Genomic DNA, 274833 nt, shown 5'->3' on the forward strand with positions numbered 1-274833 from the left:
TTTTATACTTTTTTCACAGATTTGCTAAAACTGATAGCGACAGTGTAAAATGAGGTCAAGGATTTGAGAAAAAATGAAGCTCCTTTCTGTGGTCCTGCTGCTATCTGCAGAAATAAACTGCATATAGCAGTTTATTTCTGCAGTTTATGGAGTCAGGTTGTTCCTGACTCCAGGTCAGGAACAACCAAGCAGAGCCTGGAGGAGGGTCTTAACGCCATCAGTCTTGTTTGCGTATGCGCTGCTCACACTCCCACCCTTGCTTACTCTCTTATATGCTACAGCTTCATTCCCACAGCGGAGCCGGCAATGAATGCCAACGCTAATGCTCGTTAGCCGTCACCAATGATCGCAGATAAACTGTTCTTGTGTATCGGTAAGCTGTTTTTCCACCATCATTCAAGAGTGATTGACAGCGCTAAGACCCTCCTCCTGGCTCTGATTGGTTGTATTTCTGCAGATGGCACTAAAACCAGAAGGCAGGAGAGATTGATTTTTCACAGATCATCTGCTGAACTGTCACAACATCAAGACAGTTTTCAGAAAAACGTGGAAAAAAACAAATTTTTTAAAAATAAAAGTTATGTTCTGCAACTTTAAATGGGAATTATCCTAATCTTCAGGTGTAGTCGGGCTTGTAGCTCATGAAAGGTACTTCAATTTCCATCCACCATAAAAAACTGTTTGAAATTTGAAAACAAAGGAGAAAAACGGAGGCCAGGATGTATCCGAACGTTGCTGTGGAGTGAAACATCAAGTCCAGAAGACAAATAAATATTCAGCTTTTCCTAGAAACCAAAAGGACGTTCAGCGTTGTGACAGAAAAGCAGGCAATTAAAATAAATATGAAATCCCAGTTTGTAGATTTGAATAACATCCTAATTTTAGTTGAGAAAAATGACATCTGCTTGCAAATTACAGACAACATCTGTGTTATTTGGCAGTCCTTACATATGTGATAATGAGAAAGAATAGCTACAAGAATTACAAAAAACAACGTTTGACGGAGTGAGGCTCAGAAAAAAACACCCTGAATCTATTTGCAGTACTGGATGTGATGTTTATTCCCATTACCTGTTTGAACAACCCAGATGTTTTACATAGATATGAAACCTGATATATCACCACTGGCCAACAAGAAACCGTCTGTATCTGCAGGAAAACAAGCGCAGCAAACGCTGCTGATCCCATCGACATCACCATCCATTTATTTACTTCTCACTTTCAGCCGCAAAGTTAGTATTATTAGTAGTATTTTTTTATCTTTTCAGAAAATGCTTTCAAGATGACAAATCTCCTTTGAAATCAACGGAACGGTTATGATTTTATTCGGTCAAATATTCGGTATCTGTAGGTTTTATGGTTCTAAACGTTTTGCAGGTCAAACTTCTTGAATTGCTTCAGCCTTCACCAGGCCGGCTCTCACTCCCACCGCGAACCAATGCAGCCGTTGATGTGTGCAAGTCTACGCTGGTAATATGAATACAAATAAGCACATAGCATGACAAACTGAAGAAAAAACACACACACACACACACACACACACACACACACACACACACACACACACACACACACACACACACACACACACACACACACACACACACTGATGCAATTGAAATGTAAAAAACAGAAAAAAAGTGACTTCTGTTAGTTTATAGACTTCTACAGCTTATAAAGTATAGAAAACGTCGACCTCACGCCTACAGGCATGTAAAGGTCAGCTGAATTATGCATGTTGGAACATTTTAGATACTCTATTCTTATTACGCCCTGTAAAAATGTTTTCAGAACATTTACATTCTTTTTCTTTAAAGCCTTATGGCTCAGAATGTGACATCTGAATATATATATTTTTATCCAAGGACGCTGGTGTCTATGTTGTAATCTAAGACGCAGCTTTGGAGCGGTTTAGGTTTTGAACGTCTTGCGTCAGCGTGAGTTGGTGTCGTCTAGTTTCTTTCGGTTGTGGGATGCCTCAGGGATGTATTCTCGGACTCTTTCTTTGTGTCTTTATTTGCTGCTTTTGGGCTTAAGTTTAACTTGGTTTCATTATGTTAATGACTGTCCAGTCTGCATCCCTTTGAAAAAACAAAAACACAAACACACGAAGCTCAAAGAATTTCAATGAATACGACACATTTCTTGGGCTTCAGTAATTAAGAGTTTTCCCATCCTCCTAGTCTTGGCAGATCTTGAGCTCAAACACCAGTCAAGGGGTGAAAATTAGATGGTGAACTGAGATTTGAACAAGCCTTTTCAGGTTGCTCAAATCTAGACCACTTTGTGTATGTTGGAGTTTGAACGGATTATTCAAGCCTTTACTGCCACATCGTGACCCGCTGTAATACAGGATGAGAAAGGATTCCTGCTGTCACCTTCGGTTTGTTCAAAACACTGAGAAGGACACATCCCTCCTGATCCGGAGCTGAAATTCTTTGGCTGTTAAATGTCTCAGTGACCTCGCTCCACCTTCGCTCTCCTTTACGGACTCTGAGGTCAGCTGAGCAGCTGCTCTTATTCGCTCCCTGGACAACCTCTGCAGCGCACTGCGACTAACTTTTTAAAGAAAACGTGTGTGCGCGTCACACTGGAGTACGGCAAATGTGACATCTGAACACGGGCTTGATAATAAATGTGCAAACGTCGCCACTTGAATATCTGAGCGCATTTCTGCTTGTTATGTCTGGTGCTGTGAGCTGCAGTGGCGACAGATGTGCTGCTCTCCTGGAGGACTGGAGGTTTCGACCAGGCCTGGATGATTGCCTGAATTAGCAATGAATGTAGCTTTAAGTGGCCTGATCAAGCAATATGCCAAAAGTCGCATTAAAAATTAGAAAGAAAAACAAAACTGATTTTTTTTGGCATAAAAGTGTATAGCTGAGTCTAGTGAATTACAGAGGGAATGTTAAATATCCAGCATAAAAGTAACTGCACAGCAGGAGTATAACCGGACATTTGGAGAGAAGGAGAAGCATTGTCCAATCAAATTGGTTTGAGGGAGGAGTTGGAGGTCCAACCCCACCCATTATATGGACTCTGGGTGATAGCGGTCAGAGTATCAGCCACTCATAGTGGTCACTGTGAGTGGTCAAATACTTCGACTTTATTTTGAATGCGTGTGAAAATGCCATAAAATGCCTCCATGCGCATGGAAAGTACACAACACTGTCCCTTTAAACCTAAATCTACCAGGGGTATGAATAATTCCAGACTTAACAGCAAATGGTAAAATGCCTATAAATATCTACACAATCTATATATATATATATATATATATATAGATAGATATAGATACACACACACATTTGTATATATATGTAAATAAGACAACTGCAATTTATCACATATAAACGTGTGAGAAAGCAGAATGTGAAAATACGGCTCGTTTCACATGTGATCCTGCAGAAAGTAGACCCAACTGACCTTTAGATGACAAATCTCTTAGAACACGATGCCAACCACGGCAACATAAACAGAATTATCAGGGCAACTTAACTAATAGGGGTTAGTATATATAGAGCTGGTTCATGCTACGCGCTTCTTCCTTGCATTGTGTGGACATATGTCTTAATTCCATTATCTCATTAGATGCCGCCGGGGGTTTCACAGCTTTTCGTGACTCACACAGACGAAGCCATCTCCCTTATGACGGACGCCTCAGATGAGAAGCTACATGGCGAACCGAGTGGCGCTCTGCGTCTGGAGGTATATGGATGTAATTAGGCTTTGAAAGGGAGGAGACGTCGGTGAGCCGTAGAAGAACGAGGTGTTGGCATGAATTAATAATCACGCCGCGCTCCATACTGTCCTCACCGGAATATGAATAGAATGTCTTGCGTTCGACTCATGAGAAGAAAAAACAATGGCCGCCCGTCAATGGTCTGACGGATTGCTGTCCGTGGAAACGTTAACTCGCGGCCGTCCTTCAGGGACTCGGCTCTTTAAGCAGTTCTCGTTCTGGTCGAAACTTAATGTCATCCATGGTGACCAGATGCTCGGTCATCAGCCTCGCCGTCATCCGAATTAACACCTCTGAGGCTTTTTAGACATAAACATTTGAACTTTTAATCCAAAGTTGTTTATATTTTCGGAACCCTGAGGCTTTTTGTCTGAAAGCGACTTGTTTCTAGCTGCATATGTTGAGCCAAAAGTCCACTAATGACTGCCAGTTAATTACTGCATCGTCTTATGATTTGTGTCTCACTGTTTCCACTGATAAAGTGAAGATTTGCATCAGCTTTAATGATTAAAACACAGTGTACCAGTCATAACAACTAATTATACACGGTAAAGACTCAATATCTTGTTGGCATGGTGATTACTTTCAAACAGCCCAGTAAATGTTCACATAGAAATGTCTATATAAAATTATCTTCTCCAAAAAAAAAGCTTACTAACAGACAAATAACTAGTCTTTACCATTTCATTCCAAAAATAATTGTAGCTTTCTAACTTGCTCATTGCTAATCGATTGGTGCCTGTGGCGTCCAGCTGGATCGACAGTCTTTCCTCTCCATCAGTAACTCATATGAGGTCACATCACTATTCCCAATCAAAACTCTCTAATTTCAAGGAGACTTTCGAGTTTTACCCAGTCGTACAATAGACTTTATCGTGTTGTTTGCTCTCACCAACTTTGTGAGTTTTGACTCCAAAACCAACCCTCCACTGTGACAGATGCAGAAATAAAACCAACTTGAAAGGAATTTGGCTTGATCCTTTGAAAGTGGCCCCCGTCTCTTTAAGAGCCTCCCAAAGTTTCGGACACTCTCCCTTTCAGCACGTCATCGCAAACAACTCTTCTCTGACTGCTTACAACCGTTCTCAGGAGCCCCGTGAGCCACGATGAGCTCAGCAGAGATACTTTCACCAGGCGTTTGCTAATTGCCGCTGCCGCTAGTCTTTAGGAGCAGCGTCGGACCCCGCGGGGGAGGGGAGCTCAGTTTGGCCGGAGCTCAGCTGGGGGTCGAAGCTCCAAGGTGGAGCTTTAGGTGAATAGGCGGCAGCCCTTGATGGTAGATTCAAGGATTTCTCAACCATGCACGACTGAGTCAAAGCAACACAGCAGCTTTATGTTCAATTAAGTTCTGACATTGCAACATGACATAAAGCTCAAAAAGTTGATTTTGTGTAATTCCTCTCCAATGAGGACTCCTAAGAGTTTTCTAATCTGCTGTCCAGATCCTACAGACCATCAGAGGCTCTGCTCAGATTTCTCATGTGGCTAATTGTGCCGACTGCAGCTAATCCCCCCTGGCTGTGAAATACTAGCACTGGCTCTTTACATTTCTCCACACTGTCTGTAATATGTGTGAATTTCTGGGTTTTTATAACAACACCTAGTCTGGCTCCATCGTAGGTGGACAGCTCGTTGTCAAGCTCGGCATGCTACTTGAGCACACACACACACCTGAACGGATTACAGGCAGCCACACGGACAGCGCCATCGTTAGAGTTTGGAAAACAGGAACAGGCTCATTGAGGGGCGGCGGAGTCGAAACGGACAGGAAAAGGTCGAGGCGAACGGAGATGGATTTATGGATTTAAGGAGGGGCGGCGATTCAAAGAGGGGAGAGCTCAAGGAAAGTGAAAGTGACTGGAGGAATCAGATAATTGTAGATTAACATAAAAGTAATTTCTACAGAACATGGGAATTAGAAACAGAGCTGAAGTAGCTTAACATCTCCATAAAGAGTAATGCTTAACAGGTAAAAGTGGACATTTGTAGGCACTTCACAATTCTATTACGATTCAGTAGGCTACGATGTGCATGAACCCACTGAAGTGACATAATAATAATAATAATAATAATAATAATAATAATAATAATAATAATAATAATAATGATAATAATAATAATAATAGTGGCTGACTAGTGGAGCATTTGTCCAATGTGACTCTTATTCACTGCTGCTTGTCAACGTCTCCAACACATCCAGAAAGACAAAGTTACATAATTCTGATGATCCAATCACTTTGCTTGGTTTTGTGTTGCTTGCACTATGAGCTCAACAGCACCAAATCACCAAATCAACTATAGAGGGCTTTTGTAGCTAGAGGGGAATGGCAACGTCACCTGATCAATGGTCCTTTGGCCGACCATCGGCAGAACAGACGAGACAGAAACAACCAGGTGCTCCTGTTGCACATCAAGCCACTTGTTCCTCAATTAAGCATTCGCCATAAACTGTCCGGTTATCTCACTTTGGGAGATTTTTAGTGTTTGTTGCTGGATTTAGAATCTTGACGCACTGAAAAATGGTCGACTTCAAATCGGAAATGTGCCCAAGCAAAGGGAACTAAGTCCTGCTGCGTTGACTCCGGCGGCTCGCGGAGCTCGCTGACTGTCCTAAAGGAGAGGCGTACGCACTTAAAATCTTTGTGTTCTTCCGTTTGCTGTGGTCACCTTCAACACTTCGGGACGTGAAAAACATTCAATGGATTTGACGTTGAAGGGCATCATTTCAACGTCAAGTAAAGACTGAAATCCTATAGGAAGTAGACGGCTGGACTGCATAGGTTCCAGACAATATTTTTGTATGTTCTTGAGTGAGAAATAACATACAAACCTCCATTTTTTGAAAAACGATGTTCGCTCATGAAGCTTAAATGTCCGGATGACAGCGGCGGTTTGAAGTCCGCTTCAGGCAGGAATAAAGGTGGGGGGTTCGGTGGGCACGAAGGGGAGTGTGGATGAAAAGACTTTTATTCAGACATGAAAACTGAAAATAAAACCGTCTTTGCCAAACAAAATCAAAGCACAACAGATGAGGAAAAACAACGAGGGACTGACAGAGAACAAAAGAAACCGAGGAGTGTTTATGGAGACTGACATGGAGCTGGTGATGAAATCCGCAACCAGGCGAGATCAGAAAGCAAGACTGACTGAAACAAACCAGGGAACAGAACGACGCACAAAAGAAGAGAGGATGCGAATCAAAAGCAATGAAACTAGATCAATGTGAGCTTAACAGAACCAGACTCAGGAGGACAACACCTTAAATCATTAAACCAGAGAAAAAATAGAACCACAGAGCTAAAAAGTCATAAATCTATATCCGTAAATTCATTAAATCCAACATATTCTTCATCTCTATGCCGTTATCGGATGAACTAGAAGGTTCATTTTGGTCCACCGCATCACTCTCCCTTAAGATTTTACTTCTTTTTTTTTTTTCCCTGCTGGCCTTAAATAGCAGCAGTGCTCTGAGTGTGATTATCATTAATTCAGTTTAATTTCCTCTGCCATAATGAAACATTCATATCTGCACATGAATTATTGGGCTCGGGCATATCGCAGGCCGCATCGCCAGAAAAGGAAGCCGAAAATGGAGTTGAAGTTTTAAGTGGTGCTCAATATTTGAATGGTGAGTTCCAGGAAGGCGGGCAGGAGTTGTATTGACTTCTGTCGATTGTGTTTCACTTTGTCTCTCGGAGAACACCGAGCATGTTGGAGCATCGGCCGGTCTCCGAGGTCGAACGATGGCGCGTGAGGAATAAAACGGGCAGAAAAGACCGAAAATGATGAGAACACAGGAAAAAACAAAGAGCATTTTGGAGTGCATGACACGGCTCAAGTCATCCGTCTTCTCTGTGGTGTTTTCAAATGAATCCATTAGTTTTCTAAGGCTACTTGGGAGCTTTAAATGGCTTTTTTTCCACACAAGTACTCAGAGTTCAAATTTGCCAGCGACAAAAAGGAGACAACAGGAAGTAGTAGGAGGATGATGGCGGCGTTATTCACGCGTGATTTCAATAACGGAAACGCTGCGGCTTTTGAGCGATTGTTTCTAAAATGCATTTTGCGATGCAACTGTTGCAGCTTATTTTTAATTTTGCAATCAGAATCTCCTGATTTAATAATATTTAGCCAGCCTGGCTACCATTTTGTTTTCTCTCAAAATTAAAAAGTTCCACTTTCTTCCTAAAGTTCAAGTCATAAAATAATGCTAAAATTCCCATTTTAACTTTACTCTCGTTCATTCAGTGATTACTTCCCACCTTTGTTTCCATATTAACGGATTACCTGACCGTAGAACCGGAATAAGGAAAACCCATAAGCCTCTCTGCCCAGGGACTCCTCTGAAGCTTTGGTTATGTCTTTCAGCACCAAACGTATCGAGATGCGGCAAAACCTCATTTTAACTCTCATGCCTTTATTCAAGAGGAAAGATCTCCACTGTAGTTCTGATTTTAATAGTGGATCTCGCTGCAGATCAAACCTGCCTCTACATCAGCAGAAGGTACAGGAGTCATCAATAAGACATGCATTCCTGCTACAACTTTCACTACAACTATTGACCTTACAAATAGCGATCGATAAAGTTATGTTAACTTTCTATAAAACCTGAGATTACTAAAAACTGCTGGCGCAGATCATAGTGTGTCTCTGGTGACTTCATTTGTAAAAGCTTGTATCTAATCTTCTGTTTCTTGTTTTTTTTTTCTTTTTTTTTTTTTTACATCTGTATAATATTCTGTAGTTTGCCTCATTGCTTAGTTTTGAACAGAAAACCATTAAGCGCTCCCAATATTCTGCCCCCTGGTGGCAACCTCGGGTAAAATCTTCAGCTACTTTCATGTCCTGTGAAAACTAGAGCATTAGCGGGACTCAAAATGGGTTTCTTTGTTCAGAAGTATACAAAATACTTAAAAGAGATTTATAATGGTGGAATTGGACTATTAACATACAGCTAATGTATTAATATAAGCACGACAGCCTCGTGTAAGATATACGTATATGTGGAGCATTTCGAAGCCATAAGAAGTGGGAAAAGAGCGGGAGGAGAAAAGAGGCCAAGGTGGATAATTATATCACTGAATTAACTGCTGCAACTGGAGAGAAAATTCTCTTTCAAAGCAGTAAAATTGTTAAAAGTGCGGGAGCGTGCACGCCCGCGTGTGTGTGTGTGTTTGTGTGCGTGTAAGGAAGCTGTCAACTTCTCCAGGCAAGAGAGTTCCAGCAGTGTGTCAACCTAATGGGCAGAAACTGGGGCATAGTGAATTATTCAGTAGCTTTTTTCAGGGGAAAGGAGATGCTTCCAGTATCTTCCCTTTGGAAAAAAAGAAAAGGGGGGGGAAAAAAAGAGCACACCCTGCTTCACAGAACCCTCAAACACAAATTTGAGCTGAACAACTATGTGATCAAATCAGTTCCTGCGAAACCAGGAGCAGCAGGATGAACATTGCTGGATGGAAAGACAGACAGAGCACAGTTCTCTCCAACCCATGGGGACCGACTTCAGGTTAGTTAACGGAGAATCATTTCTGTTTCATCCACTGGATAACTAACGTAACTGCACATCTGTCTAAAAGTCATAATTCCCTCAACTGTAAATCAGTCTGAGAGAGAAGAGCGTTGACACAAGAAATGCACCGATCCGATATTAATATCTGTATCGGTATACCGATATCTTAAAAAAAATTCCTGATCGGGTATCGATGACGATGTGTCTGATAGATAAGGGTAGATCTATTCAGTTTGATCCTGTGCTTTGTTCTCCAAGTAACATCATGTTTGTTTATTTTACATTGTATTTAGAATTCCTAAATTTACTTTCAGAACCATTTGAAAGGATAATGTAAAATATATATATATATATATATATATATATATATATATATATAATTTATGCGATTACAGTGTTTCCATCATTTAAGAAACGCTATTAAAATCCTACATGAATAAGTTTGATCGTGTGATAAGTCGTTAAAACGACGGCCTGTATTCTTCTTCTGTGGTTTGTGCAAGTGGCAACATCCGGTTGTTGACCTTGCAACTCGTGTGAAGTGAAAATTGCGACTTTGTTAAACAGACCAATTTTGTTACGGCCAAAAAAAAACAACAAAAAAACGACTTCATCCTGTCACCAAAACTACTTTTTTTTTCAAAAATTGGTTTGTTTCCATTTGGCCAGTTTGATTTTCAAAATGTTAAGTTGTGCAATTATACGTCAAAAGGAAAGGCAGATAGTGCCAGGAGCTCAAAATCGATGCTCCGTTCAATGTAGCACAGTTTAATGAAAGAGGAATGGACAAAAAGAAGACGTATAATAAATGCAGCGGCATTTGCATACTTTTTTGTCTCAAAGGAAGCTAACGACATGCTTCACACAAGTGCAACAGAGAAAGCAACAGGCAAAAGGAAGCTAACAGAACCTGAACAAATCATACGTCTCTAAAAGTTTCTTTCCTTTCAGTTCCTGCTTTCTAAGCTGCCAACAATCCAGACCTTATGTAACATGACATTTACAGCAAGGTCCATTCCCTGTCCACTTGTCTGTCTCGCTCACACGTCTTTTTTGTTTTTTTCTTCCTTCTCTTTACCTCAGACTCTCTCCTCCCCTCTGCTTCTCCTTTTTTTTTTTTTTTTGTTCAGACCGACTCGCTGACATTTAATTAGCCGCTGAGTGGAGGATGCCTCGCCGCATCAGCCCTGTAGTGTGGGTGACCTTTTCCGAGCGGGTCACTCATATACCTTTGGCGCGGCGCCTTAGCATCGCCAATCGCACGGGCCGTTACTTGCCCGGCGTCAAAGAGCGAGCGACTCAGCGCTTTGAAACGAGCCGCCGAGCAAACGCACCGTTTGGCGGGAAGTTGGAGACGTCTTGTGCAAAGTCGAGCCGACTCGACAGGAAGTGTTCGGCGGTCCGACATCGCGGTTCATTAACAGCAGAGGTCTGATATGTTGTTGTGACGACTTTCTTTCAGTAGGTTGCATCACTTTCATCAGCCACCTGAAGAGGAGACCAACAACGCCTATCCTTTCATCTCCAAACGCGAATGAAACTGCACACACCTGCATGTAAAGTCAAAGCCAATCAGACGCTTCCTGTTGCTTCGAACCCCTCACTGACCGTCAGCGGCCCCCCGTGTTTTCCTCCTCGACTCCAGAGCAACTGTGAACCGTAACCCAGTAAGGCCAGCAGCCAGACACCTCCTATCAGGAGCAGTTTGGGTGCCTTTTAATCCCCGCTCTAAAGAAATATTTTCTGTCAAAGCAGAGAAACGTGACCCCAATACTGAAAGTAGGAGAAAAAAAAAACGAAGAGCGAACGCTGCGGAGGAGGGATCCAGCACGAGGGTCTGGCAGAGCAGACAACCCTACTGGCCCCCCGATGTCTGTTTTGGGCTGCAGCCCAGGCAGTCTGGGGGTTTTTCTCTCCGGGTTTAGAGTTCGGAGGTATCGCATGCATATAGAGAAACATAATGGAGGATGGAAATGACCCGGATCACTGATGTAACCCTGGGTCAGCACAAGCAGAAATGTGTGACAGTTGTCTACTTACGAAAATGATGGAAACAAAATGACAATAAGCAACAAATTGACAATCGAATAGGTTTCAAGAACTTCGACTTTAGGTCAAAATTTGTGATTTAATCATGTTTGTGTTGCCATTTCAATCGAATTCTACTCAGTGACTATGAGTTGATGGTATTTAAGATGCAGCTAATAAATACTTACAATTTTATAAAATTAATAATATATCAAAAACTCCACAAAGGGTAATACTTATTTTGTAAATATTAATTTAGCTCAGTTAGACTTTTGTGTGAGTATGAGCGTGTGAGATTCTCAGGTGTAGAGATGCAAAAACCCCAATGAGGAATTTTGACGTCTTCCGTAAAGACCCTTGAATTGCCATTGCAATGCTTGATGTCAAGAATAACAGTGACAGTCAAGAATTAATAGTGATAGTTTGACTTGATTGAACTTAGTGTACTGGAAGAATAAACAGAAGAATACATTTAAAACAAAACGACACCAGTAATAAAATACAGCTCAAAGGATTGGGTAGAAGAAGTTTAAACTTATTTGAAATGAATACATTTCAAATCCAGCAAGAACAAATGACCTCCACCTTGTCTGGATGCCAAGAAATACAGAGCTGCCGAAATGTGATTGGCTGAATTGCTATTTGTTCAAGTCTATCTCATTAACTTCTCCATGAACCTCCATCAACCCTTTTAAAATACTTCTTGGCTTAATAGTTGGGTTGGAAGCCAAAAGCTGGTGAACTTCCTGACTCAGGCGTTAATTCAACAAATTCATGTTAATTCCTCAAAGTGTCCCACAACAGAAAACATCAGAGAGTTGATCAAAGATGTCCAATTGATCGGAGCGGCTTTGAGCTCAACAACAAAGCCCACCGGTTTGATTGATTGTCTCGCATCAGCCACACAAACCAACAACTGTCTCATCGGAAAAACACTGCCAGACATATGTTCCTCTGCGGCCTCGCGGCCCCGAAATGGGGAACGGAGTGCTGAGAGCCGTCATTATTGTCCCTCCATCATTATGCCACTGGCGCGACGTCTGACCATATGCCATCTCACTTCTTAACTCTTCCAGGAGCCAGTGGAGCTCAGCCCAGAGCACTCCATCATCTCCTCTGATTTAATTGAATCCATTTTCCTAAAAACTCATCTGTGCCGCGGTAATCGTATCCAACTCTGCTCCGTCGATGGTCTACACAGGCTCGTCTTTTAGCTATGCTACCAGGCAGAGGGTGGGATGAGTCCAAGCCATCATTGCTTTATTACCGATGTGACCAGACTCGACAGTGCAGCGTGTTACTGTGAAAAATATTTCTGGTGTGGACACAAGCTTAAAACTTAGCATGCTCACCCCTCAGGTTGTTAGCCACTGTTAGAATGTCAGGATGACGCGTTGTTCAAGATGGCTGCCGTTTTTTTGAGCGTTTTAAACCAGTTACTGCAGACTTTCACGACATGGGTGAACTTCATGTCGCATCATCTGCTTTCATCTTTGGTTGTTCTGGTCAGGAAACATCTAATTTATAACATGTAGCAAAATCAAAATCGGAGGATTTTGCTGTTCATGAGTCTCACATCGATTTATTGTTTATCGTGACGGCCGAGTTCTGGTATTCGCACATGAAAACAGTTTGCTGAAATATTCATCTCCCTGCTACATTTTGAGTCTTACCCTCTACCAGAAAACTGCAGTGAAACCTCTATTCGAACATGAGATGTTGCTGCAGCCGAGCTGCCAGCTAATGATGGTAAACGGCTGCAGCAGTAAGGGCCATCGCTGGCTCGTATTAGACTGTCTGGAGCTCCTGTGGAGTCCGAAGCAGAAAAATGTGACCAGGGCAGCCGTGGACAACAGCTCAGCCATTTCTTTTCTTTTTTTTTTCCTTTTCACAACAGATGACAGCATTAGGTCAGAACAGATTGTCTTTCCATCACTTCTCCACTCGTCTTGGTTCAGTCGGCATCAGACCAGGCTGTTACACAGACGTGCCGGGGCCCCTCGGTGCCTCATTTAGCAGCTCCATTGAGGAGTGAGCTGGCTAAATGAACAATCTGTCACCATGGTAAATATACCATCATATAAGGAAAAAGGAACCGTTTACATTTAATTATTGAAACGCCACGGGAGTGGGAAGTGTTTTCCGTTTTTGCAGGGAGGCGGGGAAGAAGCTGATGTGACCAAAGTGCTGCTCCGGGGGCTCTGAGGTGAACGTTCAAATATCATTTATGCACTTTGCCTGAGCAGTCGCTCATTCATCAACCTGTGTTTTTCGCAGATTCTGACCAGACAGAATCTGTATCGGATCGGTATCGGCCTCTGATATATCGATATAGGTATTATTATCAGCAGTGAAAAAAGTGAATTGGTGCATAAGCAGTCCTTTCTGAAGTGTGCGCCACCTCTCGCCTCTTCTGCTAATCCACTGAATCAGAGAGGAAATATGAAAGCCAATATTGCTTCATCTGTCAGATTCTTAAATATCCCCCTGTGCATTTACCTGTTTATGTTTGCAGCCTCGTAAACGCCCACGTTTAAAAGACGAACAGGGACGGCGCCATAATGTGATTGTGCTTTCCCTCGGCGTCCCACGCAGCTGTTTTTCACCTCAAGCAATAACTGCAGTGGCAGCAAACTGAGGGGAAATGTTATCCCTTTTCCATCTAAAAGGACAGTCAGGTGTCCTGATTAACGAGACCGGGCGATTCCTTCGAGCTGAAGAGTTTCGCTAACATCTCACAGGTCTGCTCTCCTCCAGTGTCCTTGAGCCATTCGGAGAGATTTTGCGGGCTCCGGGGACGCTCCTGTAAAGCAGACCCTGACCTCTAATCTCCAAGAGGTGGGAGGGAAAGTGAAATTTCCCCAGGGATCAACAAAGAATTACATCCTCATTATCATTTCATCCAAAAAGAAAAAAATTTAATTAAAAAAAATATATATATATATTATATATATATATATATATATATATATATATATATATATATATATATATATATAATATATTATATTATTATTATTATTTTATTTATATATATATAATATATGGGGGATGAAGTCTGACATCGGCGGAAGTTTTAAACATTTCCCTTTAGCCAAATACAAAAACGGCACACACACCCTTAGGCACAACACAGACCTATTAAGAATTTAAAACCTTCAGAAATAATAATAGAGTAAGACAAAATTATAATCTGGTTCACAATATTTTTCTCTTAAACAAACAAACAAAAACCAAAAGCACAACTCTCCTTGCGGACATGTTTTAATCTGCTTTGCTTCACAATAAATAAGCACACAGTGCAAACGTTCCCTTACTTTTTCCTTTACTGCCAAAAAACTTAATATCTTAAAGTATATTGGTATATTATTCTTTGCTGGGTTTTTTTTTGTTTTGTTTTGATTTTCTTAGTACACAGCATTTCTCCGTGCTGTACAAAAAACAGCACGGAGTGCTGTTCTTCTAAAACGAAGCTCAAGCTTCTCGCTACCCAAACCGCGGCGCGTCGCTCACCCTTTAGTCACACAACAAGACTTCAAGTCCATTGCAACAACACACACTTTCCTCTCCCCGGCAGAACACCGAATGTGTGTTAGCTGCAGGGCAGCTTAATGTCAATTAGCATCAAGTGTGAACTGTCCACTGCAAACACAATCACAGAAAATGGCGACCGCAGAGGAAATCATTTTTCTTTTTTTTTTTTTTTTTGCTGTTGTTCACTTTATCGATTGTCCAAAAGAGTTTCAGCTGCTTTGCGCTTTTTTATTTATTTATGTCTGGCGCCGTTTTTCTTTGCCACATCAATTTAATCTTATTTAGCCGCAGATTCGCTTTTGTAGCTGTAACTGTAAAAGAAAATTAATCATCCAATTTGGGGTTGTGCTTTGGATCTTATGCTTTGTGTTTTGGAATGTGCCAGCTCTCTCTGTTCCATGAAGCTCACTAGTGTTTTTTATTTTAATTATTATTATTATTTTGTGCTTCTTAATGCATAAGTATGTGGTTACATCTAAATAACTGTTTTTATGGCTTAGCGGCGTGACGGAATCTTATCAAATCGTATCTCACTTCCACTGTGTGCAACATTTTGTCTGGTACACTTAAGTTTTTAATGAGTTGTGGACATGATGGTCAATGCTTTAAGACTGATGTCCCATACATATATTGTATGCTTTTATTTTGAGATAAGAACGTTTTCGGTTTCTCTCGGTCTGTTAACAGCGTTTACATAAAAAAAAAATAATAATAATTCTGTTTGGAACAAAAGTCTTCCACAAACTCCTGAAGACAGATTCTGATTAATCTAGCTCCTCCACCAAGTCTTAAAAAGTCTTGGTTCATCTGGGACACGTGTGACAATTCCTTGAGTTTCTCTTCTTACGTGCATTATTATTATTACTTAGTACGAGTTCAGGTCGATGATCTTCAAATGGCAAAGAATGCCATTTGATTCTTAATTCTCTTTCACAATTTTACATACTTAAAATCAAGTTCATTGACTTTAAGTTCTGGAAGAAAAACACGACTTCAAACAGAAAAAAATAAGAAATTTCTGCACAGCTGTCTCAGAAGGATTCTCCACATTTGCCATCAGTGACATCAACCTTTGGGAAAAGATTTCCCGACTCTCAGCGGAGGCAGAAATTAGGAAGGAAAGACGGCGCCGGGTAGGATGTACTCCCCACGAAGCGCCAGACAGGCTCTCGGGCTAGCAATACGCCGTCCAAGAATCACCAGGCGAAAAGACTTGAGACAGACATAAAAATTTTTTTTTTAAATAATTAAAAAATTGACCTCACAGAAAATGGTATCGCCGAAATCAGAACATTAGCCCAGAACAGAAATGTTTGGAGATCTGCCTCTGCCGGCCCATCCTGGATCAGGGTGAAAGACAATAATGGCGTCCAATTATTATAGAAGGTTTCTTTTACCAGGGGCATCTGATGAACAGGTTGAACAGTGATGTCCATTGTCTTAATGCTGATGGTGTCTTTGTATTTAGGTGTCCTCAGAAACTTTGGTTGGAAAGAGAGCTGGAGAAAGTTCTTGGTGGGTTCAGAGTTCAACGTTAAGCAGGATTGCCTCTCACCGAGCACTTCTGTGACGGATTCTAGTTGCACCTCTTGTTTTTATGTTGACACATTGTCCCCGGTTTTGTTTTTGGGCAAGTTGAACTGTTGGAACTGGACATCTTGGGGAATTCTTCATTGCAACCTTACAAGAACAAACATCTGGCTTATATCTAGAAATGCAGTCAATAAAATCTAGTTGTAACTCTGCCTAAGACCCCTTACAACCTCAGGCTCTTAAGATGGCATCTCCCTCAGAGCTTTCGATGGGTAATCTATTTCTAATGGCTCTACTTACGCCTCTTTCTATCTTTACAGCCATGCCAGCTGATTCAATTTTGAATCGCTACTTTACCATCACTTATATTTATGCGTTTCAATAAAAAGGTCCAAGTCGGACCAATAAAAATTTGGCTTCAATAAATTTATCGGAGCCAAATTTATTGCCTCATCATTTGTGTAATTTATTGAAAAGAGCTTGGTACATTTAAAGGTCTCCTGTTCACGTTTACTCTAACATCTCCCCCTGAAACACAAGACCTGGTCCGGTGTCCTCTGGCATCTGTCGAAGATCCTGCTGATGGGTGATCGGATGCTGCTCACATACGGCTGGCAAAGAACTCTTCCTTTGCAAAGCTGGCCTCATCAATCCAGAGGATCTAATGCAGGTAAGAAAAATAATGAGGGCAGACTTCAGAGGTTTGAGGTCAAGCGGCGCGGGGGATGTTTGCTTTGACCAGCATGTGTGCCGAGGAAGATGAAAGAGACACAATGGCAGTCCAACTCTCATTTCTCGCCGGCAGTTACGGGCGTCAACTCGTCGTTTGTCACATCAGTGACATTTTTTTTGTCCACTTCTCTGCATAAAGCGGAGTATCTAAGCCTCGGTGAATACTTTGTAGTTCACCCTTAGTCATTATTACGGGTGCGGATGTTTTGTGGTTGTGGCTCCACCAGCTTTGCATCTCAATGGGAACATCTATGCCTGTTCCTTTGGAGAATAGTTGAACCTCAGGCTGACTTGATGCAGAGCATTTGCGAACATCAGCGTCCAAGTGTTCCCACAGAATGTAATTGGTTTCAATGAGACTTTGACTGGGCCATTGTGTGTCACATGAATTTCATTTGATCCGAACCATTACTTTGGAGTTGTGGCTTCACGTTCAGGGTTGCTGTTCTTCTTGTAACATTCACACTCCACCCCATTTATAAGTTTTTTAGGCCTCTAAAAGGTTTTTCCAAATAAATCCCCACAGCATGATGCAGCCACTACCTTGTTTAATAGTGGCTGTGACACATTCGGGGTATCTCATCTCACAAGCTCACCTTCTATCTTGACTGCTGACACTGTAGTACTCATTTGTGTAATTAACACTGTTGAGTGTTTGTTTATTTCAGGTCAGATCATAAAACTACGCATCTCCATTGTGAATTTAACGACAACTCGGGGATTGGCAACACGTTGTCCCACCAAAGTTCAGCTCACAGTGACACCAAAGCACCCGCAGTGATCCGAAGGGGAAGCAACAACGCATGAATGTTTTCTGTCTCTGACTGATTAGGCATTAATATTCAACTCTAAACACTTTCAAAATTTAACTGGACTCAGGTGTTTTGTCAGATGCAATCAGTTGGGCTGCGGTTGTTACTAAATGTATTGTGTATTTCCATGTACCATGCACTTTTCAATGATCTTATACCTGCTCTTGTCATATATATACATGTGTTGTTTGTTGTGTTTTCTCTGTTTTTCTTTTTCTCTCTTTCTGCAGCTTTAGAGGCAAACTTCAAGGTTGTTGTGGTGTGTCCTCTCTATGCTTCTTCCTCTCCTCTGCTCCACTCGTTCTTTCCCTCTCAGCATTTCCCACCACCTTTCTCCCCCTTCTTTCTCGTCTCTGTGTTCGTCACATTTGAAAGTAACCTGAAGCAATTTCCAACAAAGTTTCACAAGAAAATATCCAGTAGAGCATGAAGTCGCAATGCTCCTCTTGTGAAAGACTTTGGACCTTGGCACTCCGACAACAATTCAGAGTGGCGCGCTGCCGGACGGGACCCGCTAAGAGAAAACGCGTAAATATGACTCGACTAGAAATGCTAAGCAACAAAGACGCTGCGCTTCCAATCCGGCCCAGATGAGTTGCACAGCGAAAGCTTCTGCCGTGGGTTCATGAGAAAAGCTGCTGAGCTCCCACAGCGTTTGGCCTCGGGGGCGATCGGGTCTGAGTCAGAGAACTCGACCTCGCAACGCAACTGGCTGCTGTTTTGGCCTTTTTAAAACACCTCACTGCAAGCACTTGAATAACCTTTGGCCCCTTTTTAAAAGACTTCCTTCCCCCTTATCAAAGCAAAACCACAAACTCTTACCAAACAGTTTGCTCTAGTTTCTAGTGTAAATGTCTTAGTACACTTGAAATGAGGCAAAAAAAACTAAAATCTATCTGACAAGTAACTTTTCTGCAAGAAGTAGAAGCATGTTTTAAGTCAATACTTCCTTGATATTGGTTTGAAAAGATACTTAAAAAATGTCTTCTTGTGAGTGAAAATCTGGCAGTGGAACTACTACTATCAAAAGAACGAGTCCTTTTTCATCGGTATTGAAGAAATATTGACTTAAAACAAGCTCAGCATGTATTGCTGAAAGGTTTACCTGTAAGTTCGTACATTTGAAATAAGACAAAACCCAAGACATTTGCACAAGAAACTAGACTAGAAGTTGTGTGTGTGGCGCCGCGTTCCCTTTATTTTCCTCCTTTTTTTATTTTTTCCCCTCTCTGATCTGATCTGATGTGAAATCACAAATTGGCCCCTAGCCACTGCCCCCTGAGTACATAACAGAACTCATTAAAGAAAGGAGGGTTATTAAAAAGTGATGGAGCGAGGGAGGACTCTGACAACAACGGAAAAAATAAATAAATAAAACGGATTCGAGTTTATAAAAGGAGGCTGAGGAAGCTCCAGAGAGGAACTCGCATCCGGGGGGAGAAAATAAAAAAAAAAGAAAAAAGAAAAAAAAGTTGTTGAGAGAGCTGGTGACAAGAGGAGCTCGCTACTCCCTCTCAGGGAAAACGACTTCTGCAGGTCTTACACGTGGGCCGACATTTACTTTTCCAACAGATTACAACATGGAGTAGAACATCTTTCCCCCGGCTATGTTTACGTGCCCTACATATGAAGCTGTAGCACAGACAATACACCAACAGCGCAGCGAGACAGTTGGGTACAGAGTGAACTCCACGTCCTTCTGAAATCCCAACAATCTGCAGAGAGCCCCCTTAAGGTCTTGGCTAAAAATACAGCATGCATTACTGCTCACTTTAGATAAAAGCATTTGTTAAATGACCGCACCATAATGACTCCACTCCTCGGGGGGAAGTCTCTTTGTGTGAAGCGGCAGCAGGAGATGGTTGGTACTCTGCTTCGACTCTGTTTATTTATAATTAATCTGCTGCGAGTCGAAACGCTCGGATAAAAATCACGTGTCTCTCAGAGGTTCGAGAGCAAATGTCAAGGCGAAAGGGGACGAGCGGCGGTCGAAGGCCGGACGGACGGAGGCGGCACGATCGTTCCTCACCGGGGACGGACTTTTGTCCACACAGGGTTGAATATAACCCTGATTTATTCCAGATTTATTCCAGTTATTTCATTTATGTTCTTAAATGGGAAAAAAGTGTATCCAAGCCAACTTTACAATAATGAACAATAATCGCAAACCACAAAGAAGACGACAACAGGAAGTAGTTGGAAGACGATGGCGCGGTTTGTTTGAACAAACTTTTGCATGCGTGACTTTTGGAAATGCATTAGTTGCAAAACTTTTACATTAGCAGATAACGTTTTGTACACGTTTGTAATATTTCTTTGTTCAACGTTCATCGGTGTGCATTGTTAGCATTGCCATATCTTTCTGTTGCCATTTCTGTTTTATTGGAAAAATTTGACAATAAAGTGTTAAAAAAACAAAAAGTTCCAAAATAATTGGAATAAATCTGTAAGGAGCCACAAACTCTGATTGTGGCTTAAAAAAGTGAAAAATGCATATTTTGGACTGGCCTAATCAAAGACCTGACAAATCTCATTGTTGTGATGTGGCCTGGCTTTAAACAGGCTGGTCATTAAGGTAAAGCTATTTAACAAAGAGTGGGCCGAACACTCATGGCCGATTGTCTGAAACACCTTATGACAAGGATGCAACTTATCAGATAATATCTGAAAACTACTTTTTTGTACTCGATGGAATGATTTTATATTTTTGTAACCATCTGAAAGATTCATGTGTGACACAATAAATCTGTGTGAAGCCACATTCTTTTTCCTTCACCGCACTGCGTCCACAGACAGAAGAGATGAGAAACATGGCTGTGGGGTCGTCCTTGTAGGGAAAGGTGTGGCTCTCTGTGTGGCTGTCTGTCACTTTATCGCTGGGTGTAGAAATGGAGCCGGTGACCTGAGGGAGCTGCAGACAAAAGAAGAGAAGAGGGGCCCTTTTTCCTCAACCCACCGCCCCATCCACCAGCCCTTCTCCACGGACAAGTGAAATGGAGAAAATCACGACGGAGGGAGGATGGATGAGTCAGTGATGCCTGTTGGCATTTCTGTTCTCGAGCGAGTCGTTGCGGAGAGCGACCGGCAATATCTGGGGAGACAATAACCTGTGGCCTGCAGCAGCCCACCTGTGCGCCACAGCAGAAACAAAACCACCACCTCGACTCAGCCGCTTCCTTTTGAACACCACATGCAAACTAAAAGGAGAAGATGCAGACTCTGAAAACATGAAGCCAAGCTCAGAAAAAGAAGGAAAACAACAGAAAAGTAGAGCTCTACAGAAACTATTCACCAGTCCAGCTGGAGTGCAATCAGTTCATTAAAATGTATGATACTTTAGGTGCTAAATTAGCCTGCTAAAAACCAGCCCCTTATTCTATGCTTCACTTCGTACACAGGGTCTGGACCTCCGGCTATTGAGAAACAATTGCTTCTTGGAGGCGTTTAAGTTTTAAACTTCACCCAATAACTAATGTTGGTCCGTTAGAAATTGAACGTCCAATTGCAAACGCCATGGAGCTTAGCGGAAATTTCCTGAGCTGTAAACAATCCACTTGATCCGTTGATCTTAACTCGGTATTTGGAGGCATGGCCAACACGGACTGAACGACTCTGCTCCAACCTCAGGAACCTTTTGTTCTACGATGCAAAGCAACTTGCAAGCATACTCTCTTTCCTCTCTTTGAAGAAAATAATATCATATATGACCTTTGATGGAAAGTACAAAATCTGGCTCTCAGAAATAGGATCAGTCTGAATGCTACCATAACAAAATAACAGCAGAATTTCACACAAGTTACCATGAGATTATAATGCATCGTCTCCTCCGGTGATGGAGGCCTGAAGGTGTGGCAGATGATTTCTCATTGACATTCCGCCTAAGACTTGTGTCAAGATGGCTGTCTCTGTTGCTTTACCCTTTGACATTTTACTGCTTAAAAAGAAGCAGCAATGTAAAATGCAAGCGTCTCTCAAAAGTTTATTGGGAAATGGGAAAAGATGGAAGGAGAACGCAAGAAAAAGGAAAATGCATTTAACAGACAATATGAGGTTCCCCACAGAAAACATGGATTTATAGCAACAGGTGATTTTCCATTCACCAATCCTGCCCTGAAAATATGTTGCGACCTGCTTTCTAATGACGCATCGAAGCTTTCATAACTGTTTGGTCACTCAAAGACCAATCGCCCTTCCCTGAGAAGAAAGGCTTTTGAGTATTTTGAAGAGGAAAAAAAAAGTGCAAACAAGAAGGACAGAAGCAATTACCGAGGGTGTTCTGGAGAAGACATGACAGAATACTCTGAGAATGCCACAGCAGCACTGAAAACATTTCTGACATGGCGTCGGTGTGAAAAGCGGGGGTTGTCTGCAGTGACAGCAACCACGACAAAGTGGCAGAGCAGACTGGACATGAGCAACACACTTCGGGTGTCAGTGTTTCCCATTAGCCCCGGATGAGACCGTCTCGTTACAGGACTCCCACCGGTATTTCTCATGAACTTTATGTTGACTTTAGTGGTGCATCTAACTTTAAAGTTCTGCTTAAACATCATAACATTCAACCAAGGGGGAAGAGAGTAGGTCACTTGTGTTACATTGTTGGCGCAATGTTATGAGGACACCGATAGTGAAGTCATGAGTTCAGATCAGATTTACATTCGTTATTGCTGGCTGCGTCGTTCTGTTTTGTTGTATTTATCCACCACTCCTTAAAGATTCATCCCCCCCATCCATCGTCTGTGTCTGCCTTTCCTTTATGTGTCCCGGAATAGCGGGTGTCTCTCTCCAAAGATCACTGGAGTTCTACAACTTATTAAGAGGCGGTTACAGGTTGCTGGTCTGTGAAAATATTGTCTCTTGGCATAAGGTAAAGTTCACTTCATTTGTTTTTTGTGTTGACATACATCAAGTCTAAACCGCATTGATTTTGTCTGGAACGGATGTAGCAGTGTCTTACCACAGATAATCCAGAGACCAAACGTCAACACCTATCACACATTCAACAGCAACACGGAGAACTTGGCAAGAAAGCCACAGATTCCTTGATAGCTACGTTTGGTAGCTATCGAGGTCAGTGTTCAGTCTCTGTGGCTACCCACTGCTTTTCTGGCCTATGGGTGGTGGTAGTCTACACCGCTCCCATCACCGCTGCAGGTTTTTACTCGGCTGTTCAAAGCAACATTTACTACTAGTTCAATACAGAGGACAGAAAATCAGCTACAATCTCCTTTTGTTGAATACAAATCTCCTGAAGGCAGGTAAAAATCGACATACTGCTCCTTTACCTGAGAATGTACAAAAAGATGAAAGCTGCAACAAGATGAAATGGAAAGAGGCAAAGTGATCAATATAGTTCCAGTTTATTTATTTTTTATTCACTCCTAGTTTATATCCTTTCCAAATGATAAACATAAAATTGACACTGTAATAGTGGAACATAGTGAAGAAGAGTGAGTTTATTTGAGACATCGAACATCTGGAAACTTGATTCGGTGTGTTCAGCAGCTGTTGCCATATCTGTTGTTCTCTGTCTGTCATGTGTAAAAAGGATTACAGACTAGAACAGCAGGCAGTTATCAGCGGGTTCCACGCCACCCGCAGCTACGCATACATTTCTGGGAGAAACGGAGGAAGACCTGAAAGATTTGCTGAAATATGTGGGCAAATGTTTAAAAGGTGAAGTTTAAACCAGGGTACTTTTAAGATTATGAAGTCGGACCAGGTTGGACCAGGTCAAAGCGCTCTGAACCGATGTGACATGGACTGTGACTGGCACTAACTGTAAAAACCAAAGAACAAATGTTAAACTCTTCTGCTGGCAAAGATGTAATCGCATTTCCATTGACCATATAATTTTGCAATTTGACATTTTGAAAGTAAATGTCAGAACTGGCATTGCTGAAACGCCAATTTAAAACTTTTTGGCAAGTTTTGGAGCTAGGATCAGGGGGTTTTCTTTTTGGCTGTATCAAAATCGGTTTAATTTGCAAAACTGCAACAGGGAAACTTTTGACGCATCACAAGAGTCGCGTGATCAACAACTGTGAGGTGCCGCTGAACCACGAAGAAGAGCACAATAAGTTGTAGGAGAGCCAGGGTGCAGCATGTTTTGGTTTTTAGTGACTTAATGTGTGAACAAACTTATTCACGTTAATTGTGCTCCTCACTGAATGGAAACACCGCAATTGCGAAATGATGTGTTTTGGACATTAGCAGAATATAGACAAAGTTTTGCACACGTTTGTACTGGCTGTTAAATGCTGTCAAACAGCGAGGCCACGTCTCCGGAGAAACGTGCCAATTGAACGCTCATTCAAATCATCTTCCACAAAGAGAGCCGTCAGACGCTCATTGCTTCATTTAATGTGAAAGTAGATTTTGTCCACGAGTGGAAAGCAAAACCCTTTAGTGTTTTTATTTACACTTCTTACTGGAAGTTTAACAGACAAATTTAAGAAAGTCAAATCAGCTCTGGCCTGCCAATATTGAGAGCACCGACTCCACAAGCACTTTATTTAGTCCTGCTTTATTACCTGATACTGAGAGTGTGTCTTGAGGAGTCCCTGTGTCAAGATCTTCATTAATTCAGTCTGCTTAGCCAGCTCGTTAATTAGTCTGGTGTTGACGCGGGTGTCTGTGCAGTGAGCTTTTCCCTCCGTGGAGACGGCGAGCTCAGCACGGCGGGGAGCAGGGAGTGATGATTAAGACAGGGTTGGCTTTAATGAACTAGTTACATGGCACTCATTTGTGAGGGTGAGAAATTATGGGTTTTGCGGTGTGAAAAATGACAAGACATTGCTCTTTGTTTTGCTATCAACAGACTGCAGCGGCGAAGCCTCACTGTCGGTTGGAACCACAAAAAAAGAAAAAAGACGAAGAGCCGATTGATTCTGTTACTCTAATATTTATCCCCCTGAATAACAGCATGGTCCATGCATACAAACTGGCATCAGACTTGCGATGCCAGCATGGGCGACGGCGTCCTTCTGTCCATCTGAAACTGTTGGGTGAAACTTATATCCTGACAGCCTTCCCCACAAAAACTCCCTGCCATATCTAAGTGTTTTCTAAAAGGATGGAGTCAACACTATTGGCCGTAGTCAACTCCCACGCTTCATGCCACCGTGGCAGTCACAGCCCACATGGCAGCTGACTTCTATACTGGAATAGTAAAGCCCAAAATTATTGATACTGTTGGCAGATTTTGATTTAAATAGCCCAGACCTCCACAGATGCATTTCCATGAATATTTAATGGAACCAGGTCAATTTCAAAAAATGAGTTTTTGGATGCAAAGTTTTGGCGTTAGGATAAGTGGGTGGTTTCTTTGGCTGTAATGAAATTGATTTATTTCAGAGAACTCCAACAGGAAACGCTTTTTTTTTTCATCACTCGAGTCACGTGATCAACAACAGGAAGTTGCCACCGGCGCAAACTACTTTCACGAAGACAAAGAAAGCAGTTGGAGGACGATGACGCGGGATGACGTCGTGTCAACAAACTCATTCGCCCGTGATTTGAATTGCGCCTCTTATTTAATGGAAACGCTGACCAAACTATTGACCACGTTTTGAGCACATTTCCAATGGAAACGCAGCTCATGGCTCTTTTGGTTCGACAATGCTGACTTAGTTTTCTGAAACCTCACAAGTTTGGCGACATTCTCAACTTGACTTGTGATTCACCGACTACCACAGGAGACATTGAGCAGGGCTTGTCTTTGCTGCTTCAAGGTGAAAATGTGTTGTGAAACTATCTACTATCTTCCTAATTTTGTTTGGCTTTATCAGGATTGGGGAGATGAAACAGCCCCGTAATTAATGTAAAAAGGATATAATATTTTAGACTCTTGCCTGGGAAACATGGCGAGATTTTATAATTTTCAGCCAATTATCAAAACTTGTGAGATTACACACAATGATAAACAATAATGGGTATAACAGGTTTGGTGGCACTGCAGGAGCAATCACGGTTGGGAATTTAGCGTATCGTTTATCATTTATCTTGATAAATTTCTTTTAAGAAATCTGATCTTTATCATTGCAACGAAAAAGTCCAACGTTTAAAACCGTTTTAAACGGTCCGTATTGTCTGGATTGTCAATTTTGTTTGTTCAATGAGGACATCAATAAATATCAATAAATTTCAAAGTACGATTAAAGTTACTGTGCAGCTTAGTGATACAGATCACACTTCGTCACTTTTATCGATATCACAAAATATCGAGACAAGATTTCACCCACCGACACCGAACGGGGGGAATCTCGCAAAATCTCTCGATACCGAACGTGAGTTCAGAGGAGACAAACGTGGCCAACGTGGGACATCTCAAAATGACGAAGGAACAGCCCAACTCGCAGGAACGAGCCTCGTTGTGTTTTCATTGCAAAGCTTTGCTTGAGTGACCTGCTGACTATCTGCTGACAAGCTTTTACAGCGGGGGGAAAAAAAGGACTGCACGCAGGAATTGAGGAAAATCAAAGCAGAATACACTTCACATAAATTAATATGTAGGCTAATGTATTCTGGTCATCACACATGAATTAACAGTAATGAGCTCATTTGAGTTTTATTGCTGATTACAGTTTATGTTTCCCCATCAGGGATGCTAAGAATATCCTCTGCCTACACTTGCTAAAAATATATATATATATATATATATATATATATATATATATATATATATATATATATGGCAGCTTTTTTTGCTCTGTGATGGAGCAAAAATGGTAACTGCACAAGAAAGAAAATTGAATGGGTTTTTTTAAAAGTGTTTCATAAATAAAAAATGAATTTGTCAGTATTTTGAAGGCGATAGTGTGATGTCCCTAAATGTTAAAACGGAAAATGTTGGGTGCAATATAAAGTGTGTCTTATCCGTTAGAAGATATGAGAATATGTTGCTGAGAAAAGACACAATAAGTTGTCCTGATAAATCAATTAAAAAAAACTTGTGATCACTTTTTTTGTCTTGGATAATAATAATAATAAAAAAGTTACTTTTCTACTAAAATCTGATTACTTGTGAAAGTAAATGTTGGAATAAAATAATGTTTTTAGGTGTTTTCGAACAGAATAAAAAGAAAAAATGTAATTGTCTGTCTGAAAAAATGTGAACCATGACTAGTTTCACTATCCTTACAGCCTTCGATTGGCATTTCTGGCTTTCTTAAAACAATTCACCTATAATCCTTCTTTTTTGTTTGTTTTGCCCTAAAATTGAGCTACACAATCTGTTCGTTTCTGAAAGAAAAAAAGGTGTCATTTAATATCTATTTTTCTGTAAAACATGGTCGAAGTGTTTGGTCCCATTCAGTGGGTCCAGAGGGAAGAAGAGCTGCTTAGTCAGGCGTCCCCTAAACCGGCATTGACAGAAGGACCCTGTGGACCGGGAAGCGGTCGCGAGCTCTGACCGGGGAATGAACTCGGTCGCAGGTGCTCAACCGTTAACATCGACAGTCAATGAGCCACAGCGGGATAGCTGCCAAATAAATACAATTACTGCAAACTTGCAGTTGACAATTAGCAACCGCTGCCTCAGCTAACCCTCGTGGATTCACGCCGTTTTGCTGCTACTTAGCAAAAATCTATCCCCCCACCTCCTACTCTCCTTCTGTTCCTGATGGTGGTATTCCTTTCACTTATCTTCAAAGCTTATGTCAGCTTGAGCCCGGGGTGAATATGACAGCCGAGGTTAAGTTGAGCACATGACAGGAGGGCAACGAGGAGAAACAAGACGAGTGGATTTGGGTTATCTTCCGGCCGCAGAAGACGCCTCTGAGACGGTCGATTTCCTGCTGTGTCCGTCCTCGTCTCACCTGCTGCCGTTCGCCTTTAGGAAGGCCCACCTACTCGCGTGTCAAGGACGACTTGATGTCTTTGTCCTGAGCTGGAGGAGGCTTCTGGGTAGGAGAGAATAGAAGCACTTGTTGGTTTAAGAGTCTGTCCTACGAAGACTTACAAAAAAAAAAATCCTTTTTCCAGTTCTGCTCACCAAACTGGACCAGCGTCAATTTTACAACCAGCAGCAAACCGGGCTTTCAGCTTTGGAGTAGCTTTTAACTTCCAGCTAAATGGTAATCCCTCCCTTTGAAGGCTGGCCAGCCCCAATCCCACAGCTGACACAGCCACAGAAAATAAGGGTTTTGCTTTTGTGACCTTTATGGTGCTCTGACTAATCTGTCCTCCGCAAGAGAGGGGAAGGCGAGGGAAACTGGCACGGCTTTTTATGACGAGCTTACCGCTCTTCCCTTCCCGCCCGTCCTCTGGTGTCTGTTTCAGAAACCCTCGCAGTCCTTTTTCCACCCGAACACTGTCACGGCACTGTTACTTTCTTCAGAACAACAAGCACAGAGTCACGCTGCCGTTTCAGTCGTTTGACATTTAGCGGATGCTCTTGTTTCTGCCTCTGGCCTCGTGTTCTCGGTGAAAAGGAGGGTCGCTGGCGCTCTCACTCCCCCGGCGCCGTTTGGCGCGTTTACAAACGAGGCGTCATTTAAGGATGTTTCACACCTAGCTGGATCGAATCACTTACATCACTGGCTTCAGCTCTGATTTGGCTGCACGGGCCACTAAACATGCAAACTGGACTGCCTGTCGGGTTTCAAAGGGTCATAGCATAGTTTGGATTGTGAAATTAATTAATGAGTCATTTTCAGAACAGATAGGGAACTAAATAGAGTCTTGACATTGCATTTAGCCATCTCTCTGACAGTGAAAGTAAAGCTGTTTTTTTTTATAGATGATATGTAGTAAACTGTATTTGAAGAATCTGCTTTTCTGTTATAATTACAACACACATGATATAGCTAGCAACTTAGATATCTAGCAAGACTGCTAGCTAGATAGCTTTGTGTTAGATGTGTTGTAATTATAACTGGAAAAAAAGATCTTTAACTAAATTTAAAGCAGATTCTTGCTAGCTAAGTCACTAGATAGCCAGGTGGCTAGCTACAAAGATAGTTAAATAACTAGCTAGGTAGAGATAGATTTATTTTGACAACAGAATTCAGTCACTGGTTCACAAAATCAAAGAATAACATGTATAGAATAAATATCTGCTAATTCTAGAAATACTTTTTAAGTATGCAGAGTGTTCGAAACACGTCGTTCTTCTCTTCATGGATTAAAAAGGAAAAAGAAAAAGTAGCTCAGTCAACTGATGTCATTGACAGCCGTTGAATGCTGGGCCATCTGCACATGTAACCAGCTTGTCCTTGCCTGTTTGACAGACAAGTGACTCTTGTGTTTCTTTATTTTGTGTTTCAAAACAGAAGCTTTAGTGGGAGGGAGTTGCTGGCAAGAAAATCCTGGTTCCGAATCTCGTCTTTCTATGAGTGTGCAGTCCAAAATAATGGCTGTGAGGTTAATTTGTCTGAGTTGCCCTTAGGAATGAATATGTGCATGATTGTTTGTCCACTTGGTTTCTGTGTTGCTGTGTGATGAACTGGCAACATGTCCATGCGTACTCTGCCTCTACCCAATGTCTTTGCAAAGATAAGTCGGACAAGGGATGGATGGTTTATGTAAAACAGCGTTAGAACTTTCAAATCAAAAATTGAGAGTAAAGACGAGGTAATATCTTGACACCTAATTACTGGTTTTCTTACCAAAACTGCCATCAAACATTTGCAGTAATTGGAAAGTTGTTAATGTCACTCAGAGGATGTTTTCGCTCCTTTGTGATCAAAAATGAATCCTGGGTGAATCTTCATTGCAGCCTTTGGAATAACTTTGGGACGTTTTGCAACCCTGCCCAGTCTAAAAGACGTCAAAGACTTTATTTCACATCTGTTCTTAAATTTCATTAGATTGGGAGCATGATGAACCCTTTGAGATATTTAAGCCTACTTCAATTTAAGAGTTTGTTTTTTTTTTATCCAACATTGCTGGTGGTTATTAGATCTGCTTGTGGTTAGTCAAAGGTAAGATTGTGGAAAATTCACAAAGGGGAAATTATGTTTTCCAAGTGAAGCCTGTATGGTTTGAATAGAAATCATCACTTGTTTGAGGAACTGAAACATTCAAGTGTCACAAAAAAAAGCCTATTCAGAGGAGGGAAACACTTTTTTTCCCCTTCTAAAGCGTTTCCATTACAAATATTTGCAAAACTTTGTCTGTATTTTGTTAATGTAAAAAAAAGCACAATTTTACAATTGCTTTGTTTCCAATAAATAAAAAAGATCAATTAAAATAAGTTTGTTCACATAAGTCATTAAAAAACATGTCGCAATACAATGCTCCAGCTACTTCCTGTTGTCTTCTTCTTCATGGTTTGCAGTAGTAGCTACGTCCAGGTGTTGATCATGTGACTTGTGTGATGGGAAAAAAATGTTTTTCCATTGCAATTTTGTGAATTAAACCAATTTATTTTCCAAATGTCAAATTGTGCAACTATATATCACATCAGCTGGAAAAGTTGTTTATGTTCCAAAATCTGAAAGCGTACCTATTGGCGGACAAACCGTTGTTAAGGGTAAACTTGAAATGGCGCCTCTGCTGGACGCCATTTTACGCAATTTATCAATTTTTGGTCGTCCAACCCGTTGTTATCTCTTCATCTCTTTTGCTCCTTCCACATCCGACCGAAAGTCGGTGCGGGCTCGACTCGAGCTCCAACTGACAGGTTGCCTCCAGTCTCCAGCCGTTTTCCAGCATGCTACCAATCAACACTTCACTCCCACCCTGGAGAGATGGAATGCGTGTGAGAAAAAGAGAAAGAAAGAAAGCCAGGGGCTGAGGAGGGGACATGGTGTTTGGAAACAGAAATGGGGACAAGAGTGACAAGAAAGCAAGAAAATTGGGATGCTTGTTGTTGAGCATCCCAATTTTACCCCAGATCTGAGACGCCCTGTTGTCTTCTGCTGTGCCTGCGAAAAAAGATCTGCGCTTCAGCCAAGGCCTGGTATACGCGGGCCTCAACTGATCTACGACCACCACTACCGGTCCTCAACCGATCCACAACCACCACACACCACTCATATTTAAATAGAAGCATAGAAACTAAGGGAAGAGATTTTCTCAGGGCTTTGCTAATTTAAAAAAATAATGTGCTTGCTCTGAAGATGAAAGAATCAGTCAAATCACACTGCTGCAGATATTAATCTTTTGTTTTCCCCAATAAGACCTTCTGTACTTTCACATATTTCTGTAATTTATCATAGTGTGGCCTTGCTGCCTAACCCCTCGCCTCACAAGCATACTATTGATCCGAGCTATTGCAAAGATAAATGCAATCTTTTACCCAATGACCAGATTTTACAAATGAGAATATAAATGGCTTTGCACACATAGCCTTTATCTGCGGCTCGAGTCCGGAGACCTCGCCAGTGTACCGTTTAGCTCCGATGTAAATTCACTTTGATGCACGGTCGACTCAAACCGATTGAGGCAGCGGCAGAAATGGGAATTGTAAAGCTAATTACCGATCTAACCGTGAAGAAGGTGAAGAACAAGAAGGAAAAGAAAAAAATCAAGGCATAAAGGGATTTCTGATTGGACCGATTAGTGACAGCTCTGGAGGTAAACGTGGTAGATTTTATTTTCTGACACTGGCAACTTGATGAGATGAAGAATGATCCCTTCGATTAAGCCCCACGACTAAAATATAGTGTCTTGCAAAAAAAAAAAAATATGAACACCCCTTCAACTTTTTTACATCTTTTTTTTTTTTTTTTAGAAGGACTCGCAGTAGACCAAGTATCAAACCCTGTGGTGTTTCCAATGTGGTCTCCAAAATCTACAACCATTTTATTCCTCCACTTCAAAGGACACTTTGAACTTATGATTCAAGCTAATCAATTGGTTGTGTTGAGTAATTAATAACAGGCTACTTAGGTGAGGAGAATGCTGTGGTTGAAAGCTTTCTCATCAACACTCACAGGCAGATCAGGCAACTGAAACCAAACAATGAAAACGGCATGAGAACCAAAGAACCCAATCAAACCATTAAACCTAATGCCCAGTCCCAGCCTATACCCCAACCAGACGACCCACCTCACCACCCCAAATGGCAAACAAACAACAGTGATGGAGGGAGACCCCAGTCCTCCATCCACCTGTGGTGTTGATATGTGTTGTGGAGTGCATTTAAAATAATAAAGTGAATGGAATATCTTAGTCTTAAAGCTGTTGTTTTTAACAAGGTCAGTCATTTGTGTTACATTTCTCTCAACTACCTTTGCAAGGTAAAACTACAATGGAGAATAGGACAAAAGGCGGATTTTTTTTTTTTTTTTTTTTGCATTTTCTGGTGTGAACCATTTCTGGTGTGAACCAAAGCAAACTTAAGACTTTTTCTGCAGCTACAATGAAAATGTGCAAGAATGAAGTTGAATTGGAACGAGAATAAGTTCTCGTAATAAATCATGGTGTCACGGCTTTATGGTAATTTGATAACTTTATTTTCATAAAGTATTTTAAAGCATGAATAAAGTCGGTCTGCTTTGCGGTTTTAATGCTTTTAAAAGGTACAGCAACTGCTTTCCATAAATAGAAGTGAATGCGGGCAGTTTTTATTTAGCTGTGACAAAACGCAGAAATTAACTAAGACAAGTGCAATTAGTAAGTGAAGCAGGCGGGAGGAAAAATAGACCTGCTGAGGTTAGCTTTAAGTGAAAAAGTAGACACATGAGGAGTGAAAAACAGAGAGAGGTGGCAAAACGGGCTCGGGCTTGTCGAACGTGAGGAGGGAGAGGAAGAGCTCAGGAGACACGGAACAAGAAAAGGGAGAGTGAAAAAAGCAGATATACACCGGGGGCTGGTTTGTGGCCGGGTCAAGAGCATCAGTGGCTGGCGGTGACAGTACAGGAGTCCAAACTGAAGGCCGAGGATTTCACAGAGCGCCGCAGCCCGAACAAAACAATGTTGAGGGAATCAGAGGGTAATTGCTCGCTAATGGCTCCCTTTCCTCTTGGCTTTTCTAATTGGCTGGAGCGCCATCTGCCCGCACGTGCGCGCCCCACATACACAAGCCGGCCGACAAATGAGACAAAAGTCTGGCAAATGAGGAAATAATGTCTTATGAATCAGACGAGTGGAGCATGAAAGATTTTTCTTCCAGTAGTGGGCGACCCAGGGGGAGCGCTTACAGTTGATACTGGTGTTGAAACCTTCAGCAGGTTTGCATTGATTTTATTTTATTTTTTTTTGCTCTTGCAGCAGAGTGGATTAAATAACTGTACGGACGTATCCTTTAATAAATGGATACATTGACGTGGAGCGAGTTCGTGAATCCAGCCACCGGCAGCCGCTGACGCCCTGCGTCGTCGGACGGGGTTTGGTGCACACTCACACCTTCACTGCCAGGCATCTCTGCTCGCACTATGTGGAAATCTGTTTTGTCCGTGCGGTGCAAAGCATCCTGGCAAGGCACAGGCACAGGTGAAATGTCGTACGACTGGGAAAAAGTGTTTTAGAGAGTAGCAGTTGCCACGGAAACCACCTTTACCCAGGTCCCCTCCCTCCTTTTTGTTTGTTATCCTTACAGGATTTTACCTAATTGACAGATGCAGAAACTCTGACAAAGACGCTTCTGGAATTGACCAAATTCCCAATTCACCAGGGGTTTTTTTTCACTTGTTTTTTCACACACCGGCTTCTCTTACCCCATTTCCTATTTACTGAGACATTCTTGCACACTCCCTTATGTTTGTTTTTCCAGTGTGGTGCGTCATGTTTCTCAGAATACGAGCTAACAACAGCGCTCATATCAGTTTTTCATACTGCACCTCATTCCAAATACAAATGTAAACGTACAATGCCCATAAATACAATGTTTCATTGTTATCACAAATCAATGCATTTCCATTGCAAATGTTCAAAAATATGCTCATATTCAGCTAATGTCGAAAAACACTATTTCACAATTGTCTCAATAAGAAATGCAATCAAAGTTACATGTTATTAAGCTTAACAAGTCATTAAAAAGTACGTCATGCCATCATCCTCCAATTACTTCCTGTTCTCTTTGTGGTTTGCGCCAGTGGCAACATCTGGTTGTTAATCGCATGAATTGTGAGTTGTGTTTTTCAAACTAATATGGTCAAAAATACATTTCATCCTTTGGAACATTTTCAAAATCAGCTTATTTCCATTGGGCAAATTTATTTTCAAAATGTCCAATTGTGAAATTATGTGGTCAGTGGAAACTAAGTACCAACAAAATGTGACCTTACCAAAAAATTTGAACCCCCCCCAAAAAAAATTATGTCAAAGTGAAAACCAACTTTCACAAAAACATTGACAACTGATAAAAGCAAGCTGCTAAAATATTCACCTTCTTTAAAGTGACTGACCTAATTCAATGGAGGTCCAGGTAGGTGGCACTTATAACTTTTGCCATGGATACTGACGAACCAGTGAACAGGCTTCCCACGTGAGAAACGGTCTACATCAGAAATACAAATTAAATATAAACGCTATTTCATTACATTTCTGGAGAAATGGCATACATTTTAAATCCCTTTGAGGATTTCTAAAAATGTTATTTTTTCAGTATTAAATGTATTTGGAGCTTCAAAGAACATTCACTGGATTGAAATTGAACAAAACTATTTTTTTTATGAGTCAGATGACTTTACTGAGAGTAAGCTCTCTGTTTCATTAAAATATTGCATGACTAATTTAATTTTAAGCAGGTAAACATAATTTGTTTGGGTTTTTTTTAACTTGATTTGAAATATGCCAAAACGTTTGGACACCAATTATTTAAATTTAAGGATATCTGTGCTCATTTATGAGGATCCATATTTAAAGTCCCCAAATGATTTCCCCGTTATGCACTACTTTGCATTGTACAGTGAAAGTTGGGTTCATAGCATGACTATATATTATGAAGTTTCTTGACAAGGTGCAAGACAGAAGGCAGAAGACGTTTTGTCTCAATCGTCCTCTTCACACAGCCGTTGTGTAAACATTTTGGGTTCACCAGGCTGAAACAGAGGTGTCAAGATACCAGCTCGGAAAGCCAAGGACAGCTACACCTGGCTGAGATTTAAAAAAAAAAAAAAAAAAAAGAAAGAAAAAAGTGATCATATTCATCATACATAATCCATTTTGTTTTCTTTCATTGCTCCGCTGCTCCTGCAGTGACTGAGTTCGACGCGGGTCTGTCTGAACGCTTGCCTTTCTTTGAATTCCTTCTCGAACGCTGCCTCCGTCCTTTCCGAGACCGTCGCCACAAACACCACATTCATCTGAGCTGATGCAAAAACGCGCAAGATAACCAAACGGGGATCGCCCCATTGTTGTCGGCTCAGTAAAAACACAAAGTCTTCAAACATCAGCTTGGAGAAACAATGTTGAGAGCTCAGCATTACAAGGCGATGCGCTCTCATACAGAAAAGATCAGAGGCAAAAGCCTTTTTAATTTCAATCTGCCTGCGCCTGCTGGACGTTGTTCCAACCCAGGGCAACGTGAAGTTTGCTCTTATTATACGTTTGTGTGATGCAATGGCTTTTTGTTTTCAACCATGCTCTGAGATAGTTTCATTGATTCTGCTGCTCTCAGAAAATGGCTTTCAGATTTAGCTTTTATTCTACTTTATGGTCTTTTTCAAACTTTGTATCTTCAGGTTTTCCACTGGCTTTTCACATTGTTTTTAGGTTATTGTGTAGACCGATCAAAGTCGATTCAGTTTAGCTATATGGCACCAATTCACATGATGCAACCTCTCAAACAATCGACAGGGTTTGTTAGCAACTGACTAATCGGCGGTTGTGATCTGTAAAATGCCAATTACCTGGAGGAACTGAAGCTGCCTAACCTCTGACAAGGTGTAATGAGAAGAGAACTGTACCAAGCATCGAACCCTGTGGTACTCCAAAAGTAACGCTGGAGTGTGAAGAGTCTGTCAACCAAAACAGACTTCAACCAGCCTAATGCTGGTCCTTTCATCCATAAAGACTTTTTTTAACTTGCTGTAGACCTATTTTAGCACTGTGATGAAGTCAGAAACTCTTCTAACTGGTCATTATTGTGCAAATACTCATACATTATACGTATCAAACCAGCATCCATAAGGACAGAAGAATCCAATGTTTCCCAGCATAAGTTCGGTTCTGATACTCGTGCCCATTGTTGGTGCTTTCAGCAGCGGACAGACGATAGGAACCCAATGATTGAGTCCCTGACAGATAAATTGCAATAGACAATGTGTCCGGACATGTTGCTATGAGAAGCAACAGACACTTCTTCAGAAATTTAAGCTACATGGAAAATTTAATCTGGTTTCTGAAATGTCGCTGGAAAAGAAAAGGCAAGTTAGGCATGTTTACATCCAATGGTTTTGGTTCAAATCAAGCAGGCTGCACAAAATGTAACTTAGTCATAATAAACAGGAAGTAAAAGCTGCAAACTAGCATGGAGGACGCATGTCAGAAAAAAACAGAGAGGCTTTCAAGGATCCGATGTAAATCTGTCATGTCAACTAGTATTGGCAATGTTGCATACTGTCCAGAGACAGGAAAGCTAACGCACCCCAAAAGCGGAAACAGCTGAAAACAGCTGGACGTTCACCACGTCAGAACTCATTTGGTAAATGCGCTTCCGCCGTTGTCGGACAAGCCAGTAACCCCCTCAAGCAGCGTAAATACTTTTTAGCGAAACTGAGGAAGTTATTTCAAATTTTATCGTTCCAATCAACCTTTTAACCCTTTTAAAATGGACAAAGACACACGTCAAATGAAGCCCAACCCCAGACACAAACAGGTGACGTATGTACAATAGAAGTTGTTGTTTTTTTCTCACCGTGGCTGTACTCGTGTCTGCTGTGAGCTGCAGCCCAGCACACCACGGCGCTCTGCCACTCGTCCCCGAGTGTGACAGGAGCAGATGTTGAACTCGGCGCCAGCCACGGGGCTTTGAACACAACTCCCATCAAACACAACCGACTCACCTCCCCGCCCCCGCCTTGTGGACAGTGGCTCTGCACGCCACTTCAGCTCTTCACCCAGCGTTCGCTCTTTTTTGTGTGTTCATCATCTGCTGACGATGCCTGAAGGAAAAAAAATATATATAGATATATAATAATGGGGCAAATGTCATCCCGCAAACCCAGACAAAAAGTTCCACTTAAATAAAAGGCCAGGCAAGCGTTTCGGAAAGCTGTTTTCATTTTCCTACCTTGTGGCACTGATGTCACTGCGTTTTGACTGATTGAGTTGTCAGGGTATTTAGGTCACCGTATGAGGTCTGATGGACGGGGAAGTGCAGGGGATGATGGGTAAATTGAGCAGCACGGCCTGTGCCTGTAAAAAGGTCAGACAGGTTTGCTGTAATTTGCTAGTTGAGCATATTGAAAGGACGAGGGCTGAAACGATTAATCGATTATTGAAATGATCAAATTTAGCAATCGATTAATGGTTACGTTGAGCATACAGACTCAAAAAAGGCCAATTCTGAAAGAACAATATGCTAAGTAATTAAACCAAAACTGTACAAAAATATATATACACATTTTACATTTAAGATAAACAAATCTTTGTCTGTAACCCAGTGTTCCTAAAATGGCATAGTTTCAGCTTCACCTTTTTCAAATTTAAAATAAAATAAAATAACTCATTTAGCACATTTGACAATCCAGTTATTAATAGTTTTATCCAAACAATAATCAACAGATCATCCCTACACTGAACTGATGTTAAGTTTAGCAGATTTTTTTAGCTGTAGATTCATTCTGTGCAACAAATAATCAAGTGTCTAATAAAGAAAAGCCATGTTATTGCATTTTAGGCAATAAAATGTTTATTTTCTCATTTAAAAAAGGAACTGAATTGTTTTTAGCATCTTTTAAAGATGGTCAAATAGAAAATCAGCAGAACGTGACTACGGTTTTCAACCAATTAATTGACTAATCGTCTGAATAATCGCTAGCTGGAGCCGTAAAAGGAACTAAAAGGGGAACAACAGGTGCTTTCGCTCGTTTGTCTCCTGGGTGTTTCCAGCTCCTACTCTGTTACATCCTAACTTCTTCCTGGCGGTTCGAGGCAGACAGCAGGTCGGGGTTCTGAACTAGCAACCTGGTGGCCACTTTGAGAGAAAGACGGTTCCCCTGTGAGGCGCGCCGGTTCAGAGCTCTTGGCAGAGGCTTCTGACAGGGAGCAAACACACGTGGGAGTCGGCCCATCTGCCTCGGCTTCACCTGCAGCGGTTCACGTCTGAACACACTCGCATACGCAACTCGGCTGGACAGCGAGGACGTGTTGGCAGTGACTAACGATGGGAGCGGTGAGGGAGAACCAGCCAGGAGATGAAGTGATCAGTGCATCAGGCAGACCGGACTTTATTTCCCTCGCCCCCCAAAAAACGTATTCTTCTGATTTTTATTCTTTTGCTCATAAAATTTGATTTGATGGATGTAATCTTGTTGATTTCCTTTTGAAATGTGTGGGTCTCGCTAATTATATTGTTTGGCTTTTGACTTTTTAAGAATTAAACCAGAAAGTAGATACAGGCTTTGACTGGGCCATTGCAACACCTCAATACGTTTTGGTCTAAGCCGTTCCATTGAGGCTTTGGTTGGGTTTTTAGGGTTGTTGTCTTGCTGGAAGGAAAACTACAGTATTAATTGCCTTGGTGACAGACTGAGGATCTGTGTTGAGGATCTCTGCAGCTGCTCCAGAATCACCCTGGGCCTCTCAAAAGAGTTTATCACATGAAATCCCAATAAAACACATTGAATTTTGTGCTTGGACGAAACCAGGATTTATTTAAGGGATTTGAATGCATTTTCAAGGCACTATTATAATTCTGTATACGTATCTCAGACATTTATTTATTGATTAAATCTACCGTATTTTCCAAATTAAAGGGTCACATCAGTCAAAAAATGTGTGACAAAGAGATGACAAACAGCAAACATAAGTCATATGACGAGCCAAACTGAGAAAAAAAGTGTGACTTGTATACTAACAATAAACAGTTGATTAGTATCATTAGAAAGCACATCTGGAAGAATTTTCAGAAATGTCCCTGAACTCTGATCCAGAACTGCAAAGCACTCTGGGAGATGTAGGCAGAGGAAATGCTTTAGCTACTCAACTAAGCGAGGATGGTGGCATCAACCCACATTAACTCTAAAGCCAGATCCATTGCTGTACCCAAACAAAACAAATACAGGAAAAATTACCCATTTTTAACTACTTAATTATAAAACTCTAGAAGAAATTAATTAAGTCAATTAAGTACAAGCTCCTGCTGTCTGGATGTCCTACCCACACATTTCTTTAAGAAAGTCCTGCCTGTTATTGCTACTGATCTGATCCAAATAGTAACTCATCACTCACATCAGGTGTTTTGAAAACAGCAGTCATCAAACCGCTGCTAAAGGGAACAACCTGGACAAATCACGACTGCAGAATTACAGGCCGATCTCCAGCCTGACATTTATCAGCAAAGTTATTGAAAAAACTGTGTGTAAACAATTAAATAGTTTCCTCATGATGACCAACTGCTCTGACTCTTTCCAATCTGGTTTTCGTGCTCAAAACTGAAGTCATTATTTTAGGACCTAAAGAGGAACGATCTAGAGTCAATACACAGCTTCAGTTATTACAACTAAAAATTAGAGATCAGGCCCGAAACCTGGGAGTAGTGATGGACTTGGACTGAACCTTGCAAGCCACATAAAGACGATTACAAAGTAGACCTTATATCACCTGAAGAACATCTCCAGGATTAGAGGACTAATGTCTCAACCAGATCTAGAGAAACTCATCCATGCGTTTATCTTTAGTCACATTGATTATTGTAACAGCGTCTTCACAGGCCTGTCCAACAAATCAATCAAACAGCTGCAGCTGATCCAGAATGCTGCTGCTCGCGTTCTCACTAGAACCAGGAAGATAGAGACATAACAGCAGTTTTAAAGTCCCTCCACTGGCTCCCTGTAGCTCAAAGAATAGATTTTAAAATACTGTTGTTAGTTTAGAAATCACTGAATGGTTCACATCTTTAATACATCAAAGATCTGCTGTTGTTGTATCAACCTTCCAGACTCTCAAGTCTTCTGGTTCTGGTCTGCTTTGCATCCCCAGAACCAGAACCAAGAGAGGAGAAGCAGCTTTCAGCATCTATGCACCAAAAATTTGGAACAAACGTCCAGAAAACAGTAAAACAGCAGAAACCCTGACTTCCTTCAAATCTCAAGTAAAAACACACCTGTTTAGAATTGTATTTGAAATTTAATATGTAATTATGTATTGTTTATTCCATATTGCATGACTTTGTGTTTTTATGTTTATGATGTAAAGCACTTCGAAATGCCTTGCTACTGAAATGTGGTATACAAATAAAATGTGATTTGATTAACGCTTTGGTTAACTAGCAACAACCTGTTGAGCAACTTGCGCAGCAGCAGTTTCATGTTTCGTCACCCCTTACACATTCTTAGAAAGAAACAGCATGGAGTCAGAGCTGTGGATGAAACATTTGAGGTCATGTAACCAGTCTGTCAGCATTTCAGATATTGAAAGTGTATCGTATTGGCCGATACGATACACTTAAGTTGCACCAGCCTCTCCAGCACTAGTGATTTTATAGGTCAGAAAATGTGGTGCGATTTGTTGTGAAGAATTTTGAGTAAGCATTTGTTGTCACAGAAATAAGGAGGTGGAGGAATAACCAAAACATTTACCTAAATTTGACACAAACAAGCTGTTTACAGCAACTTTGTTTTTGTTTTTTTGTTTTTTTGCTGCCTAGTTTCTATTTGAAAAACACAATTAGGACTTCATACATTTTATTCTGAATCCAGTTGAAGTAAGTGACTAATTCCTGTGGCGTTCGGCGGCGGGGACGGAGAGGTGGAAAGGTGGGTGACAAAGAGAGAGAAGGGGCGAAGACAGCAAGATAAAAAGAGAGAAGGACAGATTGTGAACGTGTAAAGGAAAGGTGGTGGCGGGTTCCACCTAAAGCGGGGATTCATTACCATGCATCTGTCAAAGCGCCGACGGAGGTCTTGTTGCCAATGGCAATGTGGAAGGGAGTTAAAGAGCACGAGCAACCCCCTCCCATCCGTTTTCTTTCTTTCTTTTCTTCTTCTTTTCTTTCTTTTTGACTTTCATTCCCTCCTTCCCCTCTCTCTGAATGTCTCGCCTGTCTCTCCGGCTCTCTCGCTCTGAGCCGGAGCGGTTAAACACATCAGCATGTCTGTCATTGCTCCGGCTTCGCCATCTGCAGAAGCCGACACTGTGCAGACAAGAAAAGTCCATTATCGCTTCCCTCACTGTGACTATTTATCTCTCTCACTATCTCTCCCTGTCACTTTCAAGCCCACCCACCTACCCCACCCTGCCTGCTCTGCTACCACCCACACACAAACACACACACACGCACACACACACGCACACACACAAACACGGCATCGACTGAGATTGTCATGGGCAAAACATTGCATCACTTGTCTTTCCATCTTTCCTCAGGAAAAGTGGCACTGAGCACACCTTTTTCTCCAAAAGGGAGGTGGATGTAAACAATGTTTGTTGTTTTATGATGTGTGTGTGCGTGTGTGCGTGTGCACGTGTGTGTAGTCTAACTGAATAATACCCCAAACACCTATCGTCCATGTGTTCCCTCCACAAGACATTTAACCCCAAGCTGCTCCAGTGGGGAGGCTCAAAGCCAACCCACTGGATCAGAAAGTTTGGTTTCTAAAGCCGCCTGGGACCAAAGTCACGGCTGGAAAAATTCAGAGGAGAAAAACAAAGAATTCTAGAGAAGCTCTTATCTGATCATATCTGTACCGGTCCTGATATCGAAAAGAATTCTAGGTCGAGTATCGTGACAATGTGCCATAAGGTCAGATCTATTCAGTATAATTCTACACTTTGTGCCCTGAGTGACATTAAGCTTTATCAATCACAGTTCTGGGAAAAATGACGAGACCACTTAAAATGATCGGTTTCTCTGAGTTTACTCTTTATAAGTATAGGTTTGAAAATGAACATTATTCTTTCATTCTATGGACTACTGACCTCATGTCTCCGAAATTCCAAGCAGAAATTTTGTGTTTTATTTTCAGAAAATGACAAATAGCAAAAAATAAATGAATAAATAAAAAAAAAAATTTAGTGATTCCAGATCTCAAATAATGCAACAAAAACAAATTTATATTCATTTAGAAACAACAACGTAAATGTTTTAACTCAGGAAGAGTTCAGAAATCAATATTTGGAGAAATAAACAAGGTTTTCAATGGGGAACAGTGCAGTGCTCTCTTATTTTTTCCAGAACTGCATGTTACATTCTATTCACAATTCCTAAATGCACTTTCTGAAACATTTGAAAGGTTTGTTGCAGTTTATATTTACATGTCTGACCAGGGTAGTAAACTTGTTGTTTTTCTAAGTTTCGGTTTCAGATTATTATTTACAAAGCTGTTCTTCTTTATCGGATTGCATCCGCCAATACTAAACCTCAGATATCCGTATCGGTATCGGAAATGCTTTCAGTGCATCTCTAACGAATTACTGCAACTGAATAAAGGTGATCTTCCTTTAATAACAAAGCTAGCTGAACGGGGGTTAAGACATTTGTGGACATTTAGGTCATTCATGCAGTCTGCTATGATGCCCTTAGAAACTGCGTATCAAACTCCTCTTTTTCAACTCTTAATACAGAACACCTTAGAAAAACCCAGCACCAATCCGTTTTGCTTTCCCTGCACAGTTTGGCATTTTGTGCTATCTGCAGAATTGCATTCGGGCAATGCGCTCCCCCACTGTGACCTTCATTTTAGACTACAAAAACCCCGATGAGTAACAAAGCGAGCCCTATTTCAGCTCGCTGAAATCCCTGCCCACACACCCTCTGAGCACTCGCTATCTGAGCTGGAGGCAGCCAGTGTCTAGGTGAGAGAGGGCTGGTTGGGGATGGATGGAGAAGGGTCACGCCTGGACTAACTGAATAGATAGGATCTCTATCAGTGCTACAGAGACCTCATACCTTTCAAGCCTCCAAGCACGCCAACAGAAAGCCGGGTGAGAGTCTTTCCATGTCCCGGATATCTTTAAAAGGAGAGATCAGCACAAGCTCACAAGTTCTGACTGATGTATCCCATGAGTTCTGGCAGAAGGTAAATGCTGCTGATGTTCCAGTTCTTTTTATGTTCCAGATGAGGGTCAAATGCTAAGGCTAACTAGCATATGCTGGCAAAGGAAAGGCTTCCCTCCTCCCTTATCTGTGATTGTACAAAGAGGCTCTTCCGTTGTGCATCTGTACACATTTTTGACAACTTTGACGTTCAATATCAAGCGTTTGACTTCAAAGTTCACAAGCATCCAAGGTGAGGTTGGACGCCTTTGTTTTTGACGCAACAAAGGTGTACAGTCTGAACACATGCTCTTTCAGCAAGATACCAACAGAAGACAAAGAAGCCCTCAAAGTTTGACTACATTGAGTCATAAATGACTCTGACTCAACATTTACATTCAGTCATCTTAAACTGCCGATGCTGTCGAGGCTGAAGTGTGAAAGCAAGACTCGTCTAACTTCTTGTTCTGTCTTAGCTTTTCTATTCTCCACACAAGGCCCTGCTAAACCACCAGGAGCCGATGAGTCTGAAAGCTCTGCTTTATCCCCAGTTAATACATCGGATTCCAGTACCCTGGAGGAAAAGCGGTGACGACGTCTCCGCCAATCCAGGCAACCGGTGATCCCTCTGTTCTCTTCCACCAGCATTTACTCCCGTGTTTATCTACATCGCCAGACCCAGCTGCCGTCCGCTGATTGGTTTTGCCTGAGTAATGAGCGCGATCGACACAGAGTACAATTTAATTAGGAGCCTCAAACAGCAACGCAGAGATGGAAGATACCGGAACGGGACGGGTATGACGATTAATGAAACTACGCCTTCCCAGCGTTCCATCATTTCGATCTGATTTATTAATTATCCGCGGCGGTATTCTATTTGGTTTTTATCTTGCTTGTCATGCAAATTGGCAAAAAGAGATGCACTAAAACAGAGAACACACACAGAGACACACAGACAACCGATATCATGGGGAGGCCTTCATTCGAGCCGCGTGATGCCGAGCTGTGCCTCGCAGCAGGTGGATGTGAAGTTGTACATGAAATTTGGTTTGACTGGCAGTTTAGCAAAGTCACTACATGCAAACAGGGCGAAACTTGACTGAGCTCATATATACACCCATTATTAGATTTTTCTTCACAGGCACATGGGTGGCATTCTGATTAAATGCCGGATGTTTTCTGCTGCTGAGATGGTAGGTAGTGGAAAATAATAAAGAATAAAAAATAAAATAAAAATGAAATCCCACTTTAATTTCCAGCTGCTGGCTGCCTCTGGCACGGATTAGGACCAGATTATGCTCGAGTGCGTTTTATGTCCTCTGTGGTGCCCTGTTGTTAACCAAACGCGATCAGACAGACGGTAATACAGAAAGTGCAGAACGGCAGACAGACGCAGTGTGAGTGTAAACAAGCGGCCTCTTGGTCTTTAAAAAAAGCGAAGCTGTGCTGTGATAAAGAGATGGGCATCTCAAACTGGAGAGCTCTGATTTTAACTTCAGTTTGAATCATTTTAAAATCAGTCTCAGTTTAAATTTATATGTTTTATCCTACATGCAAGCAAACTAAGAAATACACAATTATTCCGAACGAAGGTAGGATGTTGTTTTCCTGACACATTTTCGTGTTTACATACTCTCATCACTGGGAGGAATATCATAATTTGTCACATTTAAAGACTCATTTCACTCATTATTTCTAGGCTGGAATGATTCTGCAACATTTAACGTCAATGAATGAAGAAAAGAACATTTTTCTCAAAGGTACTTCCACATTTTTTTGCACAGAATTCACCTGGATTTTTTTATTTTTTTTTTTATTTGTATTTTTTTTTGCTAAAATATCTAGGGAAAAAATATAGTTTGGAAGCTGAAATACCTTGGACCAATGCTACTTGTTGTGCTATTGACTGGTGCTTATACACCAGTCAGTCCAGGAGTGCCATTCTTTATCCTTGGTACTGACTGACTGTGTGACCAAGAGCAGATTCAAGGAAGACTATAAATATTAACTCGGTAGTAGGAAAGTGTGTTTGGCTTAATGCATATTAAGATATATTTAGTTTTTTTTTAAATAGGGTGTTTTTAGTAGGGATCTCAAGTCCAGGACATTTGTGGGTGCTAACCCCTCCAAATCCCCTGAAGGCTACTGAATTATGATTTTTCTCTAATTCACTCAAGGTCAGACTTCATATACAAGCACACATATATACATACACTTTCACTCGCAGCTGGATAAATGTCCTGTAGCAACACCCTTTCATGACCACTTTTCTAATCCTAAAAAGCTAGAGCTCATTAAAACTGACTGATCTGGCTTTTAGGCCCAGTTCCTCCTTTTCAATAGCACCATTTCAGAAAGTACTGTTCATGATTGCACTGAATTTCCACAACCGAATGAAACTGGACTGGATATTTTCTATTACATTGTAAACTGTGCTTTTAATAATAATTTCCCACAAATATTCAATAGAAGAAAATGTGTCCATCCTCTTTAGCAAAGGTTTTAGGTTTTCTTTTAAGAAAGCCTAGAAACTACAAAGAAAATTAGGTTCTTTAGAAGGAAATGATGATACATTTTCTGTAGTTGATATTTATCAAACTTTCAGAAGGTTGTGTAACATTAGCGGCTCTATGAGTTTTATTCTGGTGGACTTGGGGCAAAAATGGCTTTTTGAAGGTCGCAGATCCCTGAGCTAAAACATTGTGAGCAAAGAGAAAGTTTACTTAAACTACAAACTAATTTATACAGCAGATACTTTTCTGTTTTAAAGGAGAAACATTTGATCAAGATATACATTTTTGATTAGAACATTTGAGTGAGCACAGCAGTATTTCTCCTGAAGGTTGATAAAACAATGGAATTATATGCTTGCTCATGTATAGGTATGAAATAAAAGTCAGTGACAGGTAATTTGGATGACATCAGACCATCTAGTGTTCTGCTTTTCAGGAGAGCAACTTTGCCTTTTGTGCAACTCCTCACGACCTTCAATATGTAATCGGAAAAGACATAGAACATTACTGGACGACAAGATCCTGGATACTATAAAAGTGGCGGGTTCGAGTTCAAAAGACGACAGTCAGAAGCTTTTTCATCCAGGGGAAAACTCAGAGTAGAGCAACTGCTCATCAGAAGGGGTCACTGAGTTGTTTGAGCATCTGATCAGGATGCCTGTTGGGTGCCGACCTTTGGAGGCTATTCTTGACCCGTCCAACCAGGAGAAGTCTCGGGGCGGGAAGAACCCAAAAAAGTTGGAGAGAATTTGGAATATAATCTTTCAGGTCTGGTAATACCTAGGAAAGTCTCATTGGGGATGACTAAAATATCGTTCCTGGATTTCCTAGCCTCAGAACTAGATCTTGGATATGAGGAAATTGCTGAATGAACACAAAGTCAAATCTATTGGATTCCAGTGAATGCTTCCTTGTGAAAATACTAACCGGGCGACTCCCACTGGAGGCTATTCTTGGCACATCCCATTGAGAGAAAACTCTGGGGCAGATCACAAAACAGCAGGACAAACTACGGAATAGAATTGTTTATGTCTTGGAAAGAGTCATTAGTGATGTCTAGGAAATTGTTTGTGGACCTCTTACCCCCCAAACCTCATCATTCATTCACTCATGGATTGATGGATGGTGGAATGGATGGTAAAACCCAATGGGTTCCAGTGGATGTTTTCTTGTGCAACCACTTCCACAAGAGTTGATCAAACACACACCTTTTCTCTCTGAAAACAGCCTCCTGTCCCATTCCTCCTCCACATCTCAGCAAAAGACCTTGATATTGCTTTGAGTGTTTGCCACGGCACATTTCCACGGCAAATCTACCGTGATATGCTTGTGCCAGTGTTGCCAAGTCCTCATCACTCATCGCGATGACTCACCAAGCAAGCCCGTAACACAGATGTATCTCAGCCACGGAACCCCAGGGAGTATTTAGAAAATCCTCGTGCACTCGCATCAAACAAGTGTCCCATTTAACTCACATGCGAGGAGCAAACTAATTTCGATACCCTGGGAAATTAATTATCCTCCCTAGTTACTCATCATCCTCCCTGTGGGTCATCCTCCAAGCTAAATCAGGCAAAACAAATTGAATCCCGAGTCAAATCGCACGGAAACATCATGTGATATGTGATACCCACCAACTTTCTTGCAAACTATAATCCTCCAAATTTTTAAATTCCCCCCTCAAGGGTATTAGAATTAACACCCAGCTCGTGCAAAATCAATGATCATTCCAGTTCACGGTACAAAAGAAGTCATCGCTCATGCTTGCAGTGATCAAACAGAACAGCAACAAGTCTTTGAGGCATGCCATCTATCAACCACAGAAAAAAAGTGCTCTGTGGCCCCACACACATAAGCGCGGGCACCCGACCCTTTGCAAAGCAGCTAAAAAGAAAAAAGAAAAAAAAACATCCAATAGGAGGGAATGGATATGGAGGAACGCAAAATTCTAATCCTTTGACAGCAACTCAGTGGGGTCCCAGTGGCGGTGCAGCATTCGCCTGAGGGCACTGGTAAACGAATCTGTCTGCCGTCACGAAGGCAAATGAACACATGGAACTAAGTAAGGGAGCAGGCGGATGCGGCAGTTAATTTGTGAAATATATTAGGATTTATGAGGCAATGAAGTGTAAAGGTGTTTTATTACTCTCCCACTGCCATCAGTCCACCAGGATGGCAGAAATGACACTAGGAATGTTTCGGCTCCTTTCTTATTCGCTCCTCTCTGCTGGCAGGAAACAGGCATTATGTAGGGGAAAAAAGGGTGAACCGATTTTAAAAACATCTCATTTTTGTCACATCCCAGATATTTTTCCTCCCCTTAAACTCGAAAGCGTCATATTTTCTGCTTCGAGGCGAGGCTCTTCTGCGGGTCAACCCGACAGCCAGCCTGACAAAATACACCTGACGTTGTATTTGCAGAAACTTGTTTCCAATATATGCGCCACGAGTTGAAGCCACCATCAATATGCTTCTCTGTGACCTCCGGCTGAACCAATCCATGCTGCTGATCTCCACAAGCTATCTGGAAAACAGCATAAAGGGGCGATCTGATGGGTGTGTGTGACTGTGTGCGTGGGCACGCGAGTGTGTGCGTGTGCCATGGGACTGGAATGCGAAGAGAGGTTTTACTGGTTCAGTGCATCCTGGTAGAGATCAAAATCATCTTGAAGTTGTGTGAATGAGGTCACCAAGGAGGGTAATGAAGAAAATAAGTCATCTTGGTGGTTTGAGGGGGTATATGTGTATATGTCTCTTTGTGACTCCATCCTTAAAAGTAGTTATATTTCTATATAAATGGTCATATAGCTGGATTTGATCATTAGTTTGGTCAGTAATGGCTGACTTTGTCCCTCAGTGTGAATATTTTGCTGATGAATGAGTTGGGGTTTTTTGGACAATATGTTTGGCAAGAGAAGCCAAATTTGTGAAAAACGACTAACAGGAAGGACATAAAGTGCATAAGAACATGCTTAATTGTCCCATTAATCTGTTGGTTAGCCATGGGATTTACTGATGGCGATAGGAAGGGTGTGTGGTTATCCAGACGCTGTCTCTCAAGACTGTATTCTGATGGCCATATGTTTTATTCTCACTACACATTCTTCCTATGTTTGAGACTTTCACTTAGTTATTTAAACTTTTCTTTTTTCAGGTTTTACACTCAAAAATAAAAACTACATTGCCAGAAATATTCACGTCCCATTCTTAATCTATTAGGTTTATCAAGACATTGGCCCAAAGTTTACAGCTTACGAGCTTCAGCTTTTCTGGACGGACTTTCCACAAGCTTTAGGTGTGTGTACATTAGAGTTTTCTGTCTTTCTTCCAGGTGTGCACTTGAGAGGTCAGGCACGGTTGTTGGACAAGTTGGATTTTCTCAAGGTTGACACAAAGAGTGTTTTTACATCTGTTGTTCCGGTAGACTAAGTTTGACTGGGGGACCAAAAATTACAAAATTTGTTACATTTCTAGTTGGTGCAGCTCACTTTCACACTCCACTGTGCGAAACAAACCAAAACCTGTTAACTCACTCGCACGTGGTCACACCGAGAACCACTGAGGAGAACGACGCGAAAACCTCAGGAAAAGACACCGAACTCAGCTGCCTTCTTTACACAACGTAAACAAAAACGTAGTGACATCAGATTTTAACGGTTGTAGCTATTATCTTAGACAAAAGATCACAAACCTTTTCTCCCAATAGTGCTGGACTAGCATGTTTGTTTTGGTTGTATTTACCCAGAATGCCATGTGCTATTGTCCACTTCCTGCTTTTGGACCAGTCTCTGGTCTGCATATGCAGTTGAACCGCGCCAGAGTTACCTTCAACCAACCCGAGTCCGAGCTTTTCAGGCGGACCAGAGTTCACCGTTTTTGATCCGCATCAGAGTTTGATGCAAACGACTTTCTAGACAAACAGACTAGAGTTTGATTAGAACGGAATAATCAGGGCTGGTGTGAACGTAACCCACATCATTCCACAGGTATTCTACTGAAAATACTTTTTTGAATGACTGTGGATCAGTGGTAGTTGTTTTGCAAATGAAAGGTTATAGGTTCAATTCTCTGTCACATGTTAATGTTCTTCTGATCAAAGTACTCAATCCAAAGTTGCCATTTATCAGTGTATTTGTGAGTGTGAATGGGTGACTGTGGCCTTGAGTGGTTAGTAAGACTAGAAAAGTCCTTTTATTATAGTCCTATCACCGAGGGCCTGAGACGAACTCCTAAACAAAAACCATAATCATCTCTGCACCAAACCTGACACAGAGCAGTCAGGCTCCTAGCAACTGCCAAATTAAAACTCACTTGGACTTGATGATGTAAAGTTTGTATTCAAGCTGTAGGGCCACGCTATGTGGTGTTCTTTAGCTAATCTGAAACCTGCTTTAAGCTAGCAGGCTATTGCAATTAACTCCACAGAAACCAGGTGACCTTTACCTGACCCCAATCGGGGATTTCAAGAACCCTTCCAATCTGAGGCCGAGTTGATGCCGTTCCCAATCGCTTCCACACGGCGAGCATTTTCTCTTGTTGAGTGTAAGTCTGAACAATGCCTGAATGACTCACAGGCATCCAGACTGTATTTGATAGGTATCCGATTCAAAAGTGAATGTTTTCTTTTTCATATCTAAGATGTTTATTAGAAGTCTAAATATAGACTTGTTTTTGTGAAGACTGACTAGCTTGCAAGAAGAAAGAGAGGAACATTTCCCAGCCTTGATCTTTTAACCTCAACTGCAGGTTTTTGAAAGAGCAGTCTCTCTTCACTTTAAAATGACATTCACTTTAAAGTGATGCACTTGAAGTATGGTAATAAACTTACTGATATAAGCAATGGCGAACAGAAAACCTAAAAACAAAAATCAGCTTTGTAAATATTTTATGAGGAAAAAAAAGTACATTCAGAGCATTTGCCCAACCCCTGCAGCGCACATCTTTTTTCTTGGCAGAGCAACATTTAATATCAACCAAACAATTTTGCTTACAAGAAAAGTTAATGTGTTACCTTTGCATATCCTGAAATATGATACTAACTATACAGCAAAACTGAGCAAAAACAAGCATTGATGTTCCTTCCCTGCTGTGGCTCTTAGTTCCTCCTCATACATTTCCTGTGGTCCCAAGACAGTCAGGAAGAGCTTTTTTTCACAGCCAAGTAAACTTTTAATAGTTCCTCCACTGTCTCGCGCTCAGGGCCGTCAACTAGAACTGAAAAATGTATATATGTAAATACATATATCTTCTGCTTGAGGAAACGCCAAAGGTTCTCAATAGGGTCAGAGGTCAGAGGAGGATGGTGACCACACCATTTGTTTCTCCCCTTTTATCCCCATAGCATCAATGACACAGTGGTATTCCTAGCAGCTTTATTGTCATGCATGAAGATGATTTTGCTGCTGAAGGTGCGGCTCTTCTTTTTGAACCATGAAAGAAAGTGATCAGTCAGAAAGTCCATGTACTTTGGTGAGGTCATTTTCACACCTTTGGGGACTCTGGAGGTGCTGCTGTCTTTATGCGATGAATTTGTCTAACAGAAACCTTCCTCATTATGCCTCTATCTGTACAACATTGCTTGAAACCTGTGGCCTGCTTAATAATGTGGAACATTCTTCATAAGTTGATTTCCTTTAATTGAGCTCACCAGACAAACTAATCAACCCAGCCCTCTGAAATGAATTACAGTGATTCAAAGAGCCCTGACACACAATACCATCTTTAAATTAAATAGCACAACAAAACAAAAAAAGATCCTTATGACACTTTAATCCAATTTACATAATAATTTGGAACACGGTGTATTCTGCTCATTTCATTTTGGTTTTAAAGACAAAAACAGACACGTCTCTGTAGCAGGACGACTGTAATGTGAGCTAAGTTTTGTGTTTTCTTGCAATGCAGACTGTTTGCCTTCAATCTCTTAGTTTACAGGATGATGCTGCATTTTGAGGTTTGAAGATTTGTGAAGAAATAACTCAATCCTTTTTTTCATTGACCATAAAACTTGTCTTGTGTGCGGTGGACACAATGAGGATGACAACTACTCTCTCAACAGGAATTCTGGTGTTTTAGCAGTTCCCAGTTCAAGGGAACTGGATCCTAAATTGGTTAGGATCCTTGAGGATCCCTGAGGATCCTAACCAATTTTCTTTCACTTGGACGGTCTTCAGCAGGAAAAAAAAAAAGAGATCCCAGTCTCACATCACAAGCTGTTGGAATAATAAAAATGGAATATTATTGAGCTTTCTGAATGACCTTCCTGAGCTCTGACTTCCACCCTGCTTAAAAATACGTGGACTCCGCTTTAAAGCCGGGTCTATCGGACGAGCGGATGAGTCAACGGTTAAGTCAGTGCGTAGACACGAGTGTCAGGGTTGATTCATGGCAGCAGAAGCGAAAGTTTGACAAGATGCTAACGAGACGTGCCGGTGCGATGAAAGAGGCTCTGACTGGAGGAACAGCTGAAGGTGTCAGAGCCAAAGATTGGGAAGATTTTCACAGAACAGACCAAAATGGACAGAAATAATTTACTGACTGGCAGCTCAGGTTGACATGGAGGTAAAAAGAGGATGGTTTGGACATGCGCTACCAGAGATAGTGGATATTTAGGATAAAGGGTGATGAATATGGAGCTGACAGGAAATGGAAAACCACAGGGTATGTCGCTGCCTACGCTACATCAAGAGAGTTAGTGGAGGAAAAATGATTGGGGTGCATCAGGAGGGAGCAAATTGTACAAGTAAATAAAACTTAAACTTAATTCGTTTGGCCTCATTTTCCAAATACCTCAAAATAAGCTAAATTAACTTTCACGTCATTTTTTTGGTTATTGATTCTATTCTTATTTATTGACTGTTACCTATTTTACCTTTTTGGCAGTTTGCTACTTTCCATTACTTTTTCATTTTTCACTTAGGAATTGGTAGCTTAGTAAGTTTGTGGATTAAGGAATTTTTAACTGGAAGGCTGAAACATTTAGTTGATAAACTTTTACAATTTGAAGTGATATATATGTGCAGAACTATTCTGTTTAAGAATATCAGTGGTGAATTTAATCTTTCATCTATGATTATCTATTATCTGAGACTTATTAGGCATGTATTGATGAACACCAATTTGGTTTTATTTCCTGATAATCCACAGGAGATATTTTAATCTCAAAGTCATCCTCTTTGGCATGGATTACTGTTCATACCAAACCCATTGTTATATCAAACTTCTTGAGCTTTACATCACATCATAACATTATCCTCTCATCGAAAACATATCTGTAGTGTTGCTTTGATTATTTTATGCATGTTTGAGAAATCCATTAATGCCCCGTGGCAACTGTTAGGCTGTCAAACGGCTGGTTGGACCTAGCCCAGCCTTCGAGGTGCAGCTCCTCCTTAGAGCTCCTTCAGACTAGCCAGCTGCAATTAGCAAACACCTGCTGGAACTGCGCATCTGTTGCGCTCATTGTACGAGCAACTTCTAAGAGCAACGCCTATTGAAAGTGTTGCGAGAGGCTTAATGTTGTGATGACTTTCTGAAGGTGGAGTTAGGAGTTTCTTAAAGAGACCGAGGTCCAATTTGAGGGTGTTAAATAAAAAAATAAAATAAAATAAAAAATTTATTTTAAGTCATGTTTAGGTAACAGGTTTTTAATTGTGCAATAAAATGGCAGTGTGTGGCTGGAAAACACATATTACTGCCTCTTTAAAGAAAGAAACTAAATTGATTAATACTTGTTAATCATAAAATCTAACATGAATGGCCACCACACATGTACCGTCCATATCTTTTCTGCTTGTGCATTAAGTGTTTACCAGATGTGTGTGTGTGTGTCTTTACTGCCTTATGACTGGCAGCCCAACATGCCTGCAAACTTCCCACCCGGTACGGCGTATTTCATTAGCGGCCAGTGGGAGCCGAAGGATGGAAGGAACTGTACCTGACCCGAGGAAACGTCGCGTCGAAGAACAGCCTCACCAGCCGGCTGCTGTTTTGGCTCTCGAACTCACCAGCGGTTGCATGGAAGACGGAACGGGGATGATTGTTCTCTTCGTTTATTAGGCCACCGATTAAAAACCGCGCCTCTTCGACACGCTTGATCATCTAATGACACCTAATTATGAGGCTGGCTAATGACGGGTTCTTGGAGGTCAAGACGTTGGCTGGCCGCCGTGCTGAGAAGGAGTTTTTAGAAATACAGAGGTAATTATTGGCAAGAGCTCCCCTCTCATTAGAAACGCTCTGTATCTGAGCAGTGCACAGAGAGTGAGAGGAGAATCTAATTATCGCCCTCTTCTCACCAACCCCTCCGCGACATCAATACTCCATTACAGCACCTTGTCCCCGGAGCGCAGGCAAACTCCCGACTCCCACGCGTGTGCGGCGGCTGTGCGCATGTGTAGCTAAAACGCCTGAAAGTCATTAAAATTACACGCTTTGTGGTATTTGCTGCATGACGGCTCTGAGCGTTAGAATCTGAAAGCTGAAGCGACGTCTTCTCGACTTCACATGGCGACAAATTTTTGCGAGAATGAAAATAAATAAATAAATAAAAACTTTGCTGAACTTGAAGACGTTCCCCAGAGACGAATTCCGTGGGAGTTTCCGTTTGGGTTTGGATTATAACGAGGTGTTCAGCTGAAAACAAACGAAAGAGTCCTGACAGGATTTCATCTGCCTTCACTGGGCCAGATGGAGCTCGACGTGGAACAGCAGCTCTTCATAATTGTTGCCTCGGTACAGATTTCCCCCCCGAAATGACGAAAACAGACGTGCCTGGTTTCAGGCCGAGTCTCCTGCAGAGTTCCAGGAAATCTACGTTATCGCAAACATCTTTTGGAAGGATTAAGCAAGATGTACCGCACTGTACAGGACCTGGTGAGATTGATCTCTTTGCCAAGACACTGTCAACTCAACTGATCACAAGTTGAATCCGTTCTTTAGGTAAATAGCGACTACATTATGAAATATTGCTCATTATCCCAAAGAACGTACATGGAGGAGGACCCTAAATAACCATTATAGAGTGGTTTGTTTTCATCAAAATGCATTTACTAGCCAACAACTACAATTTGTCACAAAGTCTGAAGTGTGTTTGAGTTAGAGTGACGGAAGACCAAGGGGGAAGGAGTCCTGAGCCACCGCTGATCTCGATGCAAAACTCAACGTCCAACTCTTTAGAAATCGCATCCCAAAATCTTTTCATCTGTTTGCATTGTCAAAAATAGCGGTGAGAATAGGTTCTAATCTCTCTTCCACATTTACTGCATAGGTAAGAGGACTGACGATCCATCTTACTCAATATGAAAGGGGTTGTGTGTGGATGGTGTAATATTTTCTCTTGTCTCTTCAAAGATCCAAGAAGTGAGGAGACTTTTTGCGAGCTACTATGATTCCCACCCAGCTGACCGAAGCACCTTTCCAACCAGCGGCCCTGTCTCAACATGAAGAATTTGTCACACTCCATCTCTTGCAACATAATAGCTGACTGACTTGTAACAAGCATCACCTTAAAAGGCAGACTTGGCTGCAGAGGGTTGCATCAGTCTGTGTGAAGTTGACCTGCTGACTTGCAGCTGGCGGGCATGAATCTCTGCAACGGCTCTGCTTTGACATAATTACTAGTGATCCAACCGAACGGTCTGGGAACTGCTAAAGCCAGGCTTTGTCATGGACAAAAGTCAACTCTTAGACCAACGGTCCAAAACTGTTGAAATTAAAGGAAATATCTGTTGTTTCTGAGTCAGGACAGCACATCTTATAGGACTCCCCTGGTTGCCTGGAAGGGTGAGAGTAAACTCAAGTTACAGAAGGGATGGAAAAACCAAATATCAGTGTACAGTTTAAAAATATGTCTGGATCCGGTCTCGTCTTTGAAGTTTCAAGCCCGCGGGGTCAGAGTTCAGGAGGCCACGGAGAAGCCGAGATGCGCGTGCAGACGCCCTTTGAGACCCCCGCTTATTGTTTCACCGGCGGCGCTTTGCCGCCACTCTTAAGTTGAAGTCGGACGTCTGTAGGCGAAGGGCAAAGGCTTTCGGGAGGAATTGAGACAAGTTGGAGCGGAGTTTGTTTGGACTCTCCCACTCAGCACTCCAGCATAACTACAGTAAGTGGGTGTTTTATTTCTTCTCTTCTTCTTCTCTCTGACAAAGAGGTAGAAGGAGCGCAGGTGAATAAGGGAGGGAGGGTTGACTCTGTGTTCCAGACGGCATGTGGAGCGGAGAGAAAGGTTTGCGTGGGGAGGACTCACCGCACGCGGCGCCATCACTGTGTGTAATGGGGCTGAAAGACTGCGCCCTGTGCTGCTGACCACCGCGACGGTAGAAGCTGAATTAAACGCTCCCTGCCGGGGAGCGGCGGCCTCGTACTGAGCTGTCGACCAAAACGGGAAAGAAAACAAACAGCTCGTTTCATACGCCGCCCGTCAGCACCCATCAAACCGAGCCTTCCGGTTCGCTGCTCAGCGCGAGATGAGCTCGGTAATGACGACTCGTCGTTAATTGACCTTTTGTAGAGCGAATGAATTCGCGCCCTGCGCGGTGTGGGTGTCGACGCGTCACCGGCGGAGGGATGGTGGTCGTATGATAACTGTGAGCAGCAAAGAAAGGGGTTAAAAAGACACATGAAGTTCCTTTTAAGTGAAAAACTCTAATTGCTTTCAAACACTCTTAATCAGGGGTTTGTTTGTTTTTATTTCTCCCACCAAACTAGTTCCAGAGACTAATTAAAACTATGTTTTTTCTTTTCCTATTTTTCGTTGACGGCACCGACTCTTTTGTAAGTCAGATATCCACAGTAGCTGGCGTTTGAGGCCAGCAGCCATTGTCAAACTCCCATTTATTCCTGATTATGACTCCCACACATCACATTGCAACACCAGGGTCACTTCAAGGCAACCGTTGGGAGTTCTTGTGTCTGGACACTCGAAAACAGCTTTCACAATTCTTCGCAAACAAAAATCTGGAAGTTGTGGCGTGCATTTCTATGCAACCCCTCTAATCGGAAACCCCTAAAATAAAATTTTGTACAGAAGATGTGCAAATAAAGTCCTCTTGTGGATCCTCAAAATGTTTTTATTTTATTTTATTATTATTATGTTATGTTTGGAGAACATTAATGAGCAAAATGCACCATCAAGACTAAGAAAAACAAAAGACAGCACTCGGTTCATAAAAGTATTGAACAGGTCAACATTCTCCTAAGTTCAATATTCAATTTCAAATGGAAAAGGAAATTCACACGAGATGTCGGTAACACCACAAGTCATCCACACGTGCAAAGGATCCATAATAATGATTAGATCTGAATGCTAAGATATAAATTTAGGGAACAAGTATTGAACACATTAAAAATACATGGAGAGCTAATAAACTGGCGGCTGAAATCTGTTAGTGTTCAGAAAGCATTTCTACTGCTTGGTATGTATCACAATAGGCTGGCTGTACACCTTTGAAAAGCAAACTTTTTAAATGAAAATAATTTTACTGTAAACCAGCCTCACTCATTGGCCCCTTGTGTAATTCCTGGCAGAGGAATCAAAATGATAATGAAGGAGTTGTCAAACCAAGGAGCGCTCACAGAGAGCTTCAGACAGACCTGGACATAACAGGTACAGCATTTTCCATGAAAACATTAAGTAATGCACTGATTGGCAACGGCCTCTATAACAAGTTGCTACACAAGACTTCACTGCTGAAGAAAAATCAAGTTGAAACCTGCTTAAAACTTGCTGAAGACGATTTGGACAGATGTAGTGCAGTCAGATAAGTTCAAAGCTTAAGTCTTTGAATGTCAGCACACATGTAATATTTGAAAAATATGATAAACATCCTGAAAAACGTACAGTTGAGAACATGGTGGTGTGGGCTGTCGAAGAGCATTTAGTGCTGGCAAACTTCAACTAATCACAGAGAGGTAGCCAATCAGAAAAAGGAGTCTGAAGACAAAACAAGATAATAAATGCCAGCCCAGAAAACTCTTAGCTGCTTCCAGAGAAAGAAAGTTAAAAAGAAAGCCAGAAAGTCACAGTAAATTACCTCGTGTAAAATCTAAACTTAAGAAAAAAGTAGTGGAAATGGTATAGCTACAGATTTCAAAGTGACTTCCTTACCATGCAAAACTAAAGTTGGAATTCTGTGTTTCAGCAGATGCCATTTAAAGTCATTAGCAAGGTGTCAAATCAAGAAATGGCGTTTTGAGTAAAATATTCCATGTTGCATGTCAGCTCAAAACATTTTAGGTTTTGCACAAACAAAATGTGACGTAAAAAAAAACATCCTTCCTCTGGTGTCATGAGATACTGTGACAATGCGGCACCAAGTCGCGTTGGATGCGATGCTGCATCGTTTCCTTTCCCTGCATGTCAAACCAAGGACAACCGAGTTGGGATAAAATATGGACAAACACTAAACCCACACTTTGTTTTCTTAGCTGTTAAATTTGTACCAAATCCAGATATTTTTTTCTTGCCTTCGCTGTCCAAACCTTAGTTACTGCACAGACCCTACGGCTGTCCAGGGTCATAGTGAATTATGGAAGCCAAAAAGGCACACGGATCAATACAAGTTTTAAGTGCTGTAAGTCCAACCTGCACAGCATATTGATTCAACAGCAGGCCTTGTTGGTGGTGCATGAAATTCACTGTGTTACAGCAGGCCCTTTTTTTTTCTTTTCAATAGCAGGGTTTTAAACTTTCCAGTTACTTTCCCTCTGTTTACCTTTAACCGAGGCAACTGAGGACACGCAAGGTTCGTCGAGGTTCTATTGATCAGCTCAAGATTTAAGATTCTGGTGAAAGAACAAGAGAAGAAATCAAAGTGCAGGAGAATCTGAACAAGCATCAACATCGTGGTCGTCATGACCCAAATGAGTGACAGGAAACACCGACGTGAGGGGAGTTGAGATGATTAGAATTACATTTTAAAAGTGAGTAACATAGATTTGCTGTCAATCTCACAAAAGATTCAAAGTCTTGGTCTTAAATTGATTACAAAGTAAAGAAATGGGTTGTGTTGACTATATACACTTGGTTTATTGACTTCTGACCAAGGTTTGCACGCAGCAGATAGTGATTCTTAGCTTTTCTGTTACTTTGTGCTGCAAACTTCACAAACTACAGCAGGTATTTGCCAAACTGTAAACAACATAAAATAAAAAGACAAGACAGACAACCCCAACAAGCTGAAAGAAATGCAGTGGGTTCCCTGGTCATGGTTCTGTAGTGGCAGATTTTTCTGTGCCTCGAAATTCTTTGCCGAAAACAAAACCACTAACATTTTCTGCCATGCTGTTCCTGCAGCATAAGCGGGGTGTTTTTGTGTGTGTGTGTGTGTGTTGTCAGAGATAAAGTGCAACCACCTCCATAGCTACTATCTGTTCCCTGGAAGCCCCCATCTAAAAGAATAAAGTCCGCTTTATGGGAACACGTTGGCTACGGTAAGGAGACGGTGCAACTTGTGGCTTCCAGAGGAGGCGAAGATTATCGCACAACTAGCTAAATTCAAGATAAAGTTTGTGCTGTCTTGGAACTGAATGAGCTTCCTTGTTTCATCATCTGGGATCAATGAAACAATTATCACCATGTTACTGAGGTCACAACTTGTCTGCATCAGTGTTTAGGAGTTGTTGGACTGTGTGTTTGGTTGGCGTTAAGTAAAAGGTGAAAGTACCAAGTGACTCCATAGCTCTTTAGCTGATCATGCATTTTATAAACATTGATTCATACTTGTGATTTTTGTCACAATAAACACAATAAAAACTCCTTATGTGATTTTAAAAGGACTATCCCACAATTTAACCTGATGCTAATTAACACATTTTAGAGCTGCAGTCGTAATACCGTAATATTTTTACCTACGATTATCATCCTGGTGCTAATTTCATAACACCCCATGCCTCGCTGCCTTTCACACAGTGACATATTTCCTTAACTACATATCATTATTAAAAAATATATTCTACTTAGAGAACTTCAGAGAGCAAACGAATCCAGAAGGTTCTGGAGAAAAGCTTTTTAGCAAGTTTAAGTTTTCCTAACAGGCCCCTAATGTATTCCAGCTCCAGGTGGCTGCGTTGACGTTTCCACCACAGGCTTTTACAGGAGTTGTAAACAATTGATTTTTCCACTATAGCTTTCCTCCAGCCCGGCAGGAATCTCTGAATGCAAAGTTGAGCAGAGGCGCACACTTCCAGGCACATTAATTATTAAGCATTTAATCAGCGTGAGCGTCCCAAAACAATGCCCAATTATAATGACAAACATAAAGGAATGTTTGCTCTGTTTCAGCAGTGGACAATGAGCTCAGACTCGTGAGAGTCTGGACAAAACGCGCAGCCAAACGGAGAGAAAATACAGATGGAAGCGAGGAGGAAGATTTGAGGAGAAATGGAAGAAGATCAGATAGGGGTAAATGGCGTGCCATTAAGTTGTCTTTGGCCTTGGCTTTTAATTTCCTCCCTCAATGTCTTCCCCCTTTCATACATCTGTCTTCTGAAGCCTGATTCCCTGCCTCTCCGCCCGCCCTTCCCCAGTTCTCAATGTCTTCCTCTTGTACTTCTTAACGCTGCACTGCTTGGTGAAATGGGTATTATTTATTTATGGTCAGGCATTGTCTGCGTGCGTGGGCTTAAGTAATATTCTTCTAAGCTGTGCCACTATAATACAAAGCCTCGTTCCTTCTTATGTGCGAGGGATGAAAGACGGGCCTCGGAGCTTGCTGCGGTCCCCAAGTCTGAATGCCGCCGATTCCAAGGCGGGAAGAGAGCGAGGCGGAAGAGCGGGGAAGCTTTGCAAAGCTCAGTGTGCTTTCTTACAATCTACAAAGAGGACAAACTCACACCGTCTCTCTTTTACATACACTGCTTTTTTTATACATATAGAGCAGAGGTTGTTTTTTTTATCCCACCTCCTCATCTTTGCTTGTATGGCCCCGTTCTCTTTTCTAGTCCAGAACTGCAGGAAGGGTTTGCTGCTGAAAAAGTTTTGGTGCAGCCAAGCAGAAATAATTCATCCAATACAAGGTGTCTTACCGTATTAAATCTGGCTGGTGTTTCCAGCTTTCAGAGAATAGCTTCAGTTGGGTTTTTTTTGTTGTTTTTTTTCCACAAAAGGCATTTTTCCACTTAAAGTTGCTTTTTGAAGCAGGTAACATTGTTTTATATCAGAAGAAAAAGAATTTTTTAATTTTGCTAATTTGTTGTCATTCAATGCTTGTGTCGAATCAGAAGTTCAGTTTGAAAACGGAAACCCTTTCAGCTCATTAGCTAGTTTTCCATTGGCCGCTTAATTGAGCCTATTGGATTATGCAAAAAGAAATTTGGTTAATGGGAACTCTAATTTTGAAAAAAAAAAAAAAAAAAAAACATTATCTTTTATGATAAAAGGATGAGTTGCTTCATGGATCTATCAAAACTGGTGTATTTAGAAAATTGTGATGGAAAGGAATCCTTTGTTCGCGTCACATGATCAAAGACCGGATGTTATGGATCCGGTCGTTGATCAAGATCCGGTTGGTGGAAATGACGGAGATGGTAGGAGGATGACGGGGAGGCGTGTTTTTAACGAATTATCGCGAGAGCTAGCTTATTTATGTGTGATCGTGACTGTGTTTCTAATTTAATGGAAACACTGCAATTGCGAAATTGAGTTTTTCAACATCCGCAAAGTTTTGCATACATTTGTAATAGAAACAATTTGACCTTGGCTTGCAGTCTTTTGAAAGTGATTCATAGACCTTTGATGTTTTCTACATTTTGTTGTATTAGGGAAAAAAAAAACCTTTTCTTTCATTTTTCATCAGAAACACCACATTTTGGAGCCTCAAATGTTTCTTTTTCAGGATTTCTCTCTTTGTAGTTCTGTCCTTTCCGTAATCTCAAGTTGACTTCCTCGTCCTTGCAAATAAAACGCATCACCACATAATGTGATACTTTTCATCTGATCTGACCAGAGAACCTTCTTTCACTTTTGCTGCGTCCCAAATCTTTGAGGTGTCTTCAAGATGTGTCGGTCTACCAAATAAAAGCCCAACAGAAGACACTGCAGTTCGTAGTTGTGACGTGAAGGAAAAAATGCTCAACCGGGATAAAAGCTTCTTCCAGGCTCTGTATGACAGTAGCGTTGTAAATAATAGCTGACTTCAGACAGATTCTACAGTATTGATCTGTAGTTCTGACAACGCTGACATGGACCGAGCACTTACTCAATCATCCCAAACTTGACAGTTGGGACATTTCTCATCAAACATCTGTCAACCATCACCTCTCCATCAACTGTTCAGACCACTGAAGAACACACCTTTTTATATATGTATCTTTTTTTTTGTGCTATTTCGCAAAAAAAACACAAAAAAACAGAAACCGATCTCTAATGACTCAGGGATAAAAAAAACATTTAAAAAAAGAATGCAAGAAGCAAATCTATTTGAGGGATTTAAGTATATGAACTTAACCTCTTTTGCTCATTTCACTGCATTGTCCATCAGCTTCTCCTGAAACAAATAATAGGATGATGAGACACAGACCGGAAAACAGAAAAACAACAGAACAGCAGCTGTGTCATGGTTTGGGGTTTGGCACCAATAGTAGTGAGGTTGGCAGCAGGAATGTCAGCAGTGACAGACTTAATATCAGGAAAATTCATATTCTTATTATACATTTGCTGTCTCGGTCTACCGCTCAATACATCCTCTCTGGATAAACCGGTGATTATAGGTTGCTGTAAGTGAAGGTGCATTGTCTCATCCGTCTGTTTGTCCTGTGATGGATCTGTCCAGGTAGTGCTCTGCCTCAGACAGACAGATGCAACTGTACAGAGAACCAAAGTGTGAAAATGTCTGGATTTTAAAAATAGAGCTTTTGTTCAGCTCCAACTTGGTTGCCACCAACATCTTTCGAGGATATTTCTGGTGGCTATTTGATGACTGTTCTTTTGAAATGTCTGGTTTTTCTGGTCCTATGCTCTATTTTTTTTACCTGTAGTTGAGGTCAGGACTTTGGGAACACTTCAAAAATAGCATTTATCTTTGTTAATTTTCTTAATTCTGTTGGTTTTTCAATTATGTGGCATTTCAGATTGGAATGTCACATTTTATTTGTTATTTTTGTATTCTAAGTTTCAGCATGGAGCTGCACCCAATGAAAAAACCTGTTGTTGATCAGATGAATTTGAAGTTGGGTGGGATTATGATGAAACATTCACATTCTATTCCAGTTTTTTTCCACACTTGTTATTGTTGCTCTATATAATTAGCAGAGGAACATTAAGTTCCAGTCTTCCTCAGGTGCAGCCAAATCGGCCCAGACTGGCATTTTGCTCCGACAAAGATGTGAGCTGTGGAACGTAGTTAGGAGCCCGCAATCTGTTGCTAGAGCAATAGCAGGGCTGTGTGGGTGTGAGAGCAGAACAGAGCAAGGGAAGGAAAACTAAACTGCCTCAACTTCCACTCTCATAATCAACCCCTCACTCTGAAAGCTTCTCCTCGGAATTGCCTGAAATTTCCGTCTCTCCTCAAGCTTCCATCTTCATCCCGGTTTCTGCCACGCTAGGCCTAATGACGCCCCATGTGACAAGCGCCGGTTAACCAGTCGCCATCAACACTCACAGGCACACACACACAATGGACTACCGCTGCGCATGTACTCTTACATTTCTGGCCAGCAGCTGGCAGCTTTGCCAACTGTGTCCCCCTGAATTGAAGGAGATAGGGGCGGAGGGGAGCAGATGTGACTATTCTGCCTGACAGGTCTGAAGGAAGAAAACAAAAGCCAGCAGGCTGTTGTGGGTTTATGAAAGGAATAGAAGTGGCAAAACAAGTGGCTGACTCCAGCCTTTCCTCCAAGGAATCACACGGATTTATTTTTTGCCTGGCACGGCCGTGGTCACATTTTTAGCGCACACTGAGCAGGTTGCATTCCATTACCTCAACGATGCCTCAGCGATCCCCTCACTGCTACCTCTCCTCTTCTCTGCAGGCGTGGCCCCTGCCGTCAAGCCACAGGAGGAACTGCAGTGAGCTGCTTCTTTATACTCTTTGCAGAGGCTTTGTTGGAGAAAACAATGGAATTACCCTTTCTGGGAGCACATGCGATAGGACGACATAAAGTACATCTTACTGTGAAGTAGAAGGAAAATTGATGGCTTGTTAAGCGGGGGGCGCTTTTGTTTCCTTTGAGCCACTGACACTTTGTGAAACTTAGAGGGATGCTCGGTGATGCAATCGCTGGCAACGTTGCTTTCATGCAAGAAGGTCCTAGGTTCAAGTCTCATGCAGTCTTTCATCCGCCGTTTCATTATTGGGTTTCTTTTTTCCAACAGTCCAAACAAAGAGGATGTTGGGTTGATTGGTCTCCTTTAATTGCCTTTAATAGTCTTGTTTATCCTGTGGTTTATGGAGTGGTAACATCTACAGGGTGTACCTTGCCTCTCTCCTGACGATAAGCAAAACTGAACCTAAAAGCTTAGAAGTTTCAATTCCTGCCTATTCCAATCCAAAATTGCTTAAGCCCAGACAGAGCTGATGGAAAGCATATGTGAAAATCACATTTCAACTCTTGACTCTTTATCAACGTGCCCTGGTCTATAAAGCATTCCGTTGTATCCTATTGGACTTTTGTCCATTTTCAGGTTTTGAGTTTCCCGCAGCATGTAGCGTGTTTTCTTCTGTTATCTGACCAGTATTCCCATCCAAAGTGTCACAATGGGAATGGTTTGTTTATTTCAACATTGCCCAGAGTAAAATTGAGCTTTGGATCTCTGCAGCTCCCCCAGAACCACCATTCATTTATTGTCTTCTCTGAATAATTTCTTTCCTTTTTGAAGGGTAAATTTTGTCTTCAATGCAATTTGTAATCAGCATATTTACAATATTGTGCTTTTATTAATATGCACTGCCCCATTTAAATAAAACACAAACTGAATTATGCCATTATCAATAAATTACTTGAAAATTGTCTCAAAACAACATTATCGTTTATTGCCGTAACTACCTGGAGAATTTATTGTCCAGTAAAATTTGTCAACTTGAAAGGCCTACAATTTTGTAGCACTTTGTGCTGAATGCTGCCATTAATATCAGAGGCCCATATATGCTTAGCCTATGAAATCCTGGACATTATTTAGCTTTAATAGTGCATTTCGCTGATACTGGCGTTCACTGAAACAATAAAACAAACCGAGCTTGTGGGAACTCTGCAGCGCCTTGCAACACTTCCATGTTTGTTATAGGAACTCATCCAACATATTACATTTTAACAGCATGTGCCACAGTGTGCTGTAAAGCTTCATGATCCTTTGTCTTCCCCCGCCACTCATTTACGGCGTCGCTGATCACGGATCGGGCTCCACGCCGACAACACGCGACTCGCAGATAAAGAGGCCGGGGTTTAAAGTAAAGATGCGGCTGTTTGTGCCTGCTCAGCTTATGGATATGAAGCGTTTGAATCCAGTGCTGTGCGGGAGACATGGTGTGAGGCTACGAGTTTAGCTGAGCTACAGCGGTTTATAATGAATTCCCCCCATGAGGCGTGACGGCCAATAAACACACTGTACATGTAAATGCTAAATGATCAAGTGAGGGTATCTCTTAGTCCTTGTCATCATACATCATATCCTGTCACCGCACTGCGTTGTGTGTGTGTGTTTTTATAGCGTGGTAACACCAGAGTTTCCTCACCGTTTCATTAATCTTTAGGTGATGGTCTTATCTGCAAGCAGGCTCATTTCCTTTATATGGAGATTAAGGCAGAGTCATTAATCTCTTATCTCATCAGATGTGCTGCTCCGACTGGAATCCGACGCCGCACTGAAGTTGCAGCTACAATCCACAATGCCACGCAATGCACGAAGACGCCGACACACACGGGTACACTTGGCCGATTAATGGGTAATTTGCATTGTGTATGTGCTAATCTGCAACAAGGCTGTAATTACATCAAGTTGCAATGGCACGGCATAGTTATTAGACTACTCTTTACAAGGGAACTCTTGAAGGGCCGTCAGCATCTGTAAATGGAAGAGAATTACTGATTTCTGCAGCAGTTTAAAGGGCCTTTTTTTTCTCTCATTGTAACACAGGCTAATAGCTTATATTGGACTCTATGAGCAGAATCTGACTGCAGAAGACACACATTACTCAACATCCACCAGCCTATTAACACTACAGCTTTTACAACCTTCAAGTTTAACTGTGTTGTACATGTAACACCTCTGAATTTCATGGTTTCCAGGTAAGCCATTAAAGTCACAACAGAGTGACTTTATTTGCCCTCAAATTATTTTATTTAACATCATGTATCACAAAAGTGTCTCCATTTCAAATGGAAGCAACTGAACAGACTCTGGACAAACAACCATCCACAAAGACAATTCAGACAGAGCAGATAAACAATCATGTGTTTGAACTGCAGGAGGAAGCTGGAGTACCTCACAACTCAGTCCCCGGATTCAAACTCAAGACTTTCTTGCCGCAAAGCAACAACTGCTCCACTGTGTAGCTGCCTGTGGCCTCAGTAAAATAATAATAAAAAATGCTGATAAACAAACTGTGTGATATGCAGAAAGCAAACATCTTAATCATGACCGCACTGGTTTTCACCTCCTCTCTATAAAACACAACACTAAGACGTCACTGACATTTATGCTCAAGCCTAATTCTTAATGTTATCTGAGGTCACCCTGGTTTTCTGCTTTTGCACTATAATAGTTTAGTTCAACCATCTAAATGACAGTTAATGACAGCAGATACTTTGTGTCCTTATATTTTAAAAGAAAAGAAAAAAAAAAGACTTCCATTAAGATGTCATGGTTTTGCAGGAACAGGTTTTATAACACAGAGACTACATTTGAAGCAATGCATCAGCTCCTAGCTAAAGGGCCAAACACACACACACAAACAAACAAATGCACACACACCACCTTGTCACAAGCCTTTTTAGAGCTCTAATCTGAAATGAGAACATGCCCTGGGTCACACTGGGGGAATGGAAGTCAAAATACAGAATAAAAAAAAAGAGGAAAGATAGAGAGGGGAATGAAATGAAAGAGAAAAGCCAAAGGGGAGAACACAGAGAGATAAAAGGCTGAACCAGCAGAGAGGGGGGGGGAGGGGTGGGGTGGAGGGGCAGTGGCAGCCAGAGCAAAGCCGACAGGGACCGTGGATCACCCTGGAGGGTCAGAGGTGTGAAAGAGTTGTGGTTGGGTGTAATGCCTCACCCTAACCGAAGCAACCCCCTCCACCTGCCTTCCCCTCTCCTCCTGTCCCTCCCAGCAGCTATTTAACATAGAAATTGATTTAAACAGAGGGTGAGATATCCGCTGTGGGACCGGAGGACAGGTGCCTCCAGTCAGCAGAGGAGAAGCTAATGAGAGGTGAACGAACTGAGCGGCGCTAACGAGAACAGCAGAGGGAACGACGAGACGGGGCTGTGGGGGTGGAGGGGAAGAAGCAGGGCGCTGGAATTTTAAAGTTTGTGGTTTTTGGAGAGCATTTATCAAAGAGTCGTCGAGTGGTCAGATGATGACGGAGATGGGAATGGATGTTGGGTAGCAGTTAGACTTGCAGTATGACAATAATGACATGCTAACAGCTCAATATCCTGGCATCAGAGAAAATATTTCATCATTGGTGACGATGTAAGTTGTTGGCAAGCGCTGCTGATCCATCTCATTTGCTTTTGCATTTGATGGAAGAGAGCGCCAACATTTCTTCTCTCTGCTCTTTGGTGTCGCCCTTCAACTAGGGTAGACCAGCATATATCTAATATATCATGCTATAACATATAGCATGATATGTTATAGTGTCTATAACATATACTATAGGCACTTCATGTCAGTCAATGCCAATGATTATTGATTAGTTTTTTGTTTCAAATATCTGGCACACTTCCTCCTCCTGATTGAGGAGGAAGTGTGCAGCAAACAATGACGTTAATTTTCTGTGCCATTTTAGAATTGTAGTCTGCCCAGGTAAGGTCAAAGTTCAGCAATGGCAGCGGAGGAAGTGAACAAAGTCATTCAGTCGGTGTTGGCCGCTCTTTCAAACATTGAGCAATTAAGGTCGGACTAAGAGGAAGTTTGAAGACATTTTTATTGCTGTTGTCGTGAAGATATCAGCACTTTTTCTTCACGGTTGCGGGACGGTCCCCTGCCGCAACCGTTTAAAGTGCACACAGTTTTTGGTAAACTTCATTAAGCTAGCATAATGAAGCTTACCAAGCTTGCAACACAGTCTGATGTTAGCGAAAGTCAGATTTGATTGTTTACAACTTCCATGGAGTCCATGCCTCCAGGAAGCAATGGTTTCCCAACGGCCTCTGTACGAAACAAAGACTAGAACAAGAATTTGGTTTTTACCAGCCTATGATAAATAAAAAACAAAAAAAAAACAATAAATCTGTGACCAAAATCTCTCGATTCAGATTAAAACAGCAAGAATCCCAAAAGCTCTAACTCGGTCTAATTTGGCTCCTTATCTAATAGTAGGAGGTTCCATAAAAAAAAAAAAACAAAGTCAAATCTCAGGTAAGGACCAATGTTAGAATCACTGAACTCTTTTCCAGAACCGTCGGTTCTTTGCCACCATGTATCTGCACACTCGACGGTGCTGACATTAGAGTCAGCACCGTCAATATTTTTGACAGGTGAGCCGCTGCAGAGGCACGAGGAGGACGGGCAGGGCCGGCCGGAGCGCCGTCGCTCTGAAGCCGAGCCGTGTGTTCATTAAGGAGAAGCTGGACTTTAGGAGAGGCTGCGCGTCCTCATCGATCCCCTGCCCGTCACTCGAAGGACGGGAGAATCCGACACGCCGAGTCGACTCCCGTACGTGCCCGTTTGTGAATATCAGCGGGATTAGTGAAAGGTCTGGCTGTCAGGAAAAGTCAGACTGGAACCTGCGCTGAAGAACGGGCCGGGTTGCTCTTTAGGAGCAATCTCACATTTTGATAAATGTTACTTAGGAAACACGACAGGTGTGGCATTTTCTGGGTGGATTTTCTAAGATCAAAAACCCTCCCCCACCCTCTCTGAATCTGATGCGTTTATGCATTTAGACCGTTTAGTTGCATCTTCAAACAACCCAAGATGGTCACACACATTACATACAGGCTCCAAAGTGTCCATCCAGTCTTGCACTGCAGCATCTTGTGCATACTCCATGGCAACCGTTTCAAAATGAAAACTCATCCACTTTATATAGTTGGCCTAGTTTGTGTACCGCAGCCCCCGCTGAGCATTGCCTTCCAGGATGACGACTGGACCCTTTGCAGACTACACTGAGAAGGTGTGTGTGTGTCTGTGTGTGTGTGTGTGTGTGTGTGTGTGTGTGTGTGTGTGTGTGTGTGTGTGTGTGTGTGTGTGTGTGTGTGTGTACGTCTGGTGGAGTGAGTGGAGGCAGGGGGAGGGCAGTGGCGCAAAATCCCAATGCAAATGCCAACATTTAGTCTTAAAAGTTATGTGTTCTACTTTGCGAAGCTTTCAAGAGACCCGCATAAGAATTCAAAGAGGCCTGATTTTAAGTTCTGGAGCTGCAGACTTCACCAGCAGATGAGGAAACAACTGAACATGCTACCAATGTAGCCACCATTATTCTAGTGAAACAGAATAATGGTGGCGCTTTTCTTTTTCCAAACCCTCAATTTCAATAGAGATACGGTTTCATTTCTCCTGAAATGTGACTCGGATAAATAACTCACATCCTTTTAATACAGAACAAACATAGTTGTTGCATTATGGATGTAATTCTTAAAGGTGATATTTGTGGTAAATCTTTTCACCCCTAATTGATTTGGATCAGAGACATTTTTACAAGTAGCCACGCCTCCACCTTCATCGCTGTATAAATAAATGAGCCGGAAAATGGTGGAAAGCCTTCTTCTCCCTGTCAGGTGGGATGTGCCCGGAGATATATGGCTGTAAATGTTGGATACCTTCAGGGCCGACAGGAAAACTGACAAAGGATGAAGCTATTGCTATGCTATTTAGTGCATATTTTCTTTACAATTTTATGTTTGTGTTTGAGGTTCATCCCAAATGTTCTTATCATATTGTAGTACTGATTTCACAATTTCTTTCAAATAACAGCTCAAAAAGCTGGAATAGGTTCTAAGAGTCAGCTAGCATAAAATGTTAGCTATTACACCCTAAACAATGGGGACCAAGCAAGAGACTTTTTAAATACAGTAAAATCAGTCATTTATGTGACAGAAGAGGCCATGTTAATCAGATTTAGGCCTGACTTTTACTAGACCATTCCAATTAGCATGAATTGTGTGTTGCATTAATCTTTCTTTACCTCAAAAAGGTCGTTGAGATAAAAGACCTGAGGGTGGGATAATTTGGAGATATTAATCTTAGAATATTGAGCATAATTTGGATTAGTGCTGGACCTTGACTTGGCCATTCTACTGCAGGAATAATAATCATCCTTATTGTTCACAGATATGAAAATTTGCCTTTATTTTGTGAGCTAAAAATTTTCACAATACTGTACACTAAAAAATATCAAATTACAAAGTCACCATCTTTCAAACCTACAGGTAAAACTTCACCTCTGGACAATGGTCAAGTTATTACACTTGCAATAAATAATTTCTTATACATGTTCTCAGTTGTTCTTGCAGCCCTTTACCACTTTCTAGAATTCTCCCAGCATCCTTTGCTTTGTGCTGACATTTCAAACTCAATTCCTCTCCTACTTTTCTGCTGTGCTCCTTGGTCTCCATTTATTCTCTGATGATCTCAGACCTCTGAAATAAAACTGAAAAATACTCCTGTAGAGGTCTGTATCACAAATAATCCAAAGAAGCCCCTGACTGAAGCAAACCACTGGATTAATGATTTGACTCCTGAAAGCTGCCTCACAGCACCTTTATTTAGGTTCATCATTACCAAACACAAAGCACTTGTAAAATCATACAACTTTTATTCTTAGTTTTACACTTTATTACATAAAAATACAGACAATTGCAGCTGGATGCAAGAAAAAAAAAAAAAGAATGTTGTCCCAAATTGCAGGTTTGGATCTTGGCAGCATATTATGACATGAAAATAAAATTACCTCATTTTTATGTATTAGATTTTATAATTAATAAATCCACTGACCTCAACCTTGTATCTTTGAGACTAGCATCCCCCACATACCTGGTGTGAGCAGTGCACACTCACACAGTATTTATTAATAGAATCCATCCATATAAATCTTCAGAGGTTTTTCTGCAGTTCCCCTGGACCATCAAGGACACCAGGCATGAGGCGGGCATACATTAAGCCCCCCTCCTAACTCCAGATTACCACCCGTCCTGCTGCGTCTGGAAGAGAGCTTCGCTGTCACCTTTTTTTTTTCCTTCTTTTATTTTTTATTTAGCAGGCATCAGCATGCGATGTTCTTCTGATGGTGTGAATCCGTCAAGGCCAGGGGGAAGCGATCCAGCTGTCCGCTCTGCATTTTAACACATCCCACCCTCAGCGAGGCGCCGCCGACCCGTCTGACGTGGGCAGAGAGGGAAAGCGACGGCTCCGCGGCCTGGCTCATATTCAAAAGTCTACCTTTCATCGATCGGCGCCCCCGGTAACGTTTACTTTCCTCTCCGCCCTTATGCTTCCTGACAGTTTGTCGATTCCCAAACGAGACTGCTTCCACACCATCACTTATCTGGCATTAGATTATAGGAGACGCGGGGATCATTACTTGAGACGTAATAGCGCATAAAGACTGAAAAATGGTGTGTTTTGGATATGGCTCCGTTGATGTTTCATCTCCAGTGTTTTTTTTTCCCCCCTCTTTTCTCCCAGTCCTGATGTCTAACGTTCAGCAGAGGCTTTTTCCAATAAGCCGAAAGGAGCTGATGCTGCCTCTGACCAGCGGATCAGCGCCGGGAAATTTGTTTTTAATACAGGAAAGTAGAGTTTTGACCTCTGAGTGTAACTCGGCACCACGGGCTGCTGTAATGTCATCAGTGATAATGGCTGAAAATGGCAGATCGAATCAACAGAAACATGATGGACGGATGAGAGGAGAATGTCGGTGATGACCGTCTTTTGTCTCCCCGCCCCATCCTCCCGTTTCCTCCCGTTTCAGTCGTCTCGCTGAATTCTAACGATCTGGATGTGAACAGGACAGCGTCTGGATGCGAAACGTGCCTCTACACCTCCAGATTCACGCGCTCCCCGTCTCAGACTGCCGAGTATCACTTCCTGCAACGACGAGGCATGAAATAAAAAAAAAAACGAGTCCCTAATCAAAAAGAAAAATGTTTTTTTTTAAAATGTATTCAACTATGTGCCCGTTTCAGGTCGGATACAGTGGGGGGTTAATGAAAATTAAAAACTATTTCACGGCGTTCTATATAAAGGAGCGCTCATTTTCTGCTACATTAGGCGCCAGAGGAGGGGAGATGTGAACGGAAGCATTCGAGAGTCTAAGGGAAGAAAATCATTACACCAATACGACTCAACAGTTCACAGAAGGTTCTTCGTGTTTGAAGGACAGCTTCTGCCTTTGGCCCCCACTCGGCGGCCATCTTTGCGCTCTTCCCTCCCTGTCGGGATGCCCCCGAGTTTCATCTGACCACCTTCTTCACGGCGACCTGCTCCGCTTTTTCTGCTGGAAAGAGGAAAAAAAAAATGAAATAGAAACAGGCGATTTAGAGATGGGAGGCACAAGATGCCAAGAAGAAGGAGGAAAATAAAAAAAACAACTTTGAAAGCAACTAAGCTGCATTAATTAGAGGCGTTTTTCCTGCCAACCTGCACAGCTTTTCAACAGTAGCTAAGCAACATTTTTCTGAAGCAAGTTGTGATCATGAGCAGGTCTTGGGAACTTTGAATAAACTACATTACTTTTTCAATTAGCAGTAAATGTGTTTGTGATTCTTGGCTTTCTGAATGGCGGAGAGACGGAGTGCAAAACGCCAGACGTCGTCTAGTAAATCAAGGCCACTGGACATATAGAACGCATGACGGCTAACCCTCCGGATATGATTTATTAACAACTCAGTTTTCTTAAAACATTAACCTTGAAGTCTCATTGTTTTTCAAAGCAGTTGCTCCAACAGTATTCAGAGCTATATCTCTGACAGGAAGACATCTATTGTTGATGTAACACATCAGCACAAGGCACTATACAAAGATAAAATAAAATAGTTAATCTGATCCAGTCTTACATTTTCCAATTGATTCTAGTTATAAAGCAGTGCAGAGTCCAGTATATAATTTGTTTAAGTTTTTAATCTGATGAAACCCAGCAGACTGGGTACAAAACTCAGAAAACTTTCAAAGTCTGGACCTCCAGCATGTAGGAGAGGACTCAATTTTTCTGCTGGTGGCAAGCACTACTTCCTGTTATTAGTCACAAGTAGTATCTACTCTGGGCCACCTGTTAGCTCAAAATCCTTATGGCAATTGGATGAAAACAGTTACTATAAAGGAAAAACTTTAACAGGAAGAAACCTCCAGCAGAACCAATACCGGGCTCAGTGTGAGCATCTTCCTGCTAAGACTGAATGTGGGTTAGTAAATACAAGGAATACACTTACACACACGCACACACACACACAAAGCCGGAGGAAGTGATCCAGCAGTACCTTCTATGTTTGAGGAAGTTAATGGCAGCCTGGTTAATATCAATAAGCAACTTTTTTATCTTCACAGTCGGAGCCACATCATTGTCAAGACTGTAGGTCAACATTTTAACTTTGTTTCAAAGTGCAGTTGATGCTACACTTAGCGTTAGCTTCAGGGGACCGTTCAACATGTTAGAAACAAACTACAAACACATTTATGTGCTTAGACTGCGTCGTCAGATGAAGGCATCAATAGCCTTTTTGCTGTGATGAGTAGGACGTTGAACAACTGGAAGAAGAAAAGTGAGGCTTTAGGCTTCCTCCATTCATTTCTTCTAGGATTTAATGCAAAGTACAATATTCTGGTGAGATCTTGGTTGAAAGAAATGGAATTGATAAAGTCTGAAATGCCAAGTATCCTTACCACACACACTTTCATGTTTTGACAGAGCCATTGGCTACAGTGGAGTATAACTGGTAGTATGTTAGGCTGGCGACGGGCGTTAACTTCTATTTTTTTCTGCCATATTTCTCATATCGGCCACTTTTGACAGAAATCATAACATTCCTGAGTTACAAGCCCAAAAAGCAAACTGTAAAAATTATTCCATATACCCTTAAAGAAAACAACAAGATTCAACAACAAATCAAACTGAACATTGCTGCTGCTGTCTCATCTTTACGCTCCGTTCAAGGTCCAGACTGGACATCATGAGAAATCCCACTCTTTTTCTGGACTCAGAGTCCCCCCGTTCCTCTGTTTTCCTCCCACTCCTCTCATTAGTCACCTCCCCTCATGCCATGGTGACGCCGGCGACGTGCTGCCCCCGCCTCGCTCAGGCCGGCTGAGGGGAGGAGAGCGACCCAGCCACACCGATTCACAGCCACTGTTAGAAGCAAGGCCACCTCCAGAAAGCTGGGCAATCAGCAGAATCAGCCAAGCTTTGAAATGCTGTGAACATAGGAGATGTGGAGTAACGTTACGGTGGCTGAAAAGCCCGCGGGCGTCGGCAGCACGCTCTTTTACACGAGTCTTTAGGGGAAATGGAGATGTTAAAGGACCGCGCTGGAGGTTCTGAATTATTTAAACCCTTAAATTGCAAATATTATGCTTTAGGGTTTCAGATGGCCGACAGAAATGGGGGTTTTGGATCCACAAGTTCATTTCAAAATAAATTTGCTATTTTAAGTTGAGTGAGAGACGTACTAGAAAGAAAGTTGCTCCATGGGACGTATAGTAGATATGACCGATTTTGTCATGTTTCAGCTGAGGGTGATGCCTTTACTGCATCGTTTTATCATTTATTGTGAAAAAAATAAAAAATAAAAATTCATGCTGTGTGAAGAAGTTTGACTAATTGTCACCATCAACTTCAGATACTGTTAAAAACTAACTGAAATGTAAGTCTTACCACCCTCCATCCCCTTAAAAAAAAGATAAATAAATAAAAATCGATTGAGTAGTTTGTGGTGGTTGTGTGACAAAAAAGCAGTGTAAATAAATCTGAAGGCCTGTGAATATATTTGCATGGCAGTTAATTTCTTGAGTGAGACCAGCGGAAATGATGAGGCTAAACATGCTAGCATGTGCTAAACCTTCAAACAGGCTCTCTGAACAGTGGGACATTTCACATACTCTAAATGAAATGCTGTTCATTTTATTAAAATGAGAGAAAAAAAAACTGGTTTCTAGTTCATCGACATTTACTTTAGATTTGTAGTACATATCGCCATATCTTTTCAGCTACATTTGCTCAAAAGTACACTTTGGTACTCTTAACAGCAGGGGGAACGTGACCTATGACCTATTCTTTTTTTTTCCTGAATGATGCCAAGGATATTGCTGTGGGCATTTTTATAGCTCAGTGTTTAATGCATCATTCTCAGGACACAGACATTTCATCTCAATTTGTTTATTCCTTTTATATAAAGGTTGAATGAATGAATGCAGAGCAAAAACTCCAAAAAAAACCCCAAAAACAATCTACACCATAATTAAAAATAGTATCCCCGACACATAATAATGCAACAAACATTTGTTTCGTTATGATTTACGTCCTTATACTTACAAACATCTATTTTGCTCATTTCAATAAAAACTTTATGCTAGTGATGTATTTAAAAAATATATATATATATATATTTTTTTTTTTTTAAATAGCATGCAGCAGCAGACTAACCTGAGGGCTCTTTGGTCTCCAGCAGTCCGTCTCTCTGGACGCTCAGTGACCAGTAGACGTCCCTGAAGGAAGGACAAAGCGCTAATCAGAACCTCGTCTAAAAACACTGGGAAAGGCATAAAAACTTGAAACATACCATGCAATGTCTACAGGAAAATTAAAATCATGCAACTCAGTCTTTTATTTATTTTTTGTTAAATTTAACTCTACAGGTGAAACATTGTCCAAAAAATAAATAAATCCTACAGTAAACAACCTTTACACAGCAAAGAAAAAGTAAACAGCAGAAGATCTGGACACAGATTTGGCTCTGTTCATTTTTAACACTACCCTGTCATATTTTGATAGAAAAAAAAAAAAAAAAAAAAAAAAAAAACAAATTATTTTTGTCCATTAAAAAAAGTGTATGATGTTGGAAGTTACTTTTTTTTTTCTCCTCTTTACTTTTGAACTGAATTTTTTTTGTACTCATGATTGTAAGAATATATATATATATATATATTTTATGTCAAAAGGTTTATGTCAAAGGATAAAACACACTAAGAAATTAATAATTAAACATTTAGGGTTAGGTTACCTTAACAGTGGAGTTGTCTAGGTTATAAGCATCCTCTCCATTGCACTGCCATTACTCTCTACTAAAGTAGCCATCGCGCCAGCATCGTTCATGACAACGAGGCCTAGACCTGAATGGTGGTTTGAATTCAGTTAATTTTCCAAGCGGCTATGAAAGCAAATTCTCATTGACGATTACGACCACAGGTATAAGGATTGAAAAAGTCTTATACATACCCAGGCATTCAATGCTTTAGAACTCTATACACATTAGGAAGCTATCCAGGTTATTTTAGAGGTCTTACCTCTGGCTCCTTTTTAAAAAGTATAGAAAGAGAGAGAGAGAATAAGTTGTGCTCTTTTGATAATCAGTCAAGACATCATTTAGTACGGTTAAAGCCTCCAGACGTCAATACATTCATTTAGATTTAAAAAGCGCTTTTGAAGAAGGAAACAAAAGGGGAAAACCAGCTACATCTGACTGCTCGTTTAAAACCATGTTGTTGTTGCTGTTTTTTTTTTTTTTTTAACAGGACAGGAGACAAATAAAGCCAGTTAAGGTTTCATAAAAAACAAAAAACTAAGCTTTATTGACAAACTGCTGCAAAAAACATCTTTTGGACAGATTTAGTAACCTATTTAGCCAAGCTTACACATGGAGCATAATCCATTTTTAATGGAGAGGGTACAGATACTAGTGGCAGAGTAAGTACAATTAGGATATTTTTAAAATATGTACAAGAGTTCGGATTGAGCTGCAGGATCCCTTCTCTACAGGAAGAGAAGACCCATGTGGAGATTTTTGTCCCAATCCTTCTTTTTTTTTCTTCCTCGGACTTTGTGCATGCAGTTTGTATAGAATCAAATCACAATGAAGACCTGAACTGTGTTTAAATTACCATTTACCAGCCAGATTCTTATTAAAAACAATTATTTTACTTTTCTTTTTTAGATTAAAAAAAATGAGGATATGAGGACAGTCCATCTCAACAGTGTCTATTAGGGCTATATTTCAAAACTCTACGCACAATAACAAATATTGCTGCCTAAGGCTAATTGAACAATTGTTTTAGTACTATTTAAAAACAAACCATTATAGAGAATGAATTGTACCGATTCCATTAACTTTGCTTTAGCCTTAAACTTAATTTAGGATTTTTTTTTTTGGTTTTGGTTTAGATATTACAGGATTTAAAAGAAAGGGTTAAAAGGTCATTTAATAATGGGCTATATTAACAGAATTTTGAAATGTAGCCTAAGTGGGAATCTGCAACTGACCCTTAACAGGTGCTTTATATTTAAAACAATTAAAACTGATTCTTTAGACAATTAGTTCTTGAGCCACTAATTCTACGAGAACTAACTATTTCCAAACATTGAGAAACAGAAACAATGCAAAAAAGCCAAAGAGGGGGGAGAAAAAATATACAGCAGGAAGGAAAAAAAAAGAAAAAAGAAAATAATCAAAATGGAAGCTTGACAAGGTGCCCACGAATCCTCTGTGACCAATTGAAAAGCCACTCTGGTTGGCTGGACAGGAAGTATGACAAAAAGAGGGTGGAAAGTAGGGGTGGGGTGGCGTTTGTGGTCAAATCTTGAAAAAAAAAAAACAGTCCCAATTTCCAGTTCCCAATTGGCTCTGTCGGGTAGAAGTCCAGTGAAAGGGGGAAACCAAAAACAAACAAAAAAACAACAAAAAATAAAAAACAAAACCCAAAAAAAAAAAAAAAGAAAAGACCAAACCAAAGACAAACGGACAATTACTTTTGTCAGGCTTGTTAAAGCGAGAGCTGCCGTGGTAACGGGCGATTTATCGGGGCAACACTAAGGGTGGAGAGGGTCCGTTTCACTTCAGTACTGTCGGTAGGGGTGCTCCCGGTAAGCCGTGCTGCCGCCTCTAGAGGGGGGAGGCGCTTTCCCTGCAGCCGTCCGCTGGGTGCCGTTCCAGTCGTCCTGGGCTGGACAGGAAATAGACGGAAAATAAAGTCAACAAACGGTTCAAACACACAAACGGCCTTTAACACCGGCGTGGCTCCACTCTACACGGCTACAAGGGGTTTCTACTAGCGACTGCTACATTTTAGGAATCCAAGAATGCAGAGTTGGCCACGAAACATCACAAGACTATTGGTCAGTGGTTGGTAGTGGGTGGAGTGAATGTGGGTGATGAAACCAGTGAGTGACTCCAAATAATTTCCAACAACTACTGAGCAGATCTGGAGTTTTTTTTTTTTTAGCAGACTGAGCAGAACACCCAACATTCATAACGCGTGCATGGCTCGATTGGGTTTTTCCATTTCTGGGAAAAATGGTTTTTTTTTAAATCGCAAAAAGGAAATGAAAGTTTTGTTTAGTTTCTTTTCTGTTTTTAAAACCTAAATGAAATAATGTCCATCCATAGTTCAGCTATCCAAATTCAACTGTTTTAATATGTAGCGATATTGGAAATGGCACAAGCACCAGAAGAAGAGTTTGTTCATGGTAAGATCATCAGATCTCAAAGACTCAAAAACATAAAGTCTCTAAATAAGACGCACATATCAGTGGTGAGACTTGGGCCGTCTCTAAAGTGCTAAGAGAATTAGTAACGCACCCACAGTTTGTGCAATAATGTCCAGTTCCAAAAGGTGTAACAACAAAACCTAAAGCTAGTCTTTGCTTGAACCATTTAAATATACATAAAGGGTAGTTTTTTTTTTTTTGTAATATGTGCATTAATTTAGCATAAGAAAAAAAACCCCAAAAAGAACTACCTAATTTGTTTTTGTCATGTTTTAGTTTGAAATGGGAAGCAAAAAAAAAAAAATAAAGAATGAACCATACACGGATTCTCCATGTCAACCGTTGTGTTTCGTTTGTTATTGCGCTACTTTTCAGATTCTGGTGGTTGCCCATAACAACAACCTCACTGACCAAAGCTGCTTGGTGGTCAACAGTAAACAGTAACAGTAAAAACCACCTGAGCTGGGTGGAGAAGAGCCAAGTTGATGAGAACCAGAACAGAAAAAAAAACCATCACCAAGTGCAGCATCAAATTTGTCCCACAAGGTGAAGTTCAGAAGGAAGTTATGGAGGATTTGTGATATGATGGGCAAATTTTCAAAGTTAAGATTCAAACATTAACTGGAAGGAGGGCAAGAAATCCAGGAAAAGACAAATGGATTGATGGGACAGTTTCTTCTTTCATACTAATCCAGTCAAGAAAAATAGACAAAATTTCAACCTGACACCAGACATTATTCACCATGATCCAAACAACAAGCCACCTATATATTCAGCATTTTGTAAAGGTTTTCATACCACAGAGGCTTGGCCACATTTCCTCATGTTCTATCCAGATACAAAGTAAACTAGAGTTAGAAACCGCTGTGTTCACATGAATGTGGCAGAAATCAAACATTAACATGATTTAGGATTTGCATTCTAGCATGCCACATTTCAGATTTCCATTTCTTAAAAACAAAACTGAGGATTTTCTTCCTCCACTACTAGCACTACTGTTCTGGTCTATTACAGAAATGACACACAAAATACATTCAGGTTTATACCAAGTTTCTGCACCAGCTTTAGTCAGAGTTGGTGCATTTAGTTCATTTGAACTAAATGACTAAAGCGATCTCAGCTGATAGAAGTCGGCTCTTACCGTATGACTCGTACAACTCGGTCGTCTCTCCGTGTCCGTAGTCGTAATATTCTGGTTCTCTGGTAATTGCAAAAACAGAAATGAAACCGTTGAGAAATGAATGTTTCATCTCTGCATAACATCACTAGGTGCTGACTGCAATAACCAGGCAGATGACATTTGTCTTTTACAAATGAGCGTTAATCTCAGTGCTCCATTAGACAACATCTGAGCTCAATCAGATCTTCCTGAATTCCACATGAAGAACAGAAACTGCAGAGCGAACGTGGTTGATGTGAAAAGGTGAAAACCAGAGAGTCGTCTGATTCACTTACGCTTGCGGCTGGCTGTAATAGCTGTCGTAAGACTCGTAGGCTGTGTCTGTGTAGTTCTCGTCGTAACACTGGAGACCAGAAGAAACAGACAGAGCTTTAAGGGGGGGCTTGTTCACGATCCTGAGTGTCAAGATGTCCCTTGGAAAACATCCTGACAGTAAAGCTGACACCATCCCTGATGTTCACATTTAGAACTGCACAGTAGCACGCCGTCGACTTAAAGCCTATGCTGGAAAAAAAACAGTAAGAGTTGAAGGATTAGAAACAACTTACGTATTCGTCATAGTTCTCTGCGCCGGCGCCGGCCGTGTGCTGGTGTGCAGGGGGCGGTGCCATCCTCTGAGGCGGGCCGCCAGCCGGGGGTCTGGCGCGTGGTGCCACAGCCCCTCTGGCGGGGGCAGCGGGAGGTCCTCCTCTGCCTGCGGGGGCGCCCCTCACTGCTCCGCCCCTGGCTGGGCCTCCTCTAGTCACACCTCCTCTGGCTGCAGCACCGTGAGGAGGCATCCCCCTGCCCCTGGAGGGAAACGAGGGCAGAGTGAACACGCATGGCTCTCTGCATGAGGGGAGAGCAACGGTTCAATCCAGCCAACACATCACTCTGTTATCTGTTTAGGACCTTTTAAACAGACTACTTCATTTATTTTCTTCACAGAGAAAGCACATTATATGAAGTAGCATCACATGGTTTTGATTTTTAAACCTCAATGTAGCAGGATACAAATTAAAATCACAAATATAACCACATCAAATTTGCAATATTAAGTGTTTGGAAGCATTGAATGTGGAAGAAGCAACTAGTAGCTAACTTGCTACTGTTAGCCACAGGTAAAATTAGCCTACAAGCCAACATTGCCTTTTAACATATTTCAGGTTTCATATTGGTGTATATATTGCAGTCACAATCATAATTTTAACTTTGCAATAGAATGTTTAGAGCACAATACATGGAGCAAGTTATTAGCCAACTTGCTACTGTTAGCCACTACAAACAAAAATGAGCATTTTAGCAAATTTGTTTTTGCATCATGAACAGAGTATACTGCAATCAAAATAATCAACATTTTTACCATGCTATCTGTAATATAGAGCTGCTTACAGCATATTATTTTGTGTTTAAATTACTATTTAAACCAACATTAGATTTAAAGCTTTTGTGTTTTTTTCAAGGTGAGTGTTTTACGGTACACACTGATTATATTACAGTAACAATAATCAACTTTTTATGTTGCCTTTCCAATATAAAGCTGTCTATACACAGAGCAAATTTCTTACTAGCTAACATGCTACTGGTAACCACTATAGTAAAATTAGCATTTAAGCTAACATTGGCATTTCAGTGGATTTTAGCTTTTATGTTGGCTTTTTCTTAGTGAATGGAGTATATTACTATATATATACTGAGTATATTACATTTCTAGCTTTCTTAGCTTTATCATGTTAACTTTGCAATATGCAGCTACAGATATGAGGGAAAATGCTGCTGTACATTTGCCCCGACCCTCATAATGAGTGTGTAAACAGGGCTGCCCCTCTACCTGTGTGCTCCAGCAGGGGGGACACCACGGCCCCTGACAGGCATGCCCCCTCTGCCTCTGCCTCCGTGCTCCTGGCCCCCATTCAGGTAGCTCATCTCCATGAACTGGCCCTGGCAGATATCATCCATCATATCCTGCAATAACACACATGCAGCAGAAAAAACACAGAAAGAAACCGTTAGGCGCATCATTACCGCACATTGGAACGTTGGGGACTTAAAACAAAACAAGGGGGAAAAAAAGAGGATATACAAGAGCTTAGAGCAAGAGGGGGAAAAAAAGCTTCTGTGCCAGTGACTCAGACTGTTAAGGAGAGGAAGAACAGGGAGGTGGGGTGGACTGGATAGCTTCCATCCACACTCTATCCCTTCATTCCATCATGCAGAAAATGTAAATCTCATCTCTCTACACAGCCTTGACAAGTCTAGTGTGACTGCATCAGCAGCTACCTTATTTTATCTGCAAAACAATAAGTTGGGCTGAATTAGAGAAGCAGCGTGCCTGAGCAGCGCAAATCTAGCGATGCGAGCCGCTGGGTTTTTTTTCCCTCTGTCTCTCTCTCTCTCACTCTCTCTGTCTGTCTCTCTCTCTCTGTCTCTTATGTGACCCAATCAATTCTTGTTCATTCATCAACCCCAATGCAGCCTTGTTAAAGACGGATCTGTAGACATGTAGCGCTGTGGACGGGAACACTGCGGCAGTGATCTGCTGTGGCATTTACAGCAGTCAAATACGAGGCTGCACAGATGCTGGAAGGATGTCAAATCCTCGGAACACCTGAACACAAATAATGGAGGTAAAGGACTAATTTTCTCCAATAACACAGCCTCACGTTTTCTACAACCGTTTCTCAAACTCCAGCTTTGTTCCACATGACAGCCCGACAGATTACAGGCTTTAATTGTTGTGACAGGTGCTGCAGGGGACAGCTCTTTACATGACAGCAATACTAACGCTGCAACTAGTTCTCTCGCTTATTCATCTTGGTTCTCTTCAGAATGAGCCTGTTGTGGCACCATGCACAATAAGAGCCGCCTTGTACAACGCCGCCGTCCCGACTCGCCCTCGTTGGATTGTTGCGATCCAGAGCAGAGCCCGACATGCAGACCCTCCCTGGCTCGACTGTAGCAGATAGAAACCGATAAAGCTGGTGTCAGCTCTGTGTGTGTCTGAGTTGGACATTTTCAGGCAGGGACTTTGTTGAACATGCAGTGATGGACAGACATGCGGGTACCGTGCTGACACGGCGAATGCAGCCCCAGTGCTTCCTTTTGAAGCCGATTGCTTCGCGTGTCTGGACTGTGCCGTGGATTGTGTTTGCTCAAGGTAAACACCCACTCCATTTTCCCCACTCTGTCTTTTCTGGGCCCCCACCTAGAGCTCTTTCCATCTATAATGCAGCAAGTCGCCCTGGTAAGGCGCTGGAGCCTTGTACGAACCAGGTTTGCATGCAAACAGCTTTCAGATTCCAGCGATCAGAAAAGATGAGGTGGAATCTGAACAAAAATATATTTTGGGAGGGGTGGGGGATGGACTTCTCATTTTTAGCTTTTAGACAAATTAATTCATTTAACACTAATGTACTGAGCAGCCATACTGGTATGAGGCAGGGATCAATATGGGATTCTCACTGTATGATTATGTTAAATAAAAATACCACCATTTCATATTATAAAATGAAAACGTATATAATTCAATTGTTTTTAGTTCTATGAGAGAATCAGCAATTATTCCTACTGCTGATTATACAAAAATAGTGGCTTCAACATGAATAGCAATTGAAAATATTTGCCATCAGATGAAGAATTACACTCTTGTTTCAGCCTATGAACAGGCAGTGCAGAGAGGCAGCAGGTGGGGGAGAAGCAGTATTCTGTAAAAATAGAAATAAAAACCTCCAGCCATTCTGAAATTTTCTCTGGCCTGTGATTAAACATGACAGCTGCAGATTTCTGAAACTCATATTCAAGACTTAAGACCTTTTTAATGCCACCTTGAATCAAATTTATGACTGAAAAAATCTATAAATGTAGGAGGGGATATTTTGGGGGGGACTCTTGCTGCATTATAATCAAGCATAGCAAACACTAAGAACCCAGCTTTGTGCCCATGATGAAGCCAAAAAAGCTTGCTTGCTAGCTAGCTACCTAGCAAGGATGTGTTAGCAGCTAGTCATCGGTAGCCTCAACCGTCTCAAGTGACAGGATGTATTCAAGATGTTTGCAGGTGAGTCAAACTTTTGCCTGCCAGAAAAGCCCCGTGAGAAAAACAAAAAACTACATAGAATATTCTAGAATAAATGGTCACGGCAAAACAAAATTCAAGACCTGTGACTGACATATTTAAGGCCAACTGGATTTTTATAAATTCAACATTTTGAAGGCCTTAATTTCAGACAAATTTAAGACTTTAAATGATGAGCAGATTAAAAATACCTTACACAGTAGAAGTGGTGTTAGAGCTGAGCAAAATATTGAACTCCAAACACATAAATTGCATGTTAACAGCTCGGCCATTATTTATCAAGTGTAAAAGTTACGCTCTGCAAGGCAATTCTATCTGCAGCCAATTGGATGGACTAACTTGGCTTAATACTCATAACTTATACAGGACTTGGAGGCCAGGATGTTGGAGCTCCTTAGGAACACTGAGATAGTGGCAAAGAGTGAGGAAAATGTGGGTTAATCACTTGTGGTTATTACAACCCCAAAATTTTTGCATGCATTAAGTTGATTCTTAATTTCTAAAACCTCTAAACTGTAATGACTTTGGTCGTATGCATCATATTTCAATGTCAATCTGGTCAGAAATGTTAAATGTCTATTTCTACCAAAATAATTTTATACGCTGCAGTTTAAAAAAAAAAATCAGTCGTGTTGATTGATGAGCCCAGGTTGGTTCCCAGTGCTAGCTTATTTAATACAGTGTTTCTACAGGTAAATCCTTTAATGTCAAAACCACACGAATAGCAAGAGTGGCTTTCCTCCACTGAATGAAGTAGAAACTCTACACCTCCAATATGTTTCTGAGCTACTACACTTTTCCTCCACTTACAAAGACAGATTCTGGGATTTTTGGTCGCATCAAAAAGGACCAGCAAGATACGACTGGAATCTCTTGCTACATTTATGTGGCGTTTAATCTAAACATTTTGCTTTAGATGGAGCAGGAAGATAAAGAACATCAACCCAGACTTAAAGTACTTCCACTGGCTCCCTGTAGCTCAGAGAATAGACGTTAAAAACGTAGTTTATAAATCACTCACGGCTGAACACTACAATGTATTAAAGATCTATTAAGATGTACATTATCTTGATTTTGATTTGACAAAATGTGACATTTATTGGTTATTTTGTTACTGCATAATGTTTTTATGATGTAAAGCACTTCAAACTGCCTTGTTGATGAAATGTGTAATACAACTAAACTTGTTCAAAGCAACAGAAACAATAGATAAGATAGTTGGATTTAGTAATCAAAATGTTTTTAAAAACAAGTAGGAATATTTATGACTGTTTAAACAAAATTACAGTGGAGCTTTTATTGGTCACAACTTGAGAGACACCCGTCTGCTGAATGACTGCTATAATCACTGACTGCAGATGCGGCTACATTGTAGCTCAGCACAAACAGGGAACGTGTGTATTAGTTTAAAGCACTTTGGAGTCCTCAGACCTTTACAGAGACATAAAAATACATTTCAAATTGTAGGTTTAGTTTGAAAAAGACAAGAAAAATAAATAAATAAATACCAACAATAATAGTAATAATCTCACAAAGAACAAAAATAAAAAGTTAAAGGTCACAGAACTGGATAATGAACACTTGTAGTTTAGGAGGGAGAAACTTACAGGAAACAGGAACTTCTTCACCTCCTCCATGGCGTGCGCCATGCGCAGGTAAGCGTCCGGCACGGGGGCGAACACCTCAATGAAGACATGCAGCTCCATGGACAGGTGGGCGTACTTGGGCTCGCCACCTTTCCTCAATTCCTCCTCCTGAGACGAGCAACATCAGAGCAGTGTCAGCGAGCCAGAGGGAGTGCGGCCTTACTCAAATATTACATGAATTATGCAGGGCGTTATCACATTTCATCCACCTTGGGGGCGAAAGAGGGGGTGTGATATTGCTGCTTTTACAGAGCCCAATAATCACACCGAAGTGGAAGGGTATCCTAAACCCGATGTGCAGCATTCTCCTTTCTGCCTTATATTTGGACTTCCTGCAGGTTAGCAACATCTCGCCTCCTCCCCAGGGAAAATCCACATGTGTTGCAGCGTCTGCTACGAGTGTGTGACGTACCTTGGCTTTGTCTCTCATGGACCCCTTGCCCAGCACAGAGATCTTGGCGCCGGTCTCTTCCTGCAGACGCTTGATCGTGTTGCCCTGCGGTCCCAGGATCTTCCCCACGAAATTGAACTAAACAGAACAACAAAGCCGAGGAAAATTAGCCTGACAATCAAAGTGGGGGCCCCAGTTAAATACCAAGAGATTGAGGGAGCAATCACTGTCAGGGGCCTCTCTGCTAAGACACACACACACTGCAGACAGAGTCGATATGATCCCCTGAGGGCTGGAGCGCTGTCAGCTGCTATCATCCATGCACCGAGCCAGACCCTGCTGCTGATCAAAAGCTGCAATCTTGGTCTGAACCGAGTCATGACCGTGGATTACAATTAGCTGTCATCCACAACCGTGCTTAGAGGTAACAGAATTTTATTTTTTTCATTTTTAAAGCAGCTTTGAAAGAAGAGAGCAGTCTCTGCTTTGATTTCTGAAGCAGTTTTGGCAAATGAGCTAAGTCAGCTTCAACAGCGGTACATTGTGTACGGAATCGAACCATGTCTGGAAGATCAAACGGAAGATCACTCCCACACAAGACACGCTCAGGCTTCATGTTGATCCAACATCCAATGGAGCAATAATAATATTTCTAGGGCTTAAACAATTCATCAGATTAAATATGATGAATCGATTATTTGAATAGTAATCAACTAAATTAGAAGTCGATTGATCGTTATCTATTTAAAAGGACCAAAACAAGGGAATTTTGATGAAGCACAATGAGAACAGAAATTAACCAAAGCTGTACAGAAATACATACATTTTTCATTTCAACAAATGAAGTTTGTAAGCTTTATCCTGAACTTCTTAAGCGGTGCAGTTTAGCTTCACATGGTTTGAATTACATTTAAAAAAATGTATATAAAAAAAACAAAAACAAAGAACTCACAAAAAAAAAAAAAAAACACTCCCAATATGCAAAATCTGCAGAATGCACCAATTTTGTCTGCAACTAAACATCTGAATAACCAAATAATCACCAGAAAAACAATTGTTATAATAATTTGATTACTAAAATAATTTAGTTGCAGCCCTAAATGTTTCTGCCGTCCTGTTTAGGGGTTAAGACTAATAGCGATATAACTAACATTCCTGGACAAATTTAGTACAGCCAACATTTAAACTATCTTAGCATCTCACAATATTACTGAGTCAATCCGTTTTCTCATAGATAGATAAATAGATACTGAGCTTATCTCAGATTTTCAAAAGGCTAACAGAAAGCTCAAAGAAATAAATAGAGCAGCTTTGCTGTAAGATGTTCAGCTTTCCTGTTACTTCCTCTAAATATCAGCTCTTGCTCAGTTTGATTTCTTTTGAAAAACAGACATTTGTTCAGTTTCTTAAAAAAAATTACTAATAAAAACAGTCTGAATTGATTTAACCACCTTATAAATACAAAAAATGGCGACCTTGAAGTTATTGTATTGCAATAAACGATAATATTGTTGTATTGAGATTGTTTTCATGCAATACGTTGTTAATGGCATAATAATGAAAGTTTTCCCTCTCAAATATGAACAAACTTTCATTTTGTAAAAACTTAACACGGGAACCAGAAGACATTTGAGATAGTCAAAACACACTACTAAATAAAACAAAACAATAAAATGAAAATAAAGATCCCACTTACAACCAAATCAATAATTATGATTATGATATTGAATAAAACTGCCCTTACAAGATTTGAACATGAAGGGAATCAAAATGAACCGTTTGGTCCACTTGTTGTTTGCTGTCATAGTCAGGAGTTTAGAAAGCAGAGGTCTGCACCAAACCGGGAAGCTGCTGAGTAACACATGACTTTGTGAAATTGAAACATACAAAGCCACGGTGGTCAGCTGGTAAACGATCAGGCAGTTCAGACAATTGCAAAGCGTCTCACCTTTGGGTACTGTTTGACAGGAATGAGCACTCGCTCCTTGAGTTTGATGTTCTTTGTTGTGAAAAGGTCCAGGTAGGTCTCCGTCTCCTTCTTCGGCTCTCCTTTCTGCACTCTATCGATTTCTGGAGAGGGGAGGAAAACTTTTTATATGCAACCAAACTGTATTGTTTGTATCGAGAGGAAATTATGGACATAGAAAAAAATGAATAAAAGAGCCGCAAATCAGTTTAAAAATCAAACTTGAACCAGATAGTTGATAGTTTTACAAACTTTGGTCTAGAAATGAAGGGCACATTAAAAAACAAAAGCACTCCTGGAGGATTTTATAATATTCAGCCTTGTTTTAATAAATAAACAAAATCATGGGTTAATTTGCTGATGCTTATTGAATAAGAAAAATGCGATCCTTATTTTATTGTTTAATGTTGTCAAGACAACCCACATTTATCTCATTACAGTGAAGCCCCTGTATTTGGATGGTTCAGGGACCAAAACCACTTGCAAATATCTAAAATCAGCAAATACTTCAGACATACTTCAAAAACTAATAACTGACTATTTTAATAGTTCAAACAATGAACAGAACTTAATATGCATTAATAAGCGCAATGGAAACCGTCTTAGCACTAAGACAGTAGCTAACATCTATAGTTTTCCTCATTACAACTCTTGGGGCAACAGCCAATCAGCAACAAGGATAGGCAAATGGTGCTCCTGGATTGGCTGCGTCACAAACACTGGCCAATACAGTGTCAAGTAGCATTGACTGGGTACTCCAGGTCCCAGAAGCATTTTTCTTTTGAACGTTTTAGAGAAAAATCCACAAATAGGTACATTTTCCACAAATAATTTGAAGTTCTACAAATAGGCGGACGTCCACTCTGTGTTTTGATGTTGCTGTGGTGCATTAGGATGTTTGCATGAAAGTGAAAGCTCTTCCAAGTGAAATGATTTGCATTTCTACACATTACTGACTTAAATGCCACCAACAAAATATTGCACCCAAGCAGTCCTTGCACAAATTTATACTGCAAATCAATGTTGTTCCTGATCCATTTGTTAATTTTATAGTTTATTTCATAATTTAAGCTATGGGTAAGCAAAATTTTAAGAGCATTCGAGCATTTCTACAGACTCTTCAATGAAGAAAAATTATAACTTTTCTCTGAAAATTATAATTTTTAAGAAACTGAATGAACAGCTATTAGTCTGCTGACATGCTGAAATAATTAAAAACAAACACTTAAAGATGTTTAAATAGTTTATGGTCCCAGTTTCAAAGGAAATAAGGTAAATCTTTAAAAAGTAAGATTTGATAAAAACTCAAAGTAAATAATCTTCTCACTTTTTGTTATTGACCCTCTTTCCTGCAACTACTCCTTTCACCAATACAACTTAAGCTGAAAGATAAACCAATGAAATATGTCTACCTATAGAAGATTTTTAAAAAGTACATTTTTGAAAATCATATAACACTTTAATTTCAAATACCCAACATAAAAAACAAATTGAAATTGATTATGAAGTCTGTAAGAAAAATTGCAATTAAATTTTTGCCAGTGCACAACCTGCCACTGGCAAAAGTGGTAGATAGTGCAAACTGTCAAGTTTTTTCAACACTATCACAGGGGAGAATCTCTTAAATGACTGTTGTTCAAATAATTGGACTCATTCTAATTTATCATTCCCTTAATTGATTTAATTCTTATTGTGAGACTTACCTGCAACACAGCGAGAACAAAAAGTACCTCAAAACCCCATCCAAAGCCTGGCATCCACTGGTCACTTTTCCCAGTGGATATTTTTCCTCCCCAATGTCATTGGACAAAAGTGTCCCATCTAAATCATGTCCCATCTATCCCCATCCCACTGTTGCCAATTTAGCAACTTTGTCGCTATATTTAGCACTTTTCAGACAAAAAGAATTGATATCTGCCAAAATTGGAAATGGCAGCAAAGGCTGTTTTAAAGAACTCGATCGGACAGAAAAGTTGAAAGTTCAAAAGTAAAAAAAGTTGTGACGCACCAGTTATCTGGCCATTGACATGTAAAAGTGAAATCTGCCAAATAAATACCGAAAAATATTGTATTTCCAGAAGAGATACGAATCATCAGTTGGAATCGGCCAATTGTTCCATCATTGGGTCAAATATTTAAAGACCACTTTACATATTTAGGGTTCAAGAATTTACTTTTTCCCCAGACTTATCAAGACCAGGTTTTTGTTTCAAGATTTCCTAATTAACAGAATGCACTTTAATAAACGTTAAACTCGATTTTTTGATAGTCTCTCTTTGGGATAATCAATAGGATACAATAAGGATAATCCCGTTATTTCTTACATTTCTGACAGACTCAAAACTTATCACTTTTCCTGTGTCCTATCACTTTTACGGTCACTTGTAAAACCGTCAGTAGTAAGCATATTTAAGTGATGTCTAGTAAAAATCAGTGAGGTACTGTAACCGGACAATTCACCCCATCATTCCCACAAACCACCTTGTGCCTGTTTAGTGAAATCATTCCATATTAGTTTATTTTGCAATAACTACTTTAACAAATCATAAGAGATAAGAGCTGGTTCATATGTTGTCTAAACACTTTCCTGCAATCCATTTAGTTCCGCTCCCTGTTTAGGCTGACTGAAACTTGGCTGGAAATCCTAACAACTGACTGACAGAAAACAGCTCTTAGAAAACACTGCATCACAATCACAGTTACTTAAAGTTAACTACAAGTAAATTAGAGAATATGAACCAAATATTCCATCTGGCACAGATCAATTTCACACCCAGAAAACTATGGTGGAAAACGAAAGTAGTACAAAGAAACATAATGTGGAATGTTATGGATTCATGCAAAAATATTTTTGATTTGATCCGAATTGCCTTTATCAAAGAACTTGCAAAAAAATTAAAAAAAAACATTCAGTGTCAAAGTTTGCGTGATCCAAATAGAGAATTTGATCAGTGCATCTCTAGTAAAATTTATATTGTTAATTCTATGCCTGTTAATTCTATGCCATGACTGTAGTCCTTTACAGACACTATAGCCAATATTATTAATCAGTAAATGAGTCTGTTTATTTTTCTATGAAGCATTAAGTGTCACCGCTATGACCCTGCAGAACTTCGTCTTGTTACATAATAATTTCAATGTACTACTTAGGGTATTAAGAGTACATTTTCTTCACTTGAACAGAAGTTCAAACATTGAAAAAAAATTATTATTTTTAAATGTCATAACCAAATGAAGTTACGTGGAGACCAAAGTGAAGAACTAAAACGGGCAGAAGGGGTGTTTCCACAGCAGTCCCAGATCCGCCATGGCTGCCGTCTCTACAGAACGGCGGCTCACACCGGGACCTCGAGCCCATTTACACCTTAATAGAGGGCCGAATCTCGGCTTTCGGATGTCGGGGTTAGCGGTGTCCTGGACACCTGACTTATACCTGTACGCTGCTGTTCAACAAAGCCGCCAGACGCGAAGTGAAACCAACAGAAACACAACGATGAGGACAAAGGACGGTTTGTCTGGGAGCCATTAAAGTTTGCAAGTTTGAACTCAGCACGAGCCTCGACTGTGTGACCGACGTCATGTCGCAGCCGCGCGAGGGGGAAACGGAAATCCTTCAGCTCGACTACATGGGAGTGCGCGACGCTGCCCGAGGTCTAAGTCATTTTCTGGTTGAGTCATAAGTCATTAACCGCCATTTATCTTCACCGCGGAGCTACAGGAGCCCTCCGCGTTGGCGCTGCAGTTGTTTCGGGGCTTGTGCCAAAGCACACTGCGCTACAAGAGTGCAACTGTGTTCCTCTGCTCCCTCGCGCTGCCTGTCAAAGCACACGACTAAACACACACAGAAAACACAATTTAGTAGTGGTCTACCTGAGTTTAAAAGTTTCATGGCGTGCGTGAACGACGAGTCCAAGCTGTCCTTTTCCGCCAGCAGTTCGGGGAGATATTTATCGTCGTTCTCCATCTTGTTGAGTTCGCAGAGGCAGTCGGCGTGGATGGTGGAAGATGAGAAAGCGTGGGAAAACTCCAACAGGAAGACCAAAAAAAAAAGTAGTCCGTTTATGTTGCTACGTCGTGCCGAGTATCCCAAGAGTAGACGGGGCTTCGCATGTGGCTCACGGTCGGACGGCTCCGCGCTTTGCCTCGGTATTGGTTCCCTTCGCAGGTTGGCCAACCTCTTCTCGGAAGCGCGGACTCGCTGGAAATGGGAGAACAAAAGCAGCGAAGGGTAATACGGCTCCAAAAAGCGGAAATGAGCTCAGAGGGACGTGGTTCTCTGGTCTGACCCCGCCCACCGCGCGTTCACTGGACTACAAGAAAGTTGAATATGAAAACTGTCCAGGGCGCTCTTAAGGTAGTAAAATCTACAAACACTTTGATTCAGAGAGAAATGAATCTTGAAAAGTTGCATATAGTATATTGTATATTGTTGTATATAGAAGTGGCCAATAGGGGCGCCCCCATAAAGTTCTGTGCGGGTGGCCACAATCATGGAGGGAGGGAAGATGATCTGTGTAACACTTTTCAAAATGCTTCATAGAAAAATAAACAGACTCATTTACTGATTAATAATATTGGCTATAGTGTCTGTAAAGGACTACAGTCATTCTGTGGCATAGAATTAAAAAGTTGTGTAAGTTAATATTCTACAAAGCATCTATCTACCTTTTAAATAGATTCATACACATATATGAATAATCTGACTTCAGAAAACAAATATCACAGCAAAAACCAAATTACAATTGTTGCCATTTTTTTTTTAGGTATTTTGCTTTGGTAAAACCTCCAAACTTTGGCACAACAACAACAACAAAAAAAAATGTTTAACATTTCTCTGTTGTTGTTTTTCAATCCAACCCAATTGCGTTTTAAGAATTATATTCCAAAGATCAGCCGACTCGTTTGCATACGCTTTTCCAACCCCCACAAATGTTTGCATTGTCAGCTTTAAAATAGTGTAACTCTCTTAGCTTTTGACCTAGATTTTCATCCTGGTATCACTTCAAATCTGATGTGAGCTCTTCTAGATAACAATCGATCTGACATAAAACAATGTTTTAATGTAAATTTTTTGTGAAAGATAATACAGCCAAATAAGTAAAAACATAAGAAAACAGACTTTTCAAAGCTTGTATTTTATCACAATGTGTTTTAAGTGTAAAACATATTTGTTTTTGGAAATGAATCTTTAAAAGAACTTACAAGTTTATTCGTAATTTTTAACTTTGTCCAGTTTTGTTCTCACAATGAGCCATTTTCCGTATATGTCTCATAGCACAATAAAACAATGCAAATCAACACATCAACAAAGTATAGTACAAAAAGTTTTTTCTTGGTATCTTTATTGACATTTGTGTGAAATTACCAGAAAATATCATTGCAAGAAAAATATTTCCAAGTGTGATTCGTCAAAATTGATTTTCATATTCATTGAAGCGCATGTATTGTGGAATGTGGCCTTTACAGAATAAAAGAAGTGTGAAAAACATGCCATATGATGACAAACACCCTATCGATTACTGAGTTTAACTCCAGATACATGGATTGTGCAGCACTTTTGACTGAGGCTCTCTACTGCCCCTTAGTGGTCGTCAGTGAGCACGACAAAACAAAAAGGATCCAACCGAAGGTTCTCCCCCTACATAGGCAGTCCTTTTCTTAACCTAATCATCCATTTTCCTCTCCTCTCACTGTATTGATTAAAAAATGCTTACCTGTGAGTGAAGAGCTTTGTGAGAAGAATTACTAGGAGAAGCATTTCAAGGATTGATTTCTTCCACTCAGGCACCTGTAATGAACCTGCCTTCCTGTTCAGTGAAGCACACCGGGTCAGAGGTTGGAGCTGGCCTGTGCATACAAAGCAAGAGAAGGTCTTCCCTCCATGCTGGGCCTCTGGTATAAACAGGGGCATGCATTAACTGCAGATGGTTGCTCCTTGAACAAACAGCAGAAAGCCTGCAGGTCATTTGTCAGTCTGCTGCCAGAGTGAAAACTATTACAATCGACCGCAGGTGTACCGGGGCGTGCATCTGCTCGAAACAAATGAAGGCAAAAATTGTCTGCAATAAACACTTACAGGAGAGCGAAGACCTACTCTAACCATAGGTGCTCAGCTTGATCTATCTCTGACCATTACTGTGTTATTAGTGTTGGGGGGGGGTTGCAAGGTTGTTCTAGCTCCTCTTGTCATTGACAGAACGAATTGCCTGTGAGCTGAATTTCAATTGGCTCATAAAACGAAGACTTTCTTCTTTTGGCAGGTGCAAAGGTTCCGACCCGATAGCTTGCACTCTTGCCTTCTGCCTATGTGGATCTTTGCTGTCCCTAACATACAGGTTCACAGTCTGGGGTAAACAGGGACAGATGGAGGGAGCTACCCACTGGGGTTCCATTTGTAGGCAGCTGCCTCCACTCCAGATCTTTATTACCATTCCTCATGCCCCATAGATTCCAACAAAAAGGCAAGAACTCAACGTGCCTATAGAGCTCGCCCCTTATTAGAGCGGCATTTGGAGCATCAAGGGAGTACGAAACTCCCTCTGAAGTACAAATAATAAAATCTTAATGGCTTCATATGGCATTTATGACTGCCAGCTTTCACAAAATGCAAAAGCAGAGGACTTGAAGTCAAGAAGGGGGGTCTTTTTTGCACTGGCAGGTGGATGAGAGGCGTACCCAGTCACTCGGCAGGTCGTCAGTAATTCATATGGCAAAAGAAACAGAACATGTGATGCCCACTCACTGAGGGAAGTTCAAAGAGATCATGTAACCTAAAATAGATTTTTTTTAAGTAAGCCAGAGTACCTGGAGATGACCAACCCATGAAAGTGCAAGGAGATCATGTAAACTATATTCAAGAAGACCCTGGCAAGGATTCAAGGCAACACTGCTTACTACTGTCCCAGACAAAATATACCATATTCAGAGGATGAAGTAGGGTCTTGCTTGAGATGGAAGAACATCAAACAGTACTTTTCTTAATGTAACGGGTGCTGCGACAGAGGGAATGATCAGTATTCGGTACTATGTCTTGGTCAGCAATAATGCCCATCCGCCAGTCTCTTTTCTGTCTCCACAGACAGTGAGTTGCAGTTGCTCATTTGTGCCACAACATCTGGACACCTGGCAACCGAACCACCACTTTGTAATGTTGACAGAAGGATGTCAGCTGCCACTGCCAGTCGGTTCAAAGTCCTGAAGCTAACAAATCCAGCCTTCCTGTCCAAGCAAACTGCATTACATGTCAGTAAGGCCTGCCTATCAGCAGTACAACCAAGAACTTATTGAAAAAAAAATGCTATATTTCTCTGTGGACATTTGCACTTCACTTAAATCTTCATTGTCAGTATTGTGTGACAAGTGCAGTGCCACATAAGTTGAGAACATTCTCTTGTTTTTTGTCCACACTAAAAGAGTAATGTGTATGATTTTTCTTCCCCAATTATCTTACCCTTATAATAACACTGCTCCATACCAAGCCAGTCATCATTTTATGTCTGTGTTATGAATGGTGTGACAGTGGCCCATGGATAGAGCGCACAACCCATGCAAAGAGTCCTCAGTCCTCGATGCTGTGGTCGCAGGTTTGAGTCCCGGTTTGTCCATCTTTGGCAAATGTCTTTCCTCTCTCACAACCCGCTTCCCTGTCAATTTGCTGTCAAATGAAGGTAAAATAACAAGTCAATAATGCCAGTGAAGTCAGAATTCTGATCGGAAAGTTCATAGTTCATAGCTCCGAGTTTAGCGTTCAAAAAAAGACTATTTCTCAGCCCTTGTAACGGTTTACATTTCATTCTTAGTGTTCTAATCTATAAAATGGCGAGAATTATGTTTTTCCAGTTGTGTTGCCACTTGCAACACAACTGGATATCAAAACATATCTGTTTGTATCAAAACAGATAGAAAACTTCCCTTTCTGTTGACTTGCATGTGCAGCTCCAAATTCCAAGAAAATGCTGATGTAAATCCATATAATTCATTTTCATTCAACCAATAATTCATACGTTTTTCCACTGACGGTGAATATTTTGTGTCAAAGAGGATAAAACTGTGGGACATGTCTGATTTCATCTACATCTTCATGTTGCTTGTGAGAACCGTGTACAACATCTCGCAGCGGCACTGGAGAAAAAGTCTGAATATCCCCAAACTAAAAATGGAGCTTTAGTTTGACATTGAGATTGAAACTTTAAAGGTCGAAATGCTATAAGACAAGCGTCAATTCGACATGAACACGTGTTGGGAAGCCGACAGTCAGTCGGTCAGCAGACAGGGACTTTGCGTGGCTCTCCCGAAACATATATTGGCGGAACGTAACCCAAGAAGAAACAATGACACCTTTCATGGTAGTCAGCTTTAAAGAGAAGGCTTTTATCTCCTTGCAGCATATTTCCCTCGGTCAACGGCGGCCTGGAGGAAGAGATAAAGTGGAGCCAGTGGCGGGACAAATAGAAGGAAAACAGGAATTTGTAAGCTTAAATCTTCTTTACAACACTGTGTCAGCAGAGGCTTTTCCTTTGCCGGAGAGGTTTAGGAAAGAGGGCGAGAGAAAACGAGCTGGAGAGGGTGGCTGGGCTCTGTCTGAGGGTCACGCTCAGTTTAGCATCGCTACAAGACCAGGAAAACCTTTTATTCCCCTTGAAAGCTTTCAGAACTGTCACACCTGCTTAGGTCTTGACCAGCACTCCCCCCCCCTCCTCGTTGGTGACCCGCTCCTCTCCTGTTCTCCAGGCGCCTGCCTCAGCGCCTCTCAGACCTTTTCGCTTCTTGTCCTTTTGGGTGATCATTACATTGACCGTCCGCGAGAAGACTCGGAGAAGGCACAAAAACCGACGGCGGTTTAAAAATGACTTTACCTCATTGCTAAATGAAAGATCGCATTGTTTTGTTTTCGGTGCCTATTACGCACAAAAAGTGCTCGCCTTTTGCCGTAATTTGTTAAATTTGTGTATATGAGAAACATAAAATGTGAAAAATGGAGAATGTCGTACGTCCAAACCCCTCTACTGAGACGTAGGTCCAATTACAGCCCCAATCTGTGCAGATTCTGCTAATACACAAAATGGAATATGAACGATACAATATAAATATTCACTTGGAAGAAACAAATCTCTTGAGCCTGTGGGGGGAAAAAATCCATCTCAAACCTTATTTATAATTCAGCAGCATTACATTAAAACTGCATATATTCTGGAGTCTTAAAAAAAACATACCAAAGGAAGAGTAATAGTGTTTGACTTAAAGTGTGTGTCAAGTTTGATTTTGTACTCTGTACCATCTACACCTTTTTGTTAAACAATTTGGGAATGAAAAGCTCTGATACTTAATGCAATGTTACCTGACTGGGCCAGATCGTGAAACTACAGTTCAGAAGTCGGATTTGCCCCGAAAATAGTCTGTCGTTTTTAGAAAGCAAGACTTCGCAGTAACGCAAGCGGAAGCAGAAATTCCAATCTAAAGAGACGAAGAAACCGCCGGCGCTTTCACCAACAGTTTCCGGTTTCAGACTGTTTTCGTTGCCTGAAAAGTCTAGTTCACCCGTCTAAACTGTCTGGTTTGTTTGTTGAGGCGTACGTGCGCAGTGGAACCTAAAGATCTAGGTCTCGGTTCGGCTGATGTGAGTTCTGGTGCGTATGTGAGGATGCCTCGCGGATTGGAAACTGCTCCACAAGCAGGAAGCGAACCGTGAAGCATTCTGGGTGAACCAAAACAAACACGGGAGACTAGCGCTAGTGGAAGAAATGGCTCGTGGTCTTTTACCAAAGAGATCCTGCGCTCAGCGTCTACTTTGTGTCGCTTCCCTTCAGTGTCGCATTTGTGTCGCCGCGCTTTGGTACACTGCCCCAACAGGTGAGGAGGTGAGCAGATTTGTCCGTTTGACAGGGTAGCGAGAAATTAACAAATATCGCGATTTTAGTTCACAATCGAACAGAGTCTACTAGACTATCAAGTGCGAAAATGTCCTATCTCAAAGAGTCGCAGCACCGTTTCCATTTCTCTCCTTTCCTTTTTTATGAATGTTCAATTTTCAACCCTCACCAGTCCCACACTTCCAAACCAGGCCATCAAAGCTCTGGCTTCTGTTTTGTCTTTCTCTTCTGTCCTCTGCAACAGGTGGTCCGTCACAGCCAGAGCTCATCTGCTCTGCTGTCTCTGTGACACGGCAACATCAAGCTCAGCTAACAGCCCATTTTGTTTGTCCGTCTCTTGTCCCTCCAGCCGCTTCCCAGCCGAACGGCGTGCAGATAGCACAAATACTCGAAATAATCTCCCACACCAAAGCAGGATTTAGCGTTCGCCTTTTGCCTTATAATAATCCGAATCGCATTTAGAACTTCAAAGGCTCTCTGCCGATTGAGAGCGTTGGCCTTTCTTTGCTTTCAAAGCTTCGAGGGAGTGAAAAAAAAAAAAAACGACAGCCGAGAAGGTTTTTTTTTTTTTTTCTACCTAGTCCTCTTCACCTGGTGCCTACCTTTAAGGCCCCTCAGCTGAATAAAGTCATCATTCATCCAAAATTCACTTTTTAATGATCGGAAACGATCTGCCTCTCTTCACAGAGTTTTTTTCAAAGCCTCTGTTCTATAAAGGTAAACTGGATGGGGGTAAAAGAGGGGAGAAGAATACCCTCCTTTGAGCTGCTTATCAGGGTCGCCTTTGATGGAGGGACGGGCACGCGCCTGTCCAAACACACATGCATGTGCATCTCTCTGTGTGTGTATCAGAAAACATGTGTATCAGAAAACATGTGCTCATATGAACAATAAGCAAAAACACCCACCCTACCTACGTCGCCCCCCCCCGCCCGTCTCATCCACTCCTGCTTCATTACCCTTCCCTCAGGTAACATACATTAAATGAAGACCGTTACCAGTAACTGGTTAGTTTCCAGTAACTGGTTCCCAGGATCTGGTACCCGGTCAGTTCCCAGGAACCGGTTCTCAGAGCAGGTTCCCGGTAACGGGTTAATCATGATTCATCTCAAATAATCGTTAGCAAATTCAGTAATCCATAACAACATACTTAAAGCGGTAATTACAGGTTTCAGCTCAAATTTAGTTAGAATTCTGTAAAAAAAAAAAAAAACATCTAATATTAAGCACTTTCTCTATCCAATTACTAATCAGTTGATCCAATCTGTATAGACAAGTCACGCAGAAAGGGCTGAGCTTTTCAGATGCTGATGTTAGTAATATCTTTTAGCTGCAGAAGCACGTCTTGCTACAGATGATGGAGGGAACGCCACAGCTATTCTGCGGTGCTGGATTTTATTCAATAAAATGCTTTTATTCTTCTCTTGTAAAAAAAAAAAGGAACCCAATTATTAATGTACATCTTTTAATGTATTTTATATTTGTGGGAAAATGAAAAATCTGTGCCAAAGGTGTTTCTATCCAATTAATCGATTGCTAAAATAATCCTTAGTTGCAGCCATAAGTAATCCCAGCGAGTTCTGGGATTTGTGGAACATGCAGCTCATACACAAGAGGAAAACCTGAGGCAGGCCATTTTTCCGATGTACCACAAAGCTCTGCTCAGTTGGGTCGGGCTCGACCCCCCTCACCCGCTCACGTCAAGGTCACCGGCTCCTTCTCGGCCGTCGGGTCAGGTTTGTCCACCGTGGCTCTTCGTTGAAAGCCTCCACGCTCAGACATCCCAAACGCTGCCCAAGAGAAGCTGAGTTAAAAACCTGAGCTGTGGGCAAAGTGCAGGAAAGGGGGGGAAAGGGGGAGGGGGCGCTGTCGACCCGAGAAACACCTGCATCCCGACAGCCGGCCTGATGGGATGTGACGTGTGTCTGTGTCGTCCAGCCCATTGCTCGGCCACCTGAAGTGTAGCCTGGGGGTCAGGCTGCAACGTCCGACCTCTGAAATCAAGCTGGATTTTCAGTAAAGAAAAACAAAAAAAGAAGAAAAGAAAAGTGGTCTTGGCCGCAATCGTCTCCCAGGGTTCTGATTTATTACAGAACGAAAGCGTGATGAATTTGACTGGGTCACTGGAAGTGAAATAATGTCACCATAGAAATGGGCAAACTGAAATTAAGAAAATAAATTAGCTCAACAGAAACATAGCGAACTTGGGAAGAACTCACCTTTTTCCAACAAAACGTCTTTGCACGAGGATGAGGCGTTTACTTGGTCGCATCAAAATACATACGTTTCGCAAAACCGCGAGTCTCCTGAGTCATGTGACTAATAGCCAGTTGTTGCTACTCTGAAAAATGTCAAAAAAAAAAAAAGATGACAGGAAGTGATCGGTGGATGATGGTTTGATTTTGTGTTTTTCAGACAATGTCCATGGACAAATTGTGCATCGTTCCAACATGTTGAATCCATAGCTCTTCTGCAAAATGGCCGACCACAATTTCCCCAATACGCCACATCGTATCGGGTCCCAAGTACGAGCAGTTTGCCGCTCCAATGCCTGAATGATATATATAATAATATGGACACTTAAAGCCTGTTTTGCCAATTTTACATAATACCGCCCCTTTAAGTCCTGCAGTTTGGCCAGTTTTTGGCAACTTCTGCTCTCCTCTCACCACCCTGTACGTCGCAGGTCGTTTATAAGTTACCTTCTGGCAACCACACACACTTTATTACGCCGACACTGCCACAGAGCGCGTCAATTCAATCACCTTTAAACTTTTTCTTCTCCCCTCCCCTCCAGTTTAGGTCCATCGACCTTGTGAGCAAAACAGACTCAAAGTCCATTAAGGTATTCCACCCCTGCCGTTCTTCTCCTTGCGGTTCTGAGCGCGATATGAGCCGAGGAGTTAATAAGTGTATTAATTACCTGTGTGGAAGGCAAAACCAGCTCCCAGAGCTCGCCCCCCCCCACGCATCCTCATCATCAATGAACGAGCTGCGATTCAACACCTCACCTCCCACTCCCAGCCACGTCCTCCAAGGTCAGCCGAGGTCTTTCTGGGAGCAAACTACCTCCTGCTGGAAGTCTCTAAAGGCTCTCCATAATGAGAATAATTAGAATATCGCAATGTCAGATAGGACGACTTGAGACGCGGAGAGTCGAATTTTCACTCCTCTGCTGTGTTCCTGGGGTTTTCAAGTGAGAAAGTGTAAAAAAAAAAAAAAAAAAATATATATATATATATATATATCTATATATATATATATATATATATAGATATATATATATATAAATATTCCACTCTGCTCGGGTCCTCTACCAGAGGCCTGGGAGCTTGAGGGTCCTGCAGTACCTTGGCTGTGCCAAGGTACTGCACATTTCTGGATGTCTGATGTTGTTCCTGGGATCTGTTGTAATCATTGCTCCAGTTTGGGGGTTACTGCCCCGAGGGCCCCGATGACCACAGGCACCACTGTGGTCTTCACCTTCCAGGCCCTCTCCAGTTCCCCCCTGAGGCCCTGGTATTTCTCCAGTCAACGCAGGGCGGCGCACAGGAACAGCAAACAAGTCAAGCAAATGGTGGATTTTCCTTTTCTGCAGTGCGGTCGTCCCCTAGGGATGCAGCTGAAATTATTAAATTCTATAGGCTGTGTAACATTTAACCAAATATTTTTTCTTTACTAAATCATATTCTATACCTCAGGTAACCCAACATGCAGGCTGGGAAGGAGCTACGAATGGTAGCTACGTTAAGGAAGAGCTGGTCTCCTCTTTTGGAAAATTTTGGTCATTTCGTACAAAGCATTTTTATTTCAATTAACAGGAATTATTTCCATTGTTTCCACTCTGCTGTTTGGGTCAGACTGACCCCCTCTTTTTTTCAGATTCTTTATCATTTCTTTATCTGTTCTACTCTTAACTGTACTGATCCGACAAATGAAAGTTGTTGTTTTTACATGTCTGACCAAGTTACTGATGCTGTTGATGGATTTAAGTGTGCTGTGCTGGTGCAGAGTTGTTGATTCGGTACTGTTTATGTCTGTGTTTTAAAAAAATGAAAAGCTTGAAGTCAGCTGTTGCGTATCGGAATCGGCCGATGCCAAGGGTCAGATATCGGTATCGAAAGTGAGAAGAATGGATTGATGCGTCCCTAAAAACCAGCCCCTTGTTCCACGCTTTGCTTCCTACAGACAGCCTGGACTTTCAGCTGTTGAGGAAAGGTTGCAAGCTGGAAGGAGTGAAGTTTTGAACCTTTGTCCGTGACGTAACGCGCACCTGGAATGAAGCTTACCGGAAATCACTTGCGCCGTAAACACGCATCCTCCACTGAGCTGAGCGAGGTGGCTGCTAATGTCAATTAGCATTAGCAGCCGCTAATTTGGAAAAGTGACCAACGCTCTCTAACTGTAAAGGAGAAAATTATTTTTTTGAAAAATGATTTCTTTAGGATTTGAGGACCAGCACGTTAAGAGCTTCCTCGGAAACGTCTCCTCCATAAAAGTTGTTTGCGAGAGCCTTCCGGGTGGTTAGCTCCGTGGCTCTTTGTCGACCACAATGTGTTCCAAGTTGACGTCTGGCTCGTAGTTTGTCCACCGGTTTATTTGATTTGGGATTGAGGCCACAGCATGAAGCTCCCCCCGCCCCTTCAGAACGCTCTCTGCCTCCCATCGATCGGGTTTTGGCCTCTGGCGAGAAAAAGGAGGAATTGAGCGCTTTCAGAGAAACATCCTGCACAAACATGGAGAGTCCAAGCAAGCTGCGTCTCGATCCCTCACGAAGCCGCAAAGCACCTGAGCCACTCCGACTTTATCAAGCAAACAATGCAGACACGGAGGAATTAGTAGCAGGAAGGAGAAGCACATGCCCGCCAGGTTTTTTGGCTTCGGGTGTCTTTGCTTGGCCTCTTTTGGATCCTCCCGCTCTCATTTGCATTCATACGACTGAGCTGTGGTCATAAAGTAAAATAAAAAAAGACAGAATGTAATAGGGTTTTTATAGTAATAATGCACAGGGAGGGTTTTGTGTGTGTGTGTGTGTGTGTGGGTGTGTGTGTGTGTGTGGGGGGGGGATATTTATGTGACTGTCGGAAAGCGTGTGATGGTAAAAGGCCAGAAGTTATGGCGGCTGCGTCTGCATGCGTGACGACTCTTTCTCAGTTTCTCTGCACATCATCAGCGAACTGAGAGACGGAAATCTGGCATCTTTTACACACCAGTACACAGACTGAATAAATTCCCACACTAGACCACCCTTTCTTATCCACACACACACACGCACACACACACACTGCATTATAAAAGAAAGCACACAAACAGACATCAGGCATGTGGAAGTTTGCTGAGAAGTGAAAGTCGCCTAAGCTGTTGATCCTGTTTGCTGCTTTGAAATTTACAGAGAAATCTTCCGTTTCCATCTTTTACACCCGGAGCTGAGCTCCCGTCGAAGGAAGCTGCAGGAAAGGGCGACTTATCTTTTTGTTGGCCAGAGACGAACGCTCTCATGCAGCTGATTTATTTTATGTGTACCCTGAGAGCCAGTAAATCCATAAAGAACAAAAGGCGGGGCCGGTAATCTCTGCATGTTGACGACCTATTCCAGGCTTTAAACTGGGATTAGTGAAGGTACGACGTCTATTGGTTTTGTCTTTTTTTTCCTCCCTCAAAATGCAGTTCTCGTTGAGCCTTCAATTGTGGTCCAGTGAGCATAATTGAACAGTGACACTAATTGTTTTCAGAGTTGACCAGTTTGTCTGCTGGAGTTCTTCTCCTGGTTTCTGTGGTTAACAGAGAGCAAATTGGCCATTGCGTGTTATAAACTCATGCAAGTAATAAAATAAAATGAAAAACAAATTGTCTCCAGCTTTCTTCCTCTCCTTCTACCCTTGAATAAAGCACTAAATGAACAAAGTGAGCCAGATTAAGGTGGGAAACTGTTTGATTTTAGTTGAATTTTAATTATGTCTTCTGGCGTTTGTGTGTCCTGTTGTCCGTATATTTAATATTTCCAATATTTCTAATAATCCACCAATAAAAAAAATAAAAAAATCTGCTTTAGACACCTTTGGACAGCCCTTAACATACAAACTAAACAACAGAGGACCTGACACACATCCTTGAGGTACCCCAAAATACCTATTTGTTAAGATTTTCACGCTAAGTGAGAATTTGTTTCCCTAACAACCTCAGCAGCTTCCAAACACTTCGATATTTCTTGACTTTCTGTTACTGACAGAACAGTTCTGGAAGTCAAACCAGCTGATAATAAGTTGGATAAGTTAGCTAGATGGAAGTCTTCTACTAACCCAGGTGCGCTAAGCGTAACCTCAATGATGAGGCGTATTCTTTCAGTTTGCTCACAGTTTACCGTCTGTCTATGAAAAGCGAGAAAAACATGTAGTGACCAAAAGAGAGCACAAAAAACAAAGGTTTTCTTGCAATAGAAGGATTTTGTAGCGTTGAAATGAGAAATCTCAACAGTTTCAAAGCTGTAACTGCTGGAAACCTTGATAAACTTAGTAGTTTAACCAAACTGGGTGTTTGGTTCCATCCTCATACAGTAAATAACAGACCAAGATGCTTTTACTTCAAATGTCAGGCGAAACATTATGGAATAAAACTCGAAAAAGCTAAAAATCAGATGCTGAATAAAGGCTAGGAACATAAATATTTTTGCATTCCCTATTTTACCGTTTTTCATCCTGAAATGATCTTTCCATACAGTCGCTCTGCGCAGAGTGACTGAGCTGTAACAGTAGCAGAAGGTCCTTGTTTTTTTTTTTTCATACATGCAATGAAGACAAACATAAAGGGAATCAAAGCTTCCTCATCGAACTCGCAAAGTGTTACAGGAAGGAAAACTAACAAACCTGTTCTGGGTCATCAACTAACTCAAGGTCCAATTTTGACTCGTATTTCTATGTGCTTCTCTAAAAAAAAAAAACTGGTTATAGTTTTCGTGTGCAGCGAAGGATGAAATGAAATGTGCTCCATTTTGATTCTATCCTTGTCGTTAATTTAGAAGTGTCAAAGGGCCCGGCGAAGGTGGGAGAACGGAGAGGGCGGAAAAATAGTTTGGGTAACTTCCGAGCCCGAAACCGGCAAGCTCTGCTGGAGAAGGGAACGCGACTAATAAAGGCAGAAATGATCAATAAAACGGCACGAAAAGAACTTATAACGGCCTGGGGCTGAAGAAACAACGAGCAGCATAAAGTCCGCACGCTGCAAACTCCCAAAACTCTCCGGTTTCCATTCGAGAACCGAAGCCTCGGCTCAGAATCGGGGAAATATTCCTTGAAAACGGCGAGCTTCGCCTTCCGACATGAACGAGGAGACGGTGCAGTCGATGATAAATGAAGAGATTTGTGTGTTGTGTTTTTTTTTTTTTGTTTTTTTTTGCACTACCAGTTCAACGGATCTGAATCATTCGTCAAAACCGGGGTGGGGTTGGAGAGGAGGGAAGAAGTGTTGGCACTTTCGAGAAATGGCTGTGCGTTTGATAGATGGCGGAGGGGGTTCGGAATTTTATTTTTTAGCTCATTTAAGGCCGGAAAAAAAGCAGAATCCAAGCAATTGAGGGGAGAAACTTTGTTTTCAGACTTGATAAGGAGCTTCACAAATCTCTGGGCTTGATTAAATAGAGAAGCGGTTTGGACGTCCAAACGGCTCGGAAATGGAAAAGGCTATTTGTTTTCCACATTAAATATTAAAAGGCGGGGAAAGAAGATGAACTCGTATAATCAAAAGCCCTTAAGGAGAAACAAACAGACACAAAAATAAATAAATAAATAAATGGGCAAAGCAGATGAATTATGGCAGCATGTACGACAGTCAGTATTTTTAGACCAGGAGAAATATTTGATGTGTGTAATGTGTCACTGAGAAGGTGCGGCGGAGGCTTGTTCTGCTCTGAGCGATCACTCCGCTGTGATATTTGATTCCCTCTCCTCCTCCTGTTTCGCTTCCGCTTTTCTTTTTGGAAGGAAATATTGCTCCCAACGAAAGCAGGAGCGGATCTAATCACGCAGATTTAAGAGTTGCACTGGGGAAATTTAAAAAAAAAAAAAACTTTCAGACTAGTTTGACTTTATTCAACATCTTCACAGCTTCGTTCAGGTTCTTTGTGTGTGAGAAATTCTTGATCACTTTTTTTGTTTGTTTTAATTAATCGAATTCTGCTTTTGGTGCCTGTTCTGGGTTTGTACATCCATTTTGTCACTACGTTTCATTATTTTCTGTATTTACTTTTTTTCTTTCCTTTTTTTTTTTGGAACAGAACATTATCCATTGAAGATCCAAAACGTAAAATCTGACCCATTTGCTGTTTTAAAAGAAAGTTTTCAAATTGTTATGGACTCAACTGAGCAATTATGACGACAAAACTTGAGTCACGTAATAAATTCTAAATCTGATTTAGGTGCTACCCACTGCCATAGCGACTGACAGACAACAGCTCCACCAGTGGGCCGGGACTCAACAACAGCCCATGGAAAGAACAGAGCACTCAGCCTCGATGTTTAATTTAAACTGATTTAGATGATTTAAACACCTGCTGATGATCTGTCAGACAGTCGGTGCGCGGATCATCGCTTTTTTTTTCTTTTTAACTGAACCAAAACACCAAATTCCACAGCACATGTTAAGGTTGTCAAAGTCATGCTAGCGTAGCTACCTCCCTTAGCCTCACTATTTTTTTTCTTTTGATTAAAACTGTTTACTAACTAGTAAAATATGATGCCCTCGTACTTTCTTATCTAATTGTGGATCGGAAACAAAGCACTGCATCCCTTTTTATTTTATATATAAAGCATGAATTTAAGATTTGGAACGTTATGTTGACAATTGTACAGCTAAAACCACTTGTCAGTGAGCAGTCTGTTGCTGGGGAACAACGCACGCCGTCAACTTTCAACCCGTCAATAGGTCCTACGTGAAAGCCTTGCTTTCTGAGACGTTTAATTTTGGAGTTTTCAGAATCTGTAAGCCTAAAACAGCAGCAGGTGTTCCTCTCTGCATGCCTGCTCAGGATGCGTTATGGTGCGGTTTTGTGAACGCTGCCAAAAGACCGAACAAATAACAGACAACAAATAATAGACAGCCAGCAGAAGATGAAGGTGCCGTTCTTCGGTCAAAATCTCCAAGTGGAAAAGCGTCAAAGAATGTTAAAGCCAGCAGAAAGCGTTCAAGGGTTCCTTTTTAATCTATTTAGCGGCCGGCGTTGGAGAAGTGAAGACATGGGAGGGTTAATCCTGCTGCGGCGTGCGGAGAAGTTTTCTTTTTAACGAAAAGAGTCTGCGGTGAAAAAAAAAAAAAAGAAACCCCAAAAAATAGATTGACAGCTGCTGGTTCTGTATCGTTGGGTTGGATGTCTTTCAACATGAAGGACGTTTTTCTATCACTCCTTTCCTCCACTCCTGTCCCAGCAGAGGAGCGGGACGATGGAAGCAGGAAGGAGCCTTACAGGAGCCGGCGAGGGAAGCGAAATTGCCAGGCGCTCACAGTGGCACCTTAAATTATTCAACTTCTACTGCGGATAAGATTCACTGGTAAAAACACGAAGCACCTGTTTACAATGAACAAATCACAATTTGAATAGATCGTCACAGCAACACTTTTTTTTTTCAAATTCAACACAAAATTAAAGTCAATCAACTAACTGTTACCTTTAGTTCCTATAAAAAAGCTGTTAATATCAAATATAATATAAAAGAAATGCAACTTTGTAATTTAGCTACAAAATATCTCCTCTATTAACCATTTAGCAACGTTTTTACCAGTGTTTCACTAAGAAGTAGCTCTGAGAATGAACTCAGCACATCCGTAGTTCAACCGGGCGTTTGCTAATTGCTGCTGGCTAGTCTGAAGGAGCAGAGTGGGAGAGTTGCAGGAGAGGCCTGCTCTGTGAAGCGGAAGCTTGGAAACGGCAGCTCTGAGGAGGCGACGCTCGGCCCGCCAAGCATTTGGCACAGCTGAATGGTTGCAATCAGATTAAAGTATTTCTCAAACATGCATGAAAGCGTGGAGCAGTTAGGAAATCTTTGGGTGGGCGGAGCTAGAAAGCGTCACTCAGTCAGGAGTGGCTAACAACCAATCGCTGCCAGAGCAACTGAACGCAACATCCGCATTTTCAAAATGATTCACTAAAGACAGATAGTGTTTTCTTCAATGCCTGGCTTTGATGATAAAAACAGAAGTGTACTGATGATGCCACTACTGCCACCACCTGTTTTGGAGTGGAACTGCTTGTTCCAGACATGCAAAAGTATTCCAAAATATATATATATTTAGTGGGTTGAAGTAATTAAAAGTTAGCTTCGCTGCTGTACCTGGATACAACAACAACAAAAAGCTAATCCAGTAGTACCTCCGAACCTGCTTGTGCTTATTTTAGAAGAGCTCGAGACGGAAAAAGTCAGCATGGGGAAAGAAGGGGAAAAAAAACATCAGCTCGGTGCGACTGTGACAAGACCTTTGAGGAATTCCTATCTGACTTGTGGAAGGGAAACCAGGGCCATGACAGATTCAGGGCACAGCGTGGCATTGTTTTCCTTTCATTTGTCCTGTGAAATAGAACATGATTAAAAAAAGGGGGTTAAAAAAGGAGAAGAAAACTGAAGATTTCTCTTCATCTGCTCCTGTGTTGTTCCATAAGAAAGGCCGAGTAATGTGTTCGGGAGAGGGGCTTTATTTGATCAGACACGCTCCCGCAGCGTCGCGCTGCAGAAACAATCAGGAGTAACCGGGATTTTCCTCCCGGTCTGAAGGTAACCTTTCCCTTCGTCTCCTTCATCTTCATCTGTGTGGGCTCTCTCGTCTCTCTTCGTTCCTCTCGCCTCCTTTCTTTCTTAAAAGGACAGCTGGCTGAAAGGTGATGCCTGGCGACCAGATGAAATCTAATCAGACAAGACTGAGGGGGGGCGGGGGTGTTTAGGGCGTTTAATGGCTTGCCGAGAGGAAAGAAGTAAACACCTTGGCTCTGCTTTTCTGTCTTTTTTGTTGTTGTTGTCGTTTCTTTTTTTCTCTCTTGTGGAACAGGTCGGAAGCTCGACACAAAATGCCCACAATCAGTGCCTTCCTGGAAGCGTCCGCGCCGCACGGTAACCACTGCTGACAAATTGAGCTGCGTTCTCCGCGTGCCACTTGCGTCATCAAGTGTTTTGTGAGGCAGCAAAAGTAGCTGGGTGGGTGGTGGGGAGGGTGAGGGGGGGGGTGAAAGGATGCTGTGTGTGCAGTCAGCAAAAAACTAACAAACAAAAAAAAAATATGGTGGCAGGTCATGAATTTTGTTTTGCAAGTGGCTGCTAGAAAAGACGAGGATGAAAAGCGCTTCTGATAGAAGAGCAATGATGGCGTTAAAGCCTGACGCTGCCGAAACACACTGCTGGATACCTGGTTTGTGTGTGTGTGTGTGTGCGTGCGTGTGTGTGTGTGAAAGACGGAGCGGCTCTCATCACCATCTGTACAAGTGCCAGGGGCGTGTCTAGATGTTTTTGTGTCCTTGGGGGCCAGGGAGGAACAGAGGCGCAAAATGTAGATGGATGGAGAACTAAACTGGGAAGTGGGGTACCAAAACATGGACAACTATTTATTTACCCAAACAAAACACACAAATCTGTGTGGAAACAAATTCAGTTTGGTATGGCGTCGTATGCCACATGCTGACTTTTCTAGCCACACGATTAGCCTGTTTAGCCCAGCGCAACCTGACCGCGTGTGCACATCTCTATTTTTAGTACTGTTATGCTAACTCTATCCAACTTTTCAAATTGAAAATAAAACGATTGAACCGTTACAAATGAACCACACATTACAAACTGGGTTTTCTCTGTGGTAGCCTCATGACTCTCTTTCTTATCATCATCAGACACAACATGCATCGGCCTGTCAATGGGGCGACAGATGAAAAATGGCAGCTTGCCTGAAATGTTGTGCATTTACATGCAAAAGCTTTCGAATGTGTGATGTAACGTTTTTAAAAAAAATAAATGTGAAACTATCAAGAGCAAAAATTGTCAACGGCGTTTGGTGAACAATACGTTCATCTACGTACATTGTGAAGGGAGCATTGGGGCCGGCCAACGAGATTTCAGGAATAACCGGCGCGCCATTCTCAGCCATCCCTGTGGCCCCTGGGAAATGAAGTCCTATTGTAGGTCTACATTGGCAAGCCGGTTCAACTGTAGGTAGAAATAAAAAAGAGAAAAAGCAAAAAGGCGTCAATTTCAACCAGAAAACTCACATTTTTAGATTAATTTTCTATTTAAAAAAATCGAGAATTTGGTCATTTTTTTACTCAAAATGCTGAAATTTGGATTGTTTTTCTCCAAGTCCTCGGAGTTGGTTTTTTTTCCAGCAAATGTACAACTTTCGAAACAAATTTCCACTTTTTTCACTGGAAAATTTCTGAGATTAATCTCAAAGTTTCTAAATCTTTTCTAGCAAAATGTTCTTGTTTTTTCTAGAAACTTTGAAGTATTTTTTTTGTGAATATTTACAAGGACCCGATATACTGTCATAACAGTCATCTTAATGCAGCTCTTTAGTGGTTTTGATTTGTGTCACTGTGAATCTGTTCTGTATGGCGGTTTTAAACATTTTTATCGTGCCAATTAGCTTCATGAAATGAAGAAAGGAACAATGCAGAGAAAGCTTCTCACCGGTTTTCTCCAAGTTAATTGCACATGGATGCAGAGGCCCCTCAGTTTGCTCCGGGTACCAGAGGGCCGTGAGCCTGATGCGAGCCGATTACCCAGGAAAGGCCAGAAAACAGAGGGGAAAAAAAATCCCCAGAAGAACCTGCAAAAACCTGACTTGCAAATACATCATTGACATTTATTATGTTTTATTCTGAAAATCCCTGTGGATTATTTGATGACTCTGCTTCAAGTTACTAAAAATAATTATTCCTTCCATGTCATCTGTCATGTACTCGGCAGAGTATTATTATTATTTTTTGCTTTTAATTTGCTTTAGATAAACACCACAGGACTTTTAAAAGTATCTCGTCCAAGACCTCTTGAATCAACAGCAGACAATGTCTCCCTCTTGTGGTTTGTAGCAGGAGTGGCCGTTAAGTGAAGTTTACACAAGTTGGTATTTTTCCAACACTAAAACTTTTGAAACACTTAAATATGTGATTTAAAAAAAAAAACACTCTGCTCCAAAAACCATGTGTCCTGAATGAAACAAAATCTTTAAAATTATTTCAAATCATAACATCACGCTTAAATGTTGTGACGTTACATTCATAACGTTTTTGAAACGCCTCACTGTCCAGACACCAAGAAGCAGTAGAAACCCAAACAAAAGTACAAAAACGTGCAAAATGTCAGTTTGGCATAATACGTCCCCTTTAACAGTCAGAACCTAATGAAATTGTCAACAGCTCAAATGAAAGGTTTGGTAGGATCTGCCATTTATAGGTTGTAACTCCTTACCTTAATCGTACAGCGACTGAACATCAAGCTTCTTCATCATGGCCGAACCTCAAATTGCGCAAGAATGATCAAGAGAAACTCGACAAAGATTGCGTACACTTTTATTATCGTCTTCCCTCGGTAGATAAAAGCTTATGCAGAGGAGCGCAGTAATAAGAAACCGCTGCAGCTTTGGGGGATTCCTGTCCAAAGCTGGACAGCAGAACTGTCCGAGGAGGTGACTGGACACTGAGAACACAGGACGAAGCTCAATGCTGTAAATGCTACATGACACACAACAACACCGTTCAGAAGAGAAACAGTCCCACTCACCGGCCGGCTGCTGTCAGCCAGGAAATCACTCCTAAAAACAATCATTCTGAGGTAAGCTTGAGGTGGCTAGTGTTGAACGGAGTAAATAATCCTACTCTCTGCTCTGGGCATCTGTAGATCAGCTCTATCTGGCATAGCTTTGGCATTAGGAGGCAACAATGGTGGCTTCCTTTGACAATAAAGTATTGGTTGTCCATTTCATGAACAATTAGATTTGACTCCTGCAGCCTTGGGTATGGAAATATGACAGTATAACTAAAAGAATTACACACCCTCGGTGAGGTCTGGAGGGACTAGTTAAAGTGAGGTTCAGTTTGAAGTGCAGCTTTGCACAAAAACGTACAGGAGCTTAGAAGCTTTGGCTTATCCCAGTAAGAGAGGAAAAGTGCCTGAAGCCTTCCTGGAGATGCAACAAGCAAGTTTTAGCGTTTCTGAAACGATATACACATATAGATATATCAAAATAAGAATGATTACATTATAATGTAACCAACCTAGCCTCTTTGGCTAGACTCTGGCATGAGATTAAACAGCACCAATGAATTTAACAAAAAAAAGAAAGAAAAAAAAATATTCCATTGTAGGTGTGTAAAGCCTAGAGATGCACCCGTCAGGATTCTGTGACCAATTTCAATCGGGCTTTGAAACCCATTAAATTACAGACGAGTATATATTCTGTTTCTGTGTGAAAGGCCAGTGGAGTAAAACTGTTTTATGACAATACCAGAATGCAGCATTTTCCCAAAGTTTACCTTTCTAAACCAGGAAGGTATCCAGCATCTTATATTAACGGTCACAGAGAGAACACCTCATCTTTCCGTAAACAGGATCGTGTTCCAGATAGTGGAAGCAAGGACGACGCCTCCTTGTGAATAACACGACCTGATTTTTGTCACGCATTTCCGTCAAAGAGAAACAACTTCAGCGTTTCGGGTGAAGTATGGGAGAGTCTCAACTGGTTACTCTGTAATTTATTCAACCTTCTTTAGTGTGAAAGAAGATGGCAACTTGGCTCTAGTTGTTTTGCCTAAAATCCAAATGGTTTCCTCAGCCCCAAACAAAGAGAACCATACAGAAAAACGTTGGGAGTAAGAAGTTTAAAAGAGGTACTTTGAACAAACACTATCGACTTCATTCAATAAAGTCAAACTCATAAAACTAAAACAAAATGTAAATAATGGGGCAGTTAAAAAGCTAAATAAGTCACCATCAATAGTATAGCAATAATCACCCAAAAAAAAATATTTGGGTGATTATTGCTTCTGTTGCTTATGTCCCTAACAATGTAATTAAGTTGTTTAGGTCAAAGGTCTAAAGGTTGAATTTCTAGAAAGCTGACTTGGGAGACAAGACAGTAGGACTCCCAGGTGTTTTTTTGTTTTTTTTAGTTTTAGTGTACACCAGTCTATTCAGCCTTCCTGTTATCTGCTCAAAGTCTTGCTCTCTCACACAGCATGATTAATAGATGTGTCTCAACATTTCATAGAAAACACTAGCTTTCTGACTAACACCGAAAATAATTAAGTGTTCTTCCCACAGTAACAAAGAAGAGTGTGGCTGTGTGCGCTACCTGTATGTTGGTTACATGTAGTTTGAATGATTAGAGTCAGTAGTTGACTTCTCGGGGCATCTCTAGTCCAGGACACCATGAAATCAAAAAAAGTATAAATAACAGTTTTCTTTAAACACAATTTTGCTTCAAAAGAAAACACACACACAGAGAATAAAAGGAAAGATGGTGCAACTTGTCACTTTGGGATTACCTGAGACGCCGGTTATCCCTCCGGGTTGTACAGATTTAGTGCCGACAACACGTGCTGATTGATTAAAACCTATCAATCGCTTTATAAACCAGGCAAAGACATCCTAGTAACAACAAGACAGCGGGGGGTGAGGGGGGTTTGTTGTTTTTTTTGCCTTTTCTGTTTCACCAAAAGACAGAAGCCGCACTCTCTACAACAACCAATCAAAGCCTGACCTGCAGGCTCAGATTATTCCGCTCAGCAGCCGCATGTTGGCATAAACCAAACATGTAGCAAAAGAAAAACAGAAAAAAAAACAGCTTATGTTCAAATGGTGAGGCGTCCTTTACATAATGCTCCCCTCACAGGATTTAGGCATTTTGATACCATCTTGGAATGCACTATATATTGATTTATATATCATAGGCCTTATATACCTATACATAGACTGTATATTGCCATTATTATAAGCAGGATTACTGTTGATAAATGCAGTGGCCACCTCACCTGAGGCACCTCAGAGGGCTTCAACCAAGCCCCACCCCCATCCTTCCATTGGGCCAGAAGGTTCCAGCCGCAGGTGGAGCAGGAGGCATTTCACTGTTCTGTTTCAGACTGAATAATATTCAGACATGACGATTGAAAGTCTGGCTGGGTTTAGTCACTCCTCGTCCACGGACTCCCTTTTCGAATCCTCGTCCTTCTGTTCCGCCCCCGGAGGGCCGGGGCTCAGCGGGGCCGCCGCCGTCTCCCCGGTGATCAGCAAGGAGCCATCTTGTTGGTCAACGATTTTCTGGGAAGTGGCGTCCTCCTGTGAGAGGCAGAGGGATAATGAGATGACCGTTCTGCCTACACAGCAGCTCAGAAAGTTTCGGTCGGCTTGTTAAAGCCATCAAAGCGGCGGCTTTAAGATTTCCAGAGTGTGATTGCGCGGCGCTGCCTGCTGTTAGCTCGTTCTGCTGCTGCTGCACATCGACTCCCACAGAGCAGTTCACTGCTAACACAAAGGGCAGAGTGGGAATCTCCTGAGGTCCAACAGTGGTAACATATGAGGGAGCTCAGGTGTAGTTCGAAAGATTTGCACGCAACATCAGACAACAGAACAGGAATCAACTTTCTCACATTTTATGTGTCAAACAAAAACTTTGGTGGATCTTTTTGGCTGATTTTACATGACAAACTCAAAGACCAACATAACTGATATGTGGAAGGACGAGGAAACCTTATATTAAAACAATTTACAACCTCATTTAGCTCTGGACTTTGACTAGCCCATTTGAAAACATACATCTGGACTCTAGATGTATGGTCAGGGTCATTGGTCTACTGGAAGGGGAAACTCCAATCCACTTTCAAGTCGAACAGATTTTCAGCTACTGTACTTGTAAAAAGCTACAAATACTGAATCAAAGAAATGATCAGATATTTTTTCTGAATTCCTATTTATGAGCCAGGAGCATCAAAAGTACGAGAGAAAAACCTTGAAATATTTCAATACTTGTGTGATGGATCTATAACATGTAAGAGCTTCATTTTCTGAAATCAGTTAAAAAAATTTATTGAATCTGGCTAGAGACTAAATAAGGAACAAATCTGCGGTTGTAAAAATGTAGAGAGGAAATCAATAGACATGGATGACATATTCCTCTAAGACTCTGCAGTCATTAAGCTGAGTTTTACTAATAATCCAAAAGCATAAAGACACACCTACACCACAGCATAGCGTAGGTAAAAGGCTATGCTACACACTGCACACCAAGTGACACCTCGTCCGTTCATGTTCCTGCTCCGAGAACCGATGATTCACCTGATCTACGAACTCTTGCAGCTCCCCCTCTTCGCCGTTTGAGTGGCAGCTCGGACTTGGCACCTCGATCCCATGGCTTTCCAAGATGGCGGCTTCTGGTTGAGACAAAACAGGACGGAGCAGAAATTGACCACTCATAACCCGTTTCCCATGAAGGGACGCTCGTTTTTGGACTGGCTCTGTTGCCTTCAAACTTCGGTGCCCCGTTGAGAGCCGACGCCGTTTTCACCAGTTTGTGGAGCCGAGCATGCGTTGAAAACAGCGGGCATTACACAACACGGTAGGAGAGCGCAATGGCAAGACGTCGGGTTCAATGGTTTTCATGGACTACAACAAGCAACGGTGAATAGAAACACAGAGGAAGTTGAAGTCGGCTTCAGATTCCATAAATCCCCCCAAAAAGTTTGAAACACTTTGCTAGTAAAATAACACAGTCCATATTTAAGAGTTAAAGTAATGTAGTTTTTAAGCTTGAGCAAGTTTTAGACTCTTAGTTTAGGAAAAGCAAGGTAGAATTGTTGCTGTTTCAACGATAGAAAGTAGAGTTTAGATCTATAGCCTGACCCAAAGTTTGGATTTTTTTTAGGCCACATCTTAATTCTAATCGAAAGCCACAAATGGAAGTCAACTTCAGGTTCTTGAAAAGTAGTTGATCTACAAAAAAAAACAGCTTTTTTTTTTTTTTTTTTTGCTAATTTAACAACCCTTAGACCTTCCAATTGAACTCCTGTTGTTCAATCAATACAGTGTTCACTCTTACTGCACATCACAGAGAGATGTGTCTGAGTTCAACCACAATTTGTGCTGTGGAACTTTGTTATTTTCTGTGGAAACACACGACAACGATTTGAAAACACATTCGGGAACCGGAATAATTGGTGGAAAGGCCTTGTATGCATGTGTGTGTGTGTGGGTGTGGGTGTGTGTGTGTGCGTGCATGCGTGCGTGCGTGTGAACTGTTGGCTGGCTCTCGTCAGGTCAGCCGCTCTCACCTATATTTGCTCTTCTCTTCATCTCCTTCCGACGGTTGGCGAACCAGTTGTACACCTTCAATGCCGTCACCCGCTCAAACTCTGACAGTTTACAGCCTGAAGCAGGAGAGGAATGAGTGACACACATGATCTGTTCATACAGTATTGAAGTAGGATCAGTTTCAGTCTATTTAGTGGCAAAATTAACTTTTTATAATAATAAAGAACCTCATTAAGTGTTGTAAAAAAAAAAAAAAAAAAAAAAAAAAAAAAAAAACAGGAGGTCTGATATTTGTTCCTCTAATAATGCAAAAGCATTAAAAGATACCAGGGGAAGAAACGATAAAGATTTGATTTTTTTTTTATAAAAAATACAACCGAAAGGTTATTTTGTATTTTTAGGATGAAGTGCCATCTAGTGGTCGACACTAACCTTCTCCTGTCAAACACACCCTTTTTTTTTAACTCTTGGGTTATTTAGGAATCAATGACCTAGCTTTTTAGAGGCTGTAGGAGTATTTTAAATGCATATCATTGAAAAAAAACTTCCACCCAAACAAAATATTACATCTCATTATTTACCTGACAGAAGGAAACCCAGAGGGTTTCATTTCTCACACAAGTTTTTGGTTTTATCCTTATTTCATAAATTATGAATCTGAGGTTTCAGCTGTGGATACAAGCTGAAAAATGAGCATGCTAACCAGTGAGATCGCATGTTTTTCATTATTACATCATAATTACAGACCAAAGTTATGAGGAGGAAGTGGATTTTCTATCCAATAAGAGGAAGCAAAAGTCTCCATAAATAAAAGGGAAGAAAATCTAATCAAAGCAATGTTTGCGTTTATTCTCAGTAGCTCAATAATATGAGAAAATAATCTGGGTGAAAAATGACGGCCTTCCAACCTGGTTTCTGGATGACAGAATTACAGGCGCTGGCGATCTCCTCCCGCTTCGCCTCATCTGGATACTGATTCTCCAAGAAGAAGCTGTAAGAGAGCGTCACAGTGCTTCCAGAAATACTTCACAATCATCCCGCATGTTGCAGATACGACGCGGCACAAACCGTTTCGGCCGGTTTGTGCTGCGTCACTTTTTCAGCCTGCTTCCTGCACAGTGTGAACAGAAGGAAGGCTGCTTTCTGGAAGCCAATGCTTTTACAGCTGGGTAATTTTTAAAACAAATCACGTTTATTAATATATGTAAAAGCTGAACATTAAAGCACTAAAGTGTTCCTTTCTCTTTGAAGTCGTCCTCTTTTTGTCTCTGCCTGGGCTAAATCATTATCTCGCGTTACAAAACACAGGGATCAATTCCTCTACATCCTCCCTCTCACACACACAAACACACACATCATCTTCACCTCTGCTGTGTCGTCCTTGGGTCTAAACCAGCTCATAAGGAGCAGCACTGCAGCAGAGTTGCGTAATCTGTAGGCGCTGCCGGCTGCTGAGACTCGTCTGTGTTTGCTCTCATTACTGAGAGAGCCCGGACTGCACTACACTTACACCGACCGATGTAATAGAGAAATCAATTGAACACAGCGGGTGCTTTGCTCCTTTCTGTCAGCATCTGTGTGTGTGTGGGTGCGGGGGGGTGAATGGATGTGTAATGGGAAAGGGATGAAGGGAAGAAGCTGCCTTCCAGAGGGCAGAAGTGAACAAAGAGTTTGATGATATTTATTAATTACTGTAATTATTACGATTATTGATAAATACCTCAAGTATACTTTTGGTTTCAGACGCATTAACTTTACAATTTAAAACTTAGAAACACAATTCTGGCTTAAAATAAGGCATATTTTGCTCTACTTTAATTTATTTATTGTCATCACAATGATTCATCTCAGGCAACTTACTATAATGTTGTGAGTTGACAGTGATGTCCAAAACTGACAAATTAAATTCAGTTAAAAATGCAAAAATCTGTATATATTGATTTTTTTAACCTTCTCAACAAAAAAACTATATTTTTATGAAATCTGTAAATCATTGAAGATGGAAGACGTAAAAAGGACTTTGGACCAGAGGTGTGCGCCACAGACTTAAAATTTTATCGCAATATTTTGTGACACTGCGATGGTAACAAGAAAGATTACGATGATTAAAACAGACTTGTTTTTAGGTATGCTGTGACTGCATGCCTCAGCATTTATGGCTCTACAAACAGAAATATTGTTCTTGACAAACATTTCCATTTGAAATGGACATTACTTACAGAAAGAAAAGTTTGATTTTTATCACTACGCTGCATCCAGACCCTGCATGATATCATATTTTTGATTTTACAGATTTTTATTGAGGCCATTGTCGAAAATACAATATATTTCCAATACAATGGTCAGTTTTGTTTTTCTATTTACCATCATTGACGGACATTTAATGAGACAATGATAAATCGTAATAAATGATAAACAATACGATTAATGCCCACCCAAACTTCGGACTGAGAAAATTTGCCGATTTCAAAATTATTTGGGTGATTATTGTTTTGTAGTTTGTTTGCCAAATTTTTTGCCATGCTTGACCTGTGATCAGGGGCCAAACAAAATCATGTCAAGGGCCACAAATGGCTCCTGGGCCAGAATTCAAAGATTAAAGCTTCATATTTAAATGTCCCTACCTTTGCGTTGTATAATTTATTATGCCCCCAACTTCACTCCTTCAAAGGTCATTTTTATTTTACTTTCATCACATATATTTGTCTAGTGAACGACAGGAGGTTCACTGTGACACTATGACAGTTTCTACAGGTTTTGAATATGGAAGCTGCAAAAAAAAAAAAGATAAATAGACCAAGAATGGCAGGGAGTTAGGACAGAACAAACAATGAGAGAAGGAAACATGTAGAAAGGAAGGAAGACGGAATCTGAGATGGCAAAGAGAGAGAGAAGGAAACATGAAAGTGTGTAAGAAAGAAAGGAACTAGGTAAGGAATGAATAACAAGAAAAGAAGACAGAGGGAAGAAGAGAAAGAATGAGGGAGTTTGGAAAAAGAAACAAAGGTAACGAAAAGAACAGAAGGACACAGGAGGTTTGAACTAGAGATGAAGGAAGGATCTGAGATGCGGAGGAAGACTGACAATAAGGAAAGCAGAGCAGAAGAAAGGAAACATGGAAAGATTTGAGACCGGAAGGAAGAATAGAAGAAAAAAAGATAACATAAAATGATCTGAGAGAGGAAGTATGGAGGACAGGACTCAGGGAGCAGAGGAGAGATGAATGGAAGTAACCAATGAAAGATTTGGGCTCGATTAGAAAGACAGAAAGGAAGGAACAAAACCGGGAAGGATTTAATCTGGGAAGGAAAGAATGAAAGAATAGAGAGACACAAAAAGAAGGGTAAACGAATGCAAGAGAGGAAGAAAAGATGGAAAGGCAGTTTTGCAAAATAGAAGAAGGAGTTTGGAAAACTCAAAACTGGCACAGGTTTGATTTCCAAAAACCACTGGGAGAATGGCCATTCGATCCCTGACCCACACACTAGAATCAAGTTATCACAATTCCCATGCTCCAAAATGAAAACCAAGCAAAAAAAATTGGGTTCAAAAGTTCTCATTCTACTTACACAATGTAAATTCTTTCCAAATGCGAATACGGGAAGTTCTGTATTAAAATAAGCTGTTGCCTTTACAAGACGCTCACCTCTCCATGATGGACTGGCACTCCTTCCTCCAGGTGAACCTGCTTCCTCTGCGCAGCCTCAGAGGACCGCCTACGATCCCCGCTCTGTCGCTGGCGATGATACCCGTTCTCCAGTCCGGTTCCTCCTTCACCAAAGAGCGCATCGACAAGGTCGCACCTGAGGAACATAGGATCAAATTTATCCGTGCAAAATGTAAGACACCTGCTGGGTAAAGTCAGGTTTCCACCAGGTTTCAATCATTCTCCCAAAGGGCAGAAGTGAAACATTAACTGTAAATCAAGGCTCTGTCCATTGGCTTTATGTTAATAAAGTTTTACCTCGCTATTTCTTCCTACATCCCATACATTTGTACGCGGTAAAGATCACTGACAAAAACTGGAATGTGGAAATGCTCTGCTTCTACTCGGAGTTTGGGAAATTCTAGGTTGCAATTTCGCTTTCTAATTTTGTTGAATCAGATCTGAGATTTTCTTTTCAGGCCATGCAGCCCAGCCCTATTCGAAATTTACGAAAGCCTCTCTGCTGAATTTTTTTTACATCACAGAACCAAAGATCCTAAAACTCGGAAGCAGTAAAAAAAACGTATGTTAAAAAAAAAAATTTCTCAACAACTCTATGGCCGCAAATGAACCCCATTTTAGCCATTTCCTGTCACAAACAACGACTGTACTTTTCAGGACTACAGCTGTCAAGGGGACGAAGGCGTCCTCCGCAGCTCGCCGCCGAGGCCGCGGTTACCTGGCTGGGTGGCAGCCGCTGCGGCGGCGGCTGTGTACCACGGCAGCAGGTGCACCAGCAGCTCTCTCTGCCTGCTCCAGGACGGGTTGTGGTTGGGCATCAGGTTGGTGTTGGGGTTGGGGAAGATGTTGGGGAGGGTGCCACTTGCCCCTGCTACCGTCCCATCTCTGTCCCCTGCCCTGGCCCTGGCCATGGGACTCACGCTGTGCTGGCTTTCACTCCACCTCAGGCCTTCATTAGGACAAAACCAATAAGTCATTGAGGCGGGCCGCGGGGTTGGGTTACACACCAGACGGTGGAGGCGGATTGGATGTTTTCTTTGGCACACTCCTGTAGACCTGCCGTAAGAGGTTCTGTATCGACTCTTTGCACAGACAAATTATCTCGACTTGGACAAGCAGAAGCCATAACGGCAAAAACAATGGCAGCCGTTTGTGCAAACCTCCCATGACTCACTTACGGACGTGGCGCCTCAACGTAGTTGCAAAGGGTCAGTTTATCTGAAATAAAATATTCTTTGATTTTTCTTAATGACGGGCAGGTCAAAAGGAGTTTATGTGAGAAGCAAAAGGAAGCAGCCATATTCGGCTAGGAAACACGGTGGAATCATTCTTGTTAGTATTCCTACTAAAGACCGTTAGCCATGTAGGGATGAAAACCAGCACCGGAGTACCTCCAGGATCAGGGCTGGGAAACAGTGGAGGAGCCGAAGCAAAGCTTTGCTTGGGTGGTAAACAAAAACAAAAAACAAAAAAAAAAGCAGTAACACGAAGTCTGACGGCAGATGGTGTGACAGACAACTTGTTTCTACTTTTTAGTACTCAAATAAAAAAAGTCACATAATTCACCGTGGTAACATGCTGTTAAAACCAACACAAAGAAGAGCCGGGAGCATCCTGAGTGCAGTTTTTTTTTTTTTTTTGTGTGTTTAAGTAGCTGCTTTGTAGGACACGAAGAGGTCAGAACCGATTCAAGCTGTTACTGTAGCCGGTGCAGACAAAACCACCTTCACTTCCTAACTAGAGGGGGTGGGGTGGGGTTTATCGATTAGAAGCTCCTGTGACGGGACTACCTTTATCATTTTGTCTTCCCTCTGAAACCATAGATGTGTCCCGAGTCCTTCCTTGACCTCGCAGTCCTTGAGGAGCGGTTTGGGCGTTAGCAGAAAGGAATAGCCATGCAGGAAGGATGAGGAGAGGGAGCGATGTAGGGGTTTTGGGGTGAGGGTTGGAAGGTGACCAGGCGTTGAATCAAAATTCACAAAAACACAATCAGTGTCATCAGCCATTTAATTTACCCCCATTAAGATTTGCTAGTTGGTCTGCAGCCGGCATTGATAGAACTGCCGTGTGGTTTTCCGTCTGCTCACCTGGGTTGTTCCTCTCCAGCAGGTACCAGCGGTAGAAGGCTCTGCGCTTGGAGTCGCTCATCTCCAGGCCTTGCTGCAGCAGCCACTGGGAGATGTAGCTCTGGCTGATGCCTGCGCAGCGGAGGTCAAATGAATCCTTTCAACACATCATTTCCTTTGTCCGTTTTTATTACATCTGCGCGCAGATCAACGGTCTCCCTGTTAATTTAATGACGGCGCGTCGACGTTGGTGTTTTATTAAAGGACGTGTGTGGCCTCGTGAGGCACGCGGCGCTCCGTCTTAATACGCCACAACGACACAAACAAGACTTGTCTTCTGCATCCTCACATCTATTATTAGGGTTCTTATTAATAGACTTAAAAAAAAACGAGAGGTAGTTGTATGGAACATTATCGAAGCTAAAACACAGACAGACATCACGGGAATGTTTTCTCACTTCGTCTGCCAGCTTTCTTTCTGGACGTTTTTTTTCAATTCTATTGAGTGTTACCTAATATCCTACCAAACTACACTTACGAGGAATTATATATATGGGAAATACAGCATTTTTTTTTTCTTTGTGAAAAAACTTCAAACTTCCTCAATCTTTTGCAATTCTTGCCACAGAATCTCAAATTTAGTGGGTCAGTTCTAAAAAAATTTAATAAAAAAATAAGAACGTCAAATTGTCAGTTTGGTTTTCGAAAGTCTGAAAAAAATTTCCGGTGTCATCCTGTTATGTCTAAATGAGATATTTCAAGAGTTGATATTTGGTTCTTTGCTTGATTGTTTTACAGACATTGTACTTTCTGTAAGAGTTGTAAGCCCAAATCATGTGAATTCTATTAATGTTTTGTGATTTTTATGAACATGAACAATACTCGCGTATTTGAAAATTATTAAGTTATAGCAATTTTTGGGGAGTAAAGAACATGGAGTTACTGGGCAAGGGGCGTATTGAAACCTACCATCATCAGATGGTGAGAAGATGGCTGGCGATACAGGATAGCTTATCCCATAAGTTAATAGAATCAGTTTTTGAAAACTGCTTTCCATGTTTATGTGAGTTATCTTTATCCAAAATTGGAATAAGTTTGATTAACCAAAACATTTAAGTGCGAGACGAAAGCAAAAAATGAGAAGAAATCTGACAGGATTTATGTTTCACAGCACTGTACAGTGCAAGAAAATCAAAGAGGTTGCAAAAAGTTGAGGCGGATCCAAAACATCTGGAGCTGAAAGAGACTGCCTTAGATCAAAGTGGCCCAGTCAAAGTCAGAATTCAGTCGAAAGCATGTGGCATAGCTTAAAAAACATGTTCAGACTAGGAAAGAACTAAATAATATATAAAAAAAAAAAATAAAAATAAAAAACATAAGATTTTTTGTTCACCTCTTAAACCATATTTATATTTTGCGTATAAATATAAATACGCACCACAGCACCATAGTTTTTTCCCAGCAGAAGGTCTGTTTTATATGCTAACAATTAATAAATGACAAAATTACTTGGCGAATACTCCAATAACCGATTCATCGCGATTAACACGATTAATCGTTTCAATGTGGATGAAGGAGGAGTACCTGTGACCTGGCCTACGATGGCCTGAGAGATCCGCCGGTTGTTCAGGAACGTCTTGATCTCCTCTTTCACCAGGTTGCTGTCTCTTCTGCAAAAAAAAGACAAAAACTCATCAAGTTAACAGAAAAAGAAAAAAAATCTATTACCCAGTGGGTAACTAACTTTCCTCCCTGATGATTCGCTTTTCCCAGTTGTCCCTAAACGCCTGACCTGAATTAACTCAGATACATCTTGTGGATAATGAGCCTGCGGCGGCCTGTCGTCCTCTCACCTCATGTACTCCTCCACCTTCTCCTCCAGGTCCCACTCCTCCTCGCCCATCATGTCGTAGCTGAACGCCCGCTGCACCACCACGCTGGGGGGGTAGAGGGGCGGCGGCGAAGCCTCGTAGCTGTTGCTGGGTGACAGCGCCGCGCCCTCGAGGCCTGAGGTCTGGGTGGTGGCCGAGGCCAGGGAGAGCGAGGACGACGACGAGGAGGACGACGAGGACGGGGCGGTGGCAGCGGGCGCGGTGTTGCTGGGCGGGGCCGGGTGGGAGTCGCAGCGTGGCGGCAGTGGCGGCGGGCGGTGCTCCGGGTCCAGCCTCTCCAGGGACTCCAAGGCGTGGAGGATCTGGGGCTTGGTCATGCCGGAGAGGCGCAGGCGCTGCAGGAGGTCGATCTGCTCGATGGTGTAGCGCGGCTCCACCTCGCTCGCCTCCATCCTGGGGTCTGCAGACACAACGCAACGAGGCGTTCTAAACCGTTACAAAAAGCACACGCCGCTATATTTATCCCCTCCACACTGATAATCGACCAAAGGATTATTAATAGATGAAACAGATAAGATAAGGCATGCTAATTTGAAATCAAACACCTCCCTGTCTTTGAGGGTATCCAACTGTTCGCTTAAAAAGCAAAACAGGCATAAAAGTATTGAAATAGAATAGAATAGAATAGAATAGAATAGAATAGAATAGAATAGAATAGAATAGAATCAGTCTTCATTGTTTATGTTAATGGGAAAATTCAGGTGTAACAGCAATGTCAAGTGTAAAGATTCACACAAAAAAGTTCTTAAAAGTTTAAAAAAAGATGAAATACCAGAATAAAAATAACAACAGTAATGATAATAAGAAACTTCACAAGACTATAATTGAAGATAGTGTGCCATTATTTGTAATTTTTGAAATAAAAATATCAGATTTGCGACAAAGGTTTATAATCCGACGTATGTTCTCTTTATTTCACATCACAAACAGAAGGTTCTAAATATTTTACTCGGATTTTAAGTGCAAGAGAAAAATAGCACAGAATTATGAAAAGCTGTGAAGTAGAACAAAATATTTTGTGGTTTTTGATTTCTTTTCTGTAGAAAATCTGAAAACTTTGGGATGTATCTGCGTTGAGCTTCTTTCTCCCGACACGTCCAAATAAAATCCACTGTGACTAATTGCCTTCAGAGCGGCACTAATAAGTAAATGAAGAGTATTTGTGCGTGATTCAGAGCAGCCGTCTGCGGCTCTTTGGAACGCACCGGCGCTTTGAAACTCATCCTTAATACAACAAAGAATAATCTAATGCTTTAAACATAAATGTAATAACAAATGAAGTTCATTATGGAACAAATAGATTTTTCATGAAGCGTTACACTGAAAAATACCAGCGTAATTGTATCTAAACACTATCATTAAGTTGGAAACTATTTTTTTCCCATTTTCACTTTTTCATTATCTATTAAATTCAACAGAAATGAACGCATCCAAACTTATACAAAATGTTCTGCTAAAGTTTTGTGTTTTTTCTTCTGTGAAAACCTAAAAACAGCTATAAGATTGGGGTTCTTTAAAACTGACAACAAATTTTCTGAAGCAGGTATTTATGAAAAGAATAATAAAAAAATAAGTTATGTCGAGGAGGTCATAGGTCGTCTTGTTTGGAGTCCACCACAAGCCGTGCAGGGGACACAGCCGACGTGTTAGCCAAAACCAGCTCTGTGTAGCAGCGTGAACACGGCGGTGGCAGCGTCATGCTGGGGGGATATTGCTCCTCGTTAGGCCCCACTTTCCAGCAGGATAGTGACTCTGAACACGCAGCCGGAGTTAAAACCGAATGAGTTTGAATGACAGCAAATTTAAGAGTCAGATTGGCCCAGTCAAAGTCCAGTTCTAAATTTTTCACGATGCTGTAAAACCGGTGATCACAAACACTGTGCAGACTGCTTTGATTGAACTTGTGATACTACAGTACGTATATATTTTAGAATTGCTTCACCAATGGTAAATTTTTATTTCTTTTTTTCCTTATCGAGGTATTGGATGTTTGCAGCTGGATCCAACTGAAATTGATATTTGGCAAGGAAGAGTTGGGCCAATACTTTGGCCTGCAGGTCTATAAGCATGATGCAGATGTACTCCACATGCAGATGAACCGCAGCTCTGTCCCAGAAAACTTCAGTAAAAATGCATTCAAGTTTGTGACAAGACTGCTAATGAGGGAGAAAAAAAAGAAAAAAAGAAAGAAAGAAACAGCTCAAAGGGCTGGAATACTTCCCCAAGGTTCTGGAGGTTGCGTTAGAGAACACTGGTTCATACAATTGCATGAAACACGCTGCATTCACCTCTGGAGAACCCAGTGGGTCAGTCAAAGTTCTGGCAAGCTTTCAAAACACTTGGCACAGACACTTGAGACTAACCTTGGTCAGTTTGCCCAGCGAAGAATTAAAGTAAAATCCTCCCAGCATGCATAAATTAACACGAGCTTCCTTCAACATCATGGCCAGTCGCTTGGAGTGGAACAGGAAATTTGACAGTCTCTTATTATTAAAAACTAAAAACATTTTTTTTCAAACAAGACCGCACTTTAGAATAAAAAAATATCTATATATGTATAAACTTTGTAACTAAACAAGGTAGAATTGGCTGACTGATTATTACCAACGCATCACTCTGTCAATATGTTATTTCACTGTAAACGACCGTCTTGAGTTTTGGCTTTAAAACATGAATAACAACAAGCCCCTCTCCTGCTTCCCGATGTTTTCCCCACTTACCCGACGGAGGGGGTGACACGGACAGGCGCCCCGGGAGTGGCTCGGCGCGAGGGGTCGCAGCGGGGACAGACCACTGTCGCATGGCTCGGCCGGACTTTCAGCTCGCCTGGAACATCCACGGACTCAGACGGGAGAGACTCACTGCAGTTGTGCTGCGGTTAAACTGTCCCCATTAGCATGCTGGCAAATCACTCGCTAGCAGGCTGGGTTAGCTAAGCTAGCGACATGAACTCTGGTTGGTTCCCCCCGAGCGACAAAACGCGATCCTGCTGTGGTTCGCCCTGCCTGTCTCGTTGGAGATTTTGAGTTCTTCGAAGAAAAAAAAGAAGAAAAGAAAAAAAAAGTGATACACGTCGTATCTTCTGGACTGGGCCAGAAGATAAAACTTTTAGATACGCATACAATTTGCGTTGCATTTACATTGTTCCCAGCTTTGCGTTAACGCTTTGAAGTATTTTGTGGTCAATACAGGAACAGTCTGATGGTATGCTTTTATTTTGTAGAGCAACGGAAATCTCCATTTGGTCTATGAACAGCTTGACGCTGACTTCTCTCAGCTATCGACCAAGACTTCCACCCTGTGTGTAAAGTGATAAAACAAACAATTTAGAACATTTTATAGCAACAACTATCGATATTTTTATGCTTAGCTGCAAGCAAATACAGGTTGTGTTTCACCGAAGAACTTAAACGCAGTCAACTTAGCGACTTATCCTGCTAACTACTAGCAACGGGGACCATAACTGCTAACAACACCACTCTCAAGACCCAAAACCACTGCCAGGCCCCGCAGTGCGAAAACCCTTTCCGGTTCATATAAGATTGGCCAATACGCTCTGACGTAGATGCTCTCTGACGTTAGTGATGCGCACAGGGACGTTAATATTCACATCTGCGCATTGAATAATAAACAATAAAATTTAGTTATAACAATGAACATAAAGAAATTTATGTTTGGTTTATTATTTCTTTGCATTTATTCAAGAAAACCTAAACTGCTAGACAGACTATTTATTTTGTATGGATAAGCCTGAGATCAGAAATTAGAACTCTGACCTTGTCTCTAAAGTTATTGACGAGTAGATCTCCATGCAACTAATGGAGAATATTAACTAATGTCGTTTGGGGCCATGAGATGTAGCACGCTTTGGTGCTATATGAATCATTTTTATGTACATATTTCTAATTAAGTTAGAGGGTTTTGTGTATACTTGTCTTCTACCCTATGATTGAGAGCAGAAGTCAAGTATAAATATTACATGTGGCCTGTGGCTACAGGGAATGGCTACAGATTATAAAAAGTTTTTATAAAAACCTACAAGCAAAACAAATTGATGTGTTTAGAAATTTAGATGAAAATATGTGGATCAAATTTAATACTGCACCTATTCTCATATTTTCTGTGGGTCAATGTATCAATTGTTAATGAAATTCCTGATTTAATTTTTGTACTTCATGTTAAAAAAAAAACAAGAAAAAAAAATTTCTAAAACATATATATATATATATATATATATATATATATATATATATATATATATATATATATATATATATATATATATATATATATATATATATATATATATAAGGAGGAGGCTGAGGACTAGTGAGTGTGAGAACCACTATCCACGAAACAACTAAGATCCATAAATACATCAGGGACAAAGCCTCAACAGACAATGTGCTCAGTGAATGTCTCAGACAACAGGGAACGGAGGTTGAAGTGCCAGAGATACCATCATGGGAGGACAAGCCCCTACATGGGATGTACCACCAGCAAATAACTGAAGTGGCTGATATCAGTAAATCCTACCAATGGCTGGAAAAAGCTGGACTCAAGGACAGCACAGAGGCCCTCATCCTGGCCGCCCAGGAACAGGCCCTAAACACCAGAGCAATAGAGGCCCAGATCTACCACACCAGACAAGACCCAAGGTGTAGGTTGTGCAAGGAGGCCCCTGAAACAGTCCAGCACATCACAGCAGGGTGCAAGATACTGGCAGGGAAAGCGTACATGGAGCGACATAACCAAGTGGCAGGCATAGTGTACAGAAACATCTGTGCAGAATATGGACTGGAAACCCCGAGATCAAAGTGGGAAACACCCCCAAAGGTGGTGGAGAACGCCAGAGCTAAGATCCTGTGGGACTTCCAGATCCAGACAGACAAAATGGTAATGGCGAACCAACCAGACATTGTCGTAGTGGATAAACATCAGAGGAAAGCCGATGTGGTAGATGTAGCAATACCAAGTGATTGCAACATCAGGAAAAAGGAGCACGAGAAACTGGAGAAATACCAGGGCCTCAGGGAAGAACTGGAGAGGGCCTGGAAGGTGAAGACCACAGTGGTGCCTGGGTCATCGGGGCCCTCGGGGCAGTAACCCCAAACTGGAGCAGTGGCTACAACAGATCCCAGGAACAACATCAGACATCTCAGTCCAGAAATGTGCAGTCCTTGGCACAGCCAAGATACTGCGCAGAACCCTCAAGCTCCCAGGCCTCTGGTAGAGGACCCGAGCTCAGAGGATAAGAACCACCCGCGGTGGGTGAGAAGGAAATTTTATATATATATATATATATATATATATATATATATATATATATATATATATATATATATATATATATATAATATATATATATATATATATATATATATATATATATATATATACTTCCACTCTGGAGTTGCCCACGGTGAGAGGCGTCGAGCAGGGGTGGACATACTTGTTGCTCCCCATCTCGGCGCCTGTACGTTGGGGTTTAGCCAGGTGAATGAGAGGGTAGCCTTCCTCCGCCTACGTGTGGGGGAACAGGTTTTGACTGTTGTTTGTGCTTACAGGCCAAACAGCAGTTCAGATTACCCACCCTTTTTGGAGTCCTTAGAGGGGGTACTGGAGAGTGCCCCCTCCTGGGGATTCCCTTGTTCTGCTGGGGGACTTCAACGCTCTTGTGAAGTCTCCCAACGACAGTGAGACCTGGAGGGGTGTGGTTGCGAGGAGTGCTCCCCCCGATCTGAACTCAAGTGGTGTTCTGTTGTTGGACTTCTGTGCTCGTCACAGATTGTCCATAAAGAACACCATGTTCAGTCATAAGGGTGTCCATATGTGCACTTGGCACCAGGACACCCTAAGCTGCAGTTCAATAATCAACTTTGTCATCGTCTCATTGGATCTTGCGCCGTATGTCTTGGACACTCGGATGAAGAGAAGTGCAAAACTTGCAGTCACAGATCAGATGAGACCTCAAAAGTCAGTCATCCAATGGCAGCCTGGTGTCCTGTTGTCAAGAGCACATATGACATCATGTTCAACCCTTATGAACATGTGCTTGTCATAGATTGTCCGGAACAATCTATGACAAGCACAGAACAGAACACTACTAGGGTTTAGATCGTCCCTTTATCCTTTCATCCCCTTGAGACATCACAAACAATCATGGATACACACACAGGCCTAAGGAGAATTTAGAGAGACCAATTAACCTGACACTCATGTTTTTGGACTGTGGGAGGAAGCCGGAGCACCCGGAGAGAACCCACACCTGCACAGAGAGAACATGCAAACTTCATGCAGAAAAAGGCCTGGAATAGAACCCAGAACCTTCTTGCTGCAAGGCAACAGTGCTGCTGTGCATCTAAGTCTTTAAACCTATATCTTCGTGGTGTGGTGCTGGTGATTATATGTATTTATCTAAATTGATCCCTTCATCCATCCATCCATTTTCTTACACCCTTATTCCATTGAGATCTGTCCTGGTGCCTATCTCCAGTGGTCAGCGGGTGAGAGGAAATGTCCACCCTGGACAGGTCGCCAGTCCATCACAGAGACAAACAATCATAGCCACACAAACACAGACCTAAGGAGGATTTATAAAGACCAATCAACCTGAACATACCTCATGCTTTTGGACTGTGGGAGGAAGCCGGAGCACCCGGAGAGAACCCACACCTGCACAGGGAGAACATGCAAACTCCATATTACCAACAACAGTCCTACCAACTGCGCCACTGTGCATCATGCCTTCTTTTCCAAATCTTTGAACTTATATTTTTGTGGTGTGGTCTGTGCTGGTGAAATGAAGTCAATATGTTAACTTAAGTTCAGGGTCCAAACCACACCTCTAATTTTCCTGTGTGTATATGATTGTTTGTCTCTGTGATGGACTGGCGACCTGTCCAGGATGTACACTGAGTCTTCACCTTCATCCCCTCATTCCTTCATCTCTTCTTCAATAAATCTTTAAACTTCTATTGTGATCTGGTCCTTGCTAATGTATTACAATCTTCCTCCATCCATTATTGTGAAAATTTTTATAATTTTGGTCCCTAATATAAATAAGTGCTACTCATTTTCTGCAGCCTCCCTTCTTTTCCATCTTTCTGGTTTCCTCAATCCCACAGCGTGCCGAAGCTTTTTAAGAAACGGCTTCTTTCCTGGGAGAGGAGCCTTTGCTTCAGCAATCTCCTCATCCCTCTGTTTCAGCTCTTCTTTCAGCTTGTAATTGTCTTCAACTGCCGTTCAATTCAGCTGTCTTTTCATCCAGCTCTTCTTTATATTTTGCTTCATTTAAAAAGATTTTCCGGTTCGCTTCGTCCAGTTCCTTCTGCAGCATGTTCTTTTCAGCATGAAGAAATTTGGCCCTCTTTCCATTCCGTATCTCAATCTCAGCATGGCGATATTGTTCATCTTTCTGTTCCTTCTCCATTGCTTGAATGTCTTCTCTGAGAGCTAAAATGTCACTTTCATATTTCTGGACCATTTCTAGACTTGCGTCTTTCACTTGGTCCAGCTCTTTCTGCATGCATTTCTCCGTTTCTCTGCAAGTGTCTTGAATCAAAGCCATTTTCTGACAAAGAGCTTCGTTCTCAGCTTGTAGCTCTGCGTAAAGCATTCTGTTCATCTTTGCCATCTCCACATGACATTCCTTGTCGTCTCTCAGCTGCTGCTCCAGTGAACAAACTTGTTTCTGGAGGGTTAAAACATCTGCCTCATATCTTTTGGTCATTTCCATGTTTTCCTCTTTGGCTTTGTCCAGCTCTCTCTGGAGACATGTCTCTCTCTCTCTGGAGGCGTCTTGTAGAGAAGACAGTAGATGATGAAGAGCCTCATTCTCAGCTTCTAAGTCTGCATAAAGTGTCTTGTTCATCTTCAACACTTCAGCGTGAGCTTCTTCATTGTCACTGAACTTCTTCTTCAGTGTCTCTATTTGATGTTCCAGGACTTTAACAGAAGTTTGGTAATTGCTGTCCAGTTCCTTGTACGACTCTTTCACCTCCTTCAGTTCTTCCTGCAGCTGCCTCTCCTTCTCTGCAGACGTCTTTCTCAGCAGAGCCATTTCCTTCTTCATGTCTGTATTCTGAGCCGTGTTGTCACCTTTCAGGATCTTAAAAAGTTGCTGCTCATATTTCTTTGTGAGTTTGCTGTTCTTTCCATTTCCAACTCTTCTTGCAACGTTTCCATTTGTTCTGTTAGATTAATCACGTCCACTTGAAGCTTTTCAAGGACTTCTTGGTATAAGGCCTTGCTTTCTTCCATCTCTCGCTGTAAAAGTGCCTCCTTTTCTTGGGACAATGTTAGTTGTTGTTGGAGGGATTTTATTTTATCCTCTTTGAAGAATTCCTTCGTCTGAGTCTCCATTTCTCTCAAAGATAGTTTTCAAAATCTGCTGAAAATGATCCAAAGTGTTTTCTGTAGAAGCAGTCTCCACTCGACCTTGTGCTTTCTGACAAGCAAAAGAACAAATCGACTGGACTTAAGTGAAGTTCTGTGGCGACATCACAAGGTGTCTTGTGACATCATAGGACTGTTCATGCTATGGTGACCTTTGACAGTTCTATAATTCTGCACCTTGTGTATTTTTTAAAATGAATGAAAATGAATTCTGAGTTCCAGCCATATTTTATATAAATATTAAAATGAAATCAAATTATCCAAAGTTTCTGTAAGCTAAGTTTAATTTTGTCTATAGTTAGTATTATTGTCCACTTAGAAGACCCATGTGCAGCAAAACATGATGTTGCCACCACCATAGTCTGGTAAACAGGAGATCCTGGGTTCAAATCCTGGCAATGCCTCCAAATGTAAAAGTCCTGAAAATGGGGATAATTTAATAAATGAGTCGCAGACATGTTCTTTTCTTTGCTATGGTGTATGCTGCATGAGTTATTGTTGTGTACATGCGTACATACAGAACGATGACTCCAAACTTAAAACAATCACATGGTTTTGTTACAAGCAATTGTTCATTAGAGGCCTTTATCGTAGTGCACGAACACGAAGGTAGCAAATTAGAGATGCAAAATAATTTCATTTACTGTCATAAGAAAAATTTTTCTGAATAACATATTTTCCAAAGCCCAAAACTATGTTTGCTCAACAAAGCATTCACTTATTTCAGAAAATATTTGCAACGTTTGCATCGTCTGCTGTGAGCTGCTGACTGACTGTGGCAAATTTGATCTATTAACAAGAAGCATAAATGTAGTTCGCAACGGAACATATTCACAAGCTTTTTGCAGTAAAACAACTTACAACAGTACGAGTAAGTTTATGAGTAAACTCATGCCAAAAAAAACGGATAACGCAAAAAATGGAAGATTCTTTCTCTTCTTATTATTGACATTTAGCAAATAGAAATCATTTTGTAACTCTAACTAACCCAAAACAAGAGACGTTTGGTCTAATTCCCTTTCAGATAGAGAGACAAAAACTGGTGTGTCTCTTTTTTTTTTACCATTAGACTTCCACTACCAACTAATTAATACGACAGTCGGTTACCATGGTGACCGAAGGCCTGCTGCCACCCCATAGATGCTGCATGAATTCCTAACATCTAAAGTTGCAGTTAACATTTATCTCCCAGGACAAACAAAATTTAGTTTGTACGCCCCATACGCAGCTTTTTATTTCTATATTTTTATTTGTCAGCTTTCATGGTAGCAAAAAAAAAAAAAAAAAAAAAAAAAAGCTAATGTCTGGAACAAATGGTCTAGAAAATGACTCATTTTTTATGGCTGCGAGTTATCTTTCACATCAGAGCAAGGTTTCGAACACATAAACATCTCTATGAGTCACAGAAAAAAGGCTAGAAAAAGTGTCACTTGAACCTAACCAGCTGCATGATTATGCAAGATGAAGACAAAGGCGCTTAAGACAACATATACATTTTTTTGACACGAATGATCTACTTCAGTCTTTCTCTGATAGCATCATTTCTCCACTTGGTGGCAGAAATGTCATAAATATTTGATCCCTGAGAGGGATCAACCATAGTGTAATCTTCCTACACATATTTCAAAGCATTTATTCCAGTTGCCCTGGATTTACAGGGTAAATTAGGTTTTGCGTTCCATTTCGGAGAAGTTGATTTTCTTTTAGAAACTAGACTGTTATTTACAGTGAGAGGACTCCACCCAGGCTTTAACAGGTCTCAGTTTGGAGGGCATCTAAGAGTACTAATTTCCATCAAATATAGGCAAAAAAGGGTTAATTATGACCTTGTGTAATGTTTTGCCTCATTCTCCCCCGACTCAGCTCCTTCAGACTAGCCAGTGGCAATTAGCAGATGGTGGAACTCCTAATTGCCACCCTGGTAAAAATATTGTTAAATGGTAAATTGAAAGCCACGTTGTGATGACTTCCCGAAGCCGGGGTTTCAGAAAGAGCAGGAAGTTTTAAAGAGACAAAAATGTGTGAAATTACCAGATTTAAACTACTTTTGTTGATCAAATACATTTATTTAGTACTGCTATTAATCCTGCAGAATTTCCTTTTGTTAAAATCGGCCATAATGAAATGCGTGTAACTTGTTTAATTTACTTAAACCCCAACAGCAATTATCTTAGCAGCTGCATACAGTTCACTTTTGTGTGCAAGAACAACGGTGGCAAAAGCCGCACCAAACGCTGTCACAGAGGACCGCTAATTAGTGCACGGACTTTCAAAATAAGAGAGAGGCGTTTCGCAAAACAGGCTCAGTCACTGAACGCGCCTTGAAACGAAACGCCGTCCCCGCTTCCCTCCAGCTCCCACAACAACAACAACAACGGAACTCCCGTCTCTCGTGGAGTGAGAAAGCCTCAGCGCTCCCACGGGCGTGTCTCTTATTTTGAAAAGCCAGAGACTCCCAGGTGTCACGGTCGGCTCTGAACAGGCCTGAGAGAGGGAGCGGGAAGCACGCGCGGAGACCTGACCCACACGGGACCCGCCGTCGCACGCGACGCATGATGACCTGACAGAGATGAGGTTCGCAGGTAACGACAGCCTCACCTGTCCGCCTTCACCGCACGTGGAGCATTTTCCACCGTGTTTAAGTGTTGGGCTTGGCACAAGGTGTTTATATCTTCGATAAACCTCTTTAAAAATCCATCTTAACGGTAATAATAATAACTGACGCATTTTTACGGCTGTTTGAACCATTTTTGCCTCCGCGCTGTTAGCCTTCGTGTCAAACTCTGACTTTGATGACAAGTTTGTTCGGAATCTGCAGACTTATTAGTTAAATATCCTGTTGGACTGCTCTGGTGCCTTTGGGACATGAGGTGTCTTATGTCGGTACGGAATGTCAGTGTGGAATTCCTCACATGTAAAGATGGGAAAAGTGACCAGGCTACAGGATTAAATCAGACTCGTTTTGGTTTGGGTACAAACCAAAGAAATATAACCAGTAAGACGGGTTTATCAATGTGCAAACACGTCATCTGAGCACTTCAAACAATATTAATATATCTGAGGAGAATTTAGATAATCCTACTGGCAGAAAAATATTATAACTTCAAATAATTGTATTTTTTTCCAACTTTATTTAGAAGTTCTCTTAAAAGTGGTGTAGCAGTTCTGAAAAATATATTTCATATGAGGGACATAAAGAAGGGGGGGTGGGAAACCCCCCAAAACAAAACACAGAACCTAAACTAAACAAATGACATTACAGAACAAAAACAGAATAAAAAAAAAATGCGAGTTACATAAATCAGTTAGATGCATTACAAATACCTGTTGCTTTTCTAATCTTTTTGTCGTTTGCATCTGGGATTGTATGAGTGCAGTTTTTACGTTCATTACGAACAGAGCAAAAAAAAATGCAGTTTGTTATACATTGTTTTACTGGTGTGAATATGAAACTTAGCAAGATTGATCAGAAACATTTGGAAATCTTTGATACTAAACAAAACACCTTCAATATATTGTAAGAAATTATGTTTGTTGTTAGTAGAAAACTGAATCTTCAGCTTGCCGACAAGTTTGACTTTACTATTGGTGCTGTAACTCGATGAGCTTAAACTCATCTTGTTACAGATGAGTTGAATTTAAACTCATCTGTAACTAGAGTATGAATTTAAATCTTTTTTTCTTTTTCTTTTTTTTTAAACTAAGCTGATATATTCATTCATAATTCAACCCAAAGGACATCGTCCTCACCAGTCCGCTTGGCACCAAAGATGATGAAAGAGTCTAAAAATAGGCTGAACCAACCCCTTCGGTCAAATGCATATCAACATATTTAAGTAGAATTTCATGCCAAAACCATTAACCATGACTGAACATAAAATTTTCAAATGAATATCCTTGATAAGACGCTTTCACCAATGTGCACCAGTTTGCCATGGAACAAACCAAAACGCGTTCCTTTTGGAAAGCTCATCAGAGCGTTCTGTGGTCTGGTTTGGGTCTGTCTCTGTGTGCACTAGCTGTACTGCAGTTATGTGCTCTGCAGCCAATCATTAACACAGGTGACATCCGCGGTGCGTTTGACCCTCTGCTGCTCGATATCACAAGGTCTATGCCTGACGTGACGTTATCGGGGATTTCTGTCACTTGGTGTGTAACCCCGAGCTCTCCACGTCCAGGCATGTGTTGCGACGACCTGGAGGAGCCGCTGGGCCTGATGAAGATGGGTCTGAGCGTGATCCTCGTCGGTCACGTCAACTTCCTGCTGGGGGCGCTGGTGCACGGCATCGTGCTCCGGCACATCAACCTGCACGAGAAGGCGCGAGGCATGGGCTACGCCATCTCCAACGTGGTCACGCTCTTCTCCGGCATGTTGGTGAGTGCTGGGCGGACTCTGCGGAGAAGCAGTGAATTATTACTTTTTCCATTTTTTTTGTTTTTTTTCTTCTTCTTTTCATTTGTTGGTTAATAAATGTAATTAGGCTCAAATTTTCTGAACCAGAATTTTTTGCTTTTTTCCTTATTTGCCGTTATGGTCTTCAACACGTTGGGAATAATTTTTTTATACACCCCCCCTCCCCCACAAAGTCTTGCAAGGATACATGCTTTATTGTAATGACAATATAGACAAATTAATGTTTTTTATTCTTACAAACTTGTTCTAATACACAAGTTGAAAGTCTACAAGTGAAGTGTGAAGAAAAACCATCTTAAACCTGTTAGAGCAGCTGTATGTAACTTTTACAAAAATCTGTTTTTCCATGTTTGTCAAAACTGTTACCATGTGAAAAGAATTAAGCTCCTCCGCCTCTTTCCTGAGTTTCTGTTGCCAGTTTAAGAAATTCACTGCTCTAGGTCAAAAACAACCAATCAGAGTCGGGAGGAGGGTCTTAACGCTGTCAGTCATCCTTGTGTACTGCTGCTAAATAGGCTAAACTTGCTGTCCAGAAAAATGTTTTTTTTTCTGCCGTCATTGATGGCAATGCTAACTCAAATTTAGCAGGGGTCTAATGGCAGCTAGTTAGTGACGCCTGCAAAAACTCTTCATTTGAAGAACTTTCGAACATGACTGAGCCTGATGATGTTGTTGCTTTTGTTGTTCTTATCTTCTGGCATTTAAAACTGCCTCAATTGAAAACTCCAATGGCAGTCATCCTTCTGTGAATTTTGATGAACCTGAATGAGAGCTGGAGCTTGTGAAATTAAATTTTGGGGTACATTTGCATCACTTTTGTTAAATGTGACAAATCCATCACTTGTCTTTGGCAGACACGCGCTCTTGGTCATTTTCTTTTAATCTCATCAGTCTGTTTCCTGCAGGGTGTCATCGTTGGGATCCTAGCTATTATCCTGTCGAAAAACAAGAAGAGCAAACGCCTGGTTAGTATTCCCTCAGCTTTTATTTGATTCTGCAGGTACGCTTTCACCCTCCCTGCTGTTTTCATGTCTTCTCTCCTGCTTTCTGCTCTGATTTACCTTTTATGAAAAATTTAATCTCATAGAGTGCTCTTGTCCTGCTGTGTGCATGCACAAATTGATATTTCATAGCACCGCTTTGTTTTCTCAGCTTTCCTCCCTTTATGACTTATAATTTAAAACAAGTTGTTTCAGACTGGCCCTGCAGAGCTGGAAGAGTGTTTTTTTCCCATCCCATCTCTCTCTCTGTGTAGGCAGTGCTTTTTGCTCCGTTTACTCAGTCAGCTGTCCGGCAGCTCAAACAAGACTGACGAGCCAGCTGGCTGAACAGAGTCGGCTTCAGCGTGATTAAACCACTCCCTGTTTTCTTTTGCTGGCGAGAGCCCGCGTGAAGAGAGGGGATGGGTCAGCATCCAGCCGTTTGGCTCCTCAACCGTCTTGTGTCAAGTAGTCATTAAGCTGAATGAAAGCGCTCCTCTTACAGCGCTGTGGTTGCTTGCTTCACTATAAATCATCTGATCTGTTGTTAACCTTTGATGTGACTGGTGAGTCATCTCAGTCATTTTTAAAGAGCTAATGGCTTCTTTTTTTCTCTCTATTAGAGTATGAGCTCACCTAGGCTGTGTCATTTATTCTTATAGTCAATATTAAAACCCTCGAACTCTTCAATGTTGCATGAAGAATGTTTTTTATAAAGGAGGGATCTTAAAAAAAAGAAATCTATCACTCACGTTTTAAAGGCAGTACAAACAAAGAGCCACAATTTATCTTTTTTTTTCTTTTTAGGTGTTTTTTTTTTTTTTTGCTCTTGTGGCCATTATTTGAAAGTACTAAGACAAGAAAAGTAGGTGAAGAGAGAAAGAGAGGGAAGATGTGTGGCAAAGGTCACCAGACCGGGAATCGAACCTGCGACAGCCATGCCGAAGACTAAGGCCTCCTTTTATGGGTTTGCTATACCTGAACAACTGTCATCAGACTGAAAAGTCTGCTTTCTTAACACATTCAACCACTCACTATTCAACATGTCAATTGACCCCAAAGGTCACTTTGAGTTAATGCTACACGTGATGGTTGAATATCCACTGTTTGTTTGGCTCTGACATTGAGAAAAATGCTGCTACAGTCAATTGCTGTTTGCTTCTTCTCAACATTGCTCATCACTGCATTGTTGTGTATGTGCGTCTTTATTTGTTGTTTTTTTTTGTAACCAGTGTTCTTTTTCTCTACGAGTATAAACAGCTGTTCTGTAATTCATTGTTTTTTTTTAAAACATCTTGGCGATGAAATAAAAACTTGTCCAACATTTCTAATTTAGAACTTTAACTAGAAATTCGCTTGAAAACATCGCACTTGGTTCAGAAAACCAACGTCCTGGCAGCCAAAGGCCAAACATTTTCCTTTAGAAATTTTCAGTATGACGGTGGTTATGTGCATCTGTCTAGTTCTACTTGATTTCTATTTCTATTTAACAAAGGTCCAAACTATCCTTCCAAGCTCTGACTGGTGCCTTGCTCTTCCACCTACTGTTTTAATCGTACTGCATGTCTGGTTTATGCTGATTAGTAATGACATGACACTGTCTCTGGGAACAAAAGATGACGGATGATGATAGCACAGTTTCAGTCGGCCTTCAGAGAGTCACAACAGCGATTCAGCATTGACGAGCCGTCAATAACGCACCCATTTTAATTTCCATGACATATCGACAGGTTTTCTGTAACCCGATGCAGCTTGTTGTAAAAAAAATACTAGTACTTGAACTTTTCCACATTTTGTTCTGCTACACCCACATGTTCCCATGTATTTTATTGGGATGTTGCGTTGCAGACCAACACAAGGTTGTGCATATGTGTGAAGTGGAAGAAGAAACTGACTCATTGGGTTTGATTTATTCGATTTAACTTGTTTCAACCAATACAAACCTTCATGATGTTTGAGTCATTCAAGGGCTGAGATGATGTTTTTTGACCCAACCCTGCTTTCAATCTAGGCAACTTTCTCCCCGATCTATGCGCTGTGTTCTTTAGTCTTCAAGTTGATGTTTGTTCTTGAATATTCTAACAAACTTGCGTCATGTTCACACTACAACTGGATTTATCCTGAGATTGCATATCAAACACAGACTCCAGATAAGCATTTAGAGGACCTTCAGATATCAGAATAAGGGGATGTTCTGTCGTTTTGTTATTCCTTGTCAGAGTAGCACACCAGAGGTCTGCAGGCTATACTTTATCAAAATGTAGAGCACACACAAAACCTGTAATCATAGATATGCTGAAGAATAAACTGCTTTAAATCACTGACAGGAGGGATGATCATAAAAACAGCTAGTGAAGCTAGCTGTTTGCCTCAAGCTAGCGAACCTCTAGCATGATGTGCAAAGCGGTAATCTTCAAAATATTTATTTTTTGTCAATATAACGTACTTTCAAAGGTTTACTTTGAATCGGGGGTTTTATTTAGCATATGTCAGTTATTGTTTAGATACAGGACTTGCTGTTGGTGCATTTTCTCTACATAGTCTCTTCATAGTAGCCCAGTCTGGTTAGCCCTGGCAACCAAACATTCTGTAAACAAAATAATAATTTGAAGTTTATCATTTTGTTTAATTGAGATGCTCTGAAATATTTTATAAAGGCGAATCCTGGTTCAGTGTAATACCCATCGCAAACTTTGGCATGTCGTTTTGATAAAGCAGACTGGTAGATTTCTGGTATGCTAGAACACCAGGCGGTTCTGATTACAACTGTGTCTTTAGTGTTATTTTATATAAACCCACTGAGTTCCAATGTTGGACACCAGAGCTAAACCTCTGTTCTCCTTCCATAGACGTGGTCCTTATTCTCCATCAGTCTGGTTTCGTCGCTCACGGCAGGAGGTTCCACCATTGGCCTCTTCTTGTCTCTAGTGAAGACCATCATCAACGGCGGGCGGGTACTCCTGACTCACTGCCGCTTTCCCGATGCCATCGGCTACTCCAGCGTTACCAACGAGTGTCCTTTTGACCCCACCCGTGTCTATGTGAGTGTGTTGCTCTGTCAGACTTAAGAGATTATAGCAGCTGCTGCGCCATTGGTCAGGTGACCTTTGTCTATTGCATAAAGAGTCCATATTAAAATCTGTTATTTTGTTTTTATAAAACAGCTTTTTCTTTATGTAAGGTGTGGAAATGTACAGTGTCTGGAATGAAAAAGCATTTCAGTCTTTTCAGACACGTGTTTCAGATTATCAAACCCATCTTAAAATCAGACCAGCGTATATTGGATGCTGTTTTCAAACGATAACTTTATTTATTTTAGGGGAAAAATTATCCAATCTTATCTTACTTTTTCTGAAAAAGTAATTACCCTCCCGACTTAATAGATTCACACTTTGTCAGTCCGGTTGGCGATCGTTGATTTGTGTTCGGGTGGGTGTGGTTCCTAGCTTGGTCCAAACAGTGAATCAAAATCTGTGAGAAAACAAAAGATTGACTTAGTCCCTTTAAACATGAAGCTTGACAAAACCTTGGGGTTGACTCTGACCAACAAGTGGGACCATCGAGCGATGAATGGCTGCTTCACCGCTTCTTAAAAATCCTGCAGCTGGTTGCAGAAGTCCGCTTCAGGTGCGTCAGCCTGCCAGAACGCTCCCACGAAGATCGTCTATTGGAGGAGCACTCACACCAACTTGAATCCTAACAGTATCTACCAGACTAGTAATACAGTCTAGTAAAATGTTCAGTCTCTTCTCTCTGTGCGAGTGCACTGGCCATTGAGTAGGAGGTTTGACGTCTTTCCTAGCTGTCACGAAGTCAGTCATGCTTTGCAGCTAATGGACTGGTGGCAGAAACGCTGACCTGACCCGGTCAGTGCTCTCCAGACTGCTTCCTTTTTCCTGTGTGCTACTGATGGACTGTCAACCCCGTTTAGCCTCATAGCTGCTGACACACATCAACAGCACTGGTGCTGAGTTGTTTTGTTTTTTCACTATGGGACCTTTGTCTTAAGCTGGATTTATTCTTGGTGCTGGTGGTTAATGGCGGAGCAGCTGTAGACGTGCGCAGGATTTCATGGCTCAGTCGGATTTCAGCTGCTAATAGCTCAAAGCCAGAAACCGGACAGATGTACAATCCCTAAATCCATTGTGTTTTTCTGCTTTGAGTTGCAGAAAAACAATAGAAATAGAAATTTCGTTGAATCCTGTTCAATGACAATAAATGCTATTCTATTCTATTCTATTCTATTCTTTACTTACGTCAACACTGTATTTACTGTACAGTGATGAACTGGCATTCATCGACCGGGTAGAGTATAAATTTCAAGGTTGAGGTTAAGTATAGACTCTTCAACAATAGCGTAAAAGTGTATTGCTGGTAGTTTAAAGGTAAGGTGGTGTACAGATGTCTTCCACAGACCTAGTTTGCCTTTTTTTATGCTGAAACCTTTGAGCTTTAACTTTAAGCTACTATATAATGCTGTGAAAAAAGTATTTTCAACTTTACATTTTTCTTTTTCCCTTTAATTATTGTTTCAGATCATCAAACAAATGTAACCAGAGTACATTGAAAAATGAAGTGTTTAAAGTTTTATTTTCCTTTTATTAAGGGAAGAAGCTATCTAATTCAACTGGGTTGTATCTTAAATCTTATCCAGTCTAATAGAAGCTGCTCTGCAGTTTGAGCTGAAAGACAATTAAATTCTGACTGACTTTGGACCATCTAACTCTCCAGAGCATTCAATGAAAGCTTCCCAGGCTCAGCTAGCAGCAGTTTGTTTTCATAGATTGGAGAAAGAAACATCAACCTGTAATAGTTACATTTCCTGTGCATTTTTTTGTGTACCTGATCTCATTTGCTGTTTATTGGCAAGATACATGACTTTTAATAGTTGATTATGATTCTCAGTGTTGCTTTTCTATTCTTTTTGAATTTTTTAAAGTCTTGCCTATGTTATGTTTCAGATTTTTCACACACTTTTTGTCAGAACACATGGGTATTGATCAATTCACTGCATTGTTGGTTTGGATGGCATTTTGACTATACTGCTACTATTCAAATTTAAGACAATTGAATATTAAAAGGCCAATACCACATACACCTGGATAAGTCACTATTTATATGGTTAAAGTCGGGATGCACCCATATAAAAATATTGTCCAATAATATGTATTTCACTATCGCTAGACATTTATTTATTTTTTTCTGCGAAGAGTTTTTGCGGCGCTAGTGGCTCGAATTTTTTACAGTAGGCAGACAGGAAAGAGGGCAAGGAGAGGGGGAAGACATGTGGCAAAGATCGCCGGGACCGAGAGTCGAACCCGTGACGTCCGCGTCAAGGACTGAGGCCTCCAAACGTGGGGCGCGGTAACCCCCTGCGCCACCACGGCAAGCCCCACCTCTAGACATTTTGAAGAAAACAACGGCGCCATTAACTTCACCACTGCTTCTCTGTTTCACTAAAACTCCCCACAATCCTTTGTTGCATCATTATCATTGTCACATGACCAAACCAATATTACATGACCAACGTCTTCCAGAAATAAATAGCAACAAGATGGAAAAATGTCACTATTGCCTTGATTTTTGTCATTGGTCCAAAATTCATGTTAAAAATGAACCGATAGAATGTTGTTGAAAATAGATTGTGCAATCCTAGTTAAAAGATTAAGTTCCGACAGAAAATATTAAGGTTTAGTGTTGACACTACAGCTAGTGATATGTCAAACTAAATTTCTGCATACTTGGTGCATGTAGTTCACAACACATTAACACTTCTGGTGTTTTTTTTGTTGTTTTTTTTTTTGTACTAAATTCTGAGGTCACTAAGCACCTTTAAGTCCTACATTCAAAATGGCTACACTGTGACCAAAACACAGTAAAGCTGAGATAGTCATCATCTATGACGGTTTACATCTCATTAAACCGTCTGCACACACAGGATGGTACAAATTGGTGTTAACAACACGTTTCTTGTGTTGCTGCCTGTAGTCAGGCACCGAAGCAAAGAGGAAATCTCTCTGGTTTTTCAACTTAACTATTAATTCTCTCAATTTGGTTATGGCATCGATCCCAAATCCAATCCTGTTCCTGTGAGACTAATGGGACACGACATTTGTTTGCTGACATGGCATTTTAATTAAAACGTAAGAGGATTAATGGCACACCAAGTCAACAAAGTAATAAACCTACAATGAGACATGTGGCGGGGCTTTTTGTATGGCTAAGCTATGCAGACTCGTCATACATCCTGTGTTTAAAGAAAATAAATGTACATGATTAAGCAGGTCTTTACAACAAACCCCCGCCACAAATAAAGTATTATTTTTGCTTTCTTTTCTTAAACTTCCAGTGAGGTTTCGAAAATCTGTACTTTATTAAACAGCTTAATTTCATTGTATTATTATTATTTATCATTTTCTTAAAACCAAAACAATACCTATGTTGATGTTAGCTGCATACAGTACATTCAGTTTGCTCTGACTTCCAAGTCCAAACCAAATCAACCAACTCCTCCTTTTTATAGGTTCTCACAAACTCTGACCTCAAAACCCAAGATGGCCTCGTTAGAGATCTTATTAAATCTCATTAATGATCTCATTAAATTAGTGCCATGCATAATCAGTGGAAAAACACTTTATTGGTTTGCGTTTCTAACTCTGGTTAATCTAGTTAGAAACATTTGCGGAAATGGGAAAATCACACCTAGCAAACTTTCCAACTTACTACTGAAAGTCATAAGGTGCACTGTATTGGTAATCTAAAATCAAAATGAAGTGGGAAGCCCCCAGTAGTTGGGATCACAGTTTGGTAATATGGAGGCTTCTCGTGATCCTTGACCTCAAAGTCAGAACTACAAGGTTGTGGAAGCTGCAGCACTGCACAGAAAATAAAGTTGGGTGTGATGTTACTCCAGTCCCGGATTCCAGTTTTGACCTCTGAGGTAAATGGAGGTCACGCTCTTGACACGTTCTAGCATGTCTAGAACATGTCATGCTAGTTTAGCCTGGAACAGCAAACACCAACACAATTTGATTTAAATAAGAAAATATTACAGCCAATTCTTGTGATTTCTATTTTTGGCTTTGTGTTTTCCATCATGTATCATAAATGAAACTACAAACCAAGATTGGAGAGAAATCATGTAGTAATGGCTCAGATTTATTACAGCATTTGCATCTCTGCATTTCAACATAAAACTAAGACTTTCCTGAAATAATGCCTTATTTCTTCTATGTTAATTGATTCTTTCTTTTATATCTCTGTGTAAAATGTGACGTAAACCGCCTTAAAAGTTGACTAACCTTTCCGTTGTCTGCTGAGTCCGCAGATTGCCACCCATCACCAAGGGATCCTCTATATGTCTTCCAGAGAGCATATAGTGTCTCACAAAGTGTGTGTTGGGCTTTTTGTTTCTCATTCACACAATTGTCAGGGGTTAGATATGATAGTCATGTAAGGGTTTTCTCCAACTCCTGTATATTTCATTATGGATTTTCATAAAACCCTCCAGACTCAGAGATATAAACTTCTTATGTTTTTTATCATTTACAAAGCAAGCCTAACAATAAAAGGTTGCTTTTATGCTTTCAATTCCCTCGCTTTACTTTTATGAAGATGCATTGTCTAGTACATTTTTTATTCACAATGCATACTTGCCTTTCCAAGCTCTTTATTCCCCTCAGCATCTAGCTCTGAATAATATGATAACATTGTTTCACGCCATTATCCAAGCAGCATCCTCATTTTTCGGACAGCATCGCCTGTTTTTGCCTTAGATTTGGTCGAGATTGTGTTTTTCCAACCAATGTGTTTCCATTTTCTCCCCAGAGTACCACTATTATCCTCTGGGTTGGTCTGATTGTATCGTGTAGCATTCAGATGGTGTTCTCTGCTCGCTGCCTTGCCGCCTGTGTTTCTTTCTTGGGGCTGTCTGGTTGCCCCAAAAGCAAGAGACATAAAAAAACCTATACCAGAACCGTAAGTCTTTAGCCATACTCGTTTAAATACGTGAACATCAAAGTTAATGTCATCCTTCTGTCGGCAGTATTGAAAATTACTGTCCTACCATTTGTTTGTTTAGATCAATGTGGCAAAGTCGGCAAAGGAAACCTCTCAACCTCACTACACCGAGCCCCCAAGAAGGCAACACGACACTTTACGAGTCTACACCGAACCTCCTAAAGTCCATAATACATCACCTAGACGTCACACGGACCAACCAAGACGCCACGAGCAACGTTCACAGCTCTACACCAACCCTCCTGGAGACCACAGTAAACCAACCAGACATCACAAAGACCCCCCAAGAAGCAACAACAAACCATTAAGGCATCCCACTGCACCTCCAAAACTGGAGCGTCACACTCCTCAAAGGGCCCTTCCTTCCCACAACCAAAGTCTTCCCACCTCAGAGAGGCAGCCTCTTCGGCATTCTCACCGAGACGGGTCGGACATAGAACACCAAGACATGAGGAGCTGCAGTCAACAAAGAGGGCGGGGGGAGCACAACCTGAGGAGGAGTACGTCCGACAGATCAAGTCTTTGGATATAGTTGTTTGTGAGGCCAAATTGTCTTTAAATACACTTTACTTGTTGCTGCAGTAGTATTCAAGTCTCCAGCATCACACAGACAGAACTCCCCTTGTGGGATAAATCGGCTTTCAAAAGCCGTATACTGAAAGGAGACTTTTTTTTATTTTCATAGTGCATTTTCAGAAAGTTTGGGAAGAACAAGAAATTTGTACAAGATGCAGCATACATGGGGCGTTATTGCTCATCTTTCTGTTTGTAATGTTTGGATTATGTTAGAGAAAACTGCACTTAATACTTAGAACATTGAGAACGTGCCAGTATCCCTGACGACATGAAGAACTGTTTTATTTTCAGCTATGAACTGAAAGATTAAATGCCTTGCTGAAAAATAAGGTTTGCCAAGTTTGCCTTTCAGAGATAGCATAGCCTCCATGCTAACTTTAGCTGCTAGCAAGCTGGTTCTTTTGTGAAAGAAGACCAGAACCAGCAATATGTTTGTTTTCATCATGGAAAAAAAAAAAAAAAAAAAAATATATATATATATATATATATATATATATATATATATATATATATATATATATATATATATATATATATATATAATTTTTTCTTAATTCAAAGTTGTACCAAATGCTGCTAAGAAATGATGGCTGAGCTGGACTCAACTATGCTTAGCTTGACTTGATTCATCAAAAGCTAGTCAGGGTAAGTTCCTGTACATATGCCACAAAAACAGAGTATTTAGTTATTTTCCTTAAGGTGGTTCTGTCTGATGAAGACATTTAATATTTCATAAGAACTCAAGTGGAAAACTCTTGGGGAATTTTCCAAAGTTCCCTCCCATGGCCACATGTTGTGTCATAACCCACTTCAGATTTCTGAGCAATCCCACAACAGTGTTTGGAGACGACATAAAAATCAAGTTTAGACCACATTGTATGTCAAGGACAAATTGCAAGAACTCCCAAACTGTGTCTCCAAGAACAGAATGTCAATTTGTTACTGTAGCCTGGGGGAGGTGGACCACATTTTCTGGCCCATACAGGCAGAACATGTATGGGCTTATTGATAGTGTTGTGTAACCCAAAGCATAAATGGCCAACTTAGTCATGTTTTGCGAAATCTTCACAGACTAGATTTCTAATAAAAAGAGCTACATATTATTTCTACAAATGGCGATCTTAACACAAATTCAAAGGGCAAAAGTCTTCCTTTGTGTCCATGGTAAATGTAAGCACATTTTTGGCTGCAGTTAAGTGAAAGGAGGCTTTATTAGAAAATAAACACTCTGTGCTAAATTTAGTTGTTAGCATGGTTAGCAAGGAAGTTCTTTACAGTGCTCCACAAAAACCCAAACTTGTTTGTTCACGCAGAGCTTCAAGAACTGTCCAACAGTTATTGTGTGGTGATGTGAGAAGTGTTGTCAAATTGTACTGTGGGAGGAACAAAAGGCGAATTATCAAGAGTTATGTACTTGAATTCTTGTCAGTGTCTTTACCAGAAACAACTTGGTCTTTGTTCTTACCACCTTGAGTAAAATGACTTTGTTTTAACTTGTGGAGTGTGTCCATGTGTTACGACCAGCCAAGTTATAAGTTTCTTTTTCTTTTCTTTTTTTTTTTGTTGGTGCCACAGAAGCATTATCTAGTGACGTATTGTGTTTATTTTTGATACTTGACGTATGATAGCTGAGCTGGACTCAACTTGGTTTAGCTTGACTGGATACTTTTGAACATTTGAGTGATTTCTAAAATTTTACTACTGTTGCCACAAGCATAAATGTTTCAATTAGCGGTGTTCTCCTGTTTGGCTAACTCACCTGTTGTTTTACCGCCTTATCGAGTGTAACGTGAACAGCTTTTATTTTTCCCAAATTATGAATTATTCACCCCCCACTCTCCCAACATATGAGTTTACAAACAAGTATTGAAGCGCTACATTCCTAATCTGTGAGTTCATTCAACCTTTAAATGCTAGGAAAATTTGTTTTTCACCGACTGCGTGAGATTGAAGTAACTGAATATTTTTACGGTGAAAGTCAAATTCTGTTACAGGCAATACAGAAAGTGTTTGATGTATATTTCTTATTTAAATAAATCTTTGTCTATTCAGGTACACCTCGCATGTGTTTACAGTGTGAATATTGTTTTCTCTGTATGCCAGTGACCTGACAGGTACGACTGGTTAGCCTCCAAACGCGTAAAAAAAAGAAGAAGAAGAAGCTGCCAGTTGCTATGTTAAACCTGTCTGGTGTGTCTTAATGAAGCCCTTATAATAATTTTTGAAACGTGGAATGACGACGACGACGACGTGCGGTAGAGAGGACGCGGTCGACACATGCTGCTTCAAAACACACGGGTTATGTTTTGATATCCTTTTAATGCCAAGTTCAACAGAACAAACATTGCATCCTCATACGAGGTTTTCATGCAACAGAAAAGTAGTGCAGGAATAAGGGAAGGATAAAAGAGGAGGAGGGGCTTATTTTATTTTCTTCAAGACATGATACCAGTTTGTTATAAGATAGGCAGTGATAATAGAAACTCAAAAAAAAAAAAGAAATGAACTGTAGTGGGTCAGGAATTTCTGACTGTTGTTTCTTATCCTACCAGCAGAAGGCAGTGATACTTAAGGATCCCCAAAGCAGAGATGCTGCTGGATAGGCAGTTGCTGTTCAAAACATTTGGTACAAGCTGACTTTATGTTTGTTTAGATCCGTGTCGGAGTAGTTGGACGCGGTGGCGATCAATTAGATATCGGCTAAAACTAAAACATTAAAGGTAAATTGATTTGACAGAATAAAATACATTCTTTGCATTGAGAGGGCAACAGTAGTCTGGACATGTGAGGCGTTTCAGAGTGGCTCTGGCACCGATGTCTTGTGAAAACGTTTAACAACCCCCATTTTGAGGTGTTTTTTTTCTTTCTTGCTGCCAATAAGGTGCCCTAAACATGGACTTCAAAGTGCCAATGAAAACTGAATCACCCTTGAAATCCCCAGACGAGGACAAGCGTACAGCATCCTTTTCCTCCTGAAACGAGCCTTTTCGTGCAAGCAGACCAATCTGGGCGCTCGGAAAAGCGCTCAGCATAAGAGTGATGAACAAGCCCTTAGTGAGTTCTCTGTCTGCCAGAGGAAAAAAAGAGAAAAACACAAATTGGATGGAGGGAGCGGAGGGCAGTGGGGGCTGCTGCCCGGCTCAGAGGAATAGCCTACTCATTTTTGAGAGAGCTGCAGAGCTCCGAAAAGGTATCGCTCTGCGAAAACTGTGGTTGTGAAAGTCGCCCGTGTCTTGCTTGTGGGATCATGCATTAATAGTAACAGGTTACAACTATCTTAAGTTTACTGCTCAATATTAAAGATTTCTAACATACTTACAGTAACTTGCAAAATTGTTCGTACCTCATCAAAATTTTTCTTGTAAAGATTTTGACACATTACAACCACAAAGTGCGACGTACTTTATTGGGATTTTACGCAACAGATCAAGAGAAACGTTGTGGGAGAAAACCGTCGGACGGCGACATTGTCCTGCCATCGTCACCGTCTTATCGTCGGTTTAAATCGAACTCTACGCCTTTTGCCTGTATCGTCTGGTTTGATTCAGGCGGGGTGAATGGGCAATCGAACTCCGCTCCGTCTAAAAACCTGGACATCGATTTGGTTGAAGCGAACTCTGGTGCGGTTCGAATGGATATGTGAACGGCAAGCAAACCAGAGGCCACTACAACAGCAGGAAGCAGATTGTAGCATCCTGGGTGAATACAACTTAAGCAAGCGCAAGAGTCAAATGTTAGCAGGAGAAATGGCCTCTGGTCTTTTACCAACAACCAAAGCGAAATTTTACAACCACTTAAATCAGATGCTACACTAGTTTTGTTTACATTCTCTAATGTTGCGCTCGCAGGATTTTGTTAGGTGGGGGGAATTTATTAAAAATATTGATAATATTGACACCTGTGTCACATTGATACTAGCGTGGCAAGTATTGCAGTTTCTCAACTTTACCTCAAATCAGGTTTTGTTTCAATTTGCTGTCAAATGACAGTTTTTTGCCATTTGTTTCGTACAAATAATAATAATAAAAAAAAACTCGCCCAAATCCTGCCACAGCCTTTAGGAAACTAATTCAAATAAAAAACTACAAAAATGTTCTTACAATCAGAAGTCTGACAATGCTAAAAAAGGCAGTATCGCTCACCTCGAGTTTTTGTGTGTTTCCGCAAGTGATTCTTCGTGCAGCGCCACCTCAGGCGAGGAGGTGAACAAGTTTTTCAAAGCGTCTGGTTCCTTTGACGGTGCAGTGTGAAAGCAAACAGAACCAGCTGAAAATGGAACAAATGTTCCCCACTCAGCTCGAGTACCAGGCCACGTAGTTCTACTGACACATCACCATCCACCGAAACTGACGGCTCAAAGAAGAGCATCGATCAAGAGAAGTAACTCTGGAGGAATCCAGCCAGCAAGACTAGAGAAGCCCCACAAAAAAACATACGTTTTTAGCTTATACATAAGTGTCACGCTTATTTATTTATTTTTTTGAATCATCTCCAAATTATGGATTGGTGCATCACGTAAAACACCAACAAAATTCATGACATTTTTTTGGGGTTGTAACATGAGAAAATGTGAAAAGCTTCAAAGGGGTGCGAATATTTTTTTTCTTGCAAGATACTGTATTAATAAGAAACAACACAACAAGGTAATACTGTAAAAGTAAGCCTCAAGCACACAGTCAGAATTCACACACACACACACACACGCATTCAGATTGACAGCACAGCCGTGCTCTGTGAATACATGGCGGTAAAACAACGATATGTGCTACTGGTGCTGTTGATCGGATGCATCATGAGATCCTCTTAGTTCACTGGGAATTAATATCCTTCATTTTGACCAAAAATCCATTTTAGAAAAAGAATTGTTCGCCGATCACCCTCTCAGCCGCTGTAAACTGGAACACAGTCATCTCAAACATGTCAAAGTAAAAGCACATTGAGAGTAAAAATGAATAAATAAAACCACATGAATAAAGGAAAAACATATGTACAAATGAAAGGGGGGTGGGAAGTAAAACAGTAATTAAAAAAAACACCAGTCGACATTCACAAAAAAAATAATAATAAAAGATCAAAATCAAAAGGGATCTTAGGCCTTCTTTTTCACAGCGAAAGATCATACAGCGATAAAATCCCAACGACTCCCACTGAGATCGGAACAGGAAGCTACATAATACTGCCTTTTGTCGTATGTGCCACACAGTGAGTGAAGACAAACTGAATCCATCTTATGATACACATTGACATACAGTTATGTACATGATAATATACATGCGCATCGGAGGTGAACTCCAGAGCCTCTCTCTCTCTTTCTCTCTCTCCCTCCGTTCTCATCCTGATCCGGATGCAGACAGCCGGGGGCTCCGGCGGGCGCCAGCTGGACCCCGACACCGTTACGTGTGTAAGCATGTCTCTTCACCCCCACCCCTCTAAAAAAATCCAAAAGCAAAATGAAATTCCTACTCTCTCCTCAGCCTCTCCGCTGGACAAGAATTAAACAGAGATGAGAGATGTGAATCGTCATGCATTGATTTCAGCAACAGAAATAGAGAAGAGGGCGGTGGGGTTAAAAACAAGCTCGCAGCAGGATGTGGGGGAGGGGCTTCAGAACTGGGAGGCGGAGCTGGGGTCGCACTGAAGTAGCCGGACAATGGAGGGGTCGCTTTTGGCACCTTTGATGAACTCCTCCAGGGACAATTTGCCTGCAAACAGAAGAGAAACAGAAAGACATCTTTTCCCAGGATCTTGATACTGCTATTATGTATAATTTACAATAATAATAATAAAAAAAAGATCTGATCTGCTGAGGGTTGAATTTAACCCAATCGCTAACGCTTGTCCATGACATCTGTAAGACGCCAGTTTAATGTCATGAAGCTAATCAGACGCATGACCAAAACGGACCGAACGGCTTCGTTCACTCCATCCAATGTCTTTGCAAAAACCGCAGGCGGACTACAATTCTAAAACGATGCTGAAAACCGACATCACTGTTCACAGCGTGTCCTTCTGTTTGCTGATCTCTGTTGGAGGAATCCCAGTGAATGGGAGACGGCCCAGATTGAGAGCCAATCAAGAGTCAAAAAAAGCAAGATTGTTTTATTTTCACTATGTCGAAACCACCATGGAAATTAGACACTGCTCTTTGCTTCAAAAGTGAGGAAACTTACAAAATCAGCAGAGGATTTACAGTTTATTTCCCGGCAGTACAGCAGCTACTATGTATAAAAGCAGAATGTGAGAAATGTCTCAGATCATTAACTTCTAAAGAAAATCCTCGTTAATGTTTTTCCATCTGTAATTTTTCCATTGCAGGTACATTTCTGAGTTTGGAAAGTCAAAAATTTGTCAGGAAAAAAATTTGTGGAAATTTCAGAATCTTAAATGTCAACGATTTCCAGTTTGGAAATTTCCCCGTTTTTTTCAAGCAAAATTGCGACTTTTCAAAATCAGACACAGATCTCTACGGGGTTTTTTAAAGAAAGAAATGTCAGATTTTGTTGGTGGTAACTTACTCCTTTTTTCTATCTGCAATAACCCGAGGACCTCACAGTACTGTCCACTGTTTATGATGGAAAAAGAAGACTAGAATAAATATTTGGTCATAATAAATTCTTCTATTTTTTTGTTTGATATGAGTTTTACCTTCTTTGAAATAAACTTGTCCTTTTTGATAAAAAGCTAAAAGGTGAAAAAAAAAAGTTTTTCACCTTTTTCTCTTAATTTGCTGAGTCTTTATCTGTTCTAATAATTAGCTTATTATAGTGGACCAAAATCGAAAATCCACGCTGCTGCACAAGTTCATGCTCTAAATGAAATGAGCTAATTTGACAAACCAAATGAAAAAAAAAACCTCCCTCTTTCCTCATCATTCATCTCTGGGTCCAGCCCCGGTGCCCGTCCCCCCGCCTCACCGTCGTTATTGAGGTCCATTTGTCTGAAGATCTTATCCGTCCTCTTCTCTGGCGTGGACTCGTCCTCTGGCATCTTCATGACGGATGACACCATCTTGTAGATGGCCTGGGAGTGGAGGAGAAGAAAGACGGGCGGGTGGCAAGAGAGGAGAAAACGGAGTGAATTGGAACCAGCAGGGGAGCCATTACTTAGCCGAGGCCCAACAGAGATGAAAAACAGGGTCACTGCGGATCTCTGGGTGCTAATAAACCTCCTCTGACTGCTACACGCTTGCAACAACATTTGTAACTCCCGGGGCCTCGGCAGCAATCAGGAGAATGCTTGTGCCATCATACCAGGAGGATTACATGAATCATATGTGCGAGTATGAAGAGTACGTCTGCGTCTGTGAAATGGCTGGGGGGCGGGTTACCAGCAGAGCTCTAGAGTATTGATCTGATACAGCTTTATCTGTTGACCGATACGAGCGCCTTCCCGTCCCCTGTTGGCATTAAATTAACTTCTGTACGGTACGGAAGCATAAAAGCCCAGAGTATGAGCCGGGCTCGCAAAAGCATTTAGAAATCAGTTTACGTTGCCATTAATTCTCCACCTCTGGGAGGGTGGGGAGCTTGAAACCGACCGTCGATCACATCTCGCAGAGTTTTCAGCGAGGAAGAAAACATATTTTTTTATTTCCAAAGAGAAAAATGAAAAAGTGAAAAATGTCGCCGCGCCTGGAATATGTAGGGTGTTTGCCGCATTTGCCGCACTTTGATAAATATGTTGCGCAACCACAACATTCAATGGGTTTGGTGCTTTCCCATTAGCTTTTGCTCGAAAGAGAGTGTTTGGTGGTTTGTCTGGGGGCGAGAGAAGATGTCTGCCACACCTCCAGTATAACACAATTCAGCTACATAAATGATGAAGAATATATTTGTAAAACAACATCGAGAAGAAAGCATGCAGCTACTTCAAAATACTGCAGTATTCAGAAACATTGGGGACTACGTCAAAGTTTCGTTGTCTCCAGAAAGGTAAGTAATGTCTAAATGTTAGCAAAGCTAGCTATATTAGCTATATTAGTAACCAGCTAAAATTCTTTACCCAAGAAATTTGTCAATGTATCAGCTAAACAGATTAAGTTAGGTACTTGCATGCAGCCTATTCTGAATGTTGTATGGAACTAGTTTTTGTTTCTTGTCAGCTGCTTGACACCTAGCTTGGTGCGCAAGCTAACGTCACCTAATATAGCATATCAAGGGTTGTTAACTTTGAGAGATTGAGGAGACAAGGAATGTGGTGACAACTTGGTCTTAAGTTGATTTTTTTCTCATGACAAACAATGATGAGACTGGCCACATGAAGCATAATTATGAGTTACATCAACATTAGCTCATGTTAGCTGTGTCCAGCTCCCGACACAGCAAAAATGGCTGCGGCTATTTTGACTCTGAGTGTTTAATATCTAGTTGTTTTTATGGGATGAGTCAGATGAATGAGAATAATTTTGATCATATTTCATATTTTATTGTGTCATGTAATGTGAGTCTTGGTGTCGACTTGGTCTCCGCCCATACAGCTCTTGGTTTAGGGTCTGTCTCGATACATTCTGGTCTTCATTTTCACTTGTTCTCAGGTTACGTAGTCTTGGCTACAATACTAACCCAAACCCTAAACCCTAACCCTAATCAATCACGGCAGGACTGCTCCCAAAATGTGACCAATAATTATCCTAATAAATTCCTCGCTGTCTCACAATTTGGGATTATAGCAGGGATTTATTCTTGCCACGACTCATGACAGAGTCGTCAGAAATGAGTTTCCCGCCATCAGGATCTGATTGACGCTGTCAAGTAATAAACTGTAAGCATCCAGTCATGGTCGTAACAATACTGCTTGGCTTTTGTGTAGAAAAGAGTCTTGAAAAAAACAAAAACATTTCTTTAATATTGTAATATTGTTTAGTTCATATTTCTTTGGATATTTCAGTTGACCACACTGTCAGGTTAGGATGTGTAAAGTTAGCCCGATAATGAGCAGTCAAACAGATTTATGGGAGCATTTTCTCCTTCTGCTGGCAGACAATTACACAATGGCCCCTCTTCTCTCCTCTATGTATAACATAACCTCTATGAGCTCAGGGATAATCCCTCTATTCTGCACACTCGGGGATAAACGCTGGTTAAATTTAACTTGCTAATCCAAGAGAACCATAAAACAGCCACACAGACTTGCACACAGCAGTGATCCTCACCGCGTTGCCTCAATGAGGAGCCATGGTGCTTCATGGTCTACCTGAAGGTTTCTGTAACAAGCACTCTGTTTCCCCTTTCCAATGAAGTACTTCAATATGAAGGTTTAAAGAAATTAAAGCTACCGCGACCAGTTAGAAAACTGGATTTATTGCAAAGATTTGCAAAACTAAGATCACCCCAACTGTGACAGCATCATTTTGGGTTAGTATTCAGCTGCAGGAGAGACTGGTGCTGGTATCGTGGAAATATTGAAGCAAGATTTCGAAGCTTCAACCTGAAAGTAAAAACTTGGGTACAAATAGGTGTTCTCAACGAACAATAAGTGAAACCATAGTGCGATATTATTGAGACACTGGATTAATAGCAATAAAGTCAGTGTTTTGGAGAGGGGGTCACCAAGCACAGATGTCAAATCTCATTTGGTAGCAGAACTGAAAAGGTGTTCCCCGGAAACATGACTTGACTTCACCAACTAAGTCCAGAGGAGGGCTGCACAGTGGTGCAGTTGGTAACATTGTTTCCTTCCAGCTAGAAGGGTTTGATTCCCAACCTGCGGACTTGCATGTTCTCCCTGTGCATGCCTAGGTTCTCTTCGGGTATTCCGTCTTCCTCCCACAGTCCAAAAACATGACTGTCAGGTTAATTAGTCTCTCTAAATTCTCCCTAGGTATGAGGTGTGAGTAAATGCATGCATGGTTGTTTGTCCTGTCTGTCTATGTGTTGGCCGGCAATGGAAACGTTCACTGGACATAGGCACCATTAGGGACACACAAATGGATATCTGGAAGAGTATGCTACAATTCCAGCAACTTCCAGGAAATGAAAAGCTAGTGGGAGGAGACCCAAAAGGTTTTAAGTGTTTAACTATCATTTAAGTGTTTTCGTATGACAGCTAATGGGTTTCGATCCACCTTACAGAGTTGAAGTATGTTTGAAAAAAACTCTTGGTTATTATTCTGACTGATAGAAATAATTTTTGTAATTTGACCCAAAACAGAAAAAAAACACCACAATTTGTTTTTGAATATATATAGATAAAATCTTATATCTTTTTGTAAATGTCTGGTTTCAACTGTATTGTTTTTTTTCAAAATGCATATTTTGAGAAAAATGACAGAAAATAGCAAAAAATATCTGTAAAAATAATCAGTGTTTTGTGAACAGGATCTCAGACATTACAGTGGTCTTTGCTTGGAAGCTCATATTATTTACCAAAAGTGAACACCAAATGTAAAAAAGTAAAAAATAAAATAAAATTTTAAAAAAGTAATTATTTAAGTTTGATAATTACTAAGGAAAAAAAAGTGCCTTGAAATTTTCTGATGGCACAACTGTGGGACTATCCCACAGCTGACAGCTCAGTGCATGAAGCATGAATCGCTCCTGGTTCAAAACTTTGCGCACCTGAACAATCTCCAGCATCTCCTCACGGCTGATGTATCCGTTTCCATCCAGGTCGTACATGCTGAAAGCCCATTTCAGCTTCTGCTCCAGCTTCCCCGTGACGTGACGCTCAAGGCGATGATGAATTCCCGGAAGTCTATCGTCCCGTCGCCGTTGGTGTCGAAAGTCCGGAAGACGTGCTCGGCGAACTTGGAGGCATCTCCGTAGGGAAAGAAATTGGCATAGATCTTTTTGAACTCCTCCACATTCAATGTTCCGCTGGGGCAATCCTTCAAGAAACCCTGGAATAAAGAGATTAACAATTTATTTTGACTTTGGTACTTTTAACAGATAAAATTCTAAGTTTAAACAAGAACTCAAAACAACTGTAACAATTTTATGAAATGTGATCGGACTGCAGTAGATCTGTTGGAAAGAAGCTTTGTCTGAGGGCAAAAGCTCTATCTTTTTTCAAAGAAGAAGACACATTTAATAAAGCCTGATTATGCTGTGGAAGCAAAGGGAAGTAAAAATCCCATCAGTCTTAGGTTTTGTCAGAGATGTTCTTTTAACAGACCTTGAAGGTAGAACCAAAGAGGTGACGAACCCGTCTCAATTTTGAAGCCAGGAATTAGGTCCTGGACTTCGTAACAGAAATGATTTCGCGTGAAGGCTCAGAGTTCCTGTGGAAGTGCAGTTAATCCATCTTTTTTATTGCCCCGTGTCTAGGAAATTTTTTTGGGTCGTAAAAGAACACCAGTGTTTGCCCGGGCTATCCGGACACAGGCTCCGATTTACAGCCCATGAGCTTCCCCTCCAAAAGAATACGACCTGGACACTGTTTCAGAAAAGTCAAGAGTTCCTCAGCATCCTGTTGAATAAGCGGCCAATGTAAAAAAAAAGCTGGTTTCTCTAACATCTTTTGACAGAGTGGTATTTAGTAGCAAGGGTTTTATTTATTATTATTTTCTTAAGGTAGTGCTCAGACAGGAAAATAGGTTGTGAGAGAGGGGAAGACGCGCGGCAAAGGTCAACGGACAGGGACTCAAACCCAAAGAGCTGTCTGAGGCCTGCAGAAAGATGACTATAGCAGCTCATGAGTCTTGTAAGGGATTTCAAGAGGTCTACAAGAATTTCAAAACAACTGCCAACATTCCTTAGTCTGACAAGTTCACTCTGAAAGCAGACCACTAAATGTTTGAAGAAACCCCCAAGAAATGACCCAAATGGCTGTTTTTACTTCTGGACCTTCTAGAGCTCACCTGGTAGAAATAATCAGAATAGCTGCTAGCTAACAGCTATTCAAACCAGCACTATGATACCAAAGGAGCAAGTTAGTTTTGCTCAAGGTTACCATTACCCACCCATCGACACTAAAGATTACTCCATTATAACCTCCTTTCAGACGACAAAACAAACAAACCAATCTAATGATCCTGCAGGTGTCAATAGCCCCTTCTCTACAGGCATGGCTTTAACCAGTTCTTCCCCAGTCAGTCTCTACTAGATTCAATTGCGGATCCTGCACGGTTCCGTCTCGAACTGTCGGAACCACCTCAGAGCTTGTACAAGCCGGGTATTGCGTGCGACCGATTTGTTTGGAAGCGAACTGCATTCATTAACTGGCGAAGGGTCGATTGATGGGCGAAGGTGATAACTTGCAAACTCCTCGAACAACAACAACAGCTCAAACACCATATTCAATCTGCAATGAGACCATAGCAGTTAGTGATATAGGAAGCTACACACCGATAATTCCACGAGCAAACCTCGAGACCCGAGCCCTCTTCATCAATTATGATGGAAGAGTCCAAACAGCGTCAACTGGAATCGGCAAGATGAAGCAAACGACCATTGGACCAGAAATCCTGTGCGCTCACGTTCCCACATTCCCACCCATGTACCTGCCCATATTGACGCGCAAATAGTAAGATATACCCTACGAATGGTTTTAGCCAACTTGGCAAAAACTGACCTGGCTGTACTGAGACTAGACACTGGAGAAGGGGCTTCTGAGGACGTTTAACTGATTTCTACTTTGCTATAACTTGATGATGACGTCCATCTAATAACATTCAAATGTTGATATATTTTTGTATATCATATGATGGGGCCCTGAAATAATGTTTGAAAGGGAAATCTAATGTGTGGATAAAAGGAGATGACTGATGCGATCAACCTGGCTAGACTTGGACTTGGTCATTCCAAGGGTAAATCTAGACGATGCTGCTCTGCCACTGACAGAGACAAATAAGTCAAGGCTGCTGCCAGATCGCTGATGAAACATGGCTCTTCAGAAAAAACAAGGCCATCCGGGCATACTCCCTGTAGCATACTCACTGCCTCTTCAACCATGTATAATTTGTTACCAGGTCCGTTCAGTTTCTGTACTTTCCATACAATTTACTTTTTAAAAGACCGAAATCACTTGGTTTCCTGCCAAGCCTTTATCATTTGTACTGTTTCCCCACCCTCCTCACTATGAATAGAGCTGACCAAGTGAGAGAAGAATAGTGGCTTTGGATTTTAGATGACAGAAATTAGAGTCTAATTCAAACTTGATTCATTCGTTTTGAGCAGCGCTCGCTCCCGCTCCGGAGATCCTGGAAAGAGAAAACGGAAACCAGGCTCTGGAGGGTGACTAACGAGTTTTGAACAGAGTGGGGGTATTTATCACAAAATAATGCAATACTGGGCTTTTCCATCAAATCAGTTGCAGTACTAGTGAAAACTGATTGTTTCCCTTCTTCACCAGTAAAGACTTGGGTTCCAGCACTGAAAAGACTCCAGCTCAAAGAAAGAACTACTTTCATCAGGGGCTGGACATGAGCATAAGGGGACCAATAACCGCTTCCAATTTTGGGAGTGTCACTTTTAAACCTTTTAGGTTTACAAAATTTAGGCATTTCAAAGAAAAAAAACAAAACAATCATCTTTAGAGCTTTAGTGCTGGACTAACTTCTTTTATCCTGCTACATGGTAAATGTAGGTCAGAGCACTGCTTGAAGCTGCACTCACAATCACTATTTTAAGCTGAGTCTATAAGCAGCATTTTGGGGCTGCGTTCATAAACACCGGCAGGTCTTCTGGTGTATAACTCATGTTTTAAACCGTGTGTGGAACTCATGTTCGCTACAGAAACCAGGATCTAAAGAGCCATCATCAAAAACACAGCTTTGCTTGAATAGTGCTGTAAAAGAAGGTAAATGTGACAGTAAGACAAGAACAAAAAGGAAAATCCGTTTAGGTAAACCTGCTTCCCTATGCGGAAATTCCAAATACAACAGAGCTAAGACTCAAACGTTCAGTGAAAGAGACTTTTAAGTCTCCAAGACGACTAGGATACTTCAAACATCACTATCATGCATAATTTCATTGCAAGCATCTTTGCAATTACTATTATTTGAAGATATTGTGGCACTAGTGGTCTTTATTGCTAATAATCAAACAGGAAAGAGATAGAAGGGGAGGAGACAAGTAACAAAGGTCCCAAGATGGGGAATTGAACCTAAGGACAACTACCCTGACTTAAAGCTTACGTACATAATGCACTCACTCTACAAGACATCTCCACCATGATTTTAAACTCTCAGGTAGAAAATGGGAGGTTTGTACATGTCTACTGTGGTTTAGATGGTACACGTGGTGGTGGTACCATCATAATATGGCGGGTGATGATTTCTTCAGCGGGGACATGAAAACTGGTTATGATTGCTTAGAAAAAAGGGAAAATATCTAAATACAGAACAGAAAACTAAACCAAAACTGCAGCAGCTACCAGCTGGTGACCCAGTGCCGTGGCCGTGCGTACCTTGTACCACTCCTGCAGCTCGTGGTCGGAGAACTCCGTGTTCTCCCGGAGGTCCTGCAGCATCTCGGGCCGCAGCTTGCTGTTCTGTTTCCCCATGGCAACGGGACAGTTTTTGTTGTCCTTTCACTTGACGACAACGCTGTCTTGTCGCAGAAGCCAGGCCGTTGTTCCACACCTGCTGGGCAGAGGTGGGAAAACAGGAGGTCAGGATTCGCAGACGTGGGGAACAGACGAAAAGATTTGTGTGATAAATGAGTAAACAAGCGCAGTGAACTTAACACAGTGGCGGGGGTAAAAGGGTACGTGGGGTCACGGCTACCTGACTCGTGGGGTCAAATGAAACCCAGCACTTGAGACCGCAGGGGGTTTAAAAATAGACTCTTGCATATTAAGGATGGAAGAAAATATGTATTTCTGTTCCATCAAAGCACAGTCACGAATCAAAACACTGCCGTTCTTTCTACTGTAATGAAATCAAAGCAAGCCTTATGACAGGAAAATGTCCCAATCCTCCCTGACACACGATATTATGCAAGTCAGCAAGTGTTGAAGCACTGCCCAGCCGGCACAAAACATTAAATAATCCTGCAGCCACTGACGTCAGGCACAAGCCCTCTGATCACATTTGGACAGGACTTATCCGGCCAGCTGAGTTTGGAAAATCAGCTGTCTGCCGCGAGCGCTGCTGTGTTCACGTCTCTTAATCCTTATCTCAGCACAACCTGTCGGACAAAATGCGATTTCAGTGATTTAATTATGCAACGACACCGCTAAACATAATGCCTTTTTGTTTTTTGCTGTCTTTGTTTTGGTTTTTTTCTCTCATGATGACGGAGTGAAAATTTCAGATGCAATTTTCTTGCAAATGCAGTTGTGGGTTCATTTTAATCAGAGTGCAATGAGGGATATCTTACGAACCCATATCAAGTTGTTTTGGTTGAATCTGTAAAAGAGTTAGAACAGAAACTTATTCAGGTTTTTTTTTTATGTTGACCTTTTACACTTTTCCATGTGACAATTTCTCAAAATGCACATCAAGTTTTCTACTTGAGAACAATAGATGTGCAAACACCATAAATTCTCTGTGAGCTTAGTGCTAACTGCTAACAGGACAGGATTTAAATGAGGCGTGAAAACCAGAGTGGAGATGGATGGATGGATGGATGGATGGATGGATGGATGGATGGATGGATGGATGGATGGATGGATGGATGGATGGATGGATGGATGGATGGATGGATGGATGGATGGATGGATGGTTGATGGATGGTTGATGGATGGATGAATAGTTAATGGATGGATGGATGGTTGATGGATGGATGAATGGATGGTTGATGGATGAATGGATGGATGGATGGTTGATGGATGGATGAATAGTTAATGGATGGATGGATGGTTGATGGATGGATGGATGGATGGATGGATGGATGGTTGATGGATGGATGGATGAATGGATGGTTGATGGATGAATGGATGGATGGTTGATGTATGAATGGATGGATGGATGGATGGTTGATGGATGGATGAATAGTTAATGGATGGATGGATGGATGGTTGGATGAATAGTTAATGGATGGATGGATGGTTGATGGATGGATGGATGGATGGATGGATGGATGGTTGATGGATGGATGGATGAATGGATGGTTGATGGATGAATGGATGGATGGTTGATGTATGAATGGATGGATGGATGGATGGTTGATGGATAGATGAATAGTTAATGGATGGATGGATGGATGGATGGATGGTTGATGGATGGATGGATGGATGGTTGATGGGTGGATGGATGGATGGTTGATGGATGAATGGATGGATGGATGGATGGACAGTTGGATGATGGATGGACGGATGGATAGATGGATGGATGAATGGATGGATGGTTGATGGATGGACAGTTGGATGATGGATGGACAGATAGGAAATAAATTGTAGTAAAAAAAGTCTGCTCTGATTTTCCTCCACACGTTTGAACCAGTGGAAATTATTCCAGACGTCTCCAGGCTGCACAGGGTCCCTGGATGTTGGAAGAAGAGTCAAAGAGCATGAGTAACACATAAGGGCTGCAGTGTGGGCGGCAACAGTATTTACTGATGCCTGGCGAGCGCTTCATGCGCACAAAAAGACAAAACCCACACATCCCTCACCTCTTCGCTCAGCTAATAAAATTAGACTCATATTAAATGGCTCGTCCCGGAGGCATTACAGTTAAAATCAGGTGCACTGACAGGACTGCCAGCAGCCTGTTTCTAGGCTGTTGCAGGCAGAACTGTCAGCAACTGTTGGATCCAACGTCTCTAACTGCATTAATTCTTAACGGCTTGGAAACAAGTAGGTTTTAGAAACAGCACTCAAGAGATTTTGGTCTAGTCTAATCACTGGTGCAACCTACAGATGAACAGAATGTAATGCCAATTTCTGAACAAATTTATTCACATGTGATTTTAATTGTGTGTCTTAGTTAACAGAAAGACCACAGTTGCAAAATAGTTGCAAATGTGTTTTTTCAACATTAGCATGGTATGGACAAGGTTTTGTGCACATTTGTAATGAAAATGCGGCTAGTGACAAGATTATATGGAAACCAGATGACTTTATTCACAATATAACTTCTTTGACCTATTCAACGTTTTTGTTACTAGCAGACAGTAGATAGGCTAGAGTGAAATCCTCCACCATAGGCACATTTAGCAGCACATACGCAAGATCGATTGACATCACTAAGACCCTCCTTCTGGCTCTGATTGGTTGTTTCTGAACAAGATGTGTACTTCTGTTGATGGCAACAGGACCACAGAAAGGAAGTAGAAGAAGTTGATGTTTTCACAGTCTGTCTCATATTGTACTGTGACAACATAGTGAGAGTTTTAAGAAATATGCCAAGTATATATATATATATATATATATATATATATATATATATATATATATATAATATATATATATATATATATATATATATACTGTTTATAAAAGTCACATATTGCCTCTTTAAGAAACTGTAAAAATGTGTCACTGTACTTATTCTGAAATGTTCAGTTTAAATAGACGTTTTAGCATGTCAGGTTGGAGAATCAATAAAAACGTCAAGTGACCATGGAGTTAGCCTCGCTAATGTGCCAACTGATCGATGTAAACCAGGATAACACAACATAGCAATCAAGCTTTCATAGAGAAAAATCAAGTATGAAGACTTGCACAAGGTAATGCTTAGAGATAGATCAACTAATCAGCAAATCGTTAATTGAAAACATCTTAAATATTTTTAATCAGGACTATCATGGGGTTTAATGTTTTTTAAGATGAAGGTACCATGAACTTCCCCTTTCAAGCCACTAGCTCATTCAACACACTTCTTCAAACTTTATGTCTAAAATCGCCTTTTGTTTGCGTCTCTTGTCCATGTCATTCTTTTCCCACGTTAAATAGACTCTCTCTCTCCAAAACCCCTGTAACAGATTTAATGGAACTCAAACGAAAAGAAACAGTGTAAGAGTGTAAAAGAAACGGGCAGACTGCCAGGAGTAACTGTACAACAAAATCCTGTTCAAACACAGCGACCTTTTCAATAAACTCGCCGCTACCTCCCTGTTTTGATATTGTTTTTTTTTTCTTTAATCTTTCTTAAACTAGCTTTGACCTCTGGAAGAATTGAGTCTGGGAATCACAGCAGCATCCTGCGGCATAAAACATTAATCCATCTTTCCCTGTCTGAGTGCCCTGTTGTCGGTGTTCCGTCCTGCTGCAAGTCGACCCAAAAGTAGACTAGGCGAACATCTGTCACGGCGTACCACTGCTGCTGCTTAGCAGGTCGGCGACCTCGGCTTACGATTCTCATGCAGAGGAGAAAAAAAGGAGAACGAGACGGAAAAGAGGGGAGGAGCCAGACGCAGGGACGGATGTGGAACGGGTGAGGACAGTAAAGGTGGGGAGTAAGTCATTTCCACCAGAGATTGAAGACAATAGTACTGTAATAGACTGATAGACTGTAATAGTAATAGACTGAAGACAATAGTAAAATGAAAGGATATTTCTCTTCACAGCGCTGATGGAGCCTCAGAAATGTGAACAAATGTTTTTTTTTTTTATTAAAAAATTTAAATTCCATTTTCTAAAGACAATCCAATCTGTTTTCCAATCACAATAGTACAACCCAAGTTGAAGTAACTTATTGAAATGTCAGTCGCCATGCTCATCTTTCTGATTGGCTGCCTGTTGGATTTATGAAGCCGCGTCGCTTCTTAAGCCAGGTAGCATAGCGAGTGAAAAATGAACAAAACTGACAAGGTTTCACGCAAGAAAAAAAATCATGTGAACCACTGAGATGATAAGGTAATATATTATAGACATCGAGTTAATGAATTAATAAATTAAATTTTATATTGGTTACAGTAGTTATAGTTGTATTTGCTAATATTTAACAAATAAGTTGTTTGTTAAATGTTACATTTATTGATTCCCTTTGATCAATAAAGTAAATTATATTCTATATATAACTTGTTCGTCCAATTTTCTACCAAAGAACTCATTGCCTATTAAAATCAGAAGACATCAGAAGTATTTGTGATAAATGAATGAAATAATTATTAAAAAGTAGGGTGTGCTGTGGTGGCCCAGGGGGTTAGCACAGCCCACGTTTGGAGGCCTCAGTCCTCGACGCGGACGTCGTGGGTTCGACTCCCGGTCCCAGCGACCTTTGCCGCATGTCTTCCCCCGTCTCCTTGCCCTCCTTCCTCTCTGCCTACTATCGAAAATATGAGCCATGAGCGGAGAAAAAAATTATAAAATAAAAAAGTTAATAAAAGTAAGAAGAGATAAATAAAAAAAACAATCTAAAAGTCTTGCAACCCGAAGCTTGTGGGTTTGAGTCCAGCTTTCTTCCGTCACATGTCGATGTGCTCATGGGCAAGGCACTTGACCTCATGCGCTAATTCCCAGTCTGGGAAGCGGCATATAAATATGTGCGTGCAGCTGGGTGAATGTGGCCGGTACGACCAGGAAAGAGCTGCATAAACTCAGTCCGTTTACCTTTTCAGTCGTGGGCCACGAGTCGGGCTTTCATGCCAGAATGGCAAGAAAAAAAAGCCCCAAAAAGTTCTGTTCACATCTCTTCAAAGACTTAGGTTAAATAATTGCATGTAATTACTTAGTTTTACATTTCACCAATTAGGATAACTGACATGACAAGTAATAGTAAATCTTAACATGTTGACTTAAAAAAAAACTTTACCTGTTTACTTTTTTTTACCCTCGCTTCAAGTCGCTGTGGTACTTTTTTGCCAACTTTATAATTAGATTTCATTTTATTTTATTTTTTTGGATGAAGCCACTTTATTGCCAGGGAAACCTCCAGAGACGCCCAAAGCCCGACAGTGGACACGGAAAGTAATTTAGTTGGTGGAGCCGCGTAAGCTGCTCCTTAAGGAGGACTGGAGCAGGTTTCATTGAAAGTCACTCAGGCCACTGAGTGAAATCCTCCCACATTCAGCTGGAGTCATTTCTCTGGGCCGCGCTGTGAAATAGAATAACATTAAGCATATTGACTAACTGTGGAGAGCGAGGCACCGCCATTGTCGAAGGAGTGGGTGACTGTGGCTGGGCCAATATCAGGTTTTTAATTTTTTTAAAAAGAAGAAGAAAAAAGTCTGCGGTGAAGCATCATTCCAGCTTAGGTTGTAATATCTTGAAGAAAGAAAGCTACAACGTACAACCAAATATTCTTTTTAATAAATCTGTTGTTTGCAGTCATCTAAAACAAGCAGTGTGAACTTTTGAATAATAATAATAATTTATTTCAGTTGAGGAACTGTTTAAATCAAGTGATTTTATTTTGATATGAGTAGCTTTGAGTTTAAAAAAAAAATCCCCTTAAACTACTAATTGGATATTATCTACATATTCAAAGAAAATAAGTGTGGCTCTCTAAAATATTCATACTGAATAAGTATGTTGAGGAAAGAGAGTGTTACTTAGAGATTTAAGTAGGAATAAAAATAAAGTGGATATTAGAGAATTGTTTCAGAGATCAAATGGGGATGTACTTTTGAGCAGTATTTTTAGTTTTCTAAGAACAGGTATTATGGGGCGATAACAGGGCTAGGGGCTTAGGGTTAGGGTAAGGTTAGGGGGTTAAGGTTAGGGTTAATTAAACGTCTGATCCATACTCCAATCTGGAAGGTGGCGGTATTGCACCTATAGGTTATTTGCCAACCGCCATAAAAAAAAGGAAAGAAGAAGAAACTGATTGTGCGATTATATTTGTGAGGGCGGGACCTAAGTGAGGCAGGTGAAAGGTCAGTTTAGCCTGCGGGGTTGGGATGCTAGTTTGCTGTGCCAGAAGGAGGCTGGAAGAGCTAAGCTAAAGAGAAACGGTGATAATACTGTCTGCGGACGCAGAGTCTACTTTATTGTTTTGGAGTGTTTAACCTCTGGGTGAGTGAAAACTTGCTCCAAATGGTTTCTGGTCGTAAATATATTATGCTAACCACAGGGTTAGCGTTTAGTATTTGTCTGCAAAGCTATTGGTAACTGTATGAGAGTGTAACATCCTGAGATAGATATAAGAACCTTAAGAAGAGACATTTATCGCAAGGTGGACAGAGAGAAATTGTCTGGACTCTTCTTACGTTGAGTTTTGCCAGGGTTGTCCATGCAGCCGGCGCTGTGAGACACCTTTCAACAGCCGGAGAAAAGACGGACAGCAGTGGGAGGTCTGGAAGCGGTACGCATGGCTGGAGCACAGCAGCAAGCACTCATCCAAGCAAATTAGCAGGAGCTATCGATCCATTTTTTTTTTGAGTGTTTTCAACCTGTTGTCTCCCTTCGCTCTATAAGGCCGGTGTTTTGAGAGCCCACCTGAGACGAAGGGGCAGTTCATGAGTTTTATCCCTATTTATTTCCATTTCTTTATTCTTCCACCCCCATCTCTCTCTCCCTCACAGTTTCCTGTCATTTTTTTGGGGGGGAGGGGGGATAAAGATTTGCTTTTGTTCCCGTCTTAGCTTCCTGATGACCTGCTGATTGTCCCCGTCAAGCGGGACAGAACGGACGGCTGCTGGTTGTCTGCCTTGTCTCACTCTGAGTGCACTCGGAGAGGATTTGTTGAAGATTTCGTGACCTTTTCAGGTCCTCTCCTGCGTATCTGGCCCCGTTCTGCGGCTCGCTGATACGCTTGTTTCGGCCACCCCTGCAGTTAGATTAAATCTTCCTCCGCTTTGTTCCGTTACACTCTCACCCACCGCGCCACACAAAGAAGCCTTCGTGAAAGAGAAAGCATTGGGGCTGGAGCAAACAGACTTAACAGTCCACACGGCAGGTCGCTGCACGGCGCCAGATGCCGATTTTTCTACATTTACCTTCAATGAAAAGTAGATCATAATTTTTATATTTTGTAAGTAAATTTACTTCATGGAAACCTCCCAATTTCTAAAGTTCAAGAGTTTGGACGCTAAGATGAGGTGTTTTTTTTTTCTTTTCTTTTCTGCAGAGCTGCTATGGGTACTTTTTTTTTTTTGTTTCACACAAGTCACGTGATCAACAACCGGATGTTTCCACTTGCGCAGACTGTGAAGAAGACAACAGGAAGTAGTTGGGAGATCATGGTGCTGCATATTTTATAATGTCTTGTAGGGCAGTGGCTTAATATGTCAGCAGAAACCACTTAGATGTCATAACTGTTCTGTGGGTTACAGCAGTCGTAGTGGTTTCAAACACAGCGCATAGCTTTCAGAAATAGTGAGGTCATCTCACATGTACTTATCCCATGAACAAATTTATTCACATGGGATTTTAATCGCCTGCGATGGAGGGTTACGGTGTACCCCGCCTCTCGCCTGTTGACAGCTGTCTATAGGCACCAGCACCCCTCCTGACCCCAAGGGGATAAAGGTGTAAGTAAATGGATTTTAATTGCGTTTCTTAATGGAAATCCTGCAATTGTGTTCTTTGTGATGGAAACGCAGCTCCTGCCCTGCTCTGTGATCCAATTGTGTTTGAGCTTAAAGCCAGACCTTTTCCTGGACGACTGTCACACAGAGCAGAGTTTGTGATTCAGTCAATTATGACGAATCGTAAAGCAGCCCCAGACAACCGACCGGTGGACATCTCCAGCTGCCTTTGGACAAGAGACGGGTCGCCAGGGGCAATACAGAAACACACAGGACAAACAGCCAGGCACACACACGCTCATACCTCAGGGCATTTCTGAGAGGCTAATTAAGGTAACGGTCATGTTTCTGGATAGTGACAGAGAACCCAGAGAGAACATGCTAACCCCATGCAGACAAACCACAATCTGGGATTCGAACGCAGGATTTTCATCCTGAGATCATGATCTGTAAATGTGCGTTAAATTGTTCTTTTCAGTTTCTGCAGGACATTTTTGTCCAGAATAAAAATTAGATTGACAATTTAAAAAAAAAATTTTTGGGAGGCAAATACTTGTCCTCCCCTGGTTGTTGCTTTCAACTATTTAAGCTGAGGGCTCTGCTTCAAGTATCTAATCAAACCAAATGCATGTACAGCAATCTCATCTGACCATAGTGCTTCAGAATAATTACATCATAGACGTGTGATTAAAATGAGAAATAAATTCTGTTTGATTTGGAAATTTGTAGGAAGAGAATCTGAATAAAAACAGACATGCACGTAATTTCAGCTGCAGCAATTTCCCAAAAACTAGAATCAATTATTATTATTATTTAAAAAAAAACTCTGTCTAATAAGATGACAAAGAGCAATAAGGCTGATCCAAAACGGTGTACTTTCGGTAATAAATAAAAAGATAATAGAAAAAAAAGATATAAAAAGTCTTTAACTTTATTTGGAGACAGTCGCCACAAAAAATAACGAGAGATTAACCCTTCAGTGGTCGGAATGTTTGAAATCTTGGGTTAGATTATAATCTTTTAAATGTCTGTCTCTGCACAAACTATTAAAATCATTGGACTTATTATGATGCTTAATTAAAAATACCCATGTACTTTGTTGTCGACACCAACTAGCTGAGGGAGTCTGAATAATCAGTCTCTTTTAAAGAAGCTGTGCAAATAATTAGAGACAAAAAAAAAAAAAAGACGACAGTGCCTTTTAAACTTTGATTTCCCATCGAAATAGAATCTGCATTCACTGTGACACAATTAGGACATTTTTTTTTTTAGCCAGAGACTCTTCTGTAAACGAGACACGACTTGATGGAGAACAAATACCAGTCAGCTGTTTTGTTTGGGTTTTTTACTTTAATAAAAAAAGCCAAAGTGTTTTACTGCTGAAACCCGTCAGCTTTTTCGTTCCTGTTTCTGGGATGTTAAAGCTGTCAGAACTGCTGGCTTTTTGTCCATTTTGCCATAAAAATGGAAAAGGAATAAATGTGAAGGAATAAAAACTTTTGTAATTAAAAAAAAAAAACTGAACTCAACAGAAAGCGTCTCTGGTCTGATTTGCTCTTTTCACACCCAATGAGCAATGAAACTGTTTGCTGTGGGCAATGAAAGGACAAACGGCATCCTCGAAACCTCGTTAGTCTTGCTTGTTAAATTCCAGTTTTGAAGTTTGAGTGGCAGACTAGAAAGAAAAAATAACTGAATATTTCAGATTATCAAAAATAATTCAACGTCAGGCAAAAGTAATCTGAGTAAATACAGAGGGCGAGTGTAATTTCGTTTATTGTAAAAGAATAAATACCCAAAGCACATGGCTTTTGTCCAGTTTTATCAGCCAGGCCTTGGCTAGAACAGAATCAACCTGACAATATGAAATAGACTTAATTATGTCATTTGACAACAGATCTTGCCCCAGTACAAAGCAATTCAAGAAAAGCTGCAACGACGCAGAGCACATGTGGGATCAATGGGAGACAGGCTCCTATCTTTAGAGCTAAAAGAGAATGATCCAGAGTTATAGCGAGAAACCAGGAAAACAGACCTGAAGTCTGGGTATAGTGATGGACTCGGACCTGAACCGTGAGTCACATAAAGACAGTTCCAAAGTCGGCCTTCTAACGTGTCCAGGACCAGCTGACCAATGTTCCAGCGAGATTCAGAGAAACGCATCCATGCGTTTATCTTTAGTCACATTCATTACTGCAGCAGCGTCTTCACGGGCCTGCCTAACAAATCAATCCTTCAGCTGCAGCTGATCCAGAACGCTGCTGCGGGCCTTCTCGCTAAAACCAGGAAGAAAGAGAACATCAGATTTAAAGTCCCTAGCCTGGCTCCCTGGAGCTCAGAGAATAGACATTAAAATGCTGCTACTAGTTTATAAATGACAGCTTATTACCACAATACGTTAAAGATCTGCTGTTGTTGTATTAACCTTCAGACCCCTCAGGTCTTCTGGTTCTGGTTCTGGTCCCCAGAACCAGATGCAAACATGGAGAAGCAGCATTCAGCTTCTATGCAGCACAAATCTGGAACAGACTTCTAGAAAACTGCAAAATTGCTGAAACACTGATTTTAACTCAAGACGTTAAAAAAACCCTCACTGCTTAGTGCTGCCTTAAATAGTTTCTGGACCATTAATCAACATTATCAATTTGATGATTGATGATTTTCACAATGGCTCTTGACAAAATGTAATGTCCATTATTGATTTTCGCAGCGGCTGACAATACGATGCGTTTGATTTTTTAAAAATGTTTTTACAATTTAAGCACGTTTAACTGCCATGGTGTTGAAATGTGCTGTTCACATAAAGTTGATTGATTGACCAGGCAGCCTTTTAATGTCGGTACTCATTCATTTTCGACCCAAAGCTTAAGCAAATGTAGTTATGAAGCGGGACGATGATCCAAAGTACACCACCAAGGTCATATCTAAAGGACTTTAAAAGAAAAAAAGAAAACCAGGAACTTTCCGGTGTGGTCACTAATCATACGCAAACACCCTACAATATGACTGACAGCAAAATAAGGGTGGACCAGAAAACAGCTATTGCCAAAGGTTGATGGCTTGTAGAAAAATTTCTTTATTTTAAATTTTTTTTTAGTATTGACACAAATTATGTTAAGTCAATGTTTTAGCTAGCAAACTATTTTTTTTTCTTACAGAAAATGTAGCCATAGGAGAAATTGTCATATTTTTTTATTATTATATATATATATATTTTTTGCATTCTCGATTTCTCCTGTTTGGTCAATAAGAATCAAGTGGTCAATGGGAAAATGACGAAGGACCGCGACTGAGAAAACACGAGGAAATGAAGGACGGAGACAGGAGGGAAGACTGGCGAAGGCAAGAGAGCCAGTGGAAGAAAAGACATTAATGGCGGGGATAAAAATAAGAACGAGGGCGGGTCCTTGGTGTGGCGCTCTCCTCCGGAGCACAGAGGGTCTTCAGAGCAAATCCGAATCCTGATAGTAACTTAAATAGCTGTAAAATAAAAAGCCATTTATTATCCCTCGCATAAATCTGTGCAAGCACAGTCTGTGTGATGTGCAATCTTCTCTCTCGCTGTCAAAGTGGTGAACATGAAAAAATAAAATAAAGAGGAAAGAGGAGAATAATGTTATGGGGGAACATTTAAGGTCACGGAAGTAGAGGCATTAAAAACAATCCGCAGAAGTCACTTATGGCACAGAAAGGAGAGCATCCACACCCTGTTCATCGTCACATGAACGACAGGCTGGGTAAAAAAAAACGTCATCAGGGTCATTTATCTTTTGAGGAAGGAACGCACCGGAAGAAACTAATTCTGCCAGAAACCCGCTCAAAAATAATGATAATAATTAGAATTCATCAAGACAGTAAGACAAAATTCTTACCAGGATTAGCTTATTTTCTTCCACAATAAGTGATAAATGATACCATAAACGCTCAAATCTAATTTCAGATAAGACTATTATTGTTATTATTATTATTATTATTTATTCACTTTTTAGTGAATAAAGTAAATGCTCCAAAAAATGACAATAAAGAACAAAACACTATTCGTTAAGGTTTAGCTAACGTTGATTCGTGTGGCCGTTTGATAGCAATGAAGGTACATTAGAATGCACATCAAAACTGAGAAATTACTATTTGCATTTCATTTATATGAAGAAGACAACATGCACTGTGACGGTTTTTAGTGTGCATCATGGACTCGTTTTTCAACTGTTTCATTTGTTGCTGGATTTAAAACTACTCCTGCTTTGAGAGAAACAGCCAGAACATTGTGTTCTCTCATAGTGCCGAGAATGAAAAATTGGAATTGCTCAAAACTGGAATCAGCAGGTCGGACCTCAAAGAAAGTTGGAAATTGGTTCAGTATATCTATATAAAGATAAGTAGAGATGCTGCTTGATATTGATTTGTTTAGGTTTGGGGCCTATTATTTACGCATAAAATCTTCATGAAGACCTCTTTTAGAGATGAGGTCAGACTTTGCAAACAGCACATTCATTTTTGGACACTTCTGCGTCCATAAAGGACCCAGCAGCCAAAACATAAACGTCCTCCGCTGAGGAGCCTCGAAGACGTCAAGCACCCCATTTTCATTCTTTCATTTTGCTGCGCAGCAACCCTCGGCTGATCGATGTGCTTGGATCTCATCAGGATGCATGAGGACCTTTTACTATGAGCAAAGATAAAACAACAAACAAAAAAAAAAAAAAACAACAAGATGGAACAGCATCCAGCTTTCAGATGAAGAAAATCTCTAAACTTTCCCGTCTCGTAGTGATGACATAGATTTTAGCAAAATTGTAAAATAAACCAATTGCACTGTGGAAAGGAAGCAATTGTCTCACAGATGGCCGGACATGATCCTACATCATTTTCTGCTAAAGAGCAGAATTATTGGATTTATCAATTATTTAAAAAAAAAGTCACCATGAGGAAGCAAAGCAGCCTCTGATCAACTCATTAAGACAATCATGTTTAAACGCTGGTATAAGGTTGTTTTTCTCAGGTGTGATATATATATTTATATATATCTATATGTATATAGATATATACAGTTAAAATGTAGGTTAATTTCAAATTGGAAGACAGCAGGGAACAAGGAAAGAGAAACAGAGGGAAGGATAAAGACCACAGTGACAACAACATGTCATTTACAACAACTTCATCTCTAAAATGTCCATGTTACTAATACAAAATACACTGAGTGACAACCGCAGCCCAATTATATATATAGTATGTATCTGTGGGTGAGCAGGCTTGTGAATATAAGGTTTCTTCTAGTCAACATGTGAGCTAGCACAAACGTGAGCACCAAACCACCATTGCTTTGGCATGTGAGCAGAGGCACAAGCAACGGGCAGGGAGTTTGATGGGGGGGAAAATACGCCCCGCATTTGGTGGGAGCCCTGAGATGATCCAGGATGGGGTGGGGGAGCCCACGATCCAACCTGACAGATAAATAGGCACAAATATCACATCTTCCTACGCTCCTGTGCACACGGACACTCACACCCGTAAACCTGACATAAATACACGGAAATGGACCGCCTACCCTGTACACAATTTACTCCCAGGTCCAAGAAGCCCAGCCTCTGGATCCAGTAGGCTGCTCCCAACGACCCCGGACCTGTACTCCATCCAAAGATGGAGCCTAAAAAAAAAAATCTGCATTGTCCAAACAAGCCTACCAACTGGAGTTACCAAAGGGGCCTCAGCCTCTCAATAAACTCCAATCCCAACGCCATGAACTTCCCACCCGACATAATTTCCCACAATCAGCCACCCCCAACCATGACCCCAGCGCATACCGCTTCCCCACCACACAGAGGAGCACCACAAGCAGAGATCATTGTTTCTTAGGAAACATGAGGCAGCCCTCTGTGTTCTTCATGGTTTTCACCTTGACACTTTTCCACAGAGGTCTTTTTTTTCCCCAGTCTCTTTGTTTTTTTATTGCTTGGACCATGATCTCTAATCATAAGTGAGGCAGGCCGTTAGAAGTCCTGGGTTATTTCCAGCCCTCCTGCATGGGAAATTGATGTGCTCTTGGAGAAATTTTAGCATGTCATTCACTCCTGGAAGGATTCACCGCTGGTTCCTGTGTTAATCTTTTGTGATCAACGCGTCTTGCTTTGGTTTACTGGAGTCCTAACGCCTTATAAATGGGTGGTGACCCTCTGCAGACAAACAGATCTCAACGTCGGTCGACTGTCCAGGAATTTCTTTACATCAGAGCTTGGTGTGTATGAAAAATTGACCAACACATTCGACATGTATTGATTATCTTGATGATGGTACTCATCAAAATGCAATGTCTGTCACTGATTTATCAGTTGTTGTCTGTATATTTTTATGATATATTTTGCATTTGCCTTGTTGCTGCAATGTGCTATACAAATAACATCGATTGATTGCCTATAGATAAGTTGGCCTACTTTCTGATTACAGACAGGTGTTGTATTAATGAGTAATTGATTCTACAGGCCCAGCTGCAACAATGCCAAAAAACGTGGTAAATCAGAGTCATTCATGATTTAACATGTTTTCATATACGACCAGGACGACTTGGATAGCTGTTTTGCTAAATGAATGCAATCAATGCTTGAAAACTGCACTTTTTGTTTGCTGACGCTGCCGGGCATTAAAAGTTGCCCAACGACGTGAAACAACAAAAGCAGAAGAAATGTGAGCGAAACGTCTTTTCACAGCCCTGTCCTCGTCAGGATCCGAGAATGAACGATGACTCTTTCCTTGCATGCCAGATATGAGCACAGGGGGATATCTTGTATATAATATTCATCTAACATTTTTCAAGAGGCGGACTTGTGGAAAGCCTTCTTTGAGCTGCACCTCATGAAATATTTACAGTGGGAAGCTCATCTCCCTGGTCGGTAACACCGAATTCAATGTGCTGTGGCAGGCGCGCATTCATTAGCCGGTTGCGGTTGCTCCTTTCTCTGTGTGCTGGAGACGCCGTATGCAAATGCCGAACCACACCGGACATTTGCGTGTAGTACTGGAACACGAATTCAAGATGTGAGGGACATGAATCACAAAAAGAGAAGTCATGTAGGACCAAGTCTGTAAAGTCTGTCAACGCTCGACTGCTCCCACTTCCAGCACCAAACCAGACCCAAAAAGTCCTCTAAATGCATCCCCTCGCTGTTAACGCCAGCAGTTTGTGAAAAAGCGCCGCAACAGAGTGCGGTGAGTACTGGCAAACAGGAAAGTGCGGGAAGCTTTAACAACCTTTTGGCTTTTTTGTTTATTTATTCATCGTATTGTTTTTGCTTTGTTTGATGTAATGGCTTAGATTCGGCCGCATTATAACTCAAATTGTTCTGAATGGGTGCAGGGATGGAATGGTAAAGTGGCGCAGGCTCTCTCCGAGCTCTTGGTTTGGGATAGACCTGCGTTGGGCTCCAGTTGTGTCCGGGAGGAAGCGTGCTCCGGCAGCGCACCCTATGTCCATATGGGAAGAGACTGGAAGAGTCCAGGAACCGATTCCCTCAAAGAGAATTAAAACCTGATGCAGATTGCAACATTTGCAGGGTTACAGTTTGGGCCATGAATGCAGAGGATTTTGGGAAAGGAGATGTGTTAAACCAGAGATTAAGCAAAACTAGAGAAGCATCGATGGTTAATTAATGGTACTTTTTCTTCTTTTTCCCCCTCATCCTTCCCCCTCCCTCAGTGTTTGTTTCAGTATCTGCTCTGTGCAGCTCTATGACCTTTAGCGAGAGTGTAATTCTAGCACATAGAGGATAATGGTATATGAAAATCCATAGGGTTTGCTGCATGCTGTGCAAACTGCAGACACGAGGCTGAGCTGCTGCTGCTGACAGGCTGAATCGTGACCCCCCCTCAGACACACACACACATGCACACACACACACACCCGTCCTGCCGGACACACTATTACATCAGCATCAGCCACGCTCCCATGAGAAGTCCATACAGCCACAGGTTTGCTCATCTTTCTGCTGGAGATAGATTGACCTCAGCAGCTAAGTCTCGCCCTGTGGAATATTTAAGACATTAAAAATTCCTTCCCCGAGCAAAGCTTGCGCATTCAGAATGGAAGGAGGCCTTGCGGAAGAATGTTCAGATATTCGCAACTTACCCACATTGAAATTACAGCAGTTCTGCGAAGGCCTGCGAGGTTTGTGGGGGAACTTCAGGGAACAAACATCAATGTGAAGCCAGATTACAGAGCAGGAAGATCAGGAAGGAAGCAGAGTTGGGTCAACAACTCTGCTGTTTTTTTAACAACCAGACTTTCAGATTTTCAGACATCTGAAAATGGAAAGAATATGGTACAATGGGTAACCTACCAAATGTAGTTTTCAACCTAAACTAACATTCCATGCATTGAGAACATTATTCGGAGAAGTACCAGAAGGTTCATGGTGGCTCTGGAGGAGCTGGTGACCTCATTCATTCTTGCGTTCCACATATTTTATATTATTAATTTGAGTTTTATATAAGAGGAGCATTAGTTCTCTGTAGCCTCTGGTTCTTGCAGAGTCGTGGGGTTGCTGGTGCCTATCTGAAGCGGACTTTGGGTAAGAGGCGGGGTACGCCCTGAGTAGGTTGTCTGCAGTGATGGCATAGTTACTTTGAAAGAGTAACTTTAATCGGATTAGTGATTACTCCTTGAAAAAGTAACTTAGATTACTTGATTAGTAAGACATCACTGGGTGCCTGTCAATCACAGGTCACAGGTCAACACAAGGATAGACGAACATACACACAGAACCACACCTTCGGGCAACTTGGAGAGACAAACTGACCTAACAGTCGTGGTTTTGGAATGTCAGAGGAAGTCGGGGAGACCGTGCCGATGAACGAGGAGAACATGGCAAACTCCATGGACAAAGACCCCTGACCAGGATTTGAAACCAGGACATGCAAGCTACTACACCCCATGCCACTGTTCAGGCTTTGTCTCCTTCCTTAGAACCTAAACTACTGGACTCCTTTGACAATTAAATTGCAGAATGGTATTATCCCTGCAGCAGGGCAGTCATGTGGACTCATTAAGGACGCAGCGAGCCTAACATTACTGGAAACTGCAGTTTTAAAAACAGCATTCGAAGATTTCTGTAAAACACAATGGCTGCTGCGTCTGTGACGCTGTCGTTCAAGCAAATCTATTGCATCCACTGATTCCCCATGGGGGCCTCAACAGCAGCTATTTCTGCCCCGGAGGTGAAGGAGAATACCGATACAGTTTCTATACTTTGCAGCCATCGATCTTCTGACACACAACACCCGTTTTCCCAATCCTGTCATTAACCCTGCTCCCCCCTCCTCCCGTCTCCATCCATCCGTCCAGCTTCCTTCCTCCCTGAACCAGCCCCAACGTCGATTTGTCATTTCTAAAAGCCACTGATCTTTGCTAAATGCCCTGGGCCAAACTCGCTGCTGCCTGCGCTCCCTTGGTATTGCTGTTCTAGATCTTTTCGTCCCGCTTGTGTCAGCCGGACCACCAAAACGCCGACGCGTGGCCTTTCCATTTCTTCCCACCATAGAAGTGGGTTTATGTGTTCTGTGTTGTGTCGGGGAGAAGTTGCGTAGCCTCGTTTCACTACTGCCAAAAGTGAGCAAGGACGTTTAAAACTGCTTTAAATTTAAATTCCAGAAACAAACTTTCCTGCATTGACACAAACGTCCACGACTCTCTGGGCAGAAGAGCTTGTAAGTGTAAGCGATATCCGAAGGGCAAGTTAAAGAGGACACTCAATCAAACCTCTCTCCTTTCAGCCCGCCGCCAGTGTCACATTGCACGGGAAGTGAATTGTCCCACAGGCCCGGAGAACTTAAAGGGTTACTGCACTCCATTTCAGTTCTGCAGGGGCTCTTAAAAAGGGGGGCATCCCTTTACTGAACCAGGCCTCCCGAGTGAAAGGCTTTCTAGGCACCAGAGCAAATTTTAGCTTGTGTCCCAGAACAGCAAACGGCACAAGGGGGGCAAGGACCCTAAAGAGACACGGTCGCAGCCATGTGCAGGGCTCGCTCCTCAAAATGAAGATGGTAATTATGCTCTGAGCTTCGACTTCCTCCTCTTGTTGCTGGAGGCAATTAGTGGCTTATTTAGGTCAAGGATTGTTCTGTGATGGGAGGGAGAAAAGAAAGACAGCGGCGCGTGTGGCTCTCGCAGCATTTGGCAAGACGTGGCGCTTCTCGCATTGTGCTTTCAAATAAATCCAATTTGGGCTGAACGACGACGCTATCCCGGATTCTGTGGTCACGGCTACCAACATTTGTACTTGATGTTGTCAGGAAGAACGCGCTCAACAAATCACAAACCTTTGTTTTCGACTCTGCTTTCAGATTTCTAATCATAAGGATTTGTCACCAATATCAGATGAAGACATACGAGGAAATTAATCTGGATAAGGATTATGTTGCGAAAACTCAACACGTAAAATCGTCGTTTTGTGTGGTGTACCAGGGGGGTCTGCAACAATTTATTATCTACAGTACATTAAAGTGAAATGGACTTCACATTTGGTTTATTTGAAGATAACACAAACATCTTTGACTTCAGTAAGAAATCGATTCCAGAAATAAGGCTAAAATGGAATTTAAAAAAGAAAAATTAATTGCCTGTGGTTTGGTAACCCATCCAAATGGAAGCCAATAGGGAGAAAAGTGCATCAGATTAACGTGATAGTTTGGCAGTAGCTGAAAACATTTGCTGTATATTTCATATCCGTTATCTTTAAGAGCCACATTAAGTTTAAATTTGCAGCGTATGCCGACGACCGCAAGTTTTTGTTTTCTTTGCATTGTGAATCTTTTCCGCGACGATGAGTTTTGGAGAAAGGTGGAATTAAAAACAAAACTCCAGATCGCCGACACTGACGTTACTCGGTCAGCAAGGAGGCACAAAGCCATTTCTAGTCATATGTGTGTCTTATTTATTTGTTTATTTGAAATGTTTCCAGTGAAACAATTATCCACCAGTAAGCCAAATGGTGCAGGGTCGCCTTGGTGCCGCCCCGAGTTTGAAATGTGCAAAAAGTGATCCACAGCAGAAGTAGGAAGTGACTGATTGGGTGGAGCCAATGAGTGGGAGGCGGATGGGTGAGGCACAAAACACTAACACAAGGTTATGACTCCTCTTCCAGTCATTATCATTGCCCTCATGCCTTTCCACTTCATTTCCCCACTCATTATTTGCCTCTCTCCTTTATTCGCGTTTTCTTTCTCTTTTTTTGCTAATGATCCAGCAAAAGCAAGCCAAGCACCCCTGGCTGTCAATCTCATCCCCCCTGCTGCTGTAAGTCTTGGCCGTGTTCCAGGCTGCACCCGACATATGGTGAAGGCGCCGCCTTCTGAAATATGTGGCACATAAAAGAGAAGGCAACTGAATCGAATGGAGAAATCTCTCTGCTTCTGGCGGTTCTTGGACTCGCGGAGCGCGAACCGTATCGCTTCATTTCGTCTGAAGATACGGCGCTTTGCAGTCGTTGGCATGAAGGCCTGAGCCTGACATTTTGTCGTGTTGTCGATCAGTGTATCATAATTGCTCTATAATGTGTTTCACAGTGATAAAGTTTCTGAAATAGATGGTCTTTTCAATAATATTCCCATTTATTCAATCTCCCACAGAAGACAAAAATATAAGCAGCTCCTCCACTACGGATCACTTGGCTACATTTCTGATTACAGAGGCATTAGTCTGTATTTTCCAGACACTTGGTCATTTTAAAGCACAATGAAGTAACTGTCACCTTCAGTCGTTGGAGTGTATTTAAGAAATGACTTCAGATTCAAAGTCTCTGACTTTAAAAACTCCTGCTCGTTCTGAAACTCCACTTTCAGGGAGTCGCCTCAACATCGTGCCTCCGTCAAGCCTTTTTAACAGCAGATGTGCAGCTTCACCAGGCGTTTGCTAATTGCCTCTGGCTAGTTTGAAGGAGCAGAGTGGGAGAATCACTCGGGCTGCTGTCCTGTGAGGCGCGAGCTCAGAAGTTTGAAAAGTGAACCTCAGAGGCGGCGCTCGGTGGAACGGTTGCCACGGGAGACTCAAGGATTTCTCAAACGTGCATCGAAGAATTAAGGCAGCGGTCCGGGTGTTGTTCTGATGAGGCGACAACACAGCGTGATGTTGATTTTACATGATACTACTGCCCCTTTAATGCTTTTAAAGGGCAGTAGATTTGTAAATGTCTGATTGTTTGTATTTTAAGTTGAGGGATGGAACGATCAGACCTTGGAATACTGTTTGAGCTGATTCCAACTAAGTTACTTTTCTAACTTTTATTTGTAAAGTATTTGATCGAAACAAGGCTTTCTTTTCCCTCCACTTTACACTTAAGTGCTAGTTTGTTTCATTTTCTCACATGTAGTCCCAATAAAATACCTTCACTTTCGTTGGTTGTAAGGTTAAAAAAGTCACCTGTATGAATACTGTTGCACTGTGCGCACGACTCGCTGCATGTCTTTAGATCAGATCCTGTCATCGTTGCAAAATGCAAAGCTGCCCCGAGCAGCGGATCCACAAATCCCTTCAGTGTGTCACACTTGGCGCTTACGTCGATTTGGACTTCTGATCGGCGGGAATGCCGTGTGCTCAGAGGGGGCGGGGCGAGGAGAAAACTGCCGTCAGGAAGTCATGATTTGAAGAACATCGCTTACATAAAGAGGACTTGGCCTCGTCTTCGTGTTCTCACGAGCCGCAGAACCTCTCCGGATCCGTGCCACGTCCGCATGTGCGCGCCCTCGGCTCAGAGGGAGAAGCTTTGGGAACAAATGATGAACAGTGAAACGACCCCCTGGCTTTTGTCACGGAGACTCAGTCAACTCAGCCAGAATTTTCCCCCCCCCGCCATTCCCCCCCATTGCTGAGCTTGACGTGGAGTTATCCCACAATGCAGCGCTGTGGCTTGCGTCGTGGTGGAAGATTTTGCTCTGGGGGCTCCGATGCAGAGATCACACACTCGAGCAGCTCTTTGCCTTTTGCTCTCAGGCTCCCTCGTTCTGCCACTTGACGTCATTTCTGCTCACACATCAGTCGGCTGTTAGCGAGCGCGACGTCGCCTCCTCACAGGTTAGCGCCTGCTCTTACTCTCCTGTTGTCACCTTGAGGGCATCTCCATTGAGTGTTTGATAAAACTCTACTGCGTCTCAGTATGAAGTTCCTCATGACCCAAAACCTCTGCTATATGAACCTAAATCAATATGATCGCAGTCTAAACCCCTCGAGCTTGGTTTGTGCCGGACGCTTGTACAATCCCCCAATCAAGTTTTTGAGTCACAGCGATCACAAAATCCTAAAAACTGTCTGGTCCAGTTACCCTTCACATGAATGCTTTAAGAAATTAAATTTCGTCATCATCCTTGTGCTGTGATCGCAGTGGTTCAGCTCCGCCCGCCACCAATCGATACCAATCCAAAGCAAAAACAAATCGCAGTCATTAATCACATGAGGTTCTCAATCGGGTTGCATGGAAGAGACACATTCACCGTTTCACTTTCAATAGGAGGAAGAAAGGGAGCAAAAATAATAATAAAAAATCTCTTTCACAAGCAGGGCCACTGCTTCACGTTGCAAGAGTGTCACGCTGCGACCCGAGAGGCAGATTGAGCAAACTCTGCTGCTCTTTTTGCTCGTGGCTCGGCGGGAGGAGGGGGGAAAGGCTGCGCCGAGCGACTGCAGCAGCGGCCCGGAGAAATGAGTCTGCAGTCATTAAAGCTGCTTGTAAATGCATCCGAGCCAGCCGGCGCCAGATCGATTTTTCTATTTCTGATTGGCCCTCTGTTATTACCCTGAGAGGGTGACAGCGCTGGGGAGTGGCTGGGAGGAGCGGGGAGGCAAAACGGACTCTAATTGATGCTGTCACTGTTTTTTTTTTTTTTTTTTTTTTTGTCCACTTGGAACATTCTGTCTGGTCTTCCTCAATCTTCAGATGGACACAGACATGAAGAAATGGGAAACAGCATTTGGGATGCATGTCACAGCTGGTGGATGACGTGGATATTTATTATGCACATTAGCAAAGTTGAGGGGTACTGATTGATGGAGGAGGAAAGTATAATGTGCATTTTTATTATTATATTTTTTCCCTGTAAGTTTTATACGTCATCATAAAATCCAGCCTAGCTACCTTTAGGCTGTCCTCTAGACTCAGTTTGATTGAAGACCAAAACTTCAAACGACCCAAACTCTTTGAAAAACCCGTCCCACTCCTCACCTGTGGCGGAGGAAATTACACAAAAACCTCCAAAAAAGCAACGAGCGCGACTTCCTCCTTCGCAAAAATGTAAAACAAAAATGGAGTGGCCTCAGATTTCAATAAGGGGATTTCGCTTTTGTCTTTGGTTGAAGACGACGCACCATTTATTCCTCCAGCGGCAGATAAAACTTACCTTTCGAGTAAACTTTTAATGTGTTGGGGGAAGGAAATGCAAATTAACTGTGTTTCTGATTATATAATCAATAAAATTCACAAATTTCCAGGGATGGGGTGTCAATAGTTTTACCCGGAATTGGAGAATTCCGGGTAAAACTATTTAAAATTGGAGAATTTCTTGCATACTCTTCAGGAGTGTGAGAAAGATCTGGATCAAGAGAAAATTTCCTGAGTAGTAAAGTGTCAAAGGGACAGGAGATGGCTTTATACCTAAAGGCACAGAACTAATTCTTTCTGAAACGGCCTCAAAGACCAAGTGAGGGGAAAAAAAGAAAGAAAGAAATAAGCCATCATTTATAGGAACGGGGAAGACGTGAGGATCAAGTGCTTGAGGTTCAGGAGAATTATGATCTCAGCAGAGGTGTTGGTCGAAGTGTGTTGTCAGCCACGCCCTTTGTGACAAATGCAGAGGTGTTGCATCCAACAACAGAATACACACACACACACACACACACACCCCTCACACCCTCACACACACACCCGTCGGCATCATTAGCCACAGAGCATGCAGAGCTCTGGGAGTAATTGGCTGAACTCTCAGCCTCCTAATGGCTACGGGAGGAGAAGACCAGCTATAGCCCGATTACTGCCACTTATTAAAACCTCTGCTCCAAACTTCTCATTACTGCCTTCCTTTTTGATTTCCTTCCGTTTCAAGCAAATAAATAAACAAACAAACAAAAACATAATTTTTTTTCCACTTGTGGAGCTGCTGCCAATTGCCCGGTCAGATTCTTCCGCACTCGTCTGAATTCACAGGAGACGGGGAGGCCGGACCTCCCCGTGATGAGGTCAGCGCCGCTCGACCTCCGTGCATCGTTTGCTCCGTGGAACATCAGACAGATCATCAAAGAGAGTTGACTATCAAACCGAGGTAACTTGGCCACAAATGGGGGAAAAAAAAAAAAAGATTAGCCTGTTCGTACCATACTCGGTATCAAAAACGACAGTGGAGCGTCATTTATTCACAGCGTCGTGGAGGACATGTGGCCTCTTCATTTCTTGCAGAGCGATTTAGTTCAGCCGCACTGGGAGGAATTTAAGAATGAACTCCGTTTGAGGACGTTCCACTGCATCTCGACTACTGTAGACTTTAACTAAGCCTTACAAGAGCGTCAATTTGGAAGCGGCATTCGGCTTCTGAGCACCAAAAAGCACAAAAGAAACTTCCAGAAAACTGCAAACCTTCCAAAACACTGAGTTCTTTTAAATCAAGGCGAGAACCGCGGTATCGATCAATATATTTGAGGTGTAAGTGATTCATGGTATGTGACCAATTGGTTCTGTTTTGGGGATGTAAAGCACTTTGAACTGTCTCGTTGCTGAAATGTGCTTAACAAATAAACTTGCCCAACTCGTTTTAATTTGCTTTATTATTTTCAAAGTCGGAATTGTTGGTGCATTTCCTGTCATTGTCCGGCTGATGTGCCCTGGAGCTGGAGGTATGTTATTGTTCCGAGGTAAATTCAGGAGCAGACTCTTGTTTGAAAAAGAAAACTTTACGACAAGACTTAAAAACGTGCCACAAGATTTATTTCTCTTAAAAACTCAAATGTCATCTCTCTCAAATGATCATGTTCTTATTCCGATGCTCCAAAAACTAAATTTGTTTTTGCCTCATTAGTCCTCACAGCTTTTTTTTTTTTTTCATTTCAATTCTTGAGGTTTATAGCAATATATTTACCCCAAACCTGAGACAGGCAGACTTTTGATTCTCTTACAGCTTCTCTCCCACACCCAAATAAAAACCCTGTATCTGATATAAAAATTTGTCTCAGGATGTAAATTTTAATTTAAGCTTGATTAAGAACAATAAATAAATTCTGTGAAATGGTTTTTACAGCCCCGTGAATTTTCCGCTGCCTCTGAGCTAATCCTAATCCCAGGCCTGACCTCAAGCTGATTGGAAGAATTTGGGATTGGGAGTGTTTTCTTTTCTGCTCTGACTCATCCGCCCCCCGCGGAGCAGTCGCTCGCAGCAGGACGGCTGGGCGTCTGACAGGCCAGGAGTCGCCCTGGCCAGATCACTGCCAAACGCAGACCTCAGATGAACCCCTGCCGGCCACACGGCGCTCACTTCAACGGGTGTGAAAATACATTTCTGATCATTTCAGCAAAATGTGTCACAATACGTCTCCATTTATCACATTTATGGTAAATGTGATAAATTGGTTGGGTACTTATTGCGATTAACGATAATATTGCCATTTCTAAACCATTTCCAAGTGAGACATCGACAACAGCACGATAATACAAATTTGGCTTCTCGCCGTCCAATGAACGTTCATTTTGTAAAGAGCACTGGAATGACTTGGGAGCTGGAATCGCACCCACAGTCTCCGAATTGTGAGATGACCACTTTACTCCCTGAATCACAGTTATGAATAAAATCAGAAACATATGGCATTCAAATATTACATTCTGCCCCCTTGACTTTGATACTCCCAGCAATTAGTCAGACTGGTAGTTGACTCAAAAGTCTGACTTGTACACTCAGAGTGTCAGGAACACGTTTCATGTTTAAAGAAAGTCACATAAAGTGATTACTACGCGCGACTACATACAAACGCATGCCATGTTTGTCACTTTTGTTGCAGAAAAACACTGAAAGCCATACGGCCTTTTCTTTCTACCATTATAGAAAGGTAGAAAAAAAATGATTGACCTTTGTGTTGGTCAATCACGTCAAACCCCAATACAATGAATTGCAGGTTAAGATCTTATTCGGTTGCACCGTTGTTGCATTTCTCCATTTAAAACAGCCTCAGATTTCTCCCTTGTGTTGTTTCTGAACCCCCGAAAATATGGAAAAACGAACATTTCTGCGATCATAGCAGCAATCTTGTCCCCTGTGTAAATCCACAGCAGCGTGATGTAGGTTAGGAAAAGGAGCTCTGAGACGTTGCGCCTCTCTCTGTGGTCACGTGGCAAGAACGAATCTTGGCTTCAAAGTCACTTTGGTGCTTATGTATTCAACGCATGCGAGTAGAGGGGGGCAGCGTGTCAAGATTCCTGGTAGCGTCATATGAAACCAAGGTCGCTTGTATGAGAAGAGCTGCATTGGTCATGATAATGGGACAGAACTAGACACAGACAGAAAGGCTTTGTACACACAGCAGAAAAGCCAAACCTTGTTGGCACACCGTAACCACAACATCTGTTGTGTTTGTGGGGTATGATGCCTCCTTGTTGAAATCTCCTCTGGTGTGTAGCAGGCAAGCAGAAGGAAGGCTTTGCCTGTGTGCGTGCTTATGAGTCTAAGTGACACAGAGAGTAGTGCTCCAGCGCACATTTATCCTCTTATGTAACAACTAAACAAGCATAAGCACATGTGGCCGAAACGACGCCTCGACCCAACGAAGCGGCAAAGTCCTGCCCGATCCAAACGTGTTTGAGCATCTCCCTGCAGCGCGCCGCGTCGGTTTTGCGAGAGGAAGGCCCCGCACCTCGACGTTCCCATTAACTCGGAGTCAAAGGCGTTGGCTGCTCACTTCACCATCACCCTGCTGCAGAGATAGACGGCGGTGGCACGAGACTCCGACTCCTCTTTAAAACAAGTAAACCGACGACTTTCGCCGCTAATTCCGCTTGCCTGCTCGTGACGCAAAACCTGGCAGAAACCTGCTCAATCCCAGGGGATTATGCACGGAAGGCGTGCAACAGCTGGGTGGCATTTAGGAGACGAAGGTGTGCGGGGAAAATGTATCGCGCCATCAACGCAGCGTGGCAGAGGCAGAGTCAGGCTTGGTAAAGTCGCAGGTCGTGAGCGTTTCCCTGGCAGCTGATGATCTGAAGATGCACTGCTGTATGTCTCAGATGAGGTGGGGAGTGTGGGACTCCTGACTCTTATCTTGTTTGCCTGGCTCTTAAACCTGCTGTCAATCACTAGGAGAGTCTCATTTTCCTTATCTATGACAAGGATGAAACAACTCAGGAGAGCGTCTATGAGAATCGATGCATCGATATGAAAATTTGGGCCGATATCAAAAGCCTATATTACCATTGCTAAAATAACTGATACTTGCTGATATTGGCTATGTATTATCTTACACTTTGACACCATGACAAAAACCACTCCACTGACGTTGTTTTTCTTCTGCATCATAGCCAAACAAATACCACAAAAAAACATCTTCCCTGCACAACCTGAAACACAAACACAACATGATGGATGTCAGCAATGGCTGTTGTTGTTTGCATGATTTTGGGATCTTATGGTAGAGAAACCGTCACTGTTTCTCTGCCGTCTGACCGTGATATCTGCTGCGCTCCTTCTGAGTGTTGTGCTCAGGACGGTTAAATGGGTTTTGTATGCACTAATAAGTATAGCAAAGATGGGTTAAAAAGCATTTTTTGTGAAACATCTGAAACTGCACTGGTGATGTATTACGGATTGTATTCGAACACCAAGGTAGTCTGAGCCTAAGTGTCTTTTTTTCTTCTTTTTTAAATCACAGAACTCCATAACCTCTCTGCGCCTGCCTACAGATATAGAAACAACCAGAAACTTCAGAAATAAAACAACAGGTCACAAATAAATTATATATAAAAAAAGTCTATTTTTACGAATTTGACTGAGGGGAACTGAGCAACAGCGAGCCGATATTCACAAGCCTAGCCGTGGCTACATGAGGCAGAATGCTAACTAGCATGAATGGTTGCAAGGGTAACCTTCTGCATAAGACGCTAATTTGTGTCAGCGTCAGGAGCCAGTAGAGACACTAATATGAACGCACATGTCTGTGTGCATACAATAGGGTATGGCTTGTGCTTACAACTTCACATATGAGGGAACTACACCATCAGCCAATCACAGGCAGCCCTTTTTCGTCCAATCAAAGTATTCCTTGCACATCCTGGCGAAACAACAATCAATGAGAATCAGCAGATCAAAAGAAATATATATATACATATGTGTGTGTGTGTGTGTTTGTGGGTGTGTGTGTGTGTGTGTGTGTGTGTGTGGAGAATAGGTCACCAAAACTGGCACTAGCCCAGTGGCCCTCATCCTTTTCAGTCCGGCCCTGTATATAACCATGCAGATATTTGAACTTGCAGTTCAAATATGTACTATAGCTACATTATTAATTTGCAACAAACTCCTGCTCTCTATTTCTCTCCGTTAAGATGCAGCAGAGTTCAGCTCTGGTGGAGGAAGGTGGCAGATCCGCAGCATCTCGTCCCATGTTCGGATCATTCATAAAAACTGCAGGCCCTCTCCGCTGCGCGTCATTGGCTCTGCTAAATAAAGGAGTCGTCCGCATTCAACGCTCAGCCGCCCTGAAGCACGAAGCACGTGTTTCAATACGGTGAGAAGAGCGAGACGCAGCGCTGGGGGCTGTTATTCCTCCCCCCAGCGCTGTTTCATTGTTTTCCCTCGTCTTCTCTCTGTCCTGTCGCAGCCCGTGGACGCACATCTCCGCGCGTCTCCGTTTCCTCTCTCCAATCTCCTTCTGACCCGGTAACTAACCGTATCATCACTACTGCAAAAATAAGTGAATAAATAGATCCAGATCGGTGCAGACTAATGCTGAGCTCTTCCTTACCGGTTTGTAGCGGCTGGTCTGGAGCGGGAGCCTCTCTCTCCCCTGCTGCGTGGAGGCGATGCTCTGCTCGCACCGGACGCTGTTCCTCCGGGACCGAGTGATAATAACAATGATGATAGTAATAATAAAAACCAGATCTCCTTACCGCTCTCACACACACACTCACTCACTCTCACACGCGCGTCCCGGTAGCTTTATATCGGGTGTTTGTCTGTGGGGCTACAGCAGCCGGAGCCTGCGGAGCATGTCACCGTGCGATGCGCTGCTGGAGCTGCTGGAGCTGCTGGAGCTGCCGGGGCGCTCGCTCTCCTCCAGAGGCAGAGACCGGGACGTGCAGGACAGCAGCACTGATGGTTGGAGTGATGTGCGCCGTCGGAGTGGATTTAAAATGAGGAGGAGGGAGGATGCGGGGGGAGGCGGTGTGGCCGGGATTACGTAGTAGGGGTTTAATTAGACAGCGCTGCGCCTATTGGCACCGACGATGCGCAAAGCCCTCCTCTTCCTCCTCCTCTTCCTCCTCCTCCCACCCGCGCCTCTTTTTTCCAGATGGGTGCGTGGCACCGCCGCGCAGTGATAGTAAACCACGCGGGGCCTGTTACGCTGTTGTCTTTCGTCGCCGATTGTGTGTGTGTGTGTGTGTGTGGGGGGGGGGTTTAAAATGTAAATTTCTGCAAAAATAAAAACAAACAAAAAAATTATAGCCTAATTTAAAAAATAAACTGGTGAAAAAATTTGTTTTACAATTTGAAATTTTTCTAAAAAAAAAAAAAGCCAGTATTTTGAGATTCATCTCTTAAATTTTCTAGAAATAAAAATCTCACTTTTGTTTTCCTCAAAATTTTTTGAGATTTTTTTTTTGTTTGTTTTGTTTTTGGTGAAAGTTTACTCCTGTCACAATGACCCTAATACGCCTCTGTGAATTTCTTAATATTTTTCTTGGGATCTTCATGACAGTCCAAGTTAAAAGAACCCAAAATGGTGACCCTTTAACAGTGTTTTTTTGTTGTTTTTTTTACCAGCATTGAACTAAGGAGGCGAAGCAGAGGAGGAGCTTTGCTATGGAAGGCGGAGCTACATCCAGCCAGGCATTTTGCACAGCTCAATGGTTGCCACGGGAGATTAAAGGATTTCTCAATCATGCATGAAAGAATCAAAGTATCGTGCTTCATCTATCTTCTTATCAACTCTGACCTGCTTCCGCCGCATGATGCGCTTGCAGCGATGCCCTTGCAGCGATGCACTTGCAGTGATACATTTGCAGTGATGCATTTGGATTCTTGTCCTATAAGTTTAGCTTGTGCAGAACCCATGTTCTTTCAGTTGCAGTCGGCTCTAAAAGAACTTTGTGTTCACGCTTTGTCTGATAACATCAACGTTTCACAGGAGAGCAGATTGGTTCTCTTTTCAATGGTTACTGGCAAAAGTAAAAAAAAAAAGAACAACAAAAAAACTAGAAACTTATTGACTGAGTTTTTTGGGGTTTTTTGCCTCCATCACCCCAGGAAACAGATTTCACCACTGAGGCCTGATTCCATTTTTTCCCCGCAGCACAACTGTTTCCACTCATGAGAAGATTGTGAGTCTTTCCCCCGTTGAGAGTCCACTTAAAATAAAAACACCGGTAAGACTTCCCTGAATGATTGACCGCGCTAATTGGCTGCCTCAGATCGCCCCGGTGCCTTTTCTCCTTGACTTCGCGTCGGCTCCAAAGACGAATCCTCCCGACCTGTGAACTGTCAAAACGTCTGCTTTTTGTAGGAGTTCACACCCACTGAACACCAAGTAATGAAGTTCTTTTCATTGGCAGCACGGGAATAACTTGAACATTTTCCTGTGTTTTGTAGTGAATAAAAACGACGGGGTGGCGTATTTCTGGGGGTTGTACTCACACGTCTCTGTGTTGAAACTTTAGCCCTGAAAGGTTTGTGAAAGTGCAAAACAGGCTTTAGTGTGTAGTTTGGTTCTATATTTCACTTGTCCTGTGAACATTGGACAAACATTGAAACATATGTCCAGTAATAAATGGTGTATGACACATTTTGAAATTCCTGAAAATGATTTAGACCACATTATTGCAAATGGTAAGATTCTCAGATGCATGGATAAAATATGGAGCTCTATATGTATCAAAAGTTTCCATAACATTAAATGGATCTCATTAATTAAGCTAAAGCTGGTTTAACATGTTTGTGCTTCTCAAATCTCAGCTTGTTGTTGGGTAGCACAGCTGAAAATAGCTATTTACTTCGGCTGCATATAAACACATATTAATTACCTATATTATTTTTATTAGTTAGAATTACCAAAATAATCACTATTTACTAATTGTGAGAATAATGTGATCTGACACAGGCTTTCTCGGGTTTCCTTCTGAGTCGCTGTTCTCTGCTGTCACTGTTTTTATTGCTGCAAGGAAAATCAAACATTTTGGTGTTTCTGACGGCATTTCATCACTTTCCTAATGTTTATGTTGGAAGTTGAAAACTCATGACAGATGGGCCGTAAAGACACCGGCAGCCGTATAACTGTTTTCTTTAATGGGTGCCGCGCAAACACACTCGTGTGATGCACATCCTGAGGACTGGCATCTGATCCAGACATCAGGCGCACTTTGTCACACCTCACGGAGCATCAGAGAGCTGGAGGAAAGTTTTATGAACTCCACAGGCTGGTGGTGAGTCACAGTCGGCGGTATCGCCGGAAATATTTGGCTGCTCATTGAAGATACAGCTGCCTTGTATAATGAGAGCTACCTTTGCAGGAAGGGGAGGAGGACGGGGGGAACCACTCACACATTCCTGAAACGAGCATGTCAGGAATTGGAGCAACAAAGACGGACTGAAACCCGCATGAGGAGAATGGAAAGCTTAACAAATCAGTCCTTGATATGATTATAATGTGGTTTAGTCCGCGATAGTCAAACTCTCACGTTCTTGTTTGCCTAGAAAGTGAAAGTAATAACGTGTAATGAAGCTCAGATGAGGACAACAGAAGCTACCTCTTTTCCTGCCAAACATATCTAGGGGTTTGTTCGGTTAATTGAACTCTGGTGTGGTTCGAATGCCAAAAACAGGAAGCAAACAACGGCGCCGGGCATTCTGGGTAGATACAAGCAAAAGAAACACGAAAAACGGAATTTGGAGAAATACTATAACCTCTAAAATCTGATGCCGATCCATTGTTGTTTACCTCCTGTGAAGAAGGACGTTGAACCCATGTCGCCTTCGTTGGTTTTCTTGGTGCAGTGGCACCACTGCCAAGTTGGGAAATATGGTTCTGTAAAAAGGGTTGGGCTCATTTCACACAGTGCAGTGTGAAAGCGAGACAAATGTGGCCATTTTGGTCCCTAATTGAACCGAGCCTGCCGGACTATTAGGTGTGAAAATACCCTCAACGAGGAGATATGGGAGCATCGCGGGCTGCAGAATCTCATCTTCATATCTCTCGGCTTTGCAATCACCTCTTACCCCACCGCTCCCGAAATGCAATTTCCCAACAAATCTTGCACCATCTGTGCTGAAATAAACTTTTTGACGGTGTAAGAAGCATTACCGTGCATCCTTACAATAAAAAAATAAAATAAACAATGGAAACAAATAATAGGACCAATATTTTGGGCCAAGTTCAGTTAAGCAGCGATGGAGGCAGACCAGATCAGATAAACAATAATCATAAATTCATTTTCTGTTTTGTTCCATCTTTTTTGCTTTATCTAGTGGCCACTAGCATCAGATTAACCAAGACACTTTTGTTTTCAGGCTATTTTTATCTTTTTGTGGAAACTGAGATGAATGACTTATCTTGCCCTGGCCCTGACCTCTTAACCTATAAAACCCAAAGAAGGTCTGCAGAACGGCTCTCGCCGCTGGTCTCACCTCCCTCCCTCTCCCTGCCGTTTCCCCTTGGTGGGAGAACGAGGCAAACATCTGACTCAGCGCTTTGCTTATTTCATTAGTTCTTCTTAACTCTCACGCTCTGTCCTGCAAATGAGGACACTGATGTGATTGAATTACCCCGCCACCGCCTCCTCCGCCTCCTGTTCTCCCCTTCTTCCCGCATATTTTACCATTTCTACTTTCCCTGCCCTGAGCCAGGTTTCAGTGCTGTTGTTGCACTTTCTCCGGCCTTGCGTAACGGCGCGGCGGTCGTGTTGCACTGCATCCTCCCTCTCCTCTTCCTTCCCCTGGCGCGACGGGCACTGAGGGAAACGGCGGCCCAGAAATTCGACCTTCATTTTCCAGGATTGTAGAAAAACAGCTCAGCTCCCAACAGGAGAGCACCATCGGACCTGTTTGACCTTCAGCCGAAGTAGGATAAAGTGCCGGGTCCTCGCTTTTGACAAAGAGCGGTGCTCTTGAATGACTCTGGCAACAATGAGTTTATTTCATCATTTATTGATGGGTGTTTCAGCTTTCTGCCGTTCTCTCGCCGTCTTTCGCCACAGAGAGCCACGCGGGAACTTAAACACAGCAGCTGAAAGGATGAGAGGAAGGCTATTTTCTCCTCACAGCTAGAGCCAATCAACACACCCACGGAGTGAGAAGTACAGCCTGTCATCATCGGAAGACGTCTAAGGACGTATATTTATTCTTTAACATGCATGAATAATTCATAAGAGAATTATAACAGCATGAAACAAAAGCCCCACAGCCCTCATTCTATAGATCCACGAGCTCAATTATTAAAGTGGAACTAATTTTACACGTCCAGGTTTGTTTACTGCGGCCCTGCTACTTGTAATAAAAAAAAGCAAGAAAATCTTCTGAAATACCTGCAGATGTTACTAGAAGTTAGATAAAACCGACTCTTTATAATGCCAGACAAACTGTTTATCCTCCAAGGTAATGTGTTGAAAGCAGGAAAGAAGAAAAGTGAAGGAATGAGCAAGTTTAAAAACATCACAAAAAAAAAAAGTGAAGTCTCGACGACTGGGTCAGAGTGTCTCCAAATCTGGAGCTCTTTGTGGGGCATTTCCAGTCCGCAGGTCTCAAGAGTGGTCCAAGGACAGGAAATGACGAGCAAAGACTTGTGGCTGCGGGTCATTGACGGGCATAGAAAACGTTGGAGAGTTTGATCTGATTTAATCAAAAAGTTGTCGCTCACATTGCTGAAGGAGTTACTGCTGAATTTGTGAGAAAGCCATTGGAATACCTCGCTGTGTACAGCAGACCCTGGTATTTGTAATCCTGTAGTTAAAATCCAGGTATAATTTCACAGATTTGGAGCTTTTATTCCTTACTGTGCACATGTAACTCACGGCAGAAACAGTCTTGGGCGGACCGCAGAAGCTAGCATCTGCTGTTTCTCTGCGTTGGTGCTAGTTCAGCCAATCGGCACGATGAAAATGGATTGGGTCGTTTGCGAACGCCAGCTTGTGAAGTAGGATTGTGCTGAGGTACCTCATCTTCCCGAGCTGCGCTTTATTAGATATGTTCCAGGGAAAACAATCCATAAGGCAAGTTTTCAATGAATAACTGAAGTCGAGATCCGACAGCAAAATCTGAAAATAGGCGAAAGTGGAAATATTGAACTGGGAATAGAGGGGGGTGCACTGTATGGGGTGGCATAGCCTCAGACCAGAGAGACTGTCCAAACAACAAAACCTTGACTTTTGTTTTGAATTAGGACATTTGTTTAAAGCGCTATTAGCAACACCAGGGCCAGTTAAAGACATTTAGAATGACATCTGGCACACTGCTAGAATTTAAAAATGACAATGAAGGAGAATCTGTTGAGAAAAGTTGCGTGGAAAGTGACAGTGTCCCTCGCCCCACAAGGACAGGAAATGGTCTGCAGCCATAGTGACTGTAAACACAGATAGTAGAAACTGTCGCCTTAAAATAAGCTACAATAAGGGCAAAATGTCAACTCTTAAACAAGGGGGAAAAAAGAGTCAACTGTAAAAAGACTCAAAAGAGCTTGGCCATCGATCAGAGTATTGTCAGGCACAGGGTAATAACGCTTAAATCAATACTCTTCCTTTGTGTTTCTCTCCTTTGGTCTAAAAAGGCTTTCTGCTAAGATAATAGCCTAAAAGCCACAGGAGATTTCAAAAGTCACCAGCAAACCCTACAAACAGAGGTTTTGCCTTCTGTCTCCCAAAAGAAGGCAAATTAATCCAACATGCATGTATTTGGAGTTGGCGAGGAAGCCACAGGTCCAAAGGAGAAACATGCTGGAATTGAAACCATCGACCAATAAGAATACATTCATGAAAACCATTTTTTGCCTACTTTAAAGGGGCAGTGTTCTGTAAAAATGAACTCTTTTGGGGCTAACATCATGTTATGATCTCTCCCCCCCACACACACACATCAAAAACGTTCCTGTTGCGTTGCTTTGATCCTTTCGCGCATGTTTAAGAAATCCTGTTATCTCTCGTGGCAACCATTCAACTGAACAAAACACCTGGGTGGACCCAGCCCCGCCTTTAAGGCGAAGCTCCTCCCATGAGCTGCAGTCTCCCGGCTTCCGCGTCACAAAGCTACACTGTCCTACTATTCTCCCACTCAGCTCCTTCAGACTAGCCAGCAGTAATCAGCACCTGGTGGAGCTGCACATCTGCTGAGCTCAATAAAGGAGCTACTTCTCAGTGAACACTGGTAGAAACATTCTTGAAGGCTCAATAGAAAAAACCATGTTGTGATGACTTCCTGAGAGCAGAGTTTAACAAAGAGCAGGAGTTTATAAAGAGACAGACTCCCAATATAAGTTCTTCATCCAACTGCATGAAGAAGTCAAATTTCTTTTAAGTCATATTTGACATATTCAGCATCTTCATATCTGAAATAGTTATTTGGTTTCGCTGTAAAATGGCACTATGTGTCTGGAAAATACACAATGCTGCCTCTTTAAAAGAAAACTCTGGGAATCTACTGGCGTTTTCTAGTGGAATATGAATTATACCATTTGGAATATAGAAAGTGATTGGAACTGCACTGAAACAACCGAGACAAAAAATAGACGATCATCCCAAAAAAAGAAAGAAGAAACTTATTTTGTTCTGTCAAAGTGAGCGTTAACAATAGCAGTTTCTACAAACACCACACACCTAGCTGTGTAATTTAAACGAGACGGTAAACCAGCCAAGAATATCTTATTTTCTTCAATTTGAAGATGTGCATTTCTATTATTAGTTGTTCCCGGGATAAAATCCCCACATCAAACATCCTGCTGTGAAATCGTGTCAAGAAGCGTTCTAAAAGTGTTGCGGATGAAATGGGTTTCTTTTTATTCTTATTCTGTCTTGTCTTTAATTATGGAAATATTCAGCCAACTTTTATCGCACCAAACTTTTGTCTTCAGCAAACCCAACAACTCTGCATCCAGATTACAGACCTAGGGTTACTGCAGCCACGTTGCTAGGTAACAGCGTGGGGTTTTATCGCTGACAAAGAGGCAAAAGGACACAAACAAAACACCGTCAGGCGGTGACCAGAGTGGCGGGAGTATTAAAAAGACACTGGTGTCACGTGCCGGAGCATTTTCCATGGTTTCGTTTGACCCAGGAGCCAGGAAGTGGAAAACTCAGCATCCAGCTGGACATGTAACGGGATATTTGTCTTTTCAAACGCCACAATGGCTGCGGCGTTGCCCCGCGTTCAGCCGCAGCTCCAGTGTGGCTGCAGTTCCGCTTCGATCCCTGCCTTCCAGCAGCACGCCTTTATTCACGTGCAGTTTTTCAAAAGAAATAAATAAAATGTTTTCGACGACTTCTACTTGTGGCATAAGATTGAACCAGTTTGTGTAAATTTGAATTTGAGCATTTTTTTTTTTTTTTGTAGCACTGACTAGCATTCAGAAGTCACTGCTTAAGTATCTTGTTACTGCAATTGGAGAAGATTTGATTTTATATACTAAAAATATGTGATAGCACACAAATGAGATGGTGATGAAAACAGTTTTTTGATTAAAAACTGTTGATTTTTACATAAAAAGTACATCTTTATCACCCCACGTTGCTTCCTGAACTCATGTCTAATGTTTAAGTTGAGTTCAGGTTTCCTCCTCTCACCGGAGAAATACTTCTGCTCTGTTTCTTCTTCTGCTGTACGCTGTTGATTCTGATTTTGGTTCTCACCAACATATTAAATTAGGATGAAGAAAAGCAGGAGGAGCAGAAAATAGCAGCTGTGTCATAAAAAGAGGCTTATCACGCCAGTGTGAGGAAGTGTGTGTGTGTTTGTGTGTGTGTGTGTGTGGGGGGGGGGGGGGGGGGGAGTATATCTTAGGATCCTGATATCCTTTGGAGATGAAAAATTGCTCATGGTGAAGGTTATTACTTACTTTCATTCCTAAGGTTCTCTTAGTATAGATGTGTCTGGGACAACTTTCTGTGCCATCATGCAGCAGGAATATGGATTTTGCACATTCTTCCCTGTATTAGTCGTTTTTGAAGGAAATAAATATCAGGTTTGTGGAAGATTGAATGTTATCTTAATTCAGACAAAGCAAACAAACAAAAAAAGGGATTTGTTGACATATGAAATGAGCCAACATGCCCTTCTGGTCCTCTAGGATTACATGCCAATTTCATCATGGTGCTTATTTTATATATATATATATATATATTATATATATATATATATATATAATATATATATATATATATATATATATACATAAAAGCATTTTTTTTGAGCATTTATATATATATATATATGTATATATATATATATATAGATATATATATATATATATAGATATAGATATATATCTATATCTATCTATATCTATATATATGTATATATATATATATATATATATATATATATATATATATATATAGATATAGATATATATCTATATCTATCTATATCTATATATATGTATATATATATCTATATATATATATATATATATATATATATATATATATATAGATATATATATATATATAGATATAGATATATATCTATATCTATCTATATCTATATATATGTATATATATATATATATATATATATATATATATATATATATAGATATAGATATATATCTATATATATCTATATCTATATATATATATATATCTATATATATATATATATATATATATATATATATATATATATATATATATATATATATAGATATATATATATATATATATATATATATATATATATATATAAAGCACGATTGGTTTGCTGTGGAGGTTTTATTCTTGGACAGGGACACCGCGGCGCAGCCGCAGCCAGTCATACGGTTGGTCAGAGTTAAGAGTTTTGGGGCAGTTGGTCAATGGGTCCAAATAAATGGGTGCAAGAGAAGCACAAAATGATCTTTTATTCTGCAAACAAACCGACGTGTTTATCTCTGTTGACCTTTTTCACAAAAGATTTCCTCCAGTTAAACGCTGGGGATTTGTGTTTTTTTTTTTTTTAAGATTTCACTTTGGGAATGAAGCAAAAAAAAAAAAGAACGAAAAGAAAATCAATTTCAGTCAAAAATGTGAATTTTGCATCAATACCTGCTGTGTGAACACAGCTAACTTGTACATAAATACAGTCCAGAATGAGACTGGAAAACACAAACTGAAGCCTCAAAAACTCAAACGTCACTGCGAGTCTTTCTGCCGCCGCTGCTTGACGTTCCATCATTTCAAACGTGTGACTCTGCTGCTGTCGAGCCAACGAGCTGCAACCTCTGGAGGCCTCGGCGGCGGACCTTGAAATATCGAATGCTCAACTCATTAGCATGCTTCATTTTATGGCCAGCCCTGGGACATCGGAGGAGCGTAGAAACCAACAGGAAGTGACAGAAGACAAATGGATGTTGACAAATTCGACGGCTGATGATGATCATCCAAGCAATTCCCATTTTATGGTTTGGGTTTCCTCCCCCCTCATCTCTGCAGCAGAGAAATAACTTAGCATATAAAATACGCATGAAGCTTTCCCTCGGCACGTCGGGGGGTCGGGAGAGGGTCACTGGGGTTATTCCAGTACATTGCTATTCACGGGACTGGAACAGTGATGTCGTTACAGTGGGCTGAAGCAATTGTCCCCCGATAAGAGATTCAAATCAGCAGCAGTCGTTATCAATCATCGATTTTATTCACAATTTGGAGCAACTTCCTCGGGAACTTTGTGTCGGTACTCTCCGTAGCTTGGCAACAGCTGGCGCCGTTCGTCTCCGCATTAATTTAAAGCGGCAGCAAAGCGGAGATGTGACAAGAAGCTGAGGCCCGTCATCTGAGCAGCTGTGCTTCTCTCAGTGGCGGTGGGGAACCAAACCAAATCACTCTGCATGCCTGACGGGGAGTCACCAGTCACCACTAACGTTATTCGAACAGAGTTTTCTCGAAGCTCGGTTTGGGCCGGATGGTGTTTTCTCTCCTCTCCCCAGATCCAGGGAATCTAATAAATGCTCCCAGCAGCAGTGACTCAGCTGCCTCGTTTAGTTCGTTCAGAAAGCAGGTTTGTGGTTTCGGTCATGCAGAACTGGTCAGTGGTCACCATAAGCGACAACGAAACGACGTCTGAGAATCCGTTGGAGCTCACGCTGCAGATCCGTTCATGGGATTTAGAAAATCACTGGCTGCGCTGAAGCTACAGATGTGCGGAAATCTTTGACAATTTTCTGCAAAAAAACCCCCAAAAAATTCCAACAACCTATTTCACAATTGAAGTGTTTCAATTAAATGAAAAATGACATTTGAAAAATCATGTGGATGAGCTTGTTTGAAGATTTTAATTTAATTTCCTATTTAATGGAAACACTGCAACTGTGAAGTCGTGCTTTTTCGCCATTAGCAGGACATAAACAAAGGATTTGTTCACATTTGTAACGGAAGCGCAGCTCCTGATTGGTAACACAAGAAAGAGGGAGCGTCTGCAATCCCGAGGCCTTCAGTAAACATTGCTGTGCAACAATATGAAGTCCTGGTGAAAAATAAGACTCAACTTGTTCTGTTGGGGTTTTTTATGCATGCTCTCTCTCTTTTCTTCCCCCTCTCTCTGCTCTGGATGACTCATTCTCTACACATCAATATTACAAGACCTCCCATCTTCACGCCGACAGGCCCAGGCCCCATTACTAATTTAACTTTTTATTTTTCAGATTTCTGCGCCTGCCTTGCCTCGCCTTGCCTCTCCCTGGTTCAGATGAGTCCAGGAGGCTGGCGGTGAGGCCGAATGCGTTTCTTATTCATTTAGTGCGGCGAAACCCTCACACAGAACATATTCCATACAGCGCTGATGAGAAACGAGGACGCAGGTCCATTTTGCGCGCCGTGATTAAATAAATTATTTGGGATTTTAGTGTTTGCTGCTTTACATTTTTATTTACATCCTGTTCGAGGATTCAGAGTCGATTTCAGCTCTGTGTCGGGTTTTGGGATGGTGGGGGGGGGGCTCACAGATCGATCCTGCGTTGTTTCTTTCCTTGGACGTCAGGGTGGGGATGACTCTCTGAAAACCATTTCAATCCAGCAGCAAGACATGAAAATTGGATCTCTTGGGCTGCTGGGTATTGATCACACGGATTGAGCAATAGTTTTTGAGCAGTCAAGGTCGTGTTTGTGTTTGTGTGAGTTGCCATGACGGTTTCCCCTCTGGCTGCTGTCGGCCAGCCTCGGGCCTTTAGCCGGGTCTCACCATTTCGTACGGTGAGCGCTGCTGTCAAAGCTGGGAGGTAAGCAACAGATGGATCCAGTTCATTCCATCACATCACTTCACAGTCCTCATGCATTATGAATACACACTGTGGAGGGTGTAATATTCATAGTATGCTTCTTCTATCTGGCCTTCACTGCTTCAGCTCATTGATTTGTGGCTTTGTTTCACTTCTTGTTTCAATATTTACATATGAAGTATTTTAGCTGCAGGAAGAACAGGTGGACCCGCCAGAATTAAAGCTGCAGTGTTAAGTATTTGGCACATAGTGTCAATTTATATAACAGTCAAGTAACTGGGACTGAAACAATTCGAGTGCCTTCATTACTAAAAATGTACCTGCCTCAACGCTTCTTTAATCTCTGTTTTATTATTTAGCGCACCATGTTTTAATGTTAAACATTACTTGCTTTGCACGGAGCTTTCTCTTCCACCTCGGAGTTGTTGACAAATGCTAAGTGTTAGCAGCATGACGTCAAATTTTCAAGTTCAGCCTGTGGGGATTTCATTGATTGATGATAACGCCCAGGTTTTCATCGCTTAAGCGTCCTTAAATGACTGGCGCGACACCTGGAGAACGACAGCTTTTCTCCTCCGGGAGCTGCTGGTTGAAAGCGAATGGCAGGAAGAGCTCTGCAGGAACATTTATACAGGTGGGCGGACAGACTGCACAAAATTGGTCTTGGTAACTTAGCGCCTTGAAATTGGGCATCTGTCTCTTTAAGAAGCTCCTGCTCTACTGAAGCTCCGCCTCCAGGAAGTCATCACCACATGGCTTCTCTGTTAATTAACCTTTTAACAACGTTTTAACTAGCATTACACTCAGAGGTAATGTATGTGTGACTTAATGGATGACTTAACCCGAGTCATATGTTTAAAAAATAAAACGTATGACTTTTTAAACGGTTAGGGTTAGTAAGTGTTTACCTTGTAGTAAACACTTATAGGGTTTTACTAAACTCTTGAAATTGCCTTGTTCTGACAATAAACTAGTGAGCTCAGTTATTCTAACTGGCCCATTAAGTCTAATTTTATGTCTTCTTTTCCCCTCTTACATTGTATGTAAATATTTTTATTTTCTCACTATGGCAGTCACCATGGAGAACAATTGAATAAGCGTTGCACAAAGAATTTATATGCATATGTGCAATCCTATTTGTTGGGTTGTTACCTGCAGCTCACCCAGGAGTTGAAACATAGATCTTGACAGACACCAGTAAAAATACGAACGTGGAGAGAAGAGACTTTCTTCAGTAGAAAGTCTCTTCCTTTCATGTCTGAGTACCAAAAGAAAAAAAAAAAAAAGCTTTGCTACAACAGGCAACCGCTGGGATTTCTGTGCCAATTCAGTCGTATTTACAGCTTCACATCTGAACGATGCCACTCTGTCACCTCAGCCTCAGCAGAAAGCGAAATGTTTCGGGTCTGCCCCTTGACATGGGAAATCTTGGACTGTTTGTGTTCAGATCCTGTTTTTCAGAATCCGATCTCTGCAACAGCTCTGCAGCTACCAGCACTGGGCTGAAAATAATGCTCTCCGACTTTCTCTTGCATTTAGACGCACTAACTGCATATCTGCGCACCTGAAGAGCTCAGTGAGGACATCCATTCATCATCGTCATTTCAGTCACAGCTCCCTGGCCTCTTGTCTGCACTCATTAAGTCCTCTGATCTTGAGAACATCCTCTCCTCACACCCAGAGGAGATTAAGGGGAGGAATTATAGTGCGCCGTCGAGGCATTAGAGAGGCATGCATTAAAACTAGCCCTCTCCCTCTAGCTCTTTCTGAATGTTTAAGTCTGTGAACGCAAAGCCAGAAGTATTATGCATCACTGAACCAGGGCTGGTTAAGAGATTTTAAATCACGTGTCAGTCCATCAGGCATTATGGAGTCTTCACAACTCCCAACTGGCTGTTGCGTTTTGACTAAATCTCTTTTTTAGTTTCCCTTGCCCCCCGATTTCTCTTACTGATTGTTTTTAAAGAAATACACTTGCAGGCCACTTCATCAGGGTTAGAGTAGAGCAGATGGGTGAGAACAGCATTTTCCCCAAAACACTTTAGATTATCAGAGTTTCCAGATAACGTTAGCCGAACCTCACCTTGGTTCTGCAAGGTGCTAACATTTACATTTCTGGGTTTGTTTATGTTATGCTTTTTTACATTTCATTTAGTGCAACACCTTGAAAGTTGACGTCACAACACGTTAAAGATTGATTTGCTGCGGCTGTGCTAATAGCAGCTACGCTAACTAGCCTTGGCATTCACAGCAGGCTCTGCTGTGATGAGGAGCTGTAGCATAGTAGGCAGCAAGGGTGAGCAGCTTGTATATGAGTTTGATTGACAATGCTAAGACCCTCCTTCTGGCTCTGATTGGTTGTTTATGACCGGGAGCGTTGCATTTCTGCAAGTAGCAGTAGGACCACAGAGAGCAGTCAAAGGAGCTTGATTTTTTTTTTATCTATTAATATTTTTTTCAAGGATTATCTGTCTTATGTTTAATTGTCAGCACATAGTGACAGATTTAACAGATAGGTGAAAACATTTCTATCTTGTCAAAGTTTCCTACTGCAGCTTTAAGTTCAGATAACTGCTCTTCCCACAGATTTGCTTATATGTAGGTCATCTCAGTCAAAAACGTAACCTTTTCAGCCCACTTTCTTATTTTCACTTCTGTCTTTAAACAAATATCCTAAAATCACATAAATTTAAAAAAGAAAAAAAATTCAAACTATATTTGGTTTTTATGATGATTTGAACAGATTTCAGGGGAAACTGTAAAACCGAAACACTGACAGGTTCTGACAAAACACAGTTCAAAGAGAGAGTGGAAACTGGGCGCAGTGAAACATCTTCCGAAGAAAACACCACCGACCGCATACATTTTTTTATTTTTACACCAAACGGCGACGGAGGTGGAAACAAAACGGATTGCTGAAAGGTAGAAAATGGAAAGTGGAAAGGGATTAAATGAGAAGAAAGGTGAGGAAATGGGGTCTCAACTTGGAAACGGGGCCACAACTTGGTCCAGGGAGACGGACCGGGCCAGACCTTTTACAGAACTTCAGACTTCTTATGCCTTCTCAAAAACAGGAGAAAACATCCCTAATTTAACTTCTCGTAAATAAATGGAAAAAAAATTAAAAATGAAAGCTGGAGTGAAATCTGCAAAAATATTCCAACAGAAAGTGTCTCTTCAGTGTACCAATGTGCATTGTTTATGTGGATGTGTGTGTGTGTGTGTGTGTGTGTGTGTGTGTGTGTGTGTGTGTGTGTGTGTGTGGCCCTGCAGGAGGATGCATTCGTTTCAGTCGGAAGCTTTCTGCGTATCCCTTTACACAGCCGTCCCAGCCAGAGCTCTGTGTGGTGGACGTGTCACATTAATTATACACGGGTCGTAATGCACACTTTTCCTGCATGTGTTGGCCAGTGGAGCCATGAATTGTGAAAATATTCCAGGCTCTGTTTTATTTTTTATTTTTATTTTTTGTGACATCAATGAATTACCATGTCATCCTCATTAATTGTCAATCCCTCTCCCTGAAGTCTGACTTCACTGTGAGGCGCACAAAGTGGAAAATGCTCACAATTGCTGCAATTTTTAGAGCACATTTTGGACTTTAAAAACCCAAAATTTCTTGTTTTTTCCTACAAAATTTCAGACCTCTTTTTGGTGGAAATGTACTCCGTTTTCTGTTCTGTCTCCAATGGCAGTTGTACTTCCCTCATTTTCTTTTAAAGTGAAACATTTCTGTTCTCTCCTCTAATTCCTTTTCCATTCTTTCCAGAGGCGCTGTTCTTTGTGTCTGCCGTTCCGCATTTTCAATTCCAACTCAACTGAGTGTTTTCATAACCTGCGGTTCTTCTTCAGTTTGCTTGCTGATTGAAATCATAACACTTGAAGATGCAGATATGTGGGGCTTGCAGCTGGGTTCCTCCGGATCCGGTTCCATTGCCCCTCCAGCTGTGACGCGGTCACACAGTTGGTTATGGCTGCGCTAAATAACGCTGGTTACAGTTTGATCGTTTGCTTCACTTAGAAAAATACATGATTTTGATGTAAGATGGAGGACGGACAGATGGGGGATCAGGCTCATTTGTAAAGCGAAGGAAAAAAGAGGCCACCTGATACATCCACCTTATTCGGAACCACCATTTCTTTACACGTTAGCAACTCGCTAACGGGCTTTCCACAGAGATTTTAGTCTATAAAATATGTGGGAACTCCAGCTATCATAGCTTACATGTGGCAATATTATTTTACCGCTACCTACAGCTAATGCAGGGAGGGACGGCGACTTGAAGAAATGACTGCAAAAATAACCCGCACTAGCATAGTTACCTACCTGCACTAGCTTAGCTAGCTACTTCACTGCCGCAGTTGCTTCGGATGCAAATGTGGGTTTTCTCCCCTTGGCTTCCTGCCCACACAATGAAACGAGCACACATAAAGCATTTTGGGCTCTCAGTTCAAGTTTAGAATTTTTAGCCAAATTCTTTTTGGTTCCTCGTCTGTCGGCAGTGATGAAAACTGCCGCCTTTGTTTTGGGAGCACGTTCACGACACACCAACTGGTCTTCTAACCCAATGGCTTAATAGAGGAGCCATGTTGCGATGACTTCCTGAAGGCGGAGCTTCAAAGACAGCAGGAGTTTTTAAAGACACCGGCCCAATTTCAAAGGCGGTGAATTACAGAGTTAAATTTCATTTTAGTCGTATAGCTCACATTTTTTAACGCAAAATATTATTTCAATCTGTTTGACTGTAAAGTAAATGAATGCCCTCCAAGAGTGACGCTTCCACGTTTACTGGCGTAACGTGATCGTGTTGAACAGCCAGGCCATTCTTGTATAATAAAATTACAAAAATGTCTGTTTCCTCTTCATAGAAGACAGATTACTCAATATCTCTGACAATAGGGTGAGTGGAGGTGCTGTTTTTTTTTAATATATATATATCATTTTGTTCCACTGCTGAGGCTCTCTGTGCTTTTTTCTTCTTCTGCTCTTTCTTTATTCCTTTTTCTGTTGCTGTCATTCAGTTTCTCAAGTCTCCATTAACAACCATCCTCTGCTGGCTTTTTTTATTAGTATTTTAAATTAAAATCTTCTTGTTTTAAACACTAAAAAGCAGTCATTTGATTTCTTACACACCTCCAATCTGTTTTTTGTTTTTTTTTGTATTTACCTCCCGCTTCAATTAGGTGTTACTTAAGACAATAACCTTTGAGTGGATAAGCTGGTTTGATGTCTTCTGTTGCTAATTTGCTCTCTATTATGCATTTGCACAGAACCGGCCCTAGCGTGAGCGCACACAGGACGGCTCCGCGTCTCGCGGACCGCCTCTCCGGTGTCCAGCGCTGCTGGTTTGGCCTTTCGGTGATTAGCATCTCCTCATTTGGTGAGGCTCTCATGAAACAAGACAGGCTTTCACAGATGATCAGCTTAGAAGATGCACACTCACATGCACAAAGGAGAGTAATTAAATACAAGACAGGATATGTGTCATTAGCGCATGTCAATACTGAGGAGTTTTGCTATGGTTACCGTTTTGAAGCACTGCCCTGAAAGCGGCTGCGGTATCTTGGGGTCAAGCATGCTGTGAATTCAACTGAAGTAAATTTTTTATTGTAATATAAGAAGCTAGAAGGCAGTTTAGAGAGTCATTTATGTTAAAACGATAAAATAACTCTTCGAAACACAGAGTGCGGGTCGCGTACCTGTCCAGGTCTCCGACAGACGTCTTGAGATTTCTCGACATTACTCGAAAATAAGACGTTCTGCGTCTCCCAGGAACCACCTGCAATAGATGAGGCCCAGATCTGAGGCAGGGAGCTGGCAGGGGAGACGTGTTAATGAATTAATATGCGTTGTCCCAATTAGCCTCTGCACTGCAATAATTATCGCGTGCACACGTTTCGTGTGCTGGAAATCGGGGACATCCCATTGCGCAAAGCCTCGGCTACCCAGAAGGCTCGCGGTGACTTATTTTTACTCCAGATGAGGTCAAAACGTTTCCGTTTGGCTCTCGCCGCGCGTTAATTAGACGGAATTTGCTTGCAGACAGAACGGGACGCGTGACAGACGAGCGGACCGATTCCTCCAAACTCACCTCCGCTGGGATTAAGGTTTTTTTTTTCTTTTAGAAAACAGACCGTGTTGGTGTGCTACGTGCGATTATCATAATCAGCTTACATTCGAGCTCACAGGGCGAGCTAATGAGATGTTTTTCTTTTTTCCCTCTTTTGTTTTCCTGGATTTTCGAATTATTTGAATAATATTGAGAACATTTGCTAAACAGAGGGACAGAACGGTTGTCATGTCAGGGCAAGCTAATGTTCAATCAAGTTTTTTGTATTGGACAGTTCAAAGTGTATTCCTTTCTTTATCATCTGAACAAACACAGAGGGCTTATTTTTCTTTACTTGTTTCCTTTAAAGTGTTTAATCATATGAATTAAATAAAAGGTAACATTTTGCTAAGCTTCTTGTGGAAGACCACAGAGACACGTTATTTTTTTTACCACTATTTACAAACTACCAAGAGTAGCGGAGACCTACAAAAGATGGCCGACCCACACAAACCAGCAGTTGGCGTGAAATTAATTGTTGAGCTTTTTTTTTTTTTCAAATTATACATTCATTTCATCGAGAATTGTCATGTTGATCTTTCTACTTGCCCAAAACGATGGACGAGACGTGTAATATTTGAATGAAATGAACAAGTGATCTTGTCTTCCCAAGTTTCTGAGAAAAGTCTGCTTATGATTTAAAAGTTTCCATGTCCGTCTACCGCCGGCGCCGCCAGTTTTAAAATGTTGCCTTGTGTGTGTCACGTGTGGAAAAAGCAGCTCTGCTGTTTTCCGTCAGATTGTTGCAGCTCCTGTATTTTTTTTTTACCCTTCTTTGCACTTCAGAAGAAACAAAGCACGGTTTGCTTCTTCAAAAACCAATTCATCAGAAAGCATCACACAAACAAACAAAAGCTAGCGTCTCCCATGACGGCACACTGGAGCTTTGAGCGGTTAGAAACAGATATGTTGCCTTGGAGCTTTTCTTGTCGAGAATAAAATCTAAGGCTAAGGAAAACGCCGGGCATTCATTCATCTTCATTCAGGCACGGCTCCAAATGATCTCTAATTTTGCCTTCAGCCGTGCAGCGGAGGCAGCAGGAAGCCAGCGGCTCGGCTGCTTCGCCCTCAGTCCTCGTTGTTTTCATTTTCAGCTGCAGGTCACCGTGCCTGAGCCCCCTGAACACAGCACATCATCTCTCTGCCGGGGGACCGCCGTCAGTGCCGTGGCCATTTAAAGCCTCCTCTCATCTGCATTATTCAGCAGTGATGTTGGTTTTGTATCATTACCTAAAGAGAAATATGACTCTTGTGAAGCGCCGTGTCAGACTTCTACGTCGCAAAATAGTTTAAGAGCCATCAAACTGGAATGTGGTTATTTATCTGGTTCTACCAGAGTCTGAATTGGATTTCAACCGAGACTTTAACTGGGCCATTCTAACATAAATATCAGTTTCAGTTCTGGGTGAAGATTAGGGGTCCTGCTGGAACGTCTTCCATCCCAGTCTTAAAGGGGCAGCATCACGTTAAATGTAAACTGCCACGGCAACCATTCAGTTGAGCAAAACACCTGGGTGGACCTAGCCCCGCCTTCGAGGACAAAGCTCCTCCCCTGAGCTGCAGCTTCCAAGCTTCTGAGCTTCCACCTCACAGAGCATCCCACCTGCCTCCTACTCAGCTCCTTCAGACTAGCCAGCAGCAATTGGCAAACACCTGGTGAGCTCACTATAAGAGCTAATTGTTGGTGCAACACTGGTTTAAAGAAAAAAAGAAAAAAATGTCGCTAAAGTGCAGGAGGTTCCTTAAAGATACGGAGGCCCAATTTCAAGGTGTTGAATTGCAATGTAAAAATTATTTTGAGTTATATTTGATATCAAAATTCTACTGAAGGTAACATAGTTACTTAATTGTGCTACAAAATTGCACCGTGTGCCTGAAAAGCACATAACACTGTCCCTCTAACAGCAAAAAGAATAAAATAAATTGTCATTAAAACACCAAATGTCCTAAAATATCTGCCGGAGCTGGAAATCAACTTGTCAGAAAAGGAAACAGAAGTGTAGTTGTTTTGAGACGTGCTGTCAGTAGGGAGAGATGAAGGCCAGAAAGCAGGCGGTGGGAAGGAGGAGGGAATGGAGGAGACGTCTCGGTGAGTCAAAGCAAACATGACAGGATGGAGTCTGAGGCCACAACCAGAACGGCTGACCGATTCTTGACGTCTCACACACTTTAATTAAAACAGATTGGCGATGGAGAAAGAAGAGCTGAAACGGGGTTAAAAGGAGGGGACAAGACGCAGCTAACTAAGAGAAAAGGTCTCCAAACTAGATTTCTTTTTCTTTTTAATGACCATAAACTACTTCACAGACTCTCAGGAAGGAGACAGTGGTACTAAAACACCCAATCACGTGCGAGCGTGTTTGTTTGCATGTCTCAGATTGTTACTCCTCTCTCCTATCGGGGAGAAATGTGCGCGTCGGTCTCATTTGGCAGCCGAGGCGGGCGAGCGCGGAGTCTAGCTGAGGCTTCTGGCCCCCCGTGGAGCCTGGGAGTGAGGTGGAGACCAGTTCATCACTCTCACAGGATGGGGGCGATGACTCGGAGACTGTATTCTGGGTACCGGGTCTAAATATAGCAGCAACGTTCGGGAGGCGGGTCAGAGAGGTAATGAAGGCATGAGGTCATTGATTTAGCAGGATGGACATTTGTACAGAGGACGGATGGCAGTCGGAGTTAAGAAGAGATGAGTAAATTACAGTTTTCCGTACGATTTAAACTTTGTCCTGTTTGCGAACAATCGCACCGATTTAGTCGCCATGTGCACATGCTACAGTGGAACACTGGTCTAGAAAGAATTCATAGCTTTAGGGGCTCTAATGCTTTATCCAGCTCACAATATGAAACTATAAAGGGTTTGGAGGTCATGAAGAGAAAAAAAAAAAAGTTAAGGTTTCTTTGGTCACACAGCGTGTTCTGTCAATGTAGAACGTGGAAAAAACTGCAAACCACACGCTACTTCCTGTTGTCTTCTTTGTCGTCCCCTTAACACACATCATTATTATGACGCCCCTGGCTAATACGGCTAAGCTCAGCTTATATTAGTTGTATAACATACAACTATAGTAATAGTTGAATCTGAAGCTATTGTCAAACGTTGCTTCTCGGTTGCAATATTTATTTGCCGCAGCAACTTTTAGCACATGATTTCACATTAACAGTAATTATTAAAATGCTGACGAGGGCGTCAGTAAGGAGGCTGATAGAAACCGTGTACTCATAAGCGCAATCGGATTATGAGCTACTCCCCCTTCAAAGGGACAGTTTTTCCTTAATTTGCTGAGTTTCACTTCTGAAGGACACTTTCGTTTTGTACTTTGATCAGATTTCCAAAAAGTGGCTCATCCATCAGGATGTACTTCCTGTTCTGAGCCTGACAGTTTGTTCCAAGTGCAGATGCTGCTGTATGAAGAACCATCTCTGCTCTGGGAAAAGCAAAGAGCCCTGAGCTGTTGAAATGTTGATGATTTGGCCTGATCTGTGGTTCAGATCTGCATCATAAGACGGACAAAATAACTCAACAACACCTCCAGGGGCACCATGGCCGGTTCGCCAAGTCGTTCCTCCAAACATTCTCCCACACAGCTACAATTTGTAGGTCTACTGTTTCTGTGCTCTGGCATTTAATTGTGAATCGTTAGAAGAAAAACAAAAGCCATTGCCAGGATTTGAACCCAGAATCTCCTGTTTACCAGAGTACGGTGGCGGAAGCATCATGTTTTGCTGCACAAAACATGATGCTGTTTTGTGCAGCATCATATTTTCTAAGTGGACAATGACAGTAACTATAGACGAAATTAAACTTAGCTTACAGAAACTTTGGATAATTTGATTTCATTTTAATATTTGTATAAAATATGGCTGGAACTCAGAATTCATTTTCATTCATTTTTAAATAAATAAACAAGGTGCAGAATTCTAGAACACTGTCAAAGGTCACATAGCAAGACACCTTGTGATGTCACCACAGAACTTCACTTAAGTCCAGTCGATTTGTTCTTTTGCTTGTCAGAAAGCACAAGGTCAAGTGGAGACTGCTTCTACAGAAAACACTTTGGATCATTTTCAGCAGATTTTCAAAACTATCTTTGAGAGAAATGGAGACTCAGACGAAGGAATTCTTCAAAGAGGATAAAATAAAATCCCTCCAACAACAACTAAAATCGTCCCAAGAAAAGGAGGCACTTTTACAGCGAGAGATGGAAGAAAGCAAGGCCTTATACCAAGAAGTCCTTGAAAAGTTTCAAGTTGACGTCATTAATCTAACAGAACAAATGGAAACGTTGCAAGAAGAGTTGGAAATGGAAAGAACAGCAAACTCTCAAAGAAATATAAGCAGCAACTTTTTTAAGATCCTGAAAGGTGACAACACGGCTCAGAATACAGACATGAAGAAGGAAATGGCTCTGCTGAGAAAGACGTCTGCAGAGAAGGAGTGGCAGCTGCAGGAAGAACTGAAGGAGGTGAAAGAGTCGTACAAGGAACTGGATAGCAATTACCAAACTTCTGTTAAAGTCCTGGAACATCAAATAGAGACACTGAAGAAGAAGTTCAGTGACAATGAAGAAGCTCACGCTGAAGTGTTGAAGATGAACAAGACACTTTATGCAGACTTAGAAGCTGAGAATGAGGCTCTTCGTCATCTGCTGTCTTCTCTACAAGACGCCACCAGAGAGAGAGAGACATGTCTCCAGAGAGAGCTGGACAAAGCCAAAGAGGAAAATATGGAAATGACCAAAAGATATGAGGCAGATGTTTTAACCCTCCAGAAACAAGTTTGTTCACTGGAGCAGCAGCTGAGAGACGACAAGGAATGTCATGTGGAGATGGCAAAGATGAACAGAATGCTTTACGCAGAGCTACAAGCTGAGAACGAAGCTCTTTGTCAGAAAATGGCTTTGATTCAAGAAACTTGCAGAGAAACGGAGAAATGCATGCAAAAAGAGCTGGACCAAGTAAAAGACGCAAGTCTAGAAATGGTCCAGAAATATGAAAGAGACATTTTAGCTCTCAGAGAAGACATTCAAGCAATGGAGAAGGAACAGAAAGATGAACGATATCGCCATGCTGAGATCGAGATACGGAATGGAAAGAGGGCCAAATTTCTTCATGCTGAAAAGAACATGCTGCAGAAGGAACTGGACGAAGCGAACCGGAAAATCTTTTTAAATGAAGTAAAATATAAAGAAGAGCTGGATGAAAAGACAGCTGAAATTGAACGGCAGCTTGAAGACAATTACAAGCTGAAAGAAGAGCTGAAACAGAGGGATGAGGAGATTGCTGAAGCAAAGGCTCCTCTCCCAGGAAAGAAGCCGTTTCTGAAAAAGCTTCGGCACGCTGTGGGATTGAGAAAACCAGAAAGATGGAAAAGAAGGGAGGCTGCAGAAAAGGAGTAGCACTTATTTATATTAGGGACCAAAATTATAAAAATTTTCACAATAATGGATGAAGGAAGATTGTAATACACTAGCAAGGACCAGATCACAATAGAAGTTTAAATTTCACCAGCACAGACCACACCACGAAGATATTAGTTTAAAGACTTAGAAAAGAAGGAAAGAAGCACAGCAGCACTGTTGCCTTGCAGCAAGAAGGTTCTGGGTTCTATTCCAGGCCTTGTTTCTGCATGAAGTTCGCATGTTCTCTCTGTTTGGTGTGGGTTCTCTCCGGGTGCTCCGGCTTCCTCCCACAGTCCAAAAACATGAGTGTCAGGTTAATTGGTCTCTCTAAATTCTCCTTAGGCCTGTGTGTGTATCCATGATTGTTTGTGATGTCTCAAGGGGATGAAAGGATAAAGGGACGATCTAAACCCTAGTAGTGTTCTGTTCTGTGCTTGTCATAGATTGTCCGGAACAATCTATGACAAGCACATGTTCATAAGGGTTGAACATGATGTCATATGTGCTCTTGACAACAGGACACCAGGCTGCCATTGGATGACTGACTTTTGAGGTCTCATCTGATCTGTGACTGAGTCCAAGACATACAGCGCAAGATCCAATGAGACAATGACAAAGTTGATTATCGAACTGCAGCTTAGGGTGTCCTGGTGCCAAGTGCACATATGGACACCCTTATGACTGAACATGGTGTTCTTTATGGACAATCTGTGACGAGCACAGAAGTCCAACAACAGAACACCACTTGAGTTCAGATCGGGGGGAGCACTCCTCCCAGTCACACCCCTCCAGATCTTACTGTCGTTGGGAGACTTCACATGAGCGTTGAAGTCCCCCAGCAGAACAAGGGAATCCCCAGGAGGGGGCACTCTCCAGTACCCCCTCAAAGGACTCCAAGAAGGGTGGGTAATCTGAACTCTGTTCGGCCTGTAAGCACAAACAACAGTTAGAACCCATCCCACCCATCCGGAGCCGGAGGGAGGCTACCCTTTCGTCCACCGGGGTAAACCCGAATGTGCAGGTGCAGAGATGGAGAGCAACTAGTATCCCCACTCCTGCCCGACACCTCTCATTGTGGGCAACTCCAGAGTAGAAGGACGTCCAGCCCCTCTCAAGGAGACTGGTTCCAGAACCAGAGCCAAGCATCGAGGCGAGACCGACTATTTCTAGCCGGAACCTCTCACACCAGCTCCAGCTTCTTCCCCACCAGAGGTGACATTCCACGTCCCAAGAGCCAGCTTCTGCAACCGGGGATCGGACCGCCAGGACCACCACCCTCGGCCGCCACCCATCTCACAATACACCCGACCCCTTATGCCCCTCCCACAGGGGCAGGCCTATGGGAGGAGGGACCCATGTCTCCTCTTCGGGCTGAACCCGGCTGGGCTCCATGGGTAAAAGCCCGGCCACCAAGTGCTCACCAACATGCCCCACCTCCAGGCCTGGTTCCAGATTGGGGCCCCAGTGACCCACGTCTGGGCAAGGAAACACTAAGTCCAAAGTTTCCATTCATCATTGAGGTCTTCGGGCTGCACTTTGTCTGGTCCCTCTCCTTGGACCTATCTGCCTTGGGTGACCCTACCAGGGGCATGAAGCCCCAGACAGCAAAGTTCTTTGGATCATTGGGACACTCAAACCCTCTACCACGGTAAGGTGGCAGTCCAAGCAGGAGATGTGTGTGTGCATACACACACATATATATATATATATATATATATATATATATATATATATATAATTTACTAGAATAAGCAGAAGACTGAATTCCAAACCAAGTCAGAAATGATTTTTTTTTCTTGTTTTTGTTTTTTTTTAACATCAAGTACAAAAATTAAATCAGGAATTTTATGAACTGATACATTGACCCACAGATAATATCAGAATAGGTGCAGTATTAAATTTGATCCACATGTTTTCATCTAAATTTCTGAACACATCAATTTGTTTTGTTTGTACGTTTTTATAAAAACTTTTTATAATTTGTAGCCATTCCCTGTAGCCACAGGCCACATGTAATATTTATACTTGACTTCTTCCCTTAATCATAGGGTGAAAGACAAGTATAAGATTTCACACAGAGGGTTTTATTCAAAGAACTAACTTAATTAGAAATATGTACATAAAAATGATTCATATAGCACCAAAGCGTGCTACATCTCATGGCCCCAAACGACATAGGGTGTTGGCTTTTTAATATTCTCCATTAGTTGCATGGAGATCTACTCGTCAATAACTTTAGAGACAAGGTAAGAGTTCTAATTACTGATCTCAGGCTTATCCATACAAAATAAATAGTCTGTCTAGCAGTTTAGGTTTTCTTGAATAAATGCAAAGAAATAATAAACCAAACATAAATTTCTTTATGTTCATTGTTATAACTAAATTTTATTGTTTATTATCCAATGCGCATATGTGTATATAACTTCCCTGTGCGTGTCACTAACGTCAGAGCGTATTGGCCAATCTTGTATGAACCGGAAAGGGTTTTGGCACTGTGGGGCCTGGCAGTGGTTTTGGGTCTTGAGAGTGGTGTTGTTAGCAGTTATGGTCCCCGTTGCTAGTAGTTAGCAGGATAAGTCGCTAAGTTGACTGCGTTTAAGTTCTTCGGTGAAACACAACCTGTAGTTGCTTGCAGCTAAGCATAAAAATATCGATATTTGTTGCAATAAAATGTTCTAAATTGTTTGCTTTAAGCGTTCACGCAAAGTCGGGAACAACGTAAACGCAACTCAAACTGAAGTTTTATCTTCTGGCCCAGTCTAGATAAATTAAAATAAATTAGCAATGCTAAGCCTGATGGGGGCACAGGTAAAGCCTGGTGGCCCGCCAGGCTTAAGATACTGAGGGAAACCCTGTGATGGCAGGTTTAACGCATCCCTGGGCCAGTTGCTCGATGTGGTTGCCAAAAAGATATTGTAACATCATAATTTTCAAATTATTGAGTACTTTATAATCATCACAGACCGTTACTACAACACACCTACATATGAGTCAATGACTCTTATGTAAAGTGCAAAACAGTACAAAATTATAAATAAACAAAAAAAAAAACAAATCGAAATGGAAACATTTGTGGTGCTCCTTGGAAAATCAAAGTGTTCAGTAGCCAGTACCCCTGAGTTATAAGGTTGTAAGTATGATAAGTATTTTTGCAAGGCAAGGTGTTCATTTTATAATCTTCTTTCTGTTTGTGGGTAGAGTATTAAAAACACCACGTGTTTCATGTCACCTTCGCTCCAGGAGAATCTCTCAGCTCTGGCTAAAACAATAAACAGCCAAATGAACCAACAGCTGCGCTGAAGAGCCTGCGACGAACACGGCTTCACGCAGCGATAAGTGAGATGACATTTCACTGGCGGCTGACAGGCGTTTTGTTTTCAGCTGCCGACAGTCCGGCTCTTTTAAAACGACTCCGGCGGCCAATCAGCGCTTATCAGCCGGCAGCTGAGAGAGGCGCTCTGCTTTTTGAAGAGCAGTTGGGCAGGCGAGGTAAAAATATTTCAGTTTTTCATTTTCATTTATTTATTTTATTTTGGTAAACTGTCCACATCACCAGAAATAACAATAAATAACCACAATTTTTAGGACTTAAAGCTCTTTTAAAGTTTACTAAAAAAAACATAACTTAACATAAAAATAAAAAAAATAAATAGATAAATAGATGAAACATAAATCAAATAATCTCGGCTGAGTGAGTTTTTCCCACTGAGGTTTATGCGGTCCGTTGCGAGGCCGGAGGAAGCCGGACGGTCCGGGTTTGTTGCCGTGGAGCAACATGTCTGGTGTGTTGTCCTCGTGTCTTGTGGGAGTGAAACTGCAAATGGCCTCAGCCAGCAGCTCCGCACGACGCCCTGACTCTCAAGAAGGTTTGTTTGTCGTCGCCATAAGTTTGCTTTTTGTTTCGCTGCACAGATTTTCAACCCCTTCGGCCCACTTTGATATCCTGGCCGTGTGCAAGCGAGGGCAGTCAAAAATACATACAGGAAGGGTTTCCTGTTCTACTGTTTGCATCGAGGAAATTTCACGCATTCGTACAACGTCAGAGGGCAAATAGGTGATTCTTTTCCCACTGGGCCATGGATCAAACTTTGATAATTTAGCATGCGCGCCACAACAACGGTAAATGACCAAAACCCCGTTGAAAAACTCAAAAGTTTTTCTCTTGATTCTCTCCGTGTCAGCTACGCTACATGCTGACCCGTCGCCGTAGCAACTGACAACAGCTCAATGAGTGTATCAGGATCAAACACCAATAAACATGCAAAGAACAAAACATCCAGTCTGTTATGGTATTAGTTTTCAGGCTTGGTGTTTATTTTTGTCATTATTAATAACGGTCCGAACACAGCGGCGGCAGATCAGCTCATTTAAAAAACCTGCTCTATTGATTATCTGTCAGAGAGTAGGCGTGTGGGTCGCCATTTTGTTTTCAGACTGAGCCGAAACGCACCAAATTCCGCAGCTCATCTAAGGCTGCCAAAGTCAAGCTAGCGTAGCTACTTCCCTCTCCCTCGCTGTTTCTGATTTTTAAATTAGGACTTTTTCCTGACTTTATCGAGGTTTCGTAGTGTTGACAATTTGTCGAAATGCATTGCGTTCCTCATGTCAGGGTCTCACTCGCTGGACGTCACATTACCTGGTGTCTATCAACAGTCGTTGGCATGTGATGTTTTGCTTTCACTGAGGCGAAAAACTGACAGAAAAGAGAAGATTTATGCAATATGAATGTGATACTGCTTTGATACGAAGCTCTTTGCTGTTTGCCCGGATAATATCTTTCCAGTCTGCCAAGATTCTGATTTCCTCTCTTTCGAATCTACGTGGAGCGAAACAAAGAGAGACGTCAACAAAGAATCTCTCTGAAGATATGAAGCAAAATGGGCAAGAAAGACAAGAAAATGAAAAAGATAGCTTTGGTTCTTGTTTTAAAGTGAGGATTTGTTCTTTTTTTAATTATATCTATTCCAGCTCTTTTCCCCGTGTGATTCTGCCCCCATTTTATGTTATCACAGTGAACAAATACACAACTGCGGTGACCACCACTGTTAGATTAATTCCTGTATTTGCAAAACTGAATTACTCAACAGTGTGTCGTCTCAGTCGCGTGTTTTAGTTTGCCACCGTTGAACTTTTCGTCGCTGTCATTCTGTCAGCACAGTTTTGCTTTCAAAACCTGAATGACTGCATTTCCTGCTGCCTTTTAGCTGCTCTATGTTAGTCATTGTCTCCATGTGTGTGACAACCGGCTGCTTGTCTGGCCACCTTGCCAGATTATTGTCTCACTGCGGCTCGCCGTGCTGCCAGCCCATTGGACCTGTGCGGTGTGTTTCTTACACTGCCTGCCGGTTCCTGCCTGGAGAGCGTCTGGATTGTTTTGTAATGATGCTTTTTCGGTTAAAGTCATTTTACTTTTCGTACCTGCCCGTCCGCTGAGGGGTGCGCGCATTCGGCTGCTCTCCCACACGCTACGCAAGAGAAACAATCATGACCAGGCACATTTTATTTGACATGCTGGTGAAATATCTCCCCTTTTTAGACTTTTCCACATTTTGTCACGTTTCAACCACAGACTGAATATATATTTGATTTGGGTTTCATATGAAAGAGCAGCTCAGAGGTTTGTTACAGAACAGCCAACATTATTAAGGCCATCAGAATCGTCACACATGAAAACGTTTGCAGTCGGATGGCACTGCAATCTATCACAGCAACCTCCGGTCCATTGTGTGTCGGCGTTCACACCGGCCACTTTCCAGGGGAGGTTTAACTAGAGAAAACCCCCGGCAGATCAATGCGTTTACTGTAATTGCCCCCGAGTGTCTAGCAGTGATTACCGAAGTGTTCAGCCACCCGGACAGAGAGATCAAACATCTACATGGATTCCTTGTCTTGCCAGAAGAGGATTTCGACCCCAAAGATTCAGGGAACGCGACACTTTAGTAACGACGCTCAGTTTGAGGTCTCTAACGGCGAAGTCAGAGAAGATGATCTGAAAGATTTGTCCACCTTCTTAAAAAACTCAAATTAACCCCCCATCTGATGTTAACTTATCCACATTGAGTCAGTGCAGATTGGAGCCGCCTCCAGAGTAAAAGTCCAACTCGTCGTTTCTGCCTTTGTCGACCAGACTCTCGCTGAAACAACACCTCAACAATCTCCTGACAGTAATGAACAGCCGACTGGCTGCTGAACGCTCCACTCTGCTTCCACTTTCTGCGCCAGCTGATCCCTGCGGCCGCCTGTGTGCCGTCAAGATGGCGGGCAGGTGGGAAGCAGAAAACAGGCTGGGGGCGCAAAACAATGCAGTTACAGCTGTGAAAGTTTCGAAAGCAAAGAAAACTTGACGATCGGCTTCCATCAGAGGAGGAAACTTATGTCACATAAAATCAGTGTCGTTTTGTTGAGCGCATTTCAACTCAGTCACTAGTCACTGTTTGCTTTCATTAGCCTGTGGAGCTACCATCATGCCCTGTTTGGTTTGCAGTGTATTCGCCGTTGCCCTCTCCCTGGATGTTAGCTGGAATGCTGGTTACTTTTGTTAGTATATATTTATTTTCTTTCATTTTTTGTGTTATTGTATTTTGGAGGTGTTCCTCAAAAATTAAAATGAATGTTGCATACATGTTCTTATTCTCAACATAATTGCATGCTGGTACATGGAAACACTTTGTGTGCAAAAATAACAATCGAAATATCAATGAGAGTCGTGACGCAGCACACAAAAGAAAATCCAGAAGACGCACGTTGAGGCAAAACCTGAGCCCCAGTTCAGTCATGCAGACCATTTCCACCTCAGCCCTCACACACACATACACACACACCCCGTCTGACCTCAATAAGCCAAGAGGTGAGTGTGTGTGTGCGCGCTCATGGCACAGACCCATGTCTCTGCTCGTTTGCGCCCCGTGTCGGCATGCGACTGCCGGACCATCAGTCATGATTGGATCCCTGGTCCAGGGCCTTCATTTCCAGGCGACCCTCTGGGAGGAAGCATGGCAGTGATGGAGTGATGGAGGCTCAACGATACACGTATGGGTGTGTGTGTGTATGTCGGAAAAAATGAAAGACTGCTCACTGAAGTGGTCATTGTTGCGGACGACAGCTGGCGGCAACATCTGCTCAGCAGGAAGAAAAAAAAGTCGACTGCCTCAGACGGCATCGGTTTGATTCCCAAATGAGCCTTTTAAAGAAAAAATGTTTTGCATTATTTTAATTTTACAGTGGCTCTCAAAAATCTATATAAATATACTGCTGTATTGCTCTACAGATTTTTGTGATGTAAATTTTTTTTAATTATAATAAATAGTTTTAAGGGCAGGGTTAGGGTTAGGGTTATATCCCTGTGGATTGAAAAATAAACAAAAATGTAGAAAAAACACCTAGAACTTCAAGCAGTCATCAACAGGTTCTAAGCCCATTCGCCCTGCTGGATTTCCATCATAAATGTTCACAAGTCAACACTCCACGTCTTGATTTGGTAACATTTGCTCGCTCTGAGATCGCTTTTATCCCTTGTGATGTCTCCAGAGACTCTGGCTTTAGCAAAAGGTTACAAAATCCGCTCCACTCATTCTGGAGTTGCCTCAGCAAAGCATGTTAGTTGTTTATTTTTTCAATATTTTCTGCATCGACTTCTTTTTGTATTTCACTTTGAGAGTAAAGTACAGAGTACATTACTTTGAGAGTAATGTACAAAAGTAATGTACAAAAAAGAGTAATGTACAAAAAAAGGCACATATAAAATTGTGAAACTTTTAATGCAGTATTACTGGAAATGCTTCTGTTTACATAGTTCTGCATTGTGTGGCATCAGTGTAATCACCAGCTGCTCAGCGATTCATTCTACCTTGAGTGTGTGTGTGTGTGTGTGTGTGTGTGTGTGTGTGTGTGTGTGTGTGTGTGTGTGTGTGTGTCATCTTACAGTTCTAGAGAAACAAATGACTTTCACTGTAATTGTAAGATGAGAAGAACATCCATTAGTGGGCCTGATTAGAAGTCACGTTTCATTGTGTTTACATCCAGAGCTAAAGTCTAAGATTCCCTGCCACATTCTCACAATCCACTCATTCCAATCTCTACATTTCTTTGCATCCCATATGGAAATTTCTTTCTTTCTTTTTGGTGTTACCTCAGGATCAGCACACACACACACACAGAGTAACTTCCTCACGTTTGAATTCTTGCACCCTTGACAACACGAGCATCGCCAAAGCACGAAGTGTGAGTCGGATACGGAAACACTGAATGGAGCATCGAATCTGGACACAATAGAAAAACCATCCCTCCATCCTGACAGGAGCCCTTCGTCCCTATGACTCTTTAATTGGCTTTGCAGCGATAACGAGCTAAAACTTCAAGCAAGTTCAACAACTGAACTTTTTGTCAGTAAGTAAAGCAGAAGTTGCCAAAAGCTTTCAAATAGCAAGTGTCTACGTCTTGCAGTGGGGAGATTTGGAGGAACTCAGGCTGCTGTTCCTCCAAAGAGAAACGCAGTTTCAAACACCCAGAGAGATCTTCTGCGTAAAAGGTAGAAGGCTGCAACGAAGGCCATTTCTGACTCATGGAAAATTGACATTTTCAAGTCTGACATTGTTATGCATACAAATGAAATAATTGGGAGATAAATGTGACCCCAGTTCAAACCTCAGAAGAAGAATAAAAATGATTAAAAGTGTCAGATGAGTTGGACAAACTTTGCCTTGAAAGTAAATCTTAAACTCATACGTGAATAAGTTTAAGGTGATAAGTCATAAAAAAAAGAAAACATTCCACGATCCTTCAGCTACTTCATGTTTTGTTGTTGTTTGTGCCAGTGGCCAACATCTGGCTGTTGGTCATGTGACTCACGTGACGTGGAATAAATGGTCTCCATTGCACTTTTGCCAAATGAAACGATTTTGATATGGTCAAAAAAAAATGTTAAATAAATAAAAAACACCACCTCATCCTCAACAAGTTCTGTCCAAATCAGCTTGTTTCCATTAAACAAATTTGTTTTCAAAAAGTCTGACGCTATATGGTCAATGAAAACGTAGCTAATATCAATCAAATATTAACTCCATAACGCAAGTCCAACAATGGATAGGAAAAATAACAATTTTCAGGATTGTGGCTATTTTTCTGTAAATATGGTCACTTTTGCACAAATAAAGGATCTTGATCTAATCATAGTTGGATCCACCGAGGGGTGTGTGTGAGCTGAGTGTGTGCATGTGACCGCCTGTGCCTTGTTGGTCAAACAGGAAACCCATTATACCAGCCTCCAGTGATCGAGCCGCACACAGACACAGATTAATGTGGCTAATGTGTACACATTAGGGCCATTACTGGAAATGTTATCGTTTCCATCCGCGGCAGTTTCAGCTGCCTTGCTGCTGCGACGCCTCGTTTAAAAAAAAAAAACCCAGAGTGCTTTAAACCGTCCGAGGGCGGAGCAAAAAAAACTAAAAACCCAATGAACCAAATTTCAGCCACGGCAGTAAGAGAGGAGAGAGAGAGACTCAGCACTGCCCAAAAATCACTCTGATGTTGAAAAGCGAAAGCGCCTAATTGGCTCCAGTTACACATCAACACCAGATGGTATGTTTCTCTTTTTTCCTTTTCTTTCGCAGTTAAAAGGTGTTAATTGACTCCGTGCTGATCGGAGTTGTCTCTCTCGCGTTTTTATTTATTTATTTATTTAGAAGCTCAAACATGCCATCAAAGTTGCAACACAAAACAGTGGATTGTATTATTTTTATTATTATTATTATTATCATCTCAGGTCTTCAAGTTAACGGTTTTCACTTCACATGAAGCAGAAGCTTCTGTTCATTATGCCGAGTCGACAAGAGTCCTGATCAGTAGATTAAAAATGCTTTCAGGATCAAATCTCTGGTCATTGATTAATGTAAAACACAATGAATTCCGTATTTGATGTCGGCTTTGTGAAATATTTTCAAAAACTTGCACATGGTTGAGGGGGAAAAAAAAAAGAATTAGGAACTGAGAAGGAAACTGCAGATTCTGTCTCGGCTACCTGGCTCGTTTCTGCTGCTCTTTCAAGTGATCGTGAAATCCTGTCTGTGGTCTGATGTCACAGAAACTAATGTTCTAATAGGAGCCGGGGTAAAAACACATAGGTGCGTTCAGCAGCCAGTAAGAGAAAATCAGCTCCTTCTGATTTTCTCTTTAGCATGGCTCGGACGAGCTGCGCAGACTGAGACGGAAAACAAAACGACTTGGTTCACTGTCCACCTCTGAAGTATGGACCTGCTGCACTGATGCTGCTTCCAGCTGCTGATTGGTGCGTGAAATGGTGAAGGGAAGGGATCTGGGGTGGATTAACCTTTGGATATTCAAACGGATTCTTCTTACTGCAGAACTTGTCAAATGAATGAAATATCAGTCATTTCCTGTTGTTGTGCTGCGTCTTATACCCTACACTTAAAATCAAGACAATTTGTGTTGGTTTGCTGATAATATTTTGCTATTATGAGTCACTGAATCGTGTGCGGTGTCCCTCTCGGGTCAGTCCTCGGACCCTGTATGTTCTCTCTACTGAGAACATGTCAAATCTCTACAGTAGATGACATTCAGCTTCACACCAGAGCAAAACCCATCTGGCCATTGGCTCATCATCCTCACCACTTGTCTTGAAGAGGTCAAAACCTGGACCTTCTTGACCTCCTCAAAAGGAGAACCTTCCATGTCGTTTTCTACCCTGACGTTCTCTGACCGCAGCACTCCCCCCTTACAGCGATGAATCTTGCTGCAAGACTTTGTTCTCTACGATTCGAAACTTACATCAAATACCTTGGCCAGGCCTCCTTCCCTCAGCCATCTGAAGAACGTCTCTAAATTCTGTCCATCTCTTTCCTTTTCAGATGTTGGTCAGTTTGGCTTGAATAGCTTTTTTTTTTACCCATTGTTTGGTGGAAACGACTCAACTTCAGTTCCAACCACAGAAACCCAATAATAACCCATCACCTTCCACATGTGGGTATAGTAGCATCAATTATTGATTTTCACAGCTTGTACCTCTGTGACTGTATTGTGTTCAGTATGCAACAATTTGACAAATAAATTTAGATAAAAGGTGATGTGTTGCTGAAATCCAAGCAGTGACTGTTCAGCTTGGCTATAATTCGGTTTCCTTTGCTCACGTCGGACAAAACAAAAGCTTTGCCTCAAAATGCCAAATCTTAAGTGCTATTATGATGCTTTTCACTTCCTTTTGTTTAATGTTGTGCTCTGCCCTATGTCTCCTCAAAAATAAAATGTCTTTCTCCCTTATCACACAAGATCCTTTCCCTCACACTCATTGAAGCACCAGAGACTCGTGTGTCTCAAAGTACTATTCATGTCGCACACATCTACACCATCGTGAGTGTTTTTCAACTGACCTCTCTCAGAAACACGAGTGTGGTTCGGATTCATTTGAAATGACTTAAAACATCCATATTTACATGTGTTTATTCAGCTTGATGTAAGATTTCATCCAGGTCTCTGCACGGCAGCCTTTCGCAGTGCTGCTGCCAGTACTGCGTGCCAACATTCAGCACATCCACCTCAACCGCGACAGTGATTTTATTTAGTCGCATGCTGGTTATTTTGTCAAGTATAAGGCCAAAAGCGCGACAGTGGCAGTCATATCAAACTCGGCTCCATCCCGACTGCGCTGGTTCCGAAAAGGTCAACTCATGACTCCTGCCATGTCCGTTCTATTTTTGGAGCTCGGTGTCATTTGCCAGCAAGTGCTTGGTGTTCTAGAAAGTTTTAGGGCGAGGGTGCTGAGCTTATATTTAAAAAACAAAACGATATAAAATTTTTTTCAAGATTTCATGCACTTTGAATAAAAGCTGCTGAAAAGCCAGCGGCAGCACTGACCTGTAGTTCTGTTTTCACGTTGCCTCCACCAGAAGAACTCTGGTCCAATGGAGTCTGGAGAGAAAGTAAAACACGATTCCAGTCGTCAGCAGCCCACTGTCTCAATGGGAATGGAGTTTCCCCACAGAAACGGTGGCGAGTCCAAACCATCAGCAAAACCATCGGCAAAACCACAATGTAGAAAGAACTGACGTTTTAAGTTTTCAAAGTTGAACTTGTGATTGCATTGAATTCAGACAGGGATTTCACATTGCAGCAGCTACTTTTCTGTTCTTCCACAGTGTGCAGAGTTCACTCTGGTTCCAGCAGATTTCTGTTCACACACTTGACAACCGCAGGAAAAGCAAAGAAAAATTTTTTTTGCTTTGTTTCTAGTGCAAAAATTCTTATTACACTTGACATAAGACAAAACTAACTTCCAAATAACTTGTCATCTGGCTTTCAGTCAATAGTTCCTTAATATTGATGAAAAGGTACGAGATGCAGTGGCAGATTATTTCAGTTATAACAGTGTGAAATATCCTACCAGTGGATTTAGTACTTTTTAGTCAATACTGAGACATTAATCAATTCAAACAATCTCTTTCATATTGCTGAAAAGCAGCTTCTAAGACAATTTTGTCCCATTTCAAGTGTGCTAAGAATTTTGCGCTCGAAGCTAAACTAAAAAAATGACTCGGTAAGATTTTGAGTTTTTGAAGAGGAATCACTGACGACATCAAGTTTATCAAACTTGAGGCCCAGATTGGACCTGAACTGCGGCTCCATTGACTCTATAGAGGCTCAAAGACGGAACTGTGAGCTTAAACTTTATGACAAATGAGCTTTTATTTAAATAGTGCCAAATTACATCAATGTGAAAAGATTGAATGCAGAAAAAGCCTGTAATTAATTTATTTTTTTTTACAGTTTGTTCATGTATAGTTTTATCAATACATTCTACCTCAGCTGGTCCTTTAAATGAAGGATTTCCCAACCAGTCATTCGGTTTTCTCACAGGTTACATTTAGGTTTCATTTTGAATTTTTTTCTACATTATTAACACCATTTTAAAAAGACTACATTTTGTGTTCACAAGTGTCAATTTTGACAAATATTTAAATTGATTTGATGTCTTGACATTCTGAGACACTGAAGAGTGACAAACATGCAAAACGTAGGACATCCAAAGCCTGCAAACCCTTTTATGCAATGCTGACCACTGGTGTCTAGTACCAAACTGATCACTGTTGTTGCTGCTGCGGTGCTGGTGGGCTTCACAGGAAGTGGGACCCAACCTAAATTCTGCTCAGGGCCCTGTGCGGTCTAGCTCCGGCTCTGGTATTTATCAAACTGACCGAAGTCCAAACCCCTAAGCCCAAAACGGTGCCGATGGTCACACATTACAGCTACGAATATTTGAGTGTTGAAAGAAAAATGAGCTTCAGACCTGATGTGAACCCCAGGATCTTTAGACTGCAGTTCTACCTAATGGGACCGAAAGGGCAGAAAAACGAACTGGGACATATCAGACATGCTGTCGGCGGTAAACTGGCCTCCTGCCGCTTCGTCCTTGGGAGACTGACCCATCTTCCACTGGGCCGCTGTGAGTCACCCATCTTTTCCCTCCATGGGTGGCGCTCTGCTTTGTTAGCCAGTTGAAGAAAACAACAGCCTCTGTCTCTGCTCTCCTCTCATCTTTATTTCCCACTTCTCTCTCGCTCTCTCAAAGTTGCTCTTTATTGTTATTCATCCCTGATAGAGACCGACTGAACTCACGCTCCCCACTGTAGGTCACATCTGGCTGCAAGACAGCTTACATTTGGGCTTATGGTGCATTATGTTCCACATCTGGCCACCCACCGCACTCAGTGGAACAACATAAAAAAAAAAAAACAGCCTTCTGTGCTCTGATCATTTGTCCCGCTCATATATTGTTCCAAATGCATTAAAGGGGAAGTGGTGTGTGTTTTCCAGGCACATATTTTGTAGCACAATGAGGCGACGGTGTTGACTTGTTTTTAAAAAATGCTATACATATCAAATGTGACTTAAAATGAATGCAACGCCTTGAAATTTGGCATCTGTTTCTTTAAGTACTCCTTCTCTTTCTGAAACTCCTCCTTCATAAAGTCATCAAAGCATGGCTCTTCCATGAACCTTTTAACAACATTTTCAGAAGAGACGTAGCTCTTACAATGAGCTCAGCAGATGTGCAGTTCCGTCAGGTGTTTGCTAATTGCTGCTGGCTAGTCTGAAGGAGCTGTGGGGGTTCTGTGCTCTTCTGTGAGGTGGAAGCTCAGAAAGTTAGAAAATGCAGATCCAAGGAGGAGCTTCGTCCTCGAAGGCGGGGCTAGATCTGCCCATGTGTTTTGCACAGCTGGTTGGTTGCTGTGGGAAATTAAACGATTTCTCAAGCAAACTGGACAAGGTATGTTTTTGATGAGGGAATAGCATTTCAATATATATAAAAAAAAAGAGTCAATTTTACACTGTACTACTTCTTCAACATCCTTCCCATCATGACTTAAAGCTCTTCGTTTTCAGCACCGCTGAGCAGCTCCGATTGAACTCCACTCCCCAGCAGTTTCTCCTCCGTCTTCACACAGGCACCGTTCAGCAGTTCTCAACTAACTGGAGTACGGATGGATGTCAGGCTGTAATTTCTTTCCCCGGGCGCACTCAATCTGGCACGGCGGCGCACTTGAGCCATCCATTTCCCCACTTTTTTTCCCCACAGTTGACGCCGGTAGCTATTGCCTGTTTATAGACGCTCCTGGCAGGCTGAACATGTGTGGCTCTGTGAACCCTGCACAGGTGCTGCAGAGTTTGCCAGCTGGCCGTATCTTATCTGTCTGCTGCTGCGGTAGGTTAACGGCGACGTCACGAAGCTGCTATTTTCAGTCCACGAAAACATCCACATCAGTGTCAGTACATTAGCCCTCAGTGACCGGGGCACCGCTGGTAGAATGGAGCCAGGAGTATTTATGATGCTTATCATCATATTTATCATAGAAATGTGTGTTTTTCAGAGGTGACAATACTAAGGAAGGGCATATTTAATAGAAATGAGTCAAGCAAGGATAGAGTAAATACACAGTAAACAGGTAAAAGTGCCAGAATATGTCTCAACGTATGACGCTCTAATCTGTTTACGCCATGAACTGTGGATTTTTTTTTCCCCACTCATTTTTTTTTCTCCAGTGTGTTTTAGTTGGTGTGGCATTCAGTTCTTTTGTCGTTCCAATGCTGCCACTCCATGGCGAACTGAAGAACTGCAGGCACTCTTCCAACTACTTCCTTTGCACATCAAGTCTATTCAGTGAGATGACTCGGAAAAAATTGGACTGCTCCAACGCATGCATTCAGTGCTTTGTGTTCATGACACTTTTAGCGTTTTCAGATTTTTATAAGCTGCAACTTAATACATGAGAAGAGAGTATTTCTGTGATAGATGAAGATATTTTTCAATATGTCTGCAAGTGAAAATCTGAAGGGTGTGATGTGTGCATACTGTTAAAAACATGTTACATACACTGAATTTTTTTTCTTTACTAGGACATTATTGATAGTTTTCATTGCTACTTATCAGAATAGCTATGAGATTTATAATCCAGAGCATTTAGCCCCATTGCTTTTAGCCTTAAACACAGCTCAATTCATCCAGGGCTACTATCCTGCAATTTTCATGTCAACACAGTTGAGCTAATTATGAACAATTCATTGCCAAGCCTCTGCTGTGCTGAATCAGTGAATGCTGATGAGGGAATCCGGTCATTTGCTTCAGGCGTGTTCACAGGTCAGTTCCACATGTGGTCGTGTAGACGGTGATGTTGACGGACAGAACATTGCTTCTGCCAGTGGCAATGAAATGTATTTTCGAAATTTATTGAAATGCAACAAAACACAGGTAAGATCTTTCGCACATTTGGAAAAACAAAAACATTTAAGTGCTTGGTTGTGCTTGCCCATTTAATGCTGCAGGAAGTTGCGTCGAGCTACGTTCAGGGGGCAGAACTAGCGTGACGGTTCCCATTTACCATGGAAGTCAGAGGTCAGATCTCAGGATGCTGCTACGCTCAGGATAACTGTGTTCTGGTTGGACAACCAGCAGGAAATGCTAGCTGTTCTGGTCTTACTTGAACAACAACTAAGAAATCTACTAACATAAAGTTAAACTTTAATTACAGACTGATTTTAAAGGTGAAAACCTCGCAATGTCCCAATTTCAAAGTTAGGGGTGAATCAACTTGATTTTCCTAACTATGAAACTCAAAACTCTGACTTCCAGTAGCAAATGAAAACATTAGGTTGTCTGTGTATTGTTAATATCAGAGCTGATGACACAATGACAAACGACTTTGCTCAAGCAATTCAGCCAAATCATGATTACAGTCCTATTTATCTACAGTTGCATATTAGCCCTGGCTTGGCTTCAGACATGAAAAGAGGATGCTAGCTTGGTAAGCTAATGATTGGCTTGTGTTTAGGTTTGCTTAGAAATGTTTCCCACATCTGGGTGGGAAACGTGTGAGCATTGTTTGAAACTAAAGGCACTCAGAAAAAAATAAAAGACATTTCAGGAAATCTTGACAATCTTAAGGATGTTAGCGGTCTGTAGCTAAGTCTAAAGCTACACCAACAAATTAACTTTTTTCTAAGCAGGCTAGCGTAAAAAAAATCGGGAGCATCGTACGACCTTTTTCCACTAGCACCTAGCAACATAGCTCAGCTTGGCTAAACTCTACATAGTTCAGCTGTAGTGGGTTGTTTGTTATGTAGTTATTCAGACCCACAGACAGAAAACTTCAGAAGAAAAACACAACAATGGAAACTGTTGAACATTTCTGCTAAGTCTGCCATTGAGCTTAAACCTCCTAATGGACTCAGTTGATGTTTTGAGTTTTCACAAAACAGCAATATTGGCAGGAATATTGTATAGGAGTCACAACCAGTGACTCTATCCCCGTGCCGAGTGGATATTAGTGGAAAAGGGCCAACAATGTACATTTTCAGGGCAATACATTCCATCATATCACAGTGCGTTCCATCAGGACTCACAGCCTTCCAACATCTTCACATTTTGTGACGTTACAACCACAAACAACAAAGAAGAAGAAAATAAATCTGAGGTTTCAACAGATAAAAACCTTAAAATTGAGTAAGAGATATATATCCAGCCCACATGTGTTGATACCTGTTGAACATTCTTTCATTGAAAGCGTCACGTCTTTTCCAGCTTCACACAGCTGGAAACTGACTGACGTTTTTGCTCGCCTATCTTTGAAAAACGACAATGAGGTTGGATGGAGGGATTACGAACGGTTTTTAAGTCTTTGCCAACGATTCTCAATCTTTGGCAAACGGACCCGCTTCCTGCTAAGCATGATGCTGCCGCCACTAAGTTTCACACATACAGTCTGAATATCACATCTGACCAGAGCGCACTTTTCTAAATTTCTGTCTGCCATCATGACTTGTTTGAAACTTTGAACAACTTTAATCGTAGCTTTGGTTCAACAATGGCTGCCTTCTTTTCATTCTCCTGTAAATGCCAGATCCCAGGAGTGAAGGACCAATTCTCCAAAGTGAGCAGCGAATCTCTGCAGCTCCTCCATTATTGTCATGGGCTGGTTCTCTGATTACTGCCTTCCTTGAAAGTAGTGGTTGTAATGTGACAAAATGTGAAAGGTTTCAGGGATTAGGAGTACTGTAACATTAAATAGTACTTAATATATTATACATTACATATGAAACAGGGTTGGTTAATAATAACTGTCATTCTTAAGGCACCATCTGAGACTTATGGCTTTCTATAGTTGTTTTGGAGTCACAAGAGAAGTTGCATTCAGTTTACTGCGTCGGCATGTTAGAGCCATTGTAGACAGAAAAAAAAAACAAGATTTTTGCCGAATTAACGCAAATTTGTAGAAAAACTAGAAAATTTGAGTTTGAACAGTCAAAAATTTGCTAGAAAATCTCTGAAATTTGAGAAAAAAAACTCGGAAATTTCGCCGGCTTGCTGGAAAAAACTTTTGAGATCGATTTTTTTCAGAAAGACCTCAGAAGACTTCTGAGTTACAAAACTTGAAAATGTTAAGATTTTCAAAACAGAAATTTTTACGTCTTTTTTTCTCTCAAAAATTTCAGAGAAAATGTGGCGAGCAAACTTTTTTGCTTTTCCCTGAAAATCCCTGTGCTTAACCTCAAAATTCTCTGAACATTTTCTGGCAATTTGTTTGACTTTCAAGGAGATCAAATTTTGAGATTGATCTCCATATTTCTGTTTTTTGGTGAAAATGTACTAGTTAATTTTCTTTTCTTTTCTATCGACAGTGGTCCCAACACGTCATTGTAGTTTACAAATATGTATATATATATATTACATTTCTCTGAAATCAAAGTTACAAAATGATTTCCAGCATTCTATGTTGCTACAAATTTGCTACAGTATATCTCTGTTACATAGTTACCCTGTATGTGATCTAACAGTCTCGGCTTTGTTCTTATAGCTCAATAACATTGGGTTTAGGGTTTACTTACAGTGATGCTTTGCATCTTTGTGGAGGTGGGGTTTTGTTTTCTCAGCAAGCCAAGGAGGAGAGTGAAAAATAGTGCATTTGTAGCGGCAATGAAACACTTGCTGTCTTATGCAGGGCAACATCTCCTAAATGTCCCCAGCAGACGGCTCACTAAGGCGTTGGCTTTAACAGGGGACAGTCATGTTGGCTTCCAGGTCACCTCGGTTTCCAGACCTCTCCTTGACCGCAGAGCATTTTGCGAGCATTTAACAGTATAAGTTAAGCTTCTCTTCCACTCCAGAATATCCACCCCCCAGTCTTTGTTGCTATCGAGTTTCTTTTTGTTTTGTTCTTTTTTTTTTTACTTTCCTGAGCTCATCTTCTGCTGGCTGTTATATTTCTGTGCAATCCCGTAAGGAACGTGCGCGGCGACGGTGCCCATCTCCGCCGCTCCCTCCACGTGAAACATCTGGTCGTCGAAGTATATGTGCGGGCGGATCTTCTCCAGCATGGGGCCCTTGGGGGCTCCGGCGAGGAACAGCGCCTCGTCGATCTCCAGCCCCCAGGCCCTGAGCGTCTTCAGCGCCCGGATCCCTGAGCTGGCCGCGCTGCGAGCCGTCACCAGGTACGTGCGGATGGGACAGTCCAGGCGTTGACCTTTGGCGTAGAATTTCTTCTGCAGCTTCCCCAGGGCCTCCAGGAAACCCTTCAGGGGACCCTGCAGAAAAGATTTCAACTTGTTACATCTTGTGTGTTTTTAGGGCTCATTCACACCAGCCCTGTTTGTTCCACTTTAATCAAACTCTAGTTTGTTTTGCCTAGAATGTCCAGTGCACTTGGGGAGGTGGGAGAAAATGTAACGAATGTTGTAGCTTTTTTTCGATTGAACCGAGTCTACTGCACTATCAGGTGTGAAAACACACATAGATGCAGCTCAAGCACAGTGTTTCCACACAACATCGACTGAATCGCAATCATTTCATTTTGTATTCTATGAAAATTATACATTATATTTTAAAGGTTGTCCACAGTTTGTTGGAAATACTTTTAAAACAGCAACAATCTTTTTATTTTTTAGATTAGCATCAGGTTTCCTCTGTAGCAACTTCAGATTCAGAAACTGTAGAGAAAGTTCTACAAACGTGATCCAGGAGCGTGTCCTCGTTTTCCTTCTCGTGCTCGAAGAACTTGTCCAGGCCGTGGGTCTTGAAGATGCGCTCGGACTCGTCAGAGAACAGGACGGCGTCGCCATCGAACGCCACCCTCAGCTGAGACTCCGACACCTCGGTCAGCTTCTCCGTCATGAACATGGTCGCTGCTGCGATGCCTGAGCGCAGACGCAGAGAGAGACGAGACAGACTGGCCACGCGCTCGGCTGGAGGAATTTAAATTAACTAGCGGTGTGTTAGAGAAATAGAACGACATCTTTTAGGTATTGACAAAATAAAAAAAGAAGCATAGCTACTGTAAAAAAAAAATAAAAAAAAAGTCATTTGCAAATATTACTAAAACTATTTTTTGTGAATGAATTCGCTCCCCAAACCAAACAGAATACTACGAAGGCCCTTAAAGGCAATAGGAAAACTTTTTATTGATCAGCCACCTTCTGAATCGGGCCAAATTTTTCTTTTTGTCAGGACTTTAAAAGTAATTTAAAAGTAAGAAAATAAAAAACAACAATAATATAATGTCAGTATCACTTGGCAAGTTTTCACTTTTCCTTCAGAATTTAAGTGAGAAGAAAAGCAAGACATGAAAGCAAAAAATATATATTTTCCACTTTGCCGGTTGTTGGTTGTTGAAATGGAAGAAATATATTTATTAGAAAAACACATTTTTCACATTTTGAACATCATAAGTCTCTTTTTAATCTTGATTTATTTTTTTTTTTTTTCTTGCACATGACTTTAAATAATAATAATAATAAATATTTGGCCAGACTATATTTCTCCTCCTGATTTTAGAGCTCCCATAGAATACAGACATTCAGCAGATGAGTAACTTCAAATGCAGCTTTACTGAAACCCTTCACTTAAAATGGAGAACAATGTGAATTATTACCTGGAAGACAAAGTTTTGTGTGTCTCTTCTAAACATCATACCCTCAGTAGACTAAATGGCCGTCAGAACGTTGTCGTGTGTGCAGTGCGGTGCTCTCACCTTCAGCCAGCGCCTCCCTGACTTTCTCGGCGTCTGCAGACAGGTAGAGGTTGGTGTGCCAGGCCTTCAGGTAGCCAATCGGACTGCTTCCTCCGGTCATACAGAACCTCTCGATAAATAAGTCTGGGAATGAGACCAACAGAAGGCAGCAAGGTTTTTTATTTCATTGCATACCGTGGAGTTGAATGTCAGCATTCCTTAAAGGGGCAGTGTTATGTGTAAGTGTCATTTTATGGCATAGTTAAGTAACTGTGCCACCTTATGTTTTAAAAGTTCTATAAATATCAAATATGACGCAAGAGAAATTTTATTTCTTTATTTAATGTCTTCAAATTGGGCCTCTGTCTCTTTAAAAGCTCCTGCTCTTTCTGAAACTCCGCCTTCAGGAAGTCATCACAACATCTCTCCTGTTATCCCTTGAAGAACCTTTTAACCAGCGTCTCACTGAGAAGTAGGTCATATAATTGGTAGATCTGAGCGGATACTCAGTTCCACCAATTAGGTGTTTGCTAATTGCTCCTGGTTAGTCTGAAGGAGCTGAGTGAGTGGGTTGAAAGCTTGGAAACTGACAGCCAGGCGTTTTCCTCAGCTGAATGGTTGCCATGGAAGATTAAATGATTTCTAAAGCATTCATGAAAGAATCAACACTTCATTTACATTTTAGATGAGGGAATAACATTATAACAAGATGTGAAACTCAAAAAGTCAAATTCACCTAAAATAAGCAGCTTATAAACTTGATTACGTTTTAATAACAATAATTTAGGATTATTGGTCGTCAACATGAAATGCTGCTGAACAACAGGGCTGTAAGGACTGAGTCTGTATTTTTTGTTGTGCTTTTTGTTTTTGTCGTGCAGGATCTTAACTCGCTGCTGTGGCTCGATGGAAAGAGCAGAGCAGATGCAGAACGACAGGAGAATAGTGATGGGGACTAACTGGATCCATGATTCTAGATCCTATCTGCTCTCCCGGGAGGAATGAGAGGATAATTGCAAGAGCAGAGCGGGAGAGACGGACAGGAAGGTCAGGAGGAATGTTATAGAAGAAGTTAGGAGGAGCAGAAGGTTCAGAAAGAAGCACAGTGAACCCAGAACCAGGGAAATATTACATAATGTAACAGAAGGTTAGTGAGGGTGGGAGATATGACTGGATATGCTCATAACCACAGTGCATTGATAAAGAATAGCATATCCCATAACTTTAAGCTCTCTGAGTGGATGGCATTGGCCACGGTTTCTCAATAGGATTTAGGTCTGGACTTTGACTGGGCCATGTGAACACAGTTCTGATATTACCCCTCAAGTTGGAAAAGTGTATTTGTTCTGTTGTGGTGATCAAAATTATAAAATGTTTTTTTTAAGTTTGAAAAAATATACAAAAGCGCCATTAGAAACACAAAACATGGTATGTTAAATACGCGATACCAACTTCAGAAATAATAAATATACATGTATAAAAGTTGCTGAAGTGTAAAACAACAACAAAAAAACCTCCAAAAGCAAATCTGAATAATCATGGATTATTTTCAACGAAGCACCAAATAAATAGTTTAATCTTATAATTTTATCACTACTTTTCACAACAGCCACTCCACAATGGTTACTTTTAAAGAAAAGCGTGCAACATCTTTCACCTTGGCCAGGCATACAGGAAAACAGCTCTGTTTTTGTAGCTGTATAACAATCATTATCAGCCTAAAAAAACATTCTTAAAATTAAGCATTACAAAAAAGATGAAATAAATATAAAATCTAACTCATTAAAGCCACAACTGAAAAGTAACAGGGTGGTGGACTCAAAGGAATCGAGTCCTCTTCATTATTTTTTGTTTCCTGGCTGCATGAATGTTTTCAGATTATTCCTCTTGGATTAATTTTCTGCCTCAGAGGATCTAAAACATTATCATATCAAAGCAGGAAATCAGCAGGACAACAAAGACTCACTGTTGCCCCAATAAAGACCAAACTTTCTGATGTTTATGTTGATGTCTCACAGGATCTGTTCCGTGCTTCCACATGAAGGTTTTCTTGGGAAACGCTTACATAACTCCCATATTTATGTTCTTCCAAACGACATAAAATCTGTACTGCAAGCAGATTGTGCATCATGTTCTCCTGGATGTTTGGATTCATTTCAGGATTAAGAGAAGAAACTGTTGCTAAGGGAGGGTCAGAGGTCATTGCGTTGATGCATGTGCTTCTTCACAAAGAGAAGAAGCATAAAAGCAAAGCGACATCAAACATAAAAGCATCAGTGAAGCCGTGCGTTGCTTTTCTTGGTGTCTTTGCTCGTTGCTGTTTGCCTTTCGAGCCTCTTGGATTATTCTTCCGTCCCGCGGGACTTAATCCTGAAGTCGACCCGGCCTGAAGGTCGGCGGATCTGAAAACACTGGAGGAGCTGAACAGGAAGCGGTCTGAGCGGAGAGTGTCACCAGAAGGTCTGAGATTTTCCCTGGGAAGGATCCAGTCACTCAGCTGTCCATACACTCTGCTGTTTATCTCTGAGCGCAACTTGCGTCAGCTTCAGCATACAACCTCTAGATCATCTGAAACGTACCCAGCATAGTGTTCCTGCTCCTGGGAATTTGTATATTTCACCCTTGAAATATATTTAAACTGTATATTTCAAGGATGTTAAGTGACGGAGCTGCTCCACATCTAGAATTGTGAAGATGCGTGGATTAAGATGTTCTTGACAACCGGAAACAGAAACGTGGTGGTCCATGTTCTCTTTAACAGGGACAGAGAAATGACCCAAACCTAATCTTAGCCCCTAACCCTTAATCACAAACTACACAGAGAGTTGGACAGCAGAAGGGATTCGCCAAAGAAAAAAATCATGCCTCACTTTCACCTCCGTTCCTCATTGGTGTTTTTGTTTTTCAGGTAATGTCTCTGTACTTTCCTTACTAGTGGAAACATTTCAAATGATCAGTGGCAGTAGGAAATGACAAACTGCATATTACAGGGAGAAACATTTGTTTGAAATATATATTCCACAGCCAGTGACGTGTGGTGAGGTTCATAACTGGTGAGGCACTGACGTCATCATAATCAGATTTACAAATATAGACCCCCTGCATGTTGTTTACATGAGGAAATTTTGCGCATGCGGACAACGCTGGAGGGTTAAAAGACTATTCTTCTACATGTCATGCATGGCCACGCTGCATGACAGTAGAATAATTCCGTTAACTCAATCAAACGTAGACATGAAGATATTAATTTCATGCTGTGCTCCACAGCAAAGAGAAAAACTGTTAAAGTATTACTCAAAACTACGTCTTTCTTGCTCTCTGTAACAGCGCAGCTACAGGCAGACTCGTTGCATAGCACCTGACAACGCAACAAAAAAGAAAAGCACTATAAAATATTCCCCACACAAAGAGCAGTAGTATGGTTTTAGTCTTAATGTTTATTTTGAGATTATAAATATATCGCTGCATTTCACTCTATTGTATGGCTAGCTCTCTTACTCTGCAGTTGTGGAATCACAATGTCTGGGATCATGAGCGCCCCCTGCCATGAGGCAGGAGAACTGCCTGCCTCACCTCTAATCTCTTCTCTGTCGTTTCTGATCGCTCCTCAGCACACGAAACACGTTACACACAACTGGTGACAAAAAATATTGTACATTATATAGATGAGCTAAATTATGGAAAATCAGTTCATACATTAAATATTTTTTAGCCATTTTATTTGACGACGTACAGATAGGAGGAGCATGCTCTCATTGAGTGGCGGCCAGTGCAGTTAGCGAGAGGTTGATCAATCCCAGGAGAGGCTCAACTCTCTGCTGCCTCACTGACTTCGCTTCCGAGCATTTGAATGGGAAAAGGCAAAAATTCAGCGATTTTGAAGAAAAAAGAAATCAGAATTGATTACTAAGCTAAATGAAAAATTGGTACTTTAATAGTACAAATCACAGGCTGAAAATAGCAATATAAATTATTTTATCATTAGATATCATTTTTCCATGATGACATGTGAGGCTCTGCCTTCCCTGACGGCACGTCACTGATCATAGCATAGCATGAGAAAACTCTGTGTCCCAGCACACCTTCAGGAGCATCCTCCTACTCCTGATGAAGTCATTGCTCTGATAGTTGTTGTTTTTACTCTCATCTATGTATTTGTTGGTTTCCTGCCTCTGCTGCTTTATTTTTTTTCCGGCTTGGGTTGGAGGGGCAGGGAGGGGAGGCTTTTAGCAAGGAGAATGTGTTTGTGGTTTCTCATCCGTGGCTTCCTTTGTGCCACGGATGAGGAACAAAGGAATGGGCCCTTAACATATTCCCAACATAGCAACATTTCCTGTTATCTACTATGTGTTTGAAATAGTGAGAAAGACACTCCGGTGTTCACAAGAAAGACAGTTCCTCCATTTTCAGTTGCAAGATTTCCAAACTCCACCAAGCTTGAAAGTAAATAACTCTTTTGACAAAAGCAGAAACAGATTATAGCCTCTTATTCTCAATAAGATAAATGAATATGGAAGATTTAATAGTGAACTGCTACTGTAGTGACCAAAAGCTCAGAAAATGTGATTATTTTTTTCTTATATTTAAAAAGTAGGATGCAACATGTGCAGTGACATGATAGCTAACTGTTGTCACTAAACAGTAAAAACTACTGTGTTGATTACAGTTTGCTAAATGAAAAAAACAACAAAAAAAATGCTCAAATTATTGTTCATCTTTGTGGAACATACTGTGGTGATTGATGGTGTTGATGAGCCGGATCCCAACGTGAGCGTGGTTGTACGTCACCAGGACGATGTCGAACAGTTCTTCACTCTGGGGATAAAGCTCCCTCAGGCGAGCGTTGACCGTCTCCAGGGCCTGTCAGAGGGGCGTTGGAAACAGTCACCCTGGAAGAAGTTCAACTCAAACACCATCACACCCCAGAAATCTGTGCAGATCTATCACCTTGACGAAAGGAAAAGCAGGTCCCGGCGCGAAAGGCTCGTTCTCGTGTTCGATTTGGTACCTCAGGTATTCCTCCACTCCTTTCTGCTCGAACACCTTCTGCTCCCGCTCGGTCCGAAACAAGACCCGGGAAGAGACGGCCACCGTCACAGCGTTCTCTGGCTTCGGCTGAAGAAAAACAGAGATCTGGGTTGAGAGCGGAGTGAATTTAAGAATCGAACTAAAAGGAGAAGAACAAAATCAATGTGTCAATTTTATAATCCATGGTAGAAGAAATTAGGGGGTAAACCCTGTTTTTATATCCTTATGAACCCTTTGTAGACCAGATTATGTAAGGACAAAAACTTATTTTGGGTGATTGTATCTTCAATCCTGTTCCTTCAGTTGTTAGCCAAACCTTGTGACCATGATCATATGAACGTAGATCAACCAGTGACTCAAAAGTTTTTCCCTTTGAGTCACTGGTTGACTCCAAAGGAAAGTCTCTCACTCCATTTTTCCCTCATGTGTCAACAAGAGTGTGTGTGGCTGGCGGTTTGAGTGTGTTTCGAGTTGATTATATCCTTTTGACCATTTCTTTTCTACAGTAATTTAGAAGTGACTATAAGAAATTGGTTGCATATAAAACTCTGACTAATGAAACTCCATCATATAAGACATCTGGTAATTGCCAAAAGAGCAAAGAAAAATAAGAAAAATTGAAGTTTTTCTTTGTTAAAACTGGGACACACAATTTGGGTGGCATGTAGAGAAAATTAGAATTTTATAAAATGTCACATATACGACACAGATCTGGATATCCCTTTGGAGACGCCTTAATCTTTTTATTTTTTTAAATGTGTAGTTGTGTCAAAATCGTTCTGCACATCTCTGTATGTTTTTGTAAATGTGCAATCGCCACCAAATAAGCATTTAATTTGCTTTTATGTTGAATTCTTTTCCTAAATCCCTCCCCTTCCATGGACTCAGGAGGAAAGATCAGGACGCCGTTCTGTCCTCATGTTACCTGATGTGTATGTTTACGCTGCTGTTTGGAGGGTGAGGGCAACATTCCTGCCAGGGCAGCAGGAATTAGTGCCCACAGCTGCACCCACTGGGTGAACACTGGTGGCTGTGCTTGTATGACTTTGCCTCACAGTGTGTGTGCGAGCGTGTATGTGTGTGTGTGCTGTCCACGGCTCACACATACAATCTGTTACATCGGAGGAAAGGTGTAACATCTTTTCTTTCGCTTGTAAAAAGTTGCTACACTTCCAAGTGGGCAACCACTACGTGTAAACATCCTTTTTTGTTATTTTATTTTTTAAGGAGGAGGTACTATTATAAAGAAAGTGCAGTGAAAACGATACAGGTTAATAATAATAATAATAATTTACTTGAGATTAGCCAGATTTTACTGGACAACTGAACTAAAGGCTTTTGAGTGTCCTAGTCCAAGGCACAACTAAAATTCAATTAAAATGCCGTGAAATTATTTTAAACAGGCTGTTCATGCTAGAAAACCTCCAAAGTGGCTGAATTAAACTAAATCTGCAATTAACACAAATACTTGACGTCAGCTTGGTCTTATTACAATTCAAAGGTTTTTACTTTTGCATATAAAGCCACCTTGGTGTGGATACATGTTTTTTCCCCATTAATAAATGAAATCATTATAAACCCTACTGTTTTTGTAATTTTTTTCCTGTTGATTTGAGATCAACAAAAGAGCAAAAGCAAAAAAAATTAGAAGTTAATAAAAAAAACTTGAGGTAGCTGTTCTCATTTTAATATACTTGTCACCAACAACTATGTTTTGAAGCTGAATTTCAGCCCTTTTCTGTGGCTGCTGCTTGGGTTTTGTTCAAACAGGAAGCACAAAACAGCACTGCTCTGATATAATTGTTGGTAAACAGCAGAGTGTTCCTCTGTGTTGAGGCATCTGCATGCTTGTGTTTCAGCTGAGCTGCTGCTGATGCGTTTAGCTATGATCCGCCGCTGACAAGTTACACACTTACCTGGTAACACACAGACAAGGCCTTGACAGGACACATCTGAGCAAAAGCCAAACATAAACTGTAAGGTGCAAAACGATCCATTTTTCGGAATAACAGGTGAATTTGAAAAATGTATTCACCTGTTATCAGAGCCATTATTTGTGAAATGTCACTAATTTTCCTTATTGCCAGCAGGTGTCTGGTGCAGTGAGTGAGAATAGAGAGCTTCTGATTGTTTCTCTATGTTTTGGTAAGCTGGCCGATTTGAGTCTCATCTATCTGACGGATTACAGTTTGTTCATCTGGACACTAGATCTTCACTCTCCAGGATTACTTGTGGAGTTCCACGGAGTTGTGTGTTTGGCCCAATTGTTTTTACATCTGGTTCCAGGTTCTGCTGCAAGTTTCAAGTGACTTCCTGCTGATCCACAGGGAATGACTGCTGCCAGTCAATGACTCAAAGCAACCTGCTGGGTTTCCTGAGATGGAAACTTTTCAAACTTCTTCATGTGAATAATTAACTGAACTCGCTGTACCGTTTTATCACTCAGGTCAATTGGAATGTATGTACAAAAATATTTTAATGATTTTTTTTTTTTGCAAAGTACCTGTTTGAGACATTTTGAAGGCACTTTTTTATTAGCAGCTTTCAGATTACATCATGCCACATGTTTGTTCATCTATACATTTACCTAAATAATTCAGATTTTTCTTTGAAAGGCATAAAGTGTTTCTCTGTGGATGTGCTCCATTGGTGCCATTTTGACACACATACACCCATAATGACATATAGGTACACACACACACACACACACACACACACACACACACACACACACACACACACACACACACACACACACACACACACACACACACACACACACACACACACACACACACACACACACACATATTACAGGCTTCATTAGCTCAGAGTGTAAAATCAGCACAACGCACGTGACGATGAATTGGGTCAAGCGGTTGGTTAGTAACACGGGTTCGTGTGCGATCATGCAGCCGTCACACAGAAGGTTAAACACGCAGGGCGAAAGGTCGGCACGGATGCTCGCTCAGACACAACGTGATGACGAGACATACTTACGAAGAACACGGCTCCCTCCACCTTCCGGGCCCGTCTGCCTGTCACCTTAGCAGAACGACAGTTTGTTTTTATTCAGCAGAAGGAAGCTTGGACATTTATTATTGTTATCATTATTAGAAGATGTCTGAATTTTCACTTTTTGCCATTTCCTGCAGATAACTCCAGTTTTTAGAGTGACAGGAGGTGAAATCACCCTCAGTGCTTCATGTTTGCAGACGACGTTGTGGTTTGTGACGGATTAGCAGGACGTATGAATCCTTTGGTGCAGTTTATCCGTTAGAGTCAGTTGACTCTATGAATAACATGTCACACAGTCTGGGAGTGACGGCCGAACCGGAGTCCAGTTCTTTGCTGTGATTTGATACTGGAAGTGTTAACTGCCTGCCCTCTGCCCCAGCGGGGCTCCTTTACCCCAGGGGGAATTCGTCAGTCGTGAGACTCTTCTTCACAGAAACCCACTGTGACTTCAACGCTAGCTTACAATCCCTGTTAGAGGGGTGACTATATGTGCAAATTGGGAAAAAAATTTTGTTTGTTCTTTGGTGTTTTTTCCATTAGTTAAACCCACAGCTTAACTAATGGTTAAGCTGTGGGTTTAACTCCTTATATGAAAACTCTCAGAACTTTTGTGACATCTGTGTTTAATCCTGGTCATTGACTCATCTTTTTTTTTCTTCTTCTTCGTTTTACATAAAAGACAAATTTCCAGAAAGATTCTGGAGTATAGAAGGGAAGTGAAGAGGTGAGAGTATGAGCAGAAAGTAGTTGGGTGAGTGCACACTTCTGTTATTTATAGATAAGGTAAAGGCCAGTGATGATGCAGCCTGTCCAAGACTTGGCAGACATGGTAACACTGGCGTGTGATGGTACACACTACCACTAAACAGCAATGTCACTCTGAAATCTGACCCGAGTCGTGTTGTTCTTTGAAACAAAACAAAAACATCTTGTTAGCCAATGAATGACAGAAATCCTACAGTAAACAGTGTTAGACCACTGATAAATATCGGATCTAAACTGGGACACCCGGCACTGTGATCCTTTTACTTATTATAGCGTACCTTGCTTTGGAAGTGTTTTATTCATAGTCCACCGTAACGTGACTCTGTTCCCAGAAGGAAAGTGATTTATCATAAAGGAAAACTGTCCTCAGAGATAACAGCAAGCAGCATAGCTCCCACTGATGTAGCTCATATGAAGACATAATAATTTCCTAATTACTGGGAACATTTAAAATCAAAGCCAAAAAGACTCAGAGGTAACAAAATCAACTGTGTTCTGCAAAGCTAACACTGTGCCAGCAAGCCTCCAGTCTGTCTAAAGTAAAGTAACTGAAGGATTGTGGAAAATAATGGATCCAAATTTAGTGCTTTCTGTAAGACATCTCTGTCTTTAAAAGCTTAAGGCTTTTGCATATTGGTTTGACACACAAAATGAGGCATAACATTATGAGCTGCTGTTTCATAATTAGCAACACTTTGAGTTTATTTTTCTATAGGTCTGTTACATAAGAGAAGAGTTATAAACCGAGCTAAAACTGAAATCTCAGTCTGTTGTTTCTGCTACCTGCTTGTTTACAAGCTAGCACTGGTGCTACTGTACACCTAACTGTAAAAGAAAATTAGAAAACTACCTTTTAAGAATTTCCATTAGCTATTGCTTTAAATGTTTTGTTGAATTTAAGGCTTTGGGTGTTCTAGGAAGTCAGCTTTGTGAAAATACAAAACTTTGTAGACATAAGAGTTTGTTGGTTTTTAAATATACCTACAGTCTCACCCATAAAACTTATTTTACTGTTGTGCCTTTGAAGGAACTCTTCAAAATATAATAAAACAAACTAGAGAGTGTATATTCAAACTGTTGAACTATTAGTTTAATTATGTTGTCTTTTTGTTGTTGCTTTGATGTGCCTGTTCCAGATTATTTACATGCAAGATAGCTTAAATGTGAGTAGCTACGTAACATTTTTGGAAATTTAAGATATTTAATTCTGTTTATGTAACATAATCTGAAAATGATCTCTTTGTTAGATATCTAATGCTGTTATGTAGACACTGTATAACAGAGGGGTATTAATATATCTGTGCTGCTGCTGCTGCTGTGAATTTGAAAGTGATGTTATACAATAATATCTGGTTTTGTATTTTAGCACAATCATCAGTGGGCCCACATGTTGATCTGAAAATGCACTAATCCTCACCCAGCAGAGATTACTCAGCATTTACTGTAGTTTCATGCACTTATTTGTTATTCTTCTGCTTCATGCTTATGAAACTAGCAATAGGACTGCAGTGAATCCCTGTTAGTCACCCAGAGATGACTTAGAGGCTTATTCCCTTGGACTTGAAAAGTGCTACAGACTACAGTACATCCTGTTCAGTATATTGATATCTTTCAAAGCCAAAAACAGCCCTAAGCCTTTGGCTGCAACACTTCAGCTCCCCATGCTAACCTGTGGGTAGCAGCTTCACTTCCCTGAAGGCTCTCAGAACTGACTCAAACTTCCGCTTGTTCACAGCTTCCACTAAAGACAATTTAAAAAAAAAAAAATAAATAATCTTTATATTTTTTCACTAAGTGGCACTAAAAGTGAAATTACTGCTAAAAAATTGGGTGGTAACCATTTTGAAAGTGAGCAAAGGCAGTTGGCATAGTGACAGGCATGTGGGAGAGACCTGACCACAGTCCACCTGCTATACCTGGTCATAATAATTACACCATATTGACAATAATGTACTGAATATGTAGAATAGGTGAACGTCTTTCTGTGAGTTTTGTCTACAAACTAGAATTTACAAAGGAAACATTTTACAGGACAAAGAATCAAGTGGTCAAAACAGAGAATCAAGCTCATGTTAGCCTAGCATCTTAGCAAACTTTCGCAAAAATTCTAATTTGGAGCTAACAGTCTGTGGAAATAAGCCTGCTCTAAAGTCCTGTGGGAAAAATGATTGTTGGTGATAAGTTGGCTATAAGTTAGGCAGGAACTCAATCCCAACACTACTACAGACCACTTAATACTGCTGAAATAAAGTTTGAATATTAAGTTTATGATATCTGAGAAGGCTTTCTTTTTTAACTAAAGATAATTTCTTTTTCCACATTCATAAAAAATAGACAACTGTTGGTAGCTGTTTAGGAGATTTACAATAAATTCAAACTAATATATTTCTTTTTGAACAGTTAAAATTGCATTGCACAAATTAACCATTGTATGTAAAAATAATTGAGGTTAGCATTGTCATCAGTACCATTATTTTGTAAAATATAAAAGCCTGCAAATGAGAAAAATATTTCAGAATATAACTATTATAGAACTCTAGATTGAATGAGTTCATTGAAAGGGGACAGAGCAATTAATCTGTCTACAGTTGATATTTACATAGATTCATTCTATTTTTGAGAGAAGGAAACACATATTTGTTGAGGTATGAAAAGTAATGAAGTCATCAAATTTACTTTCAATTTTCTTCAGTAACACTGTTACTGAAGAAACAATGTTCTTTACTGAAACAATGTTCTTTACTGAAACAATCTTCTTTACTGAAGAAACAATGTTCTTCAGTTAAGAACATTGTTTTCAATGGTCTTTACTGAAAATGATTCCTGGCCTTAACATCCAACTGCCGCCATTTAAGACACACCAAGACGTCGGCAGGTGTACATCTTTAAACCGTTACCTGCAGAAAGCAGCACTTCAGAGGATAAGGGGATGATCGTCTCAGAACAGAATGCAATCCGAACTGCGACCACGGTTTGTGACACTCACCGGCTTCGGTTTGGTGGTCAGCTCCAGCTGGTTGGGGTCGAACCCTTCTTTCCCCTCCCAGGAGCCTCTGGCGTCTCCGTTGAACGGAGGGGAAACTTTGAGCTCCTTCACCTGTCCGCTCATCACCTGTACGGTGTCCAGACTCATCTTCACCATAGACGGTTCCTCTGTCTGCGCCTCCACAGCTGTCAACCCTTACACTCTTACTTTAGAAACCTACCCCCCCCCAAAAAAAAACAGGACACTGTGTTCCTCTCAAACAAGAAAAAGAATAAGAAAAAAGACAAACGGAAGAAGGTGAAACTAAAACAAAAATGTCCTTCTTCTGTTGCGCACATGTGACAGGACCAAAAGTTCATGTGTGCATGAGAGATCTGCTTGCACCTGCCCTTAAATCACACTGAAGAGTTCCCTCTTCTTCCTCATGCTCTCTGCCCCATACCCTGCCTCTTTTTTTCTCTCTTTTCCCCCTCCCAAGAGGATTACTGCTCTCAGCATCCAATCCAGAGGACATGAAAGACGCTTCACAGTTATTGTCCCACACTCAGTCCCTCCTTGGTGACAGTTTGACCGCACGCAGACGCAGGCAGACCTACATTCTGCCTGTCCCTGGTCAAAGTGTTGCAGGCTGTGCAGCGCTCCATCTGCTGTCACCTCTCTCTTTCACTGCCTTCCCCCACAGCCCCTCCACTACCCTTCACCCCCCAACCCATTCACTCCAACCCCTTCCCATCTTGTAACACTCTGTCCCATTCAATCACTCTCTCTCCCTCTTTCTCTGCTCCCTGGTTTGATTTGTTCCCCTCCGCTGCTGACCAATCAGAGCCCCGCTTCCTTATTCAGCGCGACCCCGCCTCCGCTGACCTCGTGTTGACGGTGCAGTTTAGCCTAAGAGGCTCATGGGAAGTTCAGGCGCAATAAAAATAGCCATGACGTCGCTCAAGAGGCAAGTGGATTATTTGTTTTGGTTTCATGATTTTAACACATTATGTAATTTTTTTTTTCAATTTGTTTGTTTACTTGGAGTTCCCCCTCCCACCTCCCCATTAGACGTTGCCGTGACAATGGCTGCTCTTCCTGGGGTCCACATCATTAAAAAAACAATTCATTACAATAACAGCATATTGAGTCATAAATACGCAACTATAACACTTCATACGCTAAAATTATTAAGCAACACTCTTTTAAAAGTTCCAGCATTTGTTACACTTATAACAGATGATGTGAGTTCCCTCTAAAAATAACACAAGAATATTTGTGAATTATTCAATTAAATTAAAAAAATATATATTATTATGCTTAAAAGTCAAACCCCAAATTACACAAAGCAAAACTTGGTTATGGAAAAAGATGCTCTTCTGGTGAGTATGAAAGCCAGTAAGGGAGGGGCAGATCAGGGATTGGGAATAAATTAGCCTAAAGGTGGCAGATAATGGATGTAGCCTTCATTAAAAAAGGTTGTACTAAGAGCCATTAGCCATGCATGCTGAATTCTGCTACATTTGTGTGCCTCAGTGGTTGCACTCAGGTTTATTTTTACGCAACTTTGCATTTTTCCCAGTGATTCAGTGACATCTTTCCACTCAGTTAGATCTCATATCTGCTTTACATACAAAGAAAGATCAGTTGTAACAGAACCAGTTCCAAGTTTATGCTGAAATGATGCTGCATTTTTCTTTAACTATTGTCATTACGTTTTATACGAATGAACCAAAAAAAAAGATTTGTAGAGAAGCCCTGTTGCCTGTGTGCTGTATCCATGAATGCTATTTATCAAATCAAGTCAATAAAAGGAAGACCGTGGACGTTAGCTTCTGTGCTGTATTAAAACAGACAGTCTGTCTTTGTTTTATTTACAGATTTCAGCTATTTATGAGAAACTCTGGACTCAAATTCTATTGAAAATCAGTGGCAAGATGTAAAATTACATTTTCACATAAACGCTCATCCACCCTGACTGAGACCGAGTTATTTTGCAAAGAATACTGGGCAAAAATATGGTATTTATCTATATGCAATGCTGTTAGAGACTTACCCCCCCACCACCAAAAAAAGGTTTGCAGGTGTCATGACAAAATCCTGGCTGAATACCAATGAATTTCACACTTTTCAGATGGTTTTGTAAAACGGAATTATGAAACCCGCATCCACTTCAGTTATGCTCTGCTTTGTGTCGCACTATCACACAAAACCCCAAGACAATACACAGAAGTTTGTCAATTAGTTGCTCCAGCATGTCTGATTTGACAGCAGTGAAGTTTTTGTATTTGTGTAAACAGTGGTGACTGTTGCACAAACTCTAGCCGCTTTAGGTCTACTTTGAGATTTTGTGTTTGTTTGGTTTTTTACTATGACATTCACTTCCTCTGTGTTCAGCGTCCTCATATCTTTCTCTCTTTGTTCTCTTGGCTTGTTATGTGAATATGAAACTGCCATGAGCGAACTGAACACCTGACCTTTACATGGTCCCTTTTTTCAGCCTTTGTGATAAAAATGTCACAGACAAGTTGTTGTACAGGTGGAAAAAGAGGCAGGTAAAGGGAGGGGGCGCGCTGAGCGTGCAGCGCCCCCCTGTGGCCACTGCGCACTCTGCACCCTTTTGCTGCTCTGGCGTTTCATGGATTCTGTCTGCTTGTGGCCGCAGTGTGTGCTTTTGTGGTGTTTGGTTTTCCACTGAGCTGAAAAGCCCGATGCGGTGAGGCTCAGAATAGGCTTTTATTGATCGTTGATGGAGGGCTTAGGGAATGTGCAATGGAAAAAGAGAGGGAAAAAAATGGCGAGTTGGGAAGTTGTGTAAAGGAGAAACTGCAATAATTGAGCCCCATGTTGGATTTCTTGAGGTATGCGCCTTTTCACACCTTTATAAATCAAATTAAAGTAATTTATTAATCACTTCTGATGAGTCATCTCTCTGTTTCGCTCCTCCTCCGCTTCTGTCTAGTCGATGAGTCAACCATCACCGGAGGGTTGATTACCTTCCACATTACATCTCACCGCTCCTTCTGCCTCCACCTAAATATGTGCAGCAAACACGGTTTGTGTGGCTCGTCTCCTTGCCTCGTGGCCCCAGCACGGTTACCATGAGAACAGCGTTTAGGGGTGACATCACTGCAGCAGTGTGGCATCATCACTTAGATGACTCATGCTTGTTTTTTCCCCCTTTTTTCTTTTTTTAAGTCGGCTAATGGCTTTTTAGAAAGAGGGTAGAGGGACAGGAGAAGACATGCGGTAAAGGCAGGGTGTGACTTTGTGATGCAAGTTGGTGGGGATGAAAAGGAGCCGGAGAGAGTAGTGTTAGCTTGTTGATGTACCCACCGTTACTGGAAGGACTTTTCTTTTCTAGTGCTAAGAATAAAGCCAAACGTTACATGTGAATGCCAGTCTTATTCAATAAATCAGGATATACGTCCTGATCAGGCTTGTCAAATAAATATCACTTTTCTAAAATGATCTTTTAGCAAGTATTAAACATACTACAAAATATAAATATGTTAAAACATATGTAATCTATTTAATCAACATGATGCCTTCCACTTGGTGATGGGATTGCCATCAAACAGGAATCAGTCATATTCTAATATATGGAACGAGTCTGTGTATTTGCTGAAAGCTGTTGGGCCCAGATAGTTGAAAACAGTTTCACAATTCAGTCATATTTTTTTAAGAACTGTCACACAGTTGCTGTTTAATGTCTGATTTTATCAGGTGCTAAAAAACATAAACAACTTGAGATTCTGTAATAATCAAAATGCTATTGAACATTTCAAAAGCAGTAATAAGTAACTTCTGTGACCCATAATTCAATTTTACTTAATAGGAGCCGTGATTTAAAATTGAACAAACTTTGACCGCTATAATGCTTCATGAAACATTTCATCCTATTTGGCGATCGCTAACTGAAACACCTGCACTTCTTCAGTTTTGTGAGGAAGTGCGCAGCAAGAGTACATGCTAAGCTGAGCTAGCATAGCCAACCGACCACTCTCCCACTTTCCATGTTTTTGGAATTAAAGCTTTTCACTTGCTTGTGAAATGCGATGCCCTTGGACCCCGTCATCTTGCTGTCGTAGTGTTGACAATGAACATCAAAAACTTTTTGTCTTCTTCTCAGACTCTCTGCTCGGTTGCGCGTCATTTTCTCCGACAGCCGATATTTCCGACTCGTTGTGAAGCATTAGCTCGTGTGGCGCACACCGAGTCACGTGACGGACTTGCAGCCGTTTACGTTTCACATAAGAGTTGTTTTTTTTAAGCATTAATTTACCTGGCTGTTAATGCTTTCAACGTGCAGCTGTTGCCGAGTTGCGTAGATGCAGCCACGTAAAGAAAGAAAGAAACCTTGCAGGACATGGGGTTACGCCTATGGGCTAAAGGCACCGAAGTCGCGAGCCGAACCCGTCCGGGACAACCGAGAAGAAAGCCTCCGCACACGCCACGCCGCGCGACGCGACGGGGTGACTCATGCTAGCTCTGAGTCGGTTCCTGCGCGCGTGCCTCGGAGCACCGACACTCAACGAGAGGAAAACACACGTCACTCTTGACATTTGTTTTATTCTATGTAACAAAAATAATTACAATGTTTTTTTTTTTTTGTTCTTGTTGTTCTAGGACTCTAATAAAATTTCAAAATAAAAGTGAAAAGGACACACAGACAGATTTACATAAACATCATAGAGAGGTTGAAGAGTATAGTCATATTGAACAACAGCGCGGACATGATTCCCTGCTAAGAAGAAAAGTTAAAAAAACCAAAAAAAAATAACAACCTATGTTGGTATTCATGTCACAGAGGTTAAGGTGCCCGTTTAGAACCGCATCACATGTAACAAGTACATCAGCAATTCACAATAAGCTCCACACAGTCGGTCAATCCCTCTCCCATCGTTGGCACACGAGAGGTGGACTTTTCTCACCAACATTCTGAACATTAGTCAAATGAAAACTGCCACATGAACTGCAGCTGTGTGTGTGTGTGTGTGTGTGTGTACACACATCTTAATTAGAATGGATGAAGCCTAATCAATACAACAGAGCGAAGACAGAAACATTGTAGATCTGTCCGGTCTGTTCCAATCAGAGCGTTTTACAGCAAACCGGCACATGTGAAATTGGATGACTAACCGTGATGTTACATCACAATTAGTGATGTAACATCACATAGCAATGATGTCGGAAGTCAAAACAGCACAAAGGGAGGCGGCAAGGCAGAGGGACCAGAAAACAATAACACCACCTCAGTCGCTGAGTTCATCTTAGTTTGTCGGCCAGATCGGTTTCCTAGAATATTTAATGCGAAGGTAAATTGTATAAACGAATAATACAGGCAGGTGTATTAGCAGACAAAAGCGAAAGCAGCAATTATATCATGCTTCGAGTGACACTGTCATGCTCATGTGTTTAGTATTAACAGAGCCTTTAAACTATCTCCATGTTTGTCTTTTGATTACAGTAGCAATGATTATTTAATGGAAAACGTAGGTGGAAGGCAGTGCGCCATCAGTTATTTTGCTTTGTTTGATTCTTGCTAGCATTTTCGGACAGAATAACTTTCTGAGATAAAAGTAAAGAAACAAAATGCTAAATATTACAATAGTAGCTGATGCCATTTTATTTATTTTTTTAAATATGAAAATGAATATCTTCTGTTCTCAGTATACGTTTCCCCAGAAGATTATTGGTGGTGCACAGCCTCCAACCTCCACTTTCTGCACAAATGATCATATTTGTTTTGTAAATTCCAGTTAAAGCAAATCTGTTGATAATTTAAATGCTCGTAAAAAGCATTCACATAAACATTCTTGATGTTTTTGAGACTACGGTTTTATCTTGAAGGTGAAAGTCAGCCTGGGACTTGGCTCCTCTCAGATTAGCCCATTAACTTTAGCCTCCACGCCACCTAATCTGGATTTGAACTGATGTACAACACACATCGAGTACTGACTGCTTCTAACAAATACCTTAAAACTGTACTGTAAATTTGCACTTCTGGTTATCGTTGTATACACATCTGCGGTACTCAAAACTGTCCTGAAAATGTTAATATGCAACTCAACTGATCTGAACAGGGATTTGAAATTTTGGTAAGAGAAAACTAAGTAGGATAATAAATTAAGCTGTCTGATTTTTAAAGAAATATTTATCTAAATACCTAATAACCATAAAAACTGTTTTTCTTTCCTAGAAAATGTCATTCTTAGAAGTCCCTCGCAAACACGGCGTAATTTCTAGAAGTGTCTCTTTTTTCTTTTCTTTTGTTTTTTCACGCGTGAATAACAAATAATAATCCTAAATGTTGCCAGGCCTACATGTGGTGCTGTGCTCCTGCCACAAAAAATACACAAAGCAGAGAGGAATAAGATTTGATGGGAATGTGAGGTTATTGCTTAACAAAAAAAAAGAAAGAAAAACTGCTCACTAATTTACAAATGGTTCTAAAGTGGGAAAACTTTTGTGTAAACAACTAACAGCATCCTGGTGTAAATCACACCTCGCTAAATGCCAGGAAATAAAACGTATCTTAAGTAAACTTTTAGCTTACCAAGTAGGTAAATTGAAGATGCTTCAGTCCAACCTCCATAAACACTTAGATGAAGCCAACAATTTTTCTGTTTGGATAGTTAGAAGAATCGCCTGCTGTTGACAGATGCTCTCTGTAACCGCTAAAACCACAATAGAGCCTTAAATCAGTCGTAACGTTAAAAGGGGTTGTAGTTTAGTTGACAAAGATTTCTCTGAGTCGCTTTTTCTTAATTTGATTAGAAGGTAATGCTGAAAAATTGGCCAATGAGTTTGACTTTTTTTCAGCCTTTTTCATGCAAAAATTAAAAAATGTTAAGTCAATTACATTTCCCCCCCCCAAATATGTAGCTTTACATTTTTTTCACATTGGGCCTTATTTTACCAACATTAACCATGTAAATTGTTCATACCGTAATTTTAAGGGGAATAAATATGGCTGTTAGTTCTGTAAGACAGTCTCCTCACCTTGATCTCCAAGGCGGTTTATCATGTACTGAAACAGGGAACATGCAGCAACTGAACTGTTTCCAGACGTGACAATTTTCTTCCAACCACTAGGTGGCACTGTGACACAGCACTGCTTCTTTATCACTTCCATCTCCTCCAAGCTAGATAACAAACTTGTCAGCTCTGCTGTTTGGGGCAAGCTAACCATTGTATAAGCTTAGCACTTGTAGCACTGCGACAGTAAGCTGCTTCATGGGGCAGATTGTACATCATGTATACCAGCAGATCACAAAAGCAAACATGTTAGGGTAATAATACTCAGTGCTTCAGAGTGGAGGTCACATTCACATTGTTACAAAGTGAAACTAGACTGAGGCATCTCTTGTTACACAAATGATACAAATACAAAACACTGAACACTCAAACAGTAACCCCCTAAATGCGCACACACAAACAGGCGCGCGGGCGCACACACGCGCATACACACACACAGAGCTCTGATGTCGGTTCAGTATTACTCAGACACAGACAGATGCACTCTTTCTCTCTCAATAGCAGTGTTGTAAAATGAAATCAGGTCTACACTATCCGTACATTTACATCTTATATTTGTTTATATTCATAAATACGATTACACTCGTATTATAATAATGTACATGTAGAGGCTCTTTCTGAACGACCAGGGAGGGAGCGTCTGCAGTGGAGGAGGAGATCATCGTCTTTACTTTGGACACAAATGTAGTGTTTACCATGGATATCTCTGATACATTCTCGCTGACATAATCAGGTTTTTACATTACTTACAGACAACTGTAATTCCCAGTCTTCAAGACAAACCAACAAACCACCCATATAAAATAACTGGTATGAGACCATGATGAAACTCAACTTCCTCATGTCTTTTATTTGTGCTATGTGTGTGATTGCACCCCCAACTGTGTGGACATGCTAAGTTTATGTTTTCATTTTATTTCGATGTTGATAGAGCAAGAACTTTAAAGAATGCTTTGCCTTCTTGCCTGGTGGTGTTATGTGGGGGAGCTCCAACCTTATTAGAATGCTTCCAATTAGAACAAGAGACTTGACTCATGAAACTGTATGAGTCAAGTCAGGAACAAAAGTGTGTCTTTCTGGGACATCCTACCAGTCGCACTGCACATACTGCAGCATCCAAAATGTCATTGGCGAGTGGCATGTAGACACTTGGAGGGGTCTGAACCCTTGGCTATTAACAAACGATTGCTTTCTGCAGGTGTGGATTCAGTTGATGTTTTAAACGACTGGATCCCATTTTACCCAATCACTAATGTTTGGAAGGTGCCAGTTCAATGAAGCAAACTGGAAGTTGCATGCTCTGCAAGCAACCCCATGAGGAGTGGGGCCAAGACATTGTCAGCAATAAAATGTCTTAAACATTCCTCTTGCGGTGACTTTAATTGTTCAATATGTGGAAGTGTGGCAAACACTGACTGAACGACTTTGTTTACTTCCTCCGATGTCATTGCTAAAACTATAATCCTGCGTAGGAAGGCCAACTTTAAAGTAGAGTCAGACTGGTATAACCATACATCTCTGAGATTGTCTATTCTAGGTTGATGTGGATCTTGGGTAAACGGTCACCAGTTGTTTTTTTTGTGTATTTCTGAGTGTTTAATGCAAATATGTAGCTAAATCATCCTGTTTTTTTCGTTCATCTAGCTTACCGCAGATGACACACAACGCCTGAGCTACCTCTTCAACCCTTTGCTCCGTTTCTCATCGATTGTAGATCTGAGCAAAGTTCCTCTCCCTTTACCTATTATCAAAGCGCTTCCTCTCTGACATTTAGGGAGGAAGAAAGAAAAAAAACGGGGCAGCAGCAGGACGCAGGCAGAGGAAGAGGAGAGACGGCTATTTAATGTGAAACAACGGTGAATCACCGTAGCAGGTTTGGCCTTTCTCAGAAATACCATTCTGTCATAAGATCTATAATTACAACTGTGATTATTCCCGCGCCGAGATGGTCAAGTGCCTCCTCTTGTTGCTCAAACAAGTGGTTTTACTGACGAAAGACTGCGGGGTTTGCAGGGTTCGACATACATTTTGCAGATCAGAGAGACTGAAGAACAAAAGCTTGGGTTGCGTCACAAGCAGAACAAGTCTCGGCATTAACCAGATTACAAACTCCTTTGACAAAATATTGATTTTTGTTATCAAAGCTGTGGGCGCAGCTAAGAAGTGACTGAGGAGCACATCAGTATGCCTGGCCATGCCGCTGGAGGCAGCCGGGTGACACGTTTCATCAGCTGCCAGCCTGGTGTTTAGCTGGTGGACATCTAGTCATAATCTGCCAGAAAAACTCTCCCTGGAAGCAGCTGGGAACTTGGCTAGGGAAAAATCTAAACCAGTGCTGGCATGGTCTGACCAAACCAGTGTGTATACTGTACCTCCAGTCTTCAGTACTGAAGGCAATAATAAGATAAAATGTCTGTTATTCCATGAATATAAAATAGCACTCTCTGTCAGATAGCTGATCTCAACACTGCTGTTACCCCGCAGCCTTGTGATCTCACGCCCAATACAGTGCGAAAGCACGAGTAACACCATGCTGCTCTGCTATGCACCAAATGCAGCAGGAGGGAATTCCACTTTTCACAAACCATCTGACTGAATTTGTCAAGCCTCCCGTCTAGAGTAACGCAGAGTGGGGAATAAATGGAATGGCGTCAATCAATCGTCAATGCCTCTTCCTCCTCCTCCTGTAGGACTGCATCCCTCCCTGTCGTTTCTCGACCTCCTAACTTCCCTAGCTTCAGTTCACCCCCTCATCCCTTCACTCCCTTCTTTTCTTGCCCTTCCCCTCCCCTTCTACTTCTGCATGTCACACTGCAGAAGTAAGACGATGGAAGGGTCGGACTTGGCCGCCTCTTTGAACTCCTCCAGGGTGATCTCGTCGTTGTGGTCCTTGTCCATCTTGGAGAAGATCTTGTCGACGCGCTGCTGAGGCGTCAGCCCATCCTCGTTCATGCGCATCATGATGACCGTGCCAACCATCTTGTAGATGGCCTGCAGCAGAGGGTAAAAGGGAAGAAGCTGTTTTTTTAGAAGCAACCTTAAGCTTTCTTTGTAGGTAGCCCACATACAATCACACACCTCGATGATCTCCAGCATCTCCATGCGTGTGATCTTTCCGTCTCCGTCCAGGTCGTACATGTTGAAGGCCCAGTTGAGTTTCTGTTCAAAGCTTCCCCTGGAGGTGATGGACAGAGCGCAGATGAACTCCCTGAAGTCGATGGTTCCGTCGCCATTCTTGTCAAACGTGCGGAAGGCGTGCTGGGCGAATTTTGATGCGTCACCGTACGGAAAAAACTGAAGAGAGAAACCAAAGAGAAAAGCTGAAAGACAAATCATAACAATTGTACTGCGAAGAACCTTGATGCCGTCTTTGGCCATAACATGTTGGTCAAAAATGTCTGTAAATCTTACTGGATGGCAAATTCTATCACACAGAAGCTATTGGCAGAAATATCTCTTTAGTCACATTGTCATTGTTTTTACTATGATTAACTGTAACACACTCGGATCCCCAATATTTATATTTCTTTAAATATTTGGCCTTAAATTGAATTTAATGTGCCATGAAAAAAGGTCTTGAAAAGTCTTCAATTTGACTTGCTGAAACCTGCAGATACCCTGAGTTACATGACCACTTGGTTTTTCAGAGACTGAGACAGGTTACTGTTTTTTAAATGAGCTGAAAGCTAGTGAGGTGAAAGCCAAGGATCAAAAGTATATCCATGTTTTGATTACATGCTTAGATCACAGTGCCACATAGGGGCCTGTCATGACAACTACAGCACAGCAAAGGTGTCTTGGAACTTTTCCCCGAAGAGCATTCCAAATGCAGGCAGTGTCTAGTGTAAAGTAATAGCAGTTCTGGCAGCTAGCTAGACGAGATCTACAATAAATACAATAACTCAGTAGTTATAAATCTATTATAATCAACTAAGAGAACAAAAGTGATTAGCTCTAAGAGTGCTATTAGTTAGAGTTCCAGTGAAACCCAGCCGTCCTTATTAAGGCAGAATCAATTAGCATGTCTTCTTCTCCTTCACCTCGTGTTTTCTCCCGGCTCTCACCTTAACGTAGAGTTGCTGGAACTCCTCCAGGTTGAGAATGCCCGAGGGGCAGTCTTTGAGGAAGCCTTTGTACCACTGCTTGAGCTCTGCCTCGTTGAACTCCGTGCTCTTGGTCAGGTCGTCCAGGACCTCCGGTGCCAGCTTGCTGTTGTGTTTCCCCATGATGCCTCACCTCTCTGGGTGGGAAAGCAGAAACAGAGCGAGACCGGTTGAGTATGCAGGTGAGGGGCCGCTAGACAAAACAACAACAGCGGCAGCGGCGGCGGCAGCCCTGTGTTGTTGAACTGCACAGGCTTCATGAGGATGACAAACATAATGAGAACATAATTATTTGTTAACAGGTGCAGCCAGAGCAGGTCTGCAACATTTTCATCAGGCTGTGGGTGTCAGAATATTTGCCGACTTTCATCTTCCAAGTGGATTTCAGTCTAATTATGAGTTTAAAATAACATATTTCTTCTCTTTATTAATGACTAAAATGAGTGAACATCTAAAAAAAATCTGCAGTTTAACACTGAGACATTGACAACATAATTATGAGTAACATCAGATACATGAAAGAGTAAAAATAGAAGAAAGTTAGCGAGTTAAAGCTGGAAGACAGAGGGCTTCGAAATCTGCTGCAACTGTCCGTTCCTCAGAATGACGACTCTGACCTCTCGCTGTGTTAGTGAGGCCTGTGATGTCATCGCTTCAGCTTGGCTCATAAAACGGCCCATTAGCCACTGACGCCACACACATAACCCCACATGCTGATGGCCACTGCAGCACCTTCGTGATGCCATCCGTGACTCATGGAGCCGTTTTCGCACTCTGACACAGGACACAGCCGACGGCGCAGTGCCGGGCGGCCACAAGTCCTGACGGTGTCAGGGCAGTTTTCTGTCAGGGCAGTTTTCTGGCAGAAGCATCATCCTGTCGCACTAAACGTGCAATGAGTAATGGAGAGGGAGGCAGCTGAGCCCTAAATCCCTGTGAACTGTGCTATTATTTTTGAAGAGTTGCATTCCCGAAACAAGTCAAAGACACTTGGGGGACGCATTAGCTTAGAAGCAGAGTCATAAAAGATATTGATGGGAGGAATATTAGCAGTAAAACGGTAAAAGCTGTTGGAGAAAAGAAAAATGCGGCAAAGGTCAGTTCTGATTTCTTCCAGGTGTGTGTGTCTGGATTTCAAGTCAAGAGCTTACCAAAGGCGTTACATACACACCATTTCAAGAAACAAGCAATAAAATAAATTAACTCAGGTCATAAAATGCCCACTGCTAAACTCCTAATGAGTCTCTAAATTCAAAGTTTAACTAGCGCTCTCATAGATTTGCACATGTAAATGCGTGTGCAGGGCAGAAGTCCATCATGAAGGCACTGACTTGTGTGTGAGTGTGTTGTCTGAGGAACTCACTCACACACACATCATATTCACCTTGATTCTTCTCATATTTTGTGTTGTCAAAGACACGAATTCTGTGGCTCCCAAAGACAGGAGTAGGAGTCGGAACAGGCTTTTTTTTGTAGTTGTTTTTGCATTTTGCTTTGTTTGTTATTATCACAAAATATTCCTGCGAAGAATTTTGAATTATCTTGACAATTTCCAATTATTGATGCTTAATAAAAACAAACAAAAAATAACTAAAAAAAAAACTGGACTAATTTGTCACTACTTTGTGGATCCATCTGTTGTCACTGGAGACCAAATATTTTGTATTTATGCAAAATATTTAGGCTCAATCACTTTTCAGTACACCCCTACTAATCACAAATGCACAACAAATAATATTTTTTACATTTTTATTTGTAAAAGAAATGAGTCATTTGTCTTTAGCTTCCCAGGAAGTACATTTTCTTCGTAGACCCCATAAAAGTCCAAATAAATACAGTATGTGTGTTTTCACACCCGGTAGTCCAGTAGACTCGGTTCAGTTGGGGACCAACATTTGTTAGATTCTCAGTTGGTGCGATTCACTTTCACACCTCACTGTATCCAATGAGTCAGTCCCTGTGACTGAAACAGTTCTGTTCCCCTCTTCGCCTATTGTGGTGCTGCACCAAACAACACCAAACTGAAGCAAACAACACGTCAACATCAGAAGAAGACACTGAGTGCAACTTCCTTCTTCACGAAATGTAAACAAAAATGCAGTGGCATCAGATCTCAGTGGTTGTAGTATTTCTCTTTTGTCTTTAGCAAAAGACCAAGACCAGGCAAATGAATTACAGTTGGGTAAAAGCGGGTGTGAATGCACGAGAGTTGGTGAAGTGTGAACACTTCTAAAGTGGTTTTAAGCCTTTTGTTACAAAATTGTTTGTCTCTATTTGTGGAAAAAAAGGAAATAGAACTTTTTGAGGAAGTAAAGCCCATCATATCAGACCAATTATATCCGGAAAGTCATTCTGAAGGGTTGTTCTCATTAGCAGAACAAGCAACCTTTTAATCCACTAAACCCCTTCCCCAGTAGAGTCGTCGACTTTCTGACAGCTCGTCTTAGTGAGGCCTGACTCTCTGGTGTCAGGGTTTATGCAGCGATAACCATCATGGCCCGATCTCATTGGGCCAGCTGAGGTGAAGCTTTGACAAGCCAGATGAACAGCCTTCTTCAGCATATCGCTTCAGCTGCCCTGGAGGAGCTAGAGCTCATCAGAGTGCAAACAAAAAGGTGAAGGTGTGCACATGGAGAGCATGCCAAGCAGTGAGAGGGGAAAAAAGGCATAGAAAAACTGAACAACACATGGATGTCGACTCTAACCTTAACTATTCAGATTCTTTCAATTAAACATCAGCTGTATTTCCTTCTGCTGGATTGTGTCTTCTGGATCTTCTACACACACGACAGTCTCATCGTACCCTTTTGTTAACTGATTTTAACAGAACAAGCACTTACAAATAACATGAAAATGATGGAGCCTCATGATTCTTTATCCTTTATCTCTTATGTGAAATGTAAAGCTGTGAGAGTGCTGCTCACTAAAACCAGCGATTGACTCGACACTATGCTGTTGCTGCTGTGCGGAATGACGTTTTTGACATGCCATTCATGTCAAAAACACCTACACACACTCACACACGCACGCTCATTATGATGCTCGCTCTAACTACTTCAGGAAACAATAAAGGGTAAGGTGCAGGTTTTGTGTTTTGGAAACAGAAGATGCAAGCAGGATACCAGCTCAGTCCGGTTTGGCACTGCCGAAGGAGAAGACAGACGAGTTTCTTGTTGAGTGTGAAGGGAGCGTAATTCATGGACATTCCAGCCGTCACGCTGAGAGTATAACCCTGTGTGGAAAGCCAAGCTGTAAACGCATGGGGGGGGACTTCATGTGTGTCACCACGCATGTGTTTGTCAGGCCAGCTTGACGGAAACGAAGCTGACGGGGCAAGAGGCTGAAGCATGTTGCAATGCCTGCACCGTGGATTACTTAAGGATGCGTTCAACGGGAGACAAGTGGAAATCAAAGTGTTGAATACCAGGACAGCTGCTCTGCAATTCTCCAATACTTTTATTTCTGCATTGGACGGCTGCAACAGATAACAAGAAACTTGGCACTTGAAATGAATGGCCAAAGCCATTAAATAGAAAAGTTGCTTTCTTAATCCAACATTTCTCAAGTTTTTAGAAATTAAAATGTTCACACCTCATAAGTAGGCAAAGTGCCAGATTTCTAGCCTACTAGTCCCTTTTATATGGAGCCCCTTGGGGGGCACGGAAATTCTTATTTCTTTAGCGTTACCTCGCAAAAGGTTTTGCATTCTGCATACTGCCAGCCTTTCTTACAGTGGCCATTGTACTTTCTGCTACAATGGCCATTTTGAAGCTATTATAGAAAGCTTCCATAAGGCTTTTCCACAAGTTAATGTCTCTGTGAAATATCTGAAGTTGTATATCTTTGTCTTTAGCTCGAAGTCCTTTCTGCTTTGTTTCTGTCACTTTTTAAAGTTGAGGAATGTTTCATTGTACAGTCAGTTATAGGAGGCCTTCTGCAAGTGTTAAAAGTATAAAACAGCGCTACAGTTGTTTGGTACATGTACATCCCAAAGCAACACATTTCTACCAGATATTTTCAAATACGTCCACCGTTATGGTACGTTTATTTAGAAATACATGTTCTCTGAAACTGTTTGTGTTTTTTTTGTAAATTATTTTATTGCATGTACACGTCATTGAATAAAGGACTGATCTGGGACTTGGTTTCTGTAAATTTCCAATCTTGAATTACTCAAACTGGTATCAAACATATTTCTTGGCACAACTGCGTATGTCTAATCACAGTGCAATGTACGAATCAAATCATTATTCCAGACTCTCTGTCTTACTCAATATCACCTCCATCACTTTCTCAAATGCAGTTACACCTCGATAATAGATCTTCGTCTGGATGCCTGTTCACATTTCTCTTTCCAAATCCATCTAAATGCTGTTCAGACAGAAGACAGTGTCATCTTTCCTGTCTTTTCAACAAACTTTTACTCAGACGGATGGCCTGGACAGAAGGCTGAGTTTGTTCTGTGACAGTTCTGGAAGTGAAACCTTTAATCAGTGTCATAGTGCTCTGATCTAATGTGTGCTGATGTGTCTGTTCACACCGGAGTGTCTCCCTTGACGGAGAGACAGTGATCAGAAATGTTCAGTGCTTGACGAAGCAGATCATACCTTCTGTTGTGTCGTGACAACAGTACAAAACTTGAGACTCGCATTTTGATGCACGGATGTTTTGTCACACGCTGTACATGTCAATGTCGCTTCTAGATAAAGTATACACCGACGCAAACAGAAATGTGAAGACGGGGAATCCAGTTTTATTCTCCGCTGAGGTTATGTAAGGAGAATATGTCAGGTCTTTTTTTTGACAACTGTCTAGAAAAATCTATTGAAAATCTCCTTTGACAACTTAGACTTGTTAAATACACAGTTTTTATGAAACGAAAAGTTCACAGTCTGTAAGGTGTTGACAAGAACTCCCTCAGAAGACGCTAAATTTGTTCAGAATTATGCAAATTTTCCTCTTCTGAGTTTTGAAACTGGTCGTTATCAGCACTGCAAGACAAAAGCTTTTCATCTGAAATATCTCGTTTAATTTGCTGATACTGTGTAGACGTCTCTGCAAATTGGCAAAGTAACCAGACAAAAGACAACCCAACTGATTAAAATGTTCATTGATTATGTCACGGTTCACCTAGTTTCTCACAGCCAATCATTGTAAAGCCATAGTGACTGTGGAGTATTGTTCTTGACACTCAATTTTGTGGTTGGCTGAACTGTTAGTAGTTCCCCCTTTTGAGGTTTACCTGGAATTTCCTCCAAAAAAATCACGTATATTGTTTTATTTTTCTGTAATGCCCCATTTTGGAAAACCAAAAATGTTACTCCTTATCAAAAGGCTTTTCCGATGTTTCATTTTCATCCACACAAATGCAAGTTTGGACGTTTTCTCACAACTAATGGAACTTGTCTTCATAATCTTTCTGCACCTCCATCAGTTTCAGTATTGTTGTGGAGAACCAAACACCATCAGGAGTTTTTTCAGGTGATAAAATTCTGGTGGGATGCAGAATTTTAATCACTCTGTCGAACCCAAAATGAATGGTTTTCACTGGTCACCCCAGTTAACCTCGCAAGTTCTAAGTTAAACTCTTCTACTGATTGAAAGCAAGATGAACAAAATCTATGTTTGAGAGTGTACTGAAACTAATGCAGCAGAAAAAGACGACATGGAAAAGAATCCAAAGCTTGACAGGAATTGTTGAATAATAAAACATGGTATTAATAATTCAAATGCGTGTACTTTAATTATTCAGCTTTAAAAATGATTCTCTTTTTTATGCAAGTACAAAATTATTCATTACCATAAAGTCTTATTTCACTTTCCCGTTTGTTTTGTCTAAATGAAAGTAATATTACAGTTTGGAAGGAGACCTACCAGTCCCAACTTGAAATTGATAGAAAATCTGTGAAATGAACTAAACATTAGGGTATTAGTAAGGGGGCTTCCCAACCCCAAAAAGTTAGAGCTCACCACTAGGGATAAACTATTATAAGTGGAAGCTTGAGAAAAAAAAAACAAAGCTGGGCAGCAATGATAAGAAACCAACAAGGTTTTATTGTCAATGGTTTTTAAGAAAGTTTGGCTCCTTCTATATAATTTTGATACGATCTTAAAAATGCTCAGACAGAAAAAATCGAAATGAAAGAATAAATCAGTTAATATGAAACATTTCAGATTAGAGCTCTGTGATGTTTTACAAAGATCCTCTCAACTGTAATCTCACACAGTATACAGTGTGGATTTGCTAATTTCCACTAGATGGAGGACCAAAATGTTGAGCACACTATCACTCTACGATGGGTTAACATGTCCCAGAGGGAAAAACGTGTTGCTGTCTCTGCGAGGGAAAATGATTAGCTGGCAAAAGCTGTGATTGAGTTGGAATGAGCGCAAAAATGGGAAGTGGTGACTGGGCAGGCCGGAGTTTGTGTCGTCTCTTCAGAGTGGAAAAAGGACAACAGACGTGATATGGAGACAATCGATAACACACTAGTCCAAAACCAGCTCTGCTATCTTTTACCCTGTGAAGTACAGTGTGTGGGTGTGTGTATGTGTGTGAAGGTTTGTGAAACAGAGGGTAAAAGAAGTAATGAAACCCTAAAACTGGGCCTGCTTATTGTTATGTGAATAAACAGTAAGCTAAAACATTATTGGGGCAGCTCAGCGAACTGACAGAAACAAACCGCCATCCGTCAGAGACCGAGGCTCACAGCCAACAACGAGCCGCCTGATTTATGGATGTGATACGAGTTCACACCAAAATACTGATGACTGAAGGGAAAATACATTTACACGGCTCTGCTGCTTCACGCCGAGAGCTTTGTACTTGTGATTTAAAAGGCGTAAACCTTGAATCAAACTCGACAAACTGAAAACTCGTAGCAGCGCACTGTTCGCTGAAGTAATAATGGACACCATGTATTACAAATGTGCGCAAAAGTAATATTCCGCTAAGGTAGAAAAAACACAATTTCACTTTTGCGGTATTTATAAAAAAAAGTCTAATAAGTTTGGTCACGCGATAAGTTAAAAAACACGTCTCGCCATCCTCCTCCTACCACTTCCTGTCGTCATCTTCTTTGTTTGCGCCAGTGGCCACATCCGGTTGACATTTCGAAATCCTTATCTCACTCATTCAACTGAATGATAAGTCTTTTTTCCTAAGATGATTTGTAATTTCAATCCTAACATCTGTGGACGATTTTGATTCATATGTAAAGGGTGAGCAAGTATTAAACCAATGTCCTCCGTTTTAATCTTCTGAATGAAGGAAGGATTTTCTAAGACGGGTCTTAGTGTATGACTAGCTGCAGAGTGTGACAATAACACAGCACCAGTGGAGCAGTTAGGCGTTAATGAAAACCAGTGCTCCTGTGTTGAGCTGACAGTGAGAGAGCAGCAGGCTGCTGGTCTGAAGTCAAGCTGTGCCAAGTTGTGTAACAACTGGAGTGGATGGCACTGCAGGCATTGGCCTCGACTCCAATGAATATCTAAATAGATCGAAAGGTTTTGTGTTGATTATTATGTGACTATTGATTCTTTTTGACAACCCCAGTTGCCAGGGGAGAGACGATGCATCCAGCTCACAAACTAGAACGATACTGGATGTCAGAGTTCATGAGAATGAGGTGAGGCCATAAGAGAATTTCATAGTGTTTTGATATTGTTTTAGTATTGAATTTCTTTTATACAGAGTAAGGATCAGTGCAGAACAATCTAAACCACATATTGTGTTTTTTGTGCCTGTTTTTAGTCTATTGAGCTCTTAATGCCGTAAAAGCAACGCAATGTTTCCTTTTTGTAATTCCACAACTAGAGCAGATACCAGAAAAATGAGAAAGTGTGCTTTAACAAATCTCTGTTCAGTGTGGAATTCCTCAGTTCAGGCTTGCAAAATTTGTGAATTTCAATGCAGCCCACATTCCTTAAATAGGCCGGTGAAACAACCATTTAGTTTACCAGAGAGGTAACAACAAACAGGATGTAAACGTTAACCTTCTCTAAAGAGAAACTCACACGTCGGACCCAAACAACTGCTCAAAATTACTTTGAAAAATTAATTTTACATAAATGTAAAATGTCTTTCAGAGCATTTTGCATTTTCAAGTAGTTTTGTCACAATATCACAATAGTAGCCCTTATTTATCTATAAAGATAGCTAATATAATTTATTAAAGGTAAAGTTGACTTTTTGGGGGACTCTGCTGCCAACTGCTGGTTAAATATGTAATCTCATAAAAGAAAAAAAATCATTGCAGAGGCGTCGTATTTCCTAAAAACCAGTAATATACTGGGATCCTGTGTTTACAGCTGTAAAGATGTGATCGTAAGTACGGTAATTTTTAATTTTGATTCAAGTAATTAATTTTTGGAAAATATGGTCCTATCAGCATTAACACTGGCAAAATCTTTGACTAAAAGCTTAAAAAGTGGCCAAAAGGACTCAAAAAGCAAGCTAGGTACTAGCTACCATGACTAGCCTGTCATTAGACCCTTATAATAGGTTTGTATCTTATCTTATCTTAATACTGTGATGAACAAAAACTTTTTGAAATCAACATCTAAGACAGGGATGCCCAAAGTCGGTCCTAAAGGGCCAACATCCCGCACGTTTTAGTTCTCTCTCTGGTGGTAGCAGACCTTTTCAGCATGTCAGTGTTCTTCTTGTTCCTTCCAATGAGCCATCATTTGATCCAGGTGTGTTAAACCAGGGAGAGAACTGAAACACGCAGGTTGCCGGCCCCCGCAGGACTTACTTTGGGCACTTCTGGTCTAAGAGATGTGACGAAGTTTTGAGTCAAAATGTAAAAAAGATCATTTGAAGAATAACAACACAAATGGGCGGTGAGGTATCATCATTTTCCTGAATCACACGTTTCATTGGCTTTTCTTTATAAGCTATGATGTCAACCAGTTAAAGTCACAGCCTAATTTTAGTACACGAAGCAATCCTGCCAACTAGACAAGAAGGACCTTTTTGTGTTTATGCCAACTGTGATTTAGTGTAGAGAAACAGCAGATAAGCTGCACTGGAATGAGTGGAAATCAGTAGAAAATAATGGATGAAGTGTTAGCATGGTTCTTGTTAGTTTTTATATCACCTTAATCTGCATACACCTCCCAGCAGACTCATTCAGGACGGATGCATCGCTATAGAAACACTGCTCCCTCCGGTGCAGTTCGAATGCTCACTTAAGATGAAGCGGCATGTTGAGCCAGGGGAGAAACAAGGGGCACAAAACGGCAACGTGCCCTCATGAGTCAGTCTCCTGGAGACTCTACGTTTAAAATATCACTGATTCACCCCAGGGTTTTATTCACTGCTATTACTGTAGCAGATTCCCTTTCTGGCTGAGTCCTAACACACCTGCAGAACCTGCTCAAATCTGCACATATCTGTTCCTAAAACACACTGACGTTCACTGGAGCAAAACTGTCTCTTAGATAACCTACGCTCAAGAAAATGTATTAACTCCAAGTACCCTTTTGGGAAAACAGGGTATCTGTAGGTTTTAGCGAGTCAAATTTAAGACTTTTTAAGACAATTTTAATGTCATCTTGAATTAAATCAAAGAGCAAAAAAATTTATATCTGTCCTCACATGTGGTCAGTTGTAAATAAGTTCAGTCTGGACTTTGATTGGTGCCTTCTAGCGCTTCCATCTTTTTGTCTACAAACTTTTCCTGTGTAGCTTTGAGGTAGTAAACATTTAGGATTTCAAAAAAGAATTGGTTTTAAAGGTAAAATAGACTGGAAGACTTTTATAGTGTGTATGTAGCCAGGCAGAAATTTTGCAAACTAAATTCAATCATTTGTCTGTAGCTCTTGACAAAGCAACATGTGGGAGTTATTCTGGTATTTTGCCAGAATATTAGTCACTTTAATCACTTTGAGGGCTGAAAACCTAATCCTTCAGCCAAAATTACCCAAATTAGCTCATCTTGGTATTAACTCAGAGGATTTTAGTGTGTACATAATAGCTGTTATGAACTTTGGAACCGGGACAATTGATTATATGTTTTATGTGCTATAGACAGATATTTTGTTCATGTGTGTTTTCACACCTAATAATCCAGTAGACTCGGTTCAATCGGGACCAAAACTGCAACATTTGTTGCATTTTCAGGTAGTCTGGCGCTTTCTCACCGTGTTGCACTTTGAAAAACATGTTCACCTTCTCACCTTTGGTAGCACTGCACCAAGAACTACTGAAGGAAACAACACGAAAACCTCAGAAGAAGACATGAGTGCACATTTCTTCTACACAAAATGCAACAAACCATGAGCCATTTCTCTCTCTGGACTGATTTATTTTGGCTGTCTGTACTCAGAATTTCCTGCTCATTAGTCTCTTCTTGCTTTTGGAGCGCTCTTTCTTGCCGTTCACATATGCATTAGAACTGCACCAGAGTTCACTTCAATCTATCCAAGACCTGAGTTTTTTGGCAGACCAGAGTTTGCATTTTTGATCTGCATTAGAGTTTGATTGCAGATTTACATCTCCACAGTCACACCAAACTTTCTAGGCAACAGAGCTAAAGTTCAGTTAAAGAGTGTATATGCACCCTGACAAGTGTGAAAAGTAGAGGTGCAGCAATTGAAGTTCTCTGGCTTGTCACCGATTTCTAGGAAGCCTGACGTTACAATTCCAATCCTGGCCGATACCAATTTCATTGGTCTGAAAAGTCATTAATGTTACGACAAAGCTGCAAACTTGACAAGTGACTATTGTTAACCGCACAGACGTTATCTGGTTGGCAGGTCTATCAATCAACCCTCTCTAACAACAGAACAAAAGGAGACAGTGGTTGGTTTCTAGACCTTGATGGAGGTAGACAATGTTGGTTGATTAGTTAGATTAATCGTGTAAGTGTAGGCCAATCGCTGACCTCCTCAAATTAAATAAATCGTGTCCCATTTCTCTTACTTTTGGAATATCACCAATCTATCGGTGCACCTGGAGGGCACGTCTTTCTAATATTTTAGAAAGATATGCCACATCATTCAGCCACAAATATTTCCACATATGCTGTATGTTTGAGGAAAAAGCTAGTTTAACCATCCTTCAACCACAGCTTCTGTGTGGTATCTTCAGCTGAATGAAGGACCTTGAGTTTTAACATCTGTAAGCGTTCACCAGTTACCCACCAATGATCCAACAAAACTCCCTCACTCTGAATTCTTTTATTGGTGCTCAACCACAATCAGCCCGTTTGCAAACACACACACACAACGACCACACATCTCTATATTCAATCATCTCTCTTCCTGGGTAATAAAGCATGTGTCAAGAATGGATGAATCAATCAGTCAAGAGGTGTGTGTGCATCATGAAAGCCGCCCTGCTTCAAACACAAAGACGTACATTGGACAATGCGCACACACAGAGCCGGTGATCCATGAGACAGATGAGCAGTACACCTGGCTACATGGCTTATTACCAAGATGGAAATGATGCATGGGGAGAGGAAAAACAAAACAAAACGAGTGTGTTATAGGAACACAGCATCCTTCGTGTGAGGCTGTAAAACGCTTCAAAAACACACACACAAACACACGCATACACGCCCATGTACGCACTCACACACACACATACACGGGAATAGCAGTAGCAGTTAACATGTTGCTTTATGTTGGTATTATTGCACTGTGCATGGATCAATAACTCTTTCCAAACTTCCCAGGATGTGGATACAGTAGCATTCACTGACCTGCTGCTCGGTCAGCTGCAGCTTCTTTCCACACGCTGTTGGACATAGCAATGGAGCAACAAGAACATCTCTGAACACTGAAGTGATTAAAGTCTTTCTTGTTTGATCATTTATTCAGTGAAGACCTCGAGTGTTTTCACACCTGATAGTCTGGCAGACTTGGTTTTATTGGGGACCAAAATTGCAACATCTGGTCGCCACACTGCACTGTGTCAAATGATCCAAACTAATATAAAAACCTATTCAACCCCTCGGTGTGGTGGCGCTGCACCAAGAGCTACTGCACAAAACGACACAAAAACCTCCAAAGAAGACATTAAAACAACTTCTTTCTTCGCAAAATGTAATCAAACACAAAGTAGTGTTGGAAATTAGTGGTTGTAGGATTTCTCTTTTGTCTTTGGTAAAAGACCAAGAGCCATTTCTCAAGCCTCGACTCTTGTGTTTGTTTGGGTTCTATTTACCCAGAATGCTCTGCACAATAGTTCACTTCCCGCATTTGGAGTCTGCTTGCATCCACATATGAAATTTGAACCACACCAGAGTCCACTTAATTCCAAATCAAGTTTTTAAGCAGACTAGTGTTCACTTCATTGGTCCGCATCAGAATTTGACTGTGCTTTCACACCTCCCCAAACGAACTGGGCTTTCTAGGCAAACAAACTAGATTTTAATTAAAGCGGACTAAACAGTGCTGGTATGATTGCGCCAATAGATAATATGCTATTGACAACAAAATAAAGTGTAGTCTTTGTCTATTCCAATACCTTTAAGTGGTCAAGAGTGCTGGGTCCTATCGTCTTCTCAGAATACACTTCATGGAGATTTTATATAGGATTTAATGTAAATCTGGGGTCTGTGATGGTCAATTAAATTTTGCCTCCAATAATGTTTGTGTTGATATTTCTTAATTGTTATCCTGCTGAAATACCCAATTAGAACCTACTTTCAGTTTTTTGACAAAGCCCATTGGGTTGTCATGTAATGTACTTTTTAATCATGTACTCTGACACGGTTCGCCAAACCATCAGAGAAGTTTACGTTTAATGAACTCACACAAATACACCGCTGAACATTGCTTTAAACCATAGCAGGCAGTGTAGTGCAAAGCTACAGCCTATGCTAGCCAATCAGATTGCTTCAAAACAACCACGACTTCCTGTTAGGGATTAAACTTGACCCCAGGAGGTTCATTTGTAGCCTGAACTACTTTCAATTATGTTATCAGGATGTAAAATTGGTAAAGCACCAGACGATGCCGATTGGGAATCATATCAAAGGCAATACATGAACATATTGGTGAATTGTCACCAACTGTAATGCATTAAATCTCTGTTTTCCCATGTTCCCACACAAACACAGAGTTTTCTCAAATCTCCAATTTGGTTTGAGTATTTATAAATATTAGTTCTAAGTGATATTAAGAGTTTTTCATGTGGATGAAAGCCAGGCTAAAATGCATAGAAGTATATTTGTTTTCCTGCATTTATGATAGTTACGTGTAGCTATGTGTGGACTAGGCCTCTCGCTCATCTGACATAAGCAAAGGGTTCTAGTAAAAATCCTACAGTCTAAAAAAAGCTCTTTATGTTCACATTTGTGGTGGTACAACAAAGGATGTTTTTTGGCATCAAAACAACAAGACTGCATATAGATGGCATCAAGCAGTTGTCGTAGAGACATGGCACTCTGTTGATGGACGCAGATTTCTTTTAACTTTTAGCTAATGAGCTGGACAACAATGTCAAAAAGTGTATTTATTTACTACATTTCTTTTTTTGCTTTTTATTTTAATATTTCACTAGCAAAATATATTTTCCCCCGTTGAACAAATGTACTGAAATTAAAGGTTGTGTGTGTGTGTTTTGTTTTGTTGTTCTGTTTATAATGTCAAACCTCACAGCAATATGAAATTAATTTATTTATGCGGGTCACAAACTTTTGCAGATGAAAAGCATGTGGTTAAAAAAAATAACAAAATAAAAAATGGGTCATGATTACAGTGCTAGCCCTCTTAGCACAAAGCTGTGACCCCAAAATAAATCAGCGGTAGCCGGGCATCCGTTGGTTCCAAAATGCAGGACTGTAATTGCTCAGCAGCACTTGAGGAAAAGCTTGAGTTGAAAGCTGAAAGCATAACAACCATAAAGCAGCTGCAGTGCTGTCCTACATACCGTATCAGACAAAAATTACAGCAGACCTACTTCCACAAACTCAGTACTGGCAATTGTTACGCAGACTAAGAGAATTTGTGATTCAAGGCAAGTAAAACACACACACACACACACACACACACACACACACACACACACATACACACACACACACACACACACACACACACACACACACACATACACAAAAAAAAGCAGAGGAAGCCACTGAGGTCCCACATTAATATACATCACTATCCTTTCCTGCTCTGCTTTGCTACATAAAATCCCAATAAAAACAGTCAGGCTTTTAGTTGCAGCGTGACATGGCTGCAGGAAAAAAAGAAGGAATTTAAAAGGCACAATCGTCAGGATTTACAACCGCAGACTGCAGGACGTGCACCCTGATTCCTGCTGCAGCTATTATGTTAAGATAACCAGCTACTCAGGCACCCATTTACATCCTCGTACCATATTTATCTTCTGCACGAGCAGATTAGATGCAGACGTGTTCCTGTTCTCCTCCTGTTTATTATTTCATTCCTCCCACAGCATGAAGGACATCTTGCATTTAGCAAAAACAAACGCTTCTTCTTAAATGAAACACAAATAATTAAAAAAACATATGAGTCACCAGGTCTGCAGAATACCTTTTATTTATTTACTTTTTTAAATGAAAGTAGATGTGCTCACCAAAATGTCAGTTCAAAGTGCCCTCCAGGAAAACACTGAGCTCACCTGCTCAACAAGTACAGCTGAGACGCCAACTGACTCATTCGCAGAGATACGTAATGTAACAGAAGACTGTTCTTTAGAGAAACTATTCCTCTTTTATCACTTGTTCTGTCAGCTAACGAATAAAACTCATTTGGTTCATTGTTTCTGTTTCTCCCCGCACCCAGTGGCTCTACAATAACCGCGCAGCGAAAGCAGACCATGAGAACAGAGGATGCAGGGGAGGGAAATGACCTCCACTTACCCTGTTGTGTTTGAGGGAAAAATTCAGCTCCTTCTGACGCGAGGAAAGTGCTTCCCGGCTCGACGTCACGGCAGTATTTTCCTCTCGAACGGTTCGTCCCTCATGTAAAGCAGACTCCCGAGTTCACTCAGCTCTCTCTTTCCTTCTCTCTCCGTGGAAGAAGATGAATGAACCGCTGGGTCTCCCTTGCCAACACATTTGCATAAGCCCCGCCTCCCGCGCGCGCCAGTTGGCCGGCGCTCCGCCGAGAGGCGGCTCCCTTACACCCGATTGGACGAGGCGGCTTGCCAATCAAGAAGCAAGCTGTGCGCGCGGCTGTGTCGTTGACCGTGAGCTCGTGCGACCGAAAAGAGTGGGTGAAGAAGAAGAAGCTAGCAGAAGGCTGAGAAAATGAGAAAATGTTGCGACTTTTATTTTTGCTTCTTATTTGACTCCGTCACACGCGAGTGTTCAAATAATTAAGGAAGTTGTAAAATCAGACAAATATACCCGGAGAAAATATTTTTTAAATAATAAAAAAAAATGTTTTCAAATTATTTTATTTATTAAATTTGGGGAGGAAAACGGTTAAAACCAACTGGACTCCATGTGAAAGAGCAAATACACCTCAAAGCATATAATTGTTTGTGTAAAGAACGGCTGCAACCAAGCACCAATAACTGCTTCTCAGGGTCTACCATTGCTGTGGAGAGATTTGTGTCCACTATTCTTGGAGAACTGATCAAATTAGCAACCTCTCTTGGGGTTTTTTAGCACTAACACGTGTTCACTAGAGAATGAAGGTCACCTTCAACAAAATAACTGGCAGCTCAATGAGATTTAAGTTCTGGTATGGAAGACAAGACTGGAAAAGAGGTGGACCTGTATGGGGTTCCATTTGTGTCAAAAAACATGCATATTTGTCCATGTGTATGCAAGACGTAAGTAAGTATATAGCGGACTGATCTCCACGGGAAAAAAAATTGGAGCTCCAACTTAAAAAATATAGTTAATTTGCTAAATGTAACCAAATTCAGTTTGTCAACTTAATTTAGTCACATTTATTTACCATTGCAATTTAACAAGCTTGATTTACTTGGATGAATTTAATTTGATTACTTGAGGCTATTTTGTCTTTTATTCAAATTGATTTGATGACCTTGGATATTTAACACAAAACCAGAAGAAATCTGGGAAGGAAAAATATTCCACTCATCTCTGAGCGTCATTAGTGATGCGCAATCCACCACATCCACAATTTTCACGGGTTTTTCCTGATGCTTTTTTAAAATATATTTCAAAAGCAAAAATTACAAGTCATATTTTTCACAGCATTCTTTATTCTTATACAGTAATATTATTTTACAAGAGAATATTCCTGATCTTGAAGTGACATGCACGCACTTCTTGTAGAAGGCAGCTTTTTTCCGTGCCATCGTTCATATATAATCTCATTCAAAGGGCAGACAGAAGGATATTGAAGACAAGATTCGAAACACATTGGCGCTAAGGTAAACAGGAAATACACAAGAGGGGAATCTACAAATCTTGATGTTTGACACGAGAAGAAATGTACGGAGGAAAAAACTGGGCCACGGGCTGGCACCAGGCCAAGATTAGTAAAAGCTTGTCGTTGGGAATGGTGCAACCTTCAGCACAAGGTCAATGTCCATCACGCTTCAGCAGCACTCCGGTAGTGTGTGTGTCCTTCGGTCCAAGGTAAGCAACAAATCCCTCTGCAACAGAGTTTGATGGTCTGCCACAGCAAACAGTCCCATCCAACTCTCACTAATATGAAATATCAGATGGTAGAAATTAAAAGGGACAACGAGCAATATGGAAATCTGTGACTTTCTTTGTTTGCATGTGTGCAAGAGGGACTTGTCCTTTTCCAGCGGATGTTTGTAATAGAAACATTGTCCTTAAGAGGAAAATAATACAGATGCAGGAATGAGTTACACCTGAGTGTGTAAATATTGAATACTGTAAAGCAAAGACAGTCCAGCTCAGCTTTACTTTAGATTTATCCAAATCTGAATGCAGATCAGATTTAAGCAGGAGTATTCATTTCAAAAGTTTTTCTCTTCATTTATTAGTTTTATTTTTCAGGACAGGCTACAAGTTTCTTTAAAGTGTAGCTAACACAGTAACCCCCCCACCCCCGTGAAAGTCTAACCCCCGACAAATGTTGAAACATTCCAGCAAAGTGGGCGGAGCAAAGAGACGCCAGAAGACGTGGCTGTATGTGGGGTGAACAGAGAAATTCAACTTTAGCTATGTTCAGCGACGTTTTATCAAAAAACCAACAAGTGACAAATCTAGTATCCCGTCACCTAGCAACCCAAGCAAAGCTCCAGCAGATTTGGTCAGCTGGTATCAGTGCTTTAACTCTCTGTACAATGGCTGCTGGAAAAAAAAAAAAAAAAAAAAAAAATTATATATATATATATATATATATATATATATATATATATATATATATATATATATATATATATATATATATATATATCCTATCAATGGGTGGAAAAAGCTGGACTCAAGAACAGCACAGAGGCCCTCATCCTGGCCGCCCAGGAACAGGCCCTAAACACCAGAGCAATAGAGGCCCAGATCTACCACACCAGACAAGACCCAAGGTGTAGGTTGTGCAAGGAGGCCCCTGAGACAGTCCAGCACATCACAGCAGGGTGCAAGATACTGGCAGGGAAAGCGTACATGGAGCGACATAACCAAGTGGCAGGCATAGTGTACAGAAACATGTGTGCAGAATATGGACTGGAAACCCCGAGATCAAAGTGGGAAACACCCCAAAGGTGGTGGAGAACGCCAGAGCTAAGATCCTGTGGGACTTCCAGATCCAGACAGACAAAATGGTAATGGCGAACCAACCAGACATTGTCGTAGTGGATAAACATCAGAGGAAAGCCGTTGTGGTAGATGTAGCAATACCAAGTGATTGCAACATCAGGAAAAAGGAGCACGAGAAACTGGAGAAATACCAGGGCCTCAGGGAAGAACTGGAGAGGGCCTGGAAGGTGAAGACCACAGTGGTGCCTGTGGTCATCGGGGCCCTCGGGGCAGTAACCCCCAAACTGGAGCAGTGGCTACAACAGATCCCAGGAGCAACATCAGACATCTCAGTCCAGAAATGTGCAGTCCTTGGCACAGCCAAGATACTGCAGGACCCTCAAGCTCCCAGGTCTCTGGTAGAGGACCCGAGCTCAGAGGATAAGAACCACCCACGGTGGGTGAGAAGGGAATTATTATAAATATATATATATATATATATTTCATCTCTGCTGTCCTCGGTCATCTCAGTCCAGAAATGTGCAGTCCTTGGCACAGCCAAGATACTGCGCAGAACCCTCAAGCTCCCAGGCCTCTGGTAGAGGACCCGAGCTCAGAGGATAAGAACCACCCGCGGTGGGTGAGAAGGGAATTTTATATTGTTGTTGACTTGCCATCTAGGGACCACTTTCTGCATTCTTGTTGGTTGTGCAGCAGGCTCCACTTCTGCTTTTCAAAAACATCTAATTGCGCTTCCATTTGCAGCTGATTTCACGTGCGAGTGTCAATTTTTAATTGGGGGCGTGGCTTACCTGGATTTAAAGTGACAAGAGGCCCTGAAATGGCTCAAAACAGGCAGAAATGACCGGACTAACATCTCATCGTTTAAAAATGATGTTGTGTAAAAAAATAATAAATAGCAAATGTATTTGGCATAATAGGTCACCTTTAAACACATTGGAGAATTCAACTGCGTTGGCACAATTTGAGGTGCACTGAGATGGTTTTAGGCAAATTAATGCATAATTAAAGCAATTTGTACAAAAATGTCAAAATTTGCACAGAAACATAAAGAAGGATCCCAAAATGACCCATTAATTCACACTTTTAACAACAATGTGTGCTCCTTTAGCTGAACCTTTATATTTAGAACATAGTCACTGAAACAAATGGCAACATTTTATTCACTAACAGGAAGCAAATTAGAATAATTCCCAATCCAAATTTATTCGCATGTCCACCGGTCAGCTCCAGCCTTTCGAACTCTGGCAAGAAACTTTTTTTTTCTTTTTTTGCAAATATTCCAGAAACCAATCCTTCCTGTTCAATTAGTCTCCGTCAGTCTGCCTTTCCCTCCCCTTAATTCAAATATCTATTATTGAAACCCCAGTAATTGATAAAAAACGAACCCCCTCTCTCTCTCCGCCTAATTAAAATGTGCTTCATTGGAAATGGCATGAATGTGGCATAGGCCGCTCCCTCTTTTCCTCGTATGAATATTTATGATATTCAGCAACAGACGGTTACCATGGGAGACAACCCCACTGTGCATGTGCTCATCCTCTCATCACTCTGTTCTCTCTTTCATCTCTGCTGTCCTCGGTCACCATCCCGCCATTGATCTCTTCACTTTGGCAGAGCCCAGCGTTGGTTGGAGTCCCGTTGCTCCCCCCCCCTCTCCTGTTGCTGCATGAAAACTAGAATTTTTTGGTCTTTCAGTTGTTGCTCTTTTTGTGCGTGAACAAAATGAGGTTGATAACGTCTCATTCGCGCAAACCGATGGGCAGGTTGGCAGCCGAATAATGAAATCTAAGCCTCCGTTTGCGTACCAGGCTGTGTGTGTGTGGAGTGTGTGATTGTGTTCGGCGGCGGCGGTCTGTAAACTGTCTAATTGACCTTTCCGCACTCCACAAAGGACGGCTATGCCGCCCGTCTCTGTCCGCCCGCCTGCCATCCCCCCCCATCTCTCCTTTCCTCCATCATTCTCTCCCCGTTCCACCCCGACACTTCTTATCCTGTCCTCCGGTTCTTCTCACCAGTTGTTGCCGTTCCTCGTTAGTCATTTGTTTGCACTTCTGAAGGTTGGGCGTGCGGCGTTGCATTTTAAACCAGATGGGAAGTCTTCACAGTGCTTCTTCTTTGCCACATTTTGCTGTGGAAACATTTTGTATTTTGTCCCATTTCGACACTTCAAATTCATTGTGCATTCAAAAGCCTAAACGCAACACTGCGTGACGTCAGAGGGAATACTTTCCTGCATCCCCAGAACCAAATGTTGAGAAGTAAATTCTGTTTTTATGCTCTAAATCTGGAATAAACTTCCATATAACTACAAAACTGCTGAAACACTGACTTTATTTAAATGGAGGTTAAAACCCCTGCAGTGATATTTTCTATGGTGTGTAGCACATTTGAGATATTTTGAGACATTTTAATCAAAATTACAAGGGATTAAGGCTTGAAATATTCCACTCTATGGGTAATGAATCAGTGCAAGTTTCACTTTCTGAAAGAAGAGACAGAAATGTTTGCGTTTTCACAAACTTCATACTTTATGAACTCTATTTGTAGGTGTAATGACATGAAAATGGGTTTGAACTTCTGCCTCTACACTTGCCCCTGTTTTCCACAGTTTAACCATGCCTCTCATAGACAAAACTATTGGCTGGAGCTGAATGTGCTCTCTTTCATCCTTTAAACTTGGAAACCGTCCCAGAGTTTGTTTGTTAAAGGGACATCAAAAGACATTTGACTTTGGAATTTAACACCTTGAACACCTTGGGCTTCTGTCTTTTTAAGAAACTCCTGCTGTTTCTGAAACTCCACCTTCAGGAAATCATCACAACATCGCCCCTCT

At 41.5% G+C, this 274833-nt stretch overlaps 6 protein-coding genes across 18 annotated transcripts; 1 reads left to right on the forward strand and 5 right to left on the reverse strand.

Moving 5' to 3' along the window:
• Positions 1–70753: 70753 nt before the first annotated feature.
• khdrbs1b (KH domain containing, RNA binding, signal transduction associated 1b) lies at positions 70754–109477 on the reverse strand. Of its 4 annotated transcripts, none has more exons than XR_008607749.1 (13): positions 109369–109477; positions 91327–91654; positions 87439–87560; positions 85512–85628; positions 85061–85207; positions 81210–81343; positions 79948–80188; positions 79675–79742; positions 79361–79419; positions 79018–79047; positions 77482–77675; positions 75163–75224; positions 70754–72024 (listed from the first exon to the last, which is right to left on the reverse strand). XR_008607749.1 is itself a non-coding variant. In XM_055055987.1 (11 exons), the coding sequence occupies exons 2-11, from the start codon at positions 91418–91420 to the stop codon at positions 77569–77571; spliced, it is 1119 nt and encodes a 372-aa protein (XP_054911962.1). In that variant the 5' UTR covers positions 91421–91654; positions 109369–109477; the 3' UTR covers positions 75334–77568. The 4 variants fall into 4 exon arrangements, 2 of the variants coding, with proteins under 2 accessions (XP_054911962.1, XP_054911964.1); XR_008607748.1 differs by having other exon boundaries at positions 75163–76031; XM_055055987.1 differs by lacking the exons at positions 70754–72024; positions 75163–75224 and having other exon boundaries at positions 75334–77675.
• Positions 109478–110840: 1363 nt separating this feature from the next.
• On the reverse strand, positions 110841–129886 carry zgc:91944 (uncharacterized protein LOC436941 homolog). Of its 8 annotated transcripts, none has more exons than XR_008607747.1 (12): positions 129836–129886; positions 125934–126511; positions 123175–123613; positions 122906–122991; positions 121343–121453; positions 119974–120204; positions 119235–119391; positions 116497–116579; positions 115609–115704; positions 114617–114711; positions 113317–113620; positions 110841–112933 (listed from the first exon to the last, which is right to left on the reverse strand). XR_008607747.1 is itself a non-coding variant. In XM_055055981.1 (12 exons), the coding sequence occupies exons 3-12, from the start codon at positions 126013–126015 to the stop codon at positions 113471–113473; spliced, it is 1530 nt and encodes a 509-aa protein (XP_054911956.1). In that variant the 5' UTR covers positions 126016–126242; positions 126354–126511; positions 129836–129886; the 3' UTR covers positions 110841–113470. The 8 variants fall into 8 exon arrangements, 7 of the variants coding, with proteins under 7 accessions (XP_054911956.1, XP_054911955.1, XP_054911959.1 ...); XM_055055981.1 differs by having other exon boundaries at positions 110841–113620; positions 125934–126242; positions 126354–126511; XM_055055980.1 differs by having other exon boundaries at positions 110841–113620.
• Positions 129887–134109: 4223 nt separating this feature from the next.
• On the forward strand, positions 134110–146035 carry LOC129376368 (keratinocyte-associated protein 3-like). Of its 2 annotated transcripts, none has more exons than XM_055055990.1 (6): positions 134110–134192; positions 135789–135985; positions 136930–136989; positions 139854–140045; positions 144832–144981; positions 145085–146035. In XM_055055990.1, exons 1-6 carry the CDS (start codon positions 134180–134182, stop codon positions 145553–145555), a joined length of 1083 nt encoding a protein of 360 aa, XP_054911965.1. In that variant the 5' UTR covers positions 134110–134179; the 3' UTR covers positions 145556–146035. The 2 variants fall into 2 exon arrangements, with proteins under 2 accessions (XP_054911965.1, XP_054911966.1); XM_055055991.1 differs by having other exon boundaries at positions 134188–134271.
• Positions 146036–147898: 1863 nt separating this feature from the next.
• LOC129376369 (hippocalcin-like protein 1) lies at positions 147899–188181 on the reverse strand. The gene is given in 6 exon segments (XM_055055992.1): positions 147899–151301; positions 152514–152619; positions 156156–156259; positions 156262–156436; positions 159946–160120; positions 187795–188181. Coding segments are annotated over 5 exon segments (579 nt in total). The 5' UTR covers positions 160042–160120; positions 187795–188181; the 3' UTR covers positions 147899–151203.
• A 38475-nt stretch (positions 188182–226656) lies between these two features.
• nt5c1aa (5'-nucleotidase, cytosolic IAa) lies at positions 226657–243936 on the reverse strand. 2 transcript variants are annotated; one of them, XM_055055872.1, is made up of 7 exons: positions 243242–243935; positions 239473–239517; positions 236392–236559; positions 236175–236304; positions 231466–231588; positions 230448–230632; positions 226657–230023 (listed from the first exon to the last, which is right to left on the reverse strand). In XM_055055872.1, the coding sequence occupies exons 1-7, from the start codon at positions 243395–243397 to the stop codon at positions 229667–229669; spliced, it is 1164 nt and encodes a 387-aa protein (XP_054911847.1). In that variant the 5' UTR covers positions 243398–243935; the 3' UTR covers positions 226657–229666. The 2 variants fall into 2 exon arrangements, with proteins under 2 accessions (XP_054911847.1, XP_054911848.1); XM_055055873.1 differs by lacking the exon at positions 239473–239517 and having other exon boundaries at positions 243242–243936.
• Positions 243937–247772: 3836 nt separating this feature from the next.
• On the reverse strand, positions 247773–269389 carry LOC129376294 (visinin-like protein 1). The gene is made up of 4 exons (XM_055055880.1): positions 269208–269389; positions 254326–254501; positions 253340–253555; positions 247773–253252 (listed from the first exon to the last, which is right to left on the reverse strand). Exons 2-4 carry the CDS (start codon positions 254485–254487, stop codon positions 253055–253057), a joined length of 576 nt encoding a protein of 191 aa, XP_054911855.1. The 5' UTR covers positions 254488–254501; positions 269208–269389; the 3' UTR covers positions 247773–253054.
• Between the last annotated feature and the right edge of the window lie 5444 nt (positions 269390–274833).

This window comes from Poeciliopsis prolifica, unplaced genomic scaffold (genome assembly GCF_027474105.1).
Source record: "Poeciliopsis prolifica strain line A6 unplaced genomic scaffold, Auburn_PproV2 SCAFFOLD043, whole genome shotgun sequence".
Lineage (NCBI taxonomy): Eukaryota > Metazoa > Chordata > Actinopteri > Cyprinodontiformes > Poeciliidae > Poeciliopsis > Poeciliopsis prolifica.

Excerpts from the sequence above, each read along its gene's own strand:
- khdrbs1b (XM_055055987.1), bottom strand. The coding sequence starts at position 91,420 with ATGGAGAACGACGATAAATATCTCCCCGAACTGCTGGCGGAAAAGGAC. Across the intron at positions 79,420-79,674 it reads TATTACAGCCAGCCGCAAGC|AGAACCAGAATATTACGACT; the intron begins GTAAGTGAATCA and ends TGCAATTACCAG. Across the intron at positions 79,048-79,360 it reads CGAGTTGTACGAGTCATACG|AACATGAGGAAATGTGGCCA; the intron begins GTAAGAGCCGAC and ends GTATCTGGATAG.
- zgc:91944 (XM_055055981.1), bottom strand. The coding sequence starts at position 126,015 with ATGCGACAGTGGTCTGTCCCCGCTGCGACCCCTCGCGCCGAGCCACTC. Across the intron at positions 116,580-119,234 it reads TGCCAGTCCATCATGGAGAG|CTTCTTCTTGGAGAATCAGT; the intron begins GTGAGCGTCTTG and ends GCTCTCTTACAG. Across the intron at positions 114,712-115,608 it reads GAAGAGAAGAGCAAATATAG|AAGCCGCCATCTTGGAAAGC; the intron begins GTGAGAGCGGCT and ends TGTCTCAACCAG.
- LOC129376368 (XM_055055990.1), top strand. Across the intron at positions 135,986-136,929 it reads CGCTCTTCTCCGGCATGTTG|GGTGTCATCGTTGGGATCCT; the intron begins GTGAGTGCTGGG and ends TGTTTCCTGCAG. Across the intron at positions 144,982-145,084 it reads AAAAAACCTATACCAGAACC|ATCAATGTGGCAAAGTCGGC; the intron begins GTAAGTCTTTAG and ends TTGTTTGTTTAG.
- nt5c1aa (XM_055055872.1), bottom strand. The coding sequence starts at position 243,397 with ATGGTGAAGATGAGTCTGGACACCGTACAGGTGATGAGCGGACAGGTG. Across the intron at positions 231,589-236,174 it reads CAACACCATCAATCACCACA|ACTTATTTATCGAGAGGTTC; the intron begins GTATGTTCCACA and ends TCTCATTCCCAG. Across the intron at positions 230,633-231,465 it reads CAGGGAGGCGCTGGCTGAAG|GCATCGCAGCAGCGACCATG; the intron begins GTGAGAGCACCG and ends GTCTGCGCTCAG.
- LOC129376294 (XM_055055880.1), bottom strand. The coding sequence starts at position 254,487 with ATGGGGAAACACAACAGCAAGCTGGCACCGGAGGTCCTGGACGACCTG. Across the intron at positions 253,556-254,325 it reads TCCAGCAACTCTACGTTAAG|TTTTTTCCGTACGGTGACGC; the intron begins GTGAGAGCCGGG and ends TTCTCTCTTCAG. Across the intron at positions 253,253-253,339 it reads AGATGCTGGAGATCATCGAG|GCCATCTACAAGATGGTTGG; the intron begins GTGTGTGATTGT and ends CCTCTGCTGCAG.